At 39.8% G+C, this 252,847-nt stretch overlaps 8 protein-coding genes and 1 pseudogene across 15 annotated transcripts; 4 read left to right on the top strand and 5 right to left on the bottom strand.

Moving 5' to 3' along the window:
* The first annotated feature begins 9,904 nt into the window (after positions 1-9,904).
* On the top strand, positions 9,905-59,363 carry NAT8L (N-acetyltransferase 8 like). Of its 2 annotated transcripts, XM_060769305.2 has the most exons (3): positions 9,914-10,536; positions 26,820-26,984; positions 57,174-59,363. In XM_060769305.2, exons 1-3 carry the CDS (start codon positions 10,161-10,163, stop codon positions 57,539-57,541), a joined length of 909 nt encoding a protein of 302 aa, XP_060625288.2. In that variant the 5' UTR covers positions 9,914-10,160; the 3' UTR covers positions 57,542-59,363. The 2 variants fall into 2 exon arrangements, with proteins under 2 accessions (XP_060625289.2, XP_060625288.2); XM_060769306.2 differs by lacking the exon at positions 26,820-26,984 and having other exon boundaries at positions 9,905-10,536.
* A 14,522-nt stretch (positions 59,364-73,885) lies between these two features.
* On the bottom strand, positions 73,886-92,087 carry MXD4 (MAX dimerization protein 4). Of its 2 annotated transcripts, XM_060769309.2 has the most exons (6): positions 92,003-92,087; positions 91,767-91,854; positions 87,075-87,104; positions 85,331-85,445; positions 77,077-77,236; positions 73,886-74,343 (listed from the first exon to the last, which is right to left on the bottom strand). In XM_060769309.2, exons 1-6 carry the CDS (start codon positions 92,064-92,066, stop codon positions 74,201-74,203), a joined length of 600 nt encoding a protein of 199 aa, XP_060625292.1. In that variant the 5' UTR covers positions 92,067-92,087; the 3' UTR covers positions 73,886-74,200. The 2 variants fall into 2 exon arrangements, with proteins under 2 accessions (XP_060625292.1, XP_067323030.1); XM_067466929.1 differs by lacking the exon at positions 87,075-87,104.
* A 100-nt stretch (positions 92,088-92,187) lies between these two features.
* CFAP99 (cilia and flagella associated protein 99) lies at positions 92,188-124,078 on the top strand. 2 transcript variants are annotated; one of them, XM_060769307.2, is made up of 16 exons: positions 92,188-92,268; positions 96,823-96,950; positions 98,960-99,104; positions 101,989-102,083; positions 103,327-103,439; positions 106,340-106,508; positions 109,139-109,219; positions 110,862-110,930; positions 112,246-112,305; positions 114,296-114,384; positions 114,706-114,910; positions 115,619-115,760; positions 117,585-117,736; positions 118,991-119,196; positions 121,220-121,400; positions 123,747-124,078. In XM_060769307.2, exons 2-16 carry the CDS (start codon positions 96,840-96,842, stop codon positions 123,972-123,974), a joined length of 2,046 nt encoding a protein of 681 aa, XP_060625290.2. In that variant the 5' UTR covers positions 92,188-92,268; positions 96,823-96,839; the 3' UTR covers positions 123,975-124,078. The 2 variants fall into 2 exon arrangements, with proteins under 2 accessions (XP_060625290.2, XP_060625291.2); XM_060769308.2 differs by lacking the exon at positions 92,188-92,268 and adding an exon at positions 94,331-94,533.
* Positions 124,079-125,707: 1,629 nt separating this feature from the next.
* On the bottom strand, positions 125,708-147,269 carry ZFAND4 (zinc finger AN1-type containing 4). 3 transcript variants are annotated; one of them, XM_060769312.2, is made up of 11 exons: positions 146,899-147,269; positions 143,562-143,630; positions 142,140-142,332; positions 139,518-139,593; positions 139,348-139,415; positions 136,731-136,917; positions 135,168-135,315; positions 132,388-133,539; positions 129,219-129,270; positions 128,772-128,885; positions 125,708-126,363 (listed from the first exon to the last, which is right to left on the bottom strand). In XM_060769312.2, the coding sequence occupies exons 3-11, from the start codon at positions 142,321-142,323 to the stop codon at positions 126,182-126,184; spliced, it is 2,163 nt and encodes a 720-aa protein (XP_060625295.2). In that variant the 5' UTR covers positions 142,324-142,332; positions 143,562-143,630; positions 146,899-147,269; the 3' UTR covers positions 125,708-126,181. The 3 variants fall into 3 exon arrangements, with proteins under 3 accessions (XP_060625295.2, XP_060625297.2, XP_060625298.2); XM_060769314.2 differs by having other exon boundaries at positions 128,772-128,882; XM_060769315.2 differs by having other exon boundaries at positions 128,768-128,885; positions 146,899-147,267.
* A 2,356-nt stretch (positions 147,270-149,625) lies between these two features.
* Positions 149,626-188,563, bottom strand: LOC132771383 (WASH complex subunit 2-like). 2 transcript variants are annotated; one of them, XM_060769310.2, is made up of 28 exons: positions 188,358-188,563; positions 186,450-186,614; positions 185,684-185,749; positions 182,925-183,095; positions 181,114-181,207; positions 180,623-180,681; positions 180,358-180,402; positions 178,824-178,922; positions 176,164-176,251; positions 175,164-175,217; positions 173,195-173,295; positions 170,790-170,862; positions 169,412-169,468; positions 168,447-168,599; positions 166,017-166,135; positions 165,194-165,286; positions 164,405-164,512; positions 162,226-162,312; positions 161,355-161,509; positions 159,925-160,039; positions 159,376-159,498; positions 156,957-157,073; positions 156,426-156,551; positions 156,187-156,291; positions 154,517-154,753; positions 152,341-152,904; positions 150,847-151,018; positions 149,626-150,205 (listed from the first exon to the last, which is right to left on the bottom strand). In XM_060769310.2, exons 1-28 carry the CDS (start codon positions 188,481-188,483, stop codon positions 150,072-150,074), a joined length of 3,606 nt encoding a protein of 1,201 aa, XP_060625293.2. In that variant the 5' UTR covers positions 188,484-188,563; the 3' UTR covers positions 149,626-150,071. The 2 variants fall into 2 exon arrangements, with proteins under 2 accessions (XP_060625293.2, XP_060625294.2); XM_060769311.2 differs by having other exon boundaries at positions 154,517-154,720.
* Positions 188,564-203,058: 14,495 nt separating this feature from the next.
* On the top strand, positions 203,059-203,234 carry LOC132772396 (U2 spliceosomal RNA; annotated as a pseudogene).
* Positions 203,235-204,167: 933 nt separating this feature from the next.
* NPY4R2 (neuropeptide Y receptor Y4-2) lies at positions 204,168-221,253 on the bottom strand. The gene is made up of 3 exons (XM_067466318.1): positions 221,188-221,253; positions 220,113-220,206; positions 204,168-205,809 (listed from the first exon to the last, which is right to left on the bottom strand). The coding sequence occupies exon 3, from the start codon at positions 205,740-205,742 to the stop codon at positions 204,612-204,614; it is 1,131 nt and encodes a 376-aa protein (XP_067322419.1). The 5' UTR covers positions 205,743-205,809; positions 220,113-220,206; positions 221,188-221,253; the 3' UTR covers positions 204,168-204,611.
* A 21,059-nt stretch (positions 221,254-242,312) lies between these two features.
* Positions 242,313-251,343, top strand: ZNF488 (zinc finger protein 488). 2 transcript variants are annotated; one of them, XM_067466317.1, is made up of 2 exons: positions 242,313-242,374; positions 250,028-251,343. In XM_067466317.1, exon 2 carries the CDS (start codon positions 250,150-250,152, stop codon positions 251,164-251,166), a length of 1,017 nt encoding a protein of 338 aa, XP_067322418.1. In that variant the 5' UTR covers positions 242,313-242,374; positions 250,028-250,149; the 3' UTR covers positions 251,167-251,343. The 2 variants fall into 2 exon arrangements, with proteins under 2 accessions (XP_067322418.1, XP_060622847.2); XM_060766864.2 differs by lacking the exon at positions 242,313-242,374 and adding an exon at positions 244,617-244,819.
* On the bottom strand, positions 242,352-243,680 carry LOC137096581 (cilia- and flagella-associated protein 251-like; the record flags this gene model as incomplete). Its single annotated transcript, XM_067466250.1, has 1 exon — positions 242,352-243,680. A coding segment is annotated over one exon (1,329 nt), but the record flags the coding sequence as incomplete, so codon positions are not given.
* Positions 251,344-252,847: the final 1,504 nt, after the last annotated feature.

Here is a 252,847-nt window from a genome sequence, read left to right as displayed (position 1 = left end):
CAAACATCACCAGAGAAAAAGTAATGATAAAAGGAGCAGTTAACTACAGAAATGCTGTACTTAACTAAAGATCATAAGTCTCCTTAGTTCTGCCCGACCAACTAAGCTAAATCTAGATGGCTGCAGTTATTGTTTTAGTATCAAAATTTACAGGTACAAACCAGTGTCTTTTGGCTACAAAATATCTCTATCATCTTCTTTTTTGTGCCAGGAGCGATTTGAGAAACTGCAAGTAACTTCTGGTGTGAGAAAATTGGCTGTCTGCAAGGACGTTGCCCAGGGGATGCCCAGATGTTTTGATGTTTTACCATCCTTGTGGGAGGCTTCTCTCATGTCCCTGTATGGGGAGCTGGAGCTGACAGAGGGAGCTCAACCCACTCTCCCAGGATTTGAACCGCTGACCTATCGGTCAGCAGTCCTGCCAGCACAAGGGTCTAACCCACTGCACCACCGAGGGCTCTAGTATATCTGGTATGATACAATATGATATGATATGATACCAACACAGCAATTTTCAATGTGGCTGGTAAACAGGAAAGTTGTTTTGCCCAATATGCTCTCTACTCATGCACAGAGGGCATAACTGGATAGACAACTTTTATCCACTTACTGCTAAGATATGTTTTAATTTATAAGAAAGGGACACATGGCTCACCTTGGGAAGGGGGAAGAGACCTCCACTCTTATCCTGCAGGACTAAGGACCTCATCAGACAGGCAGGGGGGAAAGCGGTGGAAAGCAAACCATCCTCCTTCATTCTCTACCATCTTTCCCCTTCTGGGATGGCCTCCCATCCCACATGGTTTCCTCTTCTTTCCCTGATTCCTCCAAAGGCACTGAGCTCAATTTCCGCATTCTGCTGAAACAGAGCCCTATGGAATCTGCATCATGTGATGGGCTCTATGGGCCTCCGTTTTGGCAGTGAAGAGAAGACACAGAGAAGACGGAATTTGATAAGGTCCTGAGCCACACTAGTGCAATGCCAAATGAGAAACAACAAATTTTCTATTACACCTTCAGATTGCAATGGAAGCAGCATATCATTTAGAGATGTGAGGAAGGAACTTTTACAGTGCTGTTACTGGTTGGTGATCTCCCGGTTTCTGAAGAATTCAGGTCTTGTCTACACTGACAAAAAGAACATATTCACTTTGTAGCCACTGTGATCTACTACTGTTTGCTCCAGTAAAAACAACAGCACCGATCTCATAAAAGGCCATATGATGAGCATATTTCATACTCTATTGATGGTGTGTCAACGTATACTCTTTTTTAAAACCCCTTTTCCATAGGCTGTCACCTTCAATAATATCTCTCCATGGAGTATAAAAATTAAAGCAATGGTGACTTTTCTTCTTTGCTTTCTATTTTGACATGGGAGGCTGTACTTAAATTTTTTTGTAAAATTACCATATACCAGGTCTGTGTACTTTGCTGCTGACATTCGCTGTGAAGTAGCAGCCAATAATGAAAGGACCAAGATAGTGACATCTATGGCCTGCCCTCTGTTCGGATATCAGCCAGCATGCCAGTGCCGTAAATCAAGAAAGAGTTTTCTAAGATCTACAGAGATACTCGCAGGAACACCTCAGCAAGCAAGAGTCCAAAAGTGGCAGGCTCAAACCCAGAACCTCAACCCACGGCTGATATCAAATGAGAGACTCCCTCCTGGGTATACAGAAAACTGGGAGACTTGGAAGACGCTGAACAGACTGCACTCTGGCACCACGAGATGCAGCGCCAACCTTAAGAAATGGGGCCACAACATGTGAGTGTGGAGAAGAGCAAACCACAGACCACCTACTGCAATGCAGCCTGAGCCCTGCCACATGCACAATGGAGGACCTCCTTATAGCAACACCAGGGGCACTCCAAGTGGCTGGCTACTGGTCAAAGGACATTTAATATAATGTCAAGTTTTTAAATGTTATGTTTTAAAAAATACATTACAACTGTACCCTTGGCTCGCGCCTGATATGATAAATAAATAAAATATCAGGTCTGCACAACATGCATCCCAGGGAGCGGATATAGTCTTCACAAACCTTTGTGAAGGCCCACAGAGGCTCTGGGTGTAAGCCTTAGAGAGGGAGGTCTCACACAACACTACAGAAGAGTAGCAATTGGAATCTGCATTCCCCCTCTCCAAGTGTTTTACCTCTACACATTTCCGTTCTCAATGCATCAGTTATGAAACTAACCTATGGCAAAGCAGGTGCCACTGGTCAGGACGCTGGAAGTGCTGCACTTGGTTAGAGATGTGGTCTGGGAAGGTTGTTGGTCTCAGGCTGGAGTAGTGGGGAGAGGGGGATGACATTTTAAGGGGTATTGCAGACCTCTTTTTTTTTTGGAGGTGTCAAGAAAAATACCCATTGCAACGTGGGAGCTGTGTTAAACCACAACTAAAAGGAACGCATTGTCATTTTTAAGGAAGAAAGATTTTATCTTGTGAGATTTATTTTATCTTGTGAGATTTAGTCCTGGTTGTTGGATAATTAACTCCCATCAGCAATAGCTTCTATTGTCAGAAGAGGTGAACAATCTTATTTTATTATCTGGAAATGGAATGCAACTAGATAGAGACATCACAAACTTCCCCATATTGCTGACAGACTTTAAAGAAAGACTGTTAGGAAATGCCAAGTCTACACTGCCATATAATCCAGTTCAAAGCAGATAATCTAGAATTTCTATAGCAGTGTAGAAGGGGCCGGAGAGGGTCATTTGCTACATAACTGTCCTTAAGGAGTAAAATGCTACCTTTCATGGCTTTGTCTCATCGAGTCAGTTGAGGTCACTGATACAGCGGCTCACAACTGGCTGTCACCTTGCTTCTATGTCTATCTTATAGTATTTATTTATGTATTTACAGTACTTATATTCCACCTTTCTCACTCCAAAAGGGACTCACAGCAAATCACAGAACAACTGTAAGGCAAACATTCAATGCCGATTATACAATGACAAGACAGACAACAGATAGAGGTATATTTTAGGCTTTTTCTCATCATTTGGCATTTTTTGGAGGCTGTGCTTAGTTCTGGCCCTAGGGGGTGCTGTCGCTCTGTCTCCTTGCCAAAGACCTTTCTTTGTTTGTAAATTTTCCTCCGAAATTCTGTGCCTAAAATACCTTCCTGCTTAATGCAGTTCCTATTAATCTACTCACATTTATTTATTTAAAACATTGCTTTTTTCAATCCGCTAGGTGGGCGGGGAAGCTGGGCTGAAGATCAGGAGCTCACCCTGACCCGGCTTCAAACTGTCAACCTTTTGGTTGGCAAGATTGATTGCAACTGCGGCTGGTGATTAATCTGCTGTGCTAAAACTGGTCCTAGTAGTGGTAGTAGTAGTAGTAGTAGTAATAATAATAATAATAATACAAATGTATTACCTGCCTCTCACTGTAGCTTTAATATCTTATCCATATCTTCAAAACCTTATTAATTTCTACTATTTTCTCAAAACAAATGCCAAGCATGCCGTCCTGGTCCTGAACTGGTGTCTGTCAGCAGTAATGAACTTGATGAGGACCAACAAGCTGAAATTAATTCCAGATAAGACTGAGGTACTCCTGGGCAGTCATAAGACTGAACAGAGTGTGGAATTTCAGCCTGAGTTGGTTGGGGTCGCACTTCCCTTGAAGACACAAGTTCACAGTCTGGGGGTGATCTTGAACTCATAGCTGACCCTGGAATCCCAAGTGTCGGTGGTGGACAGGAACGCCTTTGTACAATTAAAACATGCTGCACCCATACCTTGAAATGCCAGACTTGGCCATAGTAGTCCATGCCTTAGTCACATCCCATTTGGACTGCTGCAACGTTCTCTACATGGGGCAGCCCTTGAAAACAGTTTTTCATAAACACCTATGCTAGACATTTTAAATACAATTCAAATTTAACTATTTTTAATTATATATATTTAATATTTATACATGTCCTAGTTTATTGTCTAATTTGATTTATTACTATCTAGTCCCCATTTCAACGCTTCTTTCATTATAAGTTCACTGTTAATTATTGTGTATTATTTTGTATTATTCCTGATGTTGCTTATTACTTTGTAAGGCATTGAATGTTTGCCTGTCTTTGTATTTTAAACCACCTTGAGTCCCTTTTGGGAGAGAGATGCGGTCCAGGTAAAGGTAAAGGTTTCCCCTTGACATTAAGTCTAGCTGAGTCTGACTCTGGGGAGTGGTGCTAATCTCCATTGCTAAGCTGAAGAGCCGGCTTTGTCCGTAGACATCTCCAAGGTCATGTGGCCAGCATGACTGCATGGAGCGCCATTACCTTCCTGCCGAAGTGGTACCTATTCATCTACTCACATTTGCAACTGCTAGGTTGGCAGAAGCTGGGGCTAACAGTGGGAGCTCATCCCACTCCCTGGATTCAAACCGCCAACCTTTCACTTAGCAAGTTCAGCAGCTCAGCGGTTTAACCCACTGCACCACCAATAATACAATTATTATTATTATTACTTTTTGAAACACAACAAGATGAGTCCACAGCAGACACTCTGCTGGCTGTTGCATTGGATCACATGTCGGACACTTCCCAAGTGTCTAGGACTGTGTGATGTATCGGTGAATAATGCGTGCAGATCCCTGTAGGGTTGCCTTTTGCAGCTGGTAGATGGTAATCTTGTCAGCGCTGATTGTGTTTAAGTGCAGGCCAAGGTCTTTAGGCGCTTTTATTACTTTTATTATTATTCCTTTTATTATTTTTATTCCTTTTATATTATTATTATTACATTCAATATTAATATCTTTGTTGCTATCAGGAGAGTTAGGTTCAATCTTATCAATATAGTTGATACCTTCAATACAAAGAGGGTATGTTTGAGGCAATGATCTCCTGGTGATGGTGAGCTGATGAGGATTTTCTATCTACTTTGCTGGCACAGTTTGTTTCAGGGACAGTTCTTCCATCTTCATCTGTACTTCAGTCTAATGTCTCCCAGTGATTTGTACTATTTCAGATTGTCCAATCACGGCAGAGAGATTTCATAATTCAGCTCCAGATTGTCACCTGATTTTGGACCGATGTTCATCTTTTTCCTCAATACAAAGCGCATTCACTTTTGTCAGTCCATTCATATCAGAATATAGATTATCCGGAACACACATCCTTATCCCTCTGCCTCTGGGACTCAGCTTATTTTGGTCACAGACCCACACAAGCAACAAAGTTTTTTCAATGTATTGTCGAAGGCTTTCATGGCTGGAATCACTGGGTTGTTGTAGGTTTTTGGGGCTATATGGCCATGTTCTAGAAGCATTCTCTCCTGACGTTTTGCCTGCATCTATGGCAAGTATCCTCAGAGGTTGTGAGGCCCTGTTCTCGATCCCACCAGCATCACAGGCGCGATTGGTGGGGACGAGAGAGAGGGCCTTTTCGGTGGTGGCCCCTCGACTTTGGAAGTCACTCCCTAAAGACATCAGACAGGCTCCAACCTTGGCAGTCTTCAGGAGGAACTGTTCCAGTGTGCCTTCCCGGAATAATGTTCCCATAGCACTCTGTCCTCCAAAGCACTTTACATTTTTTAAGTCTGCTTGTATGCCCTTTCATAAACACCAGTATCATCTTCCATCCATGTCCCAGCATATCTCCAATTTTAACTTTACATTTGGCCTCCCCTGTTTTTAATTATGTGTTTTTTTTATAATGTTGTTTATTTTATTGTCTATGTTTTTAATTGCTTGTATTGAGCTTTATTGCTTGTATTGTTGTGTGTGGGCTTGGCCTCATGTAAGCCGCACTGAGTCCCTTGGGGAGATGGTAGCGGGGTACAAATAAAGTTAATAAATAAATAAATAAATAACATGGCCATATAGCTCGAAAAGCCTACAACGAAATGTTTTCAAATTAGAGCATTTTTGAAAAGGGAAAAGCAGCAACGTCATGCTAAAGGGCCTTAAGAGGAGGAATATTTGATGTACCAATAAATGCAAAATCTCAGAGCAAAAATTATGATGCGCAGTACCATTTTATGACATTTGACAGTGACATTTATGGGCTGGGATGCCGCCAAGTACTGACTCGGGATGCGAGGGCTTCTGCCAGACTCAGCAGCCCGGCTGCCAATTCCGCTGCCTTTCCGCAGCCTTCCCCTTGCTGCACTCTGCAACCTGGCTGGGGAAGCGCACGCGCAGGTGGCAAAGGGGCGCGAGGCAAGCTCAGGGAGCCAATTGGAGCCCAGAGTGTTTATTATTTAACCCCCCACCCCACCCCGCAGAAGCAGCACGCCCCCAGGATTGCTGCCTTAGCAAACCGTCTCTACGGATGCATCTTTCACCCAGCATCACTTTCCCTGGACTCCAGCCCACTTCTTATACAACTCTCTCGAAGGCGGGGAAGGCCTGGGAAGGCCGGGATCCAACCCAAGCCGTCTTGAGAAGTGTCGCAGGACTTTCTTTTTTTGGTGGGAGACCATAATGGCTGTTGAGGCTCGAGGGAAGGCGTAATTCCCCATCGCCTTGCGCCTCCGCCACGTGACAATAAGCAGGGCCTTGTGTTGTCGAAACAGGGCCTTATTTGCAGCATAGGCAGGGTCTCTCGCGAGTGGGTGCGGCGCGCGGGCATTTGCGTTTGCGCGTGCCTGGAAAGCCCCGCCCCCTTTCCTTATCCTTTTCCCTCAGGGGCGCGCAGCGCCTTCCTCTTGCCTCGCGCGCCGCACGCCTCTTTTCTATTTGAAAAAAAGGAGGGGCTGACAAAAAAAAATGGAACGAAAACGTAAGGGGGTTCGGGAATAAGACAAGTCTGCGGCAGCGTAGGGAGAGCGCGTGCAGGAGATGCCGGGCAGCGCGCGCGCCTTTTTTTCCCCCCAGACAACCAACGCTAAAGGCCTGCCTAGGCACCTGCTTTCTGAAAGGGCGAGCGTGGGAAAAAACGGCGGCAATGCGGCTCCAAGGCAAGGGGGCGGGGCCAGGGCCTTCCCTTAGTGGTCGCATCCCCCAAGGCTCCTCCTCTCCTCCAGCCCCGCGTGAGCGAGCGCGCGCTCCAACAGCAGAGGCCCTTTGCCAGCCTGCGCTGAGGGTCCGGGGCGCGAGCAGCAGCAGCGTCGTCTATTCTGCGCAGCGTCCCAGGAAAGCGTTAACACACACACACACACACGCTCAGGCGCCCGCGAAACCACTGCAGTGGCGAATGAATGACTCATGCAAGCCCCGCCATCATGGTCTTCATGAGGAAGGTTCCCGGCGAGGTCCCCGAGAGGACAAGAGTCAAGGAGCGGCCTGAAAGTTCCGCCACTGTCCTGAGAGGAAAGTTGCTCGCTCCTTGGCGGCAGTTCCGTTAATTGCACATTCACCTCCGCGGCGGCGGCGGCGAAGCGGGGGGGGAGGGGGGGATACAAAACTAGAGAGGAGCAGACTATTCTCCCTGGAGTAACAGAGGCGAGGGCAAGGCTCCAGACAAGCTGCCTTGCGTTTGAGGAGATTTCGCGGGGCGCCTCTCGGAAAATAACGCCAAGAGTAGGCACCCTCATACTGAGGCCCTCCAGCTTGGGGCCTCCAATTCCCAGAAGCCCCAACAAGCTTGTTCGATTGTCAGGAATTTTTGGAGTTGAAGGCCCAAACAGCTGGAGGGCCGCACTTTGAGCATGCCTGCCCAAGAGGTTTTCTGGGCTTGCATGGCCATGTTCCAGAAGCATTCTCTCCTGACGTTTCGACCGCATCTACGGCAGGCATCCTCAGAGGTTGTGAGCTCTCTCACTTGGGCATATAAATAATACTATGAGCCCCACGGCCAGGCCTGTAGCCAGAATTTCGATCTGGGATGGGGGGGGGGGGGGGGGCTGAGGATTTACCCTAGCAAACCTTTTGTATTGTTATCCAAATACCCCCATGCATATGGGACATATTGAGCATGGTGATCAGATCATGATATGAATAAACATAACAATTGGGTCACACCGTTTACAGAAAACCCACACACACAGATAGATATCTACATAAAAACTCCAACCATCACCCAAGTCAAAAAAGAAGCACCATTAAAGCCTTGGCAGACCGTGCAAAAAGAATCTGCGAACCCCACCTCCTCCAAGATGAACTGAACCACCTCAACTGGGCTCTCCAGGCCAATGGATACTCCACCTCAGTCATCAGAAGAGCTGCAAGACCAAGAACAAGCCACAAGAGTAAAGATGAAGATCCACCCAGAGGAAAAGTGTTCCTGCCATACATCAAGGGAACCACTGATCGCATAGGGAAGCTGATGAAGAAACACAACATACAAACTATCTACAGACCCACCAAGAAAATCCAACAAATGCTACATTCAGCAAAAGACAAGAGGGATCCTCTCACCTCTGCAGGAGTCTACCAGATACCATGCAGCTGTGGACAAGTCTACATAGGGACCACCAAACGCAGCGCCCAAACAAGAATCCAGGAACATGAAAGGCACTGCAGACTACTCCAACCAGAGAAATCAGCCATAGCAGAGCACCTGATGAACCAACCTGGACACAGCATTTTATTTGAGAACACAAAAATGCTGGACCACTCTCACAACCACCATGTCAGACTACACAGAGAAGCCATTGAAATCCACAAACATGTGGACAATTTCAACAGAAAGGAGGAAACCATGAAAATGAAATCTGGCTACCAGTATTAAAAAAAAACTCTAAAATTAGAACAGCAACAGAGAGGAAACAAAAAAGGACATCTAATCACCTCTCAACAAAAGTTTGCTCCAGGCACTGTCAGGCCATTACATGCTAATCAAGGTGGTCAGTTGAAACATTCACATCTAGCTCCAGCAGGCAAGAGTCCTTTGTCCCACCCTGGTCATTCCACAGATATATAAACCCCTTTTCCCTAGTTCCAACAGACCTCACTACCTCTGAGGATGCTTGCCATAGAGGCCGTATAGCCCGAAAAAACCTACAACAACCCATTAAGCATAACAGTTTAAATAATGTACCAGTAAGGCCTTGCGGACCACCCTGAGAATTTAGGGGGGGGGCTGAAGCCCCTCAAGACCCCCTCCCCCCCGGCTACATGCCTGCCCTTGGCAAGACCGCAAACCCTCTGAGGATGCCTGCTATATATGCAGGCGAAACGTCAGGAGAGAATGCTTCTGGAACATGGGCCACACAGCCCGGAAAACTTACAGCAGCCCAACTCAAGAGGATTCAGGGACAGCAAGACCTCACATCCTCTGAGGATGACTGTCATAGATGCAGGTGAAACGTCAGGAGAGAATGCATATGGAACATGGTCACACAGCTCGAAAAACTTACAGCAACCCAACCTCAAGAGGATTTGGGGACGGCAAGACCTCCCCGAATCCTCTGAGAATGCCTGCCATAGATGCAGGTGAAATGTCAGGGGATAATGCTTCTGGAACATGGTCGTACAGCCCGGAAAACTTACAGCAACCAATCTCAAGAGGATTCGGAGACGATGGAGTTTCGCTTCAAACACTTGGGCACATGAATAATGCCTATGAGCCCCTTGGCAAGACCTCACAATCTCTAAATGATGCCTGCTATAGATGCAGGTGAAACGTCAGGAGAGAATGCTTCTGGGAACATGACCAGACAGCTCGGAAAACTTACAGCAACCCAATCTCAAGAGGGATTCTGAGATGATGGAGTTTTGCCTCAGTCACTTGGGCACATGAATAATGCCTATGTGCTCCTCGGCAAGAACTCGCACCCTCTGAGTATGCCTGGCATAGGTGCAGGCGAAACGTCAGGAGAGAATGCCTCCCTTTGCCTCAAACAATACCTATGAGCCCCTCGGCGAGAGTTTGGATGCTTATAGGGTGTAAAAAGCGGGACGCAGTGCCCTCCAACCCTCAGTCGAAGGGAGGGCGAGAGAAGAAGGGAGGGAGGAGGGGAGCCGGCAAGTGCGCGCTGACCCGGGCCAGCCAATGAGAGGGGCGCTAGGACCCGGGGGCCACCTCGCGCCCATCCGCACCGCATTATAAATACTTCTCCAAAATGCGGCGAAGCTCCTTTTCCCCGCCGCCGCCGCCGCCGCCTCCTGCCGCATCGCCTCCATCCCCGGCACCCTCCTCCTCCTCCTCCTCCTCCTCTTGCTCCCTGCGGCGCTGAGCGAGGCATTCCCCCTTCCCTTCCCTCTCTCCCCCGCGGCTCCATCTCGAGGCTCTTTCCCCCCCTCCCCCCTTCCCCTCGCCCCCGTTTGCATGCATTATCTGTCTCCCAAAATGGTTTGCGAGACGAAGATCGTGGCGGAGGACCATGAGTCGCTTTCCGGGGCCAAGAAGGAGAGCGTGCTGGTGTCCTCGGCGCAGATGTGGCCCTCCTTCGGGGGCCCGCCGCCCGCCTCGGCCCCCCAGGAGGGAGAGGGCGAGGGCGACGGGGAGGAGGAGGGGGAGGCCGCCCCGCCGGGCCAGGAGGGCGCCTGCGGAGGAGGGGGCTTCATCCGGGAGTTCCACCCCTCCGAGCAGGAGGTGGCGCGGCGCATCTTCCGCGAGGGCATCCTCGAGCGCATCCCCAACACGGCCTTCCGCGGCCTCAAGGACCAGCCCTGGACCCAGCTGCTCTACGGCACAATGGCGGGTGAGTGAGCCAGGGGAGGGGAGCCAGGGGGGGAGACGAGCCGCGCGGCGTGGCCTCCCGCACTCAAAGAAGGAGCATCAGGAGGAGAGGGAGCCCTGCCCGCCCCCGCCCACCCCCTGCCCGACTCCCTTTGTCCCAGGCCTTGCCGTCGGGGAGTGCAGGACCTCTCCCTAGACATCAGCAGTCCCCGAGTTACGTTGGTCACGACTTCTACTTACAAACGGGGCTGAGGCAACAGCAAGTGGGAGCAATCTACCCCTCCGAAGTCTTACAAGCTACTACTGATCAAGAATATTTCATCAGATGGTTTGATTAAATGTTAATCAAATATTAATTAAATATTAGTCTGATGGCCCGATTAAATCCGACTTAGAAACAACGTATAGCTAAGAAAGTGAGAGAAATCTACACCTCGGAAGGGAAAGAGTCATCATTGAAGCTTTCGCACCCATCCTTGTATCTGTTCCTATCTGATGATCTGATAAGGTGTTTTTTTTTTTTTTCATATCAGGAGCAACTTGAGAAACTGCAAATAGCTTCTGGTGTGAGATAATTGGTCATCTGCAAGGACGTTGCCCAGATGTTTTGCTGTTTTACCATCCTTGTCATCATCCAAAGATGATAAAACATCAAATCATCTGGGCGCCCCCCTGGGCAACATCCTTGCAGACTGCCAATTCTCTCACACCAGAAGCGACTTGCAGTTTCTCAAGTCGCTCCTGACATGACAAAAAACAAAACAAAACTATCCTTGTGGGAGGCCTCTCTCATGTCCCCACATGGGGAGCCGGAGCTGACAGAGGGGGCTCATCCACACTCTCTCTCTCTCCCCCCCCCCCCCCCCCAGGATTCGAGCCCATGAGCTGTCAGTCAGCGGTCCTGCCAGCATAAGGGTTTGACCCATTGTGCCACCGGGGCTTCTTATCAGATAATGTAAAAGTATAGGCATTAGATTTAGACTGGTAATGTCATCAATCTATGACAAAATCCACCTGCGTCTATGTGATTTCTACTCCAGGTGAGAAATATACAATTAGACCATGGGCCAATCTAATCCACTACAGGGAGTCCCCGAGTTACAAACATACAACTTGGTAACAACTCGTAGCTTAAGAAGGGGGTGAGACAACAGGAAGTGAGAGAAATCTACACCTCAGAAGGGAAATTCACCGCTGAAAGAGTCGTCCTAAGAAAAGGTGTCTCCACTGAAGCTTTAGCATCCATCCTTGAACCTATTCTGATTTACATATCAATTCAACTGAAGAACAGACCTTCGGAGCTTATGTTCTTCCTAGCCTGGACCATCAGCATTGACTTGCCCAAAGTTCTCTTAACCCACAAAATCAGTCCTCTCCCATAGAATTGCTGGCCAACTGTGAAGATCTGATTTGCCCGATTGGCCTTTTCTAAAGCAGCTACAGGGATGTCTGGCACTACCTTTTTTTTTTGAGAAGACCACTTTGTCCAGGGACCACTCTCCAACATTAGACCAAAAGGGTTACGAATCAATTTTTGGTCCAACTTTAGATTCAGTTTGGTTATTTGGGGTGCTGGTTCAGAAAATTGCATTGGGTAGACCACATCAGCTCTGATACATAGAGTATGCCATCAAGTAGTCGCCATCTGCTCACCCACGAAAAAACCATATTTAATAATCTAATGCTGATGTGGTCTATCCAAGAGGGCGGGGCTGGTCAGGCGGCACAAAAGGAGCGGAAATAAAATCAATAAATAAAGAGGAAGGAGGCTCACGGACCAAATTTTCATCCTTGCGACCCACAGTTGGTCCGTGGCCTTCTTCCTTACAGTCTGCTCCACACACTGAGGTCCTCTGAGGGGCGTCTTCTCCAGCCAGCCAGGACTCCACCGCCTCCTTTTCATTGGCCATCCCAAGACTGTGGAACCACCTGGCAGAAGAGCTCTGACAGATAAATGAGCTGTGGAAGTTTTAAAACCATCTAAAGGCCTATCTCTTCCGGCAGGTGTACCCAGACAATTCTTAAAACATGCATTTTAAACATGTGGCCTTTGTTTAATCTGTTTTGTGTATTTTAATATAAAAATACATATTAACCCCTGGTGGCACAGCAGGTTAAACTGCTGAGCTGCTGAAATGCTGACCAAAAGGTTGGCGGTTCAAATCCAGGGAGTGAGCTCCTGCTGTTAGCCCCAGCTTCTGCCAACCTAGCATTTTGAAAACATGCAAAATGTGAGTAGATCAGTAGGTACTGTTTCGGCAGGAAGGTAACAGTGATCCATGCAGTCATGCTGGCCATATGACCCTGGAGGTGTCTATGGACAATGCTGGCTCTTCAGCTTAGAAATTGAGATGTGACTAGGCTTAACATCAAGGGAAAACCTTTACCTTCACTTTATAGAAATACATTTTAATATATGTATTTGTGGCATTTTTACAGTGTTTATGTGCTTTAATTATTCTTAACCCACCTCAAATCACAAGGAGAGGTGAGTGAGAAATAAAATTATTATTATTAATGTTATTATTTAACTATCTGGATGCCAGACCGGCTGCCTCCTTTTGCCACAGGAAGCACTCCTGCAGAGACCCCTTGCCGGCTTTTCCGTCCTCACAGCTTTACTGCTTGCGGCTCTCTTCTCCACTCAGCCTGGACTGGAGAGCAAGGAGGCCAGCCGGCTCTGAGCTGCTTTCGCAGACAAGCAACCCTGAGGCAGCAGGATTTCCAGTCTGTTTGGCCTATAAGCAGCTTCAAGAGGGACTCTGTTCTGCTGATCTCATTTTTCATATCTCATATGCCTGAATCTTAAAAACACGCATGGTTTGAAATTGAACTGCCTTTTAAAAGCCTGCTCTCCAAAGGTGGATGCTCAAGTCCCATTATAGACAATGGTGTAGCTGAACCTTATATAAAATTGATTTTTTAAAGCTGCATATGGCTGAATCAACGGATACAGAGTGCTGGGTATACAGATGTGGGTTTGGCACAAATGGCAGGAGGCACCTCAGGTACAGCAGGACTTCTTTAACTCTGCACAAGAAATTGTTACCTGACCCCAGAAATAGATAGGTGGACAAAACAAGTGTGAAAACCAAACACTGATAAGAAACCAGCCTTTGCAAGGCTTGCTAAACAAGATTTTCCTTTTTTGTGGAGTACAGCAGAAGCATTTTTCTGCAGAGTCCCCTGCAAACACTGCAGCTAATGTGGCGTTTGGAAGTCCTTTTCTGCTGCCACATGCTTTGTGACCCCAAAACTGAGCTAAGGGACCCCAGTTGGGGCCAGGACCCACAGTTGAAGATGCATGATTTATATGATCCAGGCATGTGAGAAATGAGAAAGCAGCTCAGAGGATCAGAATCTGTTGTAGCTATGTAGGGAGTCCCTTAGTTACAAACAAGATAGGTTCTGTAGATTTGCTGAGAGACAGGGAGACACCTTTTCCCCATGATAACTCTTTTAGGCGTGAATTTCCCTTCCGAGGGATAGATTTCTCTCACTTCCTGATGTCTCACCCCCGTTCTTAGCTATGAGTCATTTTTAAGTCAGATGTTTGTAACTCAGGTACTGTCTTTAGTGGACTAGATTGACCCATGGTCTATCGCTTGGGCTAGAAATTCACACAGATGCAGGTGGATTTTGACATGGATTTATGACATTACTACTTAAAACCTCATGCCTATACTGTTACCTTATCAGATCGGCAACAATTAACAATCTGATAAAATATCCTGGATTGGTAGTGCTTGTAAGACTGCATGAACACTTATCAAGAAAGGTAAAATTTTGATAGGCAGTGTAATTTCAAGTTTTTTGGTAATCTGTGAAAGTTTGTGTTAAGATATGAGAAATGCAGCAGACACAATTTGTCTTACAATTGTTTTACTATCCCAGATAATGTTTTGATTTCTCTGCCCACCCTACATATAAACAGCAGGTAAATTGGACTTGTATACTTTTTTAGAGGATCAAGCCATAAACCGTATTATTTGAATTATGTACCTATATCTAGATATCTAGATATATACATAGGTAGAGCTAGAGCCTGAGTAAATTTTCCAAAAATTCCAAGAGTTTTCCAACACTTTCTTTCCTTTCGAAGGGTTTCTGAGTTACTTTTTGGGTAAAAAGAGGTGTGCGTGTGTGTGTGTGTGTGCATGTATATACACACAAGCAAACATACCATCTCTGTGTGAAAACAGAAAGGGTTGTAATATTTCCATTAAATCTTTTTTTAAAATGCTGGGATTTGAATGCTTTTCCACTTTTTTTTGAGCTATAATTAGTGTCCATAACTTGGAATGAAAGTAAATGAAATTTCGAGGTGTAAAAGCACAGAAATACCGTACAACATTGTTCTAAAAGAGAAATGGAACAAAGCAGAGGATTAAGTTGTTTGAATAAATGGGTTAATGAGGGAAAGATTAATGAATGACATTTTTATGAATGCCTTTGGGATGCAAGTCAGGAAAGGTGTTGGGATGATAGTTTGGGGAGTAAACAGAGGGCTGGCCCTATGTCAATTCCCTCTGCTCTTTCTAAAGGGGTGTCTTTGCTACATCAGCAAGCATGAATCGATAATGCAGTCAAGGTGAACCAGAAATGGGAAAATTTACTCAGCAAAGCAAACTTTCAAAATGTTTTCCTGTACTAAAAATCCAGGAATCAAATTGCACTTGGAAATATTTCAGTTTTGTGTAGATCCAGTTGCAGAGCAGAACTAATGGAGGCTGGATTAGAATCACAAATGTCAGTGGTTGTTTAGGCTACCTATAAATACACAATGCTTGCATGTATGTAGGCTCATTTTTGGGTTTTTTTCTCCATTGTGAGATGAGTTTCTCCCTGCTTTTTCAATTTAAGGAGTAAATGTCATTACTGAGGCAATGTGGTATAGTGGTTTGAGCATTGGATGATGACTGCAGACCAGGGTTTGAATCCCCATTTGGCTATGGAAATCCGCTGAGTGACTCTCTCAGTCTTAAAGGAAGGCAGAGCCATTCTATACAAATCTTTCCAAGAAAACCTTGTGATAGGTTTGTCTTAGAGACGTCATAAGTTGAAAACTACAGTACTTGAAGACACACAACTATATCAATGTACTTAGTAATTGGTCTTATTGTTGTCCATCCTCCTGATGATTTGTCCATTCCTTAATCTCTCCTTCTTATGTAGAAATAGGACTGAGGGGATGGAGAGTGTGAGAACAGATTGTGATTGCACCTCCACTAATCAGTCCACTCTATGGCAGTGCTGATTTCTGGGGGAAAGTAGTAGAACTGGTTTCCTATGTGTTGTGCCAGGGAGATGAGCTACATTTGACAAAACTGTGATTAGTTTGCTTTCAGTGTGTGTTCACTACAGTTCCAGTGCTGGAAGAATGCATGTGTGTGTAGAACCTTATGGAGGAGTGTTTTGTTGCAGTCTTTATCTTGTGTAACACAATGGTTAGTTGGCAAGCAACTAATATTGGTTAAATGTCTTCTGCAATAAGATCAATTGCTGTTTTGTTTTTTTTTAAAGTGTTGTTATCTGGTGATGCTACTAGTTTTGATATTGCTGCTTTTTTACTGTTGTCATTTTATGAATGAATTTGATACAAGTCGTTGTGTTTATGGGTTGTATTTTTTTGTTGTAAATTACCTTGGAAGCTGAGAGCTAAATGATGACATATACATATTTTAATCAAAAATAGATAAATGAATGTTGCGGAAATGGCTCTCAGTACTAAACTAGAGCCTTGTGTAAATAGTAAACCTCTTCTATTACCATGATGGGGCCACTGTCCAGACCAGTATTCCCGTCTACACTGCCATATAATGCAGTTTGATAATGCAGTTTAACTGCATTGAACTGCATCATATGAGTCTACACTGCCATAATGCAGTTCAATGCAGTTAAACTGCATTATGAAACTGCATAATATGGCAGGGTAGATGGGGCCAGTAAGTCCTCTCAGGTCAAAAGTATACAGAAAATGCAAGGTCCTCCAAAGGCCAGAAAGTAGTACACATCCTATGCACAGCTGGAAAAATCTTGTAGACCCTTGGGCATCTAGTGCACCATTTCAGATCTGATGGCAGGATGAAATAAGAAAAGCAATTTTCCACATCTTTCCATAAATGATAGCATATCCTCCAGCATTGGAGGCCCTGGTGGCGCAGTGACTTAATTCGTTGAGTTGCTGAACTTGGTGACCGAAAGTTGCCGGTACGAGTGAGCTTTCATTGTTAGACCCAGCTTCTGCCAACTTAGCAGTTCGAAAACATGCAAATGTGAGTAGATCAATAGGTACCACTCCAGTGGCAAGGTAACAGCGCTCCATGCAGTCATGCCAGCCACATGACTTTGGAGGTGTCTACTGATGCCAGCTCTTCGGCTTAGAAATGGAGATGAGCACCAACCCCCAGAGTCAAACACAACAAGACTTAATGTCAGGGGAAAGCCTTTACTACCTTTACCTCCAGCATTATATGCATGCAAACTGTGATACATGTGGCCAAACAACATTAGAGTTTGTCAGAATAGCAAATATTATTAATGAGGATGAAAAACCACAATAGGACAGGTTCTTTTGTACGAGCCTTCAGGAAAGGGCAGGATTTTGACCCCTCATTTCTTCCTCTGCTGAGTTAGCTGAATGCAAACTACTTGTTCGCTTTGAATTCAGTTTGCAGCAATTGAAGTAACCTGTAAACAAGGGGGGAAAGTGAGAGGGAGAGAGAGAAAACAGAACATTTTTTTAAAAATAGTTGGAAAAGTTGAGTGACAGAGGATTAAGTGGGTCTAGTCTTGCCAGATTGGGACAGTTGAAGGGCATGTCATAATAATAATGTAATATTTAATATCTATAGACCTCCTTTCTGGAAAGCCCAATAGAGAGCTCATTGGATGTCACCGCAATCTATTTCTTTGTCTCACCTGGCTGGTTCATATGGGAACAAGCAGTTTCAGGGGAAGCTTCATTCTAAGACGTTAAGGTGGAACATAAATCTCTTACAGTATCTGCAGTATTGATCTCAATTTATGGAAATTAGAGAAGAAGGGGGAATCTAAACTCCATTAAGGGCAGATTGTATGTGAGGGAGTGTGATTGAGGGAGAACCAGGCGTAAAGTTCTGGGGATGTTTTAATTCAAAGGGGATTCCTTCCTGGAAAAACTCTTCGATTGATTAGGTTGTTATGTTAACTCTTCTTACCAAACTTTAAGGTTATACAGGATATTTCCAAAGTTTGAGTGACTGAGCACTTTCTCCCTCTTCCTTTTCTCCTGGCCAAACTGGCAAGATTGTGTCCCCTCTGTTCCTCTGCAGGGCTGGAAATCATTTTGCTGCCAGTGCACTCATTCTGCAGATCACATTTAGTGAAGAAGCAGAAAACAGAGTCTTTAAGGGAAGCTGAGAAACAAGGAACGCAAAGGATTGAACTGTCCCTATGAGAGCTTCCAAGTTTTAATGCACAGGATCATCCAGCATGGACATGGATTGGGTTGTGTTTAAATGAAGCATACAATGCCAAATTAGGTAGAATATTTAAAAAAACCCAAAAGTATAAATGTCTGAGTTTTGTTCAAGCAGATATTAAAGATGTACTGAAAGGCAAAGTTAGCATGAATTTTGCAGAACCCAATCTTGGGGTTAGCCTTGACATGAGCAGCAGAACTACAAAACAAAATTCAAATTATTGTATCTTCTGTTTACTGAAGTCAACACATTACGTTGAGCCCCATGATATGGCCATTGTAGAAGTATAACAGGAGGGTTCTTGTGGGTTTCCCAGAATCATCTAGCTGACTACACTGAGGAACAGGATGCTGGGTAGATATGCCTTTGCTGAAGTGTTCTCATGTAAAGTTTTGTTACCAAGTTTTAAATAGGCTTTCCCAGTTGAGAAAGGAGATATAAAATAAAAACGATCAATGCTACAGTAAATGAAAGTATGATTATATTGTCTGTGATTTCAAACACAGATTGAAATCTGTGCAGATTCGTCTCTTTGTTTATTATCACAAAGAACTGGAATAACCTATTATTCTTATTAATCTATTTCCAACATATCTACCCTGTCCTTCTCAACCCTCCAAGGGCAGCTTTGAACAAAGTTGTGAAGTTCTGAAAATCAGTGATGGAATCATGTCTCACTCAAGATAAAGATAATGTTGCATACACTTTACATACCTGAAGTGTTATAAAACCCTATTGGCAGATGGTGAAGATGTGGGCACTATGCAGAAGGCCAGCTGTGCATTAGTGCCTGGAGCCCCCAGTAGCACAGTGGGTTAAACCCTTGTGCCAGCAGGACTGAAGACCGACAGGTCGCAGGTTCGAATCCGGGGAGAGGCGGATGAGTTCCCTCTATCAGCTCCAGATCCTCATCCGGGGGACATGAGAGAAGCCTCCCGCAAGGATGATAAAAACATAAAATCATCTGGGCGTCCCCTGGGCAATGTCCTTGCAGACGGCTAATTCTCTCATACCAGAAGTGACTTGCAGTTTCTCAAGTCACTCCTGACATGACAAAAAAAAATTAGTGCCTGATGTACATTGAGACTGGTGCATTTTTTATCAGTCACATTGAATTTAAGTCCCATTGTGCATCGGTCTCTTGGTTAGTTCTGTTATGTAGTTACATAAGAACAGCCCCCTATTGGAGAAACATGTAGTACATCTCCACAATTCTCACTTCCACATACTTAACTCCACTTCTGAAGACATAACTGCCATACAGGATTCTGTCTGAAATTTGCAGTGGTGATCTAGGTGTAGATGATACACTTGGATTTTCAACTAGATTGAGTCCTCCAGTCTTGTATTGTCATTATACTCGATGTCTAGTAACTGCAGTTCAAAATTCTATTTGCTTCTCTTTCTGACCATCCACTACAACTTTGTAAGGAAGCAGTAGGGTCATATGAACTGGAAGAGATCTGTCAGTTATTTTACAAGTTAGTTTTTTAAAAAAAATGAATTTGGGGTTTGTGTATTTTCAAACATTTATAAGTTTTGATGCAGTAGAAATTTTAAAACGGAGAAAAGTCAAAAGGAAGGGACTGTGACACCACATTGGACACAGACTATACTTAACAAATTTCTAGTTTAGACCAAAGTGCTATACATTGTGCAAATTTTGAAAGTATCATTTCAGCATGAAGCTCTAGAAATGTTGCTTATTTAGAATTCCTTGAAAACAACTACTGTATAATGTAGCTTAAATAATCTTAACTTTTTGCAACAGTGTGAATTGCCTATAATAACATTAGTTTGAAGCATGATATTATAAGTATTTCAGAGAAGGAGTAATTGTTATATTGTGCAAATAGCAAAAAGCTAAACTGGGTGTGTTTAGAGATTTTGGAGATGGAGAGTAGTGGCTCATCTGCAGAACTATCTTTGTTGAACTTGTGAAAAAGCAGCCTGCTTGGGAGAGTTAACAAGCTTTTAATACAGTTGTCCATGTCTTGTGGCACACACAGTTACACCCCATGTCAATGTGATAGGCTGGAAAGGGAGAAGAATAACTGCAGCGCTAGAAGCAGTAAGTGCAAATTGGTGATGCTCTTGGAAGAGAAGGTCAGTGCACTCCAACTAAATGTTGAGTCTCTCCAGTGTATCAGAGAATAGGAGAACATCCTAGATAGAACACAAGGAGAATTAATCCTACAGACCCAAAAGAAAGAAGCTGGCAAGGAAAACGAAGAGGCTTATAAGATCGAGAAAATATTCTGGAGGATAGGCACTGTTAGGAGTGCAGTGTTCCTTTACTTATTGCAAGTGTTACATTCCATGACCATCCACGAAAAGTGAAAATCCACGAAAAAGTGAAAATCCACAAAGTAGGGACGCTATATATTTATATCGAGTTCTGAGGGTGAGGCAGAAGCAAGGAGAGATTTAAAGGTACCACACACATTTTTTGCTAGCTATCTCTGCTTTGCTTTGCAATCTCTCTTGATTGACTGCTTTTCTCCCAAGGGGGAGGGTGAAACCCCCTTCCACACTCCATCATTGCCAGGTGGCAACAGCAACCATTCATAAACTGGGAGACAAAAATCAGCGAAATAGCGAGTCTGTGAAAAGCGAACCACAAAGTAGTGAGGGAACACTGTAGGTCATATTGGAGGAATTGAAAACTGCTCCAACTAAGCAATCATTTCCTACATCTTTGTGGAGATAACAGTGAAGACACTGAAATAGGAAACAAGCAACAAGGAACACCGCATCCCAAGGAAAAAGTCAACGTGACCACCAATCACAACAAGAACAAAAGAAAGGTGCTGGTGATTGGCTACACATTACTCAGGGGAACAGAGGCACTTGTGTGCCAGCCTGAACAGATGAATCAAGATGTGTGCTATCTTCCTGGCACATGAATCTAGGATATCACTGACAACTTGCCAAAACAAATCAAGAACATCACCAAAACCCTGTTCTTCTGATTCATGTGGAGACCAGTGATACTGCAAAAAATGTTTTCGAGCAGATTGCATTGGAGCATGAAACTTTGAGAAGAGTTTAGAACTGTGGTTTTCAACCTGTGGGTCCCCAGGTGTTTTTGGCCTTCAACTCCCAGAAATCCTAACAGCTGGTAAACTGGCTGGGATTTCTGAGAGTCTCAATCCACAGGCTGAGAACCACTGGTTTAGAGACATGAATAGGGTCAGTGAGATACTATAGGTGAATGACTGAATACTCAGAGGGAATTCCCTACCTAGGGAAGATCTGAGAAATCAAAGGAAAATTTAAACCAAGAAAGGGGATGCTGTACAACAAGTGGGAAGCACATTACATGGCAAATTACAAACAAAAAGGCAATGGAAACAGCACACAGGAATCATGAAAGAGATGGAAAGGATAACAGATTCAATCATAGAATAACCATTTGAAGATGAACCTACCATTATAGAGAGTAAAGCAGAAGGAGCACTCAGAACGCTTGGGGGAGAGAAACCACCAGGAACAGATGGCATACCAATAGAACGGCTCTACTCTAGAAACAGAATCTACTCTAGTTCTTTTTCAAACTCATTTTATTGAATACAATCTACATATAACAAAATTGAATAATACATATAAAAATAACTAAAATCAACAAACTTAGAGAACAACAATGCCCCACGGACTGAAAATGTTTAATATACACTCCAGTCTCCAAGAAAGTGGACACTATTGTATTAAACTCGCACACCAGCAAAATGATGCACAGTATTGTACAACAATTGTATTATTGTTACCATATAGTAAAGGTTTCCCCTTGATAATAAGTCTAGTTATGTCCGATTCTGGGGGGGAGGGTGCTCATCTCCATTTCTAAGCCGAATAGCCGGCGTTGTCTGTAGACACCTCCAAAGTCATGTGGCCAGTATGACTGCATGGAGTGCTGTTACCCTCCCATCAGAGCAGTATGTACCTATTGATCTATTCTCATTTGCGTGTTTTCAAACTGCTAGGATGGCAGAAGCTGGGGCTAATAGCAGGAGCTCATCCCACTCCCCATATTTGAACCATTGACCTTTTGGTCAGCAAGTTAAGCAACTCCACGGTTTAACCCACAGTGCCACTGGGGGCTCCTGTTATCATATATGGAGTGAGAAATGTCAGGTGTTAGAACTGGGGTCAGAAAAGTAAGAGGAACTAGGGATCATACTGCAAACATAAATTGGATAATGGATTGCACCAGAGATTTTGAGAAGAAAATCAGCCTGGTTTTTATGGATTATAGCAAAACTTCTGATGATGTCCTTCATGAAAAAATTGGGTTGCTCTCAATAGAAATGTGTGTGCTACAGTCAACAGACAGCATAACAGTAGGGAATTGACAGTCCTGGTGCATAATTCAGGACAAGAGGCCACAATCAGAACTGAATTTGGAGAAACAGAATGGTTTATAAGTGGTGAGAAGGTCAGACCAGTCTGGTTTTTATCACTCTTTTGTAAAATGTGTACTTCACATATCATACATAAAGTAGATCTTGGGATCTCCTTCACTGGATTTCTTAGAAAAGAGGTCGGTCAGGGTGGTGTGACTTATTGCTCAATTTGTTAAGATGCTTAACCTGAGTGCTGTTTCAAAGCCTCTACTAATTAATGCATTCAAAACATTTAAATAGCGTTAATACTTGAGATCTAGGAAATATGAGTTGAGTGGAGCCAAAAGGTCAACAGAAAGTATAACAGTAGGGAATCTGAATTTATACTTTCCATCTAAAGAATATCTGATAGCTGTGAGGTACAGCAATCTTTCTATGGATTACAACTTGTCCTAAGTTTGAGTAAAAAAAGAGAGAATTAGAAAAATGCTAGTACCACCTGTACCTGACATTGCAATCCTGATTTCTCAATCACCATTTCAATACCAGAATGCTTTGAAAGCTTTACAGCAGACTTTCAAAAGGATCTACATTAAGAACAGTCCCTAGCCCTGGAACCATTCAATTCTAGATTTGCAGCCTTGGCAGATCACTAATTACAGATTGCATAGCAGCTATAATTAGTGCTATTACTGTCAATATAGCACTGAATCTAGGAAGAAAATATGAAGAAAAAAATAGATCAATTAGAATTACAATAAATGATGAAATTCAGTCCAATAAAAGTGAAGATTTGGAAAATAATCTGAATCTTAGAATTTGCAGAGTTCTGCAATATGCTAAATAAGACAACATTTCTAGTCACTTGGATTAATTGAATTTCCCCAGTATTTGCTGTAACAAATACTATTATTCTAACCGAGGAATCGATTAGAATAATAGTATTCCAGAACTGGAAGAGACCACAAGGGCTTTATAGTCCAACTCCCTGCTATGCACTCCTAGCAGATGGCTTTCCAGACTGTTTAAAAACCACTAAAGAAATAAACTCCACCACATTCCCAGGTAGCATATTCCACTGTTGGGCTGCTTTAACTGTTATGGTCACCCTCCACTAGATACTTTCCAGCTTGTCAATATCCTTCTTGAATTGTGATGCCCAGAACTGAACACAATATTCCAAGTGACATCTGGCCAAAGAGGAATACTTCCTTTGATCTAGACACTCTATTCCAGTGCTTCTCAACCTGGGGTCCCCAGATGTTTTTGGCTTACATTTTCCAGAAATCCTAACAGCTCGTAAACTGGCTGGGACTTCTGGGAGTTGTAGGCCAAAAACATCTGGGGACACAAGGTTGAGAAGCACTGCTCTATTCCTATTGATGCAGCTTTAGAATTACATTGGCTTTTTTGCTGCCAGATCACATTGTTTGTTGTCATACATTCAGCTTGTCATCTATTTAAATCTCTTAGATCCGTTTCCCATGTACTGTTGTCAACTGTGAGGTGACACCTATCCTATATTTATAATAGCTATTCCTTTTGAGTTGATGTCATCTGCACATTTCATGCCTTATATTTGCCATACAAATTTATATTCATAATAAAAGTGAAAATATGTATATGTGTGTGGCTGGGGTGCCCACTTTCATAGGCAGGCTCCCACTTCCATAAACAGCTATGATCCCTACCTATGAGGAGCCACCAAATGTCCTTCACAAACACCACACTGCCCACCACCCAAGCGAATGCTTTCATATGGGGACAATTTCATCCTAGATTTTATGTGTTTCCTCCACTACAAACATCTCAGTTTTTCTGACTCTATCCACTGGTGTGGAATTTGCATGATCCCGGCCACTGCCTCTTCCATAACCCTTTCCTATTCTTTTCTATGGCACACAACAAACAGAGCAGACTTTAGCAGCAACTGAACATACTGGAGCGGGTTGGGGGACTGACTCAACATGACGAAGTTGTAGTTCACCCTACATTAAGACAGAGCACTGTGACCCCCATGACAATGGACCTGGACCATATTTGGCACACAGAACCCCCATGACTAACAAAAAACACTGGAGGTCTTTGGGGAAAATTCACCTTGATTTGTAGGAGTTGTAGTTCACTTACATCCAGAGAGCTCTGTGCACACAAACAACGATGGATTTGGACCACACTTTCACACATACCCAATATGCCCAAAATTTGAATGCTTGGGGGGGGGGGGAAGAGAGTGATCTTGATTTTTGGGAGTTGTGGTTCACCTACAACCAGGGAAACTGTGAACCCCATTGACGATGGACCTGGATCAAACTCAGCACACAGAACCACCATGATAGCAACTGACCTTCATTTCTGGGAGTTGTAGTTCGCCTACATCTACAGCCACTGTGATCACCACTGATGACGGATCTGGACCAAAGTTGGCACACAGAACCCACATGACCAACTGAACCTATTGGAGGGGTTTGAGGGAACTGACTCACCATTTTGGGAGCTGTAGTTCACCCTGCCGCCAGAGAACACACGGACTCCACCGATGATGCAGCTAGAGAGCAAACTTGCCCAACATAACAAACTTTAAATATTGGTGGAGTTTCAGGGGGTTAACCTGGCATGATGTGAGTTGTAGTTCACCTACAATCTTATGCATTTTGTAATTTTTTTTTTTAAAAAAATGACTTTTTCAAATAACCCGGGCAATGCTGGGTACCCAAGCTAGTAATTCATAAAAATGTGGAATGGCAGTAGGCCTAGGACTGAACGCTCATGCTGAAGGGTCTGATTTAGGAATAAATTGATCATTTTTAAGGCTCTGTGTAAGCTAGAGAGAAGTGAGAGTTTGGGAGTGTAGCATGTTGAATATAATAAATAATTATTCCGTCTTCTGCCTCTTTCATTGTCAAACCATCCTGGTTATGAGGGGAGATTTTGTTGTAACCTCTGAAGAAAGTCATTCAGTTGAATGAATAAGCTGAAATGCACTGGGCTTTTTATAAGATGAGTATTCATTCAAGCTTCTTATAGAATAACAAGTAAACGATCAGTATATTTGAAATAGCAGCTTTCTCAACCCTCCACTAGTTATTTGTTATGTATATAAATTGCTTACTGTATTATATATGTGTGTATTAGTTTGCAATTTTCTTTAACCTCTTTGTTGTGCTGCAGATCATGTGATCAAGTCTGAGCAAGTTTAAGACTAGTGTTTGCTTTAGACTTCAATGTAGGAATTGTGTGTACAGTTTAGACTTCAGTAGAGAAATGTGCTTAAAAACTAGGCAGAGGCTATACTTTAGATTATGGACTATTGATTATGAGAAAGATGCCTTGTGTTACCTACACAGAGAAACTACTTCAAATCTACTTGTAACTGGACTGATAAGCAAAATATCTGTATGATGAATACATGAAGTTTGTGAGTAAATCAACTATGTTACTTTTAAAGAAGTCTACTTCCTTTTGTCTCTTGAGAGCACGATTTAAATGCAAATATATTTTAAGAGAGGGTAGATGTGTTTTGGGCAACTAAAAATAACACTTTTGAAACTCTACTGAATATATATGTCTTTTGTGCATTGGCATGTCTTTGTTCAAAGACATACCTAGGTACAACAGTTTAACCGCTGAGAAATCTAGTTGTTTTGAATGGATGTTGGTGAATTCCATTTCCCCAAAAGGTTATGACTCTAACAGGTCGTTTTTTTTACCAAAAGATTATGACATCATTTTTTCAAAAGGTTGTGGCTTCTAACAAGATCATCCTTTTGGAGATTATAAAATCTCCAAAAGGTTCTGGAGATTTCCATTTCCAAAAGTAAGCACATGGATACTCATCTCTTCCCTTATTTGAGGTTAAAGCTCCCAATTCCTTGCACTAGGGTTAGATCTACATTGTTATGTAATGCAGTTTCAGAATACAGATTAACTGCATTGAACTGGATTATATAGCAGTTAATCTGTAATCTGAATCTGCATTATATAGCCATGTAGATCCAGCCTAGGACTCCAAGCACATCAGAAACTTGTGCTTAATCTAGGAATATATATATATTTTTTAAAAGTACTTTTGTACATCTGTAAAGAAGCAATTGTATACCACACTTTTGTTTCAGAAGATAGCCAAAACTGTTTACTTACTCTTGCATATAACTGGTGATCTTCAACCAGTAAAAATATGAGTTGTTGTTGCTGTTGTTGTTATTTATTTATTTTTTAAAAAACATATTGAATAATATTGAATAAGCATCTAACAAGAAGTTGTGAGGATCTTAATTATTAAAATGAAGGAATCTTAAATGAATTAAACTTTCTTTCTTTTCATAAGGACTGTTGTATTAACAAATTTTACATGTAAAATTTATAAAATGCATTGTGAAAACATTATTGTTGTTATAGCTGCTGTGTAATATTTATGACTTATGGGTTTATGTTCCAAAATCAACACTAAATTCTCTTTTCTGACAGGTATCGTTTATTTCTCTTCCTTATCTCCATAGTAATGTGCTTTGTTGTGACCAAGTCCTTGCTGCTGACCTGCTGTTTACCCATCTTTCTAATGGGTATGAGGTACTACTTCAGTAGAAAAGTTATCCTCAGCTATCTCAAGTGTGCACTGAATACGGACATGTCTGATATTGAGCAATATTACATGAAATCACCAGGTGAGTAATCAGTCCATGGATCACCAAAGTCTGCTTTAATAATTAAAAATCTTCCTTATGTCATCATGACTGAAGAGACTTATCATTGCTAAGGATGCACCTAAGAGGGAAGAAATCTGAAATAGAAATGTATAGAAGTGCCTCTCTACTTCACACTGTTAGTTGCTTTACATGTTATCTATTCAAATGCATATAGATGTTTAGAGGATACATTGATTTTGAAATGTTGACCCATATGTGAAATCTTATTTTTCAATGATATAGTAATTTAGATAGATTACTGCAGCAAGCATCAATTCTCATTAATTTGGGTGGACAATTTTTTTTTCCAAAAAATTATCAGGAATTACTGAGTGCTTGTTTTGTAAAACCAGTAGAACTTGCAACTTTTAACCCAATAAATTCTTTAAAATCTTCCTGTGCAATCTATATGCATATATCCATATATAGGCAGTCCCTGAATTACAACATCCAGCTTACAAACCACCCATAGTTAAGAACGGGGGTGAGATAAGAGGAATTGAGAAAAATCTACCCCTCGGAAGGGAAATTAACTCCTGAAAGGGTTATGATGGGGAAAAGATATCTCCACTGAAGCTTTATCACCGGTCTGTTTCCACAAAAGCCAATTTTTTCAAAATCCAGTTATCACAGAGACAGAAAGTACGGTGAAATCTTCTGAACAGGGGCACAGACAGCAAAACAAATACCACATGCATATTAACCCTTCTATATGCTTATCCAAAGTGCTCTCTCTCTCTCTCTTCCCCCCTCCCTCTCTTTCTCTCTCTCTACCTCTACCGCTCTACGGAGGGCAGCCAGATTTCTAACTGGAGTGGCATACAGGGAGCACACAACTCCTCTGTTGCGTCAACTCCAATGGGGTCCAATATGCTACTGAGCCCATTTTAAAGTGATGGTCTTGGCCTATAAAGCCCAAACAGTTCTGGTCCAAGTTGTCTGTCCGAATGCATCTCCTCTTATGAGTCTACTAGAACTTTAAGATCGTTTGGGAAGGCCCTGCTCTCCATCTTAGGGCCTTCTCAGTGGTGGCTCCTCGGCTGTGGAACTCCCTCTCTAGCAACATCAGGCAGGCCCCATCCCTTCTGGTTTTTAGAAAAAAGCAAAAGACCTGGCTTTGCACACAAGTGTTCAAAGAATAAGTTACAACGGGTTTCAACATGGTCTGAATAAGGATAATGAGCAAGGATTTTGGAAACACTTTATATGTTTTTAATTTGTATATTGTTTTATGTGTTTATTGATCACCAGCTAATCATTTTAACTCTGGGAATATGTTTTATTGTTGGTTTTTGCTCACATTGAATTCTTGCCAGAGCTATAAGCCACCTTGAGTCCCTTTGCAGGGTGAGAAAGGCGGGGTAAAAATGAAGTAAATAAATAAATAAGTAAATATGGCTGATGTTACACATAAAAATGTATCTGTTCCAACTTGCAAACTAATTCAACTTAAGAACAAACCTTCAGAACCCATCTTGTTCATAACTTGGGGACTGTCCGTATATAGCAGACTATTTCCAGTAATTCCCAGTTTGTCTGTGTAACATTTTTCCTCTGTAAAATAATATATTATCTACAATTCTCAGTCAGCTTGAAATATATTGCTCAAGTGAATTATCAGGACACAATGAAATCACCTGATTTTTTAAAATTTGTAAAGCATATTTAATCTTTGGTGAGATATATGCACTATAAAATTATGTGAAACTGAGGTTATATATCCATTAATAAATGTTTTTGGCAGCTGCCATTCCTGGCTTCTTAGGCCCCTTCTACACTGTCCTATATCCCAAGATCTGATCCCAGATTATCTGCCTATCCCAGATTATTTGGCAGTGTAGATTCATATAATCCAGTTCAAAGCAGATAATCAGATCCTGGGATATAGGGCAGTGTACATCTAGCCATAGTCTTCACTTGTAAGTAACATGGGTGACTGAGGGGCTTAGCTGCATCAAAGGAGGGCATTGGGGAGGGTCTGTCAAGAGGGTCTGCAAAGGTAGGCTAGGCATTCTTGAAAGTAGCCTCATGATCTCCATTAGTATGCAGTGAGAAAAATGGGTTCACTTTGACATTCCTACGACAATCATATAGCCCTAGGGAGGATATCCTAGGATATTTTTGGCTTCTTCTTCCAAGAATGAGGAGGGAAGACTGCTTTCACAGGGGGGAATTTAAACTTGTGGGCTTTCTCCCAGTCCTCATGTAAGCCTCTGCTACTCATACCCTTTTGATGACAGAGGTTTGACACTGGGAAAGGCAAAAAAGGGACAGACTGGAATTGTTTTGTCCTGAACATGCTGCCAAAAGTGATGAAGCAGTGCCAGCCCTGGAAATGTAATGGTTCATTTCCTCCCACTGGCATCAGGGAGTAATACAAATTAAAGGAAGAATGAACAAGCAAAGAAAACTGAACCCATTACACTAGCTGAGGCTTCACTAATATACTTTGCTTGGCTTTGAAACTTTGGTTCTAATAATGCATGCTTAACTGGTATTTGCTTTTTTGCGGTAGCACCACATTACTGGGCCATATTCAATCTGCAAGCAACAATAGTTCCAATTCATGTTCACATTTAGTATTGGCACATCAAGTATCCCCAGTCTATAAGTGTGGATTTGCTTTTTTTTGTGTGCATTTTTGGTGTTTATTTCTGCACTAATCACAACAACAAGGATGACAGTTCAGGCAAGGGTGACCGTCTGGCAGGTCTGAGCCAGGTTTGGGTCAACAATGGTATGGATTCTGCTTCTGCCACAGTGTATTATGATTATAGCGGTAGGGGAAGAAGTTGCAGTGAGTTGTGAATCACATGGGGATTTCCATACCAATATACCAAAACTGCTATGTTGACACCCTGACGGTGTGAATTTAATCCACTCCAGGAATAGGCAACCACATGAGGAAAGGGGCCAATTTTCCACCCTGATATCCATCTGTGGTCTGTACCTGCCACTAAAATACCTCTGTCTCCCTCTGTTTCTCTTCCAAAATTGCATCACAGACAAATTTACACATGCCCAAATATCCAAGACCAGTGCAAAGTATCAATTCTCCAGCCCTGTCTTGGGCACAACGAGTCTAGAGCTGAGTCCAGATCATCCAGCCATGCCAAAATTAGTTCAGCCTTGCTGGATGGTCACCTTACGTTAGGTGTCCCCATCACAGCTAGCAGATGCCCATGGAGCTGTGAGAGGGCTTTTGGCCTTTGGCAGGTACTTTTACTGATGTCAATAGGTGTGCCTGCTGATAGCCAGGAGCTCTCCAGAGTTCTGGTGGCTGTCTGTTGCAGTGATGGAAGAGCATGGACCCAATCTGTCCCCCTTTCCCTGCACTGCCAAGAAAGGAGGATGGTGGTGATGACAGACTGGTTTGGAAAATGAAAATGCTTCCTGTTGCTGCAGAGTCAATCCACGTCATGCTCTTCTTCCACCCAGTCAGTGATGGCACACAGCAGGGCATGCAACCTGGAAAAGAGTGCAAAGGGCAAGCACAATGTGGATGTGAAACCAGGCCCCTTCCTTTCCACAAAGATGGAAGTGGAATCAGTGGCAAAAAACCCAACAATTTTAGAATTCTTAGGATGGATGACACCTGTCTTGACAACAATGCAGTTCTAGGATGCATCAATAGAAGTATAATACTTAAAGGGAAGTTATAGTACCACTCTCTTCTGTTTGTTGAGAATTCATCTGGAATACTGTGTCCAGTTCTGGGTACCACAATAAAAGAAGATTATTGACAATATGGAGGATATCCAGAGGAGTGTGACCATAAGGTTAAAAGGTTTTGAAACTCTACCCTATGAGAAGTGGCTTAGAAAGTTGGGTATCTTTAGACTGGGGAAGAGAAGCTTAAGAGGGGAAACAATAGCTATTTAAATTCTAGAAAATATGTTGTATTGGAGATGGAGATAGCTTGTTATCTGCTTCTCCAGAGACTGGGGAAATATTAGTGGATTCAAACTCCAGGAAAAATACTTCACCTAAGCATTAGGAATACTTCCTGGTGGTAAGAGCTGTTTGATGAAAGAACGCACTTCCTTGGTGTGTGGCAGGGTCCTCTTCTTTAGAGGTTTTTAAACAGAGGCTAGCTTGCCATCTGCTTTGATTAAGTATCCCTGCATGGCAGGGGGTTGGGTTGTATGATTCTTGGGATCTCTTCTAAATCTATGGTTCTGTTAGAAACGACAGTGCTGATAACAACTCTTTGATTTTTCAACTTAAAAAAAATATTCGGGAATATGCTGTTTTTGCATTTTAAATTCATTATTATTAGAGTAAAATGTCATTTGCTGCTAATACCCTGATGCTTTTTTTAATTATTATTTCTTATCGTGTAAAAACTGCAAGTCTTTTCAGGTGCTAATACATTTACATTGAAATAGAACATCAGTCTGGCTGGCTCCAACATATTTGTATCTGTCCAGGTGCTGAAACTGGGCTTTTTTGCTGGTGTCCCATCACCTGCAATCCCATAGGTACTTATGTGAGCTGTGGACTTTGACCCTTGTATGCACCACTGAGTAAATAACACAAGCATACAGATAGCAGCTGCTGGAGATTGTCAAGTGGGCAGTGGCTTTCTTTGGCCAATCTGCTGCACTGCTCTGTATTCCAGGCAGTCTGTCCCTCACCCCTCAAGCTATCCTGCTGCCCTTTGGGATGATGGTGGGCAATTTTGCATCAGTAGGCTTCTGTAGATTTGTTAATCTCTGTGTGTTGAAGGTAGTGGGTAGGAGGGAGAATTTTGTCCTTAATCTCAGATAACAGAATATTTTAGGATATCCCTATGATAGTTTATAAAACAGTCCTCATCTGTCAATTATATAGTGCTAAGAATGCGACGATAAACATTATAAGCAAAGAAGATAAGGCCATAGCTCTTAAACTCTGACCCATAAACAAGAACCTGAAAGAGCTTATTCAGGGTTTGCACTCACTGGAGTTGGTGTTCCTTTTCTTGTTTTTGACTGCTTTGATACAATCCTTTGTAATCAGAAGATGCTCTTAGCTGTTGTTTGGGCATCTTCATGTCCACCTTTGATGTCAAATTGGTGTAGACATGTACTATTGTACCTAATCCAGTGCCTACAGGTGGAGGCAATGACTGCACAAGAGAATAAATGGGACGTATTGTTCATCCTTGCTGTAGATGGTGTTGAGCCAGGTGGATCAATATTCTGACATGGTGTCAGGCACCTTTCTATATGTTCTGAAGGGTATGAGTAGGAAGTAGCTAACCAGAAGGAAAGGGAGATTAAAGGTTTGTTATCTGGACATTCAATCCTTGAACTGTATATTCATGTGTTTTTTCCCCTAAGATTCTTGAAACCAAGATGATTGCACAATTGACTGCAGGGAGGAAAAATGTGTGGGATCTCATTGTGTTTACCTCCAAAGATAGGAAAGGCACATCGTAACACATGCTCACAGAGTTTATTTACAAATTCCTTCAGACACTATGAAAACAAATTCTAGGGCTGGGATTCCCATGAACAACAGGAGGGTGCTTTTAATTCAGTAAAGTTTAGTTACTTGTATATATTTGAGTATAAGCCGACCCAAATATAAGCCGAGGCACCTAATTTTACCACAAAAACCTGGGAAAACTTATTGACTCAAGTATAACTTGAGTGTGCAAAATGCAGCAGCTACGGGTAAATTTCAAAGTAAAAATAGATACCAATAAAATTACATTAATTGAGGCATCAATAGGTTAAATGTTTTTGACTATTTACATAAAACCGTAATTTAAGAAAAGTTTGTCCAACTCAGATTAAATCATTATTTTAACCTTCTTCAATGTAAATGTGCTTATGTGTCTTTCTAATAATCACCATAGTTTATTTTAACTATACATTTTGGGGGAAATGCTGTTTGTATATGAATAAGGAAAAGTGGGGAAGACTGGCACTGAGAGAGGAGGAGAGGAAGGAGAGCTGGGTTGCTGTGTGGAGAGGTGAGGGTCCTGGCAGGAAGGTGTGGGGCTGAAATAAAACCTTATTGCAGCCTCACACCTTCCCACCAGGACCCTCACCCGAGTATAAGCCCGGGGGGGGGGGGGCTTTTCAGCCTAAAAAACCCCCTGAAAAACTTGGCTTATACTCAAGTATATACAATAAATCATATGTACCTTTGTTTCGTTTAGCAGTAATCATTGCCAGGAAGTTATCTTATTGAAGACTACAATTTACAATTGTGTTTTTCCTTCTCCAGCTGTTTCTGACCTGATCCACCAATCTGAAAACTGTGCCTTTGCATTGTTTAGTATATAAATAGAAAAATGATGTCTCATTTAATGCACTGTTGTATTTCCAGTTGACCCTCATCAATTTATTCAGCCATCCACAACTTGAAAATATATTTTCACTTCAACAAACTATAATAACCTCCACTACCTGTGCATCCCCAGATAGGTAGGAAGTGCCTTCTGTTGGTCTAATGGACAGAGGTAATTGTTTGTAAGAGAGGGTGCTCTCCATGTCAATCCCCTTGAGCTTCTTGTAAAAAGGGGTTCCTAAAGCGTGATTAAAACTTATAGTTCTAGGATCTACTGCTTAATGAATCCTGTAACTGGTCCTGTTTCAACTGTCTCAAGATGCCTTGAGACCAGACATTTCCTTCTTACCAAAAGTTTTGTCTGTTTTCTATTTAAATCAGGACATTGTTTTCCTAGCATTCTTTTGGAATCCTACCACTGTTTTAGGGGGCATTTTCTGCGCTGCCTAAATACGCATGAGGCACAGATCTTTCTGTTTACATCACATGTCTTTTGTCAGTCCAAGAGACTTCCTGTGCTAATCATCTTTAAAGATGATTTTTATCTGTTTCTACTTAAGTTCCTCCAAGTGGGTTGTAGTGAATGTGACTGGTATGAACTAGCAAGCAAATGCCAAGTGAGAAGTCACTCAATTGGAGTGATGGCAACATCAACTGCACTTCTAATATGGATTCTTCAATATGACATCTGTAGATCTGCTGCTTGTTTCGAACTTTTCACTTTCATTTCTTGTAACAAACCAAGGACTTATGTGGGGACTTTTCTTTGTTTCTCAGCATGTCGTCTCCTTGACTATTACCTCTGGCGTTTCAGCTTAGGGCCCTTCCAGACAAGCTCTATGTCTGATGCCAGGTTTTCTGTTTATTCCAGATTATCTGGCAGTGTAGACTCATATAATCCAGTTTAAAGCAGAAAACATGGGATCAGATCCTGGGATATAGGGCCTGTTTGGAAGGGCACTTCTGTTACTGAGAAGGTAGCAGAAGATGAGCTGTGTTAGTTACTAGACTTTTTGAGATTTGGCATTTGCAAATGTGAAATTCGATACACAAAATCATGATGTTGAAGATAAGTTCAAAGATAATTTGTTAATTAGGGTTAGATCAAACTCAAGAGTAAGAGAAACTTGTATGTTAACAAGTTTTGAATTTATTGTTTGCTAAAGTTGATATTTGGATGTGGTAGGGAATCTCCATATTAAGATCTGAAGAATATTAGGGTTAAATAATTTGTAAAACTCTTTAATATCGAGTAATATCTATAACCAAGTTGGAAGTCATTTGTTACCTTCCACCTTTTTCTGTTTTTTTTAAAGGTCAATATGTTTAGTTTATTATGTTAATTTAGTTGGTGGTTGGTAGCTTGTCTTATGTAATTGTACCCTCAGTATTGCTTTTTAGTATAGAAAATTATGTTTGATGGTAAAAATAATAAAAATAAGAAGAACTGCGAAAGAACTAGTGGTTGTCCCAACTTGTTTATAAAACTTTGCTTATTTTTTTCTTATAAAGCTCCAGTCTTTTGAAGTCTTTTAATTTGTTAATGAGATGGAACAAGCAATTAAAACACCAACTTAAAATACAGTAAGGAGCTTACCAGGTTTGGGTCCCATCTCTCAATGTTGTCTGAATTCCAGTTCCTTTTCATTGCAAAAAGCCTTTTTCAGTTGTTAAAAGACTAATAAGCATTTTCCTATGATGCTGAAAGCGTTTGTTTCTTCAAGAAAAGACTGAACGCTTTTCACTCTCTTTCATCTACCTGTTTCATTTTTGCATTGCTAATAGTTGGATCTTCTTTTAATTGTGCCAAAATTAGTCAGCCCATTGAAGTCAGAGAAAACCTCTCCTTGAGCATAGTAGTTTTCTTGTACCCAAGGTTTATGGTATGGTTGTTGCCATCATTTTCATGTGTTTACTTTTCTTATCAGCAATTGCACTCTTTCAGTACCGCAAGGGCTGTCAGAGAAAGGAGAGTGCATGCTTGTTCTCTGCTGACTGAAAATTAGAAGGAAACTCTTGTAATAGTGTGGTTTGGCAATGTAATCAGTTGCCTGAGGAGATTTTCCGGTTTCTTCTCTAGATATTGTGAGAGAAACTGGGGAGCTACTTGCACTAACTTATGGATGTCAAACTAATTTTCACTGAGGGCTGCATCAGCCTTCAAAGGGCCACTTGTAATTGTTAAAACCGAATAAATGTAACTACTTCTTAACATATTGTTCAATAACCTGAGACACCATATCACACACCATCCTCATCTGTTGATTGTGTTCTCAAAATAACAACAAACACAAAACAAAATGCAAGCACAACCATGCAAATGGATTCAAATTCAGGTTTCAAAAATGTTTACCATTTTTGTGGCGTCAATGGATAGCGTGCATTGTAGTAGCACCCACTGTTTCATTGGCAGTACTCTGGGAGGAGCAGATGGCAGAATCTTAACCTCGATCCTCATTTATTTGGAAGAAATTATTACCATTTCCATTGGAGACAACTCCCTCAAAGAAGCATGCTCAAGGAACATGCTCAGATCACTTACCATGTTGAACATCCCATATCTGGAATGCTGAACTATTCTGAAATTGTCCTCATGGGTGACTGAGATACTGACACCTTTCCTTTCCGATTGTTCCGTGGACATGCATTAATAGAAACACCAATTAATAGCATGTTTATACCTTTGTCCCATCTTCAAAATATTTCAGTGTGTGATGATATACAAATATAGGTATTACAAAATCCAAATAAATCCCAGTTCTGGCCCCAAGCATTTTGAATGATACTTTACCTGTACCAAGTGTGACTGATTACCAACAACTGAAGAAAGAATGGCTTTTATTATCTTTATTTTTTTTTACCAGGGACCACTTTGATTAGAGACCACTCTCCAACATTAGTACCAAAAGGGTTACGAATCAGTTTTTGGTCAACTTTAGATTTGGTTTGGTTATTTGGGGGTGAGGATTCAGAAAATTGCATTGGATAGACCACATCAGCTCTAGTTACTGATACAGAGCATATGCCATCCAGTAGTCGCCATCTGCTCACCCAGAGAAAACCATATTTAATAAGCCTCAGCACTACAAGAAGGTTTCACAAGACCAGTCACTCTCATTGCAATGGTGAGGCTACGGACCATATTTTAGTTTTTGCGGACCACTGGTGGTCTATGGACCACAGGTTGGCAACCACTGTTCTAATTAGAGTTGGATTGTGTAATGTTTGAAAAGGGAAGAGGGTATGATAGAGAAATACAGTAAACAGATCAAATTAAACTGTTAGGTTAGGTGAAAACTAAAATTAGATAAAATAAACAATCTCATAAGAATAATAAAAACAAACTTTTAATAGTGAAGAGCTGGGGAGAAGACAAGAAGAACATAGGAAAGAAGATATGAAAACTAAACTTAAAGTTAGAGGACAATATTTCTCCTTTCTTTGTAATAGAGGACATATATAGGGTTGTAATACTTTGAATAATGTGTGTAATTGTAACTGATATGAAGAAATAGATGTATCAATTTTAATTTTGTACAATATTTTCCCCCTTCCTTCCAATCCCGCTCCTTCTCCGTCACAGTAGATTTTTGTAAAGACTTAATTCACTAATAACAACCCCACTGCTTCCACCTTCTTGATTCTTTTTTCCCCTGACTCCCACCACCCACTTCGTGTGAAAAAAAAATGGGAAATGTTTAGAAAAAGAAGAAAAGAGCAACTGACAAACTAGTTGAGGGGCAGTCTTGGTGGCCCTTTGGAGTCACTTAAACTGGCCCTCTGTCTTTTTTTTTTCAATGCCAAGGAAAAACAAGAGGTACCAGTAAGGTTCACACAGAGAGATTGCAAAGCCTGTGTAGGTTACTGAGTGCTCTTACTTCATGTAAGCCCTACCACAGTGATTCTCAGTCTGGGCTCCCCAGAGGTTTTTGCTCTTCAACTCCCAGAAATCCTAACAGCTAGTAAAGGGGCTGGGATTTCTAGGAGTTGTAGGCCAAAAACATCTGGGGACCTCAGGTTGAGAACCACTGTCCTACTACCTGTGTTGCTGGCTTCCTCCAGCTGCGCAGAGATGCTGCCCTCCCTCCAGACACTTCATGGCTGAGGGGGTGCAGGACCAAGACAGTCCACTTGGAGCCCCTTGGCATCTCTTTCTCAAACTGTGCTCCAATCTGTTTCTTTGACCAGCTGGTTGGCAGGGCAGGTGCGTATTGCAACCCTCAGGGAAGGGCAAAAATTGCCAAGCAGCTGCTCTGTGGGGGCACTTTCCTTGCCCATCTAGGCTGAGGTAGTGGAAGGGCTGGAAAAGCTTCAACCCAGTGGCTGACAAGTTGAAGTCCCATGGAGTTTTCCAGTCAGAGCTTCTCCCTCGCAGCAAAGCGGCACATTTTGCCAAGGTGTGGGAAGGAGGCAGCCGTGTCCAAAAGTGAAGGCAGACAGCACATGTTGCTAATGTCGTGGTGTAATTGAAAAGGTTATATATGTAGCAACAGGAAACAACCCCTTCTCAGCAGCAGCTCTCCCTCTCCGGATTAAGGAGTAGACATACCCAATTGTCTTTGTAGTAGAAAAAGGACTTTATACAAAAGAATATTTACAATACAGATACTCTACTTCAAATCTTTCAGTCAGCAACTCCCAAGCAGTTGAAGCCTTCTTGCTTTCAAAAGCTTTCTCCTTCAGGAACTTTGCAGCTTTCTCTTAAACACACTTCTCCAACAAAGACTCTCCAAACCTCCAACACCAACCCTCCAGCAACAATCCTCAAAACAACATAGAACAGGGGTCCTCAAACTAAGGCCCGGGGGCCAGATACTGCCCTCCAAGGTCATTTACCCAGCCCTCGCTCAGGATCAACCTAAGTCTGAAATGACTTGAAAACACACAACAACAATAATCCTATCTCATCTGGCAAAAGCAGGCCCACAGTTCCCATTGATAAGTTTATATTTGTTAAAATTATTATTCATTTTAAGTATTGTATTGTTTTAAAGTGTTTTTGCACTACAAATAAGATATGTGCAGTGCGCATAGGAATTCATTCATTTTTTTTCCAGACTATAAGCCGTCCCTCCAACAGTTTGAGGGGCTGTGACCTGGCCCTCTGTTTAAAAAGTTTGAGGACCCCTGACATAGAAGCTTGGTACTCCTTTTGTACTTTTACAACTATTCCATGCTGGCTGCAGATTACTTAAGATTAACCAAGTGGAATGATTGTTATTATTTACAGCATGCTTGGGTTTGATTCTTAGATTTACTTACATTCACTTAAGAAATGACATACTTAAAAATCCCAACAGCTTTAACAACTTCTGAAGGCGATATTTCCAGAGATACAGCTTTCCCAGATCCACCTGCTAGAACCCTCTCTTCCCCCCTCCTCAACAGTTAAAGACGCCAGACCTTGTGGGCCAGAAAAATGATGTGGAGGGCTGGATTTAGCCCACGGGCCTTGAATTTGACACTGATGCTGCATTGAATAATAGTTTTGATTTGAAACCATCTACACTGACCATTTAATGCAGTTTCAAAACAGTGTTGAATAAAGTGTTTTCACTGTGCAGATAATTAAATAGGAAATTCTGGAACCAGTTTGAAGCCTGGATAGTGATTACAAACAAAACAAAACACTCATACACCAGTGTATGGATGCATGTTAAGGGCTTTCTTTCACATGCTTTTGTGGATGTTTGTTGTTTTGCTATCATAGTTTGAGGCTGGCCTCAAACTGAATTAAATAGTCAGTGTAGATGGAGCCTTGATGTGTGGTTCCCATGGTACAGTTGTATTGCTAGCTTGAGCTTCCTATTCTAACTGAAATGTATGCTCATTATAGATGTTAATAACTATATAATAAATGCTGTCGTGCAATGTTGTTGTTGTTGTTGTTGTTGTTGTTGTTATTATTATTATTATTATGTGTGCTTGCCTTACATATAATCTTATAATGAAAGCAAAGTGCCGAGACTGCAGCTTGTTTGTGTTTCTCCCAAAGGTGAATGCATATTTTGTATATCTATGACAATATATAATTAAACCCAATTAAAAAATTCCATTGATCCTGCTCACCTTGAGTATCCAATATTTATCCATGCTTCAGTGGAGAGTCTGTCTGGATTGTATCACTATCATAAGTGGGATGTCCAGGTGGTCAGGAAATGGGAACATGACCCTAAACAGATTAAAAGTTACTAGACAAATGGCAAAGATCATTAAAAGATAGGGGTTTTTCAGGTGACCCATGAAACCTCATCCAACTTTTATGATTTTGTGATTTTTTTTGCACCACCTATATCTCTAAGGTAAATGCAGCATATTCCAGCTTTATATTATCTCTATTTAAACAAAAAGAACATTAGTTTATTATCAATGTGATGCAGCTGCAAAGAAGGCAGATTTAATTCCTAAATACATAATATTTCCAAGAAAAATGCAGAAGACTGCAAATAGGTTGTATCTGTCTCAATTCATTAAGGTCGCCACATTCAGACATTTCAAATCCAGGCATTTCTGACGGTTTCCAAGCAACGTCACCAAAATATACAGAGTAAACAGCATAACATAAAATTAACAAAACAACATATGCATAAAATTATCACAATAACACATATATATTAAAAACAGTCCTGCCTGTTCAGAGCAATTAAAATACCAGGTCGAGGCTATGCAAACTCAAAATATGAAGGGACCGGGAATTAAGTACAGTGCTATAACAGGCTAACAGCAATAGCAGGTATGCATTTGTGGCTGCCTATTTCCAAGGCCTATTAGAGGGATGGCCAGGGTAATAGGTAGGAAATATAAGGCCATATTTAACAATGTTTGGGGCTGGGCTAGAACTGGTCATTCTCAAAGGCTTGTTGAAACCAAGGCTTCTTGTGAATTAACACACAATATGTGAAAACATTCTTAAGTAAAGGCAATTAATAAGGGCTTTCTCATATTTCAGGTTTCAGTGTTGGGACTACAACTCTAGAGAACAGAGTTCAAATCCCTACTCAGGCAAGTAAATCCATTCAGTGAACGTAGGCTAGGCACATTCTCTCATCTCAGAAGGGCATTGAACAAATATTGCCAAGAAAACCCCATAACAGGCTCATCTTAAAGTTGCCATAAGTTGAAAATGACTTTATGTCAGACAACAGCAAAATTCAGGATACAATTGAACAAAGTTATATCTTAGATGTAGAAGAAATTCAATTTCCAGCTGATAGGGACTCTACTGACTATTAAAATAAATGACACATTAAAAGATTGTTCACCTATCTGAAAATGAAAGTCATTCGGATGTGAGTGCTTATGAATTACAGTACAAACCCATATCTGCAGGGGATATGTTACTGGTCCTGGTGTGGCTATATGAAACTGTAAATGACATATATTTTATATATTGTCATAGATATTGAAATTATGGACTTGTGGCCCAAGAATGCCACAGAGTTTTGCTGGGGGGGGGGGGGGCATAGAAAATGCCCCGAGAAAGGATATATTTTGTTGGACATGGATAAATACAACTGTGGATCCTGGCCCCATGGATACAGGGGTCTTACTATGCAATTCAATGTTGCAAATGTATCAGGATTTTGTAATGGAGGGGTATCCACATTCTAACCTTTCATTCCTGTAAGTCCCTCATTCAAAGATTTTGAATGTAGCTTAATTTAAGTTATTGATACTTTTTTAATGTAATAAATACAATTTGGGCATTTCTAACAGTGTCATTGAATAGCACGGAGAACTGAATCGCACAAGAAATTTCTTGCAAGGGCAGGCTTTCTTTGTCCAGATCAGAGTTGGATGAAACCTTTCTGTTTCATGCTTTGTGAATAAGTTGTGTCCCATAATACGTTTAAATCGTGCAATCCTATTTGTACTATTGTTGGGCATGATGAATGGTATTTCACATGTTAGCGAGCCTCATTGGGGAACATTTTGTACCCTAGATGTTGTGCATTTAACTACATTAGACTGGTTGCGTAGAGAGGCTTTCTTTGTTTGCAGACGTCAATAGCATTGATGGAAGAGAAAGTAGGAGGAACCCTGGTGATGGCTCCCCACACACACATGCCATGGATCTTTTCATTACCCATGGCATGGACCCTCCAGCCATGTGGGGTATCCTGGATGGAGGGCCAATATGAAATATTCTGCTCCATACTACAGGCACCCATCAGCATCAGCTGACTTCTGGTAAGTATATTGCATTTTCTGCAGCAGACATGTTAATAGGATAGAATTTGGAAGCTTGAAATTGAATTACTGATGTGAGGGTCTGTTGAAAGTGAATTTAAAGATTAAGCACTGCAGTAGGTGGGTGTGGGCATGTTTTAAAGGGGCTTAGGTGGTGTGTCATAAGAATAATATTGGTGAAGTGAAGACCAGTTTGGATCAGGAGGGAAGGTGGGTGTGCATGCCTGATGTATGGTTTTGAGTTTGGCAAAGTTTAATTTGTCTTCTCTTTTCAGATGCAAGGGAAAAAGGAGAATCAAATACACACACCTCATCTGCTGGATATTATGGCTAAGGTAAGAGGATGGCATTGTGGTACTGGTAAAGTTGTCATGTGATGCTTTTGTTAGTATGGGATGGTGTTCTAAAGAGAATGTGCACCTATGGCTCTGTCACACACACAGTGGTTTGCAGCAAGACCAAAAAGCTAAATTTTAGTCTCTTCAGGCCAGAGATCTTTAACTTATATGTTTGCTGCATCTCCAAGATGTCTTTTTGCAAAATTTATTTATTTACTGGCTGTCCCCTGCTACACATTGCTGTGGCCCCCAGTCTGTGTATATGTGTTTTGTGTGTATATATATTTGTGTATATGTGTGTTTGCATATATATATATATATATGTGGTTTTGCTTAAGTGTTGTAATGTTGTTTTTTAAGTCTCTTGTGCTGTGCTTTTCAGTGTTTTTATGAGTGATGGTCACTTGTTGGCCTGATAGGTGTATTGTGTCCAAATTTTGTGTCAAATTGTCCATTGGGTTTTGACTTATGTTAATCCCACAAACAAACATTACATTTTTATTTATATAGATTTATTTTGTATCAAAAGCATTGCATAAATTAGTATAAAACTGATAAAAATAGAAGGAACACAAGTGGCTAAATATATTTTTTTTACCAAAAAACGGGCAACATTGACCACATTGTCTGTAGCTTTAAACAATTCTTCCTCTGTGCATGAGGCAGGGCATTGTGGACAAGCATACAGGTGCGGAGTTGTTTGTTCTGCCCCACAGCCACATAAGGTGGAGGATTGTTCTAGGTAGTGCCATTTTGCCAGGTGGTTGATCTGCCCACTCTACTTCTGAGTCTATTCAGGGACTTCCACGTTGCCCATTATTGGTTTGCCCCTGAAGAAAGATCCTCATGGGGGGCCATCCATTTGGGATTTCCTGGCTTAGCTGCCCATAAATTTAATATGGATTTTAATATGGGTTTGTTTCTGCAATTGCGTTCTTCTTTGCACCCTTGCATAAAGCCCAGCTTTGTAGGCTATCTAAGGTGATAATTATCTCTTGGACAGTTTAACAAATCTCAGCTGTGGGTGTCTCTAATTCTGGTGGATGTTTATATTGGAGATTTTTAATATATATTTCATCCCTAGTATAGCTTTATCCTTGGCTTATTTTGATTAGTTTTTGGTCTCTGTGTTTCTTTAGATTTAGGACAGATCAATTGCAGTTGCAACAAAAGGTTGTGATTATTTGGAATAATCACAACCTTTTGTTATCATAGTTGGCTGAAATTTATCATGTGATGTCGTGTCTGTGCCTTTTCTGCATTGTTTAAATAATTTTTAGTTCCCATTTCTTTTCATTGGTGTTAGAAACCCATTGGTAGCCGCAGTATAACGGCTGATGGACTACTGTTTTCAGTAGTCACACACACAGTGGTTTGCAGTTACAGAGAAGTGCAATAGTGATTGTTCCCATTCTGCGATGTTTCTGTTTCCTCAAACAACATAATTGCTTGTGAGAGAACAGATTGCTATGTATGGTTACAAACAGATTGTGGAGCCTCTCAATAACAAGTGGGTGCAGTTTGAGACCATATGGAATAGAATTGCACCTAATGCATGCAAATGACTCTTGGAAGCTGTTGGTTGTACCAAGGTTTATTTAGGCATGACACAGGAAAGAGGGCAAAATATTGAGTGCCAATTTAGGTAGGATCTCTTTTCCTGCATTTCAAATCTGTCACCCTTCTCTGGAGACTCTCCAGCTTGTCAGTTGTGTTGCCCACTTATTTCTTTTTTACTCGCCCTTTGTGCCACAATAAAAACACTATCATTTTTACTATGTTGAATATCTTGTGTACATCAACTGGTAACATTATCAGTTAAATGTATTTCAGTTCTAGGTTATAACACAACAAAATTCCTGCATGGTAGGAAGTTGGTCTTGCAGCCTGAGATTTTATGATTCTATAAAATGTGACAAGTTAAATGCAAGTGCATTTGTATTAGCTGATCAGTGCAGTTGGAGCATTGGTTACTGTAACCAATGTAAAGGGTAGACCGTAGGGGTGTGTGAAATAGAAATCTGTTCTGTTTTCATTTCTAATTTTGGGTCCGTCCCCTCTTTTGGAAAATGGCATTCATAACATTTTGGGAAAACCAGGATTTTTCACAGACTTTTGGAAGTGTGATGCTTTTGGAGATTAATTGGCATTCACACTAATTGGAATAATCACAACCTTTTGTAAAGTATGATCTTCCCGAGAAGAGTTAAAAACTCACTTGAATCAACCATCTCCTTAGTGGTAAATATCCACTAGTATTCATGCAAGGCAATTAGGTTTCTCAACTGTTAGACTGATATACCTAGATATCTCTTTGAACTGTTAGGGACAACAATATGCCAATGCACAAAAAACAGCAAAGTTTCATCTACTCTTCAGAAGTGCCCAAAAACATCTACTCTCCCTTAGAATATATTGGTTTTAAATCATGCTCGCAAGAGACAAAAATAAGTAGTCTTTGTTAAAAGTAGCATAGTTGGTTTACTCACAAACTTCATGTATTCAACATATAGGTACATTGCTTATCAGTCCAGTTACAGATAGGATTTGAAGTAGTTTATCTATGCAGATCACACAAGGTATCTTTCTTATTATCGCCCATTGTTATTCTGATTGTGCTTATTGGAATGTTATTTTATGACTATGTTTAATTTTTTTTCTTTTATGTAATTTTGATGATGTTGTTTGTTGTTTATGTTCTGGTTTTATCTTGTTGTAATATATTGTCCGGGCTTAGCCCCATGTAAGCCGCTCCGAGTCCCCATTGGGGAGATGGTGGCGGGGTATAAATAAAGATGATGATGATGATTATTATTATTATCAACAGTCCAAAGTCTAAAGCATCTCTCTGGTCTGAGAGTCTAATAGAATTTGTACAGTCTGAGAGTCTAATGGCTTCTCTATTAGACTGAGATCGGAATAGTCCCAGATCTTATCACATGGTCTGCAGCCCCTCCCATAACATAGAGTTAAGGAAAACTGCATATCAGTACACACACATACAATACAGTAGGCAATCTGAATTATATCCAAACAAATTCCTAGTATAGGAGGCTTGTAAAAAGTTGTTATTTCCAACACACACACCCAATTCTGTTTTTGGGAAGATTAGGAGGGGGGCTGTTCAGATTCGTAATTTGGGATTCAGAGTTCCGTTTTTGTTTCAGGAAGGATTTCCCCAAAAACAGAATACATTCAAAACAAAAACAGACAGATTTCTGCCATTTTGCACACCCCTAATGAACCATTACTGTTCCTGGAGACTTCATGGAGGCCATTCATTGTTTACCAGTAAAAGGGCTTACTTACGCACTCTGTGGGAGAGCAGAGCTGGAGGGTGGGCCAGAAAAAACATTTTGGGGATCTGTTTGCGACCCTAGAATTGGATGTTGCTCATCTCTGTTTCAAACGCAAGCCTGAAGGATTAACAAGTAGCTAAGTGCTGTGGTTTAATCCATTTACAGGGGTTCTCAACCTGTGGGTCCCCAGATGTTTTGGCCTTCAACTCCCAGAAATCCTAATAGCTGGTAAACTGGCTGGGATTTCTGGGAATTGTAGGCCAAAACACCTGGGGACTCACAGGTTGAGAGCCGCTGATTTAGAACAATGCTGACTAGAAATAGTGTAGCATAGCTCTGTGACAACTGAAAGGGCTCTTCAAATAATTTTCCCTATAGAGAATTAAATGGTTGAAATAATCAAACATGTTTGGAATAGAGATGTGCATAGGAGTGCATGCATTTTCTCCCTCCATTCATGCCCCCTCAAATTCCACAGCACTGCTGGTTACAGCTGACCTCCAGCTAGAGCCCTCAAGGGCCAGGGCTTTGTAGTTCTCGGTGTCTGTGCCACAGTTTTTAAGGTTAGCTTTAAGCCCATTTTTAAATCTCTTTTCCTGTGCTGTGGGAGGCACAAGAACATTGTGCAAATTTAATTGTTCTTTCATTCCTACAGAACCACCATCCGTGAAAGACAAGATGTTCATATGCTGGACCAAGCACACCTGCAGATCCTGTCTTGTGGCTGAGAAATCTCCAGGCACCTTCAGAACGTCTCACAGAAGATGTGACTAATTACCCCTCCCCGATCCTCCCCCCACACACACCCAATATATACACGCAAAATCTTTTACAGTAAAAAGGGCAATTCACATTTGTATAATATACATTTCAAAGCCCCTTTCGAATTATTTATTTTTCTAGTTTTCTAAGTGTGATTCTTATATGCTTTTCTTTTTGTTTCAAAAATAAAAAAGGTTTTTTAACAATTCAACAGGCAATGTGTTCATTTCCCCATGCCAAACACCGCTGACTCCTTCATTTTCCACTGCAATTGTCGAGAGGCTAGTAACACTTGCAGCAGTGGTTTTGTAAATCCAATTCTCCCAAAGACTTAAATAGAAAGAGGCTGCTTCTCCTAACATGTATATCCCTTTGTCCTCCGGCTCTTCACAATGGTTTGTGTTCTCCTAGGGCCCTTCTACACAGCGCTATATCCAAAATATCAAGGCAGGACATCCCACATTATCAGAGTGTGGATTCAGATAATCCAGTTCAACGCAGATATTGTGGAATTTTTTAAGCTGTGTGGAGACATGAATCTATTTGAAGCATTAAGTAGTACATATACATCCAGCACAATTCCTTCGGTTGAAATTCTCCAATTTGGGTGAAGAGGCTGGCATCTTGTTTTGTGCTTGCCTCCTCCCTTCTTTAGGGGACAATGTTTGTCATGGCAATTTGGAGGGAGGCAAATTAGAAATGGCAAATTGGAACAGAATATTCAGTATCTCCAAGGAGTGCTTGCATGGATCGTCACCGTAGACAGTTTAGCTGCCAGAAAGAAAGAGTGAGAATGGACACCCTCTTGCAGCCTGTGTTGCACTTCTCAAAATACTAGACACTTACTTCAGAGTCCTCCCACTCACCCCCTCGAGCATTTACAGAAAGATAGCCATCTTTTTACCTGCGTTATTTAATTACAATTTCCATATATCTAGAACCTAACAAAGCCACAACTCATTACAGTGTGTACCATCACACACCAGGACCCTTGTTGATCAAAATTTGATCTGGTGAGATTGGGAATTTAATGATACATTGTAACTGTGTAAAGATTCACAACTATATTGTGTGATTGGATGAAATTTAATTGCCCATTTGTATTTATTTATTTATTTGGCATATTTATATCCTGCCCTTCTCACTCCGAGGGGACTCAGAGTGGCACACATAAAGGCACAATGCGATGCCATAACACATATCTAGCCAACAAAACATAAATTAAAACAACCACAAAAACATTTTAGCAATTAAAATTATAAAATCACATAATTCAATATTGTAGTCCAGGCCGTTCCATTTATCATTCTACCATTCCACATTCACATATTGTGCTTATCCAAAAGCACAAAAGTGTTCAGTTTTTTCCCCCTGAAAGTCAGAAGGGAGGGGGCTGATCTGATGTCACTAGGGAGGGAGTTCTGCAACCCAAGGGCCACCACTGAGAAGGCCCTGTCTCTCGTCCCCACCAGTCGCGCCTGCGAGGGAGGAGGGACCGAGAGCAGGGCCTCCCCAGATGATCTTAATCTCAGAGATGGTTGATAGAGGGAGATACATTCGAATACTTTAGATGTAAATAATTACAATATATCTAGACAATACAAGTCAAGACCTGGCTGTTCGAGCAAGCGTTTGAAAATGCAATGTAAAAGACATAGGGACTTGGAACGACTGGACAACGAGATGGATAATGTTTTTAATTAGGAGACGTAAATGTCTTACGTTTTATTACTTTTGTTTGGTTTTATACTATGTATTAATGTTTTAAATGTTTTATGATGTTCTTGGGCATTGAATTGTTGCCTCTGTAAACCACCCTGAGTCGCCTGAGGGCTGAGAAGTAAATAAAAAATAAATAAATATACTAGAGCTAAGGCACAATATGCATGCATCTCTAATGCCCCAAATAGTGTTACATGCAGTGCACTTCGCCTATGGCTGCCACAACAGGTCTAAATTCAGAATGTAGCATTCAAGCTGTTAACAGGACATGAGTCAATCTTGCAATACAAAGTTTGACTATAAAGCTCTAAACCAGTGGTTCTCTACCTGGGGTCCCCAGATGTTTTTAGTCTTCAACTCCAAGAAATCCTAACAGCTGGTAAACTGGCTGGGATTTCTGGGAGTTGTAGGCCAAAAACATCTGGGGACCCCAGGTTGAGAACCACTGCGGTCTAAACAGTGTGGATTCAGGATTGCTTTCTGAGGTTTTCAGCAGAGGTTGTGCTTTGGGTGCCCTTGCCAAAACAAACAAACAAACAAAACTGGATGCGTTGTTGAAGGCTTTCTTGACCAGAATCATTGGGTTGCTGTGAGTTTTTCGGGCTCTATGGCCATGTTCTAGAAGCATTCTCTCCTGACGTTTCACCCACATCTGTTGCAGGCATCCTCAGAGGTTTTGAGGTCTGTTGGAAACTAGGCAAGTGAGGTTTATGTATTGCAGAATGTGCAGAGCGGGAGTAATAAGAACAAGTTTGTACATGAGCATTTACATAGCCATGTTCCTAAGCCCCTTGTGGGAACTTAAAATCTGTTGACTAGATGAGAGCAAGGTACAGTTTTTAAAAAATGACTTTGCTGGGGCATAAGCATTTTACATGACACCGGTGTGCTGTTCTTTGAAATGAGATCCTGTGCTAGTGCTCTGCCAATGGAAAATACAAAAAAAGATAAAGAAACACTTATTATTTGCAGTCTAAAAAGAGTTTTGTTTGCAGAACAGGAATTCATCCCAGTTGCCAGACTGAAATCTATACCAAATTGCATGGACACAGTTGCAATCCTTTCTGATAGCTGAAGTTAGGAATGGGAGCTCTAATTCTGATCAGCTACATAGGAGGAAGTGAGTATGTAATTGGTTTCGCAGATCTCTTGTATGCACAGAATATTTTTGTTTAATAGGATTATCTTGTCTAGATGTAGTTTTGTTTCCAGTGCTCACTGAGGGATTTTTCTTCAGCTGTAATGCTTTTTCATTCTCTTTGCCTATATGTGCTGTTTCATAATGAATGAAGAAGAACAATCTGCACTGAAATTGGACAGAAGCAAAATGGACAAAGTGAATGCCTCATATCCACCAAAATGTTCTAAAACTTTGGAAATATAAATGATTTAAGCAGCTATACTTTTCTCCAGTGATGAATGCATAATCCTCCAGATAGTTCTGGACGGCATCTACTAATACCGAACCATAGATTCACAGAGTTGGAAAAAAATTTAAAGTAGATGCGCCTCTTATCTTTTGGGCAGCAGAAAACAAGCATACTCCATCTTCAGTACAACATCTTTTCAAATATTTAACTCTTTTCTTTAGGTGATCCCTCGTTTTCCAAGTATGATTGCCTTCTAAGTGCAGTGTCATAGGTGACTGTGGAGCCCTATTCTTGACCCGCATGTTCTTCCACAGTGAGGACATCCATTTCCAGATGGAAAGCAGTCCCAGTCAGAGTTGGCTTGACATGCCTTCTTCTCAGCATGTTTCTCCCTTTCGCCCTCCATTCGTGCCTCTTCAAATTCTGCAGCACTGCTGGTCACAGCTGACCTCCAGTTAGAGCGCTCAAGGGCCAGGGCTTCCCAGTTCTCTGTGTCAATGCCACAGTTTTTAAGGTTAGCTTCTAGCCCATCTTTGAATCTCTTTTCCTGTCCACCAACATAACGTTTTTTGTTCTTGAGTTGGGAGTAGAGTAACTGCTTTGAGAGATGGTGATCGGGCATTCAAACAACGTGGCCAGTCCAGCGGAGTTGATGGCGGAGGACCATTGCTTCCATGCTGGTGGTTTTTGCTTCTTCCAGCATGCTGACATTTGTCCACCTGTCTTCCCAAGAGATTTGCAGGATTTTTCAGAGGCAATGGTGATGGAATCGTTCCAGGAGTTGCAAGTGATGTCTGTATACAGTCCATGTTTCGCAGGCTATCATGGCTGTCATATCACCTCTTAACCCTCTCTTTCCTAGGTTAAATGTATCTAGCTCCCTAAGCTGGATATAATATTCCAGGCGAGGTTTGAGCAGAGTAGAATAGAGTGAGACTATGACTTCCCTTGATTAAACATTGTACTCCTGTTGATGCAGCCTAGAATCATGTTAGCTGCCATATTACACTGTTCATTAGATCCCTTTACCATGTATGGTTATCAAGACAGTTATCACCTATCCAATATCTGCATTTATTTATTTTTCTGCTGTGGCACCCCATTAGTCATTTCATGGTGAAGAGGAGCCCTTTGGATTTGATTGGTTAATAATCAAATCCATATTTTCTAGTACAGCATTACTTAACCTGGGGGTCAGGACCCCTGAAGGGTTCGCAAGGGAGTGTCAGAGGGTTCGCCAAAGACCATCAGAAAACACAGTTGGTCATGGGGGTTCTGTGTGGAAAGTTTGGCCCAATTCTATTGTTGGTGGGGTTCTGAAAGCTCTTTGATTGTAGGTGAACTATAAATCCCAGCAACTACAATGCCTAAATGTCAAGGTCTATTTTTCCCAAACTCCACCAGTGTTTACATTTGGGCATATTGAGTATTGATGCCAAGTTTGGTCCAGATCCATCATTGTTGGAGTCCACAGTGCTCTCTGGATGTAGGTGAACTACAACTCTAAAACTCAAGGTCACTGCCCACACAACTCTTCTAGTATTTTCTGTTGGTCATGGGAGTTCTGTGTGCTAAAATTGTTTCAATTACATCATTGGTGGAGTTCAGAATGCTCTTTGATTGTAGGTTAACTATAAATCCCAGCAAGTACAACTCCCAAATGACAAAAATCAACTACAACTCCCAAATGCCAAATTTGGTCCAGTGGATGAAAATACATCCTGCATATTAGATATCTACATTACGACTTGTAACAGTAGCGAAATTACAGTTATGAAGTAGCAACAAAAATAATGTTATGATTGGGGGTCACCACAACATGAGGAACTGTATTAAGGGGTCATGGCATTAGGAAGGTTGAGAACCACTGCTCTAGTATAACTTTATCATTTCCTTATCCTTCGGCTGTGGGCATAAAAAAGCCCTTTTTGTTTTTCCGAAGCCTGTGCTTCTTCTGTACTTCTGTTTTCTGTCTCTATATATACTTGCTATTTGTTTGAATTCCTCCTGTGTTGGGGGTCTGTAGTAGATAGACATACATATTATTTCTCTCCAACTTAATTTTTACCCAGCTGTTCCCAGTCTGGCTTCCAGGATTTAAGTCTTGCAACTCTTAACATATAATTCTACGCCTTTCCTGTTTGGTTTATTTCTCTGAAATAGGTTATACTTTTCTCCTATCAAGAAACTCATTCCACCAGGTTTCAGATATACCTATTGTATCAAATTTGGTTTGCTGTGTTAAGAATTCAAGTTCTTCTTGTTTATTATGTCTTTTCTTCTTCTACCATTGGGTTCTTCTGCTCTTCACTCAGTTCTTTCTATAACATGCAGGGCATTATCTCCAGCTCTTGACGAATTCCTTATCTCAAGAAAACAGTCTCCCTCCCAACACAAAACCAAGTTTAAAGCTGTCCTGATCAGGTTTCTATTTCACAGCTGTTGTGAAATGCAACCCACCTCTTGCCAGAAGTCTGTTTTCATTAAATTGAAGACCATGGACCACTAAGCCACATTTTCCCAGTCAGAACCATCTGTGAAGCCAGATGTTCACCTCTACTATTCTCTTCCTTTCAGGGCCATGTCTTACAACTGGGTGGAGAGCTGAAATAACAGCCTGTGCATCAAGGTCTTTTAGCATCATATCCAGAGCCTAATAATTCCTCAGGATATCCTGAAGACTCGGAGTCTTATTATTTCCTACACGGACCAGAAGGAAGTAGTAATGGTCTGTGGACTTGATGAGCCTTGTCAGCCTCCCTGTTGCGTCCTGGATTTTTGCCCCAGGGATATAGTTCACTGTGAGAGACCTTGATACTGCCACTGTGAGAGACAGGCTGCCATTTCAACTCTCCTCCCAGTTGTTAGACATGGCCATATCCCGAGTTTAAAACTCTCCTGTGTAGGTGAAAAAGTTATTGTAGCTGCTGAAAGCAGGGATTGTTGTTGTGTGCGCCTTCAAATTGTTTCTGACTTATGGCATTACCTTGAAGTTTTATAGGCAATGATTCTTTACTATTGCCTTCAGTACTGACAATGGTTTTAAGGCTTCTGAAATGCTACTGTGAAAACAATGCTTCTCTGTTCAGGGCATGCAAAAATTAAGGCTTATGTTCATTTCAGAAACATAGCTGGAGTTGGTACATCAAGGAGACAAGGTATAATTTTATACTTATGGAGTTACTTTACTATTATTCATTCATGAAACACATCATTGCAAAACTAAATGGGCAAACAAACGGGAACGACGTAATTGTAATGTGCACTACATACCTGCAGATGCAATGCATAAGTGTATCTACAATACACATGGTATTGCACAACCATCAGCTGAACATGGACATCCACGATAGACAAAAATGTTCAACTGCTTCTATAGGGGAACATGTTTATTTGTAAGTCACTAAGAGAATGCTTATAATGAGTTTGTTCTAACTTTGGATCATCAGCTCACCTTCCATGTTGCCAGTGTCACTCCCAGTCAACCACAGATCTCCTTATGAGCTTCTGAACATGGTGTGCTGACATCAACAGAAGCACCTATGCACCAGAAAGAAGAGGATTGATGTCCCCACCTTTTTCCTGGTCACATGGGTAACTCTGTAGATGTCAGAGTGGGACACCCATCAAGGCAAGGAGTTAACATAGAGATTGTTGTAGGTTTTTCGGGCTGTATGGCCATGTTCTAGAAGCATTCTCTCCTGACATTTCACCTGCATTTGTAGTAGTCATCCTCAGACCTCGCAACCTCTGAGGATGCCTACCACAGATGCCGGCAAAATGTCAGGAGAGAATGTTTCTAGAACATGGCCATACAGCCCGAAAAACCTACAACAACCCAGTGATGCTGGCCATGTAAGCCTTTTAAAATATAGTTAACATAAAGCTCTGCAGCTGGCTGGAAACAGTGACAGTGGCAACATGAGCATCATTTCCTCCTTTCCCTGGACTCTTCTGTGCTGCTGAAATGCAGTAGTACCCCATGTGGACAACAAACTAGTCTGAATCAGATCTAATCAAACTGTCCACACTGCTCCAAAACCACAGGATACTCTGAAGTTTCAAACAAACTCCAGAGCATCCACTATTTTTTTTTACAGAAATTAGGCTAAATCAGATTAATCCATTTTTACCTGTCATAATCACCAGGAATGGAGGAAAGTGGTGAAGACAGCTAGATGCCAACTCCGAATGACACTGGATTTTGATACTTATGTACAATGAGCTCCATGTTTCGGCAAAAAGGTGGAACTTTGACAGAAAAATACCAAATGGCAGTAACGTGAAAACTTTCCAGAAAGGATTAAATCCTGAAATGCACGTGATCAAAGATAGGGGTACCGTCTTTCTCCCCAGTTATAATGAGGAGCCAGTTTGTGGATTAGAGATGATATATTGGTTTAAAAATATTGCAGAAGTGCTATGGTTTGAAGCAACTGGAGCATCACCTGTAATGTTTGCAAAGCCTGATTCTGGCTCGTCCTGTTTAGCATTTTATTTTTTGTATGTTGTGTTAAAGACCAATTTAAACCTACTGTTTGAGCTGTTTTCCATATGTTGTTATCTAACTTAAGGCGGGGGGGGGGGTACTATGGGGTTTCCTTGATAATATTTGTTCAAAAGGACCACTCAGTCATTTAAGACACCTCATCTACACCACTCTATATACAAGTCTATCAAGGGGTTTCCTTGGCAAGATTTGTTCCTTCCTCTAAGGCTGTGAGAATGTGACTTGTTCAAGATTACTCAGTGGTTTCCATGGCTGAGAGGGGATTCGAACCTTAGTCTCTGGAGTTGTAAGCCAATACTCAATCCACTGTGCCATGCTGGCTCTCGTGGATCTGTTTTCAATGTAGGAAGCTTCAAATCAGTGTTCAGAATATAATTGCTTGGAGAAGCATCCTATCATTTGTTCTAGCTCAGAATATAATTTCTAAGGACTTAGTAAAAGCTTGTCCAATAGCGCCCGCCCTGTTGAAAACCATTTGTAATCTTTCAGATAATTTTGTAATGACCTGTGCAGTAAGAAAATGCTTGTTTGCAATATAATTAGCAGGGTAGTCTTTAAGGCTAGTGTCGCCAGATTACTCCGAGGATATAAAAGACTATTGAGGGGGGAGCGGGGGACTGAAGGAAGAGTTTAGAGAAGCAACCTAATAAAGTGACCATGGTATACTGGCTGACTTTTGGGTGAAGGCAAAAAATCAAAAGGAAAAACAAATTCTGGAATCCTGAACAGGGTTGTCACAGGCTCTTCTTGCGACAAAGAGTCCTTTGTATTGTCGAAGACTTTCATAGCCAGAATCACTGGGTTGTTGTAGGTTTTTTTGGGCTGTATGGCCCCTGTTCTAGAAACATTCTCTCCTGACATTTTACCTGCATCTGTAGTCGTCATCCTCAGATCTCACAACCTCTGAGGATGCCTGCCATAGGTGCAGGAGAAACGTCAGGAGAGAATGCCTCTAGAACAGGGGCCATATAGCCCGAAAAAACCTACAACAACCCAGTGATTCCGGCCATGAAAGCTTTCGACAATAAACCCAAAGAGTCCTTCTACACTATGCTAAAACCCGAGAGGAAGTGGGTTAAAACAATCCATTTCCTCTCAGATTCTAGTCCGCACCCCCAACCCAAACCCTGAGCTTTTCTGGGAGGGGTGGCTAGATGGCATTTTGGGTCAAACAAAGGTTGACCCTGGATGCTATCCAGCCTCCCATTTTGCCCCCCAAACTTACCAGAGGGGGAGGGGGGCTGCGGGCAGCGCAGGCCCCTCTCTTCAGTCCTCCTGGCGTGAGAAAAGGATGCATCAGGAGGGAAGGGGTAACCATTTCTTGCCTCAACTTGTACACTTGAAGAAACCTGGCAGGTGGTTGTGGGTGGTAAACTTAGCAGGACCCAGAGCTTGATCTAATGCAGTTCTTTTTCAAGTTGTTTTTAACAAAATAAGTGAAGTTCAGGATTGAGAACTGGAATGCAAAGAAGACTAAGGCCCCTTCCACACTGCCATATGATGCAAATTATCAAAGCAGATAATCCACATTATCTGTTTCGAATTGGATTATATGAGTCTACACTGCCATATACTCCAGTTCAAAGCAGATAATCTGGGTTTTATATGGCAATGTATAAGGAGTCTAAGCAACATAGTTGTAAATGTATGCATGCATTTCTTATTCTTAAGTGCTAAGACTTACACATTCCTACAGTTTTCAGAGATGCCAAAAATCCTATATCTAATTGAATATTTTTTACAGAGAGCCTCTAGGAATACGTTGAACTGTAGAATCTTTCACTAATTTAGGGGTGTTTCCAGAAGGATTTTACCGCAAAATTGCCCTGTTGTCACAGACTTTTACAAAGGTTCTGGGTTGGAGATCTCATGGAATGGCCACGAGTGTATGGAATTAAACTCAAGACAAGAATATCCCTTTGAAAATCCCTCTGCACTCACATGCACATGTGTGCATGTTCTTGGCTCTGCACTGATGCAGACTGCTTTGGGAAGCCACTATTGTAAACTGATCAATGTGTTGTCGAAGGCATAACTGGGTTGCTGTGAGTTTTCCAGGCTGTATGGCCATGTTCCAGAAGCACTCTCTCCTGATGTTTCACCCACATCTATGGTAGGCATTCTCAGAGGTTGTGAGGTCTGTTGGAAACTAGGCAAGTGGGGTTTATATATCTGTGGAATGTCCAGGGTGAGAAAAACCAAATTGGAACCTTTGGTTGGTCTACAACTCCTAGGTTTTCTCAAAAGCACTGTTTGCAAAAGTGTTAGAGCAGAGCTGATAATATTCTGTTTTTTTCCTGTTCACTGCAGAGCTTGGTAATCCTAATTTACAAACAGAGAAATGTTTTCACATTTGTTAAATTTAGTGTTAACTGTTTGAATACATGTTCTTAGAAACTGTGACTGATGTTTAACATATTATGCATAATGACACCAACAGGTGGAGTCCCCAAGCCTCAGCTTTTTGTCCAGAGATCTGGGGTGCCCCCAGAGTTGGCAAACTTAGTTCCTTATGATGTTATCTATTTGTAACCTGTGTTAATGAGAGAAGCCTCCCACAAGGATGGTAAAACATCAAAAATATCCAGGCATCCCCTGGTTAACATCCTTGCAGACGGCCAATTCTCTCACATCAGAAGTAATTTGCAGTTTCTCAAGTCACTCCTGACATACACACACACACACAAACAAACAGTGCAATGAGGCAAAATGGTGTCCTGAGATGGTTTTAAAGCAACTTTTAATGTGAATATAAGTGATTTTAATGTTTGTATACATTTATGGTTTTGTGTCCCGGCATTGAATGTTTGCCGGATATATGTTGTGCTCCACCCTGAGTTCCCTGCAGGGTAAGAAGGGCGGAATATAAATGTTTTGCATAAATAATAAATAAAGAAACTGTGCTGAAGAGGAGAAGAGAGAATAATATTGTAGTGTATTTTATAATAATAATAATACTTTATTTATATATTGCTCTATCTCCCCGAGGGTGACTCAGGGCGGATTCCAGGTAACATTACCAAAACATACAGAGTAAACAGCATGACATAAAATTAACAAAACAACACAAGCATAAAATTATCACATAACACATATATATTAAAAATAATCCTGCCTGTTCCGAGCAATTAAAAGGCCAGGCCGAGGCGAGTACAAACTCAAAATATGAGGGGACCGGGAATTAAGTACAGTGCTATAACAGGCTAACAACAATAGCAGGTACGGGTCTGTGGCTGCTCATTTCCAGAGCCTATTAGAGGGATGACCAGGGTAATAGATAGGAAGTATAAGGCCATATTCAACAATGTTTGGGGCTGAGCTAGAACTGATCATTCTCAAAAGCTTGTTGAAACCATCAGGTCTTCAAGCTCTTAGGAAAGGAGGGGAGGGATGGGGCCTGTCTTATTTCCTTTGGAAGGGTGTTCCAGAGGCGGGGGGCCACCACCGAGAAGGCCCTCTCTCTCGTCCCCACCAACTGTACTTGTGACGGTGGTGGAAGCAAAAGGAGGGTATTTTGAATGTGAGTGCTAGGAAGATCCCTTGGTTTCAAGGGAGAATTGTATTGATTTCCATAAATGTTCTTGCTCTTACCTCTGTATTTCATTGACAAGAACTTTTGATAATGAGAGGAACATTAAATAACCCTAGATCTAGGTATGTATTAACATGTTTCTCCTATTGCTTTGTACCCGCAGGTTCCTGTTTCTGGGTTGCAGTGTTAAATGGCAACGTGGTGGGCATTGTAGCGGCGAGAGGCAATGAGGACGATAACACTGTGGAGCTGCGCCGCATGTCGGTTGACTCCAAATACCGTGGGAAAGGAATTGCCAAAGCGCTTGGTCGCAAAGTGTTGGAGTTTGCAATGGTCAATAACTATTCATCTGTTGTCTTAGGAACTACAGCTGTGAAGGTGGCAGCCCACAAATTGTATGAGTCTTTAGGATTCAAGCATGTGGGTGTCGTTGAACACTACTCTCTGCCTGGGATGACACATTCTTTTCTAGAGCAAATGTTTTTCCAGCTTCGCTACCACCGCTATTGCCTGCAGCTGCGTGAAGAATAATAATAATTTTAAAAGCCCCACGTTAAGTTTGTTCCTCCCCAAAATCTCCTTTGCCAGTGTTTTGTGGGAGTTTTTGGTCATTGTTTCTTTGCCGATTCTTTCATTTGAATTTCATAGACATCCTTGTTCATTTGCTTTGTACAGGTTGCTTGTACAAACAAAAGGGTCCTTCCTTTCTGACATGCTTGTAGAATGACGGTGCTAATGCTGGAGGTACTGCTGGGCTGGCTGTCCTTGATGCATACATTTGTTCAGTGGCCAAGGAGGTCATGACGGACTCCAACTTCTCTCCCTCCCCACTCTTACCCAGGTTACCTACTAAGCACAGAAACTTTAACTCCATAACAATACTGCTTGTCTGGTGTAAATAGTTTCCCCCCGTCCCCGAAATACTTTTTAAAAAGGAGTGATCTTTCATGATACAGCTAAATGCAGACGTTTGACTGGAATGCATTTGTCAGTAGTTCATGGACAAGTATGCATTTATGACATATTGGTTTAAAATAACTGAAAACAATGTGAAAAACCTGCTTGCTATAATGCATGAAGAGGAAGTGTTTGCATGCATTCAAACACATGGCACTGCCAAGTAGGCTCCAATATTGCACTTTTGGGATGTACCTCGTTCTGCCAACAGTCTTAAAGAATCATGGTGCATCTGATAACTATGACTTGTTCCTTTAGCCTCATTTTCTTCTCAAGCCAGCATATGTGAACCCTGAGCCCAGTGTAACATATGTACATTTCTGAGATATTATCTGCGCTGATGTATATTTATAACCTGTATTCCTGTGCCACACATCTCCATTTGCAGTAGGATTCCTTCTGATTTGTTTTTTTTATATGTTCGTATATAAGTTTATTTACTGTAATTAATTTCTTAATTCGAGCTCGATTTTTTGCTGACTGGTTTCACAGAGGCAAAATGGAGGCATCTGTTTCTATGGCAACATACCTTTATGCTAATTTGTGCACCAAATCGAAATGCTTCAAAAAAGCAATATGCAAAAGACAGATAACCGAGGTTGTAAGTTTGGCTAAAGGTACCAGGGAAAGCAAAGGTACTCCTTTAATCCCTTGCTAGTGGATACATATAGACAGCTTGCCATAAACAGTAACTGCTGCTTTAAGTATGCCAGATTTGTGAGTTGTATCGTACAATGCAAACAGCAATGCAACACAGATTTGGCATGTGTCTGTACAGCACCTGCCACAAAAATAATTAAGGTGACAGCTTCTTCTAGCTTGAAATACCTTACTAATTCTATAACTAATTTCAAGGAATAGCAACTCTGCATGAAGTATATCTTGATGTAATTCATGAAGTTTAAAATATTAATGTGATATGTCAGAAATGCAAAGGACATTTCTGGTGGCACTTGGTTTTGGATGGATAAAACAAATATCCCCATGAAAGGAAATCCCATTTCACATTTTGTCACATATTTGACATGTATGATTGACATGAAACAAGGTCAAGTGTCAGAGGCCCCATCAATATTGCACTATGATGTGGTGTTGGGGCTGCATTTTCATGAGGAGTCCAAACGACGCCTCGTGATAATGCAGTTTAACCTGAAATAAACCTGGAAATCTAGGTTTGTTCCAGGTTTTTAAAAAACCTCCAGAGATCTGGATCCTTTTGTAAGCAATCCTTCCTTTACTGGCTCAACAGCCCACAGAGAAGGGATGATACTGCCAACCTCCTCTCCCTTGTCTCCCTTTCTGTCTTTAAAACATTAAAAATAGTCTCCTTGCCAAGCCTGGAGTGTTCCCTTTGCTCTGTTGCACCTCTAAATAACATAGTGGATGGAGCTTTCAAGGTGCTACGGAGCAAAGGGAACACTCCAGGCTCATTAAGGAGCCCACTTTTTAATTTTTAAAGGCAGGAAAGGGGTGAGGGAGGGCAGGGGGCTGGCTCCCTCTGGTTGACATACTTCTCCCATGCTGACTGCGAATCAGCATTGGTGGGCAAGTGGCCACCCCTTACCAAAAAGACAATGTTTTGGCCTAGAGAACTGGATATTTACATTCCCATTACCTGCACATTTTCTGCAGTGTGGCAGGGCCTAGATATGAGGTAGCAGACCAACTCCAGTACGTGAGGGAATGACCCATTGGTTTCGTATGAACAGCAGCAGTACTTATGAACTGCTGGTATCCTATATCACCTTTTACTCAATGTAACTTTACATACACTCAGCTAAGTAGCAGAAGTAGCACATAAATCTTGTTACTGAATGACAAAGATGCATATCACAACAAGGGTAAAATGGTGTGGTTTGTATCGGTGCCTGATGCGCATCAGGACTTATGTGCGTTGGTCCTCAACAGGTATCATAGAATCCAGATAAGTAGTGGAGGCAGTACTTAAACCTTGCTATTGAATCACAGAGATACATATCAGAACAAAAGCAAGGTTGTCTGGTTCGTATCGCTCCTTGATGTGCATCAAGACTGATGTGAGTTGGTCTTCAACAGGCTTCATAGAATCCAGCTGAGTAGTAGAGGGAGTACCTAAATCTTGCTATTGAATCACAGAGATACATATCAGAACAAAGACAAGATTGGTTTGTATAGTTGCCTGTTGTGCATCAGGACTGATGTGCATTGGTCCTCAACAGGCATCAGTTCCCTTGTGCATTGATCCCACTGCGCAATGGTCACTTTGCCAGCTATACTCCACAGTAATGTATTAGCAGTGCTCTACTGGACATAAATATAAGCAAACATCCCAAATGCAATTCCTACATATGTAAGTTGACTTACAAAGATGTAACTTTCATGCAGAATTCTAGCCTTTGAAGGCATTCCAACCATATCCTTTGCGTTGATCATTTTCCAATTCAAGCAGCATAAGAACAAGAATAGAGACAGTGTTCATGGACAGTCCACAAATTTTCTGCTTTTGAAAAGCGTGTAAAACCAAGGCCAGAACCAAGGTTAGGCCCTCAGTATTCCTCATCTAAACCATCTTGGTGAAGGAGCCCCTGATCCATGGACCCACCAAGAGCCAGCTTCTCCCTTATACACACCATAGAAAAGGGCTTCTTCTATATAAGAGAAGATCCTCGGAAAGGCCTATTTGTAGCACAGAGAAAGAATTCCAGCCTCCACGCAAGTAATAATGTCACGACCAAATCGAGTGATAACACATCTCAAAAGTCAAAACGTTTTCTCTCTCTCTCTCTTTCACTAGTTATTGCTTTCTGTGCTGGTATTTTTCCTGTCTCAGACAGTGCCATATCTTCAAGTGGCAGTATCAAACTGTTTCCCAGCAATAATAATAAATTGATCAGTAATACAGATTTGATTTACAGAATGTACCTTTTGGGACTGAGTGTGTGGATGTGGAATGTATTTTTTAAAAGAATTTCTATGCTGTACATTTCTCCTGAAGCTCAAAAGTGTATTGTGGGAAGATGTAGGACAGAGGTGTATAGTGTACAGAAATTGGTATAATATTTTCTAGCTGTTTTTGGTGATTTCATTAAACTGCATAACACAGAATAATATTATAAAGTGTTAGGGGAAAAGCGAAAGAAAAGACCTGCTTGTGCCTTTTACTTTTTTTGTTTCTGTTTTATCACTGCACTAAATTATTTCTGAGAACGCTATCCTATGATTAGATACAGCATAATTGATTGAGAGGTGAAGGAATGAATCATGTCAAGTCGAAACCGAATTTTATTATTTTCCACAGAGACACTTTAAAGAATGTGGCTGTTTTGATTTTTCTTGTACATTTGTAGTTTTCTTAATTTTTAGCTATATGAAAAAGGCCTGGAATATGCAAGTTCTACCACCGAAGCACCTGATCTAAATGTATACTGTATGATACTTCTAGGGCTGCCTTTGAGAGCAAGCTTTAAAAAAATACATGGTTTGAAGCATTGCTTATCCTGGTTATGCTAAATACATTTGAAAAACCAATTCATTGCCAATGCAAGTGGGTTATCTCTCTCTGTCTCTCTCGTTCATCTAGTTGCATCTCCCCTCAATTTTTTTATGCTGTGGTAGCTAAGAACTGAACCAAGTGTGTTATTGCAGACATGGCAGGTTCCTCTAAAGTGACAGTTTCAGGATGAAGGATGTATTTTTCACACACATGTTCATGTGGGGCTGCCATCAAAAGAAACAATGTCTTGTGGATATTCTGAGCTTGCTTAGATTCAAGCAAGGGCTTCATCTTGTCAACAAACAAACCAACAACAGATTTTTCAGTGAGTCCCAAACCAGCTTCAGGTGGTACAGAGAATAGAAAGAAACAGAAAGCGGAAAGAAAGAGATTTCTTACTATTTGCTTTCTTTCTCATGTCTGAACAACTCGCTATAGGAGCCCCCGGTGGCGCAATGGGTTAAACCCTTGTGCCAGCAGGACTGAAGACTGACAGGTTGGAGGTTCAAATCCGGGGAGAGTGTGGATGAGCTCCCTCTGTCAGCTCCAGCTCCCCATGTGGGAACTTGAGAAAAGCCTCCCACAAGGATGGGAAAACATCAAAACATCTGGGCAGTCCCTGGGCAATGTCCTTGCAGATGGCCAATTCTCTCACACCAGAGGCGACTTTCAGTTTCTCAAGTTGCTCCTGAGACACAAAAAAAGCTAGCTATTCATGCTTTGGGTGCAAATGTCTGAGATGTCCTTAAAGAGAAGAACCCAAAGCCTCTGCTATGCATTTTTTTAATTAGGAAGAGGAAACCTTGATTAAACGTCAAACAGACAAAGCAGGATTATGGTGCTACACACAAGAAAGACACAGTACATCATGGTTACACTGATGGCAATGGGATGAAAACAAAGCTGAAGATTCATAGATGTGCATCCCTAGTAGCACAGTGGGCCAGGGAGATACAATGGAATATACTTAGGTACCTTACATATGACACTGAGGGCAAGATATAATAAGGAAACAGAATTATCAATGGAATCGTTATGGGAAAAATTGGCTGGCCAAAAGCTAACGTAGTGCAATGGGCATAATATTGTTTCGCTTCCTGTGAATGTGATGATAAAGTCAATCACAGCTCCTATTGAATGTACTAGTATGAGAACCATAGGCTTACTATTTATTTATTTGAAACATTTATATTTTGTCCTTCTCACCCCGCAGGGGTCTCAGGGCAGAGCACAACATATATATGGCAAACATTCAGTGCTGGACATAAAACTATAAATATACACAAACATTAAAGTCACTTATATTTACTTTAAAATCAGCTGTTTAAAACCATCTCAAGACACCATTTAGGTAGACACAAACCATCTTGTGGTCGTTCCTCCACATTTGTGGTTTTGACTTTTGTGGATTTGATTATTCATAAATTTGATTAATGGAATCTAGAGGTCCTCCAATGTGATTCTGTGGGCAGCCTCCATCAAACATTGACCATAGAGTCATGCTGGAAGACCTAGAAATTATCCTAGATCGAACACTAACTTTAGGAAACACTGTATGAACACCAAGCACAATGTAGCTGCACGCAATAACATGTCCTTGTTGTATTCAACTGCTGAACACGCCTGCCTGTTTGGCACAAGTTGGCCCATGTGAAGCAGGTGAATATAGCACTGAACAAAACATGCAGAATAATCGGGATGTCTCAAACCTACACCTGTTGATAAACTCTACAAGCTAACTGGCATTGCCCCCACTGATGTGTGACGGGAAGTTGCTGCTAAATGTGAGAGAAACAAGGTTGAACATTGTGAAAGCTATCCACTGCATGGCTACCAGCCTCCTCCCAGTAGACTCAAATCAAAGAAAAGTTTCATGAGAACCACCACTCCTCTTAATGTTTCCCCAGGAACAGCAAGAGTATCCCTCTGGGCAGCTAAACCAGGGAATCCCAACTGGATGCCCCCTCCTCCCCATGAGGGTCTTCCTCCAAAGGTAAACCAAGAATGGGCAACTTGGAAGTCCCTGAACAGACTCAGACAACCTGGCAAAATGGCACTACTTAGAAGACTCCTCCACCATGTGCGACCGTGGAGCAGAACAAACAACTCTGCATCTGTATGCCTGCTCACAATGTCCTGCCTCATGAACAGAGGAAGAACGGTTTAGAGCTACCGACAATGCAGTCGCTATTGCCCGTTTTTGGTTTAAAACAAGCTGCATGTGATCCCTTTATTTTTATCAGTTTTATACTAATTATGCAATGCTTTTGACACAAAATAAATAACCTAGACATTTTCAAAGAGGTGTTCTCTCAGATAAAATGATAACAATTTATTCATAGTTCTTCACTTTCACCAAGGTCCTGTGCTCCTAACTCAAGCAAATGTGAAAGGACTGACTGAAAGGGCCCTTCCATACAGCCCTATATTCCAGAATATCAAGGAAGAAAATCCCACAATATATGCTTTGAACTGGCTTATCTAGTCCACACTGCCATATATAGGGCTGTATGGAAGGGCCCCAAGAATATCAAGGCAGATAATCCACAATATCTGTTTTGAATTGGGTTATCTGAGTTCACACTGCCATATATTCCTGTTCAATGTGGATTTTATACAGCTGTGTGGAAGAGGCCTTAGATGGCAATAGCACCACAATCAACTTTACTTGCGGTGAAATTGTATGGATTTTTACACAGGGATAAATCAAACTGTGCTCAATAGGCCTATTCTCAGGTAAGCATGTATATGTTTCCATCCTTAATAATATCAGACACAATAATATAAAGGCCCCATATTTCAAGCCCATATAGCGAAGTCTGCTTTCCCAAATACAGACTTGAAACATTAGTATTAGCATGACTGGCTTAATGTCAGGCTCTTTTCTCCTATAGAAGCTGCATGTTTTGCTTTTCACTGGTTCTACAGATAGTGCTGTAAGGAAAGATTTGTCTTCATGGACCATGACTTTTAAATTGAGTTAGACGGAGAAAAGTATTCCAGTGGACTGGGGAACACCAACTATTGGAGACAATATCCTCAATGATAAGGGTTAATGGGGCAAATAGTACAAGAAGCCATAGGTAGGCAGAAAAAGCTAAAAAAAATAATCTGGAGAGAACAGCTCATAGTCTCACATGTATCCTATACTAATGCACAGAGCAGGTGGAATAAACTAGATGACCATGAACTCTTAAGACAGGAAGGCAACTATTATTTAATAGTATTCTGTGTCAAGTGTGTGTACGCCTGTGCAGAATCTTATGACTATAGACCAGGCATCCTCAAACTGAGGCCCTACAGCTGTTTAGGCCTCCAACTCCCAGAAACCCTAACCAGCTTGTTCACTGCTCTGGAATTCTGGGAGTTGGAGGCCAAAACAGCCGGAGTGCTGCAGTTTGAGGATGCCTGCTTTAGAACATGGAAAACAGAATGAGAGCTCTTAAAGGCAACAGAAACAGTGACATCACTGTGAGGAGTTATTTTAGGTCCCTAATCCTGACGGAAGATAAAGATTATGACTATCATAACATATTATGATGACTCTCTAAAACAAAGGACCAAATATTCAAAGGGAAATATATAGCAGTAAGGGGAGACTTCAGCCACCCTCATATATTTGTGAGAAGACAAATTAGATTGAGAATGCAAGATTCAACCAATTCTTTGTCATCTTGTGGACACTTCCATTGTACAGAAGTATCACTTTGAAATAATTAGCCATGCTAGTCCTTTGCAGTATAGAAAGGGTGAAGATTAACTAGTTTGTATTTTCACTAAGCATTAATGGTTATAATCCCACTTCTTCGGATACAGGACCAAGTGATATTAAATCCTCAGGTATAAAGCAATTGTGGGAGTGGCATAGTGTGTAATAGGTTACAGAATTTCCCAACACTACCTTTAATAGAATCATCTCCCTTTAAGAGCCCACTGATTAATATCCAAAGAAACTACACAAATTACTCAGAGAAATGCCCTCTGATGTAAAGAACTGAATTCAAATGGTAAAAAAGATATACAAAAAAGGCATCTTCTGTCTACTACCCAACAAGCACAAATGGGGCAATCAGAAACACCTTTTGTCTCAAGCATTAGAACCATGACTGTTGGGATTCCTGCATATCTTTACTCAATTCAGAACACAAGTGATTTACTCAGTTCAGGATGCAAGTGATTTCTTGAGGAAAACATAGTCCATCCATAACATTCCAGACAAAACCATACGAGCTACAATGGATGTGGAGTCCTTATACACACCAGGATGGACTACAACAAGCCATCAAAAAAGCCATCCTGAATGAGGATTGCAGCACAACTTGTCACCAAACTTGGCTACTTTGTACTTCCTCATAACTACTTCACTTTGGGATAATCTAAACCTCCATGTTAATGGTATTGCCACAGGTACCTTCATGGCACCATAAAATGAAAACATTTGAGTGGCTGATCTGGAACAAATCTTTCTCAACACATGATCCAGAAACCTCTCCTCAACCTCTGATTGCTTGGAGGCAGCTTTTAATTTGCCCGCATGGAGCAGCTTAGGGAATTTGGTATATTTAGTCCAGAGAAGAGAAAGTGAAGACATGATATCCATGTTTAAATATTTGAAATGATGCCATATTGAAGAGGGACCCCCTTTTTTCTGCTGTTGCAGAATTAGGACATGGAGCAATTGATTCAAACTACAGGAAATAGATTCTAGTTTTCTTGACATGAAGTCCAGTCGTGTCCGACTCTGGGGTGTGGTGACCGAAAGGTCGCAGCTTCAAATCCGGGGAGCGGCGTGAGTTTTGGCTGTCAGTCCCAGCTTCTGCCAACCTACAGGAAAAGAGATTGCACCAAAACACTAGGGAGAACTTCCTGGTAGTAAGAACTGTTTGAGAGTGGAGTATGCCACTTCTTTGGAGGTTTTTAAACAGAGGGTGGGTGCCTATATGTTGCGAGTGTTTTGATTGTGTATTCTTGCAATGCCATGGGGTTGGACTTGATGGCCCTTATAGTGTCTTCCGACTCCTTGATCCTATGATTCTGTTAATCACTTGAGAAGTGCATATATTCTTTGTAGTTCCAGACAATACCATTGCAAAGTTTGTGCCACTCTTCTGATGTGCACTATATCAACATTTTTAATAAGCTGGCCTATTTTAAACTATTGAGAACAGCAAACACAAAATATAGTATTTATTTTATTTTATTTACCTAATTTTTAATTGTGCCTTTCTTCCAACAGAAGAACTCAAGGCAGCCAGCAAGAAATACAACACAATGCAATTTAAATCAATGTAAATGCATATATATATATATACCTTTTGTGTCATTAACTATTAGATATATAAATATTAAAATTTAGTCATCCCAAAATCCCAATCACATTATCTTTCACAGCTAACCTCTTATTAGTCCCTAAAAGCCTGATGGCAGAAGTATGATTTTGCCCATCCGCAAAAGGTAAACAGGGCCTGGGCCATCCTGGTCTCTCTGGGGAGGGAATACAGGTCTGGGCGCAGCCATCGAAAGAGCCCTCTCCCTTGTTCTCATTCAATGAGCTTGAGATAATGGTGGGACAGAGAAGCCCTCTCCAGATAATCGTGCTGTAATAGGCTGATAGAGAATGTGTCATTCAAATAACCTGAACCCTAGCCTTCCAGGAAAGAATGGAGCAACTCAAGAACAATACCTATAAGCCACATCCCAGGGAGGCGACTCAGAAAGATACCACAGTCGACAATAGCGAAAACTACTAAAAGGTCTAGCAGAACCATCAGGAATGCTCTCTCCCTGGCAGTTCCCTGTGTGCATCGTCCACTATGGTGTCCAAAGCTATCCTGAAACTAATACTGGTAACTCTTGATTTGATTTTGTACAACCACAAGGTGCTTAAAATGATGAACATTTTCAAAACTTTGGAAAACGGTCCAGAGTGTTTGGCCCCACTGGATGGATAGCTATCCTTTTCTTTGCTGTTGTTTGTTGCCATGGAACCTGGCCATTGGCAAAGGCGCATGGTGGCAATCACAAACCTTCTGGTGCTCCATTACTGGCTGCAAAGGTAAGTTTCATCTTTTCCAATTCAAATTAGAACAAGTTCACCTGTCCACACGAACCCCAAAGCGTGGGGCTGCTGATATTACAAGTCAGTTCTCCAACTGGATTGCCTGAACTTTTCTTGATTAAACAAACAAACAAACAAACACAGTTGGTCTTCTGTTTGTTATGAAAATGTACATAGGAAGAGTTGTACCCTTATCTAGAGGAGGAAAGCTGTTAATTTAGTACCTGAACCAGCATTCATAGCTTTCACTTTGCTTTCACCAAATCTTGTAGGAGCGGCTGTGGCGCAATTGGTTAAATCCTTGTGCCGGCTGAACTGCTGACCTGAAGGTTGGCGGTTCGAATCCACAAGATGGGATGAGCTCCAGTCTGTCAGCTCCAGCTTCCCATGTGGGAACATGAGAAAAGCCTCCCACAGGATGGTAAAACATCCGGACATCCCGTGGGCAACGTCCTTGCAGATGGCCAATTATCTCACACTTGAAGCAACTTGCAGTTTCTCAAATAGCTTCTAACATGATAAAAAAACTGAATCTCATGAGATAACACAATTGTCAAATCAGTTAGGAAGATTACACAATTTTATAAGTGAAGTTATTTCCTATATTGAGCAGAAGTTTGAACTCGAGAGTCTGTGGGGCCCCTTCCAATTAATGAGCTTATGATTTTTCATTGATTGGCACATTAAGCCAAACATATTACCCAGAATATATCAGAATCTTTTAATTTTGAGTATTAAACAGAGTCAGGACTGATTAACACTACTAAGTAGGACTTGGAAAGACTCGTACCTGAAACTCTTGAGACCGTCTGCCAGTCACATTACTAAACTATATGGAGCAAGAGGGCAGTTTCCCACATTAATGTACTATATAGAAGAAATGATAATTTTTTTCCATCAGGTAATAAGCCAGTTAAATGTCTGGTTTTACCTGTTTTAGTGCTATTTCTTAACTGGATGTTTTCAATCTGCAAAAGTGTGGGGTTCAGCGAACACCAAGGTTTTAGAAGACGACACACATATTTCAACTTCTGTCAACAGCTCTCTCTTCACTCTTTTCTGCATCTATTTTCATTACAGAACAGTATCATAACAGAGGCATGTGGCCTCTTTAGGTGGAATGGGCCTGCGGAGCTCAAAAGTAGGTTTCCTGCTATAGCTCCATTTCTTCTCATGTGATCAGTAGAGAGGATCAGTTTGAGAAAAAGTTATATAAATACCCTGCTCAGCATAGCATGTCATGTACTATAAGAGGCACATGTTATAAGTGCTATGTATATATTTAAGACAGTGATAATCACCTTTGAAAAGAAAATATTGCAAATGTTGAATGCAAGTGAAATGATTTGGGCTAAGTAAAGTATCCCCAGCAATCAAGCGTCAATCTTATAAGCAAAGTACAATTTTAGCAAGAGGTGGTGTGGATTATAAGACTTTATTTTTAGATGTGACATGAAAGCACCAAACTGCCAGGTAAGACAGTCAACTCATTATGGTTCCTGAAACTTGATATATTTAATCTGGAAAAGAGGAAACAGAAGAAGGACATCTTCTAGTTGCTGGACTGTCACCTACAAGAGATTTGTTGGAATAACTGGGTTGCTGTGAGTTTTCCAGGCTGTATGGGCATGTTCCATAAGCATTTTCTCCTGACGTTCCACCTGCATCTATGGCAGGTATCCTCAGAGGTTGTGAGGTCTGTTGGAAACTAGGCAAGTGGGGTTTATATATATGTAATGTCCAGGGTGGGAGAAAGAACTCTTGTCTGTTTGAGGCAAGTGCAAATGTTGCAATTGGCCAGCTTGACTAGCATTGGATGGCATTGCAGCTTCAAGGTCTGGCTGCTTACTGCCTGAAATTGTCACCACCTACAAACTAGCTACAAAACCACTAAGAAAATCCAACAAATGCTACGCTCAGCAAAAGACAAGAGGGATCCTCTCACCTCTGCAGGAGTCCACCGTATATCATGCAGCTGTGGACAAGTCTACATAGGGACCACCAAACGCAGTATTTCCCAAACATGAATCAAGGAACGTGAAAGGCACTGCAGACTACTTCAACCACCTGATAAACCAACCTGCACACAGCATATTATTTTGGAACCCAAAAATGCTGGACCACTCTCAAACCATCATGTCAGACTACACAGAGAAGCAATTGAAATCCACAATCATGTGGACAATTTCAACAGAAAGGAGGAAACAAACGAAAATGAACAAAATCTGGCTACCAGTATTTTAAAAAACTCCAAAATCAGGACAGTAAATTAGGAACAACACTCAAAAAACAGGAGAGTTCCAGACAGGAACCAATCAGGACCAGCTAACACCTCTCAACAAAGGATTCCCCCTGGCAGGAAGCAGCTAGGCTTTGAAGCTGCAAGGCCATTCAATACTAATCAAGCTGGCCAATTGCAACATTCGCCTCAAATAGACAAGAGTTGTTTTCTTCCACCTTGGACATTCCACAGATATATAAACCTCACTTGTCTAGTTTCCAACAGACCTCACAACCTCTGAGAATGCTTGCCATAGATGTGGGTGAAATGTTAGGAGAGAATGCTTTTGGAACATGGCCATACAGCCCAGAAAACTCACAGCAACCCAGTGATTCCGGCTATGAAATCCTTCAACAACACATTAAATGCATTTAAATCATTTCTCATATTGGCAGTATTGCTGAAGTAGTTACTACAATTATTGAACAAGTGAAAATAAGATTACTGGAAGATGAGAATACCGGCGTAATCTTTATTGAAAATATAAAAGATCTACAAAAGCCACTGAGAGCCAGTATGGAAGGTTTATCGAAGTATATACATTCATTTTGCAAACACAAATGTTAGAGTGGCATAAGATCAACATTGCTCATCATATATTTTTTCCCCATTTTTAAAAAAAGTTTTATGCAAGAGCTGCTTTTCATGAAGGAAAACATTTCACAGCCATTAGTAAATTCATTATACTGTAAAGGAAAGCGAAGATACAAGTAGGCCTTTCCACCCATTTTACTAAAGTAAAACATCTAAAATGATTTAAAAATCAAAATACATGAAATAAAAATACTGCTTATCAGTTACACACAATACTTATATTGCTAATGTACCTTTCTCAACAAGAACATTTGAAATATACATGTGTAACATGTCAAAACAGCGCAAAAGAGGGCTATAAATTTGAAATCATGCTGCCTGGGTTTGTAGCATTGCCACTCTTCCCACAGCTAAAGAAGGAATGGCTACAAAAACAATTAAATATATTTTAAAGCATATCCTTGACGGCAAGTTCTAGGCTACTGGGGAACAAATCACCAAGGGTTATAAGTTGCCAAAAATATAGTTAGCATTTATTTTCTATGTTTTGAGCACAAGGGAAAAATATGTATATATATGGAGTATTTAGGAAACAACAAAGTGTTAGTTGTCTCCATCATGTCAATATGTTGTAATTTATTGATTAGTTCAATACTAAAAACTGGAAGCTCAAATCTCACAAGGCACTGTCCTGATTCTGCAAGCTCCTCTTCCTGAAATATTGGAATGGATTCATTTTCTGCATATATGGGATTGGATCCCACTATTTATCAGTTTAGGCCGTTTCAAGGTGGTGGCCAGTTCCAACCCCCTGGGTGCCACTGTAAGATAATGACAGCATGGTAACAAACTGGGAGGGGAAATCACTTTTGGTTGGTGAAAAAACTAACTCTACTGTAAAAAAAAAAAAAGGTGTATGGGGAACATGTACGCTGTTTCTGAGGACAGCTGGTGCACAAATGCGTGTGTGTGTTTGGGGAAGGAGGATGAGTGTTTTCACCGGTGGGATTCAGTGGTCACCAAAAATATATGGATTAATATCTGACAGCAAGAACAGTTTGATAGCTGAATATGTTACTTTGGAGTGTGTCTCTGGAGATTTTTTAAATAGTCTAGATCAGGGGTCCTCAAACTAAGGCCCAGGGGCTGGATACGGCCCTCCAAGGTCATTTATCAGGCCTTCGCTCAGGGTCAATCTAAGTCTGAAACGACTTGAAAGCACACAACAACAACAATCCTATCTCATCAGCCAAAAGCAAGCCCACACTTCCCGTTGAAATGCTAATAAGTTTTGTATTTGTTTAAATTGTGCTTCATTTTAATTATTGTATTGTTTTTAAGTGTTTTTCCCCACTAAAAATAAGATATGTGCAGTGTGCATAGGAATTCATTCACTTTTTTTAAAATTATAATCCGGCCCCCCAACAGTTTGAGGGACTGTGACCTGGCCCTCTGATTAAAAAGTTTGAGGACCCCTGGTCTAGATGGTCATCTATAGGGAATGCTTTGATTGTACTTTTCCTGCACGGCAGTGGGTTGAACTAAATGGCCCTTGTGGTCTCTTCCAACTCTATGATCCTATGATTTTCTTCATTCCTGATTTATAACATGGATTTCAAGAGCAAAAACATCCCTGAATTAATACTGTACTTCAAAAAGCAGGATACAGGGATTATTAGCTCCCCTCCCATTAAAGGAACAGAATAAAATTACAGTATGTCCTTCATCTAAGGCAGTGGTTCTCAACCTGTGGATCCCCAGATGTTTTGGCCGACAACTCCCAGAAATCACAGCCAGTTTGCCAGCTGTTACGATTTCTGGGAGTTGAAGGGCAAAACATTTAGGGACCCACAGATTGAGAACCACTGATCTAAAGCAAGCTAATACCATTAAACCATTCCAACTGAGGCTTCTGAAATAGCAAAACTTATATTTTAAACAAACAAAGAAAGAGAAATATATAAAATATTTACCAAGGCACAGTATGAGTAAAGTAAGGAGTACCTGAGACTCTGGTCTAAGTTTATATGTTCCCTGTAAGTAAATGAGAATAGTTAGAGAATATATTTACAGGAAATGGATTCTTTGTCAAAACAGTACATAGATTTTTTTTCAATTTTTTAAAAAAAGTCCATCAAGGTGGTAATGTAAAGATGGTCCATTTTTAAATATCAGGAGTTCAAACACTAATGATTTCACTAAAAGTGTAGTCAAATATAACTTTGCAATATTGCTAAAAGCCAGGATAATTACATTTGAAACACCTCGATCAATACTAAATAAATGATACTATTTTACAGCATTTTCTATTTCTGGTATAGAAATGAAATTGCAACTGTAGCAGATAAAACAAAAAAATTTTTTAGTGTGAATACTGAAATGTGAAACTATTTCCATTTCAGTGTACTGGCAGCTGTAGATAGGAATTAAAAAGTTTTAGTTATCAATCCTTAGGACATGTGTGCTTTCAATAATGCTCTAAATATTTAATGTGTAATCTCTATGTTAACAAGACTTCTGTTGATGGTTTCTCATTAAAATGAAAGGAGACAGTGAGTGGTTGTTTGTACAATGAATTGGGGCAAAGAAAGTGTTAGGTTGTTAATCCAGCATAAACCCTGGGACAACAGCACATTTACACTGACCACTTAAAGTACTTTGAAACAGTTTGACAGTGCAATGTTTAGATGACACACAGTGCAAACACATGCAGCAATGTGGATTAAAGCTTTAAACCGGGATAAGCAATGTTAGGGAATACTCCAAAATAGAGCCCCCTTTTTTCATGTCAGGAGTGACTTGAGACTGTAAATCACTTCTGGTGTGAGAAAATTGGCCATTTGCAAGGACATTGCCCAGGGGACGCCCAGATGTTTTACCATCCTGTGGGAGGCTTCTCTTATGTCCCTGCATGAGAAGCTGGAGCTGACAGACTGGAGCTCACCCCACTCCCCGGATTCAAACTTTTGGTCAGCAGTCCTGCTGGCACAAGGGTTTAACCCATTGCACTACTGGGAGCTCCTAATGCACATCAATGCACGAAAATAAATCCAGATTGCATGTGGAAACTGATTAAGAGACAAGTGCTCTGGTGATATACACATATGCTGTGTGGCAGGAGGGGATGGTGGAAATAAACCATCATGATGTCTCCACACTAAATAATAATAATGATGATGATGATGATGATGCATACCCTGGAAGCCTCTGTGTCATATAAATATCATCCAGGCCTTGAAACTGGTTCCAGTACTTTATATGTTATCATTCGCACACTGAAACTACTTATTTCTTGACTAATTTCATATCAACCTAAGTGGTCACTGTAGATGTGCCCCAAGATGCCCAATTCAATGATGTCATGAGCAGACAGATGGACAGAACAGTGTATGTTCTTCACCTATACCTGTCATTTCCATTTGTTGGATTGTGTTGCCTTAAGGTTTGTCTCCTTTTTGTGACAAAAGGACACCTTTATCTGGTTCGTTAATAGACTTTGGAGAAGTGGTTAATGAGGGCTGAGTGTTTAGTAAACCTGAGAATTTGAACTTCAATAAACTACAATACAAATGCTGAATAAACCAAACAAGCTTTGATCTTTTTGTACTGGGGAGACTTTAAAAAGCACTCTCCTCACAACAGTTAAAAAAAGTTTGAACAATGGCTACGTTAAAGCAGTTGAAAACAAAATCTTACTTTGCAAAATCCATGATTTGCAATTTAATATACACCATAATCCGACGAATCCTGGACAATACACCATTTGGAGCATTGTGATAGGTAGAGGCTTTCTGGGAAAGTAGCACTCAACAACTCTGGAATTATATTTCTTATTCATTGTAAGTGCTTCTGTCAAAAAGGTCCTGAGTTGAGAAGTTCAGCCAAATGCTACAGAAGTCTGGCATTTACTCTGAGGGAATATGTATAGCCACCGTCACTGGAGCTGCCTTGAAAACTGTCTTCAGCATCACTGGTACTCCCACTATTGTCCATTCCAGCTGCTGTAAATTCAATTCCTTCAATGTCTACCTCTAAATTGAAACACAGGAGACAGATATTTCAGTGAGGAAGAGCATCATACCATAATCTTAAGTAAAATACATACAAGACTTCTGTTGTAGGTTTTTCAGGCTATATGGCCACGTTCTAGAAGCATTATCTCCTGACGTTTAACCTGCATCTATGGCAGGCATCCTCAGAAGTTGCCTGCCATACATGCAGGTGAAAAGTCAGGAGAGAATGCTTCTAGAACATGGCCATATAGCCCGAAAAACCTACAACAACCCAGTGATTCCGGACATGAAAGCCTTCTACAATATTTTACATTTGTTCAAACATTGTAATTCAGTGAAGACGGAAACATATAGAAATGTAAGACTGTTCCTTCAACAGATTCCAAGGAAAATTCTGTAAATATTTTCTTACATGCTTCATGCAAAACTATAAGCTTGGAAATATATATTTAAAAATTACTATGAGAAAAAGGTAGGAAAAAATGGATTATTTTTTTATGTCGGGCCAACATTTTAAAAAAACTGTTTTCTGTTGGCAGATGTTCACATCCTTGCTTTTTGCATCCAGAATCCTACTCCATATTTCTAAGCAGAGCCGGCCCATTAAATCTATTCTAGAATGTAAAGTTAATATAAACATCATATTGGTTCACTGGGTCTCAGAGTACTAGCAGGATTTATACCTGAACATCTGAGGTGAACAACTCATTTTGAGCCTTTTAAAAGTAAAAGTAAAGATTTCCCCTTGACATTAAGTCTAGTGGAGTCCAACTCTGGGGGGGGGGGGGGGGGGGGGTAGTGCTCATCTCCATTTCTAGTCGAAGAGCCAGTGTTATCCGTAGACACCTCCCAGGTCATGTGGCCAGCATGACTGCGTGGAATCCCATTACCTTCCTGCCGAAACGGTACCTATTGATCTGCTCACATTTGCGTTTTTTCGAACTGCTGGGGCTAACGACGGGATCTTACCCCGTCCGTGGATTTGAACCGCCGACTTTACGATCAGCAAATTCTGCAGCTTAGCGGTTTAACCTACTGTGCCACCACGGCCCCTTTTATTGACACATTACAATGTTAGAACTTAAAGATAAGGACTATATGCTCTGACTACTGCAAACATCCTCTCATTCTGATTGACATCCTTCGTATTCAGAGCTTCTGATCAACTGAATAAAACTGAGAGGCATATAATTATCAATAGCTTATTGTTCAAAATGTTATGCTCATTTCAGAATGAGGGTGGGGGCTAACAGAGGAACAAAAACCATACTATTTGAATTTTGCATTTTTGGAACCTGAAAATGTGAAATTTAATGAATATAAGCCAGTTAAAATAGTTATCACAGGCTTTAATAGGGTTTCTTAAAATGTAGCTTCAACTCATGGTGGATATCAGTTGATAAATTCAACCCTTTCTGCCCATCCTCACTAGTTTATATAATTACTTCAGGATGGGCCTGGCACTGTAAAAACAACAACAAAGGCCCCGTGTTTTCTGCCTCTACCAGTCCAAGGACTCTCTGAAATTTTTAGCCATTCATTAGAAATTCAGCAGTAACAGAATGTACAAATTGGTCTGCCACCCCATTGAACTCAGCTAATGATGTCATGAGGGCAGTTTTCCAGAACTAAAAATAGCATCTGAAGGAAAGTTATTCCACCTAGAGGCCATTCTTTGTATGGATTTACAGACAGCTAAAATGTATCATGGCTTACTGGTTGTAGTAGTCCTTACAAGCAAATCTGATGCATATAATATTCTCACTTTCTTACACATTGGTCGAGTACTGAAGTAACTGTGTCATCTTGCTGAGATCATTTGCAACTCTATAATGGTTGGCTTTAGGATATCATGCATGCCTCACTGTATCTCAGAAATGGAGAGAGATGTATCTGTGAGAGTGCTACTAGGTCATGCTTTTTTTTTCTCATTCAGAACTGGTTTCTACAATGGGTAAATTCCAATTCTGAAATGGAGAGAGATGTATCTGTGAGAGTGCTACTATGTCATGCTTTTTTTCTCTCATTCAGAACTGGTTTCTACAATGGGTAAATTCCAATTCTGAAGTTTTGTTTTATTTCCATAAATTTCAGAAAACAGTTTGAGATAAATGTCCCTACTCTTACATTCTTGTTTCTTGGTTTTGTATGAATCAGTTTCTTTCACATGTTGCAGTACACAGAGCCACGCAAAGCAAGCAAGAAACCATATTTACAGCATATAGGAATTGTAACTGCATACTTACTACCATTTACTTTGAAGATTTAAAGACAGTTAACACATGCTTTTAAAAACTATTCTCTTAAAGCATTTAATACAGCATTCTAACATTGAAAATTCAAAAACAATACTTTGGTGGAGGAGTTTTTAACTCTGACAAGATATATTCCATCCAGCCAACACCAGTCTAGACATATATATATATATATATTTACCAATCCAAGGTTCAGCAGCAATTCAATTATAATACCTTTAGATGCTTTTAGTTTTCGGTATCTTGTACCTTTTGCTATATTTATTGCCGTTTTCCACATGAAATCAGCCAATCTCTTCTCAAATTTCTTTTCTATGGCTTCATAAAACCTTGTTAAATTGTTATAATTAGCTTTACTAAACCAGAGATACTTGGCATTCCTATAACAATGGGACGATAACACTCTGATATGTTTTAGGTTTCCAAATATAACATTTCTAGGTCAAGAGATCAAAATGTACATTTATTGTAATAGATAGCAGAATCTAGATACTACCTTGCTCAGAATCTGTTGATAATGTTGATCCCAGGCTGTCTGTGCGAATTCGTTCCAGGCCCTGCATGGAGAGCTGTTCCAATCTACGCTTGAGATACCTATGTTCTCGTTGTAATTGTTCTTTAATATTTAGTGCTTTTCGGTCCTGTTCTTCCAATTTCTAAAGAATTAAATTAATAAAACCCATCTATTCAACAATGAAAAAATATTCTACTTGCAGGGATTATCTCATGTATCATAAATATGCAATAAGTGACAAACCTTTCATATGGTGGTGCTACATTGATGGCACCTTCATGGTCTAAACTAAGAAGGGAATCTTTAGAAAACTGTGTATCAACTTTATCCATCCAAAAATCAACTTTATCCATCCTAAAATCGAGTTTACATCTAGCAACACACCTGAACATACACATATCCCTTTCTCTAATGACCCTTCCTCCACTGACAGATGACACAAAACTGAGGCGTGTGGCTAGTCCACTGGAAGATAGGAACAGAATTCAAAATGATCTAATGTAGATAAACCAGAAAATTGGGCAGACATTAATAAAAGGAAATGTAATCGAAACAAATGCAAAATTCTAGATTTATGCCACAAAAACCAAATAGACAAGTATAATACAAGGGATACATGGCTCTGCATCACATGTAGAAAGGACCTTGAGTTTGATGATAATACTGGTCTCAGTACAACCAATTTTTAAGTCAAGGGAAGTTATCGCCCCATCTATTCTGTGTAGGTCAGGCCTCATCTGGAATACTGCATTCAGCTCTGGGATGCCTCATTTTAAGAAGGATATGGACATGTTGGAACAAGTTCAGAAAAGGACATGTACAATGGGGGGGGGGGGAGTATTTTGGTCAGATGTCAATTGTACAAGTTCTCCCACTTAAAAAGATGAGAGGCCTGTAATTGACATCACCTTAACTATGACAGACAACATAAGAAAACACATCCAGAAAATCACATTGTCTGATTTTTAATGAATTTATTTGCAAATTATGATGGAAAATAAGTATTTGGTCACCTACAAACAAGCAAGATTTCTGGGTCTCACAGATCTGTAACTTCTTCTTTAAGGGGCTCCTGTGTCCTCCACTCATTACCTGTAGTAATGGAACCTATTTGAATTTGTTATGAGTATTAAAAAACACCTGTCCACAACCTCACGCAGTCTCTCTCCAAACTCCACTATGGTGAAGGCCAAAGAACTGTCGAAGGACACCAGAAACAAAATTTCACCCTGCAGCAGACTGGGAACACTGAATCTGCAATAGGTAAGCAGCTTGGTGTGAAGAAATCAACTGTGGGAGCAATAATTAGAAAATGGAAGAGATACAAGACCACTGATAATCTCCCTCAATCTGGGGCTCTACGCAAGATCTCACCCCGTGAGGTCAAAATGATCACAAGAACACTGAGCAAAAATCCCAGAATCACACAGGGGAACCTAGTGAATGACATGCAGAGAGCTGGGAACAACGTAACAAAGGCTACCATCAGTAACACACTACACTGCCAGGGACTCACTAAATTAGAAAATTAATCTCCAGGGAATTTATCAAAATAACCAAAAGTGTATTTTACTAGGTCATGAAGAGTTGGAAGCATAAGGACGAATAAACAACAACCACATACTCAATTTTGCTTGAAACTAAAATTCAGTTCATTCTATCATATAATTCCTGCACATTTGGTTCATTGTGTTTATTATATAGCTAACTTGCTTGAATCATTCAAAAAAAAAAAACCTGGCTAGAGACATTTTATTTAGTCTGGTTATTTCTTTACTTAACACAATGGGAAAAATTATGTAGTTTAAATCAACTTAAGAATGGGGGAACAGAATGTGTCCCAGAGGAGGAGTGGGAACAACAGAGGGCCTCAAGTTTGTTAGACTACATGTCCCAGGAATCTAGCCAGCATAACTAATGGTGAAGAATACAGGGAAATTGCAGTAAAAAAAATATCTGGAGGACCATATGATTTCCACTGATGTTATGGATCTTTTCAGTTCTGCAATGTTAAAATCAAGTCATTGAATTAATATTTCCTTTAGTGTGAGACCAGATTTTATGACCTGATATTTATCTACTTAAGTATTGAAAAGAAGCTATATGCAATATTAATGGAAAATCTACACTTATTTAAGATGTCATTAACTCAATGTGCCTCCTTTAGTAGAGACGAACAACTGGTTTTAACCAATTAATCCGGGATGATGTTTAATGCTCCATTACATTTCTCCTGCTGAAGATATACACATTACCAAGGAAGAGCTTTGATATCATATTCATAAATAAGTTATTCAAGGAGAGCTACAAAATTAATTGATACAAGTTATCAATCTTCCTCAAACAGGGTTATATTTATCAGATGAGGCCACTGCCCCAGATAAGAATACTGTTGCCAAAATGTTTTTTAAATTCAGTTCTTTACTTTCAAGCATTGCAGAAAGTGAGAACATTGGCCTCAGTTACACAGATCATTTAATGCAGTTTCAACCGGTATTGAAGAAAGTGGTTTTGTTTTGGATTTACATAGGACATGCTGGAACCAGCTTGAGGCCTGCATGGTGATTACACAACTACAGAGCACTGATGCGTATTAAGGACTTTATTTTGTGTGCTTTTAAAGAAGTTTGCGGTCTTGCTGCCTCAGTTTGAAGCTAGCTTTGAACTACATTAAATGGTAAGTGTAGATGAGGCTACTGAAAACAATTCTTATATAGAACTTTTGCTGTGTTTGCCTTGCCATGTTAACTTTGTCTGTGCTTCCCCTTTAGATGCCGAAATTCTAAACACTCAACTGAAATTTTAAGGAATTTCAATGCTAGAAATTGGAAATTGAAGGAAAATGTCATGGGTGGAGGGAGTAGGATTTTTATTAGCAAGGCCATTGCTCTCACCCCCCCCCCTCCCCCAATCCCTAGTCAAAAGCCTTTGAAGTACTGACTTACATAGATAGTCATCTAAATATGATTGGCCTATTTTCAGGGGAAATTTCCAACAACTTTATCTTCTGGAAGCACAAAATTCAAGCAGTTATGTAAAGTTTACCTAATAAATGGGATAAACAAATAAATAACATGGTGATTGTATCTTCTGATGCCTCCATTATTTCAATATTTTAGTGCAGAACTATAGATGGAAAGGAACTAGAACTAAACATGATTTCAGCTATATATTTTATTCTTCCTTTAGAAAAACTGTGAGAAAAGCTTTTGAACTAAAGCTGGTCCTAAATAAGCTGGTATATGACACATACAAAGGCCATAATGTATAGATCAAAGGATTGAAAACTTTCTTTCACAAGAAAACCACAACATATAAAACTAAAAGAAGGATGTTCATTTTAAAATTTAATTTTACTGTGTACATTATTGTGAAACCTGCAGGAAAAATGATTTCTTCATCTTTAACATTATCAGCAATTTGCATATCAAGTAAGATGTAGTTTCAGGAAGTGCATCTAAATATAAAAAAGTTTTCAGAAGAACAGTAGGAAATAAATAGACAACTAACTATAGAGTGTGGGGGCCTTACTTGAGAAGGCTACAGAAAAAGAATGTGACAAGAATTACTAGATTCCAAGTATAACTCAGACCACAAGTTCATTTATCTCTGTACTTTCTCTATATCATTTGGCAGCTTTGTTTTATTCCACTGGCAGCACTGTTTACATCAACTGATGGGATTTCTGCATTCTACATAGAAATGATTTTCGTTTTTATCCGAAGATGCAAATAACTGAATCTATGACATAGTGGGGGAAAAGATTCCAGGTTAGTTAGCCTTAGGTATTCTTTTTAGGCTCCTAGACTAATCTATTAATTCAAAATCAAAATGTTCTACTGGTACAGCACTTCTAAAGCAGTTGAAGTAACTTACTGTTTAAAATAATGGATTTCAATCTAAGCAACATAGATGTGAAAAAGGAAAAAAGGAACGGGAAAGTGAATTTGGGTTCTTATAATTTTACAATGAAGTTACACAATGACCAGGTGCAATAGTCACCACAGGAAACAGTTCAGGGTAAGGAGGAAGAAAGAATTAGTCTTAGCCAAGACGATGGAGGAGTCCTTTTTGTGTCATCTCCCCCACAGATGTAGCCAGATGGAATGACTGTTGGTAGAGACAGAGAATGACTTCATGAACCAGAATTAGAAATGCAATGCTGCAAAGTCATGGGCTTGGGAATATGTTAGTTATTGTGCTTATCTTCTGGAAATGATGGAAAGGAAAAGAAATAACTATAAGATGTTTTAATATGAATACGCCATTGTGGGAAAGTTAAATTCAGTCCTAGATGTATTGGTATTTCTCACATAGGTAATGAATCGCTAGTACATTTTAAAGGCACCAGTGAGGCCAGTACAATATATCCATATTTGCTCAGGTGTGTTGAAGATTGAATTCAATGCTGGAACAAGGGCAATGGGGGGAAACTACAAAGGATTTATGGGAGGAGCAAAAATTAATACAATATCTTGTTGTTTAGTTATAAAAAGGAAGCACAAGAGAGGATATGACAATTCTGAATTAAGTTAGAAAGGCAATGCAGCATATGGGACAGTATTAAGAGAACATGGATTTCTTAACTATCCTTAAGGAAGCTAAATAGGAGAGAGGAGAAAAAAACAGCCTGTCTTTCTGTAGCTTGTCCTGATGGTTGTCTCTTGTCCTGAGAACAGGTTACATATCAGGACAATCAAATGTTGTCACACTCAATGTATATATTAATAGACATAATCATGAAAAGTGGTTTTGATAAAGATGTTGGCGTTTGTCTATTTGTGGAGGAAAGGAACACACCTCCAGGTTAAAATGTTGTAAAACAATGCTTCAGGGTCTGTCTCCAGGAGCAAACCAAGAACAGGCAACTTGGAAGTCCCTGAACAGACTCAGAAGTGGAGTGGGCAGAACAAAAGACAACCTGGGAAAATGGCACCTCCTAGAAGAATCCTCCACCATGTGCGACCGTGGAGCAGAACAAACAACTCTGCATCTGTATGCTTGCCCACAATGTCCTGCCTCATGCACAGAGGAAGAACGGTTTAATGCTGCAGACAATGCAGTCGCTATTGCCAGTTTTTGGTTTAAACTAGCTGCTTGTGATCTCTTTATTTTATCAGTTTTTAAACTCACTTATTTATGCAATGCTTTTGACATGAAATAAATAACACTAATTTTATAAAGAATGATCCAAAGGTTTTCATGATCTACATCAGGCATGGGCAAACTTCGGTCTGCCAGGTGTTTCAGACTTTAACTCCCAGAAATCCCAGCCAGCTTACCAGCTGTTAGGAATTGTGGGAGTTGAAGTCCAAAACACCTGAAGGCCAAAGTTTGTCCATCTACATAATCAAAGCCTTTGCTATAATCTATAAAGACTAGTGTGACTTTCTTCTGAAATGCTTTGGTGTTCTCCATTATTTCTCTACTTAATTATTATCTTGATGTGTCAGTATTATATTGACAGATGACCTCCAACCCTTCTCCAATCCTATGATATTATTTCAGTTCCTTCTGAAAACTTTAATCTTAGCTTTAAGTCAGGAATAACTTTAGTCTCCTTTATTTGAAAATTAAGCCTCAAACATATTTAAAATTCAGAAGTTCCAAATATTAATTCTAATGCTACTTCTCATCACAAATGCTCAAATAATTTTAACACAACAGGACTCCACTCCAACAGCTGCATGTTTATGTCAGTACAAGGTCTAGACATGTTTGGTTGCTACTTACACTGCTTAGTAAATTCAAAACTCAACATCAATCACATTTCAAAAACGTATGCCACCATTTCATGATACCAAAAATGGTTGTCTAGGCTCTGCTTACATCAGTATTAGTCTAATAAAATATTATTCAGGATTTTATTTTCTGCCAAGCCAGCTTTGATTCACGGTGACCCTATAAATGAGTCTTCCATTAGTCCTGGTTTCAAGTTCTACTCAAGTAGATCTTGGAAAGTCAGGGCTGTGATGTGAGCTCTCTCTTTCCATTCAGCAAAGCATCATCATCTTTTCCAATGGATTATTTCATCTCATGATCTATTCAAACTATAATAGCTTCCATTTAGTCATTTTGGCTTCTAGGGAGAAATGAAGATCGATATGCTCTGTTTATATCTTTTCAGGAAGGCTCAAGAATTTAAAGCTGCCTGAAAATCATATTGAATTCAAAGTGATATATAGATTATGGAGTTTTCCCTTTTCCAATGTAGTTTAAGTAGAAGTGAATGAACTTCTGGGTCCAGGGGAGTTTCTTCCCATAAAACCCACCAAAACCAAACTGGAAGTGCCCATGAGTTCCTTTTCAGTTCTGGAAACTTCTTTTGGATATTATCAGACAAAGCAAGACATGAATTAATATGTTTCCATGAACTGTAAAATTCAATGTAAAAATACTGAAATACCAAAAGAAATAGCTCAATATATTATAACTGTTAAGAACAGAAATAAACCCAAACAGGATAACAATGATAAGAAAAAACACACAAATAAATTGCAGTCAATCTCTGTGAAGAGAGAATGCAATGGAGAGAGAGTGGGGCTACGGTCAAAAATTGCTTTAGGAAACTTCCAACATATATCTACCTAGCAACTAGAATGTGTGAGTCAGAGCTTTTAAGAACAGCACAGAAGGTGTACTTCAAATCCATTACTTCAGAGACCCTGCAGCTACTTGCAAGTGGGATGGGGCTTAATAATGGAAAGAAGGTAGCATTAATCTCATGTACCTTTTCTACTGCACATGTGCATTTTCTACTGAGCAATAAAAACAAAGAATTGTACTGAATTAAGATAACTACCACCAAGTGAAACAGAAGAAAGAAAAATCTAACTATCTATCTAGACCAGACATCTTCAAACTGCAGCCTTCCAGCTGTTTGGACCTCCAACTCCCAGAAGCCCTAGCCAGCTTATTCAATGGCCAGGAATTCTGGGAGTTTGAGGCCCGCAGTTTGCAAAATTGCTGGAGGGCCGCAGTTTGCAAATGCCTGATCTAGGCATTAAGGGGGTTAATAAAAATATAGTGTTTGAAATGTTTAGCTTTATGCTATTGTTTTGAAGCATGACCTGTGCACCCCAATCCTTTTGGGATCAAACTCTTAGGAATGGCCACTTCAGCTCACACAACTGAGACTTTCAGTCAAACAGTGCAGAAGTATAACATAACATGAAAGTTATTTTCCCCCTGAACATCTAATCAAACTGAGCTACATAGCTACATCAAACAAGTCATAAAACCTTAAATACTAAGAATTCTATTTCGGTGTTCCTCTGTTTTATTGCATAAGGTAAAGGTTTACCTAACATTAAGTCTAGTTGAGTCCGACTCTGCGGGGTGGTGCTCTTGTCCATTTCTAAGCCGAAGAGCTGGCGCTGTCTATATATGCCTCCTAGGTCATGTGGCCAGCATGACTGCATGGAACGCCATTTTATTGCATCCACCCCCTTTACGCCAATAACTCTATGACTTTCTATGCAATCCTTAAAAGAGTTATTTAAAACAGACTCCTTGAAATGCTAACATTTCTTGCAGATTTGTAACAAAGACGCTCTAATTCTGCTAATACGGGAAGGGGGGGGGGGCTACCATCTTTATCATTGGACCCTGACGACTGAATATTGGTGGGTTGAGAAATGGAATAAACAGAATACTGAAATATGTCCAATATTTTGTTGCAGGTTTCATCTATTTAATATGTATTAAGAAAATATAATTGATGGCAGAGATATTTAGCCTAGGGTGTTTGCTCCATCATGGCACTGTGGTTGAAAACTGATCCACAGCTCAGGAGATCAGTGTTCAAATTCCTGCTTGATCATAGAAATAATTGATAGGAGTGCGTGAAATGTCACAGATATTTTTCTGTTCTCATCCCCCCCCCCCTTTTTTTCAGGTAGATTCTTCCCGAAATGGAAATGGAACTCAGGGTTCCGAATTACTACCTCCCTCCTAATCTCCTGGAATTTTCCTGAAAACAAAACGGGGAACCAGAAATTCGAAACGAAAACAGAGCACCCCTAAAAATCAGCCTTGGCCAAATCACATAGTCTCAACCTCAGGTTTGCAATGGAAGACCTTGCTTCGAATTCATCATGCCAACAAAAGTCCATGATAGTTTAGGGTTTTTGCGAGTCATAAACAACCTGAAGGCCCACAAACACAACTATTTAAAAAAAAAAAAACCAAAACAATTTCAATTCTCTTTTTTAAAAAGTGCCAGTCTCTCTCTTACCTTAATATGCATCTTGGCTCTTTTCAGCAGGCTGAGTGTAGTGTGTCTAGTGCTATCTGCTCCCAAAGGTACAAGTTGTTTTAACTCTTCTAGATATAGCCGGAGTTTAGCTCGTCTGGAATTATAAAAAAATATGTTGCTACAGCTCATTAGCATAAAAAAATTGCTCTGTTTTCCAGATTTTTGCAAAATGTTAATTTCAAATAGATAGTATGCACCCTGTACTGGTATAATAAATGGAAACATAATAGAATCACAGAACTTTAAGAGTTGGAGGGGACTGCAGATTCATCTAGTCTAATCCCCTGTTCCACAGGAATCTACACCTGCATCACTCCTAAAATATGTTCATCCAACCTCCCCTGAAATATCTCTAAAGAAGGAGAGTCCACCACCTTTAAGGCAGTTTATTCTATTGTCAAACAGTTCTTAGAATTTTAAAAAACCTAACAAAATTAATTTCAACCAGGAGAAATATAAGGCAACACATCTAGGCAAGAAAAATGAAAGGCACAAATAAAGGATGACTGACACCTGGCTTGAGAGCAGTGTAAAGGATCTACACATCATAGCAGACCACAAGCTAAACATGGGTCAACAATGTGATGAAGGAGTAAAAAAGGCTAATACAATTCTGGCCTACATCAACATGCACATTGAGTCCAGGTCAAGGGAAGTACTGACTTATTCTATTCACATTGGTCAGTCTTCATCTAGTATACCACGTCTAGTTCTGGGCACCACAATTCAAATTTTAAAAATAACATCAGAAATATAAACAAAGAAATACAAAGATAAAGATACAAAATAACTAAAAGACTAAATTAAGTATCTATGTGTGTAGATTGTATCACAATATTTATACAGTAGGCTCTCACTTAACTGGCACCTATGGGGATTGTTAGAAATAGTTTCTGGTTGCCTGAGAGTTACTATTAAAAATTAGTCTAACTAATACTATACCTCATACTTTACCATATCATAAACTCTGTATTGACTTTATATTAATATTGAAATATAGAAATTAAAAACAAATAAAGATAAATAAATACAAACGTAATGCAACAGTTTTACTGTATTATACATATATAATTTTTAGTTAAAGTATTATTTCTTTTTTTTTACCACTTGCTTGAGAGTTGTTTACTTGAGTTCCAATTATCTGAGAGTCTTGTATATACACAATAAAACATCACCTTTATCCAAACGCAGTCTATGTCTGGTGGGAACTTGTTTCCATGTGTCCCTATGATGATTCCTATAGCTAATAAAAAGAAACCAAGTTTCTTTAAAGTTTTATTGTACATGCTATCTCTTCATATGCTTGAATATGGCTTTTGTGCTACTTAACAGACTTCCTCACCTGATGGTTTGAACTATTAACTTATTTTATTTCAGCTCTTCCTTTGTCTGGAGATCATAGAAAACAGGAATAAGATCTGAGTGCATTTTTTAAACCCAAGAGATTTAATAACATGGTCATATGTAGCATGTTCTGCAGTGTGTAATGCAATATGGCAATGCAGTGAGAAAAAGTGTTTGGATAAGGCATGTGAACTATACATTTAAGTGAACACAATTCATACGGAGTTCAACAGGTCTGATTTAAAACTGACTTGATGGTACCTAGTGTGAATTATTCAAAGTACAAATTAGTTATATGGTAAGCCACGACCATGCCAGAAGACCAATGTGTGGTCTTTCTGGTTGCCTGACCACATGGTTTTATTAGATTGTTACTTACCTATGTTTTTCTAGCTCATTATGTGAAGACCTAGAAAAACAGAAAGCGCAATATTTCAGATTATTTGCTGTAAGAAAATTTAAGCTCCAAGTGGAAGAATGTATTTTCAAATCCAGCTCCTATGAAGACATTGCTTATTCAAGAGATTTAATAAAATCTTAAAATTAGCCTTGAATATGTATTAAGAGTATGCTGTACTGAGCTTCAGATCAGTGTCCTGAATGCATTTTGTGAATCTATATGCAGTAAATTCCATCTGAAGCATATATTGTATTAAATGAAACTAAATGTCTCATGTGCTAGCAGTCACTGCAGTAAGACGACAAGACAATATAGACTTGTGCTGTAGTCTCACTGATGTGACTTTTGGATGCTCTAGATGTGCCCTGGGGTGCATCCGTACTATAGAGTGAATTGAGTTTGATGCCACACTTTAACTATCTAATTCTGGGAGTTGTAGTTTGGTGAACCACAAATACTATTTGACAGAGAAGGATAAAGACCTGTAAAACTGCATTGAGCCAAGGAACCTATAGAGATTCCAAAATGTATTAATTCTATAGCGCAGATGCAGATGTTTTTGCACAACAGTTTTGGAAAACATACAGCTTACAAACCCTTGTGTTTTCAAAACTCAAAATAGAGTTGCTTACAAGATCAGACACCACTGATTGAAAGTCATGTGGTAAACAAGAATACAATGCCTGTAATATTCTTCAGTATGGATGCAAAAAGCTGCACTTGTTACATTTCTGCTAAGCATTTAAGCTATCAAAGGCCTCAGAGACTTGCCCCAGATGACAAGTAGTAGACAGCAACCAAATACCCTGGATTTCCTTCCTACGTTTTCTATTCTACTTTTTTCAGGCATTTGCCTTCTTCGTCCAGCACTTTTGCTTAGTCACTGCTCCCTCATTACAATGTTTACAGCCTTGGCTGTTAGGAATTGTGGGAGTTGAAGTCCAAAACACCTGGAGGGCCGAGGTTTGCCCATGCCTGGGTTAGTGGGTTCCTTAGGCTGAAGTGACCACATTCTTCTAGAGTTTTATATACAGCAGAAAAGGTGAAGTCAAGCACAGTCAGGCACACATTCTAGACTTCAGTAAACTTACAGTAAAACTGAGTATGATCCCGTGGTCAGGTACAGTTAAAGAAAACAGTTACTGCTCCAAAAAAAAAAAAAATCAAGGAAAAGGTAGGGCCCCTATGTGCAGATACTGGCAAAATGCTAATAGGGGGCAGCGAAAAAGTAGGACTGAAAAGAACTGGAAGAAGTAATTTGAACCACTGTTAATCTCTTGTTCTCAGTATCCTAAAAGCTCAATATTCAGCATGTTATTGTACAAGTAAATCTCTATGGCTCTAAAGCAAGTTTTAAAAGGAGTGAAATGAGCAATGCAATTTTAATGTGAAAACTTTCAAAAAATTATTAGCTTACTTCTTATGTTTGTTAGCGCAGAAATACTTCCTTCCTTATGATCCCACTTTCTGGTCTCCATAGATGACAATACAATGCCAGATGTATGGCTGCGATTAAATGCAGTCTGGTTGCAATGGCGGCAGACTACTGGCATTCTGTGTGACGCAAAAAAGCCTGAACAACTCAAGGCTAAGATCTACACTACAGTTGTTTGCCCAATAGCCCCAATAGGGCAGAGTGATAGCCAGCAACAAAGGAACACGAACAAGCCCTTAACACAATGGAAATGAAAATGCTGAGATGGACACTTGGCTTGACACTTCTTGACCATGTGCCAAATGATGACATCCATCAAAGACTAGAACTAAAAGTGATCAGCAAGAAAATACAGGAAGCAAGACTATGCTGGTACAGCCATGTCATGAGAAGAAAACCAACGTCAGTAGAACAAACAGCATTGCATTTGGAGATCGCAGGACGACCAACACGTGGATGGCCAAAGAAAAGATGGATGGACACCATCAAGGAAGACATGCATGCTGCCAACCCAAGGATGCCTAAAACGAAGCCCTGTGGAAAATGACAGTCACAATGCTGACCCCTCCATTGAGAAATCAGCTTAGAAAGCTTTTTTTCTTCTCTCTTCTCCTTTAAAAAGGTTTTAAAAACTCATTTATGCACCTTAGCATATTGAGAGGAGGAAGACTAGCACACCTTTATATATATCCATGCCTAGATATTGGACACCTACTTCAGCCTATGGAAATTGTGTGTGACGTTCAATTATGTATTATTTTTAAATATAGTTTTGTAAGCTTTATTTTGAGATTGTGTTTTGTCCACTGTTTAGATTTATTATTGTCTGATTTTGGCATCGAATGTCTGCTGTTTTGTTACTTTTGTGGGAAACCACCCTGAGATAGAGCAGGGTACAAATAAAGTATTATTTTACTGACACAAAAACACAATATGTCATAGCAAACGAGATATATATGCTGGATTTCGTATCACAAAATCACAAGTCAAACTCAAGCGTCTAGGACTGTGTGATGTATTTTCGAATGATGTGCACAAATCCAAGTAAGGTGGCCTTTTGCAGTTGACAGATTGTGATTTTGTCAGTGTTTATTGTTTCCAAATGCCGGCTGAGATCTTTTGGAATGGCACCCAGTGTGCCAATGACCATTGGGACCTCCTGTACTGGTTTATGCCAGAGCCGTTGCAGATTGATTTTGAGGTCCTGATAATGGCTGAGTTTTTCCTGCTGTTTTTCCTCAATGCGACTGTCACCTGGTATGGCAACATCATCTACACTTCTTTCTTTTCCACAATCATGATGTCTGGTGTATTGTGTTCCAAAACTTTGTCAGTCTGGATTCTACCTGAGGCATCTGCAGGGGACCCTGGGCAGATAATTATGTAAAACAGGTAGAAAGTGTTGGAAATCAACCCCACACTGCCCAAGTCCTCAATGAAGAGATGTTACTTAGCATTAGAATAGTCTGAGGGTTTCCCTTCCCCCATGTCTCCTTTATGGAAGTTGGGAATTTATCTGTTTTTCTCTCCTCTGTTTTTGCTCTCATTCTGATTGGTTGTGTAGAATGGATACTTTTCTACAGGAATTTTTTTACTTTAATTTTTCTTACATAGGAATATGTGCTGTGTGCTTTGAGATCACTCTGTGCATGCCTGTCAGGAGAGATGTTGTGCTTGCTGTTTCCCCCCTCTTTTAAAACCTTAGACGAGATGGGTGTTGGAGTAGATCAGACCCAGTTCTTGATTATTAAGAAATGCAGTTATTTCTTATTATTGTAAATAAACCTTTTGTGATTTTTTTTAAAAGATTGGACTCTGCATCTTTGCCTGCCTAAGCTCTTAATTCTTTACAGCCACATCACATTGCACTTCATGCACTGCTCGCTAATGAGCTGAATGCTCAACTTTTAGTATTCTTGTTTGAGAGGCGGGAGTATAAAGTTTTGTCTTGACACAGTTCAGTCACCATCATGCGTTGGAACAGTGAGGAGCGTGCTTTTGCCATTGAGGCCTACTTTTCGAGCGGATATGGAGTGGCTGGCCCGCTCTCCAGATTTGGCCCCTTGTGATTTTTTTTTTAAATCCCCTGTTTATGTGAACCGTCCAAGGACCCTACAAGAGTTGAAGACTAACATCCAGGAAGAAATTGCCAACATAACGCCTGCTATGCTGGCAAGAGTCATGACAAACGCCAGAAATCGGTTTACTCAGTGTATGGAGAATGGAGAATGGGGGACGTCACCTACCTAATTTGATCTTCAAAACTACGTAAAACAAAACTTTAGGTGTGTTTACATTGTAAAAAAAAAATCTGATTCATACAATGGGTTTTATTGAGTTTTGAAAAAAGAAAGTTATGCTGCCTCACCCTGTATAATTGCCAACATAGCGTCTGCAAGTGTCATGACAAACGCCAGAAATTGGTTTACTCAGTGTATGGAGAATGGGGGACGTCACCTACCTAATTTGATCTTCAAAACTTCGTAAAACAAAACTTTAGGTATGCACGCATATTTTTAAAAAAACAATAATATATTTGTGATTCATACAATGGGTTTTATTAAGTTTTGAAAAAAGGAAGTTATGCTGCCTCACCCTGTGGTATGATAGCTGGGTAATGCTTGGAACTTCCAGACCCAGCTATCATACTATTACTGTAGTTTTCCCTAACAGAAAGATTAAATATTTACTGAAAATATATCAGCATGTGGAAGCCTGGTTTTCTCGTTTTCTGGGAAGCATCATCTGCAGAGTAGACTGTAAACATTGAGCAACAGATGGGCGTAAATGTTTAAATCAGCCACTAGGTGGCGTTAAGGTCCAAATGTTTTCGTGGCTCCAACACTAAGCTAAAGCAGGCCTGGGCAAACCTCGGCCCTCCGGGTGTTTTGGACTTCAACTCCCACAATTCCTAACAGCCTACCGGCTGTTAGGAATTGTGGGAGTTGAAGTCCAAAACACCCAGAGGGCCGAGGTTTGCCCAGGCCTGAGCTAAAGAAACCTCATGTAGAGTTGAAGAGGCAGCGTTGGCCGCACAAACACCAGCCGGGGTTGGGAAAGCAGGGCTGGGCAGGAAGCGGCTCCTGCGCGCGTGGCACCGCTCCCCGGAAGTCCCGCCCCCAGACTGGCTCGCGGGGGGCAAGATGGCGGCGAGGGGCCCGCGGGGCCGGCCTCAGGCCCAGCCCCCGCCTTCTCCTCCCCCCTCCTCCCCACACACACAGGGAACGGGGCCTTACCGGTTGTTGGGGGATTTTCCGAACTTCGTTTTCCTTGCGGGGTGGTCGCTTTCGAAAGGCAAGACCGAGGCGTAGCCGTGCTCCGCTTCTGTGAGGGAAGGAAGAGCCAAACACCCAATAAACGCCCTATTATTCCCACAAAACAACACCAAACAGGAGGGAAGGGACGAGTGGAGAGGGAGGGAGGGCCTGCAAGGCTGGCACAGAAGACCCTTCAACGCCAGGCAGATATTCACCTCTTTCCCTCCTTTCCAAGTATTCCGCGGCTTCCAGCAGCATCAGCAAGGAATTCCACTCCATCTTCCCAGGGGCCGGAGAGCTCTCCCTCAGGAACGGCAAGCCGCAGGGGGAAAACTTAAAGAGTTCGCGAGAGCAACGGGCCTTGCAAAGTCTCTCTCAACAAATCAAGTCTTCGGTGCCATGGCTGTCAGGTTGATGGGCAGCTGCCCCAGCCAGTTAATAACATGCCGTGCGAGCTCCTGAGCCTGACAGAACCAATCAGGTACAAGCCCAGGGTGTTGAGGCTGAGAGAATGTTGACAGTTCTGGAGTCCCACCCTCTGATTGGCTGGCCACGAAGGCAACAACTTCGAAGCGAGGGCTTAGCAACAGCACGTGAGGGCCCAGCCCCGACTTCCCTGACTGGCCGGCTGGCTCCATGCAAAGGAGGCAGTGGCGCGTGATTGGACGCGCCGGGTCTATGCAAATAAGGCTCGCTCGCATAAAAGGGATGCTCTGAGGGAGGAGCGCGTGATTCGCGACGGGGGCGAAGCCAATCTTGAGCTCGCAGGAAAGGCTGATTCGCCTTCCTTGAGAATAAGCCACTTTGCTTCATAACAGGACATAGAAGAGTTATTTGTAAACTAAGAACTGCGTTGCTAGCGTCTATTACGGTGATGTGGTAGCATGTTTCCGTATCCCAGTGTTATTAAGGTGGTAAAGGCAAGTTAATTTATTTTACAATGCAGCCCAATACAGGCCCACGGATATGATATATATAAAAATCTCCCAGGGCTCTTCCAGACAGGCCCTATATCACAGGATTCCGATCCCAGGTATTCTGCTTTATGAGTCCGCACTGTCAAATAATCTGGGATAAACAAAGTCAGATCCTGGGATATAGAGCCTGTCTGGAAGGGCCCAAAGAGTGGCTCTTGTCAGCGTTTTCAGCTTGGTCTGTTCCAATTCTTATTATTCCTAGATACACTTTACTTTGGAGTCCCCGGTGGCGCAGTGGGTTAAAGCACTGAGCTGCTGAGCTTGTTGATCGAAAGGTCGCAGGTTCGATTCTGGGGAACGGCATAAGCTTCTGCTGTCAGCCCTAGCTTCTGCCAACCTAGCAGTTTGAAAACATGCAAATGTGAGTAGATCAATAGGTACTGCTCTGGCGGGAAGGTAACGGCGCTCCATGCAGTCATGCCGGCCACATGACCTTGGAGGTGTCTATGGACAACGCTGGCTCTTCGGCTTAGAAATTGAGATGAGCACCACACCCAGAGTCAGACATGACTGGACTTAATGTCAGGGGACTACCTTTACCTACACTTTACTTACTTAGGCGATCCCTCATTGGACGAGTAGGATAGCCTTTCATAATCAGTATTCTTGTGGATCCGTAGGTGGCTGTGGAGCCCTATTCTTGACCTGCATCTTCTCCCACAGTGAGGGCATTGGTTTCCAGGTGGAAGGCGGTCTTGGTTGGGGCTGGCTTGACGCGCCTTCCTCCTGGTACATTTCTCTCTTTCACTCTCCATTCGTGCCTCTTCAAATTCTGCAGCACTGCTGGTCACAGCTGACCTCCAGCTGGAGCCCTCAAGGGCCAGGGCTTCCCAGTTCTCCGTGTCTATGCCAGAGATTTTAAGGTTGGCTTTGAGCCCATCTTTAAATCTCTTTTCCTGTCTCCCAACATTCTGTTTTCTGTTCTGGCTTCAAGCTACAATAAAGGAGATTCCATCTGAACATGAGGAAGAACTTCCTGTGAGAGCAGTTCAGCAGTGGAACTCTCTGCCCTGGAGTGTGGTGGAGGCTCCTTCTTTGGAAGCTTTTAAACAGAGGCTGGATGGCCATCTGTCAGGGGTGATTTGAATGCGACATTCCTGCTTCTTGGCAGGGGGTTGGACTGGATGGCCCATGAGGTCTCTTCCAACTCTATGATTCTAAGATTCTATATACGCACACAAAACACATATACACAGACTGGGCCACAGCAACGTGTGGCAGGGCATGGCTAGTCTATATATATAACACTATGGCAGATAATTCACATCTGCTTTGAAATGGATTATGAGTCTACACCGCTATATAATCCAGTTGAAAGATAATCTGGATTTAATACAGCAGTATAGAAGGGGCCCATTTAACACGTTTCTTGTTCCTGGGTTACAAATGTCATTTTCTAGGGCCCTATAGAAATATAAAATAGTATCAGTATGAGGGAGGAAAGGAAGAGGGAAAGGCAGGCATCCTTCAGCACAAAGGCTTCCGGAAGCAAGGATCTCTTTTCCCATTGGCCGAACAAGTCAGTTCCACGCGACAGTCGTGCGCCGTTACCATGGAGACCAGCCAATCGAGACCTCGACGCTGTAAACATTGTGCAAAGGCGCGTCTTCTGAAGCCACGCGATATTTCAGAAGCCCCCCAAAGTCACATTCCCGTTGCTTTCCCCCAGTTGCTAAGCAACTAGTAGCAACAGACACCGCCGTTGTGTTTCCCTTCGGGCTGCCTTCGCGGTGACTGCCCTGTCGCTTCGCTTAGGAGCGGGTCCCGTGGTAAGAACAGCCTGCCTGCTCTTTGTCCTTCGCAGGACCCAAAGGGCAGGGAATCGTTTTCCGGGAAGGGCGAGCCGGCTTCCTGAGGGCAGCCTCGTCACTCGTGCAGTGGGATTCCTGCTCATCAAAAACATCCCAGTTAAGTTTAAGCAGAAGGTCGCCCTTTCCACGCTGCCATATAATACAGATTATCAAAGGGCCCTTCCACACAGCCATGTAAACCAGAATATCAAGGCAGAACATCCCATGGTACCTGCTTTGAACTGGTTTACCTGAGGCCCCTTCCACTCAGCTAAATAAAATCCCACATTATCTAATTTGAATTGGAATATATGGCAGTGCTTACTCAGATAACTCATTTCAAAACAGATATTGCAGTCCAGACTCATACAGGGTGAGGCAGAATAACTTCCTTTTTTCAAAACTTAATAGAACCCATTGTATGAATCAGAAATATTTTTTTTATAATGTAGGCATATATCTAAAGTTTTGTTTTACGTAGTTTTGAAGATCAAATTAGGTAGGTGACGTCCCCCATTCTCCATACACTGAGTAAACCGATTTCTGGCATTTGTCCTGACTCTTGCCAGTAAAGCAGGTGTTATGTTGGCAATTTCTTCCTGGATGTTGGTCTTCAAATCTTGTAGGGTCCTTGGACGGTTCACAGAAACACGGGATTAAAAAAAAACCCATAGAAAAAAATCACAAGGGGCCAAATCTGGAGAGCGGGCCAGCCACTCCAAATCCGCTCGAAAAGTAGGCCTCAACGGCAAAAGCATGCTCCTCACTGTTCCAACGCATGATGGCAACTGAAATGTGTCAGGACAAAACTTATACTCCCGCCTCTCAAACGAGACCACTAGCGCTCCTCTACGTCTTCAACTGACTGAATGGCGCGCATTTTAAAAAGAAGTTATGCTGCCTCACCCTGTATAATGCAGTTCAATGCAGTTCAACTGTATACGGAAACTGCATTATAGGGCAGTCCAGAGCCCTTCCACACAGCCTTATATCCCAGAAAATCAAGGTAAAAAAATCCCAGTGTGGACTCAGATAACCCAGGGCCCTTCCCCACAGCCCTATATCCCAGAATATCAAGGCAGGAAATTCCACAATATCTGTTTTGAACTGGGTTACCTGAGTCCACACTCAGATAATGTGGGATTTTCTGTCTTGATATTCTGAGATATAGGGCTGTGGGAAAGGGTTAGAGTCCACACTGCCATATATCCCAGTTCAAAGCAGGTAATATGGGATTTCATACAGCTGTGTGGAAGGGGCCAGAGTTTATAATCCACGTTACTGCTTTGAACCGGATTATATGAGTCTAGACTTCTGTATAATCCAGTTCAAAGCAGATAATCTGGATTTTATATGGCAGTGTAGAAAGGGGCCTAGAACTTTATTTTGAGGACTCAGAGAGACTTCAAGGATGCTATGTGTACCACTACAAATAGTCATGTGGAGATCAAGTGAAAACCACTTGCATCATATTTGTAAACAGAAGGCAGCCTTTGGATCGAAATTATTGTACGGACGTTCCACACAGCTATGTGACTCAGAGGGCAGATAACCACAATATCTGCTTTGAACTGGATTATCTGAGTCCACACTGCAATATAATCTAGTTAAATGTTATACAGCTGTGTGGAAGGGTCCTCATGTTTATTCAAAAAAAGTAACATTTTCTGCTAATGTGGAAGATTTGCTGTTTGTTGAATTGTTTCTTGTTGGGGGTGTTTTGAAAATTGGAGTTCCAGACTGTTTTGCTTCTGGAGGGATCGCTAATCCTCCAGAAGACAGGATCATAATTCAAAAGGACCTCAACAGATTAGAGAGCTGATTGGCCAAAAGTAAGAAACGAATGTCAATAAAGAGAAATGTAGCATACTACACTAAGGCAGAAAAAAAAAAAGAAATGCACAGAAACGGGATGGATGATGTTTGGTTTGGCAACAGTCATGTGAAAGAGATCTTGGAGTCCTTGTGGACAAGTTGAGCACGAGCCAATAATGTAATGCAACAGCTAAAAAAGCCAATGGGATTTTGGACTACATCAAAGGAGTATAGTATCTAGATCAGGCCTGGGCAAACTTGGACCCTCCAGATGTTTTGGACATCAACTCCCAGAAGTCCCAGACAGTTTACCAGCTGTTAGGAATTGTGGGAGTTGAAATCCAAAGCACCAGAAGAGCCGAAATTTGCACTGGCCTGGTCTAGATCAGTGGAAGTCATGGTGCCTCTCTATTTTGCGTTGGTCAGACTGTGAATATATTTCATTTTTCACAGGACTCTTCAGCGCAAAAATGGATGCTCAGATGAGACACATTGAAAAAGTAATCCAGCGGCTTAACCAGTTAAATCCCGTAACTGAGAATATTGGAGATTTCTTGGAAGAATCTGCTCATGTATTACAGGTATGTCGGTTGCCTCTTTATTCAATTCTATTTTAATGTTTTAAATTGGAATTCTAATCAGTATAAAATATTATATCAACATTTGATTGCACATTGTATACTTACATTGTATTCTTACAGTGTTAGTGGTTGATTTATAACTTTATCTGTGATATTGTTTTATATTCATGTAAGATTTGTTATATTGCACCTGGAGTGTTTTGTAAGCCTTCCCGAGTCTCTTTCGGGAGATGGTGGCAGGATATAAATAAAATTTATTATTATTAATATTCCTGTACGTCATAAGCAAATACGTTTTTAATGAAGTTAGTTTAGTTTCACTAAACAGGAGAATGCTTTCCAAGGATAAGTTAAGAAGAAGAAACCCATTCATAAAAATGGAGGATGGAAAAACATTAGATTTAACAATATATATATATATATACATTCTTCATTTACTGTCAGTCTAATTCTTAAGTTATTGTCAGTCTATTTTGATCATTCTTATCTTCCTTCAAAGCGAGTGACACTGTCCTTCTCTGACATCCTCATTCTATATGACTGCAGGGGAGCTGTCATTTCTGGGATATCTATCTATCTATCTATCTATCTATCTATCTATATCATATCCCCATAGTTCTTGTCTAGAAATCTGACCATTACTTCTCTTGTGAAGTCATGTGCCACAGCAAGACCAATACACATCAGATGAGAACTGAAAGACAATAGGATCTCCTGTATAGAGTGCTTTCAGGAAGAAAAACAGAATGGAAAACACAAGTTGAAAGTTTTGATAACAGCTTACAATAATTTGTCAACTAGTTGTGATGGACAAATTGATTCAGCTGAAATATTGGTCCAATTTAAAGAGAGATTGGAGTTTATTGACTAATATGTTATAACAATTATGGCTAGATTCATCAACTGTGGGATTTATGAAGTAGCAATATGTTATTAAGTGTTGTTGTGCATAATGGGGACAAACTAGTTAGAATGTAAAAACCACCGGAGAGTGTGAGGTCTGTGGAATAGTTTTATATTTGTTTATTAGCTTTTTTGTGTGTGTTTATGTCTATGTATTTGTTTTTTGTGTATTCATGTGCTTTTTGCTTTATTAGTTATAGTAGATATATAATTGTACTGTATTAATATTAGTTAGAGCAGTGGTTCTCAACCTTTCTAACACTGTGACCCCTAAATATGGTTCCTCATGTTGTGGTGACCCCCAACCCTAAAATTATTTTCGAGAGTGCAAAGCAGACGAGGCAGGCTTTGTGCAAGATCAGACCTCATGCGAATGAGCCCTCGCCTGGCACACGCCCTTGCTGGCCAACGAGAGCGAGGCAGGTGAGGGCTCCTTCACGCTAGGCCTGGGCTCGCACAAAGCCTTGGAGGGTGGGCCAAAGACTTGGGGGCGGGGCCAAAGGAGGCAACCTCGCGACCCCTCCGAAATGGCCAAACGACCCCCAGGTTGAGAACTGCTGAGTTAGAAGGTAGATGACTAGTTTTTTTCTCAAAAATATATGGCTATATAATCTGTTTGCCTGTTTTATTATTGTTGCGTTATGATATTTTTCCTTTTACCAAAAATCACAATAAAAATGAAGATCATGACCATGAATAGCCATTCCAGAGAGGCTGAAGGAGCAATCTATCCCCACCTAGGATAGTAATAAAAAGAGTTTTTAAAAAAATCTGTCTTTTCTATCACTACTCATTTTCTTGGTAGTCAGCAAGTCTATAAACTGAGGGGAGACTGTTGAGGGCAGTGGCTTTAGAATTGTCAGTTCCAATCTTGATCAGGTTGGCATGACCCCCCCCCCCCCCCAGAACGATAATTCATGAAGTGTATCAGCCTCACAATCTTTCTCAAAAGTCTCCCATCACTACCAAAGGACCTGTAGTGCGTTTAAGTCAGACATTCTTATTGGACACACAAGTTATCATTTCATGCAATATGGGGGTGATCCCCATCCTCCTCTGTGTGAAACTTTCCCCCCCTAAAATTGAAATCAATTTTATCTTTTTAGAATTCTAAAGTGAAGAATGAAACTTTTTTGATGGAAACATTGGCTGGCTGTATAGAATTTAAGCCTCTTCTGGATGTGGTGGTCAGCGCATTCTATAGTCGAGATGGGAAACATTGCCTGTTGTCTGAACGCAATCTGTATATAGGTAGGTATTTAATTATGTAGTCAGGGTGTAATGGAACATTAAAAATATCTAAGGTTTTGTTAATTGTTGCACCTGGATGATTTTATTCATTTAATATTTTGCTTCACTTGAAATTGTGTTCCAAAATTTTAGGTGCAGGAACACTTGGGACACAGTTTGCCAAAGACACAGAAAACACTCAGTGTGTCTGCAGCCTCTGTCTACACTCCCATATGATCCAGATTATCAAAGCATATAATCCACGTTATCTTTTTTGAATTGGATTATATGAGTCTACACTGCCATATAATCCAGTTCAAAGCAGATAACCTGACAGTGCAGATGGGGCCTGAGGCTACAGTCTGTGAAAGTTTATATCAGTTAAAATAAGGAAACTTTAAAGTGAAACTAGATTTTATGTTTTTTGATGCCAAAATAGCTACCTCCTCCAAAAAAGGCTTTAAAATTTATTTCCTTGTGTAAGATTTCAAAGGGAATGCACTTGAAACATATTCCTCTATGTTTATATCTTTTGTACATATTTGAAAGCAATTGCAATGTGGTAGATATATTTTCCCACCTTCCAATTTTATTTAACTTCTGCTTGATACAATTTCTATATATTTACAACACAGAAAAAACGTGACAAGGATCGCAAAGAGCCCAAGATATGGCTGCTTATTGTAGAAAAAACTCAGTGTATTTCAGGCTTTGTATATTTTATTGCATTTTTAAATTTATATAAAATAATAAATTTACAGTAAATATACAAGGACATAAGAATATTTATTTAAATCTTTGCATATGGTCTCAATCAGGGGTGTCAAACTGAGGGCCACATCAGCTTTATGGTTGTTTCTAAGGGCCATTTGTAAATGTAAGACTGTATAAAAGTAACTATGTTCCCCTGGAACTGAAAGCCTTGCAGGCCACATAAAATGAGGTGGTGGGCTGAATTTGACTTACAAGCCTTGTATTTAACACGTGTGGTCTAGAGCCTGTATATACTGATTTAAAATCTGACTAGAAATTTCTGAAACGGAGAATCTAATTCCATTTGAAAGGGTAGAAAAGAAATATGGGAACTAGATTGAGAGGTTTTTTTGTTAGCCTATTTAGGGGGAGAGAAAGGAGGAAAAATTAGTCTTCAAGTATATAATGCAACTGTGTTGAAAGGAGCTCTGGGGAAATTAACAAGATCGAGAGATCAAGTTCCTCCTCTACTCCTTTAAAAAGATCTTAATTTTAAAATCCATTCTACTTTTTTTTTGTCTTAAGAATATTAGTCATATTTTTGTAGCCCTAAAACAGAGGTTTGTTGATGCAACAGCAAATGACCTAGTTAAGATTATAGCAAAGTCTTCGATTTTATGGATCAGGGTTTTTTAAAGCTTTTTCAAGTCCTGACCCCATTTTGTCTGTGAAATGTATATGCCACCCCAGATATGTAAAATATGTATACAAATCAGACTTTACTGAGGCAAAAGGAGTGAAAGAGAAGAATTAAGTCTAGACTTGATGCCTCTCCCACTGTAATGAAGACCCAACAGGATGGAGAGGAAGGAGAAATCACTCAGACTCTCATGATGGGAAAGAAAGGGGGAACGGTAGGCGAGACCCCAGGCTTCTAAAATGGTAAAGGAAGGAGAGACACCCAGATTCCTAAGATGGGAAGGAAAGGAAAGACCAACACACTCACAAGACAGGAAGGGAAGGAGAGACCCACAATACTCATGAGAATGGAAGGCGAAACCCAGATACGCTCACAAGTGAGAGGGGGCTTCCTCCCTCTGCTTCAGAGGTCTCAGAGCTAGGATGTCCAATGAAGGCCCTCCCTTCCTCCTTTCCCTCCTCTCTTTTCTTTCTTTAAGGCAAGCAAAGGCAGCATAGTTCCAGGGAGAAACTCCTGGCCCAGAAGAGGATGCCTCTTCCCCTCCTCCCTCACCTACTTTCTGTTTGCTAAGTTCTCTCTCTCAGAAGTTTGTAGTGACCCCAGTATAAAGTTAGGACAATCCTATTTGAGGTTACGACTCATATTTCTTTAGTATGTATATAAAAACGTATCGCTTTAAAAGAAGTGGGTGTACTACAATAGTTGATTATCCTAGTCAGTGCATAACATATACTCAGGACAAAGAACTTCGTAGCAATTTTGCCAAGAATGATGGACAGATTGCAAGATCCAAATGTGCAAAGCTGATAGAGGCTTCCTAAGAATAATTGTTTTATTTATGAATGTGTGTGAAGACTTAGGAATGAATGAAGACCTGGATCAAAAGAAACAGGATTAAGCTACTGGTATAAAAGGGACTATAAACATTAATGTATACAGATTCACCACAAGGAGAAAGAAGAAAGGAAGGACATACCCGAAGAAGTAAAGACTAGTATTATATTGTAGAAACCCTCTATGAAGAGACATGGAAGAACCCCCTCCCTGTGTTTTTTTGGTTTTTTTCTTTTTTTTTTCGCCCTCCCCAAACTTTCCTTTTTCAAGCCTTCCCCTTTTACCCTTGAATCAATTCCCCCCATGCCTATTACCCCCACCCCCCAATCTATCCTACTCTATCCCCATGTTTTTATTTCCCCTGGGGTTTTTAAAAAGATTTTTTTCTTTTTTTCTTTCTTATTTTTTTAACCCTCCACCCTCACCCCACTTATGTACAAAAAACCCACTAATAAAAATATTTTTTAAAAAGACTTAGGAATGAATTATTATGGAAATATGCAATAAATTATTCATAGTAAAAAGCTATTCTGTCCAATTAGACCGACTGTAACATACACTAAAGTGTCATGCAGAGTAATGACATGGCATTTTAAGAACTTTTACAGTAGGAACTCAAAATACAGTAGATCTATTATCTGAAATAACATTGGTCTTTATGTATTTGTCTTCTGATAGTTATTTGTTATTTGGCCATTTTTCAACTGGAAGAACTTGGACTTCGGGAGTTCGGCAGAATTATCAAATCACTGGATGTTGCTAAGATATGTAAGGTAATTAAAATAATTGTGCTTTTGGGAAAATGAAACAAAATAATAGAATACTGTTATTTAATGTGTGGAAGCAAAAAGGATGCATAGAAGTCTGAGAAGGAGGAGGGAAAGAATATCATCTCAATCTTACTGTAAAATATCCCAGGATTAATATAATCTTAAAAGTAACCTATACTGTAGAAAGCAAGCTGACCCTGAGATAAAACAAGCTAGCTGGCTAGAATATGAAGGAACAATTTTGGGTTTGGTTTAAGTATGTTATACATACACCTCAGAATATAAAATTGTAGAACTGAAAGAAGACATGAATTCCAAAGTCTCAAAGAATGTAGGCAGTATATTCTAAATATACTGTCCCATCAAATAGTGTGCTATATTTAGATTCAGAAGAGTATCAATTTCCAAAAGATTTGGCAGGAATTCTTAAATCTTGATGCAGGCTGAGGAGTGATGAGCAGGATTGTCTCTTGAATGTTGTAATAATCTTAGCCTCTTTAAAAAGAAACAAATAGACTATCAATCATACTACAGGTTACTTATTCTTGAGCTGATTTCCCATTATTTGAAGCAGAACAGTTTTTCTTTTTCCTTCTCACTCTCCTTTTGCTTTAAAGCATTACCTCATCATATTACTTTCTCTGTTGTGCTGTTCAGAGATAGTCACAAAACAAGCAAAACCATCCTAAATTGACTTTTCCACATTTGTTGTGTTATATAGGATGGGAATGAAATTGTTTAGTTTTTTTGTTACCACCCGATACACCAAGGATATGGAATATTGTTAAGATGCAAATGATTGTGGCTCAAAAACTAGATAAAGAAAAACAAAGTGGTACTAGTTGGTTGCCCAAAATCAGATCTCAAAGTAGGAAAACCCTCTTTTCAAAAGTATTGGAGTAATATGGATAATATGGTATCAATAGGTACCGCTCCGGCAGGAAGGTAATGGTACTCCATGCAGTCATGCCAGCCACATGATCTTAGAGGTGTCTATGGACAACGCCAGGTCTTTGGCTTAGAAATGGAGATAAGCACCACAACCTAGAGTCTGACACAACTGGACTTAATATCAGGGGAAATCCTTTCCCTTTACCTATGTTTAATAGAATTATAAAAATATAAAATGTGATCAATTGTTTATTCAACAGTTGATTATGGTACATGTTACATTTTTAAAAGAATGGCACGTACTACATTTTCTCTGTATTTACCCAATGTTCATTACTGCATAATTTGTTTTCAGTTCCTTAGATTCTTTTTCAATAGAATAAATTTGAGTACATGGATAAAAGATGAATGGAACAAAATGTATGATTCTGTTTATGTAAATAATAACTGGATCAAACCATTGCAAAGGTAAGTATCAGTACAATTTTATGCATCTTAAACAAATGCAGTATTTCTGAGAAAGGTTTGCATTACATTGCCACATGAATCTATAGAAATCATGACAGCTGGAACATGGTAAATGTTGGCTGTACTGAAAAATTGCTGTTTACTCATGGTGCAGAGTCTGGCACTATAGCGTCAATTATATCTTCACATTAGGGAGCTGGGTATGTTTAGCTTGAAGAAGATAAAGTTAAGAGTAGACATAATGGCAACATTTAAATATGTAAAAGGATGTCATACTGAAAGCGGAGTAAGCTTGTTTTTTGCTGCTCCAGAGGCTAGGACACAGAACAATGGATGCAAATTCCAGGAAAAGAGATTCCACCTAAATATTTGGAAGAACTTGCTGATGGTAAGAACTGTTCAACAGTGGAATACCCTCACATCAATTAAGAGTGCTTTGACTGTATATTCCAGCATGTCGGGGGGAGGGGGGGGGTCTCTTGTGGATTAAAATATCTTCTCTATGCTGGACTCCATTTGAGACGCATTTTATGAGAACACATGTGAATAGATTTTAATCTAGCTCTTTGCTAAAATACACCTCAACTATATTGCAGAAACCAGATATTAAATTGTTTTTGAATTATATTTCTTGGCAATTTATCAGCCTATCTAGAAGGATGTAAGTGGAGACAAAAGCATTTGCTGGTTTAAAACAACAACAACAACAACAACAACAACAGGAGTAGAAAGGAACCTGACTCCCATCCCTGGCTGTGCATGAATGAGATCTTGCTTTTGAACTACTAGTAGCCAGCTTCTTAACTTGTTCTTCTTAGTATATTCTTATGGTTCTTTATAATGCAATGAAATGAGAACTTGGCTGTGCTGATACTATCAGCCTTTGGCAGTTGAAATCATTCCAGGATCTTGGAGAATGTTATCATTTAACTGAGAACACTCAGAACAAGCAGTAGTAACATCTCTAAATGTAAAATCAAAGTGACCGGAATGAATGAAACAAAGAAGTGGAATATTAAAGCAAAGCCTTAAAAGTCAATAGATAAAGTCATATTCTGTGCCAATGACTATGCAATATCTGGCAATGTATTTTTGTCTTAATTGTACTTCGATGCCCATCTACTAGTAAGGAAATTTATATTCATGATAAATTATATATATTAGTAATTTAGGACATGTAGTTCTGAACTTTTTAAAAGCACTACTGTGAATTCCATTGGACCATTGAGACTATTGTTTAATATGAATTCATTCTTCTTTGTGGTTTCTGTGACTCACCACATTATGGTTTTAGGAAGAGAGGTCCTTACTTGTAACTAGTACTTTGAATGCTCACCTATGACTTTACAAAGTCATGGATTCAGGAACTGACTGGGGTAGCATCCAGTACCCAATCCAAGACCTCCCAGCAGTTTTATACAGATGAGGCCTCTTCAAGCTTGGTTCTTGTTGTCCTTTGAGCCTGATTCAACAGTTGATTATGGTACATGTTACATTTTTAAAAGAATGGCACGTACTACATTTTCTCTGTATTTACCCAATGTTCATTACTGCATAATGAACCATGGCTGATTCACCATGGAAAAGGATCACCATATCTCATGTGGTAGCGAGCATCTTGCAATGCTGTTTTCACTATCTCAGCCCTCGATTGGGGGTGGTGGCATAATCCATAATGAAGCAGTGAGACTGGTACAATCTATATGACATCTTACCTCCTTCATTCCCCTGCCAGGAGAAGAAAGCACTATGGTTTAGAGCAGGCATCCTCAAACTGCGGCCCTCCAGCCGTTTTTGCCTCCAACTCCCAGTATTCTGGAGCATTGAACAAGCTGGCTAGGGCCTCTGAGAGTTGGAGGCTTAAACAGCTGGAGGGCCGCAGCTTGAGGATGTCTGGTTTAGTGGTTCCCAAAGTGTGTTCCGCAGAGCCATTGGGGCTCCGCGAGTGATTGTGAGAGGCTTCATCAAGCAGCCCATGTTGCGTCCCTCCTTCTCTTCTTCCTCCAATTGTTAACTGCTAAACTTCCATTGAAATGAAACTGTGGCTTAAGATGGGCTCCATAAGACCTGAGAGTCATTAGCCATCAACCACTGCTCAGTCAAAGGGGGATAACAACAGCTCTAAGACATGACCTGGCTCTTGCTGGTAAACCTCACACCCTTGCTGAAATTCTTATAAAACTATTGTTAGTGAAGGTAGTGAACTGCATGGTGGAAAAAAAAAAACTCTTCAAACTTGATATCCATTGTGCTCGTATCAAATAACATTGTGTGTAATCGAATCCAGGATCTATCAAACAATGTTTAAAATGCCACAATTTCCATATAAGTCAAACAAAATTTTTGTTACAACTGCACAAATCTATGGATGATGTCAGATTAGCTGTGTTTAAGATGTTTGGGCGGTACAAATTTTCAGGTTCTTTTTTATGAAAATATTTTGTATTGCAAGCCACTTCCATGTCTACAAGCGTTAGTAAATTTTTTCCCCTGCTTGTTGCCTTCTTAATTGAAAACTTGATACCATGGTACAATTGTATTGATGTGTGCACAGATGCTGCAAAGACCATGGTAGGTCATGATTCTGGCATTGTTACAGAATCAAGTAAGATTCAACAAACTGCACAAGTATCATTGTGTACTATACCAGCACTGCCTCACAACAAAAAAATGCCAGTGGTTTCAAGTGCCTTTTTAACACATGTTTTTCAGCTGTTAATGCGAATCACTGTGCATTTTCTTAAATATCATTTAGTCACTCTGCCTTTTATCCCAGTTTTTTCTGCGTTTAAGGGCCTGTGTAGAAGGACCCCCAATATATCAGTATGACATGAGTAGGAATATATTAACAGACACCGCACGGAAATGAAAGTAAATATATATATTCTTTTTACTTAAAGATGGCAGCCAAAAATACAACAAATGATTGATGGACTCGATGATAAATTCGATAAACACACTACTATAACTTCAAAGATAACTAAACCACAGGAATTTAACTTGACAGTACCTAATCCACGAGCTATACTGATTCCTGAGCTAATTCCACAGCAAGAGAAAACAAGACCTGTAAGTATTTGTTTGTTTTCGAAAATTCTTGGCTTTTGAAAGTTTTTTAATGTATTTAATTCTTTTTTGTTTTTACTTTTATAAAATGTGATTTTATTAAGTTCTGTTTTAAACTTTTGGAAGCTACCGTGGATATCATCCCAGGAAAAAGGCAGGTTACAAATCTAATGAATAAATAAACAAACAAACAATTTATGAAATATAGGATAGGAATTATTTTGTAGAGATTCTTCTTCTGAAATGTATATGTGCGTGTGAAATACTTCATAGAATAATAGATTCAGGATTGAGCCTAGTTCCTTCATAGCAATATTTCCATGTTGTACCATCTTGTCACATGCGCTGCTAGAATTGGGCAATCTTGCTGCATGCCAGTGGCACCCAAACAGGAGGGGGGCGTGGGAACCTGTTGCCCTGCACCATCACAGCTCCTCCACTACCTCATCCCACGGGGGGAAGCCTAAATCTGGCTCGACCTATCTTTCCTAATGGAAAGACAGGGAGCCTCCTGTCATCCACCACCAGCTTATTTTCGGCAGTGGCTGGGTTTTTTTTTTTTCCAGTTTGGCCACAGAGTTGCATCGGAAGTTGTTGTACTGGATGTGATGGGAGCTGTCAGGCTCTGTGGCCAAACATTAAGAACCCAGTTGCTGCCACCGAAAATAAGCCCATGTGAAAAGGTCCTTCGCCTTCTGATTTCTTGATGGCAGGCTCCATTTTGGTTCATCATTAAGACAATGTATGAAAAAGCTTTAATTATTTCTATTTTATTCTGTACTTTAAAGATATGAAAATCATCTGTGGTCATTATCTTTTTTTCTTAATGTTCATCTGTAAAGCTTTCTTTGAACTTTCTTCTTTAACTTAGCAATTGTTCAATGTCTTTGATATTTTTTGCTAGCAGTCATCTGGATCTCTTAAATGGTTGATGCTCCTTCATCCAATTTTCACACCTCCTTCCCTTAAGTCTAACCCAGCTTTATGCGGGATATGTTCAATTGGGCAATCTCGCTGCAACAGGAAGGGGGTGTGAGGACCTGTTGCCCTGCACCATCACAGCTTCTCCACTACCTCATCCCACGGGGGGAAAGCCTAAATCAGGGTGATAAAATGCAGCCTTGTTTGATCCCCTTGCCAATTGGAAATGTTCATTTTCTCTGTATTCATTGTATTCTGTACTCCTAATAGAAACCTTTTAGCAGGATAATTAAATATTATGGCACACTCATTTCTTTAAAAAGAAATCCATAGTTTTCATGATCAACACAATCAAAAAAATCTTATATAATGTGTAAAGCATGGGCTAATTTTCTTCTGAAATTCTTTAGTGTAATGTATACTGTATTTACATTATGATCCCTACTATTTCTTCCTTTCCTGAATCCAGCCTGCACACCTGGCATGTCTTACTTTCATATACTGTAGAAGTCGTTGTTATAGAAATTTGAACCTCACTTTACTTGCATGGGAGATTAATGCAATGGTCTGGGGTTTACTGCAATCTATATATTTAGTGTTTCCGATCTGTGTGTCATTGTTTTGTTTTCCATATTTATTGACAGATTTCAATTAGAACTGGAAGTGAATAGTTTTATTATTTCTCCTTAAATTCAAGAAGTCCTCCTGGCCTTCTGTATAGACACTATAAGGAAATAATATGACTAAGAATGGTGCAGTTTCATGATCTGAACTGTGTTTTTTTTTTACCAGTAGTGTCTAAAGTCCTGTACTTTATGCTTGAAACAATTAGGACATGCCTTGTCTATCAAAGTATACCCAAAGGCAGTTGTTTCACATCAGTCTCTAACTCTGACCTCTTTGCTTGTACATTCCATTGTGAAGAAGTTTAAAGATTTTCATCATACGTACCCTTCTGTGTCATCACCTGTTACACCCTGCTCCCTTTCATTGCTACTCTCCCAGCAATGTGTGCATCCTTCTAATAGATTTTTTGTTTGTTATGGTATTCCTGAATATTTCTCCAGGTATCTTTTCAAAAAGTGAGTTTTCAGACAACATGGTTGACATAGCAATTGGTTAATGAGACTTTGAAAGCACATTCCACAAGAGTTAAAGCTACCTCTGCTGCACTACTGTTAGGTGCTTGTATATTTTATTTTGTGTTTTTTTTTTAACTTGGCCTTATAAAGAAATCATTGTTATATGAATTTTGGAGTTTGTTGAATTTTACTGAATGGCTAATGTGGCTCCATCCAGTAAGAGACAGAGATACCCAAGACCACTGTAAATTCTGTGTAACTTGGTCCAAGTTTTTTTATTTCTGTAAGCAAAAATATTAGTCTTTTCTCTCCTCCCTCCCCACAAATTTATTTTTGAAAATATATTCTATTGCCAGGTTAGCTAGAGAGTTTTTAATTGGAAACACACACTCAATAGACTTCACCTCACTCAATTTAAGATGAATTGGTGTTGAATATGTTTGTTTCTATAAAAAACAAACAAACCCAAAAGTTAATTAAAAAACTATTTACACTTCTCTTGCTCAAACCCACAGAGTTGCATTCATGGGAAATGATTGAAATATATATTTCATGCAGGTCTTTCCTCTCAGAACCCTATTTGTCAAATGCTTCCTAACTCTATATTTTTTTTTCTTGGTTGTGTTTAAGGTTCCTGCAAACACTTATAAGATTCCTAAAATGGGTCAGAAACTAGAACAAATAAAGTCAAAGAATCGCCGCAAAGCAGAGGTGAATTCATTTTGATTTCATTGTTATCTGTTTTGTATGACATAATTGTTGGAGTATATTAACTATATTTGCTGGATTTTGAAATATAATAGTGGTTACCAAATAATCTGTTGAAGGTTGATATGTCTGAGAAAAATTTGTTAACTGTAAACCAATTTTCATTTACAGTTAAACCATGGCTCTTTCTCAAATCTCTGTGATTATGCATTTGTTAGCTGTACCCCATAGTTGTGCCGTCGCGCTTGGGGGCTATTTTTCTTCAAGAAGGAGGGATGGACGTGGCATCTTTCCCTCAAGGGATTGCTTCTTGCCCTCCTATAGGAAACTGGAACTCCAAAAAACCCAAAACGCTGTAAATAACTCAAAATAAGTTTTATTGATCACAAAGAGTTATTTCTTAAAGCAATAAGCTGGAAACTTCAGAGGGGTGAAGGAAGATATACGTTACAGTATCAATTAGTCCTGGATCCAAGGTGTTTGAAGCTGAGAAGCCTCACCAAGTTTCCTCTTTCCTCAATGGCTGTGAATGCCGGAGCAAACCACAACCCCAGTTCAGATGGCCTATGTTTTGAAGACTCAGGATCTTCCTCTGGTGCCAAAAGAACTGGTTTGAAGGTGCTTGGGTCTCCTCAGTGTTGTCCAGGACGATCTGGACATAAAGCATGAGTCCCAAGGGTAAAAAAAACCCCTCAGAATTGGTGCTAAGAGGTAACTTAAATCAGGGTCCTTTAGAGTCAAGTCTCTTACTCATGTCCATATGGTAGGAACTCTGTGTAACTTGGTCCAAGTTCATTCTGATGGCAGAATGAAAAAGAAAGGAAGCACTCCCCTCCTGCAGGAAGAGGTGGAGCCAAACAGTACTGATTGACAGCTATAAGTAACCAATCCATACAACTATACATAAGCAGGGGAAAAGGGGCAGGATTAAGCATGATACAACAGTTTAAATATTGCAACTAACACTTCTAAACATAGGTGGCGCCACTCGCCACCTATGGAGAGCAATTGGATTGTAAGATTTAAAATATAATGAGGCAAAATATAGCTGGAACCTATTTTCCTCATTTGTTGTTGTGAATCTTATGGTATAACCACACTGCGCAATGATATTAGTTTAACACCACTTTCATGTCACGACTCAATTCTATATTCTGGGGTTTTTAATTTTGTGAGATACAGTATTTAGCGTTCATCAGAGAGCTCAGATGTCATTGTAAACTACAAATTCCAGAGTTCTATAGCATGACAGTTGAAGCGGTGTCAAACTACTATAATTTTGAAGTGTGACTGCATCCTTGTTTTGTTCTATTTTTATGGAGTCAGTTTTTTCTTTTTTCTTTATTTTGATATATCTGACAGTTTTGTGTGTTTTTGTAGTTTGTTTTTATGATTTATTCAGTTTTTTTTTTCTATGTAGATTTTAATCAATATTTTTCTCTTAAAAATTTGGGAAGAGGCTCGGTGAGTGAAATTAGTGTCTGGAATCCTAAGAGCAGAACTGCACATTGCAGCATTATATATCAGGTTCCAGTTGTACTGCAAGTGTATTTGAATGCTAGTTTCTTTTATATATCCAGAGAAAAGGAAGTTTAACATTTATGGGAAATGTATCATCTTATTAAAATTACTGTGTTAACTTTAGGAACTGCTGTTAGAAGCAAATATGAACCAGTTCAGATGTGCAGCCCCAAAGTTTGAACATAAAAGTCCCGTAAGTAAAAAAAAGAAAAGAATCCAATTAATCTTGTAATCATGTGTAACGTGGGTGGAGAGCAACTAGTGGTTCTCAACTTTCCTAATGCCATGACCCCTTAATATAGTTCCTCATGTTGTGGTGACCCCCAACCATAACATTATTTTCGTTGCTACTTCATAACTGTAATTTTGCTACTATTAAGAATTGTAATGTAAATATTGTATATGCAGGATATATTTTCATTCACTGGACCAAATGTGGCACAAATACCCAATATGCCCAAATTTGAATACTGGTGGGGTTAGGGGTGAGTGATTTTATCATTTGGGAGTTGTAGTTGCTGCGATTTATAGGTCATCTACAATCAGAGAGCATTCTGAACTCACCAATGATGGAATTGAACCAAACTTGGCTCACAGAACTCCCATGACCAACAGAAAATACTGGAAGAGTTTGGGGGGCATTAACCTTGAATTTTGGAGTTGTAGTTCACCTACATCCAGAGAGCACTGTGGACTCAAACAATGATGAATCTGGACCAAACTTGGCACAAATACTCAATATGCCCAAATGTGAATACTGGTGAAGTTTGGGGAAAATAGACCTTGACATTTGGGAGTTGTAGTTGTTGGGATTTATAGAGCTCCCATGACCAACAGAAAATACTGGAAGGGTTTGGTGGGCATTAACCTTGAGTTTTGGAGTTGCAGTTCACTTACATTCAGACAGCACTGCGGATTCAAACAATGATGGATGTGGACCAAACTTGGTTCTTAAGATCATCAGAAATATGGTCTTTGGTGACCCCTCTGACACCCCCTCATGACCCCCAGGTTGAGAAATGCTGATTTAGAACTTCTGGAGTAATCATTGTAATTTCATTCCGTTGTTGAGAGTATATTTCCAAGTGGTAGTGTTTTTGTATTGCAAAACCTGGAACATGACCTATCTGGTCAAGAATTCATCTGGAAATTCAGATCAGCCTACAGATACAATATGTAAATGACCATCTTTGTGAGACTTCCGCTTTAGTTTTGTTATTACAGTACTATATGTGGGTATATGAAGTTAAAAGATAATAACTGAAATGAAAGACCTCTCTTGCTTTCATTATTCCTGAACTGCTTTACATTGATTGCAGTTATTATCAAATATGCATCTATTGTTACTTTAGTTTTGAGTGTATATCTGCAATTCCAACGTACAGACTTAGCATCATACAATCTATTTTTGGCATTATATTGTGTACCTTGTCTACCTTGGTTGTATATTATTTTTAATAAAATAATTTGTAGAAAAAAGATTGCAATAATTATTTTATGATGTTTAGGTTGCAATGGAAGTTCTAAACCCTAAAAAAAAATTTCACGCTCAGAGGATCAAAGGAAAGGTGAGTTTCTTTACCTAATTGATTTTTAGGATGGATGGCAATTTGGATTGATTCACATTTGGTAGTTATCCATTGCTGAATTTGAAAGGAACAGAACTCTTGAAGACCCCATTTACACTTCCATATAAAATCTTTGAACTGGATTATATGACAGTGTACACTCATATAATGCAGTTCAAATCAGATAATGTGGATTATCTGATTTGATAATCTGGATTATATGGCAATGGAAAGGGGTCTAAGGAAGAATAGAATTCTTATGACATTTAATTTAAAAGAATTCCTGAAATAGGTTTTAGACAATTCTGGAATAAAGCAAATTGTGTGTTTCTGTTCTATGCATATGGTGCATTATGATGCATTACAAGTGGAACAATTCATATTGCAAGCAGAGGTGACATTTTTTGATATTTGAAAAATAGTTTCAGACAATTTTCAGGTAACATGTAGAGCTGTGAAATGTCTAGAATTTGCTGAACTTTGGCTGTAATTGTTGTATTCATTTTATGCAAAAGAAGGTTTCATCCATCAGGAATTCTTAGTAATGTTCAGTAGTGAAATAACTGTAGTTATTAAACTATTGAACATTACCTCACCTGTTTTACAATGTTATTGAACATTACCCCACCCGTTTGTGCAATGTAATACTGAGATTAGCTTGTATAGTTCACAGTTCCTCCTATTGTGAGAATGGGCAAAAAAAAAAGTTCCACAATACAGTTGGCCCCTTTCCTTGGTTTGAGGGCAGCATGACATCTCAGAAGCCATTTCTTTGGACACTGACAGCAGGGAAACATGTCATCCTCCTAAAGAGGAATCTCCAATCTTCAGGGTAGAAACTGGTTCGGCTAACATTCTTATTGTTTAGTCACCTTATCTGTTTTGAGCAACCTAATTATCATAACTTTGTATTGTTTTAATTGGCTTCCTGTACTGATAAATAGAAAACAACCTTGTCTCAACAAGGTTTCTTCTTTCAAGACAGCAAGATAACTCTGATTTTGTTTTTTTGGAAGTGCATCAAAATACTCTTATCATTCACATCCCTCATTAGTATGCCCAATAAATTGATATATTTGTGGAGGATTTGTGAACCAATATTTTAACTTTATTGCTGTATTAGTTAGCTTATTTTTACATGTAGAAAGATAACTCTGGGTACATCTACACAGAAAAATTTATTAACATTATCATTATTATGATATAGCCTAGTTTTCCTTACAAAATAGATACAATACAATTAATGCAGTTTTAACACCACTAACTGCCATAGCTCAATGCAGTGAAATCCCAGGATTTGTGTTTTGGTGATGCACCAGCACTCTTTGATAGAGAAGGAAAAAACTACAACTCCCATGATTCCATAGTATTGAGCCATGGCAGTTAAAGTGGCTTAAACTGCATTAATTCTATAGTGTAGATGCACCCTTAGTTAAGAAATAATCTCTCAATTCATCCTAACCTTTTAGTTTTTGAAATACTGCTGTGCATCTACTACACAAGTAGACATGTTATTGCCTCCCCTCAAGTCTCATCACATTTCCCACTTCCTGACTTCGCATATCCAAGCTGGAAAAAAATATCCAGGGATTGTTAGCACAAAAACAACCAGTCCCCATCTAATCTGCCATATAATCCAGTTTCTGAATCCAGATTATATGGCAGTTTAGATCCAGCCTCAGTTGCTTGATGGTGGTGCAGTTTCCTATTTAAAAGCTATTTTAGTACCTCTTGATCTGCTTTGTGCCAGATCTGAAATATCTTTTGGGTAACTTCCCATTTTATAGGCTATTTTTGGGTGTAAAAGGGCAATTGGCAGTAAGGGCTACAAGAGGCTTAAAGAATATGCTTGCACATTTTGTGCTGATTTTCCCCCCAAACATTTTATACAAACTCTCAGAACTTTATGAAATGTTTTGATGTATTTAATTTTTGCTGCATTTTAAAATTCTGTCTTTGTTAAATATTTATGCAATCAATGTCTCGACAGATCGATAATATACCAGTTAAACTAAATGCAACTGCCATCTTAAGGGAAGGTGTCCTTTATCAGCGGAAAGTGGAAGAAGAGCTTAACAGGTACATACTGGTTATCACTTGCTTAACTCCATGATGTCAAGATTTCAAGAGGAATTAAATTGCGATCCTTTTTCATTATGTAGTTTTTCTCACTGTGGTCTCCTTTGACTCACATGGTCTGTTCTCAAACTTTACATTCTTTTCTAAAGAGCCATATCATCTCAAGCCTCAGTTTATTAGATTTAGCTTTTAGGTAGAGTTCAGGCTTGTTCCGTTATAGCATCAATTTATTGGACTTTTTGGAAGTCTGTGGTATCTGCTCTCTCTTTCTCTCCTCTCCCAACGCAGCAACATAGTAGTATCTCATTTTTCCCCATATAGAATTGAACACCTTCTACGAGGAGCCCGAGATCCATCTGAATACCTGGAATGGCAAGAGCAAATGCGTAGGAAAGATTTGGACCAGCAGCTCACAGAAGAAGAATGTAGGCGGCTGCAAGGAAAACTAAGCTATGAGGAAGCTATTGTAGCACGTCAGAACTGTATTCGGGAAAATCAGAAAAAAGCTGAGCAGGAGAGGGAAATGGTACTGTATTAAACTATTGTTCAGATTTTTTCAGGTTGTGACTTCTATGGGTGGACAACTTGGATAGCAACACAGAAGCTGAAAGGATTAAGATGGGTTTCTGAATAGCAGGGTGAGGAGATCCCCTGGGATCTTCTTTACTATTTGCAATGTTATAAGCTGGTTTATATCATACATTTTCAACAATTGCAACAACCAAAAGGGTCTCCCAAACCTTCCTTAGTCTTCCAGGCAGTTCTATCAAGGTAGGGATCATCAAAGCCCTGGGATTTGAATGATGAGTGAAAAAGAGTTGGAAAGAGTTGAGCAATGGGAAAAGTTGAGCGATAAGACCTCGATACTGAAAAAAAATTCAAGAATAAGTGGTTAAGCAGTCAGTCTGTGGACAGTAATATCACAAATTAATCTAGACTAAGTTATATCAGAACAACCTTATCTCTCTTTTTTATTATGGCTCTGATAGATTGTGGGATCACAGATGACATAATATAATAGTAGACATAAAAAACATGTGACATAAAAGAATTGAGTTGGCTTTCTCATCCCAACACAAATAATTGATGAAATCAATCCATGGAGCAATTTAACATTTACAAGCAGCAAATTCAAGCTGAGACGAGGGATGGGATTAACAAGACAATTTATTGACAAATGAAACGTTCTGCACCTTGGACAGAATTGCAGTTTGTAATTTTCTTTGGAATTTAGGAAGAAGTAATGAGTCACCATTGTGAACAAAGAAAACTTAAAGAACTGAGGGGAAGACAAAAAACTGTACAGCAGGTGACAGAAGCACGCAAAAATGTGAAGCAAGCACAAATGAAGCTCCAAAAATGTAAACGGCAGATAGGTAATTAACAGAATCGTATCTTTTCCACATTTTCTGAAAAGCAGCTATTCTTCTTGTTCACTCACTGGAATATTACTAAGGCGTGAAAGAGAAACTGAGTGTTTAAATGTATTCTAAATATCCATGTGTAGGGAGTCTGTCTTGGCAGAGTTATTTGTGAAGAATCTCCTCTGGTAATCAAGAGGGCTTCCGCAAATGATTTATGAGGAAAGGGGAATTCTTTCAAACCAAGATGGGACTCTGGAAAGCAGATTATTTTTTTTCTGTGAATATGTGAATAGGAGAGAAAGGAAGAAAACCAGTTGCATGCATTTTAACTTTTCTGAGCTGCCTTGAGTCCTGAACTTAAGCTGGCAAGTCTGACTGAATACTGGGAAGAATGCACAACAACAGTATATGCAGGCAAAAAGAAATAAAAGCTTAACTGGATGACAGATGAAACTTTTCAAATTGGTTTTTTTAATGATATTTTTAAACATTTTATCATGATTCAATACATTTGTTATACATTGTTTGTTTTACAGCAGATACATATTATTCAATACAACCTACCATGCTTTAACTTTTGGCATCTAGTATTATTTTTCTGTTTATACATATTATCTATCCCTCACCGCTGTGCTCCCTTCCCAAGCCACGGCTTTTACATATCATCTGTCCAAAATTTCAATTCTTCTTGTGGAGGCAACTTTCTTTCTTTATTTTTAAATCCTTTTTCAATAAATTTTCTCCATACATCATCAAAATCACTTTGTTTCTAAAACCCTTCAAATTATTAAGAGCAGACAAGCAACAAAACAAAAGTGACAGAAATATTTTCAGAATCCTGAACATAACTAAAAAGATATGATACCGAAAGAAAGGATATTCAAGCCATAGAGATGTAATTCATCAACATTTTAACAAAAGTCTGCCAACAAACAATGGTCCACATATTGGAAATGCTTAATATCTCTTGGCTACTGCTCTGATCTCCCATGCAAGCAAAGTGGAGCTCAAGATCTATCTTCTCATCTGGAAGACAACCTTCTTGATGGCAATAATGTCTATCAGAAGGACAGGAGAGTTCTGTGCCTTTTATGTGGTACCTTCATACTTAAGGTTCCACGAGGGCAAAATGATGCTGCGACTGAATATCATTCCCCCTGCCCCCTAAGTGGTTATTGTTTTCCTCCTCTAAACTAGGAGGATATTGTCTTGCCTGCATTCATGCAGAATCCTGCCTTGGGTCTTCATTGTATTTACATTCAATGAACACTCACCTTCTATGCTGAGAGGACTGCCACCCTTTGCAAGTCATCTGTGAACTCACACGACAACCTCCCCCTGCCCCACCACATTATGTCCTGATCTCCCTAGCTCCCTAGGGAATGGAGACTTTCAGCAGGAATAAGGCTGGCCATGTGTACCAAGGGAGGAGGAGTTACTGCCAAAACATTTACATGACACCTCTAGAAAGTTCCAAATGATATACTGTGCAGGCACTGTAAACCCTATCTTTGTCACTTTAAAGATGGTCAGTCAAAGGATTACAGTTACAAGAGACCTTTCAATTTCTTTGCACCATGTCTTAAATACAGTATGCATAAGTCTTAATTACATCTGCATATATTACTAACAGGATGCTCGTTCAGACTTATTCAGGCGTTAGCTTATTCAGAGTATTCAGAATATATTGTTCTATAAAATCCTTGAATGTTCCTGGAAAGATGAGGGCCACATGCGAATGATACATTAGTCCGGAGAGAGGAAGGTAAAAGATGAATCCAGATAGACGATGTCTGAAAATTCTTCTACTTAGTGAGCCCTTCCTTCCTTTTGCAGCTCAAGAAGTGGCCGAAGAAAGCCAAGAAATCCTTGCTCGAGCTTTGAAAGAAGAAGAAGAGAAAGCTAAAAAAAGATACGAACTCATTCAACAAATAAGGGCAATCGAATATGTGCCATTCATAAAGAATAAATTTGTTGACCTAACACAGGTATTTCATATTTTAAAATCAAATCAAATATAGTATATGTATTGATTATCCTTGAATCATTATCAAATATCTCTGTGAGACAATTATCTGTCATTGTTTAGAATGAGATCCAGTAACATTAAATAGTAAAAGTGATTGAGGTCAGTTTTATATCTGAAGTTTAATTTAAAGCCAAAGGCAGTATGGAGGGTCCTTTGATTCTTCACTTTCCCTTAGAAATAAAATTGATTTCTGTTTCCCCGATTCATAATTTTAGAAAGCATCATATATGTGAAGGAATGGCCATGATTTTCATCCATGCGCCTTTTTTAAGAATCGTCTTGTGTTTTTGATCTAAATTTTCCGTGAGATGGAACTCACGGGGGCATTCATGAACACATTTAGGTTAAAGTAATGTGTATTATTATTCCAACATCTGTTCCAGAAGTCCAGAAAGTTAGGATGAATCTATTTCTTAGGTTATTCCGTTTAGAAAAAAGATAGCTATATATAAGGTGAAGGTAATAGAGATACATAAAACCAGATAAAGGCTTTCATCTGATTAGAAATGGGCAGACATTTAAGACAGGCAGGAACAGTGAAGAGAGGAAAAAAGAGTCCTTTGATGCTTTCTTTATTTTCTAAAGGCTATGCCTGGTAACAAATATTGGTTTCTTTAAAAAAAAGATAAACAGGACAGAAATAATAATAACAGTAATAATAATAATTTATGATACATCCAGCATATAGATCTCATTTGCTTTTGTGTCAGTAAAATAATAATACTAATACTAATAATAATAATAATACAAGATTAGTACACAGCAAACAAGATCACTATGCTGGTTGTTGTATTGGTGCACATGTTAGACACTTCCCAAGTGTCTAGGTCTGTGTCATGTATCGGCGAATAATGTGGGGAGATCCAAGTAGAATGGCCTTTTGCAACTGACATTTGGTAATTTTGTCAGCGCCAATTGTTTTCAAGTGCAGGTCAAGGTCTTTAGGCACTGTACCCAGTGTGCCGATCACCGCTGAGACCACCTTTACCGGCTTGTGCCAGAGTCTTTGCAGCTCAATCTTATAATAATCTAATAATAATAATAATAATAATAATTATTATTATTATTATTATTATTGTAGGTCAGAAATAACTGGAGAGGCACAGTTTTTCCCATCCTATTTCTAATGATAGCATAGTTTACACTAATTAGTGCATCAATTAAGACATACCAAAAGTATAGAATTTTTCATCACTGTTATTATTTTTTGTAGACCCCTAATCATGGTGTTCTTGGTGAGATGTCAATAGTTGAACTGCAAGAACGATTAGCCTTGTTGAAGGACGCTCAGAAGAAGGCTGAAGAGGAGAAGAGGGATCAGATAATCCATGAAAAATACTTGAAGGAACAGCTTCTTTTGGACACCCTGGAACAGATCTCTGTGTTCAGAGAACAATTAGGAAGAGCAGCTGCCTTGAAGTTAGTTTGATATGCAGTAATATTTTTTATACCTTTCTGCAAATAATTATTCATCAATATGAGGGGCATATTTTAATATTATGACAAAAGTGAGTATTTTGGTAAAAAATAGAATTTAATTATTATTATTGTTTAAAGATTGTGGGAGTTCCATAAGAAAAATAGCCCTTTTGGGGAGATGGAGGCAGGGTACAATAATAATAATAATAATTATTATTATTATTATTATTATTAATATCGGTGAATTCTGCCACTTAGCTCCATACCCTCAGCTAATACCCCGGTTATTGGTAAATCATATTGACCATGGATGTGGAGCAAATATCAAAAGCAATGTTTGCTTCACCAATTTACATCACAGGTTTTCATCAAAACACAATCTTCTGTCTTCTGTAGTTTAAATCCAGTCTGTCTCTTTGTAACCTTTAGCATATATCTTTTTGGAACCTGTAGAGCTCCATCTTAAGGTTCTGACAAATGCATCAAAGGACGTTTTGCCCACATCTATGGCAGTCGTCCTCAAAGGTTGTGAGGTCTGTTGGAAACTAGGCATGTGAGGATTATATATCTGTAGAATGTCCAGCATGGAGGGAAAAACTCTTGTCTGCTGATTAGCATTTAATGGCCTTGCAGCTTCAAAGCCTAGCTGGTTGCTGCCTGGGGAACCTTTCTTGGGTGATGTTAACTAGCCGTGATTGATTCTTGTCTGGAATTCCCCTGTTTTTTAGTGTTGTTCTTTATTTGCTATCCCGATTTTAGAGTTTTGAATACTGGCAGCCAAATTTTGTTCATTTGCATGGTTTCCTCCTTTCTGTTGAAACTGTCCACATGCTTTTGGATTTCAGTGTCTTCTCTGTGTAGTCTGACATGGTAATAGTTAGAGTGGTCCAGCATTTTTGTGTTTCTCCCAACCTGGACATTCCCCAGATATATAAACCTCACTTGCCTAGTTTCCAACAGACCTCTCAACCTCTGAGGATGCCTGTCATAGATGTGGGTGAAATGTTAGAAGAGAATGCTTCTGAAACATGACCACACAGCCAAGAAAACTCACATCAACCCAGTGATTCCAGCCATGAAAGCTTTCGACAACACCATAATTATGATGGCACACCAGGAAGATCTAATGAGAAAACTAAATGTGTCTGGCTATTTTCCCAGTGACCATCGGTATGCCCTATGAGTACTTTAATTCCCCCAAAATAAAACTCTAAAGACGAGACTAAAATTCAACCAATTAAGTTTACTGAACAATCAAGGTGAATTAAAACAAGGTACAGTTTGATTCTTGATGATATAAGGTATAACTTTGAGGTAAATATAGATAACAGGGGATTATGAGGTAAAAATAAGCTATAATGATATAAACTCTAAGTTCTATTGATAAGCATGTACATCTATTATCGCTAGTCTCTATAGCATATACAAATCTATAATCTATGGGGCATGTACAACTATTAATTATGGCATGTATATCTATTAACTATTGCATGTATGTACTAAGGATAGCCTGTCCAGACTGCTAAGCCAGGCCAGACACTTTCTGGCTAACTAACTTCAAGCTAAGACCAAAAAGAATGCAATAAAAGTTTCTTTCACCAGCCCATTCTGGCTCTGAGTCAGAATGGGCTGCACCAACCGAGCTTGGCCTCTAGGGGAAACCTAAGCTTCTCCCCTAAACTTAGCAAAATGGAACAGTCCACAGGCAAGAAAGCAAACAGGGAAATAAATACTAGGCCGAGACATCACAATAATAATAATAAGTTTATTTCTTACCCGCCTCTTCTTGTGGATTGAGGCAGGCTACAGAATAATTAAAACACATACACATTGTAAAAAGTACCAAAAATACACATATTAAAATATATTTTGTAAAAGATACAGTAAAAGATACAGTAAGATGCATAAAAGATACAGTAGGACTTGAATTGCCTAATCTTGGCAAGCTCATACTTTGAATTGAACATTGTCACAATATTCTTATATGCTGCCTGCTTACATAGTCTTTTAACTTGCTTTGCAGACAAGAGGAAAAGAAAATCAAAAAACCTTTCCATGAAGCCATTTGGAAAGATAAACGGATTTTAGATCTACAAGAAAAAATAGAGGAAAAGTTGACGCAGCGTAAAATGCCACCTGGATCTATACAAAATGAACCTGAAAAATTCAATAAGGGTGTAAAGAAATCTTTGATAGCACAGAAGGTAAGAAGACAGATAATGTTATCAGGTGATATTCATCTCATAATATTTCATTTGTTAATTCAACCCTGTTCACCAAATACTTGGCTTTGTTTTTCTTTGATGGAGGTGACAATAATTTGGAATTTTTGTAACCAAAATCACAAGGTTTGTATTAGTTAAATGAATTCCCTCTAGTTTATTCTTCAAGGCTCAAGCAGCATTTTTATTCTCCTTCTTTGATACTCATTTGTCAGTTTTTGAAACTGAAAATATATATACATATCTTTGTTTTTCAATTGACTGCCTTGTTTGATTTTCTTTTTACACAATAATGCTTTAACGGGGTTGCAAAGAACCATAGAAGAAGGGTTTGGCTATTTTTTGTGTTCTTTTTTCATTTGTGCTAAAAGAGAAAAATCGAATTGTTGCAGAAAACCTTTTGATTGATAGCACTTGGAGCTATTGTGATTCTTATTAGAGGGAAATTGATTTCATTGTGTAAGATTCCTGCATTGCTGGCACAGTGGTGAACTCTGGGTTCCAATCCAGACTTTAAAGGAGTGGTTCAGCACCACGGATAGCTGCTTTACATTTTGAACTACAGTAGAGTCTCGCGTATCCAACATAAATGGGCCAGCAGAACATCGGATAGCTGAAAATGTTGGAAAATACGGAGGGATTAAGAAAGCGGGAGCATTTTCTACCTTTTCTCTTCTGGCCTGGAGGAGCCCCAAACCCTACCCCTCAGAGCCGTGGAGGCCGCCCTCCGCTTTGGGCCCCCTCCCTCCATCCATACCTCCACCTCGTGCCTCCTCTGCTCCTCTTCTGACACCACGCATGGTGCAGACAAGTGCTCTCCAACGGCTCTCCCCAGAACGCCCTCCCCATTGCCAGACAACCAAGATTTGCCGTTGTCACTAAGGCACTGAAGGGCACGTTGCCCTGCCTTTGAGCTAAAGGGAGGCCGCACCAGAGGATTCCTTTTCCCCTTTCCTGGTGCAAGCATCCCAATAGAGCGCACTGGATAACACAGAATATTGGACAAGCAAAGGTCGGTTAAATGAAACTCTACTATATTACCCAAAATAGAATCACTGCCCCACTGACATTGGAACCACAAGCCACCAGTTACTTTTATATAACTAGTTGCATTCTAGAACAGAATGATGATAATAACTTTATTTTTGTACCCCACCTCCATCTCCCAAAAGGGACTCAGGATGGCTTACAATATGGCACAATTTATTTATTTATATTATTTATTTTCGGTATTTGTATACCACCTAAATACACAATACAATAAAAGATCAAACTTACAGGGCAGGGCCTTTGCAGGCCTGGGTGCCCTCACACTGGACATGGCGCCTGGAGGGGGACTTCTTCCTCCCAGAAGTCCCCTGCACAGCGGGAAAGTTTCTCGCTTCATTGCCAGCTTGCCTATCGGCAGCAGACCCCCCGCTTGCCCTGTATTGGCTGGCCCTCACCACCATCCTCTTTTGGCAGCCTTTGTAAGTCTGCCCTGGGCCATGGCAGGCACCATACCTGCATCTAGTATTTATCCATTCCACTCACTCTACAATGTTGTTATGTTTTTGGTTCCATGTTAACTTGACATAACCCTCTGGTGTGTTAAGTGGTATTGGTCAGCAGCGGCCTGCCTGATTCTGATCCAGGATCCATGCAGGCCAGCCAAACCTTGTTCCTGTAATCAGTAAACAAGTTATGGCCATTTTATATCTCAACTCTGTGTATGTGTCATCTCTTGTTGAGCGCCAGGAAGTGTGTCACCCATGCATACACAAACCAATAGCACCTAAAGCAATAATTTAAGCTCAAAACAGCACCCAATAACCTATGGTGAGAACTCTTATAAAACATGGCCGACTGTATACAGGAACAAAGGAATAAACTAGTGCAAGCTGTATCTCATAAACTAGGGCAAGGGACGAAAGTGCAGCATCATTATTTACTGACCATAGTGGCTAGATATTCTCAAAGGGTTGTCCAAACATCCAAGTCTTATGCATGTTTTCACCCCAAAAGTGCCATTTTAAAGTAGAAAGTATTTTCCCTTTGAGTTCACACATTCAATATGACTGTTAGATCTGGATTAACGTGTTGCTCCAGAGTTGCTAGAATTTCTCTGACCCCTTCTTCCCATCGTAGTCCCTGTAGCACAGTGAAAATGTTATGCAGGGGGCCAGGGAGTCATATAGAATATGAACTAAGAAAGAATGACATCTGATGTCCATATGTCCTGGGACAAAAAGGGTGCTCAAGGAAATACTAACTAGTCTTGTGTTGGATTGATGGAATGGGCCCATACAAACTTTTATATTATTTGAAATGTATAATTTGCTTCTACAGAGATCTCAGCGAGAGGAACATTGGAAAAAGCTGGAAGAAAGTCAAAAAGCACAGTTTAAAATGCTTCAGCGTGGCTTTATGTCAAGAGAACTGGCTCAAAAAATGGCCCAAAATCAGGCCATGATAAATGGAGCTAGCTCTTGTATACTGCGACCTCCACGTTTAGTGATTCAGCATCATGGAAATCCGAGCTATGGACGTTTCCACAGGCTGACAGAGGGGATTTGAGGAGTTGCGTCTCCTCCTCCCGGAGCAAATACCTTTCTCTCTACCCCCCACCCCTGCAGAAAAACCTTAAATATATTGTTTCCAATAAAAATGAAAGAATTTGAGTGAAGCAATTTTTATGAATACGAATGCTAAAAACACAAAAGAAAACAATTTATTAACATTCCACTTTGTGAAAAAAAAAATGCCTTATTCTCTAACATGCACTCATATGCTCCACTTTTCAGACACTAGGGATGGAACCTCATGCAGCCCTGTTGCAACAGGTCCTCCGTGAGTTTTCTGGGCAAGGAAGAAAAAAGAGATACTGAATATGGATTACTGTTTCTTGTTCTTTGTCACCTACTTTTAAAAAAAGTGTATAATGTATGTCGCATTTTTATGACAGTGTGAGATTTGGAGAAACGCCAACACAGACTTGAGTGACATTTGATGGAAAATGCATATCATGAATGTATGCAGAGTTTCTTCTGCTTTAGTCTGTTGACCAGGATAGTCTTGCATTTAAGCTCTGCCATGTTTGCGGTGCAGTGAAAGAAAAATGGGGCCTCCCCATGCTGTCTGATATCCTACATATTTTTACATTTTCAAGGAAAAAGTAGCCACAGATCATTAGGGATTGGTGAACAAGTATCAAGCCCTATTAACAGTCATTTCTGAGACATCTGGGTTGCTGGATTAAGGTATTGTCTCCATTAATTGGGAATCTGCCATGAGGGGGGATGCAGATCTCCTGGTGGGCTGTCTTGCCTCACTGTGTTTCTGCCTCCAAATACCAGATAAACTAAACACTGAGGAAGTGACTTTCCAAAGGTAAATACTACAAACAGAGCCAATTTAAAGAAATCCATCCTCTCTTCCTGAATTTTCAAACGTAAAATCGAACTTCTCTGGAAAATTATTTTTGCTTTTGTGGAATCTATGGGTAAGCCTGTGTTTGCAGAGTTGCAACTGTATTAAATTTACCTTTTAAAAGGCAATTTGAGAAAGGTGTGAAGGGGCAAAGACGAAAATGTACACAGAAACAATTTCCCCAATTGAGGCTTATTTATTTATTTTAAAACATTATTTATAAAAAAATAATTAAGAGGAGAAGAATAAAAAAAGGATACATACCTTTGTGAACACAAGAGACTGTTTATCTAGGTGGCTGATACCAGATTGAGCTGCTGAATGTGAACATAACTACTTAACTAGATAGAAACACTTCCTGGTGGAATGATGTGCAATCTGAGAAGCTGTTATCTCTGAATTTTTTTTCTCTTCTTTTCCTTCTCTTTCTCTCCCCCCCCCCCCCCCCAATATGCTTTTTATGGATATTTAAACATTTAGATGATTGGGTTGCTTGATATTTTTCTTTCTTTTCTGAGTTGTTTTGGTCATTAATTTGGATACTCATTACAAGGCTGGTTGAAATAACTTGCAATGCTTTGGGGGCCAGTCCAGAATTTGCCAATAGTTTGCCAGCTTTAGTAAATTTTGAAACAAAGCACTGGGAATAGAATTCCTTAACGACTGACCTTATTTGCAAAGTGAGAAAAGAGTAGGTGAGTTGCTTTATATGAATATTTAATATTTATTATATTTTTGGTAATATAATCAAACTTTTGAACACACCAAGCTCAAAGTCTTTAAAAAATAGTTACAAATGGTAAAAGAAATATATATTTTTTCTATTTAATGTCAGGAGAATTTTTTTAACCCCCCCCCCCCCCAAAAAAAAAAAACACCAGGTAAGAAATAGTGGGATAAATATTTTGTATCATAGTAGATACAAAATATATGAGTGGAATTCAGCACTCCCTAAATTTTCAAATGGCTGGCTCAATATAATGAGGAACTTCTTGCAAAAGCAATATTTTTGGAGTGAATAAACGCAAAATAGAACAACACCCTCCCAAATTCCAGCAGAAAATATGTATCTTACAACTAAGTAAAATAAAACTTGTAAAAGACTTATCTAACAAAAGGAGGAGGTTCAAATATAAAACAATTAACACAAGAGATATAATAATATAAGTTAGATCAGAATATACATTTTCAAAAAAACAGTCTTTAAATTTTGATTCACTAAAGAATAAAATATGTCAGCAGCAAAAGGGTTCACATTATTCTTCAATATTATGCAGCTTCATATGATACTGTTATTAGTTCATCTTTAGGTGGGGAACACAGCAAAAGAAAAGCAGCTCAAACAAGTCTCAATATTATAAGAGTTCCTCCAGGAAACATATGCATGCTACAAAATTGGGCTTAGATTTTAGGAAGCTTTGGTGCTGTGACGACGGGATTGGTCTCCTGCAAGTACCTCCGCCCCGCATTCTTGTAGTCATAGGTACACGTGTGAGTCTCTGCATAGCGGTGAGTGGCACAGAAATTGTTTCCACATCTGAAGGCAGAAAGGGAAATGTCAGAGATGCCCTAAAATTATTGCTGTGTCATCTTGGAAATCAGCTCTTTAAAAAAAAAAGAAAACATGGCTTTCCCCCAGCTCTGTCATTATATTATATACTGGCTTGGGAACCTGGTTATTTGAAAAAGGCATTGTTTGTTTTTGGATGTTAAATATCACTTTGGTAATTTGTAATGCTAATTAGTAGAAAAAAGTCAGTATTTGTTTTTGTTTTTTATGAACGCTCTCATTAGAAAATGCATAATGATGTGAGTGAACTACAATTCCCAAAATTCAAACTTGGTCATGTTGAGTCTGTGTGTCAAGTTTGATTCAGATTCGGTTCACAGTGCTCTCTGGATGAAGGTGAACTACAACTCCTACATATCTCCCCAAAGGCCTACAGTATTTTTTATTTGTCATGGGGGATCTGTGTGCCGATTTAGTTCCAGGTCCATCGCTGGTGGGGTTCAAAGTGGTCTTTGATTGCAGGTGAACTGTAAATCCCAGTACCTACAACTCCTATACATCAAGTTCAACTCTCCCCCCCAGCCCCTCCAGTATTTTTTGTTGGTCATGGGGGTTCTGTGGTCCAGGTCCATTGTCTATGCACAGTGAACTACAACTTCCATCAGGAAAGGGTTATGGGAAAGGCAAAGGGCGGGGTCATGCAAATTCCACACTAATGGAGAGAGTCAGAAACGCTGAGATGTCTATGGTGGAGGAAAACATAAAATCTAGGAAGAAATTGTCCCTTAATGAAAGCATTCACTTGGGTGGTGGGCAGTATGGTATTTGTGGAGGACCTTGGCAGGGCTCTTGTATGTGTTCGTGTTGCTCGCTATAACCTGCAATGTCATTGGAGTGAGGGCCATTGATGTCACATGATCTAGCTGTTTGTGGAATTGGGAGCCTGTCTCTGAAAGTGGGCATCCCAGCCACATGCACACATACATATTTTCACTTTTGTTATGTGTATAGATATGAACATGGACCATGATATGTCAGAAAAAAGGAGCAATTGTCTCTTAGAAGATGTGATATAAAGGTGTTTTATATCAGAAACTTCTCCCTGATTGCATTAGAGGAGCAGGTTTCCATGACTGCATCTCAAAAAGGAACGTGTGAGCAATAACAATGTTTTCAACCATGTTGTACCTTGCCCTGACCCACAAGGAGATGCGGGTAAAACATAAACTGTCGTTGTTATTACCCAAGAGTATTCAACATCTTTATCAATGATACTGATCATGGAATAGAGGACATGCTTATTGAAATTGCAGCTGACACCAAACTGGGAGGGATAGTTAATACCCCAGAGGACAGGATCAGAATTCAACATGATTTGACCAGATTGTAGAGCTGGGCCAAAACTAATAAAATCAGAGGGTTCTACACTTAGGCAAAAAAAGAAGATGAAATGCAGATATATAGGATGGTCACCCCTGGCCTGAAAACAGTATATGTGAAAAACATCTTGGGAGTCTTAGTAGACAAGAAGTTGAACATGAGTCAATAATGTGATGCAGCAGCTAAAAATTCCATTGTGATTCTAGACTACATAAAAAGGAGTACAGTGTCTAGATCAGGCATGGGCAAACTTCAGCCCTTCAGGTGTTTTGGACAGCAATTCCCATAATTCCTAATAGCCTATTGGCTGTTAGGAATTGTGGGAGTTTAAGTCCAAAACACCCGTAGAACCGAAATTTGCCCATGCCTGGGTCTAGATCGAGGGAAGTCATGGCATCTCTCTATTCTGCTTTGACCAGGCTTCACCTGGAATACTGTGTCCATTTCTGGGCCCCACAATTCAAGATGGATATTGACAAAGTGGAAGGTGTACAGAGGACAGCAACTAACATGATGAAAGGTCCAGAAACCAAACCCTATGAGGAGTGACTTAAAGATTTGGGAATGTTTAGTTTGGAGAAAAGAAGGCTAAGAGGGATATGATAGTCACGCTTAATTACTTGAAAGGATGTGACACTGAAGAGGGGTCAAGTTTTCTGCTGCTCTGGAGATTAGGACACAGAGCAATGGATTCAAATTGTAGGAAAAAGAGATTCCACCTTAGGAAGATCATCCTGATAGCAAGAGCTGTTTGCTGAAGGAATATACTGCCTCGGAGTGTGATGTGCTCTCCTTATCCAGAGGTTTTAAAGCAGAGGGTGGATGGCCATCTGTTGGGAGTGCTTTGACTCTGTGTTTCCAGGGCATTGAACTAGATGGTCTTAGTGGTCTCTTTCAATAATTTGAATCTTTTGAATAGAGGCTTCAGATTTGACAACATTTCCTTTCTGAAAAACATATCTGGTGTTTTTCTGTCATCTTCAAACTGTTCGGTGCTTTGTTGTACTTTTTCTTTAGGATAAACACATTTTGAAATGTAAACGCAACTTACCTACATTCAAAGCTAGTAGACAATCCGGTTTTCTTTCCACAAAAGAAACAATGATTTGTAATCTTCTTTTTAGGCTGAGCTGAACCATTCACTGGTGGAAAATGAGTTGGATCACCTACTTTGAAATAGAAAATATGAGTATTACATTTGTTATCACAGAAATGGAGAAAGAACAGCAGCTCACAGGAAAGACTTTTTGTGAGTTAAAAAACACTTCCCAGCATAATTTTTAAAATAGTGTCCAGTGTATTTTTTTTAAAATTCCAGCAACACATGATATTAAAATACAAATTAACAATACAAACTGAACTGATGAGGAAAGTGTGGCTCTCAGGTCACATCTGAACTGCCATACTGTTGCATAAACACACAATTACACCATTCTCTTAGCTATATTTGATTACACCAAAAAGCATTAACATCAATTTATGAATTCAGATTTATTACTCACTTGCTCTTTTCCCAGTATTCACAATATTTCCATTCAATCCAACTCCAGATGACTAAGAGAATAAGAAGAAGATGATGAGGAGCAGGAGCAGGAAGAAGAAAAAACATCTGGAATCAATTTGGAATTATGTCCCATGGGCTAAACTATTGGACACCAAAATAAAATAAATCCAACAACATCCTATCATTAAAAAGATAAAGGTTTCCCCTGACATTAAGTCCAGTCGTGTCCAACTCTGGTGGGTGGAGCTCATCTCCATTTCTAAGCCAAAGAGCCGGCAATGTCTATAGATGCCTCCGAGATCATGTGGCCGGCATGATTGCATGGAGCGCTGTTACCTTCCTGCAGAAGCGGTAGCTATTGATCTACTCACACTTGCATGTTTTCGAACTGCTAGGTTGGCAGAAGCTGGGCCTAACAGTGGAAGCTCACCCTGCTCCCTGGATTCGAACCACCAACCTTTTGGTCAGCAAGTTCAGCAGCTCAGCGGTTTAGTCTGCTGCACCACCAAGGGGCCCTTTTTAATAATTGCAAACTCTTCTGACAGGAGGAAACAGAAATACAAATGATGCCCACATTAGTTACGTATTTGAATATGAAACATAATTATTATTTCAGTGCCAGTTCTATCTGTTCTACAAACAGGGTACCATAACACAGAAATGGGATTTACAGTATGTAAGAATCATCTCACAATTTATCAGCTGGTTCAGTGGGTCTACTCTAACTGTATTGCAAGCAGACCAAATCTACAACTCAAGAGAAAACCACATTTCAGATGGATAGACTCAATCAAGGAAGCCACAGCCTTGATGTATAATTTACACTATATATTACACAATTTCTCAGCCAAATACTTTTGAATGCTTGACTAAAAAATGTTAAATGCGCAGCAGTCTGTATCCACTTTCCCCGCACCATAGTATCTCTAGCTTTTGATTTTCCCACTTAGATGCCATTAAACTCTAGCAAAATAAACAATTGTTTCATTTTCTATTGTTGCTACCTGCTGTCGACTTAAATTTATGGTGACTGTATGAATAAGAGACCACCATCACGCAGGGCCATGGTTTGCTTGACTGAGCCTGTCCATCTGGAACGTAGCCTTTCTCTTTCCATCCTGCTTTGAGCTTCTACCTTACTGTCTTTTCTAGTGAATCTGGTTTTCTTATGATATGTCCAAATTACGACAGCCTCAGTTTAGTTATCTTGACTTCGAGGGAGAGTTTGATTTGTTTTGATACCATTTATTTGGCTTTTTAGCAGCCCATGATACCTATAGAACTTCTCCAGCACCACTATGAGACTTTATTTTCTTCCTATCAGTTTTCACAACCATATGTAGAAATGGGGAATATGATGGCATGGAAAATCCAATTTTTTCTAGGTTTATTTTTTTATTAAAGATGATACTAAAGTAAGACAGACACATACAACAGGGAATACATTGAAAAACAACAAAGAATATAACTTGCAACTTTTTTCTGTAACTATAAATTTACGCTTCTCTTGAAATTCAAATCCTACTAATTCTCAAATCCATTCAATTCATTCTTCTTTTAATGCAAAAAGTCCATAAAAGTTTCCCCAATTCTTTAAAGAAGAAACAATTGGAATTTTGGCCTGCATAAACAGGAGTCTAGTGTCTAGATCCAGGGAAATCATGCTACCCCTCTATTCTGCCTTGCTCAGACCATACCTGGAATACTGTGTCCAATTCTGGGCACTGCAATTTAAGCAAGATGCTGACAAGATGGAATGTGTCCAGCGGAAGGTGACTAAAATGATCAGGGGTCTGGAGAACAAGCCCTATGAAAAACTGATTAAAGAGCAGGGCATGTTTAGCCTGCAGAAGAGAAGGCTGAGAAGAGACATGATGGCCATGCATAAATATGTGAGGGGAAGTCTTAGGGAGGAGGGAGCAGGCTTGTTTTCTACTGCCCTGGAGACTAGGACTCGGAACAATGGCTTCAAACTACAGGAAAGGAGATTCCACCTAAACATTATTAGGAAGAACTTCTTAGCTGTGGGAGCTGTTCAGCAGTGGAACTCTCTGCCCCGGAATGTGGTGGAGGCTCATTCTTTGGAGGCTTTTAAACAGAGGCCTTCTGTCGGGCGTGTTTTGCATGTGATTTTCCTGCTTTTTGGCGGAGGGTTGGCCTACGAGGTCTCTTCCAACCCTAGGATTCTATGATTCTAACTCATCAAACAACATTACTGCTGAAAAACACAAACCACTACAAAAACTGCACTGGCCCCTTGGGAGAGCTTGGAGTGTCACACTCTCTGCCACCCCTACCCCAAACTAGATTTTATTTTTTCTTCTTAATGAGCACTGATTAAAAATTAATTAGTTTTAGAAGATAATTTCCTGTGAGAAAAATGTATCTTTTGAGCCAAACAAAATTTCAGGGCAATTTTGGGGGTGGGGGGGTGGGGGTTGAACACTGAGAGTTTTATAGACAAAAAATGGTCTTGGGAATGTATGCAGCCCGTGAGTCACATTTACATCATTCATTCTATACACAGATCATTGACAACAGGACAACACAGCATACTTATACATGCATACATACTTAGTTGAACAACAGAACCCGACCTCTAAGACTTTGTTTACATCAGTGTTTCCTAACCTTTGGTCCTCCAGGTGTTTGGGACTTCAACTCCCAGAAGTCCTAGCCAGACTTCCAGCTGTTAGGAATTGTGGGAATGGAAGTCCAAATCACCTGGAGGACCAAAGTTTGGGAAACATTGATCTACATAATGAATATTTTCTTTGTTGTCAAGACAAATTTTATGGCTTGGTGTGTGATAAGTATAGCATTACCACAACAGTGTCTTTATATGACCAAGGGTCTTGGCTGTCTGTTTGGTTGAGAATATTAGTAAGAAATTTACGTCCAAGATGCATACACAAATTGGCAATTTGTTTCTAATTTACTAGAAAATTTCTAGCCTCAATGGATTCACTTAGACCCTGAATAAGGCCCTTGAACTAGGCAAATCTGTGTCAAGTCTATCTGAGCAATCTTGGTGCAAGGTGTGTACAAAATAGATCAATTTCTCAATTGCAGATGTAGAGAACTTAGTATCCTGACTGAAATAAAAATGGACTGAATCTTCTAAGGAAACATGAACAGAAATGCAGTGGTATTATAAAACTAATTACCAAAAGGTATCCCGGCATGTCATCATAGGAAGGGACCAAGCTAAATCTTTCTTCTTGAAAATGCTGGAGATCTGTAGTTAGTGGAATACCAGAAGTCCAAAACCTGCTTGTGCCACAGGAATTCTTCAACCCATTTCTGTTCGTGCTTTGAGTCATCGAACTAAGAAACCCCCCATTATTTACAGAAAAAACAGGATCTTTGGATGCTTTCATTGGCACTCCGGTGGTTTCCCTTGCCTTCTTTTTAGAATGGGTATCAGGTCTTTTGACAACAGAATGCTTTGACGGTGCATCACAATGAAATCTAGAAGTCCTTGGATAAGAGGGATCTGCTAAGTTCTGCACCTCTAGTGGCTGTAGGACATTTGGAGAGGCAACAGGCTTCAAGTTACCAACTTCTAAAGATTTGGAGTGTGTTTGAGTTTTCTGAGGGCTGTAATGTACAATTGGTGCTGAATAATTTGTACAGCGAAGAGGTGATAGTTGTGCATTTCTCTGATGACTGATATCTTGAGAGCTTCGAATTGTACTATCTGCTGGTGTAATGCTTAGACTTTTTGTAATGGACTTGTTAGAATGCTCTGCAATGGAAGAGTTGACATCCCCCTCAGATAATCTGCACTCTGTATTCACTTTTCCTATTTCATACAATTCACTGCATGCTTCAGTAAAGTTTGGTTCTCCTAGCCTTTCTTCTGTAGCATATGAGTTTACATTTGAGGTATCGGGATATAAAATAGAACTTTTCTCATTTGTTGATCCACCAGTTTCGGTATTTTTTTCTGAACTTTTGAGTGGAGCTAGAACTGGAAGAACTGTGTCTATAGATATTTTTGCATCTTCTTTCTGCATGCATATTACTTTCTGTGGTGTTGCAATGCTGCTAATCGACTGAGTCTGTTGCATACTTTCCATTCTGTTGTTTTCTGTAATAAAGTTGCTAGAAATGGAAGGCATTCTCCTACCAGCAGCCGGCAAAACTGAAAGTGTCTTTTGAGATGTTTCTGAGGTAAGTACATTTTCAGAAGGTAAACAGGGCTGTCCAATGTGGGGGAGTGTTCGGAGTAATTTATGATGTGTACTTGTCACAGAGCCGCTAGATGAACGTGGAGCATTTGGAGGATGAGGAGTCCCTTTAACAGTTCTATTGGGCTGTGAAAATGAGAAAAAAGAGGTGTTGTTATGTGAAGAGCAATATCAAGTATGGCAGTGGGTTCTAATCATGCATCCCAAATAACTGCTGGGCTACAACTACCAGAAACTTTCACAATTTGTCAAGCTGACTGAAGTTTCTGGGAGTTGAAGTTCCTCAATATCCAGGCTCTGCAGACTGGAAACCATTGACCTAGACCAATGGCTCTCAACCTGTGGGCTCCCCAATGTTTTGGCCTTCAACTCCCAGAAATCCTAACAGCTAGTAAACTGGTTGGGATTTCTGCGAGTGGTAGGCCAAAACACCTGGAGACCCACAGGTTGAGAACCACTGACCTAGACAATCCTATGGGCAAAAGGAAACAAATTCTCATGACAATTCTCACTATAAACCCATTCTATTTTCTCTTTGAATCAAACTGACCATTTAAACTAATTGAACATTTAACTGCCAACTTTTTTTGGCAATGTCTTGCAGTTTGAGTCTCCTTGTGGAGAGAAAAAGCGGGGCATAAATAAACATAACAATACTATACTATTCTACTACTACTACTACTACTACTAATAATAATAATAATAATTGATACAAATTGTTTTAAGCAGTAGTCTAACATTGACAGTAATTCTATGAACAAAAGACTTTTAAAAAACCAATAAAGCTTTGGATATTTTTAAGTTCAATTTGAAGAAAAGATGGAAAATAGCTAAAATATGTATGTACATACATAAAAGTAACGTAAACACTAACCTGGAAAATGATGAGATATTCATACTGGATTTCACTGCATAATGGTCACATTTTAATGCAATTTTTTACAAAAAAAGGGGGGGGGGTTGTGAACATTATATGAAGAAAAAACTGTTTTATCCTTGTTTTTTTAATTTAAAAAAACTGTCTTACCTCAGAGAGACAAGGAAAAGAGAGGAGGAAGGAGGGAGGTTTATTTCTGTGTGCTTTAAAAAAATCTTCCCTTTGAGAAAGGAGGAGGAAAGAGGGATAGTTCTAGCTGGTTCCGTTTCTGTTTTTTTTTTAATGTGACAATTAAGCAAGGAAAGGCAAGAAATGAGTTTTTGGACGAGAAAAGAGGGATGCAAGATTATGTGGTGGCAACTATTACACAGTGAAACACGGCATATTGACAAGTACCTAAAAATGTGCTTTGGCTGAGAGGAATTATTCTGTCAGGAGAAATTTCATGGGAGCAATGACTATTCTACTCTTCCTCAATGAGACCTTTTGTCTACAATTCCTTGGACCTTAGGTGCCATTATAGGGAAGTTCTCAGGGTCTTCCAAAGAGATGGAGAATTGCTACTCCTAGTTCCAATTGTTTATGTTAATGAAAAACCTTTTTCGATCCTTGCCTTATGTGGGTCTTACAAATGCATCAAACAGATAGACCAAAGTCTGCCACTGTAATAAAGAGAACAAATGATCACAGACTGATCAAAAGGGTCAGTTTTTTAAACTATCATACAAATCTAAAATGGACCAGCAGTGTGGGTAAATTTATCTCCTTTAGGGGCATAAAAACATTTCCCTTCATTTGAGAGAACAGCAATCACTTTCAAGATCTGGAATGCAAAAACACAAATAATTCTGCAGAGGCCATAAGAGTATAGGCTCACTTTTTTGCTGAGATTTATGTTCTCCATCTTCATCTTGAGCAATTTCATTTTATTCATTGTGATGGAGTTCTCAATCATCTGCTGACTAGAAGGACATGCCTCTTTATCTTCATTGTTTTCAGTACCCAAATTATAAACCGAACCAGCACTGACAAGGAGAGAGAACAAGCGGGCTATTCTACTCTTAGATACTTCAGAAAAAGTTCATATCGTAAGAACATGTGCAAGATGATGAAAACATTATGTAAACATTAATGATGTGCCAAGATCACAAATATTTACATTTAAAGCTAGAATGCATTCAAAGAAATTCAGTTTAACTACACCAATATTTGTGACATAAAAGCAGACTGATTCCTAGGAATGCGGCTGTTTTGTTTTCCCTGGATTTGCTCTTTTATCTGCTATTAATTGCAAGTGGTTAACGAAAACTTTAAAAAGCTTTCCTCTCACCCTCCTCCCTGTGCACAGAAATACAGAAAAGTAGAGTTGTAAGAGACCCCAAGGACTAATCAGGCCAACCTCCATGCCCTGCAGGAAAACACAACCAATGCACTCCTGACAGATAGACATCAAGTTTCTCTTAAAAAAAAAAAAACTCCAGAGGATGAGACCCCACAACATTCTCAGGCACCAAATTCATGTTCTGTCAGGAAGGTCTTTCTAATGTTTAGGTGGAATCCCTTTTCCTGGAATTGGAATCCATTGCTCTATGTTTCAGTTTCTAGAGCATCAGAAAGCAGTGGTATTATTATTTCCTTAGATCCACACATTATACTCCTAATAATGCAGTCTAGAATCACACACTGGTTTTTTTTCACCTAATTACAAAAAGAAAATAATTTAGAATCTCCCATCCTTTTCTTTTCATTAACCTGATATATTATATTATTCCTTTATCAGATTCTACTTCATCAAAATGTTAATTTTTGTTCTGAGACACCCTGTGAGGATATAGGATGGGATTTGTGAAATAAAGAAAAGTTACCAAACTGTTTCAAACATGTATTCCTTTATTTTTTCCTTGGCAAACCTAATACTAATAATAATAGTTTTTGGTTGGTGTGATTTTAATTGTTGTTTTTAATGATTTATGTTTTAATTGTTTGGTTTTAATTGTAATTGTTTATTTGATATATGTGTGTATGGCATCAAACTGCTGCCTGTTGAAAGGCTGATTCCCCCGGGGTAAAAAAGTGGTAAATAAATAAATAAATAAATAATACAGTATGCTAGCTTTTCAGTAAGGACAATGTCCTTACAGGACGGCAAGATTTCAGCCTGTTTAAAAGAAGCTGTAATAAAACCGCTGTTGAAAAAAACTATTATTGGATCCCACCCAATTGAACAACTTTCAGCCAGTTTCCAATCTCCCCTTTTTGGGCAAAGTCATGGAATGTGCGATGGCCTCACAACTCCAGGGATTCTTTGTAGACACTGATTATCTAGATCTGGCGCAGTCTGGCTTTATGCTGGGACACAGAACTGAAACAGCCTTGGTCGCTTGAGTGGATAATCTGTGTAGAGAACTTCCCCTATGAAATGAATTAAAATTCCATATACCTCAAAGATTCAGATATTGGTGTTAAAGTTCCATCTCCTCTGTCTATAATACGGAAGAAGTTCAGCTGGTCTCCTTCCCGATAAACCAAGAAGGTAGCATGGTTATTGGATGGGATCTTCTCCCAGAGGTCATCCTGGCTGGGATCCATGTATTCTGTTATTTCCCTAATGGGATCTGCCACAGGAACTACAGAGAAGAGAAACAGTGAGAAATGCATTTCATTTTACTGTTGTTATGGCCCTTCCAAGATCTCCTGGAGAGTGAATGCAGTCCTTTAGTCTTCCAAGAAGTTGCCCACATCTGCTCTAATAGATCAAACGGAGGGACTAGCTTTAAGATGTTAGCAATTAAATACATTAAAACGAATATAATCAGGTATTTGTCAAGGCAGAACTGTAAGAAGTTTCAATTAAAGTATTTGCAAACTTAGCTAACTTTTTCTATTTACTGGCCAAATCATCAGTGACAGGGGACCACTGTGTAAAAGTTGTAATGTTGATAGAGAGTAATGATTTGAGTGACTTCCACCTCATGATACCACTGTCTAGAAGTATGGCAACTAAGAACCCTGCATTCCATCTCCAAGTGGATATATGCATATGTAAGGTGCAGTTAGGGGCACTCATAACTAGTAGGACGCTTCCTTGGTGTCTAGCTGAATGTAAAAGAGCATCGCTGTTATAGTTACACCAAACTTATATCACAAGCAATTGTAAGACTTACTTTAAAAATTACATTAGAACCAAATTCTCTTGGCAACTACTAGCCATTCTCTAACCTCTCCATTCTAAGAAAGTCTTTGGTCTTTCCTGGGTGACCATTCCCAGAAGGTGGTTCTGGGGTTCTGTTTTTTTTAGCTTTTGGGCCATTCGCCTTTGGGGTTCCATAGTATTGCCCCCTATGGTTTTTAACATCTGCATGAAGTCATGGGGAGAGTCATCTGGATCTCTGGGACTGGGTGTTATCACTATAGTGATGACACCCAATTCGTTCTCTCTTTTACAAATGCCAAAACGGTTGTGTTAGTAATTAATTGTTGTCTGGATGCAGGTAAACAGACTGAAATTTAATTGAAACAAGATGGAAGTGATATTGATCATTAGGCTTGGGAAGCATTCACTGGCAAGATCAATATATGATTAGCAAATGGCTGTCTTCATTGTCATTTACTTCAACTACTGCAATTTTTGTTGTGTGATCTCAGATCATTTGCAACTTTTAGTGACCCCAAAATGAACCTTTTCTCAGAAAGGTTTGTTCTGAAGGACCTGCCTTAAGTCAAGGTTCCACTGTATTACTTTTCAAAGTTGAACTGAATGATAGTAACAATGTGTAGTTAACATTCTCTCAAAAGATTTCATTAATCAGATGAATCCTAACATCACAATGCAACTGGCAGGAAATTAGAAAATGGTGGAAGTATAGTTGTCGTTGGAGAAGCACAAGACTATTTTGAAGTAGTATTTGAAATTTGAGAACATTGTGGAAGTACAATGACAATGAAGGCGTGAGTATGCAACAGAACCTCCAACACACTCAACAACTGCACATTTTCATGATAAGTTTGAGATTCACAGTATTGTGTGTGATGTACACAAGGGAAAATCCTGGAGACCTCACACAGCAACAAGTCAGTTTCTTCTGCTATGGTATTGGAACAGTTTACACGCTTGCCACAGAAGTGTACCAAACACTTCTGAGAGAGGAATTAGCAGAACAAGCATACAACACATATAATATCTAGATATGCTACGCACATCAATTTTAGCTGTAATTCATATACTTTTGGGGAATTATTGATTTTACTTCCAACAAAATGGCTTCCCATCGTACTTCCACTGAGACATGAGAGTTTGCTAGGACAATGGAGAGAACAAAGAGGTACAATTGACTTAACACTCCGACTTCTATCTATGGCGTACCTTAAAGGATGTAGTCTACCATAGAAAACCAGCTACACTGTGGTACTTTGAGAAAAAAATTGAAACAGTATGCACAGCAATACTAATGGAAACTTTGGTCAACTCTGATCAAGTAGTAGTTTGCTGTAATCAGAACTGTCCGGATGCTAATGGTAACCACTTTGGCATCTCTTGCAATTAGAGAAATCATATGTTATTGGTATATACAGGGTTAGTCAAAATGAATAGGCCAATTCGGCTACAATTTCCTATTCATTTTGGCCTATTCATTTTGACTAACCCTGTATTAATAAATATTTTTATTGGTATATATTAATAGGGTCCCCCCCCCCTTTCTTAAAATGTTTATATATTTTGGAACCCTCTATATGTGTGTGTATAAAACACTATGTGTGTTTTAATACAAATATGTTCGTTAAAAAGTCAAAAGTGAGAGCTTACTGCCAGGTCCTACAAGTGACAGCAACTGTACATGAGACTGAAAAGTATACATTGTCATTGCTTTCCCCACATCATATAAGTACATGATATGAAAGGCCAGACTAAAGTAGGAAAGAAATGTGCATGTGGTTTTCCATTCACTAAACCATATGTTCAGTTTTCTTCTCAGGTCTCAGAAGAATCTATAACAGGGTAATTCTCAGTTTATCCTAATAATGTAGAATACTTCAGAGAAAAATTAACAGGCACTTACCTCTTCTAGTATTAATAGGTCCACCTCGCATTGCCAATATCAGCTTCAAAGTACAACCTTCTGAAATTCTGCAAACAAAGAAACAAACAAATGAAAGTTATAATTCTTCCCTCAATTTTCCTCAACTGCAGTAATATTAATGTCAGAGGCAATTTCTTTTAAATACTTACTCATAATCATTCAAACCATAATCATCTTCCAGCTCTTCTTCATTCCATATTAAGTGCTGCTGGGATACAGGAATACCTAAACACATTTTTTTTTAAAAAAATGACTTATTAACAGAATCATTTTAAGCACATTTACTAAGAAATAATTTCTTTAGAAACCAGCAAAACTTAGGCAGATAAGGTTAAAGCAAGAATATACAATCACCATTAGCATTAAAATCATATTTTAAACAAAATAAATCTGGCTAGAGTTATGAATTGTTGTATTTCTACTATGAGATTAAATGATGAAATGTGATACTTCAATGGTGTGTTCAATGAATAAAAAATCAGGAAGGTTAATTTTTACCTACAATCTGCATTAAACAGATTTGATCAATAATGTACTTTTTGAACATATTAAAGTTTTATACATTAAGCAACAGCTGAAAGCTAGATGCAGTATCCAGGGGTAGCTTTCTGAAAATATAACCTGAGAGGCCAAAGTGTATTCTTGCACCAACCTTGCTGAATCAATTTCTTAACGATCCTGAAGATGTGATATGTCCAAGACCAGAGTGACAACCAATGCAAATTTATTGATTTTTCTTTTTAAAAAACCAAACAACCACTAATGTAAAACATAGACTTATAGAAAGCTGCATTGCAAATGGAAGGTGCATTAGTGGTTGTAAATAGTTTGAGTTGTAAATAGTTTGAGTTTACAACTGTACATGAACTCAGGAAAGATGACAATTGGGTAGAATTCCCACATGGCAGAGGTTGAAATGACATGGCAGAGGCTACAGTAGGAAATTACAACTAAAGAAGAGAACACACTGTCTGATATAAGGGAGCAATTAGACATCAGGTTTACTCAATGAGAGATCAAATTAGGAAGGAGTGTAAAATTAAGGGGTTTTTTGTTTCCAGTTTATCAAATCTGCCAAGATTTCAATTTCATTATCTCTTATTTTTGATATAATATAAGATTGAGCATGGGAATATCCAGATTTATAGAGTGCTTCTGCTCACTGTACAATTGTGGCAATCTACCACTATTATTTGCTGCATTTTGACCCCGCTCTATCACAGCCGTGGAGAGGACTCAGGAGAGGCTTCCAGGTTAGCAATATTCTAAACCACATTAAACATAAAACATGCAATCTATGTTTTTTTCATTATGAAAGGGCAGCAATTTAAAAAGAAGCACATTGCAACTTGTCCCAGCTGTTTCATTACTGGAGAAATAATTTTCTCTTACATATAGTTTCAGAGCTAGATCTTGGGAAACTGCAATATTTTTCCTGTTGTATTGAATGGGGTTGGCATTATTTATTTAGTGCCCGGAATGTCTGCACTTTTTGATGATAATTCGAAACTCAAATGAGAACATCTCTAGGGAAGGTGTCTCATTTCATTTTAGGAATTGGGAATCTGTGTGCCCTCTGCGAATCTTTACTCATCAAGTGGAGTTCTGGAGATTGCCCTTCTCCATGTTCTTCTGAAGCTTCCCAGAGTTCTCTAGACCTTGTGTTGGATAAAGTCTTGATTGCATAAGATGCTGTGGTCAAGCACTTCATTAGCTGTGATTTTAATGCATTATACATACTTAATGCTTATCATGTTTTATCTTAGCACTGAATCCAAACACTAAGTTTAAAAGGTGCACTTGGTGCTTGTAAATAACAGCCTGAGGGAAGATAACAATGAGGATTCTCTGAAAATACTTCTAGCATGGAGAAATACATGTGGATATATTTCTACAGCGTAACTGATACTTAACAGAGGCAACTATTCACAAATAACATTAATGATGCAATTCTACACACATTCAACTAAATGCAACCGCACAGTACTGGGCTTCAAGAACACTTGGACTTGAGTTCTAAAACCATGTGTAAATAGATACCTATGCACACTCATTATAATCAACCTGGGGGGAAAATCAATGGTACGAATTGACCATGAAACACTGAATATAGTGTGGAATATAGGTTACATTTCTATATGTTACATTTCATAAGATCTTGAAACTCAATTACCTGCTGAATATTACTTATGAACACATATCCCCATGAAGAACAAGTTTTGCTGTGTGCTCAAGTAATCTCCAATCTATGGCTACCCAAAAGGGAACATGTCACAAGGTTTTCATCACAAGATTTGTTCATGTAGTGGTGCTTTTGTCTTCCTCTGAGAGGCTGCGAGGGCGTGACTTGCCTAAAGTCACCCAGTGAGTGGGCAAGTGGGGATTCGAATCCTGGTCTCCAGAACCACAGTCCAATGCTGAAACTATGGTACTACACTACATCTGCCTCTTACTTTGATGACTGATAAAAGATGGTCAAGCTTATTAACAACTTTAATATTTTGTTTGTGATGCAAGCAATTATCTCAATCTCCTTATCCTTGAAAGATTCCAACCCAAATATACAAAAGTGTATAACAAATAAAATGTATCTGCAAAAATCAATGACAAATCTCGTTAAGACTAGTGATTGTTATAAGCTTCTTAGTAAACACATTTCACACTGCTTCAAATTAAGATGTAGCAAGCATGCTGCTTTGATAATTATTTTAGATAAACATTATTTTAAAAAGTTTTCTACTATTATTATAACATAAAAGGGATATATGTACCTTCTAGTCTCTGAATTTTAGATTTCACAGAAATAACTGTTTCAAAAGGAGATACTCGCAGTTCAAAGCATGTTCCTGTGAGAGTTTCAATTATAATTTCCATAATGTCATAGAAAGCAAGTTCACAATGGCATGTTCCAATGGTATCTTCATTGAAGAAAGGAGGTTCTTTCTTGCTGGCCATTCTAGATAACTTTAAAAAAGGAAAAAGTCAGGTGGGAAGTTTTGGGCACTAACTATAACCACTTCAAACCACGGCATGTTTAAATATAGGAACTCTGCAGGGCTGTTCATGATTCAAAGTCTACCCCAGGCATGTTATTTAAGGAGATAATAACTAAGAACCTTGAGACAAAAACATTTAAAACAACATTTCACAACAAAACGGATATCAAAATTGGCCCTATTCAGACAAGAGATTGTTTATGGACAGTCTGCATTCTCATACCTCAGAAAATGTTCTTGCTGGTTTATGATTTGGCCCAAAAATAGCATATAACTAAAACTACATTAAGCACCATGGTGTTAAAAGCCTGATTTGCTGTTTTCACGTGACAAAATATGGTGGAATTAGTTGCATGATTGTAATGTTGTAATAGAAGAGCATAAGCTCTTTCTGTGTATTTTTTCAGATTAGCCAGATGTCTCTGGCTAATCCAGTTTAACCTGGATTTCCAGGTTTGCTCTGTGTTAAAATAACACCTGCAAAGATCTGGGAAGGAACCGGGGGTGGGGGGTGGGGGGGAACCCCATCAAAAAATCAATTGGGTTAGATTCTTGTGCAACCGAGTGCTTTGAAGCTTCCAGCCTTGATAACTACTTAATTTGATGCTGTTTAGAGGTAGAAAAGGGGCAAGGATATAAAGAAACAGCAGACCCATCAACATCCTAGTTCACTAGTTATGCAATGTTGGTGTATGAGTATAGAACTTCTGTCAAGTCAAGGGATTTCTAGTTCATGCTTCAGGCTTCTAAGTTGTTGAAGACTGTTCCTGAATCTCATGTTTTTGTATTTCTGGTTCTTGATGTTACTCTTGTACTATGGATTTTGTGGATTATTCCTGAAATTTGGACTTTAAACACAAAAAAGTAACAAAATTAACAAATAAATGTTACTTTTAATATATGTATTTCTAATACATCAGAGGGCAGGATCAGAATCCTAAATGACCTGAATAGACTAGGGAGCTGGGCCAAAAATTAACAAAATGTATTTCATCAGTGAGAAATATACATTTAGGCAATAAAGATAAAATGCAGAGATATAGGATGGGTGACACCTAACTTGAAAAAGTATATGTGAAAGGGATTTAGGAGGCACTTGACCATTCACTTTTGTTTTACAAAGCCTGTTTCAGGACTAATAAAACCAATGATTCTATAAGCAATTTAAAAAAAAAAATAGAAAAGGGCCCAGCTCACCTCTGATTGATCTCCAAGAATGTAATCTCAGACTGTGATCATTGTAGCCCAGGAATAGCTCCGAGTTCCCTACAAATGTAAAAAGAAATACTCCTTTATCTATAATGAAGGAACCAAGAATTTACTAATAAACTTCAGCAACTAAGACCCCTTCCACACTACCCTATATCCCAGGATTTCATCTCAGATTATCTGCTTTAGACTGGATTTTATGAGTCCCCACTGCCAGATAAAAGTAAAGGTAAACATTTCCCCTTGATATTAAGTTCAGATATGTCCAACTCTGGGTTGTGGTGCTCATCTCCATTTCTAAGCCAAAGTTTCCCAGTGACTTGGAGTTATGCTTGCAACAGAAGAACGGATAAGACTGATTCATTAAGACAGCCAGGGTCAGAGACATGAAAGCATAGTTGTGACATTGTTAAGATCCTGCCTGTCAAAGTCATAGAGAACCAATGAAATTTGTATTAGCTAGCTTAGACCAATGAAATGATTGATTACTGTACACCAATAAGAATGTGTCTTATATTATAATTCTCTGTCAAAGTAATAAAAGCCTTGCAGCCCCATTTGGGGTGTGTGTGTGTGTGTGAGACAGACCTTTTTATACTCCATGCATTCTGACCCTATTACTGGGCTTACAATAATAGCCTTTGTAGTAGGAATCCAACTTGTGGCCTCCTCCTTGCACTGCTGCCTGGGCCTTTGAGAGGTCTCCTAAGTTGTTTGGAGTGCTAGTTTAGGCCATACCTATTGATCTACTCACATTTACATGTTTTCGAACTGCTAGGTTGGCAGAAGCTGGGGCTAACAGTGGGAGTCCACCCTATTTCCTGGATTTGAACCACTGACCTTTTGGTCAGCAAGTTCAGCAGCTCAGTGGTTTAACCCACTGTGCTACCAGGGGCTCCTACTGCCAGATAACCTGGGGTAAACAGATAATTTGGGATCAGATCCTGGGATATAGGGGTGGTATGGAAGGGGCCTATATGCATCTTGTTGAACTCTCTCAATTTATAGGAATTTAATAGGAAAATATGGACCTTATTTATGTTGGTCCTAACCAAGATACGTGAGCTCCCGGTGGCGCAGTCAGTTAAAGTGCTGAGCTGCTGAGCTTGTTGACCGAAAGGTTGCAGGTTCGAATCTGGGAAGCGGCATGAGCTTCTGCTATTAGCCCCAGCTCCTGCCAACCTAGCAGTTCGAAAACATGCAAATGTGAGTAGATCAATAGGCACCACTCCAGCGGGAAGGTAACAGCACTCCATGCAGTCATGCCAGCCACATGACCTTGGAGGTATCTACGGACAACATCGGCTCTTCGATTTAGAAATGGAGATGAGCACCATACCCCAGAGTCAGACATGACTGGACTTCATGTCAGGGGAAAACCTTTACCTTTACTTAACCAAGATACAGCTGTTACATCATCAACAAAGAAACGCCTCCCTTAGCAATGCATAATTAACACTAACCCCCTTATGTATAAGGCATTCAAACAGGAAAACTCTGGACCCTTGCACACAGCCCTATATCCCAGAATATCAATGCAGAAAATCCCACATGATTTAAGTGTGGACTCAGGGTCCTTCCAGATCGCTCTATAATAATAATAATAGTAATACTCCAGTAAAGGTGGTCCCAGTGGTGATCAGCACGCTGGGTGCAGTGCCTGAAGACCTTGGCCTGCACTTAAACACAATCGGTGCTGACAAAATTACCATCTGCCAGCTGCAGAAGGCCACCTTACTGGGATCTGCACACATTATTCACCGATAGATCACACAGTCCTCGACACTTGGGAAGTGTCTGACGTGTGATCCAATTCAACAGCCAGCAGAGTGTCTGCTGTGGACTCATCTTGTTGTGTTTCAAATAATAATAATAATAAACTTTATTTATACCCCGCCACAATTTCCTCAAGGGCGGCTAACATGAGGCCAAGCCCAAGAATTACAATAAAGCAAAATAAAATACAAACAAACAACTAATAATATCAAAGTAACATGCATAGAATAGCAAAATATACAATAAAACAAACACAAAATAAAATTGTAGAGGAATTAAAACAGTGGGTGGGCCAAATGCAAGGGGTAAAATTAATAAAACCCTGGTTGAGATGGATAAATGGAGTTATGTGTCTGAGGGGAGACTCAGAAGGGGCGAACAATGGGCTTAAACCTTCACTATTGATATTCTGGGATATAGGGCTGTGTGGAAGGGCCCTCAGATAACCCAGTTCAAAGAAGATATTGTGGGATTTTCTGACTTGATATTCTGGGATATAGGGCTAAGTGGACAGGCCCTATATCCCAGGATCTGATCCCAGGTTTTCTGTTTATCCCCAATTATCTGGACTCTGCCAAAAACCTGGGATCAGATCCTGTGATATAGGGCCTGTCTGGAAGGGGGCTCTGATTAAAGTTGCCAGTTGCTGAATTTGAAACCTGCTAATGTGTTCAAGGAGGAAGGTTCTGAGAGTGCCTTGGACTGCGAGAAGATCCAACCAGTCCATACTTCAAGAAATAAAGCCCGACTGCTAATTGCAAGGAAGGATATTAGAGGCATAGATGAAGTATTTTGGCCACATACTGAGAAGACAGGAAAGCTTAGAGAAGACAATGATGCTGTGGAAAATGGAAGGAAAAAGGAAGAGGGGCCGACCAAGGGCAAGATAGATGGATGGCATCCTTGAAGTGACTGGCTTGACCTTGAAGGAGCTGGGGATGGTGATGGCTGACAGGGAGCTCTGGCGTGGGCTGATCCATGAGGTCACAAAGAATTGGAAGCGACTGAACGAATAAACAACATGTTCAAAGAAAGGTAAAGGTAAAAAGGTTTTCCCATGACATTAAGTCAAGTCCAACTCGGGGGGGGGGGGGTCTCATCTCAATTTCTAACCCAAAGAGCCGGCGTTGTCCGTAGACACCTCCAAGGTCATGTGGTCGGCATGACTGCATGTTCAAAGCAAACTTTTCTATATGCCTACTGTCATCACTACCACTATGGTTCTTACTGCTTAAGTCTTGTGTGTTTGTTTAAAAACACTTCTGAGGAAAACAAGAATTACAATGTAAACATTACAACTAAGAGCTTGCTGATTTGGCAGCTAAAGCCTCACTGTGGCCCCATCTAGACTGGCGAGTTAAGTCAGTTTCAAACCAGTGGTTTGGTTGTGCTGATGTTTACACAGGAGGACGTTTGGGGAGATGATGTTTTTGAAGCTAGCTTGGAACGACATTAAATGGTGGGTGCAGATGGGGCCTGGGCACAGGAAATGGGCAGTTCCAAAGTGTTTCCTCCGTCCTTTGCCTGTTCTAACTGGGCGCATAGTTACCGCAGAAGTGGCACTATGAAGACGCCGGCCGAGAGAGGGCGCCAGAGAGAGAGAGAGGGAGGGAGGAAGGCCGGTTGTCCTCTCCGGAAGCGAGGGCGGGGCTTCCTCCTCCTCCCCCTCAGCAGCCCTCCGCCAAGAGCAGCTGCCTCCGGGCCTCGGCCTTCCCTTCACAGAGCCGCAGCCGCCGCGTCCGCACTCATGGTGGGGGAAAGGCTCGGGGAAAGGCAAGGCCAAGAGGAAGGAGGCGCCCGCCGTTGAGCTTCGCCCTCAGGAAGACGCCGCTTCAGAACCGCACCGCGTCTTCCTCCTCCCTCCGCACCCGCCCCCTGCCTTTGTGACGTCACCGACGCTGCGCTGCCGGGCCACTGAGGCGTTCGCTCTCTCCAGCCGGCCTCCAATCAACGGGCGCCTCCGCGGGGAGGGGCGGGGCTTGCGGAAGCTCACCTGCGCTGGTCAGAACCGCCGCGGCGGGAAAGTAGAAGGCGGATGTTGTGTGTCGCCGTCGCCCATGGCAACCTCGGAGGCCTGCTCGGACCCGTGGGGGCTGCTGGGAGATATGGGAAGGGGGGGGGGGAATTGTTTCTCCCCGAATGACTTCTCTATTCCCATTCCAGTTATTTTTGTACCATTGGTTCTCAACCTGTGAGTCCTCAGGTGTTTTGGCCTACAACTCCCAGAAATCCCAGCCAGGTTACCAGCTGTTAGGATTTCTGGGGACCCACAGGTTGAGAACCACTGCTTGTACCTTGGAGACAAGCCCATCGAAGGGTTTTCTTGGCAAGATTTGTTCTGTCATCCTTTGAAGCTGGGGCCCCTTCTAAACTGGAATATAATCCAGATTATCAGGTCAGATAATTCACATTATCTGTTTTGAATTGGATTATCTGTGGCCCCTTCCAGACAGGCACTATATCCCAGGTTTTGTGCTTATCTCAGATTATCTGGCAATGTGGACTCATATAATCCAATTTAAAGCAGAGAATCTGGGAATAATAATAATAACAACAACAACAACACTTTATTTATACCCCACTACCATCTCCCCAGGGGACTTGGTGTGGCTTACATGAGGCCGAGCCCAAAATACAACAATACAAGCAATAACAAAACAAAACAGCAATTTAAAAACAACATAACAATAAAACAATAACATAAGCATTATCAATAGGACAACACACTTTAAAATCTATGGGTAGGCCAAATGTAATTAAAATTAAAAAATAATGCTGGACATGGGCGAAAAAGTGATGGGGTGGTTTGTGGAAAACATACAAGCAGACCTAAAAAATATAAAGTGCTTTGGAGGACAAAGTGCTATGGGATCATTATTCTGGGATATATTTATTTACGGCATTTATATGCTGCCCTTCTCACCCCAAAGGGGACTCAGAGCAGCTTACAAGATATATATGCATGCAATATATTTATTAGCATAGAACAATATCAGTATTATATATTACTATATTGTACTATACAATTATATTGTAATATTATTAGTAATATTATATGTAATATAAAATATAGGATTCATTGCTGAGCCTGGAACCTCAGGTTTTGGTGGTGGCCAGGTGGGCTTTCGCACAACTAAACTTATGTGTCAGTTGTGCCAGAACCTTAGGAGGTCAGACCTGGCCACAGATGTCCATGCTCACGTTACATCTAGGATAGACTACTGCAACACCCTCTATGTGGGGTTGATTTTGAAGGCTGTTTGGAAGCTTCAAATAATCCAAGAGGCAGCCAGGTTAATAAGTGGGGCAGCATACAGGGAGCACACAACTCCCATGTTGCGTCAGCTCCACTGGTTGCCACTTTGCTACCGGACACAATTCAAAGTGCTGGCTTTGACTCATAAAGCCCTAAATGGCCCTGGTTTACCAGTCCAAACGCATCTCCCTTTACGAGTCTTCCGGGGAGGCCCTGCTCTTGATCCTGACACCATCACAGGTGTGATTGGCAGGGAGGGAGAGAGGGCCTTCTCAGTGATTGCCCTTCAGCTATGGAACTCCCTCCCTGGTGAGATTACCCTCCAGTCCCTTCATAAATATGGTAAACACTTGGCTGTGGGACCAAGCCTTTGGGACAGTGCAATAAGGCAACAATAGGAAACTTTACCCTGCTGACCAGATCCGGTATATAGCTGATCTGAGATGGTTTTAAACAATGGATTTTAAAGTGTAGATAATTGATTTTAGTGTTTACGTATATTTACAGGTATGAAAGGAAGGAAAGAAAGATAAATGATGAAAGAAGTGAGGGATGAAAGGAAGACAGAATGGAAAGAAAGAAGGGGAAAGGTGTATGCGAAAAAGCATGGGAAAAATAAGAAAAAGGTCCAAGAAGGAAGTGAGAAGAGAAAGAAAAAAGAAGAAGAAAGAAGGCAGAGAATTGAATGAAATAATTGGGGGAAGGTGTGTTAGGAAAAGCAAGGGAAGAAGGAAAGGAGTTTTTAATAGTTTTTTGGAACAAGAAGGCAATGATGACTAGAGTGGCACAGATGTAGATTACCCTGTGAGATCACAGGTTTAGTGGCTCATTTGGTTATGTCTCCTTGTGAAGCCTTTTTCTGCCCTGAGAAAGAAAGTAGCAGCCACTGTCAAATTCAGCACAGCCAAGAGGCCAGCTTTCTGGATGAGGGGACAGAACACAGCAACAAAAACCTTCATAAGAATACTCAAGGGGCATCTGAGAACATTTGGACTTTGATTAGTCGCGCAAACTAAATAATTGTTATTCTGATCCTGTTTATTAGTAATCAGAAAGAAGATATGCAATCAAAAACAAACACAAATTATCCAATGACAATTTGAGCTACAAAAAGGATTGCTCTTTGGTTTTCTTTTTTCTTTAGAACTTCAAAATCACAGAGCAGGAAGTAAAGTAAGAAGACATTATGACACTGATTTCACAAATGTGATTTGCCAATATCACTGGTTTCTGCTTATTTTTAGTTCTTGTTAATAAAATATATTTTGTATACAATAAATGAAACATTACGAACATGAGACCTAAAAGATGCAATATTTTGCTTGATTAAGTGCCATGCAGGAAAATATTTAGATATGTGAGTAAGGAAATAGTCAAGGAATATTCACAGTTTATCATATTGGTCGTTTCACTGGAAAGCAAGGAAATAGTTACTGGGGAGGATAAGACTGATACTATGCATATTTTCATTGGCCTTCAAATGCATTCAGTGGATCATCAAAAGTATTTGATGTTTTAATTTCACTTTTAGTTCCTGAAGTTTTCTGAAGTAACTGTGTCTTCTGGGTCGTCTTGAATTGACTAGGTGAGAAGATATCATCTAGGTGAAGAAAAAAATGAAGATCATGTATCTGACAATGGTGGGAAATTTACAGAGTCAGCAGTGAGATCCAGTTAAACAATAACACAAACAGCAGTGGAGGGACACATGACTTCTGGTATTACAATGAGTTGCATTCACCCTAAGTTTGAAAAGGGAGAAGGGGTATAAGATGGTGGTTGAAGAGCAAAGGAAAGCAAAATAAAATGGGAAGATTTTTTTACAATAGCGATATAATAAGATATGAGCAAAGAACTAAGAAAAAATAAATGAAATATATACAGCATCTAATATGAATGTCAAAGAGTTTGAGAACAACAAAAAAGGAGTTTCTTTGTTGACTGATGAAATGAAACCAAGGAAATAGTTGCTTGGCGGTTGAGGCATGTGCGACAGAGAAAAGGGGGCCCATTAAGCTAGAGAGTTCAAGAATGTTCTGCGCAAAACTCAATGTGTGGTGTACAGAGGCCAAAATGAACCACTTGGGACCTTTATAATGTCCTTCCTCGTTTTCTCAAGACATTTATGATTATTTTGATACTCCTCAACATGAGTATCATTTGTCCAACCCTGGCATATTTTCTCATGTAAAACAACCACTTTGAAGCATTTGCAGCTATACTGGAAGTCTAGCAACTTACCTGTATCTTCATCAAATATCGATTTAGCTTCCATCTTTTTTTTGGCACTCTTTTCTTTTGGTTTTACAGCAAGATCAGCAAAGATGTCAACATCGTCATCAAAGAGATTTGCTTCCAACAATGGTTTTGCTTTGACAGGTAGTTTGACAGCTTCTGATGCAAATATATCACCCTTAAACAAGAGACATTCAGTTTAGGACAGTTTAACTGGTTCTTGATAATCCACATTCTGGCTACTCTCAATTTCTTCCTAACCTTTTGACTTTTAAAATCAGTAACATTCCATGTCTAAAGTTTTAAATTTGGATATGAATACACAGATGGAAAACACATTTCTGCTACACAATGATTATGTAGTTTTGAGTCACAGTTCCTCCCACACATTTCTCTGTAAAAGTTCACTGCAGAGTAGGCAACAATGGTATCTGTAAATAGATATAAACAATTTGTTCATAGATGTCCACACAGCAGTGTAGGCACAAACCAAATTGAATGTATTTCCCTGCTACTCCAGTAGCATTTAAAGTATGCATTTTTAATTTTGGAGGGTGCAAAAAGACTCTAAAATACCCAACACACCATAAAAAGCCACAGAAATAATAACAGGCAGTACAAATAAATGCCCTTACAAAGAATACAAGCTCTCCAAGGAGCACTTTCCTTATGACTTTAGAAGAAAAGAAATGTGTATTCTACCAGTGATTAATCCATTCAATGAGAATCAATTCTGTAGACTGGTATCTCCATTTCTGTGGGTAATTAATGCTCTATATTATTTTATAAAGCAGGTGTAGGCAATTTTAGTCCTCCAGATGTTGGTTGAATGCATCTCTCATAATGTTGAAATTAACTATGCTGGTTAACAGGAAATATAGGCCAATAACACCTAGAGCAGTGGTTCTCAACCTGGGGTCCTCAGATGTTTTTGGCCTACAACTCCCAGAAATCCTAGCCAGTTTACCAGCTTTTAGGATTTCTGGGAATTGAAGGCCAAAAACATCTGGGGACCCCAGGTTGAGAACCACTGACCTAGAGGGTCACAGTAGCCTAACCCTGCAGTGAATAAACTAATGCACACAACGTGACCCAGCAAACATCTGATGCCGAAGGCCACTAAAATTAAACAGGCATAGGCAACTGCTTGATGAAGATACTTTTTTTTAAAAAGGATAACGCAAGTTATTTGTATGAACTTGTTGAATCTGACCCAGATTTATACAAATAATCATATTCTTAAGATTAATCAGTTTAGGAAGGTCCCCGCTATCTACACTGGACACTTAATTAGCAAGAAAGACTAAATGCTTCACTAATAAAAAAATTAAGTATCTGAATGCCTTCTCATTTTATACTTTATGGTCTCTTTGTCTAAAAAGAAGCTCACAGCTGAGTCATTTCCCACCACTGCACATGTGACCAAAAATTTGTAAGAAAAAGTAGTAGAATACAGAATAATGAGCAGAAAGCTCTGGACAAAAATGCTCCCCAAATTACCTCAAAAATATCTTGGACTTGAGGATCCTGTCCGGACTGAGATGTGGGTTTTAGATCTTTTCTCTTCACTGTTTTTTTATTGGTGGCGAAGAGATCCTCTTCATCCTCTAAGAAAGAGGAAGGACTAGGCTCCTTTACAGGCTTTCTAGGCTGGAACAGGTCTTCATAATTTGTATCATCCCGGGACAAGGGAACAGACAGTTGTCCACCATCTTTTGGAACATGGCTCACATGGCTTTCTGGTTCTACTGCAGCTTTTGCTCTGGAGGCGGCTTTAGAATTTGCACTATGCGCCAAAACACTTGAATCAAAGAAATTGGAGACATCAGAGTGGCCTGTTGATTTTATGGGATTAAATGTCTCATGAAGCTGGTTGCTGCTTCTGGCTGGTGGAAGCAATCTGGCCGAGGGATACTTTAAACCTGATGGTACAGAGTTCTCCTTTAAGAGAGGTGGAGATAGATACTCAGCACCAACTGTTTCATTATTGATGGACTCTTGAGCAGCTAGTCTCCTGGCCATTCTGGAAGGTGGTCTTCGTTTCCCACTCACCTTGATCCTGTCCTGTGATTATAATCAACAAAACTTGCCCTTTAATTATATCAATCAATCAAAATAGTTTATTGTACAACCCAAGGCTGTGACAAAAACCACCACATGCGCACAGTATCTTCGAAACAACAGGCACCAAAGATGCTAAACAGAAACCGTCTTCCAGTGTTGTGCTACAAGGAAATGAGTAACCATCAACACTGGAAATCTGGCCTAGAAAACCACCTACTCAACTACAATCTTCCTGAATTGAATTCTGCCCTGGACATGGCTAAGAGTCAACTAAGAGACGCTAGTTTGGATTGATTCAAGAAGGACTCTGCAATCAACCAGGAACTCAATTTTTCCCCCCCATGGTTTCGCTTTTTGAAAACTGAATATTTCAGAACTAGATAGCTGATTAAGCTTAAGACACCTTCTTTAAGAATTGCCTTCACTGAGCTGTGATTCCAAGTAATGCCCACCTCTGTGTTAGATGGTCGCTACCATAATGTGTCATGGGAAAACGCACTATGTATTTGTAATCAATGTCAGGTTGAAGACATTGTGCATTATTTGTTAATCTGCCCACTGTATAGTGACCCAAGAGAAAAAACACCTGAAACCCTTGCTGACACAAGGTAAAAGGAACTCGACTGCAGAAACAGTGCAGTTTCTGCTGAGTGACACAAATGACTATGTAACTTACAAAATATCCCCCCTTTTTTTGCAAAAAAGATCAGAAATACAGAGTTAGATAAAATTTCCATCAACTGCCAAGGAGACTCTAAGGTTCAACTGCATCCTCTCCCAAAATGTACTTTGATTATTGTTAACTTGCATTGTTTTTGCTCTTTGTGGGAGTATAATTATGGTTTCTGTTTAGCAATCAAGTTCGTTGACGTAAGAATGCAAGATGAAAAACAAACACCTTTGCGTTTGATTTAACCGTAAGGATGATAGTATTATATTTTTAAAATAATGTTGAAATTAGTGTCTGTCTTCATAGCCCTGGTAAATGAAAACATTATAAAATAAGGTCATCATCATTTTCTTGATAGCAGTAGTAGGAATAATAATAATAATAATAATAATAATAATAATAATAATAATAATAATTTGTTACCCGCATCTCCTCGTGGTTCAAGTTGGAGAGCAACATATTTAAAACACAACAACATATAATGTTTTGGTCTCAAAAAGAACAGAGGACTTACGGATAACTGAGGTTCTTTTCAACTGGTCATCTGTGAACTGGCATATGTAGGTAACTTTTTTCCTGTGTGGGGAGCCTTGGAAACAGCTAGAATGTGTGTTTTGCTGATAACTCCCCCCATTGCTACATCTGCTGCAGTAGGATGAGGAAAGGTTGTGTGTGCCCAGGTAATATTATGTAACATGATTTTTGTTCCTGGGTTACAAAGCCACCCTGAGTCCCCCCTTGGGGGTTGAGAAGGGCAGGGTAGAAGTATACGAAATAAATAAATAAATGTAATTAACTAATTGTCTATTCTTAACCTACACATACCTTTCACCTCTTGTAGGATAGATCAAATTAAATTCTACTAAAATGACTTTAGTCTTTCTGTATCATTTCTCATTTGTTGAGTGATTTTGCATCAACATTTTACATAATAAAAGTTACCTTGTTGGTATTTTGCAAGGTGTCTGCTTGCATAGGGCTGTCAAAGCTGACTCCTGTTTCATCTTTGCTCTTTACAACAGAGGCTATTTTGCCATGCTGTATGCCATGAGGTTCAGAACATGAAGCCTTGGGATAGGATGCAAATCGCTTCATGCCCGAAGTCCCAGAGGGCAGGAAAACTGTTGGGTTGATATCCAAATTTGCCTTGGAAGGTGAATGAGAGATTACTGTCAATGGCTGCAGTGGATCAAGCAAACACAAATATAAGTTCAAGAAAAACAACTACACCAAATTAAGTCAAATAAGAATATTTTGAAATCTGCTAAGTTTAAATTTTCTAACCAAAGAGGATTATTTCTGTTCACTTTCAACAGGAACAATGAATTTATGATACAATTGCAGTAGAGTAAATGCAATTGAACCAGATCAACATATAGTGCATCATATTTATAGGACAGTGTCAGAAGAATAACGACAGCCCAGAAAAGACAGTTCTGTCACTGAACTGACCCTGACTAGGCTACAATGGTGGAAAGGAATGTCAAGGGTTAGTATTCACTGGATAAAATATCAATTTAGATACATGAAACAGTGGTATAAATAATGTTATGAAGAGCTTGATAAACAGTAAATGGAAGCTTGCACTATAAAATTACTCATAGTTAATACAAATGGAGATGGCTTTTCTTCTTTTTGGGTGTATAGTTCCATATATTATAACCCATCCTCCAAAGCTAAAATCTACAAACATCAGTAGTTTCTAAACTTCCTTCATTTTGTTTGGTATTTTAATAAATTCTCTGAAACCTTACTATGTACCTCCAAAGAAGATATAGTCTTTTTTAGTATTTTCTTTTCTGGTACCTTCCAAAAAATAAAAGTAAAAGGTCTAAGTGAATACATTGGACTTTGGCTGCTAATCTACTGGACCAGTACAGGACAACCTTGTAGAATATCAGGGAGATTTCCCAAATTCTGAAGCTATTTATGGAAAATTCCCGAAGTTTAGATTTCTTGATGTGATTAATTCAAATTTTCTGCACTTGAGTAATACATATTAGATTCAATTCTCAATATGAGTATAGAATTCAAGATGTTCAACTTCTCTAACAAAATAACTTTGCTTGCCTAAAAATCCAGTTTTGCTGAAATGTTGAACTCATACCAATATGTATCTCCCAAAGCATTTTAGAAGTTTACATTACTGAAACTGTTGTAAACTCTACTTGACAACCATTGTATGGACTATATGGAAGATAGACTCATATAATGGAGTTAAACTCTATTGTATGAATCTACACTGGCCATTTAATGCAGTTTTGAATTGCATAATATGGCAGTGTAGATGGGGCCTACAGTCCTTTACAAATTACTTTCATTCACATTATTGCATGCTATGATCTAAAACCCTTCCCTCAAAAAGGACACAAACATTTCAAATTCCTGCAAAACTCAACAGCTGCACTATTTATTCTATGAAGTATAAATAGCATATCTACCCAGTCTGCATAATTCATTCCAATTACTGAATGAAGGTTATGTGGTTTTTGGGTGAGGTTTCTTAAATAAGCTCCATGTGATAATCTCTAGTGTTGTTGTATAAAGCAAAAGATGTGTATTCTGTTATTCAAACTGCTACCTCAAGTTTATTAACATGAAATGTTAAATACCGAAGGCTTTGCTTCAGAAGAGTTAAAAAGACCGTCTTCACCATCATTACTGTCAGTCGCAAATATATCTCCTGCAGATGGCAGCTTTACTCTGGGTTTTGACACCTGGAATTTAGAAATGGGAGATCAAAAGCAGTTATTTGCTGAACAGTTTTAATAAATTTTGTTTTGGGTGTGCTCTGTGCAACAAAAGATCAATTTTTAAGCAAAAATGGTAAAGTTATTTTGGCTTGACTGACCCCTTTTTTGTTGCTGGCAAAAAGATCAACGTCAGGATCATTGTCTTTTTGTAGTTTATGACTGAAAAGAAGTTCTTCATCCTGGAAAACGCCAGTGCTTTTGGAACAAACTATATCATCTGGAGACTGGAAAACAAACACACAACATGTCATGACAGGAATTGTTACGTCTTTAAGTTTAGTAGGTAGGTTTGTCTTCCTAGCCATGTTCTTATTACACTGTTCTTCCATAACTTTTTGCATGTTTTAAGCTAGAACACCTAGCAATTCCCTCAAATACCGTACCATGTTTCCCCAGTGAAATTGTACACTTTAGGAGGTGGAATCTTGGCTCCTTTTCCCCAACCTGTTTTAGGCCTGTGGAAATCTCTTCTCAAAATTGAAAGTAAAGACAGGCCATGTACCTTCAGAAGCTGCCCACCCATGATTTAAGAATGTTGAATTCCTGCAACATTAAATAACCCATTGGTGTGTGTTCACAGAAAGCCCGAAGAAGTTTAGTTTGTTTGGGTATACTTTTCTGTTACTCACCTTTCTTGTTTCTTTCTGTGTGTTTTTATTAGAATTTATATCTTCACTTCTTTCATCTTCTTCAAGCAAACTAAATACACTTTTATTTTTTCTCCTGGTATCTTTCTCCAAAATTGGCTAAGGGTTAATGAACAAATATGAATTATAAGCTCATCTAAAACAAAACATTTGTTCTTTGTTTAAGATTTATTTAAAACTAGTTTACTTGATTATTTGAACCACATAACCTAGTGATTGGGCAAAGAGATGATGGATGGCTCTCTTTCAGCTATCACAAAAGCTATCCTCAGTCTTAATTCTGACATATTTTGTGAAAAAACACGACCAGGGCATAAAAAATAGACTACTGGGACAATGAATGATACATTTCTCAAACATACATAAACTTAGAGAAATCCTTTTGATTCAAAGTCCTTTGACACTTCTCTCACTATATATAGTATAATATAATATACATATGGATGGCATTTCAAGGACCAGCCTCTACATGCCTTATAATTAAATATTACCACTATATTGATAATTTGTAAAAAATAAAAAAAAACTGTTCAGAACTTTCAACAATTCTTGTTCAATGTATTGTCGAAGGCTTTCATGGCCGGAATCACTGGGTTGTTGTAGGTTTTTTCGGGCTATATGGCCATGTTCTCCTGACATTTCGCCTGCATCTATGGCAAGCAACCTTGTTCAGCAATACTATAAAAGCAAACTGCTCCACACATTTCAGCATCTTCTATGCTACTTCAACACTCTTAGACCTGCTCTTAGACCTGAAGGATGAACATTTTCATGACACTTATAGAATCAAAGCATTGGAAGAGACCACAAGGGCCAGTCCAAGCTCCCATCATGCAGGAATACAAAAGGAATCCCAACAGATGAACATCCAGCCTCTGTTTAAAAACCTCCAAGGAAGGAGACTTTATCACACTTAAGAGGCAACTTATTCCTCCATTCAGCAGTTCTTAATTCTTCCTGTTGTTTAAGTGGAATCTCTTTTCCTGCAAGTCTTAATCCATCCCTCTTTGTCCTAGTCTCTGGCAACAGGAGAGCTGTCTTATTATAAGGTGTTTAGCTCTGTATGCCAAAAAGTGCTGGTGTCTCACCAAGCTACAAATCCCTGATCCATAACACTGAGCCATGGCAGATAAAATAGTGTCTGAACACATAAAATGTATGAAATCTAAGTCTCTGGATTAGCAGAAATGAAGCTTGCTCTGTTTTCAATCAGACATTCTTTCAAATATTTAAACATGGCTAAAACTATCCAGCTTCTGTTACTCATAGGTTATAGTTTCCTTTACCATTTTGGTCACTCGACCCTGGACACCATTCAGGTTGTCAATATCTTTCTTAATTTGTGGATCTCAGAACTAGACACAGACTCTAGGTAAGGTCTGACCAAAGTAGAATAAGTAAAGGTTTCCCACTGACATTAAGTCTAGTCATGTCTGACTCTGGGGGGTGGTGCTCATCTCCATTTCTAAGCTGAAAAGCCGACGTTGTCCATAGATGCCTCCAAGGTCATATGGCCAGCATGATTGCAGGGAGTGCCACTGTGTTCCCACCAAAGCTGTACCTATTGATCTACTCACATTTGCATGTTTTCGAATTGCTAGGTTGGCAGAAGCTGGGCCTAACAATGGGAGCTCACCCCATTCACACACTCGAATTTCCAACCTTCCAATCAACAAGTTCTGCAGCTTAGCGGTTTAACCCACCATGTCACCACATAGAGGAGTATTATACATATTCACATAGAAGCCAAAAAATGTATGCCACAAATCACCTCTCAGAACCTGAGTCGACTTATATACAGGTCAGTGCTGGAATAGGGACCCAGTGCAAAGGCAAAAAAAGAACAGAAAAAGAAAAAGAAAAACAAGAAGCAGAGGCAAGTGCTCCCAACCCATTCTCTGCCTCTTTTTGCTCAAGCTGAAAAAAGAAAGGCTGTCATCCCTTCTCCCTTATTTTCTTTTTTAACCTGAGAAGGGTTTAGCAGCAAAATAGGGGAGCCATTTCAGGTAGCTGAGATAACACAAAGGGGCGAAGGTCATTTTAAGTAATGGATTAAGTGCCTAAGATACTTAAATTTTTGAAATGTTATTATTTTCAGTCTTTCAGTTTCTTATACTGATGCCATCAACAGCATATTTATAGGATCTCTTTATATTTTAAATGTTCTTGGACTTGTATAAAATAATCCTCAGAATACAAGTGCTTGCAAATGGCATCTCATGTTAGAGACTCACTTACCTTGCACACATCAAACAAGCTTAATTAGAATATGAACCAAAGCCTATTTGGCCCAATTCCCTAAAACCTACCCTCCAAGATTCGACTAACCTCAGAACAGGTATTTTCTAAAATAACATTTTAATAGAATTTATGAAAAGTAAAAAAAGGAAATTTGCCTCACTTGTTCCTTCCTTTCCTTTTCTTTTACATCTCTTTGTTCAAGATCATGCAATGTATCAGGCTCAGCCAAAGTTTCTGCCTTCTCTTCCGCCAGTTTCTTCTGAGGTACTACCAGAAAATCTTCCTGTGGACCAAGAAATAAAGGTTGAGAAGTCTTGCATTTTAAAATTAGAAAGCCTCCTAATATCAATAATGAAAAGAGAAGATTTTAATATCTGGAGAAGTTGCAGTCTTTGTGTGTGCGCACATATGAGAGAAAAGATTGGATAAATGGGCATCGGAGACAGAAGGATCATCTCACAATTTAAAATGTTTTAAACATAGGAGTCGAACCATGAGCTACATAAAAGACTTGGAATTGTTTTAATTGTATTTATATGTTGCCTGATTTTAACAGTTTAATTGTGCAATGTATTGTTGTTTTGTGTAATTGTGGAATTGAATAATTGCCGAAAATGGAAGCCGCTCTGAGTCCCTCTCAGGGTGAGACAGAGCAGAGTAGAAATATATTAAGTAAGTAAATAAATTTCCAGTTTATGAGACTGCGCACCTGAGCTGCATGTTCCATTACTGAAGACTGAGGTGAGGACTGAAATTTGAAGAGAGAATCTCCATTTCCATCATCATCTTCAAACAGAAGAGCCACTTTTTGAGATTTTTTTTTACTGTAATAATGAGGGAAAAGAGAAAGAAAAGGTTTAACTGCATCACATTTTAGAACATTTTTGTTAAAGACACAAATTAAATTGCATACAGATTATAACATTAGTGAGAAGTCTAGTGTCTAAAGCGCTTGTGAGACACGGCCACCCAACTTCTGCTGAAAGACCTTCAAAGGAGAGTCTTCCAACCTCTGAAACAACTGATTCCATTCCCAAACAGCTTTTATATTATTATTCCAATTTTATATTATATTATTCCTAACATTTACCTAAAATCACTTTGCATGCCATTTGAACCCACTGTTCTAGTCTCTGGAGTAGCAGAAAATAAACTCACTCCATCATTTACATGACACCCTGATTGCATTTGATATAGCTTATGCAACAAATTTAGACTAAATGGGATTTTCTACAAGTTTCCCAAAAATTAAAAAATTTGCCTCTGGGAGTATACTGACAGACAGGACTATAATTTGAATCTTCAAATGCTGGACTCAATAGCTTTAAATAGTGCTGATTTACTAAAAGGATACAAAAATATTTACCTCCATAAAAACATGTTGAGATAGTAAACTATTTCAACCATGCCAAAGGATTACACTCCAATGATAATAGTTTTACATTCTATTTGTACCCTATAAAGTATTCATCAGAAAAGATAAAATCCTCATTTCAGAAGACTATAGACACAGATACAGGAATAATTAAGATTGCAGATGTGTCCAGAGGAGGGCGATTAAAATGATCAAGGGTCTGGAGAACAAACTCTATGATGATCTCATGGGCCATCCAGTCCAACCCTCTGACAAGAAGCAGGAAAACTGCTTTCAAAGCATCCCCAACACATGGCCATCCAGTCTCTGTTTAAAAGCCTCCATAGAAGGAGCCTTCACCACACTCCGGGGCAGAGGGTTCCACTGCTGAATAGCTGTCACAGTCAGAAAATTCTTCTTAATGTTCAGGTGGAATCTCCTTTCCTGTAGTTTGAAGCCATTGCTCCGTGCCCTAGACTCTAGGGTAGCAGAAAACAAGCCTGCTCCCTCCTCCCTATGACTTCCCCTCACATATTTATACATGGCCCTCATCATGTCTCCTCTCAGACTTCTCTTCTGCAGGCTAAACATGCCCAGCTCTTTAATCAGAATCACTGCCCAATATTATTAGGCGATTGGTAATTAATACACTTGCTGTCTCTTTTCTGGTGTACTGTGCTGAAACTGGGCTAATGGAATCATTGGCCCTCTTTGCACCAAGCTCTTTTCAGTAAAACGATACATCTAATGAAAGGGAAAGTTCTAGATACAGCCAAACATTTTACCTCTCTTCAGTGATTGCAAATATATCCTCCTCCCCTTCCTCCTCAAAGAGGCACTTCTTAGTTGTATGGCTGACTGAATAGGCAGGCTGTGTAGCTTTCTTCTTTTGGCTGAATTCAGAGGGAGGATTGACCTCTTGAGAATTGTTCCATTGGTCCTAAAATAAACAACATACCACTACTGTTTTGCATTGTGTTTATCCAGGTAACGTGCAAGTTTTTGAGCAAGCAAACCACAAGACAAAATTTAGAAGAGTTGCTATTCATTTGCATATCTTTTCTAGAAGACTTTGCTGAAGTTGCTGTGAGCAAGGAGGAAGCTGAGTATGGAGAGACAGCCAATGTTCAAAGCCAGCAGCACATACATTTCAGTGCACACAATAATATCCCATATACATATTCAAAGTGATGGAGATACAAACATAGAGATTTGGGGTGTTTAAAAAAGACAGGCCTGATTTGAAATCACTATATCCCTGCAACCACAAACCACTCATGAAATAAACTCTTACCACTTGAAAGTGAGGGGCATACAGTTTCAAATGATTACCATTAGATGCCTCTCCCAGTGCACAAACAGCCCCTAGCCTCAGGCATTCACAAGAGAATGACCCAGCAACGTAAGGCCAACTGAGATATTATCAATTTGCAGAGTTGTTTTTTTTAGATTTGTTTCTAGATCAAAATGGTTAGTAAAACTTGATAACTCAATAAACTATTTGTAACTTTTTGTGTAATTGTAACATGTTGTCATCATGAAATATATTGTTTTGAAATTGAGTCCATCATTTTGAAACACCTTGCACCGAATGGCATTGGTTTCAAATAGCTAGAGAGAGATAAAGTCTGTTTTGCCAACTTTTGTAGATAGTACCTCCTCATCGCTGCTGAAGAGTAAGCTGGTTGCTTTCTCTTGGTGTGGTCTTGATTTTTGCATCTTAGGTGCAGAACCAAAGAGATCCTAAAAGATATAAAAAGAAGCTCACTATAGAGTCCCTCAGGGCTCTGTTTTAACCCTCGTGCTGTGTAACATGTACATGAAAATGCTGGGAAGAGTCATCTGGAGTTTTGGAGTGCAGTGTCATCTATATGCAGATGACACCCAACTCTACTACTCTTTTCCACCAAAACCCAAGGTCCTGGTCCTAAACCAGTGCTCGTCACCAGTAATGAGCTTGATGAGGTTAAACAAATTGAAACTTAACCCAGACAAGATAAAGATGCTCCTGGTCACCTGGAAGGAAGATCAGGGAATAGGGAATCAGCCAGTGCTGGATGGGGTTACACTCTCCCTGAAGATATAAATCCGTAGTTTGAGGGTATTCTTGGACTCAGGGTTGAACCTGGAGGTCCAGGTATCAGCACGGGCCAGGAGTGCCTTTGCACATTAAAACTTGTGCACCAACTGTGCCAATTCCTTTAGATGTTCCAAATCGGAACAAACTAATCACACCCTTTAGAATTATGAGAAAGTCAAAGACCAAAATGCCTCTTTTGTTTGCTCTGCTGCTTTTTCCTGCCTTAGTCCTTATCTCTTCTTCTACCTGATGTCTGTATTGATAGCACAAAAGGATACTGTCTCCTCATTAATATAGTTGAAAGAGACTCAGATGCATGCACTATGACGGTTGGCATTTTCACCAGGTGCCTCTGAATTCAGCATCCTTTGCCCCAGCTTAATCCAAATTTCAATGTTAACTTTAATTGGTATTCCAGCTTTCAATACAGCTAATGTTCCCAAAAAGAGGTAGGAGTGACAAATTAACAAGAGACACTTGACATTCCCCCCAGAGAGGAGTGGAAAGAAAGCTTCTATTAGCAGTTACGTATAATGTCAAGTTCACAAAAATGCATATATATTCCACATGGAAACAGGCAATAGCAACTAAAATCTCATCTCTGGGCTTTTCTCCAGGGTTGCTACTCAGTATGGAATACAATCGAGCCAAAGCACTCATTAAACAAAATATATCAGACAGAGCACCAATTGCATCTAGCCAGCACCCCAGCCTTCATCACCAATTAAACCAGTAGTTACCTTGCCTCCCCTAAGGCATATTTAACAAATCTAGAGGTACCCAACCTTCGGAGGGCCTTTACCCTGATGTTATGCCCTTCCATTAGCTGTACACGACAGTTGATATCAGAAGACCCCCTACGCAGAGAGACTCTGTCCTTGTGACTCTGGACATATAGAAACAACTGAACATGTGCTCCTCCACTGCCTGTTTTACAGAGAAATTTGAACTAGACTCATCTTGCCATTGCTATATAAACATACAGGACGCTCAGGACAAGTTTACACCATCCTTTTACTTTCAGATACCAACACTGTTATTATTATTTTTTATCATGTCAGAAGCGACCCGAGAAACTGCAAGTCACTTCTGGTGTGAGATAATTGGCTGTCTGCAGAGACTTTGCCCAGGGGACGCCTGGATGTGTTACCATCCTGAGGGAGGCTTCTCTCATGTCCGCGCATGAGAAGCGGGAGCTGACAGATGGGAGCTCACCACATCTCACAGATTTGAATCACCGACCTTCAGATCAGTGGGCACAAGGGTTTAACCCACTGCACCACCGCAGCTCCTAAATCTGTTATAACCTATAGTGTTGCCAAGTTTTGTGCAGCAGCGCTTAAAATTTGCCCGGTGATGACTGGTACCACAAGCTAGCACTCTAACTTATTGGTAAATTGAAACTATAGATACTTAGTGCTCCCACCCCCTAATCCCCTAGACCTGTGCCTGACTGTACCCATCCCTCCTTATGCTACCTTATACTCCCTGAATGCTCCTACCCCTCCCTCCAGACCCTCTTCTTTTTTCATTTCCTCTAGTCCTTTTTCCCTTTTAAATAATATTTGTGTTTTAGTCTTTAATACACCTATGTATTTTAGGTTTTAGCCTAGACTACAATGATTTTAATGTATAAAGCTTTCATGAGACTGTATCCCATTCTCCTTATGCTGCTCTATAACAGTAATAAAGATTTGTTTGTTGTTTGCATATATTATTCAATGAGAGTACTAGTTATTATCGGAAATCACTTACCTCTTCATCTTCCTCATCAAATAAAGACAGAGATGTTTTTGCTGTCACTTTGCTTGATGATAAAGGTGAGTTGTTTGTTTTTATGGTTTGATGAGAAGAAAACAAATCCTGTTGAATACAAAAAAGTAGCATTCACTAATTTAGGTTTTACATACCCTGACTCAAATACTGAGTGCATGAATTTGCCTTATCTGCTAGGGGGACGGATTATGCTATGTAAAAGCGAACAGAGGGCCCAATAAATCATTTCTGTCTAATGAGTTAATTGAGCCCTGACACACTTAGAAGAAAGGGCATGCAGTCATATTTCACCTCCTTTGCTCAAACTATTAGTTATTTCATTCTACTGACCAGTCCTAATCTGATAATGAGTTGTGTTCCTTTCATTCCTTGCTTAGGACAGCATGGTGCTTGGTTCATAGCTGGAACCTGAGAGCAGCAGGCACTTAAGCTGGAAGGATATGTGTCTTTTTGACTCCCACAAGCCGAATGTATTTTTGCCATATGTAGCAAAACCTATTCAAATATCCCTTTTCGTTCTTGATTAGTTAGGAAGGAAAGTTCCCATGTCTTTCAACCCACAACAAATTCATGAGCCTGGTAAAACTAACCTTTACTGTTTCTCAAAAATATATTCTTTAAGTACAAAATTATTCAGATAATTAAATACCGAGTCAATCATAACTACAAATTCAAGACAGACAAAAATACATAGTAAAATCCACATCGTTTGGGATGTTTAGGGTATGTTCACTCGGAATTTGCTATGCAATTGAGTTAAGAACTTACTTCAGAATCTTCCTCATCAGAGAAAAGGCTTTTCTGGTCTTTGGAAGGTGCCTGGACAAAAGGCTTAGCATTCTCAGCAGAAGATGGCAAACTCTTAAAAACATAAATATGTAAATTTGAAAAGAGGTTTGTTCTGAGCAAGCTGTCATCAGTGATTTTCTTCAGAATTATAATCATTATGTAAAAAAACAACAACATTGAAATCAAAAGCCAAGTTTTGGGAAGGAAAATGTGGTGATGCACCTCTCCATGATGGCATTTTCCTGTTTAATAGGCCTACATGGCTGTGCCTTAGAACTTCTTCAATAGTGGAAACTAATTAAATCTATGAATTATGCATTTCCAGAGTCCTTGGTTATAATTACGGACAATGTAATGGGCCTCTAGAACAGAGGATGGTCTAGGCTTCTAAGCATCTGGATCCTGATTTGTAAAGCAATGCACCTTGAATATTAACAGAGTTGAGGCTGATAAAGGAGCAAAAACTATAGTTGAATCCAAATGAACATCAGCAGAAGCTTGTTTGATAGATTGTGAAGCTTGACTGTAGTAGCAGTCCCAAAATAAGATTTTTTTAAAATAAAAAACCTCATTTGAACTGCTAGTTTGTATTCTCCAACCAAACAATATATTCTGTCTTTATTCTAGGCCAAAGAGGGAGTCACTCATAATAACCATAATTAAACCATCTCTTAGACATGTTTTAATTTGCTTCTCTTACATCCATGATAACCTGGATGCTTAAAAGGAGATATCCTCAATGACACAATGATTTCAAAATTGTAATGCAAAAAGAAACTACTGTGTACTTCAGCTTGATTACCTTGTGTCCTGCTGTAGGATCTTTATTGTCTGTATTAGTATTCTTTACAATGTTGGTGACGACAGTTTTTTCTTTGAAAAGATCCTGCTCAGCATCAAATAGACCAGTTGTAGGCTTGCCTGTTTAAAAAACAGAACATAAATATCCACCTTCTGCAACTGTGGAGAAGAACAAAACAAACTCTGCATCTGCATGCTTGCCCACAATGCCCTGCCTCATGCACAGAGGAAGAGCTGTTTAAAGCTACAGACAATGCGGTCACTGTTGCCCATTTTTGGTCTAAAATTATTTAGTTGCTTGTGCTCTTTATTTTATCAGTCTTATACTTTTTTTTTATGCAATGCTTTTGACACGAAATAAATAAACTGCTTGTGTTGTCAGATATATTCCAATTTATTCATCATGAGGATACGGACAAGATTTATGGAGGTAAGAGTCACCATATACATAATGCACCCATTCCCTTTCCAGCTCATAAAGGCAGTTGGAGGAGGGGTTGAATAAAAGTGCAAGGCGAGCAGAGAATCCCTCATTTTGGGTACTGTTCTGTCTAAAAGGCATGGTGATGCCATTACAGGAAGAATAAAACAACCTCCATGTCCATCATTAAGGAATAACCAGCCAGTCTCCCTTTGCCCTTTCTTGGGCATGATTATGGAGTGTGTGGAAGCTTCCCAGCTCAGTTTCAGTTTGGCTTCATACTTGGATGTGGGACAGAGACAGGTTTAACCTCTTTGGTAGATGGCATATGCTAGAAAATAATATGGGAGGGCTGCTGATTCTGGTAGACCTTTAGCTGCTTTCAGAGCCATTGACCATGGTATCCTTCTGGGGTGCCTCTGTGGTATGAGGCTTGGGGAACTAATTTACAATAGTTCCACTCTTTCTTGAAGAGGTGACCTCAGAAATTGGTTCTAGAGGGTTCCTAGTCAAATATTGGCCTGTGGGATTGCTCATGGTTCAGTTTTGTCCCCCATTGTGTTTAACATCTATAGGAAACCACTGAGAGAGTATTTGATGTCACCAGTATGTCAATGACATTCAACACTTCCTTTCCTATTAACTTCAACAGGAATTGCTTTGGTGCTAAACCAGTGTACTACAAGGTACATACTGACTATCAAGGCACTTCATGGTATAACTCAATGTGCTGATTATGAATGCAGACTGTCTAAATGGCTTGTTTTTGTTTTGTTTTTTTGTAAGACACCACCCAAATTTTAAGATCTTGGGGGAGGGGGAGATTTTCTCTCTATCCCACCATCTTAACAGGAATATTCCGTGAGGACAAGGGAAAGAACGGTCTCAGGAGCTACTTCCAAATTGTGGAACACATCTCATGGAAAGTTTGATCAGCCCTCTCTCTAATCTCTCTCTGTCTCTAAGGAAAGACCTTTCTATTTAGGTTACTGTGGCAGAAGGATGTTTTTTAAAATATATTTTATTTAGTTTTTCAGATAACAATAAAAGAGGGGGAACATATAGTTTTTATAGGAAAGTAGGAAGATATAAAGATATGTCCAGAAGAATAAAAAAGATAAAAAAGGACATAAATAAAATAATAAAAAAGAAATCCATACCCAGGGCTTGGGGTCGAAGAAGGATCTTTTTAATGTATATTATGTTTTTTGTCTTTTTACTATGTTCTAAAGTGTTTTAAAATGAATTCTTTATGTTAATGTTTTCAACTTTGTATCATATAGATTATTGGTGTTATTTGTTCTTAACTTGATATAAGATATCTTGGGCCTTGACCTAGGAGAATGGTGAAGTATTAAATAAATTAAGTAATACACAGATAAAATTAGCTTCAGTTTAAACCATTTCTTACTCTTTCTCCCTAAAGGCAATGGTCATACACAAATCTATTCTATGATGTTAAGTTTCAAAATAATCCACCAAGCCCCTTTTCACAGCACTTACCCTTTCATCTTCTCACTACTTGTTATAGTTTTGTAACATATTCTTAACACAGATTTGCAACTGGAGCTCTATAATTAATATAGATATATATATAGCCTTCAGAAAGAAAGAGACACCCATAGTTCCTGTAACTGCAATAAAGCCAATGTGTATCAAGGTTGTTTTGGCAGTGGCTCATCATACAAATATGTAACAGGGCAACCAGATTTATTTTGCAGTTCTAGTCATATATCTAAAATCACCATGTCTTTTACTGCTTTGCTTCTGTGTCATTAAAGGTTGTTTGATATACAGGCATCTAACAAGTTAAGCTTTTCATAGTATAGGAGTAAACTGGTGAGGAAATTTTGTTTACTAAAACTATCTTTTGTTAAAACTTCCTCAGCATATTTTGCATAAACTAACAACCTAAGGAAAAAAAGGCAAGACAATATTCTAAAGAAAATGGAGATTATATGATAGGAGAAAACAGGGAAAGAATTAAAGCAAACGTATTGAGGAACTCACCTGAAACTGAATTTGTATTAGTTGACTCAAAGTCTTCATCATCGAACAGGCCAACAGTTCCATTAAATTTTTGAGCTTTATCTGTAGTTGGTTCTATTGATTTCTTATCTTCCTTCTCCAATAGAAATGAGGGGCTAAATACATTGTTTCCACCTAAAAATATTTAGCAGATGTTATTATTGGTATTCTTTAATTAAGTTGGAGTACTTAATATGATATTGCTGCAGCCAACAAATTCCCATTTCACTTATAAATGATCTTCGTAATCATTAGATGCAAATATGAATAAGCAAGATTCCCTTTCGCTAACTGCAGTGTATACAAATGTTGATGCTTCTTCATTTTCAACAGTTCTAATGAACTGTAACCCTGCTTCGTTTCCAAGATCAGATAGAATCTGGTAAAGGTAAAGGTTTTTCCCTGACATTAAGTCCAGTCGTGAGTTGGTGCTCATCTCCATTTCTAAGCTGGAAGAGCCAGCATTGTAGGTAGATACCGCCAAGGTCATGTGGCCAGCATGACTGCATGGAGTGCCGTTACCTTCCCGCCGGAGGGTACCTATTGATCTACTCACATTTCCATGTTTTCAAACTGCTAGGTTGTCAGAAGCTGGGGCTAACAGGGGGAGCTCATGCTGCTCCCTGGATTCGAACCTGTGGCCTTTTGATCAGCAAGTTCAGCAGCTCAGCGGTTTAACCCACTGTGTCACTGGGGGCTCCTCAATCTGGTACCTTCGGGATATGTAGGTTTAGGCATGTGCAGAAATATTTATGTTTGAAATCACTGGTCCAAATAAAAGACATATTATTAAGCTTCTCTTCTCAAGAGATTTACTGAACTAGAGATACGCTGCCTAGAATAACCCAGGAATCCTTTGCAAAACATAACAGCATTTTGGGACACACAACTTTACTTGAACACAGAAAATATCAATTGTTTTTAGGTTGGCTAGAGATTACTCCTACCTGGAAAGAGAGAAACTGCTCCAGCAGGAACTTTCCTTACAGCTTTAGATGATGGCTCTAATAAAGAATACAGATTGCAAAGTAATTTCTCTGTCATGGTGTTCACCCACCCCTCATGAAGTCAACAATTCAGTATAAGAGCCCTGGCCAAGACACACTTTGACCGTGCCATGTTCCCTTGGGTCTCTGATTCAACATTCTTCAGGTGAGTTAGCTTGTCAGTCACCCATTTCTCTGTGTCACAGAGACCCATGAAGAAGATGTTGTTTACCTGTAACTACAGAATTGCATTGTGTCCCAGTTGCTTCATGAGATTTTTTTTGTATCATGTCAAAAGCTACTTGAGAAACTGCTTCATGAGCCAATGTTTCCTATTCAACAGACACTGGGACTTATGAAGCCTCTTATCTTTTCTGCACTCTTCAAAGGAAGGACATGCCCCCTTGGTCACTTACTACATCCTGCTGGGGAATGGGACGCTCAAATGTTTCAGTCTCAGGCTCCTCAGATTCAGAAAAGCTACCACCATCTGAGCCATAAATCCATGGCAATCAGACTCCTCTGTGTCTAATGCCTGAAATTCCAGAGGATAAGCAAGGACAGGTATTTAGGTGGAGGATGATTTTGAGATCTATCCTGGTCTCTATATAACAGAGGATGAAAACTGATTTGTATCCTGATAACCTGGATTGAGATTTCTTCCAAGGACATCTGGATTTACCATAAAAAGAATGAACAGGCAACAAAAATGCCTGTCAGTCTGTGGAATTTTACTACCACATCAGAATCACTTTTTAAAGATCAGCTTAAACAGAGGTTGGATAACTATTTGATGGGAGTACATTGGTTGCATGTTGCTGCAGGCATTTGGAATGAATAGCCCTTGTGGTCTCTTCTAATTTCTACTCTAGGAGTCTATGACGCTGAAGTCATAAACAATAAGGAGTATCATCATGATTCATGAAAGATAGTAAAATAAAAACTACCAAGAGAAGAAGGAAACTAGAAAAATATAAAGAAAAAATAAAAGAAGCTATAGAAAAAAATGAAGGAAGTGATGTAAACAAACATTCTGCAATGCACAGATAAGTTCCTTCACAGTGCTAATGTTTCGATGATGAAAATAAACTATGGCAAACAAGAGGAATGTCAACGACATGTGGTCAGAGAGAGGTAGAGTTACCACCAAAGCACTCTGCTTAGCTATAGGAGTTCTCCAAGCTACTCTGTGCAGGTACAGATGAGACCCATTTGTGTGACCCAAAGTCACCAAAGTATGCAAAATATACAGTTATATGATATATACAATATTCCCAGAACTTCTCTTAATACCTGCCCATTGGACATTAGAAATATTCACAATTCAATCTGTTCTTACCATCATTTATAGGGGATGGAGTTTCCTTCTCTACTGTGGCTTTCCCCTTTGGCAATTCAGCAAAAAGATCACTCTGGTTGAAAACACAGATTAACAGTTATATTAATGGTGAGATAGACAAAGTGAGATAGACAATTTTTCTATCTGCTTACATATAATTTTTCAAATTCATTAGAACAGTAATTGATTTCATGTAGCAATGCCTTTTTAATACCAATTTATTTATTTATTTATTTCACAGTTTTCTATACCGAGCTTCTCAACCTCATTGAGGGACTCAGCCCGGTTTCCAGCCATAAAAAACATATACACTCATTAAAATATCATATATCACAATTACAAAAACCACTTTAAAAACACTATATATAAAACTACAGTCGTCAGTCGTCCTATTAAGATGGATCTACATCAACTTCCATCCAGAGTCCTATGGTGTTGTCTCACTCATTGAAGGCCTGACTCCACAGCCACGTCTCCACAGCCACCAACTTAACTACCATAGAAAAAAATATGATACAAAATCAGATGTGATTCTAACATTGTCACTTTTCTTCTCCTGTATGATTTTGCCTGTTGAAGAAGCCAACTGAGCTTTGAAAGCTTGCATGATGTATTTTGGGCTTTCTGCCCAAATGTTTCGTGGATTTTGGTGTAATGTCAACATAGCTACCTCTGAATACATTTTCATATGGCTGTTACAACTCACAACGGCTTACAACCTGAAAAATTTCCCTTGCTCCTAGCACATAATTCCATATAAGATGACATCTAATTAGTAGGCCTGGGCAATGCATGGTTCTAAATTATTCTAAAGTACTTACAAAATTAAAGTTCTGGTGATGAAAATTTCAAAACTCTAACAAAACTCTCAAAATTTCATTATAAATGGCAGTTCCTAATTGGTTCTGTCATAAAAATAGCCAATAATGAAATAATAATTATTTTTTTAAAGTTAGAGTTCTGAAATTTTCACCACCAGAATTTTAGCTTTGTAAGAACTTTAGAACTATTTAGAACCATGCATTGCCCAGGCCTACTAATTATTTTCAGGATTAGGTTAACATTACAATGAGATCCCAGAGGAGGAAATGGCATTTCTATCCAGAATAATAAAATTCAAAAGTCTATGGAGGCGTAGAGCTGGAACTTTGAAAGGAATTATGCATTTCCCACTTATCCTACATAATTCCCTTTATGCTAAGTGTGAAGTCTGTAAGCATTAGCTAAAAGGAGACAAAGCTAAATTGTTGGTTTTAGGTCAAGTGCTTCCTTTTGAGAGGATCAACCACATTCTGAAATGCAACTCCCATAATTCTAGATCACTGAGGCTTGTGGGCCCTGTAGTGTTGCTCAGGACAACCAGGAATTTCCAAATATCTTATTCTTGCCTCTTTTTCAACCTAATTAATTGATAAAATGCCTGCATTGGTGATGTTCCTCTACCACAATATACTCAAGCATAACATCAACCAGTTATTAAAACCTGTGTAAAAAAGATATAAAGCTTGTACCACTTTGCATATTCTGTTCTGTACTCCTTCTGAAAATTGTAAGCGAATATGTAATCTGTACTTTGTATTTAAATTGTAACTTGTCTCCCGTTACCATCGGGAATCTTAGCAGGACTCAAGCATTGTTGGGTTATTTAAAATACAGCTGCGGTAGCAGCTGATACAGCTGATGTCAAGTGAAAACAACATGATTTATTTATTTTTAATGATTTATTTATTTTTTTGTCATGTCAGGAGCGACTTGAGAAACTGCAAGTCACTTCTGGTGTGAGAGAATTGGCCGTCTGCAAGGACATTGCCCAGGGGGCACCCGGATGTTTTGATGTTTTATCATCCTTGTGGGAGGCTTCTCTCATGTCCCCGCATGAGGAGCTGGAGCTGATAGAGGGAGCTCATCCACGCTCTCCCCGGATTCAAACCTGTGACCTATTGGTCTTCAGTCCTGCCGGCCCAGGGTTTAACCTACTGAGCCACCGGGGGCTCCTAGCAGAGCATGATAATACTCTAGAATATCAGTGCATTCTGACAAGGAAAACCACAAAACACTGAATATTAACTTTTAGACAATATCTGAATGGTACCTTTGGTTAGGACCAGATTTCAGTGAACACATTTGCAGACTCTCTGCAAGCCTTGCAAGTGAATGCATTCAGTCTGCCAAGTTAGCAGAGAGATGTCAAACACATTCACTTAAACCTAATACAGGGCAGCAGTTGAAGCAGAATTCTTGGAAATCTTCTCCAGCTCAGAGTTGGGGTTCTAAGCAGTGTCTGCTAATTCTACAAAGGGTCTATTTTGCAACATTGTTTGGGGACTGGTCGCCTGACAAACCAGCAAGCAGGGAGACAATGGATCTGGTGGGACACTGAACAGGAATCTTCATCAGATACAAACCTCATCATTGTCAAAAAGTCCTAGCCCACCACCGAAGAGGCCTTCTTTAGGTGGCAGGAAATCTTCATCAGTCAACTTGGGGGGCTTAAATATATCATCATCTATGAATAGAATATATACATAGATGTGTTTATATAGCCTGTGCACACATATACATCTGTATCAACACACCTTTCTCAGGAAGCTAGTTACAATAGGAAAATAGTATTTAGTCAGATGACAGCCCCAAAACATCACTGCTCTTGAGGACATCTGCATGGAGGAATGGGCCAACATACCAGCAACCGTGTGTGCCAACATTGTGAGGGCTTACAGAAAATGTTTGACCTCTGTCATTGCCAGTAAAGGATATATAAGAAAATATTGAGATTTGTTATGGACCGAATACTTATTTTCCACCATAATTTGCAATTAATTTAATTAAAAATCAGACAAAGTGATTTTCTGGATGTGTTTTCTCATATTGTCTCTCATAGTTGAGGTCTACTTATGATGTCAATTACAGGCCTCTCTCATCTTTTTAAGTGGGAGAACTTGTATAATTGGTATCTTACTAAATACTCCCCCCCCCCCATATGAGTCTCCTACCCTATAGAACTCTATTGCAAAACTAGCTCTGAGGGCACTGCAGACTCAACCACTCTATTAAGAATATGAAAGACCTAAAAACATCTTGTAAAAAAATCAAGAGACCTCCCCCTCCCTCAGCTTCTCCCTACAAATGAAAAAACAACAGGATGACAACATATTTTATATAATAATGAATGAATCAAAAAAGGAGATAAGGTTAGTCTGGCATGGCTCAAAAACAAGTTGTGGAAGACTAACCTTATCTCTTTTTAAAAAAATGAGAGTCACAAGTGTCATAGATGAAGGGAACGTTGTGAATGTAGCATATATTGATTTCTGTAAGGTCTTTGACAAGGTTCCCCTTGACATTTTCACAAAGAAGGTAGTAAAATGTGAGTTAGACAATACTACTGTTAGGTGGATTGGGAATTTACTGTCCAAATCCAAAAGGTGCTTATTAATGGCTCCTTTTCATCCTGGAGAGAAATGACCAGTGGGGTGCCACAGGGCTCTGTCCTGGGCCCAACTCTATGATTCTATGAAAATGTTGAACATATGATGTTCAGATAGGACAACTAGGGTTTTATGCTCCACAATAATTTCTAAGCATACTTACAAAAATCTATATAAATAAAAATGTAATGTTTGTTTGTGGGATTAACAGACCTCAAAAGCCACTGGACAAATTTTCACCAAATTTGGACACAAGACACCTAATAACCCAATGTATGTCCTTCACTCAAAAAAATTGATTTTGTCATTTGGGGGTTGTAGTTGCTGGGATTTATAGTTCACCTACAATCAAAGAGCCTTCTGAACCCTACCGACGATGGAATTGAACCAAACTTGGCACACAGTTCTCCCATGATCAACAGAAAATTCTGGAAGGGTTTGGTGGGCAGTGTCCTTTGTATTTGGAGTTGTAGTTCACCTACATCCAGAGATCACTGTGGACTCAAACAATGATGGATCTGGACCAAACTCTACACGAATACTCAATATGCCCAAATGTGAACACTGGTGGAGTTTGGGGAAAATATAATCTTGACATTTGGGAGTTGTAGTTGCTGGGATTTATAGTTCACCTACAATCACAGAGCATTCTGAACCCACCAACAATAGAATTGGGCCAAACCTCCCACACAGAACCCCCATGTGGGCCACAGCAATGCATGGCAGGGGCAGCTAGTACTTACATATAAATACTGCATAAATTTATTCACATGCTTTCTTTAAAAAGAAATAAATAAAAGGATAAAGGTACTTTTACACTATAGCTGCATTCCCCAAGGTTAAAACATGAAAATCAGACTTAAAAAGGAATCAGTAATGTCCCCCATAATTTCCTGCTCCATTATCTCAAAGAATGATAAACACATCAAGAATGTGCACAACATACCATCTGATGAAACATCTTCCTTTTCAGCCACATTTCTCCTACTTTTCGTATATGCTAATAGTTTAAGGAGAAAAGCATAATACATCAATTTTCTTCTTTTTACTGTATGAGTAAACATACAGCAACAACAAAAAGCTACATTTGATCATTCATAATAAACACAAGTATACACATGCATACAGACACACACACACACACACACACATTTAGGGGATCAATGCACACCAAATAAAAAATTTAAAAACATCACATTGATTTCAATATGGTAATTTTCCTATTACCGTACTGCCTTCTCTGCTTCTCAGATCTTAGACATGCATGCCTGAACCACTTCACTGCAGACCTCAGGAGCGAGATCTGAGAAGCAGAGAAGGAAGTACGATAATAGGATACAGGGCAATCGGGCGATCACGTCTTTCCATGAATCCTGGTGAGTGGATTTTCTTCTATTGTACTTGTACAGCTCAACCCTTCCTGCTTTCATACGGTGGCCGCATACGGTGGGGATGAGGCTGCAACCGTTTTTGAGCTCCCCCCACCATATGCGGTGACCAAAGATTCTCCGGTCCGGCTTGGAAGTTTCAGCACCGTCCTATAAGACAACACCTGACATATAAGACGACCCCCAACTTTTGAGAGTTTTTAAAAAGTAGTCTTATACACCAGAAAATACAGTAAATTAAACCAAATGTAATCAAACAAAAATTATACAATGGCTTTGCTGACTTCCTCCAAACTAGGCCGTGCTGCAAGCTCATCCCTGGTTTGTTGTTGAAGGATCTGCAACAAAATCTCTTTGACCACATTGGAACTGTGGTTAAGGAGGTTATGATAGTGCTCTTTCCATCGTAGTGCAATGGAGAAGTTTAGTTCCATCTGATGAACATTGAGGGTATATGCAAAAAATGACAATGGTCATTTATGGCCCAAGAAAATTTTCTGACATATAAATAGATCTTAATATTACTTCAAAATGAAAAATAACTGAATCCCAACTTACACAATTGCTCTTCCTCTGATTCAGTTGCCATGGGTCCCTTGATACGAGTTGCAAGCTCATCTGTAAATGACGTAGGCCTTTTGTTTTTCTAAAGTGGTCATATGGGGAAGAACAGGAGAAAGAAAACATGGAAAGGTTCTTAATTCTAATTTTAGGTAACTCAGTTTTCAAAAGGTGCTACAAAGATACATTTATTTTCCTGGAAAGCATACATATTTCGAGCTCTGAAAGTACAACCAGTCCTCCACGTTTGTGGGCATGGCTTTGACTATGGACACATTCTACTGGAACACCTCTCTAGGAATTGCTAGGTCCTCCCATGTGACTTTTTTGGCAACTTCCGGTGAAGGTGACTACAGAGTTGTGCTGGAGGAACTAGAGATTTCCAGAGAGGTGTTCTTCCAGGTAACAAAATAGTGGTGGTTTTTTTAAATCCGGTTTTTCTTTTTTTTACAGTGTCCTGTGTACTTTTGCCTTTCATGGATTTGATCCTTTGTGGATTATTTGCTGCAACCTCCAAGGTTGATCTTCTATATATTTCTCAAGAATTTATAAGTCTTACCTGGCGTTTCCAGTCTCTCTGCAAGTCTTGAGAGACTGGAAACACAAGGTAAATCTCTATTAAATATTGTGCTTCACCAAATGCTCGAGTACATCTCCTGCTTAGTAAACAAGCTGAGTGGAGAAAAGATGCCAAGCCCAGATCAGACTAGAGACAGGAACAAGGGAATAGGTTGCTTTCAGATAGACAGTGCTGCTGAATAGGGAGCGTGGACATGGATCTTTAAAAAGCAACCCAGAAAACTACTCCCAGCAATTTTCTGGGTTGTTTTTTGGTGTTCTCTTCCTTCCTCACAGCTATATCTCCTTTTCAGCAGCCTGATCTTCTACCTTTCTTTTCCTTCCAGCTGTGCAGACTATTATCTGTGTATATGAAGAAGGGAGCAGATTTTTGGATTGATTTTGTAAGATCTGTTCCCTTGTCCCTGATCCAATCTTGACTTGGCACCTTTGTCAAGTCACAAAGGATAACATGTGTGCACACAAGGACTAAAGTCAAGTCTTCATAAGGAGGAAGAACCAATAAAATCCACATTTTCAATGTTTGGAAATTACTGCACTGTTCCTTTTTGTGTGTTAGATATGCAGTTTGGGGGTTTAAGATATTCATGTTTTTTCCACTTTTGCAAGGGTCCTGCACCCTTAATCTTTGTGAATGTGGAGGGTGATCTTCTTGAAAAAAAAGGATTGATAAAAGAATGAAAAAATGAATTTAAGACCTCTCATATATTAGGAAATGGTCACTGGGAAGAAGGTTTATACACGGAATAATCTTGATTCTCAATTATATAATAAATAGTATTTAATAAATTCTTAATTCTAAGACAGGGAAACTAGGAAGGGTCATCTCCCAGCTACCGAATTCTTACTGACTTTAAACCAATTTATACCAAAGCAAGGCAAGCTGCTGTATGTATATGGAGTGACCAGCATTTTCAAACAGCATCCCAAATGAAGTCTACTAAGAAATAAGCTGGTGTTTGAGCAGCACATTTATTTGCGAGCCAGCACCTGCGTGTGTGCTGACTGCATCATGGCAGGCATCCTCAAAGGTTGTGAGGTCAGCCCTCACAACCTCTGAGGATGCCTGCCATAGATGCAGGTGAAACATCAGGAGAGAATGTTTCTAGAACATGGCCATACAGCCCGAAAAACCTGCAACAACCCAGTGATTCTGGCCATGAAAGCCTTCAACAATACATAGGACTGAATTATTCAGTAGCTGTTTCTACGCTCCAATTCCTTTTCTAATGAATAACAGTTCTTATCAGCAGAAGCTGTGAATGAATCAGCACTCAGAAGAGGAAGAAAGAGAGACAGAGAGAAACTTTCCAAAGATTTTTTTTTCTCAATCAGGAGAGGGGGCAGGACCACAAGGGGATTGAGAGCTGCCTGGATGAGAAACCCATATGGACTAAATTTGACTTGCAGGACAGATGTTTCTAATGCCTACCTTAAGCTAAAGCATGACAAGTAATTACCAACACAAATACTTTCTATTCAAACATTGTGTTTGGTCATATATCAGGCAGGACTAAATATTCTTATTCACAGGCACTATAACCGGCTTTAAACAAGCTACAGACTTCATATTCTGGTTCTTTCAGAATATCCAAATATACTAGTGTGGCTTTGAACAGATTTGCCCAGGCTCAAAACAAGAAAAAATCCCTTTAGAACAGGGTTCTTAAACCTGTTTATCACATGAAAACCTTTGCCAGTAAGTGAAAATCATAGATCCTTTCTCAGAATGTGGCTGCAGATAAGTTTTATGACACTGAACATCAATATGTCTTTAAGTTATCATGCATGATCTAGCAACTACCATAATTTCAAAGTATGGATGAGCATAAATAGTTTTTCCAAAACATCTACAATGTGATATGAAATGAATACTACTGTAATTTAATACATTCACAAGTGAAGGAAATGCTAGATTTCTGTCAGAAGTCATAGAAATTCAGGATAATAAATTGATTTTTTTCAGTTCAGGCCCATGGATCCCCTGAAATATTTCAGTGAACCCCAAGTTAAAAAACACTGCTATGGAAAGTTTTTCCTAAATAGATTTTCAAACATGCCATGCAACAATTCCTTACCACTCGAGAATTTTGTTCTAAGTCACACTCTTCATCCTCTTCTCCCTTTTCAGAGTCACCAAAAAGATCTTCTTCTTCATCACTTATCAATGTTACTTTCTGGGGGGAAACGGTAAATTCTTTATCTCATACTGAAGCACAATGAGAAAACAATATTCTCTCTGGTGATATTTATCCAACTTCATATATATTATTTATCAGGGAGTGGCTTCTCAATATGTGACTTTGCAGGAAGTATCCTACCTCAATCACTTAAGACTTTTTCCCATTTTGTTTCATTATAATCTGCCACTGAAATTGATTTAATTGGTATCACCACTACTTACAAGAGGTTCAGTAATGTGTACGAACTATTTTTATTGTGAGATTTATGTAAACAAAGCAAACTGCCACTTATTAGTTGCACTAACACGTTTCCAAGAAGACTCAGAGCAATTACACCTCAGACTCTCTATTAGTTGGATTCTATATGGCTTTATACTTCCTACCTATTACCCCAGTCATCCCTCCAATAGGCCCTGGAAATGAGCAGCCACAGACCTGTACCTGCTATTGCTGTTAGCCTGTTACAGCACTGTACTTAATTTCCCGGTCTCCTCATATTTTGAGTTTGTACTAACCTCGGCTCGACCTTTTAATTGCTCTGAAGAGGCAGGATTATTTATATATGTGTGTGTGTTATTGTGATAATTTTATGCTTATGTTGTTTTGTTTATTTTATGTTATGCTGTTTACTCTGTATGTTTTGGTGATGTCACTTGGAAACCGCCCTGAGTCCCCCTCGGGGAGATAGAGCAGAATAAATAAATAAATAAATAATTCTGCTAATTCTTCTTGGGTAAATTGTTCCAGCTTTGTCATTTTTTATATGAAACACTGCTGAACAGCAACTTTCAAGTCTCACCACAGATTCACACTCAAACTAAGATCTGGACTTTAACTGGGCCATTCTGATTTCAGATCTAAATATGAGACAGAGGCAGCTTTGGTCACCTTGGTAGATGACGTATGCAGCAGGAACTGCACTGAGGAAATGTATCACTGTTGGTTCTGTTTAGTGGTAAAGTGCCAAAGTAAAGAGGGAAATTAGAAAAAAATAGAACATGAGATAAGAAACAAAGAAGAGAACTATTCAACACTACAGCACACTAACCCAAGTGTGGTAAGTGATTCAGCAGAGAAAGAGAAATTTGGGGGTGGGTGGGGGGAGAATAACTGTTTGTGGGTTAGGATATGTGCTGTGTGCAAGAGGAGGCTCCCATCAAGCTACTCAGTTCTAGGACATCTGTGCAGATGCGAAAACTCATTTGTGTGAGACCAGGAAAACTGAATTGTGTATTTTAAACTTAATCCTGCATTCTTTTAAAGAAAATTTAAGACATTATTACATTTGCCACAAAGAGACTATCTGTCCTTTCATTCCATTTTTAGAGACCTAATGCTCAAAGCCCTATTTCACTACTTCCCTTTTTCGCACCGTCATCTACGCTTAAGATAAAAGTACAATGAATAGGAGATTGAGTACATTTCTTACCACTCTCTGATCATCCTCACTTCCATCCCCAAATTCTTCCAGTTCCTGAAACACAGAAGCAGGTTCAGAAGACAACCTCAAGGATATTCAAGCAGAATTAAAGCATGTCCAAATACTTTATTTATATCATCTTATCAAACTAAAGACAAAAGTCTGGGGGGCACCAGCATGATAACACATTCATTCCTTCCCTTTCCATGAAGTGTTATTTTCCTTTGTTTTGAAGCCAAGACAAAAATACTCGGGATAAGATTTATTTTCTTACCTCTTCATCTTTTCCTTCACTGTCAATCATGCTCCCACGATCACTATCTACTGAACCTTCTGTTCCACAAAGTAAAAAAAAAGATGAATTCAAATAAGACTTAGGCATGTAATATCTAATTGATCATATTCTAAGTGACTTTGTGCAAATCAGAGTTCAATACAGGTACAATAGATATTTTGGGGCTGGAAGTCCCTGCTCCCACAATTTATTGAATGCCCCCAAAATTTCACCTAGTGATTATATAGTAACAGAAAAGAACTAGTACTAGGCGAACTTATCTTTCTCTTCTTTTAATACAAATGTACACAACCCAGGATCCATTATATGTTTTGAACCTTTAACGACTATAAGTTCTAGCATAGCCAGCAAGAGTAATTTTCAAGAATCAGTAAAAATGTAGTAGGAAGGCATCCAGATTGTCTACATCTGTTCTAAATATGCAGTCATAAAGCTTTTGTTCCACTTAAGTAATAAAAAATAGGCCCTACCGTCACTGGAAAGATCACCAAGCCCAACATCATCTTGCTCCATGAAAAGCTGGGAGCCAATTAAATATGGCAAAGGCCTCTCAATGTAAAGATCCTGGAAAAAGAAACAGAAAAAAACTTTCTTATGGTATACCACATAAGTTGAATGGTATATATATATACAAATACCACATCTGCAACACAGATCAAACTTCTTTTTTCAGAGATAAGCACTGAACAATTTGCAAATCTAACGAAAAATCTATGTGAAATAAGTAATATATCATATATTTTTAAATATATAAATGAAAAGTTTTCAGGAGATATATTGTGCACCCTGCAATTTATTACAATTTATGGATGTGTTTATATCTCTTAAGAGGTGTTGGTTTAATCTTCGGTTTATAAGTAAAACTGAACTGTGTCAGTAACATGAAATGTTTGGAAACCTCTGATATCCTAAAATATTAATAAGCTGCCTTCTGCCATACTAAATATCAAGAAAATCCCAGTCTTAAGAATAAAATGTAAAGGCTTCCCCTGACATTAAGTCTAGTCGTGCCTGACTCTGGGGGGTGGTGCTCATTTCAATTTCTAAGCCAAAGAGCTGGCGTTGTCCATAGATGCCTCTAATCTCATGTGGCCAGCATGACTGCATGGAGCACTGTTACCTTCCCGCCGAAGCAGTACCTATTGATCTACTCACATTTTGCATGTTTTTGAACTGCTAGGTTGACAGGAACTGGGGCTAATAGCGGAAGTTTACCCTGCTCCCTGGATTTGAACTGCCAACCTTTCAGTCAGCAAGTTCAGCAGCTCAGCGGTTTAACTCATTGTGACACCAGGGGGCCCCCATACTTAAGAATACTTGAGTGTCAGTTTTAAATCTGACTTTATCAACCATACCATCATAACAAGCTGGGGGCTCAGGTAACCAGAAAGTGATGAGGGGTCCTCTAAAAAGATACATGTTATCTAACAAATTATATATTTTAAAAAAACCTTTCAATTCCTCAGGTGAAAGAGAAAGAGGTTGTTTTCAGACTGTCAACTGGATTGCTTTAAGAGGATTAGAATAAACCACAGATGATAAAATTAACAATGGATGGCTTGTATTTGTCTGGATGGCTTGTATTGCTCCCAATTTTAGATGCAGTACACTTGATATCAACAGCTGAGGAAAATAAGAGTGTTTGCTTGTATACATCTGTGGGTCACTATGTCAAGAGAAGGCTGGGTCATACAAATCTTTGGTCTGCAATTTTTTGCTTTATGAGCTTTCTTTACCAACATTCCCAAAATACAAATGCAACCTATCAACTTTTTTACACCCACTCACACAATAAAAACTAGTTTTAAAATACTAAGGTATCAGTTTTTCAAGCCAGGAATATTTCTCTAAAACAAAATTCAAATAATTTCAGTCTATCAAATGTAATGGCTTTGAAATGTTTTAAAATAGATTAACAAGATTTTCTCTGACATTACATGTATAAATACTAAACTTTGAAATTAATTAACTAAAAGAAATGAAATGTCCCAGGGTTTATATGTAAGAACATAGCTCCAATTACTTGGCATCGTCGGATTATGGGGAAATGATAAGGTGAATTATAAAAGTCTTTTGGTTATTGAGAATATAGGGAAAAAGCAGGAACACCTTAGAAACCTGAGAATAGGGCTCACTGTCTGGATTCAGATTGTGAAATGTTCTCCCCATCTTTAGCTCACTAGCTTCAAAACAAATTATCCCTGATCTAAGATCATCTGCTGTGCTATGCTCTCTTTTTAGTGCAGATGAAGATTCAAACCTGAGATACAAGGACCGTTACCTTAGGCTCCAGTATTAATTCTACCCTTTCATTTGCTTCTTCTTCAGAGTCTGAATTCCCCGCTTTGATGTCCAACTGTTCAAAGGCACTGTCAAGAACCTGCAGTCCATAATTCACAGCTTCTTGGATTTTGGGAATCAAATCAATTTCCTTCTGCTCACGGGTCTTCTCCTTTAGAAGCAAAACCGATACATTCGACAGTTAATTTCTGACTATAGTGTTTGAAAGTACAACAGAAGAACTGGGATTTTGGGGAAACAATAAAATAATTTTATTATCATTGTACATTGTACAACGAAATTAAATGCTTTCTCCAGGACATGTCACAAAACAACTCACTCATTTCTCCATACTCCCACCACCATGGCTTTCAATGCCACATCAATGCGAAACCATGTAGCTCAATATAGTTACAGCTCTAGGGTAAAAGCTATCTCTCAGTCTGTTTGTCTTTGTCACCCTGTATTGTCTATCAGATGGTAATAATAATCATAATCATAATCATAATGAATATGCTGGGTGAGATGGATTCCTAAGAATGTTCTAAGCTTTCTTAAGGCTGAGGGACTTATAAAGTTCTTCCAAAGAGGGGAGAGGGCAGTAGTGGTGACCATTTGGAGCACTTTCCTATCTGCCACTGTGCAGTTAACAAACCATGCGCAGGTACAGTAAGTTAGGACACTCTCTATAGCACAGCAGTAGAAAGTCAACAGCAGTTTTTCATTCTGATGTTGGTTCCTTAGAAGTCTCAGATTGTACACCACTGGGCTTTCTTAACCAACAGCCCAGATCAGATCCTCCTTAAGAGTGACACCCAGGAACTTACAACTGGTCACCTACTCTCTTGGTCTGCATTTATGACCAATGGCTGGATTTCTGGACTGTTCTTTCTGCAGTTCACTATGAACTCCTTGGACTTATTGATGTTAAGAATCAGATGATTGTCCCTGAACCACCTGTCAGCAAAGCTGGTTTGTTAAGCCTCCCATTTAATTAAAAAACTTCAGAACTTCATATACCTGAATTCATTTAAAAAATAATTTTATAAGAGAAATTAACAGAATCTAATTACCAATAACCATTACATTTAAGAATAATTAAAATTCAATTTAATGAGCCACAACCATGATGATAGGCATACAAACTCTAAACAATATCTCCTGTAATAGGAAAAAAGTGATATCCCTTTAATTGATCAAAATATTCTATTGTAGAAGCCTTGGGCCAAGGTTGTAATCCGTTGTAGAAGACTTGGGGCAGAGTTGAAAAAGTCCTGGCCCAATGAATCACTGATTATAGTGAGTATGGTTATATTGAAAACATATAGGGTCCATGCCACTTAGACTTTCATGTGAAAGAAAAGGCAATTTCAGGTTTTGCCCAGAAATCTATCTATCTTTAGCCAATGCTGTTGACATAATGCTGTTGACATAAACATGTATAAGTGTACTGCTACACATACACTGAGTAGCACATTGTAAATGTAAGTTCTGAACATCCCTTTCTAAGTATGCACAGTTGATGTTAATTACCCTCAAACTGTCTTTGACTTAATGCAAAATAGAGGGCCTCCAAGATACACTCGTAGTAAGTAACAGTCTTCTTAATGTCTTGCCAATTTGGGGTCATGGCCTCCACATCCAAATCTATACATTTATAATGTAGCCTTCTCTTTTCCTTTTGCTTTCTACCTTACCAAGCATTATTACCTTTTCTTAAAAGTCATGATTTATCATGATATATGCAAGGTGTGACAGTCTCAGTTTAACCATTTTGACTTCTAGCTAGAATTCAGGCTTGTTTTGCTTTTGGATCTATCTTTTTGACAATTCATGGTATTTGTATAGGTAGAACTCTCCTCCAGCCCTTCCTCTCAGCTATTTTCCTTGTCCAACCTTCACAAAAAATACATGGAACCATGTGGCACAGATGATCCAGATTTTGAATATCTCTTTATACTTGAGGATCTTATTTGTTTTCTTCACTGCTATATTTTGAAATCTTAAATGTCCTCTGATTTCTTGACTAATCTTCCATTTTAATTAATGACTGAGTCAATGTACAAACTATTTCAATGCCTTTGCAATCACCTTAGAAGTAAATCATCTAAAGATAAGGATCATCTATGGTTCTTTTTTTGTCTATGTTAAATTGTAACAATTCTTTTGCACTTTCGTCCTTGACTTTCCTCAACAGACAGAAAGTCTTTGCTATTTTCTGCTAGTAGCATTGTATCATCTGCGTATCTTAAACTGTTGACACTTCTCCCAGTAATATTCACGCTTCCCACCTCGGAATCTAATTCAGGTTATATATACACTTCAGTATATAAATTAATTCCAGTTGAATAGCCAATGGGCTACTTCGAGACAGTTATTTTAACGAAAAGATCTTCATGTGACAGGTAAGTGGCTGCTCCCCTACCTACCATCATACAGGTAAATTGATAGTTTACATGAACAATATATTAGGTTTCTCATTTTGATATTCCTACCTATTTTGAGACTGTGGAAACCAGTTATCTACACGACTGAGTGAATGCAATTATTCCTACAAGGCATCAAGCTCTTTTTTGTACACTGCCCTCAGTAGACACTTGGCTCAAGGTCAAGAGTAGGTATGCTGTAACAAGCAGAGCCAAGGCAGTGATACCTCTCTTCATTCTTATGCTCCTAGCATTTTAATTTGTCACTTTCACCACAGTACATAGACACCGAGTGTCACCAACAGACAGACAGTTTTTAAAGCAATTCACTTGCCTGTTCTGGTTTGTCCCCCAGTTCACTTCTAGGTATGGGTTCCTCCACTTCATCATCATACACTCTCTATAAATACAAACATAAATATTCAATTGTTTTAAAACCACATGCAGTCATTGTTCACAAGCAAAGCAAGCACAATATTTGAGCCAGTAAGGTGTGGGGAGGCTGACTCACATTTTTGGGAATTGTAGTTCACCCACATCAAGAGAGCACTCTGAATCAAACAGTAATGGATCAGGACCAAACTTGGCCTGTCTTCTACTGATCTTAGTTACTATAGGTACAGTGTATCCTCTCCAAAACCCAGTCTTGGTTCTTTTCTTGATCATATTAAAATGTATCAGAAAGTTGAAAAGTTGGATATAAGATGTGCTATAATAATACACACCATGAAGAGCTGTAACAGTGAGGGCCAGGTGTCAATGAATAAATAATTAAAGGTGAAATAAATGAAGAAATACTAGTGTAAAATTTAGTAAATGCTATCTCAAAGCACTTACCATTACTAAGTTTCCATATTTACATTTGGCTTCTGCAACCAATTTGGTTTGATGCAACCAAAAAATGAGAGAACTACCTCATATTAAACAATTCAAAACCCACCAAACAATTACATGTCTAGATCATTGTTTTCAAAGCTGTAAGACCAAGACTACTGGGCTGATGACATTCATTAAGAGCAGTTTTATCCATACCACATGTTCATACCACACCAGATGTTTATTTAATTTCACGGCCTAGCACATGATTATAACATACTTACATTTTCAATGAACTGTGTATTTGAAAGCATGAGGAAGCCATTGAAGACATTGTGCAGGCGACAATCAGTACTTTTTGTTTCATGGATCAGTCTGTCCAGTTGCTTTTTGATTTCATGAGTCCGAGATATTGTTTGCTGGGAAAACTCTTGTAGAAAATGCAAAAGCTATAGAAAAATAAGAATAATCTATGAGCATCTATGAGAAAAAGGAGATGCAGCAGACGTCCTCAAGGACACATGATGGATAGAGAGAGACCGGAAGAGACAGAATTAGAACAAAGGTTGTACAGAACAGCGTTAGTTTTATCCATATAGCATTCACTTTTTTATATTATTGGGGGAGAGATGATTAGAGCAATAGAAACAGCAATGCCTTGGGTTTTTATCTATACACCACTCACATGTTATTAGAATATAGCAGCATTACAGGAACAGTAAGTTCCTGTAATGCTGACAGGAATGGACCTAACAGAATATTAGGTTCTGTCAGATGCAGAACCAAAACAGAAGGTTTAATGATGTTTATATGTGTGTCTTCAAGCTGCCTGCCTACTTAAGATGACCCAATGAATTTCCCAGGGTTTTCTTAGGTTAGGAAGAAATAGTAGTTCTGCCAGTTTTTTCCCACTCTCCCTCTCCCTGTGTATATGCTCATATATTTTCCTTTTTTGGCAAAGCATCAAAAATTCTGCTATATAATTTATTATTATTATTATCATTATTCATAATAATAATAATACATCCCATTGTTTGACTGAGACACAAAGTGGCTCTCAGCATTTAAAATAATTCATTAAAAGCAATAATAATAATAATACCTACAGCACCTGGTATTCAGTCTACCATCCAGGTATTTTTACTGAGCTCCAGAATTTCTGACTTTTATGAGTTGAATAGCAGCAGCAGTTGCCCAATAAACCAAAGCTTTCCAAACTGTGTGCCGCGACACGTTAGGATGTTGGTTGCAGTGTATAGGTGTGTTATGTAAACGTAATGAGAAACCTCTGAGTCTATGTGAAATAAGCAATAAACAACATATTTATAAAATATATGTAAATGAAAGGTTGTCATGTGATACGCTGTGTAATAGTATAAACAAATCCTTAGGCGAGGTTGCCAGTTCAAAGCCCCAGGTCAGTGTGAGCTGCCGACTGTCAAGCCCAGCTTACTGTTGACCTAAGCAGTTCGAAAACAGCTTGTGCTGTAATTAGAGAAATTAGGTACCACTAAAAACATGCAGGGGAGGTATTTTACGACACCATAAAGAAAAAGATCAGAAAAGGTCAGGTGACCAAAAGGAAGGTGGAAGTCCCGATGACTCTTTTTCATAGAGAATGGAGTAACTGCATCCCCCTGTGGCTGGATTTTGAGCACAACTTTCCAAAGGTGCCCAAAAGCTGGACGTTGATGTCAACACAACATACCTCCTTCTGTTCTGTCTGTCTCTGTATTGTCTATCCAAAACGGCACTGAATGTTTGCTGGGTATGTGTACTGTGATCCACCCTGAGTCCCCTTGGGGGGATAGGGCGGAATATAAAATAAGTGTTCTTATTACTATTATTATTTTAGATATATGCCTAAACTCCTGTTTGGGGCTCTTGGGGTTTTTGAAAACAATAATAATAAACGAAGAAGCCAACCATTATTCTGAGCTCCTAGGTCGAGCGTCATTTTCACAAACACTGTGGCAACCTTGCTTTCAAATATAACCAATTATAAGCTCTTTGAATCTAACTTCCGGTAAAAGGGACTGCTATGGAAGCAGAGACCAGGCCTGCATAGGTTGGTGTTTTGAACTCCATTTCCCAGAATTCCTGGCCATTAGACGCGCTGGCGGGGGCTTCTGGGAGTTGGAGTCCCGTTGCACCAGCCTGCGTTCCTTCTGGGCCTCCCTCCCCGGCCTTACCCCGGCATCTGCGGCCAAGGACCAGCCCTGGCTTCCCGCGCGGACCTCCTCAAGGGACCAGGCCCGCTCCCACAGCAGCGCCGCCGCCTCGGCTTCTGACAAGATCGAGGCGGCAGAAGAAGACATGGCGAGAGGAGAAGGCGCAGCAGCAGCAGTAGCAGAAGAGAGCAGGGCAGCCAGCAGTCAGCTGATGCTGGGCCCTGCGGTCACGTGACCAGGCGCCGGCTCCAAAGAGCTGCTGTAGAGCTAGGAAAGGGTAGAGGGAGGCGCGCTTCCTTTCGCTTCCTTGGCAGGCGACTTCCGAGGAGAAGACTGCCCTGTCATTGACATTGTATTTTCCCCTTTCATGCACTAGCAAATCATTAGTTTTATTCAGGAGTTTTCCCCTTTGGGATGCTGCCGAGGAGGGAGGGAGGAAGGAAGAAAGAGGGATTAGGGATTTCAGTGTCATTTCTGGCATGGGGGAAGGGGGACAAACTCTGCATTTTAGCTGTATTTGTTCTGCAACACTAAATAATACTTTCATAATCATATACAGAAAATTACCAGGGGATACTTGCATCATTGCATTATGACAGTCAGGCTTTGAAGCTGCAAGGCTAATCAATGCTAAGGTTTCCAATTGCCTCATTCCCATTTGCCTCTGATAAGTGGGGCCCCATAAACACTGCCATATAATCCAGTTTCTGAATCCCAGAGATATGGATACTTGGATTATTGCATTATGGCAGCGAGGCTTTGAAGCTGCAAGGTTATTCAATGCTAATCAAGGTCACCAATTGCATTATTCCCACTTGCCTCTGATAAGTGGGGGGCCCATCTACACTGCCTTATAATCCAGCTTCTGAATCCCAAAGATCTGGATACACACAACATATATAGACAGCATATATAGACAGACACACAGAGGATATTTAACATTCCAGCTTTTTGATTAGGGCATTCTGGCCACCAGGGGAGCTGTCGCTTCATCGTCCATTTGTGACACTGATGAAGTACTTCCTCATTCTTTGCATGCTTGCTGGAGATTTTTATGGTGCCGTAAATTAGTTAAATTAGCCTCCCCACAAACACAATACCTAAATTTCCTACTTGACAGATGCAACTGTCTTTTGGGCTGCAAAGGTTGACAGCAAGCTACACAAATTGGTCAGAAGCTCACTCCGAACCAGGCTGGCTTCGAACTCATGACTTTTTGGTCAGTAGTGATCTTAATGCAGCTGACTCCCAGCCAGCTGCGCCACAGTCCCGGTTGACAAACACATTTAACATATACACATAGAGCATACAACCCAAAATCCAACTAAAGTTAAAATAAATGAGCTGCTAACAAGGGATCAAGATCTTGATCCAGATCAAGCATCTGCATCACCCTACAGTTTACCCCAATTGAGTTCAAAATGCAGTTCTCTATGAATTGGCCACTAGAGGGCACAAGGTGCTCAAATGCATGGTTTTGTAAACCACAAGTGACATGAAATATTTGATCTGAGGTCAGAAGTAGCTTCTTCCAGATTGGATTGAATCAGTATTTAAGATTGCCAGACCAATTCCTGTTTTTTTAAATAAAAAAAATGGTGTGCCTTTCTTGGGATCTTATCACATTAGGAAATACACAGTTTCTGAGACTGAGAATGGTTTAGAATGAGTCCCATCCCATGATGTTCGCCTCATCCTGTCTGAAAATCCAGAATAGGTCTTTACAGTCACTTATGGACTCACCACCAAGACTCTACACATGGAAGGCAATCAGACTCAGCCACAAGTGATGGTCACAAGTGATATATTAATTGATTGTTTTGTGTTTCTATTTATGTATTGGATCTGGCATTGAATGTTTGCTGTCTTTTGTTGTAATCCGCCCTGAGTCCCCTTGGGGAGAGTGGACAGAATATAAATAATTAATAATAATAATAATAATAATAATAATTTGAAACACAACAAGATGAGTCCACAGCAGACAAGATCTCTCTGCTGGCTGTTATATTTGATCACGTGTCGGACACCTCCCAAGTGTCTAAGACTGTATGATGTATCGGCGAATAATGCATGCAGATTAGGTGGCCTTTTGCAGCTGGCAGATGGTATTTTTGTCAGCGCCGATTGTGATTAAGTGCAGGCCAAGGTCTTTAGGCACTGCACCCAGTGTGCCGATCACCACTGAGACCACCTTGACTGGCTTGTGCCAGAGTCTTTGCAGTGCGATCTTTAAAGCCACATATCGTGTCAGATTTTCCAATTGTTTCTCTTCAATTCTGCTGTCACCTGGGATTGCAACATCGACAATCCATACTTCGTTTTTTAAGACGATCGTGAGGTCAGGAGTATTGTGCTTCAATACTCTTCCTGTCTGAATTCAGAAGTCCCAGAGTAGTTTGACGTGTTCATTTTCTGAAACTTTTTAAGGCTTGTGACCCCACCAGTTCTTTGTTGCAGGCAGACAGAGGCGGCCCTAGGTAATTTTCAATGGTAAGCAAACAGTATTTTGGCGCCCCCCTCCCCAACCAATCATTGATATATATTTTTTGTTTGTCATGGGAGTTCTGTGTGCCATATTTGGTTCAATTCCATCATTGGTAGAGTTCAGAATGCTCTTTGATTGTAGGTGAACTATACATCCTAGTAACTACAACTCGCATATGTCAAGGTCTATTTTCCCCCAAGAGTGCCTCAAGAGCACCCCTGGGCAAAATCAACTATACTGCAAATGCTTACTTCGTGTATTGGGTTGAGCCGCCCCTGCAGGCAGATGGTATTTGTGGCACAAGTTCCAATGAATCATCTGAGCAACGGTATTATGCGTCTGTTTGTAGTCCAGCACTTCACTTTCAAAAACCACATGACTGCCATGAAAATTCTGGTACTGACTTATGCAACCTACTGTCCCTAACCAAAGAGTAGTAGCTTTAGAACTGGTGGAGATAGGGGGTTGCATATCTGTCTGCGTGAAGTGGCTGCTGTGCTGTTGCTGGAATCTGGGGGAAAACAGTTGAACTGGTTCTAGGACGCCCATTAACTTTGACAGTGCCCCGTGCAGTAAAGTCAACATCCTCCCAATGGATGCTTGTTTAAATATAAACAGATTCTGCTAACAGCTGAAAGTGTCACTATTGTAAGAGGTTCTGTTTCAAATCCAGCTTCTTTCCTTCTTCTCCCCTCTAAAAGACACCCACTTTGACCAAGATGAATTGTGAATATGAATTGCTTACTGATAGGATTCTCATTCCAAGACTCGATCTTTCTGAAATCCCATTAGAAAATTCCATTGTTAAATGCCTGGACGTAGGCTATTTGCATACAAACGAATAAATATAATATAAAATGTGCAAAACTATAAAACGATATAACAGTACTGCATAAAACAATTGGCATACAGATCTTGCCTATTAAAATCCAATCCCATTAAAATACAACATATTATACACATCATATACAAGCAATGAAATTAAAATTTAGATTAGATAAAACTCAATGAGCTCAGAGCATCCTCATAGCAATCAAATGCAATATCAACAACCGATTTAGATTGCATTTTCATTTCTGCCAGGGTGAAACGAGAAACCTAATGAGATACCATTGAATTGATATAACACAGGAGATAGAAAATGTTTTCTAACACATTATTGGAATGTAGATTAGACAGAATAGATCCCAAGAATTTGAATCTTCATTCTAAATATAATATTCATAAGAGTAAAGAATGTAGTAAATCCTCAATTTTCTGGCACCCTATAAATGCACAAACAGAAGGCCAGAGGCATATTAGAATATCTGCCATCAATAATGGGTGTAGGCCATTTAATTCTGTGGTTTCTTCGGCATGGGCAGAGATGACGCACATTAAAGAACTCCCTGTTACAGTAGTCTTCTGACTTCTTTCCCATACATAAGGTGATTTAGAGGTCTCTCATTCACAAGATTGCTATAATTCAAAGTCAACTTACCAGTAGTCAACAACAACAAAACCATGTGGTCCTGTAGAGATTAAAATTACTTGACTAGCAGTATTAATTTTTATATCTTTTCTGATCTCCTGCCATTTAAAATACAGTATTTAGAGTTTTCAGAGTTGCCAGCTATGGCAAGAAATGTATTGCCAAAGGAGCTGTTCCACCCATGTGGTAAAGAAGACTGATTTTGTAGAACATTGGAAGGTGTTTGCTAAGGTTAGTGTATTATTCACCTTTATTTTAAGGATAATTACAATGTATTCCAAATGTATTTATTATATAGAGGACTCTTTGTATCTACTGTGGTATGGTTCCAGATGTCCCCTGTAGATATCAAAATCTATGGACGCTCAAATTCCATTTTAAGCAATCTATATAAATAACAATGTAATGTTTGTTTGTGGGATTAACATAACTCAAAAACCACTGGACAAATTGACATGAAATTTGGACACTATACCCCTAACAGACCAACGAGTGACAATCACTAATAACACCCTCCCCCCCCCCCAAAAAAAAACAGTGGAAAAGCTAAATGATAAAAAGATAAATGATGATGCAGAAAAAAGGAAGGAAGGAGGAGGGAAAGAAGGGGAGAAAGAAAGAAAGAAGCATGAAGGAAAGAGTTAAGGAAGGAGGGAGGGAGGAAAGAGGTAGAGAAGGAAGAAAGGAGAGAAGAAGAAAGGAAAAGAAAAAGGGGGAAGGAAGGAAAGAGGGAGAGAAGGAAGGAAGGAGAGAAGGAAAGAAAAAAGGGAAGGAAGGAAAGAGGGAGCGAAGGAAGGAGAGAAAGAGGGAGGGGAGGAAAGAAGAGAGAAGGAAGGATGGAAGCAAAAAGCAAAGGAAGGAAGGAAAGAGGTAGAGGAGGAAGAAAGGAGAGAAAGAAAAAGAAGGGAAGGAAGGAAAGAGGTAGAGAAAGAAGGAAGGAGAGAAGGAAAGAAGAAAAGGGAAGGAAGGGAAGGAGGGAAAGAAGGAGAGAAAGAGGGAGGATGGTTGGCCAAAGCACTGTGTGGCGAGTACAGCTAGCCTATATAAATAAAAATGTAATGTTGTTTGTGGGATTAACATAACTCAAAAGCCACTGGATGAATTGACACCAAATTTGGACACAATACACCCAACAGGCCAACAAGTGACCATCACTCATAAAAACACTGAAAAACACAGCAGAAGAGACTTAAAAAGCCATGATAATAATAATACATTACAACGAATGCGCAAAACCACACATATAAACACAAACACACATATACACATACACATGCACACACAATACATATACACAGACTGGGCCACAGCGATGTGTGGAAGCGGCAGCTAGTGGTGTAATAAAATGGCAAAATCTAGTTTTGCTTACTGGATTCAAATAAATAATGTCAAGATGTGGATAACTGAATTAGTGGATGCAAAATCTGCGGATTCAGAGCAATGACTATTTGAACAGTTGTTATTTTGAGAAAAATGAGGCTGTATTCACATTCTATAGAAGTGAGGATGAACCCATACAGTTTATTTAATAACAGTTAACTTTTCAGTGTGTGAAACTTCTGTTTCAGGTCATATTATCCTTTTATCTTGAATTATTATTAATCATTGAGGGAGAAATAGGCCTATGCAGTTATATATATCTCAGTTTCATACAATAATGTATCCAAATTCTGGATGCCTGATTTATCCACATATAACAGTAGCTAGTATATTCATTCCATGATGCAAATAATGCATGCAGATGTATGCATTTGAATTAACACACACACACATTTTAATGTATAAATATACAAATATTTTTTGTTTAAAAGTTTAAATCTCTGAGCAGTTGTAAATGCAATTTCAAAATATTTTGAATTCTATAGGAAGTCAGGAGATTTTAGGACTTATTAAATATGTATAATATAGCTGAAGACCCCAGGTTTTGTTTTTTCATTCTAAAGTAAATGGAAACAGTCCTGATCCTGCTTAAAATGTAGCCTGGAACTAAACCATTATACAAGAAAATGATCTGTTATGACATTTAATTTTGTATCATACTACCGGGATAGAATAAAATTATGCTATTAATTAGAGGCAGCAACAAGCAACATTCCATACTAATGGCTTTAATCAAATTTCCTTACTGCAAATAGTATCCAGAGAAGAAACAGATTGTGGAAAAAGCTGTAAAATGCTGGCATGTATATATGGATGTTAGAAAAGAATTATAATACAATGTACAAAAACAGAATATTGGTTTTTTTTCATTTGTTTTGGCTGAAAAGATTTTAAAAAAATAAATTTGCATGTGCTAAGAACAAACTCAGAATGACCTAGCAAGCATACTAAACAAAACAAATGCAAAAAAGTACATATATACATACACTTGATTTATATTCCACTTTATCCGAATATAATACACATTATTGCAATACACATGTTGTAATAATGCTTATTGTAATAATGTGTTAATAATGTGTTAATATATTTCGATAATGAGGCCATTATTCAATGCCTTTTACACACAGTGAGCAATGACATACAATACAGATAAAGGTAAAGGCCTTCCCCCTTTTTTCCATCTCTGGCATCTAGAGATGGTACTCAACTCCAGACATGGGGAGGTGCTCTTGGTCCATTTTTCCATGCCGAGGAGCCTGTTGTCCATAGACATCTCAGATTGTGTTGCCGACATGTCTGCATCTCTGCATGGGGTGCTCTTTTACATTCCAGCCGAGGTGGTACCTTTTGATCTACTCGCATTGCATACTTTCAAACTGCTAGGTTGGCAGGAGCCAGGGCTGATAGTCGGGAGCTCACCCTGACTCGCAACTTCGAACTGACAACCTTCTGGTCAGCAGATTTCCTGCAGCTAGCAGTTTAACCTGCTATTCTACCATAGTCCCAAGTATTAACTGTAAAGACTACTGTGGTACAATATTAACTGTAAAGACTATAATAAAGCAATCATCATAAACATGGTGACTGATATATTTTAGGGCTCCTTGGAAAAAAGATTTGAATCCACCAATAGTACAAATGAACTGTTGGCAACCCATCTTTTGGGGAGCGGGGGGGGGGGGGGGGGAGACTAAAGGGAAAAAAGAACATTTGGAGAGTACTGCCATAACTAAACAATTCATTTGATAACAACCACAATTTCCACATGTCTGAACTTGCATAACTCATCTTTCAAATTTCTACTAACTGTAGAATTTACTTCAATGCTTTTAGCAGAAGTTGATGGGAGCTAGTCAAAAATATGCATTTTCATTGAAGAAGCCATATTAGATTTTTTTGTAGGATTAAAAAATGGAAAGAAAGATGAAATGAAGGAAAGAAGGTAGGTGAAACGTGCCTGTTCCTTTAATATTAACTATTTTTTTTCTTTTTGCATGAGCTTTCATTAATATAAACCCATTTCTACAGATGCCTCTATTTGCGCCTCCTCAAAATCTGTAGCACTGTTGATGGCAGCTGACCTCCAGTTAGAACACTTGAGGACCAGGGATTCACAGTTCTTAAAACTTAGCTTTAAATCTTTAAATCTCTTTTGCGGTCCACTGACACTCCATTTTCCATTCTTGAGCTGAGAGTAAAGTAACTGCTTTGGGAAATGACGATTGAGCATTTGGACAACATGGCCAGTCAGCAGATCATCACTTCAGTGCTGGTGGTCTTTGTTTCTTCTAGAATGCTGACATTTGTCAACCTGCCTTTCAAAGAGATTTACAAGATTTTTTGGAAGCAGTGCTGATGAAATCCTTCAAGAAGTTGAGTGTGACATTTGTAGATGGTCCATGTTTCGCAAACATGCAACAGAATTGGAAGGACAACAGTTTTATAAACAAACATCTTGATATCCCTACAAATGTCCCGTTCCTTAAACACTGTCTTGCTTCAGTTGAAAAATGCTGCATGTGTTGTATTTTGGCTTCAATGTCAACATTTGTGGATAGCTGGCTGCCTAGGTAGCAAGAATGATCTACGTTTTCTAGTGTTACACCATTAAGTTTTATTTCTAGCATTGCCCAAGTATTTCAGCAGCCATTTTGTGAGATGGTGCAGGGAGGCTGATGATAATATAGTTTGTGCTCATTCAGAACAAGATCTACTCACCACTTTAAACACTTTTGCAGAAGCATATGAAAAGCTTGGCTTCTCACTGAACATCGAGAAAACCAAAGTGCTCTATCAGCAGGCACCAACCAATCCCTCTGCTGGAAGAAGCAAAGACCACCAGCACTGAAGCGATGCTCCTCCGCCATCAACTCCACTGCACTGGCCATGTTGTCCAGATGCCTGACCACCGTCTCCCAAAGCAGTTGCTCTACTTTGAACTCAAGAATGGAAAATGGAATGTTGGAGGACAGGAAAAGAGATTTAAAGATGGGCTCAAAGCCAACCTTAGAAACTCTGGCACAGACACTGAGAACTGGGAAGCCCTGGCCCTTAAGTGCTCCAGCTGTGGTCAGCTGTGACCAGCAGTGCTGCAGAATTTGAAGAGGCACGAATGGAGGGCGAAAGAGAGAAACGTGCCAAGAGGAAGGTGCGTCAAGCCAACCCCGACCGGGACCACCTTCCACCTGGAAACCGATGCTCTCACTGCGGGAGAAGATGCAGATCAAGAATAGGGCTCCAAAGTCACCTACGGACCCACTGCCAGGATACTACACTTGGAGGACCATCATCCTTGGACTACAAGGGATCACCTAAGTAAGTAATCCCTCATGCCCAACGTCTTTGTATTTGCGGGTCTGGGTAAAGAGAGGATTTAACACACTATCTTTTTCATTGCCCACTGTATAATGACCCTGGAAACAATATTCTGGGAGCCCTTTTGGAAGAAAGGGCAGCATGGCCACAGTCAGCAGTTATCTGTGACTTGTCAGCAGCTTATTCCAAAAATATAACATTCAAGGTTGCCACATTTGCAGTTGAAGCCCAGAAAATCCGAGCCAAACTAGTCAAGTCCACAGCAGAAGCTAGAAATGGAAATTAAGATATTTTGGGGATGATGCAAATCAGACATTTGTAATTGTTATTATGTCACTACTACTATAATTTTAAAGAGCCAGTATACTGAACTTGTTATAATACTTGTATTGGAAAGTGCTTATTGTACTTTTAAAGGTTGTATATTTTATGTCATAGCCTATGGCTAGTGCAATAAACCATTCATTCATTCACATACCACCTACATGTTCCATGTATGATGCAATACAACCTGCACTAGTCAGACCTATTGTGTGAACCAATAAAGTGGCTGAAACAATCCTTTTGAAAGAACATAGTTACAATTCATAGGAGGAATTTGGTTACTGAGGAATTCCAAGTCACTATTGTTTGGATGAGCAATAAGGAGGAGAGGAGAAACAAAGCAATGCACTGACACAATGAATCCCTCTGTGCAGCGATGTGTATATGCACTACAGTTGAGGGGTGTCTGCTGTGATAAATTCAGCTTGTAAAGATTTTCAAGTCTGGACCCTAAAAATAATGATGGGTTTCAAAATTATTTGTAATAGGTCATTTCCAGCATCATGATGGAAGGCAACAGAGGTTCTTTTTTTTACATAATTGTGTCCATCCTTTGCCAAACAATTAATGGGGGAAATGAAGACAGTCTGTAAATTATTAAATATGACAAACTGAGTAAAGCAACCATCCATAGAAACCAGACCAGTAATCGAATCAGTGTCCTCAGAATGTTTGGCTAGCTTCAATTCCAGCCATTTTCAGGAAGAGAATGTCGTTTAAATTGTCTTATCTGTATCATGTACATCTGATAATTTCTTCTTGCTCGATAATGTTGATATAGTGCATTTTAAAATCATTGTATGATACAAGTCACTGCAATCTTCATGACACACCAAACAATAGAATCATAGAGGTCGACAAGACCCCATTACTACCACACCTCTCCTTTCTGGGTGTGTTGGTTGTCTGTTTCAGGAAGGCATCATTCAAGTCCTCAGTCTGCCTTGGGGTCAACCCACACAGTGATATCTCTGTTATTTCTTTCCTCTGTAATTTTTGCCCAAGCAGATGGCCATCCAGCCTGTTTAGAAACCTCCAGAGAAAGACAAGGAAGTTCTTGCTCTCAGAAAGTTCTTCCTAATGTTTAGGTGAAATCTTTTTTTCCTGCATTGTGATTGTGTGTGTGTGTGTGTGTGTGTGAGGAGTGACTTGAGAAACCGCCTGGTGTGAGAGAATTAACTGTCTGCAAGGACGTTGGCCAGGGGATGCCTGGATGTTTTACTATTTTTGTGGGAGGCTTCTCTCATGTCCCCGTATGGGCAGCTGGAGCTGACAGAGGTAGCTCATCTGTGCTCTCCCCAGATTCGAACCTCTGACCTGTCAGTCTTCAGTCCTGCTGGTACAAGGGTTTAACCCATTGTGCCACTGGGGGCCCCGTCAGACTCTTAGATGACTTTCATATATACTGTTTTCAAGCCAGGTGTCACACATCCTATATCTCTGCATTTCATTGCTTTTTGCCTAGGGACCTCATCACAAAGGCTCATTGGTTTGCCGTGCATCATGGTGAATCCATGGGCTCCTGGTGGGGTGTGTGGAGAACCTGATGTTCCATGCCCCATATTGCATGACTTGTTGTAACCCCCATCCCATGGGGAAAGCACCCGGCTTTCCTCCATTGCTGGTAAGGCAACATCCTGTCTCCTGTGTGGCTACCATGGTGGCAAGATATGCCACTTGTTTTCCCCTTTCTGAATGGAGCTTGGACGGAACGTGCGCATTGTGTAATGAGCTCCATCATGAAAGAGAACAAGTGGTGTATGATGGGCAAAGAAGCCTGTCTGATGAGGTCATAAGTACAGTAGTTTACTGTATTGTCAAAGGCTTTTGCGGCCAGAATCACTGAGGTGTTGTGTGGTTTCCGAGCTGTATGGCCACATTCTAGTAGCATTTTCTTTTGATGTTTCACCTGCATCTGTCGCTGGCATCTTCAGAAGAACTCTGATCTTACTATATTTCAACAGTGTCTATATATTTTCCATGTCATTCTCATTGTTCTTATTTCATCAATCCACCCCTTCCCTTAAAAAAGAAACAATTTTGTTTTAATCTTTCCAGAGTTCGCAAATCATTTATTCCAGTCAACTTTTTCTTGTAGGTCAAGCTATCCCCAAAGTAACAATAGGTCTGTTTAATTTTAACATGTTTGTGCCATTGAAATGGGCTCTCAAAAGGTTCACCTAGGCTTCATCTATGCAGATTATCTCTGTGATGCCATCTTCGTCTGTCTCTTTTAGTTGAACATGAAAACTTGATTATCTTTTTCTCCATGATGTTGTATGAAATTCATTATTTTTCCTCAGTCTCAAGATAAATTTGTATCCACTTATCTGCACACACAGTCTGTTTATAGCAGTTCGGTTCAGTCCTTTTTAGTTCAATTGCTGTCTCTTCTTTATGAGTTGGTAATTGAGCTGCTATTATTTCCTTTACATTCTCTTGTTATTAGTTTTCTTGTTCTCTTCCTGTAACGTGATTTGTGACTATTAAAATAAGTTTTGCATCAACTATTATAGCTTTTGAGATCCTGTTCAATTATTTCTTTTATTTGAGAAAGCTGTTTCTCAGTCTAATAACATTTGCAAAATCTGTATTTGGTACATCTTTTGGACAATGAAAGTAAAGACTGGAAAGAGTTAGGCCCTTTCTTCACTGCCATATAAAATCCAGATTATCTGCTTTGAACTGGATTATATGGCAGTGTAGATTCATATAATCCAGTTCAAAGCAGATAATTTGGATTATCTGCTTTGATAATCCGGATTTTATATCAGTGTAGATCCAGCCTTAGTTACAGTCAGTTTTCCCCTATGATTTTTTTTTTGTTTCTCCCTTACGATGAGACAAGGGCTAGATCTACACTGACCTATATTCCAGGATCAGAACCCAGATTAACTTTTTATCCTAGATTAATTCATATAATCCAGTCCAAAGCAGATAATCTGGGATCAGAACCTGGGAAATAATGCAATGTAGATCCAGCCAAAGTGAGGAAGAACTTCCACTCTAGGTCATTTCCCCAAAATCTAGGCTTTGGGGAAAAATTGAATCTCAAGAAGGAGCATTTTACCATATGTGTGAAAAAAATTACCATATGTGTGTAAAATTGAAGAAATGTAGAACTTTTTTTCTTTATTGTATTGTATTTAAGTATTTTTATGCAGATTGTTGTGTGTAGTGTTTTCTTCAGATATATTAAATAATAACTACATTGCAAAAAGAAAATCTAATTGTCATACTCCAGGTACAACAAAAGTTAATCTAAGGCCCCTTCTACACTGCTATATAAAATCCAGATTATCTGCTTTGAACTGGATTTCATGGCAGTGTAGACTCATGCAATCCAGTTCAAAGAGATAATGTGGATTATCTGATTTGATAATCTGGATTAGATGACAGTGTAGAAGGGGCTGGAGTGTCTTAAATCTATTTTACTTACCAGAAGTGAGCATCTCTGGAAGGTATGGAGTGCATTAGCCTCCCAAAAGAGCTTTGAAGGCCACCACACACAGCCACCCTACAAATAAATCAAACAAACAAACAAACAAACAAAACAAATCTGTCCTCCCAAATGTGTGTAGATGGTGTGGTGCCACTTTCACCATGTTTTGGGTTATCCTGGACCATTTTAGGCCCAGAAGATGAGTTTTTAAAAACATAGGAAGTGAATAGAATATGCTTTCTGTTAACTTTGTTGTTTTTTAAAAAGCCTCTTATGATCTTAAAATTCACTGGGTTTAAAACACTGGTTCTTAACCTGTGGGCCGTGGACCACCAGTGAGCTACGAGGACGAAAATCTGGTCTGCGAGCTTCCTTCCTCTTTATTGTATTTTATTTTATTTATTTTATTTTCGCTCCTTTCACACCGCCTGCCACTCCTTCCGTCGCTGACCATGGCATATGTTCTGTATCAGAAACTAGAGCTGATGTGGTCTATCCAATGAAATTTTCTGAAGCAGCACCCCAAACTGAATCTAAAGTTGACCAAAAACTGATTCGTAACCCTTTTGGTACTAATGTTGGAAAGTGGTCCCTGGTCAAAGTGGTTTCTGGTCAAGTTGTCTCTCGTCAATGTGGTCCCTGGCCAAAAAAGGCTGGGTACCACTGGTTTAAAAGGACCCCTAAAAACATGATAACACATTTCTTTTGCCCTTTGGTTCCACAAAATGCCCACATTTTGCACACTTCATTACATCCTTTCCTACACCTGAAGAAAAACAATTAAAGTAAATGTTCAACATTTGTTAAAAGCTTACGAGACTTTTGAATTATTTTCTGTGTACAAAAGAATATTTATTTATGATAGAAATAATCCTAAAGCAAATTACCTCCCACTGTCCCAAAGAAAGGTTGATTAGCTGGACAAAACCATATCAGTTCTTGTACAAATAAAGGAGAGGCCTCAATGTATTTTTAACACCGGGGCAATAGCTTCTGTGTACTTTCATTTCAAATAGAAACAGATGGAATACAGACTTTTATGGCCCTTTTACAACAACACGAATAGCAGAAATTAAGCAGGTCGGGTTTTCCTTTATCTCCACTTTATCTCCATATCAGGAAAAGCTTAAGTGACCAAAGTTATGTTTGGCAGGTTGTTGTAAAACCCCAGTATTTGGACTGTTGGGAAACGTAGCAAGTATAGAAGCAGATATTATCTGTACAATAGGACATAGGGAAGGCTGAGTGAAGGAAGATAGGTGCTTTTGAACTGTGGTGCTGGAGGAAAGTTCTGAGAGTGCCTTGGACCACGAGAAGATCCAACCAGTCCATCCTCCAGGAAATAAAGCCCGACTGCTCATTGGAGGGAAGGATAGTAGAGGCAAAGATGAAGTACTTTGGCTACATTATTTTTTTTAATGTTTTACCATCCTTGTGGAAGGCTTCTCTCATGTCCCCACATGGGGAGCTGGAGCAGACAGAGGGAGCTCATCCACGCTCTCCCTGGATTCAAACCTCTGACCTGTTGGTCTTCAGTACTGCCGGAACAAGGGTTTAACCCATTGATCCACGGGGGGTCGGGGGTAGGTCTCCTACCTATATACCTGGGGTCACATAAAAATCCCCTGGGCAAAAAGGGGACTCAAGCTGAAAAAAAGTAAGAAGCCCTGCTCTAGAAATAGAGGTAAAAGTTTCACCTCGACATTAAGCCTAGTCGCGTCTGACTCTGGAGGGTTGGAGGGTGGTGCTTATCTCCATTTCTAAGCTAAAGAGGTGGCGTTGTCCGTAGATGCCTCCAAGGTCATGTGGTCGGCATGACTGCATGGAGCGCTGCTACCTTCCCACCGGAGCGGTACCTATTGATCTACTTACATTTGCATGTTTTCAAACTGCTAGGTTGGCAGAAGATGGGGCTAACAGCGGGAGCTCACCCTGTCCCACAAATTCAAACCACCGACCTTCCGGTCAACAAGCTCAGCAACTCAGCAGTTTAATCCACTGCATCACTACAGCCCCTAGAAGTACCATTGTGTATTTGCCTTTATATTGTCATTTGAAGAAAATGCTTTTGTGTATTAAAATTGGAATCTTGTGACTGCACAGTGTTGGAAATAAGCTTATAGCCATCTATGAAGAATAAACTACTTATTATTTTTCTGCTAAAGAAACAATTATGTCTTTCAATGGTGTCAGCCAGTCTGTCATGTAGCAAGATGCATACATATGACATTCCTTATCTTAATTTCCCATCAACATTTATAGCACTTGAGGTGTTCTATAAATTTTGAGGATCATCATTTGTATTGCTTCTCAGCCTTTAGCTAAGATCAAGTGTAGTATTGGTTCTTATCAGTTTAATATCTGATGTTAACTTGTACACGAGACTCATGAGTTATTGGTATTGGTTTTCATAAAAATGTCAGTGCTGTAGAAAACAATTGCACACAGAAACTGAATGTGTAGTTCAGTTAATCTATTTGTATTACATTTCAATCACATTAATTTAAGTTTCACATGTAAAATCTAAACAGCACAATCCTATCCATCATCTATATATATATAAAATGCTCTGTGCATAATGAGTACCTTAAAAACAAAAGAACCAATGAACGAAATCACACCAGATTTGGCAACAAAACATCTCACAACACAAGGAGTAACCATCACTCAAAAATTATGATTTTGTCATTTGGGAGTTGTAGTTGCTGAGATTTATATTTCACCTACAATCAAAGAGCATTCTGAACTCCATCAACGATGGAATTGAACCAAATTTGGCACACAGGACTCACATGACCAACAGAAAATACTGGAAGAGTTTGGTGGGCATTGACCTTGAGTTTGGGAGTTGTAGTTCACCTACATCCAGAGAGCACTGTGGACTCAAACAATGATGGATCTGGACCAAACTTGGCACAAGCAATCAATATGCCCAAATATGAACACAGATGGAGTTTGGGGGAAATAGACCTTGACATTTGGGAGTTGTAGTCACTGGGATTCACAGTTCACCTACAATCAAAGAGCATTCTGAACCCCACAAATGACAGAATTGGGGCAAACTACCCACACCGAACCCCTATACTTAGGCCATCCAATCCAACTCCCTTCACCAGGGCAAGAAAACATAATCAAAGTCCTCCTGACAAATAGCCATCCAGCCATAGATACAGATAGACAGACAGACAGACAGATAGATATTATTCACACACAGAGAGAGATAGTATCATAGATTTGAAAGGGACCCTTAAAGAAGGACAATGATATGTTGCATGTTCCAGGGTGGGCAAACCAGACATCAACACTGACAAAGAAACAGCAAGGAATACTGTTTACCCACAAGCATAAAGAAATTACATATATTAGAAACCTTCTCATTACTTTATTTTCCAAATCAACAGACTGGGCCACAGCAACGTGTTACTAATCAATTAATGGGAAACCAGTTCTACAGTAAATAAAGAACAACATTCAAAAACAGGGGAACTCCAGACAAGAAACAATCAGGGACAGCTAATCACTTCTCAACAAAGGATTCCCCCAGGCAGTAAGAAGCCACACCTTGAAAACTGCCAGACCATTAAATGCTAATCAAGGTGGCCAATTGAAACATTCACATCTACCTCCAACAGACCAAAGTTCTTTCTCCCATCCTGGACAGTCCACAGATATACAAACCCAATTTATATATCAGAGCTCATAACCTCTGAGGATGCCTGCCATCGATGCAGGTGAAATGTCAGGGGAGAATGCTACTGGAACATGGCCAGACAGCTCAAAAAACTTACAACAATCCAATTCTACAGCATTCAGTGGGATTTTCACACAGGGATACATAGTGTTGTAATCTGCGTTTCAGGATTTCAAGTCTGTTGTCACAGGACAAGAGAGACTCTGTGGACAGTTCATCCGTGCAAAGCCTTTGGAGATGTCGGTCTGCAAGGTGGAGAGAGGCACATTCTCATAGTCTTGCAGGGAAGAACGGCGCTGGCAATTCAGAATCAGATCCTTCACTTCTTTTTTGAAATTCTTATTTAGAAAGCCATAGATGATAGGGTTAATGCAAGCAGATGCCATAGCTACAAGATGACATAATGAGAAGATCAAATCATGGAGACAATTAGGAATGATTTTGTAGTTCCAGTCAGCAATGCTGTTAAAAACATGCAGTGGCAACCAGCAGACTGCAAAGGCAACAACCATGTAAGCCAGCAGGATGTTGATTCGCTTCAGTTGAATCCTCCGGCAACTGAAGTCGTGATTCTTAAACATGCCTTCCCTCTTCTGGAGCTGGAGGTAAATATGTAGGTAACACACAACAATAAAGATAAGGGGAATGCAGTACTGTAGCAGCAGTAACACAGTGAAATAAATGAACTGATATTTCTCCGAAGGCCATGAATACATACACATGGCCTTGGTTGAATAGGAATCCATTATGTGGAACTGCGCCAGGTCAACATTATTCAAGATAGAGATAGTTACAAAAGGCAGGGACAAGATAGCAGAAAAGATCCAGACAGCAGCAACGCCCAGATAGGCTTGGGAGATGCTGGGCCTCCAGCCTGTTGGGTTAATAATGAGCTGGTGCCTTTCTAAAGCAATAAGAACAAGTGACAAAATGGACACCGTCACAGACGTACACTGAATAAATGAGATCATTCGGCACATACCCTCACCAAATAGCCAGTACTTCAACAAGACGGTGGCAATGGTGAACGGTAGGCAGAAGATGCACATGATCAGGTCTGACGCTATTAAGCTGGCAATAAATATATTCGTCACGATGGCTTTGTCCTGATGTTTAGTTAAGATAACAATCAAGCACAGATTTCCTAGAATGCCTAGAATAGTTTCCATGCTATATAACGTGACGAGAAACATAGTAATGTCGGTAGTATTCCTGCAGGTCAGGATGCTGTGGTAGGGAAAACTCCAATTGGTTTGGAGCTTAGATGTTGAATTTAAAGATATGGTCAGGTTCATTCTGAATCCTGAGAGATGGTGAATTATGAGTCAGCCACTTCCGGTGATCACCAGCTGTCGGGATGGTCTGCAAAAAGAAAAAAAATATTTTAATTTCAAACTGAACAAATCTTAGCAATACTTGGAAAAATAGGAACTGATGGACAAAGTAGCTCAAAAGTGAAGATTCATTTTAAAAATGTATTATTTTAATGTATTGTTGAAGCAGGCCCGTAGCCGGGATTTCGTTTCGGGGGGGGGGGGGGGGTGGCTGACTTTTTTTCAGGGGGGGGGGTTCGGGGGGGGGCTGAGTTTCAGGGTGGGGGCTGAGTCTGAGTGAAAGAGGGTCTAGCCTAGCAAACCTTTTGTATCCTTACCCCAATACCCCCATGCATATGGGATATATTGAGTAGGGTGATCAGATCATGATATGAATAAACATAACAGTTTAAATAATGCACCAGTAAGGCCTTTTCGCGAACCACCATCAGAATTTCAGGGGGGGGGGGGGTGGCTGAAGCCCCTCAAGCCCCCCCCCCCGGCTACATGCCTGTGTTGAAGGCTTCCATAGCTGGAATCCCTGGGTTGTTGTAGGTTTTTCGGGCTATATGGTCATGTTCTAGAAGCATTCTCTCCAGATGTTTTGCCTGCATCTGTGGCAGGCATCCTCAGAGGTTGTGAGGTCTGTTGGAACTAGGAAATTTGGGTCCATATATCTGTGGAATGACCAGGGTGGGACAAAGAACTCTTGCCTGTTGAAGGTAGGTGTGAATGTTTCAGTTGGCCACCTTGATTAGTATTTGATGGCCTGGCAGTTTTTTGTTAGTGCCTGGGGGAATCTTTTGTTGAGAGGTGATTAGCTGTCCCTGATTGTTTCCTCTCTGGAGCTGCCCTGTGTTTGAGTGTTGTTTTACTGTTATAATTTAGACTTGTTCAATACTGGTAGCCAGATTTTGTTCATTTTCATGGTTTTCTCCTTTCTGTTGAAATTGTCCACATGCTTTTGGATTTCAGTGGCTTCTCTGTGTAGTCTGACATGGTGGTTGTTAGAGTGGTATAGCGTTTGTGTGTTCTCAAATAATATGTGTGTCCAGGTTGGTTCATCAGGTGCTCTGCTATGGCTGACTTCTCTGGTTGAAGGAGTCTGCAGTGCCTTTCATGTTCCTTGATTCGTGTTTGGGCAATTATTATATTCATGTTTTAAATCTTTTTTTAGAAATGTATGGTTCATCTGAGAAGAAATTGGGAGCACAAATATTACAAATGTTATTGTTAGCACATTTTTGTACTTGTACAAATCTTTATTTTGTAACTGTGTGCACTTCATCAAGCCTGGTTATTTTAAAGAGGACTTTTATTATGCAGAAAATTATAATATAAATATTTAAAAACTGACATGTCATATATAGGGACATTACCTATATATTGTATATATTAAAAGTATATGTACCTAGCATTGCCTGGGTGTCATTGGGCTCACTGCCTGCCTACTTTCTCCCTTCTCCAGCTCTATCTCCTAGAAATGCTCTGGCAATGGTCAGCAGGCTCTTTTTGTGGCTCTTCCTCTCATGCACATGCCACCTTTCTTTCCCAGTGGCACCACAGAGGGCCACCTTATCAAGCAATAAACTTTATGGTGCAACAGACAGACAGACAGGCAAACATACAGCTTATATCTCTCTACATAAAAGTCAGAGATATAAGCTCAGTAGGTAAGAAGTCCTCTCATTTGTTTACAAAGCCAATAATCTAAGCAACCATAAAATAAAATACCAGCAATATTAAAAGGAGCATTAAGTACCAGAAATAAAATAGTATCAAATGATAAAAAGATGCAACTTCAGATCAATCTAAACCAATCAATTAAAAGTTTCATTTGCAAATAGATATAAATAATAAATCTTACTATTCTGTGCCATTGGTAGTAAATGGACCAACAACTGGAGAGCCAACTCTACCTTCAACTCAGCACTTGTTCAAATCCAGTGAAAGGAGGAAATTTCATAAGGCCAACATAGAAACACTTTTTTCCTCATGTTTGTTAACTTGTTGGATTTTACTGACAAAGGAAGGTTTTCTGTGCACAAATATTAGACTAGATCAATTAATTATGCTCATTGTTACAAATCTTCCAGCCCTCTAAGCTAGCTCTCTGTAAAAACTGGCTTTTCTTTCTGCTGGCCCAATCCAGTAGGTAAAAGAGATGCAGAGTCTTCTATAGTCTATATAAACAAAGTCTCTTGATAAGTACAACAAAGGGTCTTTTTTATTAGTATCTTTGAATCTTATCAGCTTATGGGTAGCTAGGGAAGAGCAGGTTGAATTATAGGAGTCATTATTAAGTTTGTATAGAGCAGCTTTAAATGGATGGCATAGAACAGGCCTGCACAATTTGGCAGTAATAAGGGGCTAATATGAAAACAGGCAATTTCCCAGACCGAAAAGCAGTTGGAGAGTCCATCTTCCCTCTGACTTAGAAAAAAGATTTCCCCTCTCTGAGCTTCAAGATCGAGTCCATTCCCATCACTGGTAGCAGGAGAACTGGCAACAATGTCAGCCTCTTCGGGCCACTCAAAATGCAGCCGATGGGCATTATGTTGTGCAGATCTAGCATAGAATTAACATGCAAAAAGAGATTAGGGACTTCATTGCATGAAGGTGGCACTACATCATTGAGGTGCTCATCACAGTGCTAGTCTGCCTTCTCCCTGTCATTAACCCATCTTCTGCTATCGATGGGAAAACCTGTCAATAGCTGCAGATCATGGCATCTTCCCAACGCCTACCTGGTGAGATGAAGTCATTCAATTTCTGGCATTGGATCCTCCTCCTCTCCCACCCTCCCTTCACCCATTACTTTTGAGGCACTACTTTTCATTTAATTTTTTTTAAAAAACCCCATCTTAGCTGGAATTCTGAAATCGCTTAAAGAATATATATAGTTACAGCACAGCAAGAGTATGCAGGTTATGCAGAAGTACAACTGCAGTGAATTGGTCCAATTGCTTGAATGAAGAGGTGTGCAGCAGTGAGGGTGCTCATCCTGGTATGTTGCCGCTATTGGTGATCATGACACTGCCATGGAAAAGTGGCTTGGTACCATAAAGTCATGGGTTTTCTGGGTTTAGAGAGGTGTGGTCCTAATCGAAATCAAGGTCCCCATACCTGCATTGTGTGTGTGTGTGTTTGGCAGGGAGCATCTACATGAAGTAACTTAGGGGAGGTTCTTTCTCCTCCCCAAATATTTTATAGTGACACTTCCCTAAAGGCATTAATTCCATCACTCTTCAAAGAGAGTCCTGATCACAATTGGGTCTTGGTTTCTGTACCATCCAGGGTTTTTTTCCATATTGTGTGAAGAGAAAGAGTAGCTTTCCCATTACAGCCAACATGGAAACCAAGCTGCCAGCAGTGGGCAGGGGAAATAATAGGGCTGAAGAGAAGAGGTCTGTGCTATGTTTGGGGACCACATCAAGGGCCAAATCTAGCCACAGGGAAAACAATCCAAATGTACCTTCCTCAGAAATCACTGGGTCCACTGCCAAATGGGCATGCAGTGAGGTGGGGTTTTTATACATTTCAGAAGATCAATATAAATGTTCATTTGGGCATACTTTAGACAGGATCTTGAAGCTCAGACAGGGGAAACCATATCTGTAAGTCAGAAGTGGGTGGGCTCTCCAATAGTTTTTCAGTCTGGGAAATTGGCACATATAAATCATAGATTGTGTTTATAACCCTGACATTTACACATGACCATGACAAACTCTGAAAACATTATGTTTGTATAAAATTCTAGCCTCCTAGTAATTTTTTTTCTCGTGTCAGGAATGACTTGAAAAACCGCAAGTTGCTTCAGGTGAGAGAGAATTGGCTGTCTGCAAGTACATTGCCCAGGGGATGCCAGGATGTTTTGATGCTTCACCATCATTGTGGGAGGCTTTTCTCATGTCCCCACATGGGGAGCTGGAGCTCACAGAGGGAGCTCAACCCACTCACCCAGGATTCAAACCACTGACCTGCTGACACAAGGCTCCTCTCCCTAGTGATGTACAGCTAGTACTTTTTCTAACTTAATGGTATAATTAGTCACAACATGGAGGGAACAATTGAAAACAACATTGAATCATGTAAGTATTCATACAAAACATAATGTAGTTGTGTGGCTCATAAAACATATTTTGTGGCAATCTTTGTTTTTATTCATCTCTTTATTAGGCTATAATAAAGGTGGACACACTTTTTAAAAGCTCCCAGGACATAACAACTCCCTATTTCAGTCAAAAAGAAGCAAGAGCGGGCATGCGGCTATTATTTAGAGACCAATGACAGATTGTGGCCACTGTCCTGAGGATGGATGTACTTCCATTTTTCAGTATCCGTTTCCCCCCTTTGCAGGCCTCTAGGAAATTGAGTGTGGCTGGCCATGTGTGTCTGATCTCATGCTGCTGCAGGAAATGTAGAAGCAGAGGTATCATACAGTAGCAATATCCTAGCTGGATATTGGCTTAAATTCAATTCCTAGTCCCAACCAGATATATTGAATCAATACATCTAGACAACTGTTGATTTACCATTCAGTAATTGATTCAATGTAGCAGTTTGATTTAGTCCTCTCATTTTCCTATCGCTAACAACTGGGTGCTAATTCCGCTTGGTGATAAGTGAATTGCAACCTAGAGTATGTCAAAGAAATTCATCATTGTTATAGTGAAATCCATCTTTCTGAAATGCTTTAGAGTTCTACTATAATTCTACTATACTTTAGGTGTCTCATTTGGGTTGATAAACTGACAGAATACACTATTTTTCCGGCTAATCTTTCCAGCCCCTCCCAATCCCCAAAGAGCTTACAAAGACAGTTGTGTTTTATTTAGAAAAACACAAGAAGAGCTGCAAAAAGTGAAATATGCACGCACACACAAGGATGCACGCAATGTTTGGTAGTGATTTTTTTAAAAAACAACGTTTGGTAGTGATAAACATATTTGCAGTAGCAGCAAACAATCCTACCTTTTGTCATTTCTGAGTATCAGCATTGCAAACACCCCACAGGTACTTTCATGGGCAAAACCAAATGGAGCAACAAAACTAGCACCAAATAATTTTACTAGGTTTTAAACTTGGATATTATACACTGTTTTCAAGATGTCTTACTTCCAAAGGTTATTTAGCATTAAACTTGGATACCATATGCGGTTCTCAAATTTCTTACTTCCAAAACTTATTTAACATTAAACTTTTACTAATACAAGTCTGTGGCTCCCTTTTGCTCATCTGTAGTGTCTCCTCAGACTTTTCAAAGCAATGCCTATTCAAAGGTGCACGCACACATACATGGAAGGGAAGGGAACAGAGAGAATACAATTAATAGAGGACAGAGAGAATTGCCAGACGGCATGTCAGATGAATAGGTAGAACACAACCTAAACTAACTTCCTAGAAATCCCAGTCTAGTGGGTTTGCCACTTAGTAGAACATCTTTACCAGGTTGTCCTCCAGCCAGGCTGCTTCTCAAGGGAATCCAACATCAAAGATTTGGTTTGCCAGTCAGAACCATCTTGTCTTGAAATGTCAGTTTTGTTAGAGTCACAAATGAGTAGGTGGAGCATCAAAGGAAAAGTAGTTCAGTTGCAACAGATGGCTAAGTTGTATGCACAAAATGTAAACCAAGCAAAGTAGATTACAGAATGCAAGGTAGAAGACAAAAACCATAAAGTTGGAAAGAGAGCAAAAGGAAGAGAAGTTGCACATCAAAAATCCTGCAGCTGTTCTGAAAATTACTCAGAATGCTAGAAGGCGGTGACGTACCTATCCAATAATAGCCTACTATTCATTCAAGACACAGCCTGAGAGGAAGGCACTGAAGCCCCTCCCCTTTAATTTGTCCTGACTTCCTAAGAAGGCCTCCATTACTTGATAAGAACCACTCCCTGGTCACTGAAGCCAGGAAACAAAAAAAGAAGACACGAAATACTGTTAAGAAGGGAAAAAAACATACAGATTAAACAGTACGAGCATAGAGCACTGCTTCCAATCAAATTATTTATAGGGTTGTTTTGTAGTATTTTTGCCCAGTATTAACTCCACTATAAACCTATGAAGTTTCATTGATTGAATATTTATACATTCAGAAATATCTTCTAAGACCTTTGGATTGTTATTGGCATGTTTAGTTCTATTGAGTTCCCTGAGTCCCCAAAGTGGTTCTCCCCTGCTTCTTATCTTAGGGAAATCCACAGTAGTAGTAATAATATAGTGTTGTCAAAAAACCAGACACCCTAAATTATGCATTATATGAAATTATATGAAGTGGCACCCAAGGCTTCGTGAGACGCAGCGGGCTGTGCCTCTTATTTTTCCTTAACCCTTTTCTATAAATTCACCTTTGGAATGCTGTGTCCTGTCACACCCAAAACTTTTGCCTTGATTTCCATAATCCCCTTCCAATGGGTTGAGAGTTTTTTTTGGGGGGGGGGGCTACTCAATGAATGTACATCATGTTACAGTCATAACAGGTTCAAGTATATGTGTGTTAAAGAAAATCTTATGTGCAGCTGCTAATGTAGGTCAACAAGTAGGTTTGGACCACACTGGGTGGGGTATAATTGTATGTGTTTTAGAATACAGTTCAGCTTTGCTCTGGGGAGCCTATGCTCAGGCATTTTGCTCAACCATTTGTACTGCTCTCTCATTTGGATGAAGATGAAGAAGCCTTATTCTGTATTGCTTACAAGGACTATGTACGTTTGTTGCACTGTTTATTTTTGTATGCAGCACTACAAGTTTATGTTTAACTCTGCTGGTAAGAGTAAAGTTTTTCTGTTCTTTTTCCTCTTGCCTATGTGCAATGTTATTGTGTCTTCTGCATTGGACCTGACTGAAACCCACTATGCGCAACACATCAAAGTGTTTCCTGCTTCTATTGAGAAATCTCTCGTCTTCATTGATAAGTTTCCAACTTTCATTGGTGATTCTCCCATCCCCCATTCAAAAGTTTCTTGTTCCCACTGAGAAATCTCCTGTTTCTATTGACAAATTTCCTGAAGCCATTAACACCAACTGGTTAAGTGCAAGTTACACAGAATAATGAGATGGCCACACTGCAAATGCATGCAAGCACAATACCAATTATACAGAGTGATGAAACAACCCCTCCAAATAATACATCATGAAACTTAAGTATTAGGTGTGGGTCCCATGGGGATTGACTCTTGGGATTACTTCTGCAGCCTCAGGGGCCATTCCCCACAGCCATCTCAGGTCTTCAGGCTCCTGGAGCATGAAGGTCATCCACCCCTCCCCTCAAGTCCCCATTCGCCCCCCTCCCTAAAAAAAAACCTACCAGAGGGGCCTGTATTAAAAGAATCCCATTACCGATAGGAAAAAAGGTACTGATCCTGACTTAGTTGACCACTTACATCCTAGGGAACAAGACAGTGGAAAATTTCAAGAGTTTAGGTGGATGATTCTAATGCACCATTGAATCGAATGCACCTCACAATGTTATCAATGTAACCTATCCAATCAAGGTGAGCATTAGACTTGAGCAAATATGATAGTTTTAATCTGTATTGTTGTTAACATGTCAGCCACCTTATTGGGAAAAGGGAAGGATATAAACGAGTGAAACAAATAAAGAACACTGCAATATATTAGACAGTCTCTCTCAATTCTATTGGTGGCTTTTTTTTTATTCAAATGACATACTGATTTTTAAAAAATATATTGCATTTCCCCCCATATGGTCTTCAAATGTATTAGATTTCCACAATCTTTTATTATGCTGACTAGTGCTAGTGCAGTGGTTCTCAACCTTTGTAATACTGTGACCCCTTAATATAGATCCTCATGTTGTGGTGACCCACAACCATAAAATTATTTTAATTGCTACTTCATAACTGTCATTTTGCTACTGTTATGAATAGTAATATAAATATCTAATATGCAGGATATATTTTCATTCACTGGACCAAAGTTGGCACAAATAGTCGATACGCCCAAATTTGAATACTGGTGGGGTTGGGGTGGGTGATTTTATCATTTGGGGGTTGTAGTTGCTGGGATTTATAGCTCACCTACAATCAAAGAGCAATCTGAACTCCACCAGCAATGGAATTGAACCAAACTTGGCACTCAGAACTCCCATGACCAACAGAAAATACTGGAAGTGTTTTGCGCGCATGGACCTTGGGTTTTGGAGTTGTAGATCACTTACATCCAGAGAGCACTGTGGACTCAAACAGTGATGGATCTGGAGCAAACTTGGTAAGAATACTCAATATGCCCAAATGTGAATACTAGTGGAGTTTGGGGAAAATGAATCTTGACATTTGGGAGTTGTAGTTGCTGGGATTTATAGTTTACCTACAATCAAAGAGCATTCTGAACCCACCAATGATAGAATTGGACCAAACCTCCTACACAGAGCCCCCATGACCTTTACTACATTGAATGAAATTACCTGATAAAATTTTTCAGAAGGATGCTCTATTACTGCTATGACATTGCTGTAGCCCTACTTTCATCAGCTGAGAAAACACTGAACTAAAAGCATCAAAGTTAAATAACAAATTTTAGGGACACGGACAGTTATGATTAAATTTAAACTGAATTGTTTCACAAACATTGGGTTTTTTGGCAAATAATTCAGACAATTCCTATAATATTACAAGCAAGTTATTTGATTTTCTCCACATGAACATTTTCTTCTGTCTAGGATAAGGAACCATCTGTTTCTCGCTCTTAAACTAGGTCCCAATCTGAAAACTGGTGAAAAGGATGTTGTGGGGAAAATAGTCACAGGATTCTGTGATGAGAAATAGTACAGAAAGGCATACAAATGACTAACTTGTCTAGCAAGTGAAGCATGTCAGAGCATCAAAATGCAGGATAGGCATATCTCTGAACATAGCCTATGTTAAACTGGCAAACATAAATGATTTGATTTGTTAACAACAGTCATCTGTAGCTCAGGATCAAGGAGAACAAGTATCTGTGATATCATTGATGTGATGTATGCGTAGACTGGAACACCCAGAAATCATGGTCTGAATAAATCAGGAAGCATTAGGATAATCCCACTGATATTAAGCAAATTATCAAGCTGGAAGGCAAGCAAGTCATTTCTGTCATGGCAATGAAAGCCTAGTTTGGAAGGCACTGAAAGAGAGCAGTGAGGCCTCCTAAAGATTCCCCAGTGAGTAATCTATTGCATCCAGATAACTGCCATTTTATCAAATAGTTGAAGACACAGACAAGATCAGAAGCCCTGCAGGAACTGTGTAGCATTTAAAGGCAGAAAAGATTGTTAAATGTGACTCAGAACTTCATAGAAAATTAGACAAATTTACAGAGGACAGGTAAACCGGCAATTATTAATCATGATACTTCTGAATAATAAATGCTGATATCAAACCATATGAGCAGGCTGTTGTTTTCATGCTCTGCTTACTGGCTTCTCAGGACCAAATGAGAAGAGATGTGATTCATACAATCAGGAATTGCTTGAATGATTTGGGTCTGGGAACATGGAATAAGAAGGGTAGTGAGGATATTAAACTTTTCACTCCATATTAGTGTCCTGATACAGTTACCCTTGCTATCTATTTGTTTGGATATCAGCCAGCACACCGACATCCATATAAATAAAAATGTAATGTTAGTTTGTGGGATTAACATAACTTAAAAACCACTGGATGAATTGACACCAAATGTGGACACAATACAAGTATCAGGCCAACAAGTGACCATTACTCATAAAAACACTGAAAAACACAGCAAAAAAGACTTGACAAGCAAAAAAAATACATTACAAAGCATGCGCAAAACCACATATATATGCAAACACACATATATACAAATATATACACACATATATACGCACACAAAACACATATACCGGGAGTGTGGCGCAGCTGACTGAGTGTCAGCTGCATTAAGATCACTCTGACCAAAAGGTCATGAGTTCAAAGCCAGCCCGGGCTGGAGTGGGTGTCCAGCCATTGTGTAGCCCGTTGTCGACCTTTGCAACCCGAAAGACAGTTGCATCTGTCAAGTAGGAAAATAAGGGACCACCTTGTGTGGGAGGCTAAATTTAACTAATTTATGAGGCCATAAAGAAAGAAGACTCCAGGGAATGTGGAATGCGGAAGAACTTCATCGGTGTCGTTGATGGACGATGAAAAGCAGCAGCTCCCCTGGCGGCCAGAAAAAAAAAAAGTTAAATAGCCTTTGTCTGTTAAATGTTGTTTGTCAAACTGGCATTGAATGTTTGCCATATATGTGTTTACTGTAATCTGCCCTGAGTCCCCTGCGGGGTGAGAAGGGCGGAATATAAGAACTGTAAATAAATAAATAAATAAATAAATATATGCAGACTGGGCCACAGCAACGTGTGGCAGGAGACAGCTAGTCTTTAATAAAAAAAATAGCTTCCTAAGATCTACAGAGATACCTGCAGGAACACCTAAGCAAGCAAGAATCCAAAAGTGGTAGGCTATAACCCAGAACCTCAATCAGTGGCTGATACCGGATAAGAAATTCCTTCCTGGGCACACAAAAGGCTGGGTGACTTGGAAGGCGCTGCATCTCGTGGTGCTCTGGCACCACAAGATGCAGAACCAATCTTAAGAAATGGAGCTACAAAGTGGAGTCCATGACATGCGAGTGTGGAGAAGAGCAAACTACAGACCACCTGTTACAAAGCAGCCTGAGCCCCGCCACATGCACAATGGACTTTCTTATAACGACACCACAGGCACTTGAAATGGCCAGCTTCTGGTCAAAAGAAATTTAGCATAATGCCAAGTTTTTAACTTTGTTTGTGGTTTTTAAAAATACATTATAACGGTATACTCAATTTCTGACACAATAAATAAACAAATCTATTTTTAAAACACAATTTGAACAATTGTTAATTGTAGGAATAGCAATTCATCTAGTTCACACATTGGGCTTCTGGCTATTATTTAAAAAAATGTTCTGATCCAGCTGAGTTTAAGCTACCGCTGTACCTGAAATGACTGGATTCATTGGACAGTATTTCTTCCCACTGTTATGCAACTTCCCCAAGACTTATGCAGTTGTTCATCTTCCTTTCTCTGGCCAAAAACCTAGGCACATAACAGTATCAAGTGTAGTCACAAGCCTTCTCTCTCTCAGTCAGAATATGAAAATCCTGCCGTGAGTTTTACTCCATAATGATGGGACCTGCAATGCTTCTTGACTATGATGACATCTACTGCTTTTGATATGGGATTTAGACAACAATAAACTGAGAGGGAATGACCTGGTGAGCATTTATGCCAACCATAATTAATAAACAAAGTTCCAGATTTAAAAAAAATCTCACCAGTGAAATGCAGACATAGGACAGAGGCATTTATTTAATTTTAGCCAAGACATGATGCTTGTGAGCTCCTGCTCCAAAAATTACAAGCATAAGAGGGCATGTGCTCTGCACAACAGTATTTATACAACAAGGTCCATTGTTCCAGTTTTAACCATCCCTCTTCTATTTCTGGTTGGCTGGGCTCTGATGATATGGCTGGAAATCCCCTCCCGACCAAGTGGGGAAAGCTCCGTGGATGGAGAGCAATCTCCAGGAATTGTTGGCATTCCAGACCCAGGGTGAGGATGATGGAATTGTGCAAAGATCATTGCAGATGCAGACTGCAGCCAGGAAATCAGGAGATGCTTACTTCTTGGGAGGAGAGCAATGTCCAATCTCGATAAAATAGTGAAGAGTAGAGACATCACACTGGCAATGAAGATCCGCATAGTTAAAGCAATGGTATTCCCCAAAGTCACCTACGGATGTGAGAGCTGGATCATAAGGAAGGCTGCGCGAAGGAAGATAGATGCTTTTGAACTGTGGTGTTGGAAGAAAATGTTGAGAGTGCTTTGGACTGCCAGAAGATCCAACCAGTCCATGCTTCAGGAAATACTTCAGGACTGCTCATTGGAGGGAAGGATATTAGAAGCCAAGATGAAGTACTTTGGCCACATCATGAGAAGAAAGGAAAGCTTAGAGAAGACAATGATGCCGGGGAAAAAGGAAGGAAAAAGGAAGAGGGGCCGACCAAGGGCAAGATGGATGGATGGATGGCATCCTTCAAGTGACTGGATTGACCTTGAAGGAGCTGGGGATGGTGACAGCTGACAGGGAGCTCTGCCTTGGGCTGGTCCATGAGGTCACGAAGAGTCGGTAACGACTGAATGAATGAACAACAGGAATAAAAGTGGAAAATAATATAGTTTATAGAGGAGAGAGAGAGAGAGATCTGGGGGTGATGTGGAGTTTTATACGAAAGAGAGGATGCAGTTGTATCTCAGCAATTGGCTTAGATAGCAAGGGCCGCAGGAAACCCCGTGCTTGCAATGGCTGATGCTCTACATCCCACAAGGTTGCTTTTGGAAATTCAAATACAGGTGAAACTGTTATTTGTTGTGGCCAGAAAAAAAACCCTTACACCTTCCATGCCCTTATGGTTGAAACGGTAAACGAAAACACCGAATCAGATGAATCCTTAGAAAATGAATATGTGCACAGCCCTACTATATAGTAAATGCATTGAAGTACTAATATTAGTGTATAGTAACACACTGCTAATAATGCATTGTATAACTGTATATGAAAGATAAAGGAAGCGTGGGAGAGGGAAATGTAACAGTATCTTTAAGACTAACTGGTTTTTATTTTTGCATGAGCTTTCATAGGTTTAAACCCACTTCATTTACCCTCTGAATTCTAGCTCCTTTTCCTCTTCCTGAGTACCAGGAATGCCTCTGTCTTGTCTAGACAAAGGGAATAGAAACATGAGGCAAACAGGAAGAGGAAGAGAAACCAGTCCCATGCATGCCCACATCATTTAGCCTAAGGATCCAAAATGTCTACCAAAAACCCACCCACTCCTGAGACAAGTCTGCTGTGTGAATGTTTACATGGCAGCACTAATTTCAAGAGGCAGGGGTCACAACACAAGCTCACGAATAATCAAAGCCACAAGCATGAAACCCGCAAAAGTAGAGGGATGACTGTGTTAGCTTTTAAAAGAAGCTGCGCAAGACCTCCATAGCTTATATTTTGATTTTTTTTAAAGTTGAGGTGCAATCCACACAAGCTGAATAAATGTACTGCCACCTGCACAATTAAAAAAAAAGATAATGGAACATTTTTTCCTTAAATACTATTTCTCACTCCCATAGTTTCAATTATTGATGATCCTATATTGATGGCCTGCCTCCTTCAGTTAGGGCTGCTATATGAATATTCACAAGATGTGAGTGGTGGGGAGAGCTGTTCAGAAGACAGGCATATTGTGCATTTCTATTTTGCCTGTGTACTACTTCACTTACTCTATGGATTCACTTACTCCTTTTTCTCTTTCTGTGTACCATTATACTACTAATACTGTTGAATGCTTTAAAAAAAAAGCATGAGAGAATACTGCAGTACATTTTAACAGCAGCAAGAATCCCATATGCTCTACAGTGGAAAAAAAGCTCAAAACACCAACTATAGAAGATTGGACAGTGAAGATGCAGAAATTAATAGAAATGGACAAGTTAACAATGTTGTTGAAGGATAAGTCAGCGGACACGTTTTTAGAAGAATGGAAATCCTGTTAGCAATATTTTTTTGAGGGAAAGAAAAATACTTTATGTAGAAGTTCGGAGATATAAACTGAGATGTTTATTTGTTAATGTCAAAACCAGCAGAAGTAAACAACTTGTTGGATAAAAAAAAATAAATCATATGGGAACTGTCAAAAGAGAAGCAGGAAATCCTCGTTTAAAACAACACATAGCTTATAGTATATATATTGATCAGTTTAGAGCCCCCAGTGGCGCAGTGGGTTAAACCCTTGTGCTGCAGGACTGAAGACCGACAGGTCGAAAGTTCGAATCCAGGGAGAGCGTGGATGAGCTTCCTCCATCAGCCCCAGCTCCCCATGCGGGGACATGAGAGAAGCCTCCCACAAGGATGATAAAACATCAAAATATCCAGGAGTCCCCTGGCCAACGTCCTTGCAGATGGCCAATTTTCTCACACCAGAAGCAATGTGCAGTTGGTTATGTAATTATTGTTTAAGTATGTTCATGTGTATATATGTATAAGTACTGTTGCTTTTCTTTGTGTTTTTTATTAAACATATTTTTGCAACATCTTTCTTACTGTAAGAGCACATTGACAGTGGAATATGGATTCTGCATCTTTGGTGATTTGTAAACAGAAGTTGGATGGTAAATTCTCAGGAATGCTTTAGTTGTGCGGTTGGACTAGATGGCCCTGTGGTCCTTCCCAGTTATAATTTTTGTGAGTCTGTTGATATTTCAGTAACTGGTAATACTGATGGTAGGGTAAGGTGAAGAATAAAATCAAAATACCTCAATTGCCATGAATCCACCAACACACCTTTCTCCATAAGATACATCCACTTTAGGCCCTTTTGTTTGGTAATCCATCTTCATCGTCTCTGTCCTATGGGAAAGGGAGACAAGAAAAAGCACTGGTTTTAGGGATACAATTTAGCTCTTGGTCAACAATCAGCTTGAAATCTCTGTTTTGCATGTCTGTATCAATTACTTTACTGAAGACAATGGGCTCTTCTCTATCCAGCTGCAGCTTCTCCTATGGAAGCAAGAAACAGCTCCTTGCCCCATTCACTAAACCTATTTTCTGTATTCAAATACACCCAGAGTTTTAAATATGTTTAGATTCAGAACAGCAAAGTGAAAATGCATTCTATATTATAGTATATTGTACTACTAAATACTCTGTTGTGATGCCAGAAAGCAATGTAAAAATACACAAATGAAAAGATTCATATTTGAATCTGGAAGTGTCTGGAAGTGGCTTCAGAGAATCACACTCATGCATCCATTCCCCATTCTTGGCATTTTAGGGCATGTGATAGTGTCACCAAAATGCAGGTAGAATGGAGGGGTCTGAGAAACGCATCATACCTGCCCTACCAAACAGTTAGGTGGAGTGCCTCCAACTTTCTACTGGTCCATTTAAAACTTTGAGAATGGAACTTAAGAAAACATTCCAGCTGATGGGATCACCAGGAAAGTTCCAGCACAAACACATCTACAATTAAAATAACAAGTAAATAATCTCTCAGTGTATTTTTAAAAGATAAAATGAGTGCAACTGAATTCAATTAAAAAAAGGAAAATTGATCAACATCTTCTTCTTCATTATCATTCAATTGACTGGTTGCCCTGACACGACAAATAAAATAAATAAACGTATTGTCGAAGGCTTTCATGGCTGGAATCACTCAGTTCTTGTGGGTTTTTTCGGGCTATATGGCCATGTTCTAGAGGCATTTCTCCTGACGTTTCGCCTGCATCTATGGCAAGCATCCTCAGAGACCTCAAAATAAATAAATTCTATTTATCGAAAAAAAACTTGAAAAAAATCTCAAACTCCAAGTAGGAAAGAAATTTTAGTTACCTTCTCTTTTGATAATAGCAGGACATATCTGGGAAGGAAGTGAGGTTTGCCTGAGCTGATAACAAATTGAACTTACTTTTTTGATTAGAGTACTGACTGAAGTGAGGCAGATTGTTGGCTGATAGAGATAGTGACACCCAGTGATGAAAAAGATAAATTACAAGAGAATTTATTTTTGGTTTGCTGTATTTGACAGGTGTCAGAATAGTTTAGTGACAGCTGTCAAAATGATTACAGGCAGAATAATTTTTATGGCTCTGCCAACTAAATTGATTGTCCTGAGCCAAGTGATTTTGGAAGAACTAGATCTGCTGAAGTTGGAAATGAATCAGATAGATCCAAAATAAAGAAAGATTTTTTTAAAAAAAAATCTGAAAATTGAAATTAGGGCAACATTCAAGGAAATAAAACATCTAGGTCTGATTTCAGAAGGAATCAACAACTGATTTGAGACTTGGAGTAGTGTGAAAAAAGAAGTGGAGACAAGTAAAGTGATTAGGATAGTTATGAAAGAAGAGTACTGTGAGAAGATGTTGACATAACTTGCTGCATCAAAACCAAATAACATTGAATGAAAGAATGAAAGGTTGGAAACAATCAAGGAAAATGTTGTCCATTGTGGAGAAGTGATGATCAATTTGGAAAGTTGAAGGACTCTCAAAAAAGAACAATTTGATGATGGTTTGTATATTTCTTAAAGAGAATATACAAACCCAGACCCAGATAATACAAAAGGATCTTGCAGCACCTTAGAGATTGAGAGTACAAAGTTGATAGCATAAGCTTTCATAGACGATGGCAAGTTAACTTCCTCACTTGCACTGAATGACATGTCTAGGAATAGACTTTTAAAGGCAAGTTATCTATGTGAATAGCCATAGCCATACAAAAATTGTGGGTATAGTGATGAGGACTGGAGAAGGGCAAACATTGTCCCTCTCTTCAAAAAATGCAAAAAAGAGAGAAATCTATATATATATAAATTTGTTAGAGGCATCCAACGAGGAAACAAAACTCAAAACCCCCCCAACGAAACTTAACCAAAATTCCCATGCCCATAACACACCCCACAAGGTACAAACATATCTACTCAAAATGAAAAACAACACAACAACACACTCACAAAACGGCAAAACAACAAAACTCAAAAATCCCCCAACGAAACTTAACCAAAATCCCCGTGCCCATAACACAACCCACAAGGTGCAAACATACCTACTCAAAATGAAAAACAACACAACAACACACTCACAAAACGGCAAAACAACAAAACTCAAAAATCCCCCAACGAAACTTAACTAAAATCCCCGTGCCCATAACACAACCCACAAGGTACAAACATACCTACTCAAAATGAAAAACAACACAGCAACACACTCACAAAATGGCAAAACAACAAAACTCAAAAATCCTCCAACGAAAGTTAACCAAAATCCCCGTACCCATAACACAACCCACAAGGTATAAACATATCTACTCAAAATGAAAAACAACACAACAACACACTCACAAAACGGCAAAACAACAAAACTCAAAAATCCCCCAACGAAACTTAACTAAAATCCCCGTGCCCATAACACAACCCACAAGGTACAAACATATCTACTCAAAATGAAAAACAACACAACAACACACTCACAAAACGGCAAAACAACAAAACTCAAAAATCCCCCAACGAAACTTAACCAAAATCCCCGTGCCCATAACACAACCCACAAGGTACAAACATATCTACTCAAAATGAAAAACAACACGACAACACACTCACAAAACGGCAAAACAACAAAACTCAAAAATCCCCCAACGAAACTTAACCAAAATCCCCGTGCCCATAACACAACCCACAAGGTACAAACATATCTACTCAAAATGAAAAACAACACAACAACACACTCACAAAATGGCAAAACAACAAAACTCAAAAATCCCCCAACGAAACTTAACCAAAATCCCCGTGCCCATAACACAACCCACAAGGTACAAACATATCTACTCAAAATGAAAAACAACACAACAACACACTCACAAAACAGCAGAACAACAAAACTCAAAATCCCCCACCGAAACTTAACTAAAATCCCCGTGCCCATAACACAACCCACAAGTTACAAACATATCTACTCAAAATGAAAAACAACACAGCAACACACTCACAAAACGGCAAAAGAACAAAACTAAAAAAAAACCCAACGAAACTTAACCAAAATCCCCATGCCCATAACACAACCCACAAGGTACAAACATATCTACTCAAAATGAAAAACAACACAACACACTCACAAAACGGCAAAATAACTGAGCATGCGCATTGGCGCCCAGCCGCAAGTTCCATCGCGAGCGCACATGGCCTTCCGGCCAACTTTCCCTCTGCGGAAACCATGCCCACTCCAAGCCCCGCCGCGCCGCCTCCCGCACACACACACACCCTGCCGCACACACGCACGCAACCCCACGCTCCATCACTCCCCCCGCTGCCGCACACACACACGCAACCCCATGCTCCATCACTCCCCCCACCGCCACACACACACGCAACCCCACTCCCCCCGCCGCCGCACACACACACGCAACCCCAGGCTCCATCACTCCCCCGCCGCCGCACACACACACGCAACCCCACGCTCCATCACTCCCCTGCCCCAATCTTACCTCCTTTTACTTCAGGCCACCTCCAAACCCCACCCCACCCCTTCCCGCCCTGTCAAAATCTAGGAAAGACAGGAAGGAAGGAAAGAGGGAAGAAAGAGAAAGGGAGGTAAAGAAAAAGGGGGAAGGAAGGAAAGTTAGAGGAAGAAGAAAAGGAAAGAAAAGGAAAGATGGAAGGAAAGAAAAGAGAGACAGCAGAAGAGAAAGAAAAAGGGGGAAGGAAGGAAAGAGATAGAGAAAGAAGAGGAGAAGGAAAGATGGGAAGGAAGGAAGGAAGGAAGGAAGGAAGGAAGGAAGGAAGGAAGGAAGGAAGGAAGGAGGGAGGGAGGGAGGGAGGGAGGGAAAGAAGGAGAGAAAGAGGGAAGATTGGCCACAGCAACACGTGGCGGGTAAAGGTTGTTATTTCTATTATTATTATTATTATTATTATTATTATTATTATTATTATTATTATGCTATTGTTCCTATGAGACCCTTTTAGGGGGAATGGGAGAGGTATCAGGTCCCAGAGGCAATGCATTGCATTATTGTTATTGTTATGATGGTGGTGAAATAAAAGGAAATAAAAAGTGAAAGAAGGAAGCAAACAGGGAGGGAAGAAAGGCAAAGGAAGAAAGGGGGAGGGAATGAAGGAAAGAGAGAAGGATGAAACCAAGTAGTGAAAGAAGGAAAGAAAGAAAGAAAGAAAGAAAGAAAGAAAGAAAGAGGTAGAGAAGGAAGAAAGGAGAGAAAGGGGGAGGAAAAGGGGGAAGGAATAGGTAGGGACCTCTCTTTCATAATAGTCCAGATATCTACCTCAACTTTGATAAGTTTTACTATAGGCCACAGCAACGCGTGGCAGGGCACAGCTAGTAAATAAATAAAAAGAAAAAAGAAAGAGAAAAGAGACAACCCAGGAAACTATATTGCGTGACCGTAATAAAAATATTAGAATGGATTATAGGCAGTTCCCGAGTTTCAGACATCTCACTTATAAACAACTCATAGTTAAGAACTGGGGGGTGGAGTGAGACAACAAGGAATGAGAGAAAATCTTACATAAAATATCAATTTGATGCATTTATTAAAGGGTTAGATTTCATAGAGTTTTAGGGTACAGCTGCTGCTAGGCCCTTCCAGAGCCTCTAGATTTGACTTTCAAAACTTTGAAACCATGGAAAATGTTTGAAAAATAAAGAAAAAATATATTTCGTGCTTGGAGTCTGTTTGTTGTTTACACTTTTTGGGAGTGGGTGCTGTGGCTCAGCAATCATGTCAATATAATATATATTAAATGTTATGTACTTTTTACCTCTTTCTGTTAATTTTCTGTACAAAACAGAGAGTTAGTTTAGGATATGCACTTGTTTGATGTAAGGAAGTTTTAGCGTTACTCTATCAGTAGTTTTTTGTTCCTTTCTATGTCAGTTTCCTTTTTTAGTAGATTTTCATTTAGCCTCCAACGATATTGGAGAGCTTCCCCTTTAATTGTTAACTCTAGGGGGCAGTGGTCCGAAAAAACCCTTGGTAGAATCTCGGCCTTTTTTATCATTATGTTTAGGGAGTTCGTTGCCCAGGCCATATCAATTCGGGACCACGAGTCGTGTCTTCCCGAGTAGAAGGTGTAGTCTTTTGTTTCATTATTATGGTGTCTCCATACATCTTTTATTTGTAATTTTTCTAATTGGGATAAGAGCTCTTTTGGTAATAGACCAGATTTATTATTGGCTTTGACCTTCTTTTGTTTATTTTTGGATTTGTCTAGGGTGGGGTCTACTACGCCGTTAAAGTCCCCTATAAGAAGTAAATCTTCATAGTCTACCCTATTGATCTCTTTAATCAGATCCTTTATAAATTTTATTTTTGGCCTGTTAGGGCAATAAATATTACACAGTAAAGTCTTTTTGTTTTTTATTTCAATTAGGATACCTATATATCTTCCTTGGGTATCTTTAAACATTTGCTTAGGTTTTAACCAGTCTTGCTTAGGTTTTAACCGGTTGGCACGGATATCTATGGTATAACAAGAGGAAGGTGGAAAAAGCTTTCGCCGACCATTACATAAGAGCAGCCCTGATTAGAACTTGGGAAAAATACAGGCCTAGGTTGTATTTGAGAACACCATTATGGATATCCCCAACAGAAGCCAAACATAAAAGGGAATTAGAGGAAAAGAGCTGGTTAACCTACCAACAATTACTAAAGAAAAATGAGGTTGGAGACTTAACATTAAAATCTTTAGATGAAATAAAACAGTTAAACAGTAAAATATCATGGCTAAACTACCATCAAATCTATCAAGAATACAAAGAAGACAGTAAACAGGGTTTCAGTCAAAATCCAGGCCTATGGGAAATAGTAATGAAAAAGAAAAGGAAATTAATAAAAATTATTTACCAGCAATTACTCGCATGGTACACAGAAGAAGAACAAATTAAAAACTGTCAGGTGAAGTGGGCTAAAGACATAGGCCACACCATCTTAACAACCCAATGGGAAAAAATTTGGTCAACTAAAAAAAAAGTACACAGAAGCCAGTGACTTAAGGGAAAATTGGTTTAAAATGTTTTACCGCTGGTACTTCACGCCCGAAAAAATATCAAAATTTAATAAAAACGGTTCAAGTTTGTGTTGGAAGTGCGGTAAAGAAAGGGGTACCTTTTTTCATCAATGGTGGGCCTGTAAATTAGTCAAAAAATTCTGGCTGGAAGTGCATAAGGCAACGCAAAAAATTATAAAAGTTAGCTTTACCCAAACACCAGAAATGTACCTTCTAGGAATCACAAATATAAAATTAAATGAAAACCAGGAGAAAATTACCTTCCTTCTCAGCACGGCTGCAAGAATTTTACTAGCAAAAGTATGGAAATTGAAAGAAATCCCGAGTATAGAAGAGTGGTGCATCAAAGTGTTGGACATTATACAAATGGACAGTCTTTCTCAGAACTTAAAAGGGACAAATAAACGCACAAATTGGTCAGGCTTTAAAGACTTTATTAAACTAAAGGGTCTCCCTTTACAAATCGACCTGACTTGCATATGAAGAAAAGAACGATTAAAGACTATACTGACTTTGAAAAACAGTAACAACCGGAGACGAAGATTTCTGGAAGACTGACGGGAAGCAACCCTTTCTTTTTCTCACCCTTCCCCCCTCTCACTTTCCACCCCCCCTCACTGTTCCCTAGCCCCCCCCCCTAACCTATCCCTGCCCTAATCTATTCCCATCTTATAACCGCTTTACTTTATGTATGTTAGAGAGATAAAATTCAATAAAATATATATATATATATATATAAAAGGAAGTTTTAGCGTTTTAGCAATAATAAAATAATTATTTTAAATGGGGCATATATAAATCAGCATTACTACATGCAAAATGGACGTTGGAATTATTCTTGATCATAAATTGAACATGATGCAACAGTATGATGATGCCATGAAGATGAATACTCCTTTCCGAGTCAAGGAAAGCAATAGTCCTACTATATTCTGCACTGATCACGACTCACCTGGACTACTCACCAGTCTAGGCACCTCTCCTTCATCTCCTTCTCCTTCTCCTTATATTTATATATACTCTGCTCATCCCTCTTACAGGAGGCTCAAAGTGGCTTAACATACAATTTAAAATATACAGACATGCAAACGTTAAAACAGGATTAAATAAAACAGTATTTAAAAATTCCCAGTTAAAAACCATTAAAACATATCCAAGTTAAAAACCACAGCAACCCCTGCGTTGATCTTAAGAGCCTTGATCTTTAAAAGCCTGTCTGAATATAAAGGTTTTAAGGAGGATACAGACAAATTCGAGCACATTTAGAGAAGGGCAACATGGATGATTAGAGCTATGAAAAACAAAATATATAAGGAATCATTGACGGAGTTGGGCATGTTCAGGATGAGAACACAGAGTGGGGAAATGATTGTTCTCTGGAAATATCTCAATGGCTGTTATAGAAAGGAAGGGGCAGGACTGTTCTCTGCTAATCCAGGAGTAAAGGTTTGAAGTCAACAGGTGAGTAGATTTTAGAAAGGATCTCTTAATAGCAATAGTGGATCAGCAATTGGTGGGTCTCTTCTTCAAAAATGAGACTGGAGAGCTACCTGCCGGAGAGCTTTATGACCTCATCACAAAAGGTTAAATTCATTGGCATGCGCTGACTTAACACAGGTCACCCACTGAGCCTACCATCTCCCATCATATGATGCCAGCGCGGCTCCATGAGTGAAGGAGGGCAAAGCAAGCACATGCTGCAACCACACCAACACAGGAGGCTTCCTGTGTTGCCATTGGACTCCATGGCGGGAAGTCACAAGGTCCTGGCGTGCTCCACACTCCCCCCACATGGGATCAACTGGAAGAGGAGTCAGGCAATGCAGGACATTGGGTGCTGGTTTCCCAATGCCCCCCAATGAAGAGGAGCGACTCCGGCAGCCATGTAACAAGGTTGTTAGTGGTGCTCCTGCAATGATTCGGGAGTGGACTTGATGGCCCCTGAAACACCATCCAACCTTTTGACTTTATTTCTCTATGATTGTATGACCAAAACTGTTAAAATATATCTTGGACTTCCTTATTTTGTCTTCCTTGCAAAATACTTAGTGAAATGAGAATGTATGATAGGTAAAAGGATAAAGATTGTCCCCTGACATGAAGAACAGCAGCGAGCACCAACCGTTTACAGAAATGTGAGTTCCATCATGTGAAAGTTCTTTATTTCCCTTTTATTTGATTTTCCTTCAAAACCCTTCTATTTATTTTTCTTAGCTGAGTTGTCACAACTCTCTACAGAAGTAATCAGTATGTGTCATTCATTCCCATTAGCAGGTTTAAGTGCAAAGCAGAAAACTTATCCTTTTTTTCCAAATACTGACTAGAAGAGCAAAGAGAACAGCTGGGTTCATGGCTTGTGACCCCTCTATTCCTCATACGAGGCAGTGTGAGTTGGTTCTGGAGACTGCAGGCCTGTTGAAATGGCTAATTCTATTTAATGTGGGGCTTTGACTCTGCCTGCGTCCTTTTCTTCCTTCATTATTGTCAGTTTCAAATTGCTGATTTTGACAAGACAATGAAGAGAAAAAGGTCACCACAGAACTAAGCAGGCGGTGCTAGCAGCTAGATGGTGGGTTGAAGCTGGTGTGCACTGGCTGGCCTGTCGGCTTTGCTTCTCTGACTCTGATGAGGAGCTGACTCTTTGGATCCACACCTGGAAGTTGACATGGTCAGCTGGATGTCACATCCAGCGCAACCTTTCAATCAAGTCAACATAATCAAAGCAATGAAGCTGCTGGGACCCTCTGACTCCAGACTGATTGCCTTTTAGCAGGCTCTACATGTTGGTCACTTTGAATCAGAGAAAAGAAAGAAAGATCAAGATATGTAGAGTGAGGGCCTTAAAATGACAGCACTGCAAAGCATTAAGTACTATAGAATTGCTAAAAAACTAAAGAGATCAATTTCCCCAGATAACTATATTCCAGCTTACATGGCATTATTCACTAGATACATATGAAAATGATTAAATCAAAAGATGATTAACACACTCCAAATGTAATACAAGACACTTAGAAGTTACATTAACTTGGCAGTTCAAAACAGAATACAATAAACAGATAGGAACAAATGCTAATTAATAGTGAGGAGCAGAAAGACAGTTCCCGTCCACTGCAAACTTTGCCAGGAGCATTTTGATTGTGTTTTTCCGCATGGCAGTGGGCTGGACTGGGTGGCCCTTGCAGTCTCTTCCAACTGTATGATTTCATATAAATTTATTTGTACATAACAACACAGAACATGCACATATTAGGTCCAAGTATCTGGGATTCATCTCTGAATAACAGGTTCTTCCCAAGGGCCTAGAATATTAGAGGTATTTTTGCAGAATGTGAACAGTTCCGAGAAGTGCTGCCTTCTGCAGCATGTGGATTGACGTTCTTTCCAAATTAAGGCTTTTCCAGTGTTTTTGACATTTTTTGGAATGCCTCCAAGAACACCACTGTTGTTCTCTTTTGCCATAGTCATCCAATTTCACTTTGTAAGTCCAATTTCTATCTGATTTTATATTATTATTATTATTATTATTATTATTATTATTATTATTGACATATGTTTATTATGTCCCTTAGCTACAATTTGCATTATCCCATTCCCTTATCTTGTTTACAGTTTGGCCATGTCTTATGGCAGTTGTCACCATAGGTTATTGGGCATTGTACTGAGTTTTAAAATGTTGTTTTTATATGCTACTAACTTGGGGACCCATTGGTGCCCGGGTTATTTGAGAAAGGTATTATTTGATTTTTGAAGTTTGGTAATATCAGTTTGGTAATGTCTAATGCTATTTATCGGGGGGGGGGGGGGAGTCTTTCCTTTTGTTTTTTATGAATGCTCCCAATAGAAAATGCATAAGGATGTGGGTGAACTACAATTCCCAGAATAATGGGTCAATCCTTCCCAAACCCTGACATTATTAAAACTGTGCATCCTAAGGGTCTAAATGATTCTATTTCATTTCAGTTTTTCATGTGAGCTGGTACATGCCTCCTTAACAAACTTTGGTTAAAAAAAGGATTTACAAACGTGTGCATTTTGCTGGAGGAATCAGCTGTTTATCCCATATTAAGAAGTTTTGGATTAAGAGACTTGCAAAAAAGACTTACAAACTTTGATTTGTTATTGATACACTTTTGGTTTTTTTTAAAGGACTTGTAAACTTGTGCATTTTGCTCTAAGAAACAGTTGTTTATCCCACATAAGGATTTTTTTTTGTTTGGAGAGTTGCATTAGTATACTTTGTACAAGCTATTACTACATTGAGTGTTATAGTACTATGAGCATAGATTAATATGCATTCTTATGATTATATAACTGTATTTCTTCTTGGTGTATAGTGGCCTTTTGCTCTTGTACTTTGGGGAATCCTTGCTCTCTATTATTAAAAGTTGGCCATGTTGGGTCTGTGTGCCAAGTGTGGTCCAAATCTGATATCAGCTGGGTTCAGTGATATCTAGATAAGGGTGAACTACAACTCCCAGATTCCCAGGACAATCACTCACAAATGCAGTAAGTAATTACAGTTGCCCATGTTGGTTCTGTGTGCAAAGTTTGGTCCAGATCCGTTGTTGACTGGGTTCACTTTCTCTGGATAAGAGTGAACTACAACTCTCAGATTCCAGGGCAATCACGGCCAAACCCTGCCAGTGTGCACAGTTGGCCATGATGGGTCTGTGTGTCAAGTTTGGTCCAGATCCATCATTGGCTGGGTTCACAGTGTTCTCTAGATGTAGGTGAACTACAACTCCTATAAATCAAGGTCAATTCCCCCAAACCTGGTCATGGGGGTTCTGTGTGCCAAATGTGGTCCAGGCCCATTATTGAAAGGGCCACCGTGCTCTGCCTTGATGTAGGGTGAACTACAACTGTTGCGTCAGTCCCTCAAACCCCTGTTCAGTTGCTGATCAATTCTTCTCTGTTTGCTGTTCCATAGGAAAGTATAGGAAAGAGTTAAGGGAGAGGCAGTGGGCGGGATCATGTAAATTCCCTACAAGGAACCCTGGGATGCCTGCCTGTGGTAGAGGAAAAATGTCAAATCTAGGATGAAATTGTCCCCGAATAAAAGCATTCCTTGGATGGTTTGTGTTTGGAGAAGACATTGGCAGCATTTGGGCGACATGTTCATGGTGCTCACTGTAACCTGCAATATCAGTGGAGGGAGTGCCTTTGACAGTGCCTTTGAGTCCCCTTGACATTAAGTCTAGTTGTGTCTGACTCGGGGTGGTGGTGGTGGTGCTCATCTCCATTTCTAAGCCAAAGAGCCAGCGTTGTCCGTAGATGCCTCCAAGGTCATGTGACCGGCATTACTGCATGGAGTGCCGTTACCTTCCCGCTGAAGTGGTATCTATTGATCTGCTCACATCTGCATGTTTTTGAACTGCTAGGTTGGCAGAAGCTGGAGATAACAGCAGGAACTCACCCCTCTCCCCAGATTTGAACCATCAGCCTTTTGGTCAGCAAGTTCAGCAGCTCAGTGGTTTGACCTGTTCTACCATTGGTTTAGATTAATGTTTAGATTCCGCCTAAACATTAGGAAAAACACCCTGATGCTAATGGTTGTTTGATCGTGGAATATGCTGTGATGGAATGTGGCGGAGTCTCTTTATCTAGAGTTTTTTAAACAAAGACTGGATGGCCATTTGTCAGAAACGCTTCAGTTGTATGACAGGGGGTTGAACTGGGTGGCCTTTGTGGTCCCTTCCAACTCTATGATTCTATGAAAATGATAGTCAAGTGCAATAAATGCAAAGTACTACATTTAGGTAGGAAAAATGAAACACAAAAGTAAAGGATGGGTGACACTAGACATGAAAATGGTCCATGTCTTGAAGAGTCTTGAAGTCTTAGGCCCCTCTACACTGCCATATGAAATCCAGATTAACTGCTTTGATTATATTAGTCCACACTGCCATATCATCTGGCAGATATGTCCCTAGTAGGTCACAAACTAAACATGAGCCAAAAGTTTGATTCAGTGGCCAAAAAAGGTTTGGACTAGAAGGCTATTGAAGTTCCTTCCAACTTTATGATTCCACACTACTATTGTACTGGAAGTACTTCTTAATACATTTCATTCTGTTTTTGAATGTCTCTTTCAGTATTGCTTGAAATTAAAGACACTGATCACTGCTGACAGCTTTCTTAATGCCAAATGTTCTTTCTTGCTCATGTCAAAGAAATAGTTCTTCAAGGTAGCCTTACCCTTGGAAAGGGCAAGAAAAAATAGAGCACATAATTTCTTGCTTCTTTTAAGAACACTAGACAAGACTTATGCCTGTTAACTGCTTTCAAGCACTCTTTAATTCTATCTGAAAAACTCAACATAACTTGAATAAAAACCAACAGATGTTTACATAATAAATATTTTGGAAATGCAAAGTCATTTCTCTCATAACTTTCAGCTTCACACTATATGTACTGTTGGGGAATGCCACGAAACAGCAGGGTGTGGTTACAGTAGTAATCCAGGTCATAAAATAACAAAACCATCACATAAAAACAAAAGATTGAAACAGCTTCTTACTCTTCATGAGGGATTTCAAGAAAACATTGTAGACAACTTGGACAAAAGCAACGGTGGTGAATTCAAAACTGTAGGCTTGACTTGATGGCAAATCCTGTGAAGCCTCCTGTCCCACTTCTCCTTCTCTGAAAAAATTGTAATGCAACTGAGAATACTAATAGAAACATTATTATCTCTGTGATTTTCACAGTAAACCTGTTCATTTGCCTGCAGTAGAGAGCACAAATATCTTTCTCTATAAAAGTCAAAGTATGTATGTATGCATGCATGCATGCATATATGTTGGTTCATTTGTTTGATCCATACATGGTTTAATGGATCAGGACCAAACTTTGCACTCACGCCAATCATGATCCAACTTAAAATCCTGGTGGGTTTGGAATAGCGTGATAGAAGATGATAGGAGTTGTAGTCCTGCTGAAGTCTAAATTCAAGAGCTACAGACCATGCCCGGTGAGCCTCGCTAACTGCCAATATTCCCAAAAAGAGTAAAACTTACCAGCAACGAAGACAAGTGACAGAGGTTTATTTACAATCGGCAAAAAGGATGCAATGCACAGCACAGATGCATTCCCATTTTGCAGCGTGAAAGCATTTTTATACAGTAAAAAGCCATTCACTAATGTCCCAGTTTGACTTACCTGCCCCGGTCTGTGATTGGCCAAGCGTGGAGGCTCGCTGGCCATGCCTCCACTCCTGATTGGTCAGGGGGAGGACCTGGCTTGTCTTTTGATTGGTGAGTGCTCTGATGATGTGGCTGGGGATCTCCTCCTTTCCAGGTGGGGAAGCCTGGGGCTGCCCAATTAACCACACATGGTGTCTACCTGGGTGGAGGGAGTTCCCCAGGAAGTTCAGTCCATATTTGAGGAGCTTAAGTTCTTGATTCCAGGACAATGGTCTGTTGGATGTGCCAATGATGTGATTATGGAAATGTAGAGTTCAGGATGCCGAGGACAAAATATAGGTGATCTCCAGTTCCAGTCCCAGGCTTGGTGGAATAAAGGAAAAGTAAAAAAAAATGTCTATTGGGGTATCTTGGGCGATCAGCATCTCTTTGTTTTGAACTTTGTCTGGTGATAGCTGGCTTGCACCTGAGGTAGTCTCAGATTGTATCCAGTAATGTGTGTTGTCCGTGGACAATGACCAGGTAGTTCTTGTCTAGGCTGCACTCTCTGCCTGGGATACAGTTTGACATTCCTGGGGGCAACCACACCTGGCTTCTTGGAGGCTGCCCACAGATGGAAAAGTCAGTGCTGCTTGTCCTTTATTTATTTATTTATTTATTTATTTATTTATTTATTTATTCCTTTGCTAACAGCTTGTCAAAATATAAAACATAATTCATAAAAGAGGTGGGGGAAGGTAGGTAACAGATAAAGCAAATCATACTCAATATATTCAATTCATGAGGTTAAATATTATCCCTTTTCTAATTGGTGTCCAACTTATGTGCTTGTGCACATGTAAGAATCAAAGGAGGAACTTATGATTAATGATTTTTGATGGTCTCTTTGTCCACAGATTAGCCCATCCCGAAGCTTCAGGAAATTCATCTGGGAGGTCAATGATGGGTTTTGACCCCTGTGGCTTGTTCAGGCAGAAATCATAACAGATAGATAGATAGATAGATAGATAGATAGATAGATAGATAGATCATATGGGAAAGGATGGGGCAGAGAATAAAAGCATAACATAGACAGGAGGTTGTAAAGAGGGATACAAATAGACACATTGGAGGGAGGATCCATTTGATCAAGGGGGAAGTTAGGGTTTGCTATGCAAGAAATTTGCTGCTCTATGAATCAGGGCATATCTATGGGTTATTGATAAAAGAAATAAGATCACATAAGGTGGGGGTTGGCTTTTTGGGTATGTGGTGCTGTTGGTCCATCATGGGGCTGCGGAGACTGTGGAAAGTGGGAGAAAGGAAACAATTTCATCTTTCCTGGCATGCACACCATTGCCTGCCCCCACTCTTTCATTCACCCATTTGCCAGCTCCTTTGCTTGCTTGCTTGCTTGCTCCCCACCTCGCTTGCCCCCACTCCGCTGTCTGCTCCCCACTTGCTTGCCTGCTTGTCCCCCTGCTCATTCTCCTGAGCTGCCCCCCTTCTTACCACGCTCTGAGAGCCCATACACCTCCTCCCCCCAATTTGGGCACTCCATCTCTAAAATGTTCTCCATCACTGGTATACACCATGATATTGCCAATTTCTATGCAGAGGGGTGCATGCTGGATGGGGAAAATGCTGATGAGAAGAAACTCAACTCATATTAAAGGTTGACATCCAGCATGCTTTCCAGTTAGACACATGGAGAATTTACATTCATTACAAGGAGTGGACATGTGCAGTGATTGGTGCAAATTTACGATCCGTAGTCTCAATGCTTTAAACTACATTCATTTACAGTTTGTGACTGGTGCAAATTAGGTTCCGCAATCCTATTAGTTCAAAAGTACATTCATTTGCAGTTTGTGATTGGTGCATTGAAACTCTGTGTTCCTCCAGCTCTCCATCACTACAGGCTCTATACTGAGGATTATCTAAATGCTTGCTCCAAGTGTTCTTGTCAAAGCCATTAGCAGCAGTCTAACTTCAATAATGTTGCCATTCTTGTATCCTATACCTCGTAGAATGCTCTCCTTAAATAGTTTCTAAAATATCAGTAATACCTTTATACAATAGCCATAAAGCCCAAACTTGGCTCTTTTAGAATGCCTTCAACTAACTGTCATAATTTAGTATTATTTGATGATGCTGTATGAGTAGAGGGGTTGTTTTTTTTGCTTCCTTAAAATGTGCAATGTGAATATTTTCAGAATATTGTTCTGTGATATTATTGATTTTTGTCTCATGAGCCACTTTAAGCTTTCTCCCAATAAAGAAAAGAGAAAATAAATTATTCAAAGAAAATATATACAAACAAATATGTAATTCTGTATAAAATCTTGAAACTAATACAAGCTTTTTTCAGCTAATGCATACAAAGGGAAACTGCTTCAGAAGGCTTGAAAAAGTGTATATTTTACATTTTTTCAGAATTCAAGGGTTTGAAAATGCTTTTGTAAATTATTTTTTCAGAGAAAAACACTATAAAAATGCAGTACGTTAAGTCAGGTACACACTCAGGGCTATTTTAGATAAAACACAACAGCATAGCACTCATTACCCATTTTTTTCGTTGGATATCTATCAAGACTGATTAAGATTGACTGCTGGTCAAGCAACATCTCAACTGGCACCATTCTGTATGGTCAGATCACATCTGTATATCTTTCTGGAAATAAGTGACATTGCTATTAGAACAAGTCAAAAGTCTTTCATGCAGAAGTTCAGTGTCTTCATTAGACTGCCCGGGTGGTTGTTTTATGTGCCATGCAATCTTAGCAATCCCTGTTATGGGTGGGTGGGTCTAGTCACATCTAATAAAAAGGGGGGTTGGGAGGGGGCTATATGAATGAGGAGGCCCAGCTGGTCAATTTACAAGAGTGATGTCTGACCTCATTTGTTCATCCTCTATTGTGCAAAATAAAACCACACAATTATTGTTTATTAAAAATAAAATATATACTCCTCACCACCCTATATCAAAAGAGCTCAAGACAGCTTACAACAACATTAAGACAGGTTAGCGGACTAAAAATAGTAAGATGATATAAATAAGCTAAAGACATATTAAACAATATAATGAGTTAATACCAGACTGAAACATTTTAAAATTTTCAAAAATTATTAATAACAGTTTTTGGCTTGAATTAATAAGGCCCAAAGGCTTTGGTAAGCAACCAAGGCTTTTAAGTGAAGAGCATTGGCACTAGTCGGGCATCCAATGGAAGAACCTTCCACAGTGGAGGTGCCACAGCAGAGAGGGCCCTTCCACACATCCATATAACCTAGAATAGCAATGCAGATAATCCACATTATCTGGGCTGAGTCTACACTGCCATATAATCCAGTTCAATGTGGATTTTATACAGCTGTGTGGAAGGGGCTTTCCATGTCTCAACATATTGATGTTACTAGTGAGAGAGGAAGGAGAGACCTTTCAGAAGATTTTAATTGTCAATAAGGTATACAGGGATCGCAGCCCCGAGCTGTCTAGAAAATTACAATGTTCTCACAAGCAGCTTGAATTCAGACTGAAAACATATTGGCAGCCACTGCTATACTGGCATTACATCCTGTCTATATCATGTTCGAGTCAGCAGTCAACTAGCTGCATTTTGCACTAGCTGCAGCTTTTAAGTATTCTTCAAGGGCGTGTAGCTTTCATTACAATAGTCTATTTGGGACATTACCAGTGTGAGGACTACCTTGACTAGCAAGGGCTGTTTTTACACAGCTGCATAATCTGGATCAGAATGTGGATTAAAGAAATACAGTTCCACTCTGGACAGTCTTCACAACCACCCCAGGAACTGTGAAAAAGCTTCCAAAGCCTCCGCAAAGCTTCCCTCATGCCGAATTGATCCAACAGAACAACATATTTTGTCCTTATCCCATTGTGAGAAATGTGTTGAATTGCAACAGCCCATTAAATGAGAATCAGTGATGGAACTTGTCTTTCAACTCAAAAAAGGGGGAAAGTAATTTCTTTTCAGGGGCAGGGGGAGGGGATGGATGGACGGACTGGTGTTTGCACCTATGCTGTACAATTAATGCAGTTTGACATCATTTTAACTACCATGGTTCAATGCTATGGAATTCTGGTAGTTGTAGTTTGGTGAAATGCCAGAACTCTTTGACAGATGTTGTAAAACTACAATTCTCATGATTGCATAGCATTGAGGTATAGCAATTAAAGTGGTGTCAAACTGCATTCGTTATAATTATATAGTGTAGATGTACCCTATATTTCCCCTGGAGTAGGTTGTCAATCAGAGAAACGAAGGCCATTCTGGTGCCATATCCTGTAATAAAATTAGACTGAAATGTGTTTTTTCCAAGATACCTGAAAATGCCCAGCCACTTAGGCGCCTTATCAATAAACAATATATTTGCAATAGTGAGGTTGTTCCTATATCCTTCCAGGTCCAGTAAGAGGGGGCATTGCTGTCTCCTTCAAGGTAGCAGGTATCTCCCACAACACTGTAAGAGATTTATGTCCCTGGACTCATCTGATCACTCTACTGCAGTAGATGTTATCAGTAAGAAGGGCAAGGGTGAAACTTACATAGGTAAAGGTTTTCCCTTGACATATAGTCGAGTCCGACTCTAGTGGTGTTCATCTCCATTTCTAAGCCGAAGAGCCAGCATTGTCCTAGGTCATGTGGCCGGCATGACTGCATGGAGCGCCATTACCTTCCCGTCGAAGCAGTACCCATTGATCCACTCACATTTGCATGTTTCAAACTGCTAGGTTGGCAGAAGCTGGGGATAACAGTGGGAGCTCATCTGGTTTAGCAGATTCGACTGGCAAACCTTTCAGTCAACAAGTTCAGCAGCTCAGTGGTTTAACCTACTGCGTCACCTCAGCCCCCAAACGTACGTATGGTAGACTAAACGATGTCAAGGATATTATCCACATCATTAGGCCTCAATAACTGAAACCGACCCTACAAAAATGATCAGATGATATACTGGACACTTCCCTGTTACAAGTGTTCTGTAAAATCCCGAGTCAATTAGACTCATGAGGAATAAAAGTTAGGGCCATTTCACTGGAGGGATAGACAAGCATATATGTAAATATGCTTTTTTATATTCAGGCTCCATCTTACATTACCAAAATACACTTAATGAAAACAAGCAGCCGAGTTCTTCATTTCCACTAATAAAAAATACCTGTTAAGTCACATCTGTTTTGCATGTTGATTTTTTCAAAGCAAAAACCCCTGTCTTGCTTATTATTCAATCCTTTACATCAAGGTTTGTTTCTTCATTCATTTTTTGGCAGGGGGTTAAGGAATTCAATTTCTGATTTATTGTAGAAAATGTCTCTCCTTCAAAACCATTAGTAGGTTGACATTTGGTTTTTCAGAACAAGCAATATTCAGTTTACTTGGACATTAATCAAATAAATCTGGTTATTGCATTTGTCACCATGCTCCTAAGAATTTTCTATCAGACATTAAAGGCATTTATATGGAACGACATCTTTCAAAAACAATGTAGCAAGTCCCAATTCTGGGCCTATTTGATTCTGACAAGACATTTGATGGCTATATTTTATGTTCCAGCTGCGCCACAAATCATTTGCTATGAAGAGCCATAAATTATCTTCAGCAAATGCTTTTGTGAATCAATTAAGACCAACCAAGCATTAAGCACCTCTTGCGAACATAATTTATTTTAAAACTTATGTCATGTGAATTTCATGACAATATTTAAGGTAGATTTGGAAATCAAACAGACTATATTGAAAGAAAATTGGGATGAATATAAAACCTTTGCTACAGTTATTTGGAAAGGGAACTGTCTGAAGCGAAAGCACTATTACGCCAGTCAATGAAATCAACTGTATTGACTTGTTTACCTGCCTTCACCAACCTTATATAAACAACCTTGTTATAATCATGTGCTTAGGCATAGCTCCTTAGCGAGTTAAAAAAAGATTATCAGGTTACAGTGTTTTTTATCGTGATCACTAGAAAAAAAACAGCCTTGGAAATATATTTTGAATAGTGTATGGAAAAGACTGAATATTTCCTAAATGACACATTTCTTTACCCATTGCATCTATTTGTAACTCAAGAATTAATTATATTGATTGTGAAGGTGTGCCAGCAGAGCATAGTCGTTTGGGTATTGAACTAGGACTTTGGAAATGAGGGTTCAGATTCTCACTCTACCACTGGATGACCTGGAGCAAGTCACACTTTCTCAGCCTCAAAAGAAGGGTTTCTGAACAAATCTGAACAAATCCTGCCAAGAAAAGCCCAAAACTTCAGGATTGCCATACGCCAGAAATGATGTAATGACACAATAATGACAACTGGGAAACTTTTTTTTACAATAAAAATATCCTGTCCAACTTGTACAGTGAACTGTATAACTGTGTCAATGAGGAAGGTTCAGGTGGTCTTTTTTATACTAGTGTGTGTAAGCAAAAATCTGCACATGACTGACATACCTGTTCAATCAAATGTCCTGCCCCTGGACCATGGAGCAGCTGATCCTCCCAATCTGAAAACAGCAGGCAAGACTCCGGTATAGTTAATCTACTGGAGGAATTATCAATCATCATCATCATCATCATCATCATCACCATCATCATCTTTTATTTATACCCCACCACCATCTCCTATAGGGAATAGGGGCAGTATACAAAGCACACAATGGTGCCATACAACATATAAAATACAATATATCAACAGTAAAACCAATAACACATTAAAACCAGACATATAAAATTAAAATACTGTATGGCAATTTTATAATAACAAATGATGCAGCACAAATAGATTAAAATACCTGTTATGTTTCAGATCCCTCAGGAATAAAAACACGCAATCAACCCATAAAGGAGAAGTAATTTTCCTTCCCCTGTTTGTTTGGGTATTATGATAGCTATTGTAATGGACTAACAGGAGATTCCAAATGACAGAGGGTGGTAGTCTGTTCTCATTGGCCGTACTAGGCATCTATGTTTTTCAGATGCCATGGCTTACTTTCTAGAATAGGAGAACTATTAGTGTAAGGGGCACATATGCCACAACATGAATGCTGGAATGCCACGTGTGCCACAACATGATGATGATAATGATGAAGAAGATGATGCTGTTTATTTATACCCTGTTTTTTTCTCTCCACAATGCATCTTACATTAAAAACATTTCAATACAATTTAAAATCTACAAACATACTAACAGAATTGAATATCAATTGCATTAAACACAGTTAAAATCCATTAAAACAGATTAAAACATATTCAAAGCTAAAACCACAAACAATAGAGGGATCTGACCAAACCCTCTATTGTTGCATGGACTGCATGGGAGTCCTCAAGCCAGTAGAAAAAGGTGACAGCTCAGTCTCGTTTTTGATCAAAGAGTTTCCGCTTGCCTCATCAAGTATGCTAACTGACCACCTTTTTTATGAGGCAAGAGGAACAGTTTATTGATTGGTTGTAACAAATGTATAAATTCACATTGTGTTGAGCTGATGGTAATTACACCTCATGAACTTAAAGATTAGTTTACATCTCCCAATTAAATCTTCAGTATCATCAAAAGGGGAAAAATAAAGGACAATGCTTCAGTTATACACTCTTTACTGGCAATGCAGGGTGATTCTATTCAGTTACATTATAGGAGTGAGAACTGAGCTCAGCTGTTGACATTTTAACACAGATCTCAGCACATTCTTTTTCTCTTGTACTTTATCTAAAAGAGAGAAAATAAAAATATAAGTTGTACATGAGGACAGACGCATTTTAGTTTAAAAGCAAAACTAAACTCTATATTCCATAGGACAGTTCTAAACAAAAAAATAGCTTCTTAAATGTGATAAGTACTAGGCACTATTTATAATAATTTAGTCAGTGTTAGGATAGTCTGATTCTAATCTAATAATCTCATCTGTGATTGGAGAAATCTATAAACTTCAGGCGAGGCAGTCACATAAAGTCTTTGATGTGTAGAGCTACTTATGCATGGTATTTGTTTTGACTAGTGACAATGGACAATACTGGAGGAGTATTCAATATTGGAGGAGACTTTACCTTGCAAGGTAGGCCAACCCAGCTTAGCTAGTTATTATCTTATTGCTTTTAAACCTTTTCTTGTGTCAGTTTCTTAGCATTTAGCTTTCAATTTTATTAACAGCAAATATGCGCACACATGTATGCACATGCAAAATAAATAAATAAATAAAGACTAGGCAGTGACAGATTCCTGAACACAAAATATTTTGCTTGCTTAGTTTGCTAAGGGGGGGGGGGGGGCTGTACAAAAAGTGCCAATGATCTCACTGTTACCCTTGTATGTGTGTGTGTGTGTGCGTGCGTGCCAATTTTCCATCTTCATCACTACAATAGTGCACCCTGTGGATGGGAATCTTCCCACTGGAGTGGAAATCATCTATCGGACAGATGGCAAGCTATTTAACCTCAGCAGATTGAAAGCCAAAACCAATGTCACAACAACATCTGTTATAGAACTCCAGTATGCGACTCAGAGGGGTTCACAACCGCAAATACAGTACATAAAACATGATAAAAACAGTTCAGAAGAATTTAAAAGGATAACAATTATAACAATCAATAAGCACGAAACATCTCATATCGTCTCATAGTTAAAATCAAGATCCAGTCTCGTCATCCAATTGTTCCTTATTCCTATATTATTTACACTGCCTATTCAAATGCCTGCTCAAACAACCAGGTCTTCAATTTCCTCCGAAATACTAATAGGGAGGGGGCCGATCTAATTTCTGTAGGGAGGGCGTTCCACAGCCATAGGGCTCCATAGCCACCTACGGACCGCCAAGACACCACATCTGGAAGACAATCATCCTCAAGCTACGAGGGATTGCCTAAGTAAGTAAGCAATCTCGTGTGTGTATCTGTGGGGTGCTTTGGTGGCCTCTATCTGCTTGAAAGAGGGTTGGACTGGATGGCCTTTGAGACCTCTCCCCGCCTCCATATCAACTGTTTCCATTCTTCTTCTCCCCCCCTCCTCCTCTTCTTTTTCTTCCTCCTCCTCCTCCTCTTCTTCCTCCTCCCCTTCTTCCTCTTCCTCTTCTTCCTCCTCCCCTTCTTCTTCCTCCTCCTCTTCCTCCTCTTCTTCCTCCTCCCCTTCTTCCTCTTCCTCTTCTTCCTCCTCCCCTTCCTCCTCCCCTTCTTCTTCCTCCTCCTCTTCCTCCTCTTCTTCCTCCTCCCCTTCTTCCTCTTCCTCCTCTTCTTCCTCCTCCCCTTCTTCCTCTTCCTCTTCTTCTTCCTCCCCTTCTTCCTCCTCCCCTTCCTCCTCCCCTTCTTCTTCCTCCTCCTCCTCCTCCTCTTCTTCCTCCTCCCCTTCTTCCTCTTCCTCTTCTTCCTCCTCCCCTTCCTCCTCCCCTTCTTCTTCCTCCTCCTCTTCCTCCTCTTCCTCCTCTTCTTCCTCCTCCTCTTCTTCCTCTTCTTCTTCCTCCTCCCCTTCCTCTTCCTCCTCTTCTTCCTCCTCCCCTTCTTCCTCTTCCTCTTCCTCCCCTTCTTCCTTCTCCCCTTCTTCCTCTTCCTCCTCTTCTTCCTCCTCCCCCTTCTTCTTCTTCCTCTTCTTCTTCTTCTTCCTCCTCCCCTTCTTCTCTTCCTCTTCCTCTTCGTCCTCCTCCTCTTCTTTCTCCTCCCCTTCTTCCTCTTCCTCCTCTTCTTCCTCCTCCCCTTCTTCCTCTTCCTCTTCCTCCCCTTCTTCCTCTTCCTCCTCTTCTTCCTCCCCTTCTTCTTCCTCCTCTTCTTCCTCCTCCCCTTCTTCCTCTTCGTCCTCCTCCTCTTCTTTCTCCTCCCCTTCTTCCTCTTCTTCTTCCTCCTCCCCTTTTTCCTCTTCCTCCTCTTCTTCCTCCTCCCCTTCTTCCTCTTCCTCCCCTTCTTCCTCCTCCCCTTCCTCCTCCCCTTCTTCTTCTTCCTCCTCCTCCTCCTCTTCCCCTTCTTCCTCTTCCTCTTCTTCCTCCTCCCCTTCTTCTTCTTCTTCCTCTTCTTCTTCCTCCTCTTCTTCCTCCTCCCCTTCTTCCTCTTCTTCTTCCTCCTCCCCTTCCTCTTCCTCCTCTTCTTCCTCCTCCCCTTCTTCCTCTTCCTCTTCCTCCCCTTCTTCCTTCTCCCCTTCTTCCTCTTCCTCCTCTTCTTCCTCCTCCCCCTTCTTCTTCTTCCTCTTCTTCTTCCTCCTCTTCTTCCTCCTCCCCTTCTTCTCTTCCTCTTCCTCTTCGTCCTCCTCCTCTTCTTTCTCCTCCCCTTCTTCCTCTTCTTCTTCTTCCCCTTCTTCCTCTTCCTCCTTCCTCCTCCCCTTCTTCCTCTTCCTCTTCCTCCCCTTCTTCCTCTTCCTCCTCTTCTTCCTCCTCCCCTTCTTCTTCTTCTTCCTCTTCTTCTTCCTCCTCTTCTTCCTCCTCCCCTTCTTCCTCTTCCTCTTCGTCCTCCTCTTCTTTCTCCTCCCCTTCTTCCTCTTCTTCTTCCTCCTCCCCTTTTTCCTCTTCCTCCTCTTCTTCCTCCTCCCCTTCTTCTTCCTCCTCCTCCTCCTCCTCTTCTTCCTCTTCTTTTTTCAGGTGGTCCTCCAGACCACCTGAAAAAGAGCTGGGCCCACCACTGGCTTGAGGGGGATGTCTCGACAAGTGACCCCCTCGGTCCTGTGAAATAATACTTCCGTTATAAAGCCTGGGCCAGAGATTAGCGGGAGAGAGAGAAAGGGTGTGTTGCGTATCCCTCCCGCTAAAAGTACCTGAGCTCAGTTAAATCCCGCTCCCCTCCTTTCAGGGCTTGGAGCGGCGGCATATCCCTCACACGCTCCGCGCGCTCTTCGCCTCCAAAGCCACGCCCCCGCCCCTCGCGCCAGAGTGCGCGGTCCATCCCGCAGGTAGTAGCACCAGCGCGAGCCCCTTTGCCTGAGGGGGGGAAAGAGGGCTCGCGCTCCCCTCCTCGCTCTCTTCGCTTCCGAGGCCACGCCCCCATCCCACCCCGCCCGCCAGAGTGCGCGGTCCATCCCTCAGGTAGTAGCAGCGCGAGCCTTGCTTCCTGAGGAAAAAGGGACGGAGGGCCCCCCTCCTCGCGCCCTTCGCTTCCGAAGCCACGCCCCCGCCCCTCCCTCGGCAGAAAGCGCGCGCCGCCGCCGCCTCAGGTAGAAGCGACCAAACGCCGCGCCGTCGGGAGGCATCGCCCCAGCAGCAGCAGGAAGCGCGGAGACAACTTCTTGGAAAGTCCTTAGGGAAAGAAAGAAAGAAGCCCAAAGACGACCGTGTGTGGGAGGCGCCGCCCGTTTCCGGTGGTCGTGCCAATTCGGATGTCAAATCCAGGGAATCCGAGGTAAGTACTTGACCCGACCGAAGGGAGCCCTTACGGCTGGCGGCGGAGACCTTATTTGTGCGCGGATGGCACTTCTCTCAGCGCCGTGCAGTGAGTGGGATGAGCCCCGTCGACACTGACCATTTCATGCAACTCGGAGCTAGTTCCAAACTGCGGCAGCGAGGCAACGAACGTCCACGGAAAGAGAACTCTTTTGGAGGGTTTGTGCATGCCAAGTGGTTCCAAGATTTCCTATGCAATCGTTGCAGAATTTCCTATGCAGTCGTCTGCGCAGCGAAACTGTTTTCTTCAATACCAGTTTGAAACGGCATTAAATGGTCAATGTAGGGCCCTTCCACACAGTCATATCACCCAGAATATCAAGGCAGATAATCCACAATATCTGCTTTGAACTGGGGTATCGGAGTCCACAATGCCCTGTAGTCCGGTTCAGTGTGGATTTTATACAGTTGTGTGGAAGAGGCTGTAGATATGCACCAAAACTTTGAGGTTCGAACCCTTGCTCAGCCGTGGGTGAGCTTGCGGCAAGTCACACTCTCTCAGCCTCAATGGAAGGCGTAGGGAGACCCCTCTGAAAAAAAGCTGGCCAACCCCCCCCCAATCCTCCTTCCCTGTGAGAAGGCAAATAATAATCTAGGAGCCAAGGAGACACAAGGAGCCATCATCTCATATCTGTGAAGGCAGTGCAGCCTCCCACTTGTCATAGAATGGAATAGAATAAAATAACTTTATTGTTATTGTACATCATGTTAAATCATTGAGGGTCGTATTCCAGGATTAACTGGAGCTAGAGCTATTTCTTGTGATTCAGAACTCAGATATTTGATGTCATGCAGATTTTGAAGTTGAAATGAACAGCTAAAAACCTGACAGTGTACAATTTCCAATGAGCTCCTATCTGTAGATCACATTGATCTTGCAATTGTTTTTCTTGGAAGAGCTTGACTCTGACATTAACAACTGAATCATATTGTTTCATACAGAGTAAAGAAAGATTCTGAGGCAGCACAGTACCGTTTCCCTGGCAATATGGTACAATGGGACTTAAGGAATGTACTGCATTTTGAATGGTCAAGGATTATGATTTTTGATCATTTAAAAAAATAATAGTGATATTTTTAATTTAAAAACCATAGTTTACAGCAGGGCTTCTTAAACCTTTTCCACCTGTGATCACTTTCTGCCTGAGAGATTTTGACATGATCCCAGGTATATAGGTATGTAGAATATGTATAAAAAAATCCCCAGGCATTTACTGATAGTAAATCAACATGTGCAAGACCTGCTAAACAGGCTGATTTCCCCTTTTGTGGAATACAGCTGAATAATTTTCTGCTGAATCCACTGTAAACACTGCATGCACAGAACCTATCTTGTTCATAACTTGGGGACTGCCTGCCCTCGAAAAATGCATTTGGAAAGATCTTAATGCATGCAGATGCTTTCCATAGGTAACACTTGATATTTTAGCAAAAGTAGATCCAGGTGTTTTTCCAAGCAGTATAAAATTCTGTTAAAAATCTGCCTCTTCTTAGAATATGGGGGAAAATAAATTTGACGCCATAGCATATATAGCAAAATGCGCTATTTTTTCCATTTTAAATAGTTGAGATTGTTAGAGAGGATTATAATCTTACAGCAAAAAATGGAGTTAATCTTAGTTACCATCAGATCTTGTACAATTGCTGGAAGAAAAATTAAGAACCTTAGATATGCAGATGATACCACTTTGATGGCCAAAAGCGAGGAGGAGCTGAAGAGCCTTCTAATCAAGGTGAAAGAAGAAAGTGCAAAAGCTGGGTTGCAGTTAAACATAAAAAAACCCAAGATTCAGGCAACTAGACTGATTGATAACTGGCAAATAGAAGGAGAAAATGTGGAGGCAGTGGCAAACTTTGTATTTCTAAGTGCAAAGATTACTGCAGCTGCAGACTGCAGCCACAAAAGCAGGAGACACTTCTTGGGAGGAGAGCAATGACCAATCTCAATAAAATAGTGAAGAGTAGAAACATCACACTGGCAATGAAGATCCACATAGTAAAAGCAATGGTATTCCCCATACTAACATACGGATGTGAGAGCTGGACCATAAGGAAGGCTGAGCGAAGGAAGCTAGATGCTTTTGAACTGTGGTATTGGAGGAAAATTCTGAGAGTGCCTTGGACCGCAAGAAGATCAAACCAGTCCATACTCCAGGAAATCAAGCTCAACTGCTCATTGGAGAGAAGGATATTATTTGCTCTATTTTGGGGTGTATAGAAGTGAAGCTGGATTAAACTAGGACTTCTTGGCTGCCTGTTGAAAAGGTAGAAGTAATGGTTAGAGAAGCTTGAGCTTGACTGTGGATCCATTTGACAATCCATCTGGCATGGAAGATTCAGGTTGCTTGATCTCAAGTTTGAGAGCTTTCACTATAAGGTTCATAAAGAAGCTGTTAGTGGACAAGGTGGCACCATGGTCTCCATCTAGGGTTGGAGGTGACTCGGCTAAAAAGTTGGAAGATGTTGAAGAGGTATCTGACTACTCTTCCTGTTCATCAGATTCTGAATATGAAATGAACAGATGTTTTTATTATTTTTTATTCTACCAAATTTCTTAGTTTGTCCATTCCCAACATTGTTTTTATCCACCAGGCCATCATTTAAATGGGACAGTATTAACATGTTTCTGTCATCTAAATAGACTTTAATACATTTGGTGTAAGCTTTGTCTATCTATTTGAACAAAGCTTAATGGCTTAAAATTTTCTCCTGTGTTTTCTTGTAGTCTTTTTCATTTCTTCTCAGCTTGATGATAAATTTGTATTCATTACCTTGGTTCAGTCAAATCTGCTTTGGCACTTTTAAATTTTGGTGTCTCAAATTGGAGACCCCTGTGATTCTTTCCATCTAGTCCTATTGTTATTGGTTTTGTGTGTGTGTGTGTGTTGTTTTCCTTGGTTTGTTTTGTGACTCCTACAATTTGCATGGATTCTGTTATTGTATCCTTAATGCCTTGCTAAATTCCAACTGTAATTTAATTGCAATTAATTGTGATAAGAATGACAAAATCTGCATTCTTTTATTCACCTCCTCATCATTCACATATTTTTTGGGTGACATTAAAAGCTGAGAAAAAGTGGTAGAATTTTACTTTCCACCACTAGAGGTCATAATTTGTTCACTTGTTGAAGTTGATTTACTAATGAAAGCAGAAACCATAGCTGCTAGGCCTGGGTAACAACGGAAAAATTTGTTTCTAAAATCGATTCGTTTTTTGGGGTTTTTTTGCATTTCAATATTTAAAAGAATTCCGATTTTTTTAAAAAAAGTTCGATATTTACGAAATTTCGTAAATGGTAAAAAAATTACAAAACAATAACAAAACAATAACGAAACAATAACGAATCGATTCGTTAATGGCGGACGCGACCGTGCAATACGCTAAAAAACCTCCAAATGGGACAGGGGGAATTTCTGAAGCTTCCCTCTCCCTCTGTTGTTGGTGTGATATTATAATTTTTTTCACTAATTAAACAAAAAACAACTATAAAACTTGCCCCAGACATGCGGAAATAATAACAAAACGACCTCAAACCAATAACGAAACGAATACATAACGAAATACGAAGCATTTATGAAATGAATTGAAAAATTCGTTTCGTTTTTAAGTTGCTCCAGAATGGTTCGTTATCGCTTCGTTAACAAAAAAATAACGATTTTTAAACGAATTACAAATTAATGAAATGAAACTGCCCAGCCCTAATAGCTGCACTTATCTCCTAAATGTAAACAGCCTCCTCCTCTTTCTCCTCCCCCCACTCCTCCACGGGGAGATGGTAGCCAGTTTAACTTATTTATGTTAGAAAAGTCATATGCCCAGAACTATAAGGACTGTAAATCAAGAAGAGGAGGAGGAGGAGGAGGAGGAGCAGCGATGGATACCATAATATTTGAGCCCATGAGGCACCACAAAGCCTAGAAAAACAGGGATATAGTAGGCTGTATGGTGGTGTAAACAGCCACAGCTATTTCTTGAGTAGAAAGTGGTACTACTGTTTCCACTGGTCCAAAATGCTGATTATCTAATGCAAGATAAAAGCCATGTTAAGGACCTGTGGATATCACAGAGAGCATTCATCCCTAATCCAACTCATTTGGCCTGTGTAGATGTGTTCTTAGTCAAAGGTAGTTTTAGAAATAAAAATCTTGAAATGGAAGAGATTCTCAATCCTCTTAAGTTTATTTATTGTTCAGATGGAAAGATGCTTTTCCTGGAGTTTGCTCTGTTTAAAAGTTTGAACAAATTCCACAGAGAGGCTAGAGATGCCTGATCCAGCAGACTTCAAGGATGCCACCATCTTCACCCTTTTTTAAAAAAAAGGGGAAAGACAGACTGCGCAAACTATCAAGGTGTCTCCCTTTTATCCTCCACTGGAAAAATCCTCGCAAGAATCCTTGCAAACCGCCTTCTGCCCCTTTCAGAAGACACCCTCCCAGAATCCCAGAACGGCTTCTGGCCCTCCAGAGGAATAATGGACATGATCTTCACTGCAAAACAGCTCCAAGAAAAATGCAGAGAACAAAATCAACCTCTGTGCATTGCCTTCATTCGACCTTGCAAAGGCATTTGACACAGTGAATTGCAGTACTCTCTGGACCATCCTTCAAAAAATTGGGTGCCCTGACAAATTTGTGAACATCCTGAGGCTCCTCCCCGATGATATGATGGCAACGTGTAGCAGTTTGGGGATACTCCTGGGTTGGTAGTTGGTTGACCGAGTGAGCCTGGAGGTCCAGATTTCAGCAGTGATCAGGAATGCTTTTGCACAGTTAATAACTGTGTCTGTTTCCAGAGAGATGTGATCTGGCCACTGTGGCAGATACCTTGGTTAAATACTGTTGGAATTGTTGCAATGCACTTTTCATGGGGTTGCCTTTAAAAAGTGCTCAAAAAGTCAGATGGACAAAAGAATTGCAGTAAACATACAACTTTGTTATTGCAACAGCTCCACTAGTTGCCATTCTCTTTTGCTGGTTTTAACCTATATAGGTATGCACTGCTTGAATCCAGGTTATTTGAAGGTTGTGTCTCCCTTTATGAGCTTATTAGGGCTCTAGGATATGACTTATGTTGTTTTTAATATATTGTTTGCTGTCTTGAGTCCCGTTATTGAGACAAACAAATAGTACTAGATGTTAATAACGTATTTTCTTTCTTTTGTTCTAGAACTGGATTGCTCAAACTGCAAGCAAATTTTCAAGTGTGAATAATCCCCATCATTTTCATGCACAGTTGTTCTGCTTCTCAAAGAATAGCCCCCAGCTCTGGGAAATCTTTCTGACTTCAAAATGGTGAAGAGTGGGTTACTGGAGCAAGCTACCAATTTCCAGAGTCTTGCTCAGGACCTAGAGCTCAAGATGGCAACTTGTGATTCCCATTTGGAAAAGGGAATGAACTGTGAAAAAGTGGAGACTAAGAATGATAGAAAAACTGTGCTGTTGGAGAAAACTAATTGTCTATATGAAGAACTTTACAGTGAGAATAGGGATAAAGGTGCTGTGCAGTACACGTTAGAGGGGCCGTTCTGGAAGTTCAGTACAGGGAAACAAATAGTTCTCAAGAAGGATGTTCTGGAGCAGAAGGAGAGTGCGTTTACTGAAGTGAGGAGAATGAAGCTGATAATTGAGAAAACCAAAAGGATGGAACAAGGAAATGGAGAGACTTACTTTGGCAAAGAGCACCAGGTTTCTTGTTCATCGGGCAGTGCGTTCTCCTTTGTGTGGCCAACCAGAGCTTCTGGGGAAACAAAGAGTGCTTTTAGCAAACCACTGAAAAATCTAATGGACCAAAGAGCATTGGCTGCCACTTATCATCTGAATGATCCATGGAAAGGCTCAGAGAAGCTGTCAGAATGCATCAGTGCCATTGACTTCATGAGGTACAAAAGCTTTCTGACTTCCAAGTGCTTTGTGGGTGATTTGAACAGCTCTCAACTGCTGCAGACCAGCCTTGTTCAGAGCAACGCTTTCCCTTATGCTGCAGGACTATGGCCAAGGCAAACAAAAGAGCACATGCAGACCACATCCACATCAAATGCAAGCTCTTCCTTTGCTTCCTTGACTCTGTTACCTCCTACCTTCACTTCCTTTGGTGTAGCAGCCCAAAACTGGTGTGCAAAATGTAACCTCTCCTTTCGCATGACATCTGACCTTGTGTTCCACATGCGTTCCCATCACAAAAAGGAGAGCATTTTTCCAGAGTCCCATGGCAAAAGGAGGAGAGAAGAAAAACTATCCTGTCCTGTCTGTCAGGAATATTTTCAGGAGCGGCATCATTTATCTCGTCATATGACTTCTCATTATTAGGCTTATTGTTGATCATTTGCAGTGTGTATGTTTGTAGGTACACCCTTGACTGTGTTGAGTTACTTGCATGTATTTTGCAGCCAGATTTAACTAGCATCTTCTAGGAGGCAGCCAACTACAATGTTTTCAGAAAAACACAATACATAGCATGAACTTCAGCTAGCTATAATTCTAAAAATAAAATAAAATAAATCAAACTCTGTGGATAAAATTCCAAAGAAATATTTTTAAAAATTAAGATGCTACTGAAGTGTGTTATTTTGGTCTTTTGCTGGGTTTTTGGGGAGAGAGTGGATGATAATTTATTACTTCAGATTGTCTTTGAAAAAGCTAGTGACCTGAGATGCACAACCACCTTCACTCAACAGAGCTATGTGTTGCATGTCAGCCACAAATCATTAGTAATACCTGTGACAAACCGATGGCTGGTGCCTACCTAGCAAAAGATGAGGTCTTCTAGTATTCTCCCTATCAGTATTCCTTTTCATAGGCTCCAAAACATTGAAGCAGTACATAGAAAGGCTGTATATTGTCAAAGCCAATATGGTGTAAAAAGATGTGCACTCCACCTGTATTCTCTGGGATTCACACATATAAATCCTCAAAAGCTTCTAGAACTGCATGTTGGCAGCAACCCCATCCCCTCACTTGTATGGATATAAACTGCATTCGTGCTTAAACTCAGTTCCATCCACCATCATGGTTGGATCATTAGGAATTTTGGCAGTTTTAGTACCAGTCATCCTCAGAGTCAAGTCCAGGGTTTCTGGTGGTGGCTGAAGGTAGGACTGTAAGAGAGAAAGGATGTGCCAAGAATCTCCCCCTTCAAATAGCAGCCAAAAATGTGGACCTTATCAGAAAAATGAATAGCAGTTTTCTCCAGGATAGCATTGTGGAGACACTGGGGAAGTTGGGTACAAGATGAGTACAAATCTGGCACTTGAAGCAGGGACTGGTGGTTTTCATGTAGCTGGGACAAGGATTGGCAGACTATCCTTATAATATTTTTTTTTATTTTTCTTAGGCACCCAGTGTACTTGTAGAAGGATTCTAGGGGTGTGTGGGTGGGTATTTTTTTTTCAATGAGTGATCCACAGAGAAATTGACTAAATTAATAAGATAGACATTCAGTATATATCTACCAATGCAAAGAGTTTGGAAAACAAGATGAGCTTGAAGTTCTAATGCAGGAAAGTAAATACTATAGGAAAAACTGAGACCCGGTGGCATGATTCCCATGTTTTGAATATTACATTTGCAAAAACAATAGATGTGGTGGGAAAAGAAAGGGAGTAGTATAACTAAATGACAAATTAACATGTAGAGAAATCAATGAAAATGATCATGGCAAACTAATTGAGATCTATGGGGGACTTCAATTATCTTGGCATCTGCTAGGAGTCTGACTGCTAAGCACAGGCTGTTTAACAAACTCTTGGTGGGCCTTGCACATAATTTTCTGTTTCAAAAATATGGGCAAGGAACAAGGGGGTTGGCAATTCTGGACTTAATCAATAGGGAGGCGTTTGGTTCATCATTTACTATATTTATACCCTGCCCTTATCACCCTGAAGGTGACTCAGCAGCTTACAAAATTTGGCACAATCTGATGCTGCAATTCAATATAGAAACAATGTAAAACAGTAAAACAGATAAAACATATAAATATCATAGAACTTTA

The sequence above is a fragment of the Anolis sagrei genome, chromosome 3, assembly GCF_037176765.1.
Source record: "Anolis sagrei isolate rAnoSag1 chromosome 3, rAnoSag1.mat, whole genome shotgun sequence".
NCBI lineage: Eukaryota > Metazoa > Chordata > Lepidosauria > Squamata > Dactyloidae > Anolis > Anolis sagrei.
Note: the sequence above shows the minus strand (reverse complement) of the source record. Positions and strands in the feature narration are given on the sequence as shown.

Coding starts and splice junctions, on each gene's coding strand:
- NAT8L (XM_060769305.2), top strand. CDS start 10,161: ATGCATTATCTGTCTCCCAAAATGGTTTGCGAGACGAAGATCGTGGCG. Junction 10,537..26,819: donor GCTCTACGGCACAATGGCGG/GTGAGTGAGCCA, acceptor TTATCTCCATAG/TAATGTGCTTTGTTGTGACC. Junction 26,985..57,173: donor ATATTACATGAAATCACCAG/GTGAGTAATCAG, acceptor TTGTACCCGCAG/GTTCCTGTTTCTGGGTTGCA.
- MXD4 (XM_060769309.2), bottom strand. CDS start 92,066: ATGGAGTGGAATTCCTTGCTGATGCTGCTGGAAGCCGCGGAATACTTG. Junction 85,446..87,074: donor AATGAGCTAGAAAAACATAG/GTAAGTAACAAT, acceptor TTATAATTCCAG/ACGAGCTAAACTCCGGCTAT. Junction 77,237..85,330: donor GAGCCAAGATGCATATTAAG/GTAAGAGAGAGA, acceptor TTAATTCTTTAG/AAATTGGAAGAACAGGACCG.
- CFAP99 (XM_060769307.2), top strand. CDS start 96,840: ATGGATGCTCAGATGAGACACATTGAAAAAGTAATCCAGCGGCTTAAC. Junction 109,220..110,861: donor AGAATCGCCGCAAAGCAGAG/GTGAATTCATTT, acceptor TGTTAACTTTAG/GAACTGCTGTTAGAAGCAAA. Junction 117,737..118,990: donor AATTTGTTGACCTAACACAG/GTATTTCATATT, acceptor TATTTTTTGTAG/ACCCCTAATCATGGTGTTCT.
- ZFAND4 (XM_060769312.2), bottom strand. CDS start 142,323: ATGGCCAGCAAGAAAGAACCTCCTTTCTTCAATGAAGATACCATTGGA. Junction 136,918..139,347: donor ACCTATTAATACTAGAAGAG/GTAAGTGCCTGT, acceptor TCTTCTCTGTAG/TTCCTGTGGCAGATCCCATT. Junction 126,364..128,771: donor ATTGTCTACTAGCTTTGAAT/GTAGGTAAGTTG, acceptor TTCTGCCTTCAG/ATGTGGAAACAATTTCTGTG.
- LOC132771383 (XM_060769310.2), bottom strand. CDS start 188,483: ATGTCTTCTTCTGCCGCCTCGATCTTGTCAGAAGCCGAGGCGGCGGCG. Junction 186,615..188,357: donor CCTTGGCCGCAGATGCCGGG/GTAAGGCCGGGG, acceptor ATTTTTCTATAG/CTTTTGCATTTTCTACAAGA. Junction 166,136..168,446: donor TAATACAAATTCAGTTTCAG/GTGAGTTCCTCA, acceptor TTTTTTAAACAG/GCAAGCCTACAACTGGTCTA.
- NPY4R2 (XM_067466318.1), bottom strand. CDS start 205,742: ATGAACCTGACCATATCTTTAAATTCAACATCTAAGCTCCAAACCAAT.
- ZNF488 (XM_067466317.1), top strand. CDS start 250,150: ATGGTGAAGAGTGGGTTACTGGAGCAAGCTACCAATTTCCAGAGTCTT.